The 288,358-nt window shown below is 40.5% G+C and overlaps 2 protein-coding genes across 2 annotated transcripts; one reads left to right on the forward strand and one right to left on the reverse strand.

Moving 5' to 3' along the window:
* The first annotated feature begins 88,212 nt into the window (after positions 1-88,212).
* Positions 88,213-231,217, forward strand: LOC148030974 (MADS-box transcription factor 23-like). The gene is made up of 5 exons (XM_087685521.1): positions 88,213-88,559; positions 88,728-88,827; positions 230,821-230,882; positions 230,956-231,055; positions 231,146-231,217. Exons 1-5 carry the CDS (start codon positions 88,213-88,215, stop codon positions 231,215-231,217), a joined length of 681 nt encoding a protein of 226 aa, XP_087541647.1.
* On the reverse strand, positions 93,262-94,183 carry LOC148030975 (uncharacterized). Its single transcript, XM_087685648.1, has 3 exons — positions 93,743-94,183; positions 93,505-93,651; positions 93,262-93,420 (listed from the first exon to the last, which is right to left on the reverse strand). Exons 1-3 carry the CDS (start codon positions 93,803-93,805, stop codon positions 93,262-93,264), a joined length of 369 nt encoding a protein of 122 aa, XP_087541774.1. The 5' UTR covers positions 93,806-94,183.
* Positions 231,218-288,358: the final 57,141 nt, after the last annotated feature.

The following is a 288,358-nucleotide window of genomic DNA, read 5'->3' on the forward strand; positions in this document are numbered from 1 at the left end:
TATGATGGCTCCATTGGCTTCGAAAGGGGGGTAAAACCCAAGGACACCCAATCACGGATCTCCCAAATCACTCCTTCTTCCTCTTCTAGTTCAAACTGCAGTTTTCAGCCTGTTTACAGTGATTGCAACGCATGCGATTTTGTCCATCTGTCTTTTTTATGAAAGATCCAATAACTGGCTGAAAAAGTAACTTGCTTTTTGCATGCCAATCCTAATCTAGAAGCTTTTCTAACTTTTTCGGATTTTTACAGTAAATAATATAAAAAATAGGCTAAAATTATCCAAAAATCTAGTATTTTTGGATAATCCATGCCACTCACACTAGTACTAATGACTCAGATCACTTTGACTCTCTTGATCAATAAGAAAGTCAGATAATAATGCATTCCATGCTTTTTCACACTGTGTCCGCATAGCATCATGACAACGTTAGTCTCAAAAGAACAAAGAGGACAAAGAGGACTACGTTATCCACGTGCAGAGTCTCTTTAAGAGAATCCCATCTAATGAACAACCCAATGAACAAGCGATCTCTACAATGTTCATCAATGAGATCTGCAGTGAAGAGCTTTACATTTCTTAGCAAGAAAATCTAGCCTATAGAGGGACATCTCAAGCATAAGCACACCAATTTTATCTCCACGGCCAAAGTCGAGAGATGCATCTGCACCTCAAGCAGTACCACTTAGACATAGCTTAAACACTATAGGTCAGCAAACCACTCGAGGCCATTGGCCGAGGAGCGCATGACTAGAAGAAAAGAAAGTAGCTAGCAATATTCTTATAATGCTAGTGACCACCCTAGTGACTCTAAGCTTAGGAGATCTTCTTAGGCAGCATCCAACACTATGGCAATAACTGAAGCAGTGGGTAGAAGGATCGATAGAGTAGGCTACATCTAACCTACATGATCATGATGTAGTAACCCAGTCTAATGCTGCGCTCAGTGCTCAAGTCGCTACACGTGAATGCTTTTTGGGAGGACACAGAGATGCATGCTGTCTTATCGGTCCTAGCATCAGGAGATGCCACATGAAAAGGGATCATGGACATGAGGGCAGGAGTTAATATGCTTACACATGCAATACTCTAGGCTTGGGGTAACCCACTTGTCAAGAATGTTGGGTTTAATGTTATAGTGGCCAATGGAATGAGAGTTAGGCCAGTCGGAGTGTTGAATGATTGGCCATTAAAGATCGTAGGTGTCTATTTTTTTGTGAGCTTCATTGTCATGAAGGGAGTGGACTACGGCATCCTATTAGGCCAACCCTAGATGTGCAATACACGAGTCATAGAAGAATGGGGCAATATTTTGATCTTCCTAGGCAATCAAATGGAAAAACTAAGAGTAGAGATGGATACTAGGAAGACCACTTCAGTCAATTTAGATGCCATCTCAACCATGCTGAAGGGTGATGTGCAAATTAGAAAAGTATACGGGCTACTCACCAAGTCTATCCCTTGTCCTAAGGATGAGCGATTTGAATGCACATGCTAGCCATGATTGATCTCTCATTCTCGCATGATGAGGAGTACAAGAAAGCCATTAATGCAATTGGTAAGCCTAGTGGCATGCCCTTAGTATGAGTCTGCATGATGGCTAGGAGCTCGCACAAACAACCCAACCTTGTCAATGTACAAGTGGCCACTATCATGAAAATTGAAGATGAAGATGAGAAAGTTGTAGCTTTAACCTATCTACACATGACTATCACTACCAACCAAACACATACATTTGATGCATTGATCGATGAGGGAGCTTACTTTAATATCTTGACTCACTATCATTGGATTCAAATTGGCAAACCACAATTGGAAAGCCCACTAACACCAAACTCATCCCATTTAGGGGTTGATTATATGCACTTGTGGGAAATTGCAAGGTTGCAATCTCTATCGAGTCTAAAATCATAGCAATCATCTTGTATGTGTTATTTAATGCAAAGGAAATAGGTCACCACAATAGAAACGAGTCATAGACGCGCATGTTAGATGTGCAAAGTTGGGCATGTCTATCATTGTGTCTATATGCGCGTGTAAAAGAGCATGAAAATAGACGCGAATTTTGCGTCTATATATCCGCGTAGATAAACACGAACATAGATGCGATTTCAGACTCGTAATTATTAAACCACCTGAAATTGGATTTAATATAATAAAAAAACCAAAGTTAATAATTATTTTTGCATTGCTCTCTAATGAATGGCAGTTCCTCCAGTTGACAAGCCTGATATAATTAATTAGTGACAAGCGACACAAACCTTATTATACAATTAGTAGCAAGCATTGCATGTATCTCATAATTTCTCTACTTGAAGAAGAAAAAAAGTACTTCCTTTTTATTATGGAAATTTCAATTTAGCTTTAAACTTAACTATTGATTCTTGAGTATGCACATGTGCGTATGATATTTTCCATAGAACTAAGAATACACATTGAATCATTAAGCGAATTAAGTATGTTAGAGTGAATGATCCATCTCATCTTCAATGAGATCAGCCCTTGCTAAGCTATATACTTCTAGGTCTATGTTACCAAGAGGTAACGAAACAAATAAGTCTATCCCACTATCATATTATTGCTATAGTGCTCAATAACTTCATCATCATCAACCACATTATTGTCCTCTTTTGCGTTTCCTTAAACATCCTCACGAGGTTCATCTTGTACTATATCACACATATCATCCATTATGGTGTCATCATATACATCATCATTAATTGTTGGATTGTCATCTGCTATCTCTATGTCGGTAATATTACCATATATTGGTTTTGAACTATTAGATATAGGGATGACATACCACCATCGGTTATTGTTTACCATGGGATGATACACAACCTGTATTTGAAAAACAAAAGGAAGAAACTTAAATACTTATTATATTGTGTATATGTATCACATGCATACATATAAAAAAATTAGCTTTTACATATATACATGCTCGCATTGTTGAGGTAGTACTAATGTGTCATTCTTATTTTGGTGAAATTTTGTAGAGTCAATGATTACAAAACCACTTGGATGACGTCTGATTGTGCAATGCTCACCATTTATTACCACTTCTTTAAACCACTTCACATATAGTATATATATAAAGAATCGTCTGAAGTCAAGCTTCAAAATATCTTGGATCAAGCCACAATAACCTTCCATGGTACCATTGGCATCCTCGAAGTGAGCAAGGACACCATAATCTTGGGTATTTCTCTTTTCATCTATATGTTGAGTTCGAAGATGTTTACCCTCACACCAAATAGCATTCAATAATGTGCACTAGTAGTAAAAGATTAAGATCAAACATGTCAATTTATTATATAAAATATAACTAGAAACAAATTAATTGATAGTATGTCTCACCTTTGATAAGCAACCTCGTGCGTATTCCCACTCTTCTTGAGATATATTAATTCCCTCCTCTTTTTCCATTCTCTCCATTTCCTCATGTAACCAATCTATATCAATATGATCTAGGAGCGTATTTAGATGATCTGGAAATGAGACATTACGTCCATATTTGGTGTGAAATGCTTGTCTTTCGCTTTTTTTTCTTGCTCTTGCTTCATTATATAGTGTCATCCATTTGCTCATTACACCACTATTGAGTACACAAAAACTATTTAACTTACGAAGTTCTTCTTTTGTTAGCACTTTACTCCTTCCTTTTTCTTGAGGTATTATAGAGGTCATCCTCAAGTCTTCATTGTCTTTCCATAGTCATGGTTGAGAGGGGTCCACTTCAGTAAGGTATTCAAAGATATAAACAAGGGATGATTACACTAACCAACCCTCAACCATGCTTCCCTCAAGCTGTGCTTTTTGCCTCACAAAATCTTTCAAGGTTTTCATGAAGCGCTCAAGAAAAAACATCCACCTTGCATGAACTGTCCCACAAAGTGCGATCTCATCAATCAAATGTATGAGTAAATGTAATTGAGTAGTCAAAATGGAGTGAGGAAAAATTTCCTCCACCAAACAAACCACCTCAACAGATAATACTCAAGCATCTTGCAATGTGTTTGGATCAATTTCCTTCCAGCTCATGTATTTTTCAAGATGTATTTGACAATTGTTTATTTTTGTGTAGAAATTCAAAGAGGTTCACTACATGATGTATGCAATATATAATGAAAAAATACAATGTATACACACCTCACAAGCTCTCCCATCTTGTAAATGATATCACGTACATCTTTGGATACACAATAGGATATGCTAGTAGGAAGTACGAACTGAATGTAAATAATATTCATAGATCAAATTATTAGTTGAGGAAAAATTCATTATACCCCAAAGTTTACACATAGTTACTCCACTAATTACTATATTCATGGTTAGAGATACCCTTACTTGAATCATTTTGTGACAATCGTGGGACTTTAAACCGGATAGTTGCTCCACACCTCTTTTCTTTTTCTTTATGAAGGCTCACTTGAGACATCTCATACATCCTGTGGGTGTTCGAAAGCTACATATCTATTCCTTCACTATTTTTTCCTCGTTCTTTGATAGCATCCAAGGTGCATGGGGTAGCTCAATCTTTCCTTTGGGTCCAATGCGTGGCCAAGCTCGTCTCATGCGACCAATGTTACGTAAATCCTCCCTTATATTGACTGAATCACGAGCCCCTATCAAGTGATCCCATAATGTAGATACAACATTTTTGAATATGTGCATGGGGTCCAATAGGCGATTGATCTTGAGTTCAGTCCAATACAAAAGATCAAAAAATATAGAGAACCTAACAAACAAACAATATATTATGTAAACAATTCCTCATGCTAAATACTTTAAAGTCAATCGAGAGAAATATACTTCTTACTGACTAATGCCGAGTGGAGGGTGGTTGTTGACATTAATCCATCTCTCCTTCCAATCTCAAATGGTTAGAGATTGTGGAGTCATTCCATTATAGCGAGAACATATTTGGGATGGTCAATAGGAAGAAATCGATGATGATTGTCATAGATAACCTTCTTTAAATATGCCGGCCCAGAGGAAACTAGATAGGGACCACAAATAGGACATGCACAATATCCTGACATGGTTAAACCTGAACAAACAAGTGAATTAATAACATGCAATTGATACAAGTCTAGAATTTCAAATATAGAGTTATATACATGTACCTGAAAACTCTCCATATCCTGGAAACTCATGCATGGTCCACAACAACATGGCCTTCAAAGTGAAATCACTAGAGGATGCATATGCGCTTGTATCTTACACCTCAATACCTTCCCATAACATTTCTACTCTTCAATCAAAGGCTCTAAGTAAATGTCCATGTTTTTTACCTTGTGCTTTCCAGGAATCAGAAGGGACAACATTACATGTCTCTTTTTAATTACCATGGATGGAGGAAATTATAGTTCACCAATACCATTGGCCATACACTATATGATGTGCTTTTGATGCCAAATGGATTGATTCCATCCATATCTAAACCAAATCTCAAATTTCTTGGCTCTTCTTTGAAAACGGGCCACAAATTGTCTATATGTTTCCATGCCAGTGTATTTGCATGCATCCTCTATTTTCCATCACTTGAACGATGACTAGCATGCCATGACCTGAGCTTTTCAATAGACTTACACTTGAACATAAGTTGAATACGTGGAATAATCGAAAAATGTCGCAAAACCTTACGAGGCACATCCATTGACTTCGTCTCCACTTCGTATCTTGATTCACCACAAATAGGAAACTCTCGTGCGAACTCATGAATCCCACGAAATAAGACACAATCATTGACACATGCATGGATCTTGACATAATCAAGGCCTCCCAGAGATGTCAAGTAATGTCTTGCTTGCTCTCTCTTAGTTGGCAATTTGTTTCCTTTTGGAAGCATTTGTGATAATAACCTACATATATTTTTAAAAGTGAGTTAAAAAACCACCAACATATATTTGTGTTTGATTTCAAAATAGAACAATTAATATTATGATTCATAAGCCAAACTAAATTGATACCTACTTCAATAACGCATTCAAACTGACATTACTCCATCCATAAATTGTTTGCAAATTAAGTATCTCGAGGGATGCACGAAGGAGTATGTACAACCTTCATACAACGGAGTAGATGATGCTACGTATAGTTGGTCATCTGGCTTCGACGAGTGACCTTCTCCCCGAACCGGTTGCGAAAATAGATCGTGTACCATGTTGTCCAAAATCTCATCCGCTACAACTTGATGGGGCATTTCATGAGGGCTACTATCATGGTCGTCAGTCTCCACTCTTCTTGAAGACTCTGCCTCCTCGCGTCGATGTTTTGCAGCCTCTCAATGCCTGGAAGGGAGCATCTGAGGATGTGGCACCACATCATGCTCAACCACAAAAGGGAGTTACATGTACGTTGATATATATTTTAAACATAGACTAGCAATCTTAGTGTTAAAAACAATGAATACCGGTGATTTTTCTCGGTCACATTCTCCATACATGCTGAGATGTGATATTGCAACTCGACGTGCTCGAAAAATACACCCTCGACAATGATCACACATGAATTTAATTTTTCATCGTAGCCATGCATCTGGATTATGAAGACGTAATGTTTCATCCTCACTTGAGGATTGCTTATTGACTCACCAGCATACACCGCACTAGGTGATGACGACGACATGGTTAAACCTAATTCATGACAACATTAAATTTGTTATTAATATGTTTACATAAAAACTTCAAGGCGTATTAATTATTCTAAGATATTCAATTTTAAATACACAAAAATTATCATAAATACATAAAAACTTATGATAAAAACTTACTATCAAAACTTATCTTCAATACAAAAACTTATGATAAAAACGCAAGCGCACTAAATGCGCGTCTATGCCTGTGTCTATCTGCACGTCTAAATATGCGTCTATTAGCGCGTTTATGTAAAATTAGACGCGCATATACACGCAAAAATAGATGCAAACATCAAAATTCAAAAGATACAAGCGATTTATTTTCAAACTGTGCCTTTCCTGCGTTTTTTGCACGTTCTGGAGCTTGAGTTCAGCTGACATGCAGTCTACCTCCACTAGTCTCTTCATGACTCACCTCCTCATGACTCACCTCTTCTTTCACTTCAAAGAGACAAGAAGGGAAATAAGACAGCTAAAGAGAAGAAAGCCAAGGAGAGGAAGAAAGAGAGAACAAAAGAGAGAAGAACAAGAGGAACAAGAGGCAAAGAGAGGAGACAACAAGCAGTAAGCATCAAGGGAGAACAACTCACCAAGGAGAGGGAAGCAGCGCCACCACGCGTCCATACCAAAGACCCAAGGTGAGTCCTCTCTCTCTCTCTCTCTCTCTCTCTCTCTCTCTCTCCCTCTTTCCCCCTCCCTCCCTCTCTCTCTCTTTCTGTATTAGGATCTTTCTTTCTATGAATTTGAAGCTTTTATATCACAAAAAAATCATGGCGGTTGTCGGTCTGAGAACGGCTGACTTAGCGCGTCTGAGAGCGCGTGTAGTTTCTAGAGTAGACGTAGATATAGATGCACAACTGTGTTTTCTGTTATCGTGTCTGTAGGCGCGTCTCTAAGCGTGTCTATTCTGAATGATAGATGCGAGTATACACGCGCCATGCTCAGAAAAAAGATTTTGTTTTTTTCATGGTGGTACCGCATCTCTGAGCACGTCTATTCTGCATACTAGACGTGAGAATACACGCACTTTTCTCAGAAAACAAAGGCTTTGACTTTGAGGAAGCATTTGAGAGTGCGTCTACTCTGCATCTCAGATGCGAATATACACGTAGTAGGTCTGATAAAAAAGACAAGCTTTTATTTCTGGAATTGTACAAACATGCTACACAATAGTACAGTTTACACAATATTGCACTTTAGTAAATTTGTCTTATTCCTGTGTTTTGTTTGCAGATGTCGCATCTTGGTTCATCTAGCAATGATCCAGATTTGGAGCGCATGAATGATACTTTTGCGCAGTTCAGCAGAGGGGTCAATGCTTTTTTTGGAGGCTTTCCTAGTAAGAAAGTCTTCATGGGAGAGATGACTAGACACCTTGGCTGCTCTCCCACAGTAGACGAGGTGTTCAGCGTCATGTTTGGAACACCTCTAATGTCTTTTCTTGGCACTGCTTCCCAAACACCAAATGTCCAAGCCCCAATTGCAGGTAGTCCACGTGCAGCGCCTATACATGCATTGGCTGAAGCACAAGCGTCAGCCGACACACGTGCATTTGCGAAAGCACGTGCATCCAACAAGGCAGAGGGTAGTTGACAGAGAGGGAGGAGGGAGAGTCGAGAAGGAAGACGAGGCTTGTGTCGGGGTTTCCTAGGATGTGGCGAGCAATCACCCTCACTAGAAGATCATGTAGAGGACCATGTATGCCAGTACTATAGAGTTAGAGATATTGGTGGCATCTTCCATGATGATGAAGGAACGGATGTAATGGCGTACATGAGGAGCGTCGTGCATGCGACGTATAAAGATTGTTTCATTTACTTCAAGAATAAAAAAAGCGGCTTGTGGTAGGAGGTGCTGAGGGCAGTCCATAAGAGGTACCCAAATCGTGAGAGTCAGCGATTCTCAGATGATTAGGATGCACAAAAGTGAGGGATTTTCTTCATAACAAAAGTTCCCACGTCATGGCACACGCCAGGGAGTCACTGCGAGACAAGAGGAGGGGTGTCGAGTCTATAGCCAACCACCTATGTGCCACCGCATAGAGTGGAAGAAAGCCAAGAAGAAAGCAACAGAGAAAGTGAAGAGTCGCCAGCACGCAAAGGCACGACACATCCAAATGGAAACTATGGGATCGTCGCATTATGGATCGGACGGCAGAGAGTTGTGGGAGGCAAAGTTTGTAAGTATATTTTGATTTCTAGTTTTTTAAAATTTATATTTTTTTAATTCTTTATATAATTTTTTCTAATACATTGTGTCTCATAATTGTTTGTATATCATAATTGTTTTGCAGACTTGTAATGTGTCCACTTGTATCTTCAGGACACGTCTTAGTAGTACATCGGAAAGGGTGCCTAGAAAGCTCCGCCCGGCACTCCCATGGAATGTTACAGGGTTTTCGATCTAGGGCTTTTCGCGTCTACCACATGATCTAGGGCTTTTCGCGTCTACCACATAGCATAAGTATTCCGGTCGTTCCCACTTAGGATCGACCTGAATTTGGGTTTTTCTTATTGGTCATTTCCTAACAACAACTAGCATCGGACCCAAGCAAACTACTTTACGCAGAAACGCCAGGTTTGAAGTGGATAAACGCTGCACTTGGTTCAAAGAGAATGGAAAATGAGAGGGATGCAAAGCTCAACCTCTCTGCCATAAGGCATTGTCCCATTCCGTTCCCGTAAAATAGCGTAAATCGATTTTAATCATAACTCGTGGTCAACGCTTTTATTGTTCCTATTCTTTGATGATCCTTCTGCTGTCCATCATGATTTGAGAAAAGTTCCCGGCCAACTGGGACCACCCATCCGTGGGACAGACCTATGGCCCATCCTCCGCACTTTCCTCGGGTTGTTTTAGTTATTTAATTACCTAACACATTAGTTGGACATGTAACAACTAGCTTCTTTAATTAACCCATTAGGCACTAGTTCCTTCACGTAGTTTTATCACTTGACATAGAAAAACAATATCAGACAAGTTCCTTATTAACATGTTATCATATTTATCTTCGAAATACAAAGAGTCCAGCCCATAGGCTTATCCACAATCTACTCGAAGGCTATCCAGCGATCCACAGGGATCATTAATCCAAGTTTCTGCCCGTAGACTAGTATGCAGGCCTCAAGATCCAATCCTGAGTCACGTTAGCCTCTTGTGCAGGACCTGGAAGGTGAGGGATTTATGGCCAGATCCCCCCTTGGCACCTAAGAGTCCTCCTGCTCCAAGTAGCACTCAACGGAGAGACCTCTCGCGATGGGTTCAATCCACTTTCGCGGCACGGTCAACAACCCCCTTGGTTAGGGTCAAGCAGGCAGTCGGGGGTAACTGAAGCTGCCTCTCCCTTCAGGACTTCAATGTGAAGTATAGATATCCATTTATCTTTTAATTCATTGATAAAAAAAAGCCAAACAGTGCTCTAAAATCTGTAGCAAGCACAAACATTTTCATTGATCATTTTTGTTGGCAAACTGCTAAGGAATGAATCCTTCCTTTCGAATGCGTCCAGCACTCGATCCGAGATAACTTGCATCTTTGAAAAATCCCCTATATCTTGGGTTAGGGCGTACCCTATTAATCCAACTTGGTCAAACCTCAAGTTTATCGGTTGGTCTTTAGTTTCCAATCAACTTTTCTTACTCAAGAAGGATACTAAATTAGATGATTATTCATCCTCCTGCAAGATAACTTGTGTGATGACATGCCAACCTCATTGCGAGAACTTGGCTATTCCCTTGTGATCCAATCACAAGATCATATGACTCCGCACTTGTTGCGCAAGTGTCGCCTCGAACTATGAGACAATGGAGTCACGAAACAATCTGTTTCAGGTTACCAGGCTGACGTCCTTGGACCTACGGTTTCCAAGTTTCACCTTGTAAGGATCATAGGGACAAACCCTAGTTCCTTTTATGATTACAATTCACTATTCCTACATTCAGTGAATGTGGGCAGTATTTAAGGTATATATGTTTCTTGGAATTTAACTCATTCCCAATGAGTATTTCGCACCTTAGGTTTTTTAAGTTTATGTCAATTTGGTTAATTCTAGAAGATAATTTCGAGATTACTTCCACATGATTCGTTGTCTATGCGTAAGTTGATTTTTCAATCCTAAACTTGTCGGTTTGAGGTCAACTAATCTTTCCTTTTCTTTGCGAACAAAATTCATGCTAAATAAGCAACCTTTTTCTTATTAATTTATACAGTTGACAACGATAATTTCATAAAGTTTATGCATCATAAAAAGTTGTTTCATGCATTGCACTTTCCATGATGATTCATTGCGATATGGGTTAATAGTGCGAGATGTTGTTTATACTTCTAGGCTTAACCGAAGTATACTATTTTAATGGATAATAATCTAGTCTTATAATTCATTTCAATGCATAAGCTATTTGCTAGAAATGTATTTATACTTTCTTAATTTTGCATGTTTTATTAAAAGTAATAATGACTAAGTTCCTTCGTCGCAAGCATCTAGGATAAATGTTTGAGTTACAATAATATCAAATAAAAATTAAGGAGGAAAACCTGGGTTTGGGGTGAGATATCCACATGGATATCGGGAGATGACCCTTCCGCAGTTGCGCCTTGGACTTTCTTAGGAGGCATCGCAATTGTAGTTTTTCGGACGTGGAAGCAACTTCACAACTCCTTGGAATTCCACCGTCGCTCCCTTGCACTTCAAAACTCTTCTTCTCTTTTTCGAGTGGGAGAAAAACCAAAGTCCCAAGGGTATTTTGACATGAGGAGGGGGTAATAAGACCTTTTAAGGCCTCGGTACTTTTGGGGGAAAAGGGACTTATAAAGCCCAAGGAAAAAGGCTTATAGGGAAAAGGGGGCTTAAGGGTTTAGAAAACATGGAGGGTGAGGGTGATCCGGAAGCCAAGGAATGGGGGTTTAATGGATTAAACACGGGGCAAGGGGGGGGGAAAGGGTTTTAAAAAAACACAAGAAGGGGGGTGAAAGAGCCTTAAGAGGATTAAAATTCGGGGGTGGGGGGGAGTGTGTGTGGTTCCAAAAGGCATAAGAAGGGGGCCTTGGGAGATTTTTGGACACGGGGGGTAAAGGGGGCTTAGGAGGATTTTAAACCCGGGGGGGGAAAGGATTTGATGAGGCAACAACAAGGGGGTGAAAGGGGGCTTATCTAGCCCCCTTAGAAGCTTCTCTTCAGAAGCTTCTATTGCTTCATACGTGGCAGGAGGGGAAATTCAATGCCGTGTTGGCAATGGTCTGACGGCACGTTTGTGAGGCGGCGAGGCCTGCGGCTGCAGACAGCGGTGCTGGGAGGACTGGCAACGGGTAGATCGCACCTTCACGAGTCAAGGGAAGAGCCTCACTCTCTCCCTCTCTGTAATGATGGTGTAACCTTCTCTCTCCCTCAGCGTTACACAATGGCAGCCCTCCTCCTCACGTATTTCCCGTCCTCTATGGTAGCATCTCCCCCTATTTAAATAGGGGAGAGGAGGGGGATCCTCCCTCTCCTTCGTGTCAGCATGCATGGCCGTCCCATATCCGTGAGCTCCCACCGAGGAGCTTTTGCTTCATTATTATTCCCCTCCCCTTCCAGCACAACAGTCAACTGGGGAGGGGAAAAAAAAAATTGTATTATCCTTAAGAAAAATGTTTACGCAAACGTTACATTCTCTCCCCCTTAGAGGAATCGAGATGTCCTCATCTCGAGATAAACTGGGGATATTGATGGTTGAGAGTCCCTTCATCTACCCAAGTGGCATCCTCTTCGGGATAATCTTTCCACTGGACGAGGCATTTCCTCAGGGTTCTGGATCTTAATTGTCTCTCCCTAACGTCTAAGATCCTATCACGTCTTAGTTCAAGGACTCCTTGACTAGGCATTAGAACTTGTTGATCGTCAAGTACATGGTTAGGGTTAGGTACATATTTCTTCAATAGGCTGATATGGAATACATTGTGAACCTTTAGGTTCTCAAGAAGTTGCAATTTATAAGAATTAGATCCTAGGCATTTGAGGATCTTGTATGGCCCATAATACCTTGGACTTAGCTTCTTGCAATCTCCTAAGGATAGGGAACTCTTTTTAGGGCATACACGAATGAAGACCATGTCTCCTTCTTCGAAGACTCTTTCTTGATGCTTCAAATCCGCGTATGCCTTGTGTCTATCCTTGGCCGCTTGGATGTCCTCTCTTATTGACTTTATTTGGTTATCCATCTCTTCCAACATCTGTCTTGAAGCTTCAACCCTTAAGGTTGGATCTGAAAATTTTAGGGGACTTCTACAGTCATGACCATACAATGCTTGGAAAGGGGTCATCTGAATGCTTTGTTGGTAAGAAGCATTGTAGGCGAATTCAACCAAAGGCAAGTATTGAATCCACCTCTTCGGCTCTCAATAGCAGTATGCCCTAAGCATATCCTCAATGATTTGATTTACTCGCTCTGTTTGGCCATCCGTTTGGGGATGGTAAGCGGTGCTAAAGAAGATTTGAGTCCCAATAGCTTCAAAGATAGCTCTCTAGAAGTGTGACGTGAAGAGAAAATCACAATCACTAATGATTCTTCTAGGTAAACCATGTAGCTTGAATATCTCCTTGATAAACAATCTTGCAATGTCTGAGGCTTTATAGTTTGTCTTTACTGAAATAAGGTATGCAACCTTAGTAAGCATGTCAACCACAACCATGATGGAGTTGTATCCTCCCTGAACTTGGGGTGGGCCTACGACAAAATTCATAGTGATGAATTCCCATTTCATTTGGGGAATGTCAAGTGGTTGCAGTTTCCCTGGCATCATGACATGTTCGGCTTTGATACGTTAGCAAGATAAACACTCACTGACATATTTGAGAATGTCACCTTTTAGCCTCTCCCAATGGTAGCTCTTCCTAACTGCATTGAGAGTCTTGGGATAGCCAAGATGACCTGCGAAAGGGGAATCATGAGCTTCCCACAATATCATCTGCTTAAGTGACTGGCTTGCTGGTATACACAGCCTTGTTCTATAGTAGATAAATCCACTATTGATAGAAAATTCATGATACTTAGCCTGCAACTTTTGATTCTAATCCTTGATAGAGATCTCCCTTAGCATTGTTTGGTAGGCCGGTGTCGTAGAGTTCGTACAAGAGCTGCAGAACACGGGGTTCAAGGTACAGCAAGGAAAGAGGCTAACAAGAAGATCTCAATATTTGATGCCAAAGATCACTATATTGCTTGTCAAGTACATTACAAGAGAAGAGTCAAAATAAATGACAAAGCATGACAATCTGTCCATTGCTTCACAATAAAGCATAAGAGCTTGCTTTTCAGGGTACCAAGTAATTCATCCGAATTCAGGACTTAGTTCTATTATCCTCAATATGCATCAGCAAAGAAGGCTCCCAGGTTAGGCAATATGGTGATGACCCCAATCCAGATGTTCACATTTTTGGCTGCAGAAACTGTTTATAAATTCAGCTCCTCTGTGAAGTATAGGACAATATTTGAAGTGATACCATAGTATGCAAGCCTTTCGATCAGTTCATAACTTTCTGTGCCTGGTGGCACTCAGCAGCAACCATGAGTCCTGATTTCTATCAACATTCGAGTTGCATACCATCAAGGAATGCCATGCCACTATCACCATTTAAGATTACTCCAAATTACTTCATTTCAGTGTGTATTTTCTCATGTCCTTTATGACAACAGACTCTCAACAGATTTTGTGCTCCCAAAGTGGTCTTTCGAGGTGCAAAATGTAGGTACAGTATACATCCTCCCTGTGAATGTTAATCTTTCTGAACTGGTAGATATAGCTTGAATTCTGGAGGCAACTCCTCTTCTGAATATTGTCGATTAGAGAAATAGATTCTTCGAATACAACAATTGACATGCACTTGAACACGAAGAGTTTCTACATAATTTGTGCCATATGCATGCCTTGTAAATCCAAAAGATTAAACTGTATTTGATTCCATTCCTCGTCAGTCACTAATAGAATCTCAAGGTCCAAGAACAACATGTCAGAGTACAACAGCAGTATGGGAGGTGAAACGAGACAGGGCCGTCATCAAGTGTGGAACAGTCCACAGTTAGTGGCGGAACAAGAACAGGGGCTAGGATTTCAGATCAAACTCCCTGTACAAGAGGATTCCGGAAAATTCAGCCGTGCAGGAACGTGGAACTCCACAAAGATTTGCCTGAGAGGACCCTGGATTTGATCAGCAACCTTCTTAAACTTGACGTTACCTTCAGCGTGTTGTCATCTTTCGTCGAGCTCTCCGTTCCTGTCCTCTTCTCCCTAAGCTGCTGCCTGTTGATAACATATTTGACATCCTTGACATCCAAACCACGAGCTACAACATCCGTGGCAGTCATTATAGGACTGCTCCCACTCTTAAACTTGGACAGAACCCAATCTCGTTCTGCTTGACTCTTGTCACCATGGATTGATAAAGCAGGCCAGCCATCCATGCGAAGCTCTTTTGTTTCCTTCCGAATACCCACAAGCTCCCTTGCATGCCTCGCTTTTGCTACTGTAAAGAATGTATGTGCTGTTCCTTTTGCGCCAGCACGACCAGTTCTCCCAATTCGATGCACATAGTCCTCAATTCCTCTCGGAAAAGCTCCTTCACTCCCCATATTAGCCTTTAACAAGTGATGTTTTTACATTCACTTCCCCCTCAAATAGCAGGCATCAGTGAACTGCACGCATTCAGCATGCAGACAAAAGAACTCGGGTCTGGGGACACATCCTCATCTTGCATTTTCTCAAAACAGTCCAACGCATTTCCAATCTGCCCATGTAAAGCATAACCTGTGATAAGGGCATTCCAAGTTATTGCATTCCGGACAGGAAGCTCATCCAACATTCCCTGTGCTTTATCAAATGCACCACACTTGGCATACATATCCACCACAGCAGTCCCAAGCAGAATATCACTTTGCAACCAACCTAGTGTGACAATTTCATCATGAACTTGTTGGCCCTTGGCAAGTGCTCCTATGTCACTACATGCTTTCAAGCCACAGATAAATGAGACTGCATTGGGAGAGTGACCCTCAGATTGCATCTTATCAAAGAACTTTAGCACTTCTTCATCTGGTCCATGCTGTGCATACCCAGCAATAAGTGCATTCCAAGAGACTACATCTCAACAAGGAAACCTGTCCAACACTCCTTGAGCTTCTCCCATTGCACATGATATTCTTGAATTTACACCTTTGTCTTCATAGCTTAATGTCGATTTCTACAAAGCTTCCTTTGATTCCACGATATCCTGCACTTCTCTTGGAGCTCATCATTGAAATTAACAGCTTGATAATGTCCTTTGACATTAGTTTTTCATATTTTTCTAACACACACACAACATGCACACAAACAGAAACACACACAAACACAAACACACAAGTGGAGTATGTACATTGGATGCGGGTACTGAAAAGGACGGAAAGATAATATAGTAATCAAACACAATGAAACACACACAAAAAGATAACACAGATGCACAACAAAAATGGAGGTGTTTACGGCTCAAATGCGCAGCAGCACAACACCGGATCATGGCGTGCATCCTCTCTAGCTAACTCAAGTATAGGGTTGTTTGGCATAGATACTTTGTAGCTAGAGATCTGGCTGTTGATGGATTTTGCAAGATTAGGGAATTAAGGAATGCCTTGCGACTAAGTGCATCGACAACTACATTCTCTTTTCCTGGTCGGTACTTAATTTCAAAGTCATACTCCTCCAACACTTCAATCCACCGACCTTGCCTCATGTTGAGCTCATTCTGGGTAAAGATCCATTTGAGACTCTTATGGTCAGTTACTAGAGTAAACTTGTTATCCAATAGGTAGTGTCTCCAAAGCTTTAGAGCATGGATGACAGCTAACAATTCCAGATCATGCATAGCATAATTCTTTCATGACTCTTCAATTTTCTTGAAGAGTATGCTACTGGATGACCTTCCTGCATGAGTACACACCCCAAGGCAATAATGCTAGCATCAGTTACTACCTGAACTCCTTATTGAGGTCTGGAAGTTTTAGAGTAGGTGCTGATACCAAATGTTGCTTCAATCTGTCGAAGCTATTTTGTTCGAGAGTTGACCATGCAATGGAAGTTTGCTTCTTCAGTAAGTTCGTCAGAGGTGCTGCAATCAAAGCATAGTTTTTTATCAAGACCCTATACCATCTTGTCAATCCAAGAAAGCTGCGTATCTGTTTGACGGATGTTGGTATTGGCCACTCAAGCACATCTCTGACCTTGGCTGGGTCCACTGAGATTCCTTCTGCTGATACTATGAATCTCAGATATTCAATCTGGCCTTTGAAGAATGCACGCTTCTTCATCTTAGCATACAGCTTATGCGACCTCATTGTCTCAAGGACAATATGAAGTTGGGGTTCATGATCTTCTTCATGTTTAGAATAGACTAAAGTGTCGTCGAAGAAGACAAGCACGAAATCATCAAGATATGGCCTAAAGATATCTTGCATTAACCTGTTGAAGGTGGCAGGTGCATTCGTAAGCCCGAATGACATAACTAGGAACTCAAAGTGCCCATATCTTGTATTGAAGGCTATTTTTGGGATATCTTCTTCCTTGATCCTTATTTGATAATAACCTAACCTGAGATCAATTTTGGAGAAGATCTTTGCACCCTGAAGACGATCAAAAAGCTCATCTATTCTAGGAATAGGGTAGTTGTTCTTGACCGTTGATTAATTCAACCCTCGATAATCAATACATAGTCGAAGTGTCCCATTTTTCTTTTTCTGGAATAGTACTGGAGCTCCCCATGGTGAATTGCTAGGACGGATATAGCCTTGATCTAGTAGTTGCTTGAGTTGTTCCTTCAGCTCAATTGCTTCTGATATGGACATTCTATAAGGTCTCTTTGCAATTGGCGCAGCTCCTCGTACTAACCTAATTTCATGATCCACTTCTCTTTGAAGCGGGAGTTCCGTCAACTCTTCAGGGAATACGTGCATGTATTCCTTTAGCTAAGAAGGTCCTTCATGGGATTCTTGCTTCTGATCTAACTTGTTGAGTTTGATCAAGTAGACAGGTGATCCTTTTGTGACTCCTTTTATGATCCGAGATACTTTGGCCAATTGGATTTTTGGCACTCCAAATTCCCTTTCAGAGTTTCGAAAGGAAACTTGACCCTTTCCACAGTGAATGTGGGCGTCATTAGGCCTAAGCCAATCCATTCTGAGTAGACACTCATGGATCCCTAAATTCATGACTTTGAATTTGACCGAAGTCTTCTTTCCTCCTAGAAAGATTTCCACCTTAGCATTTTTCCTGGTACAAGTTACCTCACGACCATTCGCCAATTCCACAAGCAGGGTAGGTGCTTCTACTGTGGCTATTCCTAATCTCTTTGCACATGCTGGTGAGATAAAGGAATGAGTACTGCCACAATCAATCAAGGTCTTGAAACTTTTACCTTGATAGTCCGACGGTGTCTAAATCACTGAGAACTGGCGATTCGGTCCTTTCTTGTGTAGAGCGGCATGGATTGTCTCCCTTTCAAACTCTGCTTCCATGGTTGGATCTTCTTCTTCTTCTTCTTTGCACATTTGCCTATTGGCAATGCAGGCGGTTCTTCCTCTTCCTCGGGTAGCGGCTCCTTGACCACGGCTTGTTCCTTGGAAAGGCGCTTGGCGGTGTCCTCCACTGAGCTTGGGACATTTCCTCTTGAAGTGACCGGGTTCGTTGCAGTGGAAACAACAAAGGTTTCGGCCATTTCTTTGAGTAGGAACAAAGTTGTTGACATTGTTAGTCCTTGCTTTCTTTCTTTGCCCCTGATTATGACCTTCAACTCTCTTTATCTGAGGTTTGAATGCTCTTCTATTTGGGTCACTTTAAGACCAAGTTTTGTTACCCCTTGGTCTAGACTACACTTCTTGAATTATAGGCGCCGCTCGAATGAGTTCGTCCTAAAGATCTAATGGACGCATAGATTCGAGACGGGTATTTGCTGGTGGATTTAAACCCATGCAAAATTTGGACACCTGCTGTGTCATGTCCATCTGCGGTGCATACTTAAGAAGTGAGACAAATTTGGAATAGTATGCGTTAAGAGTGAGTCCCAGCTATTTTAGCTCATAGAACTCATTCATTTTCTGCGTGCGATATGTAGGTGGCAAGTATCTTCCCTGCACGGCTTTCTTCAGCTTCTCCCAGGTAATAGATTCCTCCGCGATCCCTTGATCCTTGCACCATTGCTTCCACCAAAGCCTGGCTTCGCCGGTGAGCTTTAGCTTGGCGAGCATAGCCTAATTGGTGGGTGCAGTACCAACTACTTCGAAGTAATCCTCCATGGATTCAATCCAAATTTCAGCATCAGCTTGGGCGAATCTGCCTCTCCCGTCAAACTCGGGTGGCTTAATCTTCTTGAGAAGAAAATTCTTCTCCTAGATTACAGCAGTACTTGATGTAGAAGGCAAATTGGGAACCTGTACCTGGGGTTGTGCCTGGATAAAGGTTTCTTAACATTATTATATGATAATCGTTATTAATTTATATTACATCTTTAATTCAGCTATCACGTAAACAATGTAGCTACTTAACTTTTTATCAACTTTTATGCACAATCAGACATTGATAAAAAGAAGTCTTTATTTGTATTTATATGGCCATAGCCCTTTTGAATACAACATTTCTTGCGATATAAGCCAACTGTTACATTTAGTTTGGGAAGAATAATGTTGTATTACATTTATCTACAGGAACTGTATAATAGTATGGTTTCGGGTCATGGATCTTCAGGAATTGGTAAGTCATTGGAAGTTTAGGATATCCTTTCCGTTGGAATCCATACTTCTCATGGTAGCCCAACACTTTAATCCTCTCGGCGGGGATTATACGGGTTACTTCCTCATATACATATGAGTTCATCTCAACCCTCCGACCTTGAATATGTAAAGTTGAGTTTACGTGAAGGAACTTCTGAGGTAGGAACTAAGAGACCAACAGCAATAAACACCGAGTTAAGACAAGACCCTAAGAGGAAAAGGGTGGAGAGCTCCATGACCTTCATTCCCACAACGATGATGCCACCTACAAACTATGATGAGTACATCCAAGAGCTTCTTTCACAGTTAGAGAAAGCAAAGGAGGATAAGAAGATAGCAGTGGTTGAGTTGGAAGCCCAAAAGGAGGCCATGAGAAACTTCTAACTAGAGAAGACATGCCAAAAAGTGGAAAGCTACTAGAAAGAAATAAGCGAGCTAAAAGAGTAGCTCAAAGCTTAGGAAGGAGAAGAAGGAAAGTGGAAAGTCAGGTTGTCTAGGGAGAAATAGAACCTCATAATGTAGCAACATATCGACAATGAGCTGGTAAAGTTGTATGAAGAACTGCAAAAGGAGATATAAAAAATGTCTTGGACGCCACATGGAGGAGCTATAGGCAACAAGAGAAGAGAGGGCATGAAAATTTCAAGAGGAAATAGAAAATTTGGAAAAGGGGGCTACCCTAGATTTAGAGAAACAAGAGAGATAGGAAAGGGAAATCAAATGCTTCGAGAAAGAGAAAGAAGAAGCCATCGAAGAAGCAACCCAAGGGTTGCAAGAAGAGCTAGAGAACCTAGAGCAAGAGGTGGAAGAGATAGAAACCATGGCTAAATCTGAAAGACAGCTACATGAAGAAAGGAAAGAAGCCCACTTGCAAAAGAACAAAGATCTATCTAAAAGGCTATCAAAAATTTCCATGCAACTCTCCATGGTGCAAGAAGCCGAGAAGATAGCCGAGGAGCAGGTCAACCACCAAAACAAGGAAAAAACACACATGTTGGAAGTATGGAATGAAAAACAGGAGGTGGTAATGATGCTATCTCAAAGCATGGAAATGAGCAAGGAGGAAATGGAAGAGAGAGACAAATGGTGGGAAGAGCACAACTTCGAATGGGTGCAAGGACTTGCCGAGCACTTGGCCATAGCAGAATGTGAGCAGGTGTTGGCAGAGGAGAGAACCAAAGCCATAGATGCAAGTTCAAATGCACAATGTCAAGCCTCCTTAAGCACAGTGCTCCATGTAATGCAAATAGACAGTGAATATTTTTTGGAGAGGATGAGAAGGAAGTTAGAGATGACCACTAGAGCCCTAAAGTATAACCTCTTCCAACCGGCACTGGCCTAACGAGAGAAGAACAATGCCACTATTTGAGGAAAGTTGGCCTCTCCATCGATGAGCTAAATGAGATAGGTTTTGAAGAGTAGGAGGAGCCGCATAAACCCCCAACTTCGACCCCAGAAGAGCAACCACTAGAGGAAGGGCCAGACCTCAAGCAAGAGCTAGAAGAAGAGCAATAGGCCCAAGATCTTAGCCCACCATTGCCAGATGTGCCTCAATAAGATCCAAAAGGTAGCCAAGTCCCCGAACGCATCATTGCAGCTAAGAGAAGAAGACGACAATTGATAGAGAAAGCAGAGCAGAGAGCTAGGGCGCAATCCCAATAATTTCCTGGAGAGCCTATGCCACAGCGTGAGGATTGCTATCTTGTCAACTAACCCTAGGAATTGAGTATTTGGGAGCAAGGAGAACTCCAAACCTAGCCATTTGAGCTATCATTCCTCTTCCCATGGGCCCTAGACCGAGTCCTACTAGTGGAAGTAGCAGACAACGTAATTCAAATGGCCAATAACTTGGTGAATCGATGGGTTAAGGAGTGGACCATAGTTATCACTCGATGGAGGTGGGAGGTCCCAAACTACTGGCTAGATAAGGTGTTCCAAATTCCCAAGATGGTCCAAGGCTATGAAGCATAGTCCAAGTGGCGAAAAAGGATCTTGGATACAAACCTTGATACATGGATGGCATTCTGCAGTACACTTCCTAAAGGAAGGAATGATCCTATCTACATGCCCTACCCTCACAAGCAACGGAGTGGATAACAATAGGAAGGAGTATGGTAGGTATGACTTTCGCAAGCTCTACAATGCCAATGCAAAGAATCTCGAGGAGTGCCTAACCTTCAAGGCAAGAGACATCCCTCTATCAATCATGTGCTTCCTCGAGGATTTCTCATCATGTCCAGGCCCTACTTTTATCACAATTTGTAATTATCCGAGGCCTATTAGGTGTCTACTAAAGCAAAATCCAACCACCATCGAGGAGCTCGATCTCCCTCTACTATTTTTTTATCTCAACCTAGGAATAGATAGTTGCACCATGGACCTGACTAATGATGAGGGCTACATTGTTACCATCTTTTTGTATGAGGTACTTGAAGACATGAACGATAGGTGATATATGAGGTTTGAACATCCCTTTTTGTCAACCACACCTCTAAACATAAGGGATAATCTCAAAAGCTACATGCAAAGCCATGCCTTTTTTAGCAAATCCCTTAGGCCACCCCCAACCCCCAGTTCACACTTAAGGGACCTCAAGGGAAAGACTTATAGACCTATCTTCCTAAGCCGCACACCGCACCTGCAATGATGTACGAACTAGGTCCTCAAGTGTGGGACAACACTGTAGGCTTGCTTGAGGTTTGCACCCAACTCCCAATTCCACTAGCACCTACACCATGCACTACATGAAGAGGTAGATACACCCCTTAGGAAGTACACAACTTTGTCTTGCAAGTTAATATCGTGTCATATCGACCTCGGAGGGCACGAGGAGGAATCTGTCCAACACCATATTCAATTTCAAAGGATAGATCCACCCACTGCCAGTGTCAGGGAGGGACACGCCCCAACACCATCTTCAATTTATAAGGGCAGATCCATCCAACACCATCCTTAGTAAGGGCTTGTATACAAACTCAAAAAGCCATCTTACTACACCCACCCCACTTTCCAAGTACTACCCATCATTGCCATGGGACTAGCACTTGGCTAAGAGGGGGTAATGTTAACCTCGACACAAGAAAAAGTGAAAAAAGTAAAAAAAATAAAAAACATGGAAAAGTGCAAGTCGCAAGCTGAAAGAGGTACCCTAGAAGGAAATTGGACCTAGAAGAGCCCAAAAGTGTAGGCATGGCCATAAGAAGTCCAAGGCGCAGTCATCGAGCCCAAAAAGTGCTAAAAATGAGAAGGCAGACCTTGAATGTAAAGGCTCTCTCCATTGCAAATTGTAAAGGTAGACGGGCGATAGAAAGGAAGTTAGAAAGATATGAGGACAATAGGAAAGAGGGCCTATGCCACGGCTGGCCATGTAAAAAAGGGGATGGCCGCCCAAAAGGGATTTAGGGTTTTGTGTATAAACTCAAAAAGTGAATGAGAAGCTCATTTCTAAGTGTGTGGAAAAAGGGATCTCTCCTTCTTGCTTGCTTGTGTGTGCTTATAAAGCCGTCTTTACTTGTTGAAAGAAGTTGAGATTGTTAGAAAAAGGTATGGTATCATCCACATTTCTATTTATGCTTATTTGATACATCAATAGGACATGGACATAATACTCAAAATTATATATATATATACTATGAAAGCCCAAGGATCTCAAAGAGGATCACTAGCGGGAAAATATATGCTTCTTCCTAGACCCAATCTAGAGCAAAACATGGAAGATATATACAAGAAGAAGGAGTAAAAAGAAAAGAAATAGGAAAAGCCAAAGAAAAAGCAACAAAGTTAAAAGCTACTCTTTAACATAGAGATGGTTACATATCTTAAAAAGGTTTTGAAAGGGAAGATTCTAAACAAAAAAGTCAAGTGTTAGCCCCAAAATTCTTAAAATAGCAAAAAGAGAGTTTCATGAAGAAATTATAGACATTATAAGAAGGAAAATTAATTTGTGAGTGAGTCAACTTAGGCTATGATAAAATAGAAGAAAAAATAGGTTTACAAGGCATAAATTTGGTTTCTGAAGATGATATAGATGTAGAGATTATCTGCTAAGATATTGTTGTTGTAGATACTGTCAAAGTGAATGGTGTTGTAGAGAACACTATGATATGCTTTAAAAACACAAGAGATATATGGTCTATACACTATACAAAGGATGAAGTGTCTTTAAGGGTGATACCCAAGAGTTGCTATTCCAAGAACCATTGAACACAATATTAGTGAGTTTGGGAATGCCTCGATTCCCATTTTTTGAATATCGAAAAGGTGGCACCCGGCTAACATGCCCATAAGTTTCTCAAAACCATATGATGTGACCTATCATTGGAAAGCGCTTGAAAATTTGAATCTATTGAGCTATAGAACACTCGATTTGGAGTTATAATGTTCAAGTTATGACAAATCCAAAGATTTGACCACGTGTCCCAAACTTATGGGAAATTCCAATATTCCCCAATATGGTGTTATTGGGCCCCTACTACTGCAGAGACTATAATGAAGGTTGGAGAGCTAGAAACTCCATGTGTTGCTCTAATAGACCATGACCTAGAGATAAAAGTCATGGTTAGGATTACTTATGACGATGGAAGATGATCAATAGATGTCAACCACGAATGGAGGATGCGGGTAGCCAAAAACTCCATAGGAGACCTGCATGTTGCATGTCCAAATAATGTGCACATTACCATGGGAAAGGTATAGGACAATCACCATTTTTCTGGGTAAGTTGCCTCATCATACTCAATGATCTTACGGCAACCATTTATTACTACAAAAATGAAGGAGACTAAAGTTCTAGATGATGATCCTTCCTATGCAAAGAGATTTCAACTATACAAGATAATGAGAGGACTATAGGATTATATGATGGGGTATCTTTTGCTATCAAGAATTTTGCAACGATTTTAACTATAGTAAAAACATAGCAGAGTATTAGGTCTACCATTATAGAGGTAAATTATTTGGATATGTTTCAAGTCATTGCTGAATTTATGATGCATGAACAGTCATACAAAAAAAAAATAAGGTTGAAGCTAGATTTGAGACAAAGTACAGGACAATGGATAAAAAGTTAAAGTTGTTATAGTACCGTTGCCTCCAAAGAGCAAAGAATCAATTAGTTGGCTTCCAAAAAACAAAACCTAAGAGTTCCAAGAAAAATTGGACATAAAATCATTGAGAAATCTATTAAACTAAAGATTGACATAAAGAGTTTTCACATGAAATAGGTTGTATGGATATAGGAGTAGTAGCATCCATGGTAATTTTTATCATGCCACTCATACCATAGAACTTGTGACCTATACCAATACCCATCACTCACTTGCAAAAACTCATATATATGTTAAATGAAAATATAATAATGGGTATTCTAGAGCCTTCATCTACACCATACTCTAATAGATGGTTCATAGTATACAAGAAGAATGGTATACTTAGTTTTATATAGGATCTTCAACTAGTGAACAAAGTGACCATCCAAAATGTGGATCCATAACAAGGGGTGGATGAATTTGTAGAAGAAGTTGCTATTGGAAAAGCTATTTATTCCTTCGGAGATCTATACTCAAGATAGAACCACTTTTAGCTTGCATTGGAGAGATCAAGTTCTAGGTATATCTACTACAATCTTGAGAACTATCGATTATTGTTATTTGTTATGAGAGTAGCTAGGGATTATGAGGGGAGAGGTGAGTAACTATTAGGTGAAGAGTGGTCCACATAGACTAGTCAAACTCCTGAAACAACAGGATCTCCAGATTGTTCAATGATTGGGTATGATTGTGCATCGACTTTTTGTTCCATTATTGAGATCACTGGGTCAAACATCCAAAGTACTTGCTTTTCTACTATGCATAGCAATAGGAAGCATGGAAAGAAGGATGAGTGAGAGATTAGTGAGACAATCAATTTTTGCATATAAGTTGCAGGATTTTGAAACATCTATGGTTAGGTTAAGACAAAAAGATAGGATACACATTGAAAGAGGCCAAAGTGAGAGATCTAGGAGATTCAGGATATAATAAGTCAAAGAGATGAACATGAGAGAATAGAAAATTCTTTCCCCATAGAACTTAAAGATAGCATTTGAGTGCAACACAGGCATTCAAATGAAAGAGAAAGAGATGAGAAAAATAACAAATTTAAGAGAAACACAAACAATTGAAAACCAAAACATAGAAAATGATATGGGAAAACCTCTCTAGGGAATTCAAGTGTCACAGAGGTGGTTTGAGCTTGAAGGATTGTTATTATAACAACTTTGGGAGAGAGAGAGAGAGGCCACCCTACCAAAGGGTAACTAAAAGCATGACCTAGTCATGAGAGCATGAGTTAAAGCGAGGGCCCTAGTGGCACTAGCACACCTCAAAAAGGTATCCATGACAAGTGGCTATTTAAGAGAGTCATTCAAGTAGAATGGGGGAGAGAGAGAATCCGATGGCATCATCAAATGCATACTTTTCATTGATAATTCAACTGACATTGAATAATGGTGTTACTTACATTGCATTAAATCACATGAGTTGCATAAAAGCAAAAAAGCCTAATTGAACATAGCACACTTGCACTCACTTGCATAGATTGAAGATTGATTGCTTGTAAGGGAGCATAAACACCTAAAGAGATAAATCCAGAAGGAAGATCTCAAGAGTGATTTTATCTAACTCAGATGTAACCAAATAGACCTAAATCAGAACCGGGGGGAGATTAAGGGAATTAGGAAATAAAGGGATCAAACATCCATTGCCAAAAAACGTGATGAACTTAGGTTAGACAAAGAAACTCATTTTTAATAATGGACCCCACCATTAGAGATACACTAGAGTTTAAAGTTGAAGGAAACTCAGTGCTTAACAAGCATTACTAGCCAATCATGGTGATTAGGCAACAACCAATTCAATATCTAATGTGCAACACAATGGTCACTTGATAGATTTCTAGAGTGAGAAGTGTATTCATTAGGAGCTATCACCACCTATCTGATCTCATATGCATTGTTCAAACCTTTGTTGCATAGAGAGAGAGAGAGAGAGTAACCATGTCTACCCTGAACTCAAAGATATACGGCTTAGGTTTTGCTAATGCTAATTTTTCCCCAAATATTCAAAATTTAGTCACATAATACAAGCACTAAACTAGGATATTACATAATGGAAAAAGAGTGCAAGAGATAATCACAGATTGGGAAGAGGAGAAATGATTGGGAAAGGATTCGTTGCAACAAGTTGTCAATTACATGCAAGAGTAGCAAGATTATGAAGAGAAATAGAGTTGAATGAGGTTGAACTAATCCTAACAATCGCTATGAGAGTGAGAGGAAGAGGAAATGATGATAGAGAGAGAGCCTTGGAGATATATCTCATCTTGAACAAGCTCCTAATGAAGTGCTTGTTGGATAATTCTACTATTGAGTACAATGTTATTGTCAAAAACCATTCAACTAGAAGAGGTATCATCACTATCCAAGGTGAAAGATCCACAATCCATTGTGAGCCAACTATAGTGAAGGCTCAAGACAAAGGAAATATTATTGACCATACACAAGAAATAATAGGTTTGAAATTAGAACTTGTGAAGTTTCAAGATGCAATAAGAGGACCCATGAGGCATTTTGAGGCATGGTTTACCATATTTTTATCTCCACACTTAAAACATGTATTTTTCTTTCGTATCTTTGACAACATAACACAATATTAGTGAGTTTGGGAATCTCCCAATACCCATTTTTTGAATACTAAAAAGGTGGCACCTAGATAACATGCCCATAAGTTTCTCAAAACCATATTATATGACCTATCATTGGAAAGTGCTTGAAAAATAGAATCTATTGAGCTATAGAGTGCTTGTTTTGGACTTTAATGTTCAAGTTATGACAAATCCAAATATTTGACCATGTGTCCCAAACTTATGGGAAATTTTCATATTCCCCAACATGGTGTTACATCTGGAAAATTGAATTTTTGGCCACTTTGACTACTTAGGGTTGATGCATTTTGAGTTTTTTTTTCAACATATTTACCCTCACCATTAGAGCTAAGAGCTATCTCAAAAGTGCCATTTTTTCTTTTAGTGTGGAAGGGGGGTAAGTGGGGATTTCAGAGCTGCTACTAAGGATGGGGTTGCTTCTAAAAACACCACCATATTGGCCTAGCTTTATGGGGGTACAAGGCCACCCAAAACCTTGATATAAGCTCTCATTTTTATGGTATCTTTTGGCATATCTTTCAGCCAATACAATTGCATCAAATAAGGTAGAAGGATTTTGAACCATTACATCAATTGATAAGATAGGCTCTAACCTACAAATGTACTTGTGCAATTTTGCCTCATCACTAATGCTCTCAATATACATGGTCAAGTTCATGTAGAACTTATTTGTGTACTCCCTCACTATGAGATTGCATTGGTCAATTTGGTACCATTGTCTTGCCAACTATTCTTTTTCTACCTAAGATACAAAGACTTGAACCACATGCATCTGAAAGTCTTCCCAATCAATAAATTGATGACTCTCATACCTTATATAGTGCTACCAAGTGTGTGGGAAAAACCCTTTAAATGGAGAAAGGCGAAGGGAATTTTTTGGTCATTAATGCATTGGTAAATATCAAAGTAGGGCTTCAATTTAGAGGTCTATTCTTCTAAGTCTCATGCATATGGTAATTGTCCATTTTACTTGGTAAGAATGATCTTATCATGGAGATTATTAGGGCCTTGCTACCCATGAAAGTCTTGTTGTCCATATATACCATGTTGTCTATATAAGCCATGTTGTGCATTGATCCCATGCTACCCATAAAAACGATGCTGCCTATGGGTGCCAAGCCACCTATTATTGCCATGGTGGTCATTAATACCATGATGTCCACTATTGATTACACTTGGGGTCAAACTTCACCAATCTACTACTCCAAATGATATTAGGGATACAAGGAATCAAAGTGCTAGTAGTTCTTGATGTCTTGGGTGAGGGAAAAGTGGGATCCTAAGGTTTCTTTCTCTTCATAGCCATGGCATATTGCATAGGAAGAGAGAGAGAATATTTGAAGCAAAATTTTGTCCTATAACACCTAAAAGTTGCATTAAAAATGGTGACAACCTACTAAATTAACCATTTTGTCTCTAGATATGTCAAGAACTCTAGCCAGAGCTCCTTCTTGTCTACAAGAAAGCGGCCACTAACTATATTACTCCTTGATGTACCTATACCTACTATGCTTGACTAACTAGGGTCTCCAAATTTGAAATGCAAGATAGATTGGAAAAAGAAAAAGGGAGAAAGAACCAAAGCCAAATGCTCTGATACCAATTGCAAAGAAGAGAGATTGAGAGGAGAGAGAGAATGAATAGAAGAGAAAGAAAGAGGAAGAAGAAGAGAAAGAAAGACTAGGAGAGGAGAAAGAAATACAAGAAAGGAGAGAGAGAGGGAGGAATCCATGGAAGCTTAAGGAGAAGGTGAAGAGGTAGTTTTTGATTGTACATGGATACCCTAAGCTGAGTTATGTATACTTTTTATATCCGAATTAGTGTGACTAGGTATCTAACCCCTAGTTTCCATATGTCTTACTCGTTACTTAATAACTTTTAGGACTCTAATCAACAAGCAAAGGATTTTGGATTTTATTTAGGGAAAAAGGGTTTGAACTTGATTCATTAACCTAACTAATATTATATGCAACAATTTTGACATAGTTAAGGATCTCTTCATCAAGAGATTCTTTAAATAATACCATATTGGAGAATTTGGAAATTTTCCAAGTCCCAATTTCAAATAAGTGATAAATATTTGACCAATGGCTAAATCTTGATCCATATTTAAAAGTGGGATTTGGAAAGGTAGCTTATATAGTATTTAGAGTAGACCACCTTAAAGTAAGACAACAAGAATTGACCATGTGGTTAAATAATAAAGGTATTGAGGAGTGCATGAAAAATTCCAAATTTTCTAATACACTGTTGAATAGGCTACGTGGATAATTTAATTTTCAAGCTAATGAGTATTAGTCAAAACTACAAAAAATACATGTAATTACATCACCCATGTCTGGAGTCTCTATAAGAGTATCTCAACAGCTTAGCAACCAATTCAAAAAGCCATCTCCACCATGTTCATTAATGGAATTGGAAACAATGAACTCTATAAGACACTAGAATTAATTAGATTTTACAAACATATATGTTGGCAAGGGTTTTTAAAGAGGCAATATGTATAGATGTTCTATTGAAGGAAAGGGACCTAAAAGCCATTTAACCAATAGAGGTATCATCACCATTCAAGGTAAATGATCCACAATCCTCGCTAAGCCATCTATCATGAAGGCTCAAGACAAAGGAAATCATATTGACCATACACAAGAAAATAGTGGTTTGAAATTAAAACTTGTGAAGGTTCAAGAGGCAATGATAGAACCCATGAGGCTACATGTGCAATGCATGTGGGGGCAATCATCTTCCATCATAATATCTAGACCCAAAACTTTGCACTTGCATAAGCCCTAATAGGTATGGGCATGAAGCCATTTATTGCCATATCTACAATGCTATCGTGGGTCATTCTATCCCATAAACATGCATCTCAACTATGGAAGGGGAGGTTTGCCATCATTCCTAGTGGCTAACGAGAAAAAGGTCAACAACCCCTAGGATAGAAAACAATTTGAAATATATAACTAGACCATTGGGCCCATCATCACTCATCCACATAGTGATGCCCCTATTCACTTTATCAAAGAGACATTGGGGTGGAAAAACGTATGTAAAATGATGATGGGGTTTGTGATCTTTATGGGATTCAAACTAGTCCCAATCATGGATTTGGGTCAAGGATGAGGTCAAGGTAAGGGAGGAAACCCATTTGAGAATCCTCTCACCTATTTGACTTGTGGCCACCTAGGCCATATCTCATCAAGGTGTTCGAAGATGGAACAAGTAAACAAGGGCAAAGCCACCATGAGATGTCCAAAGTCTGGTGCCGTACATCTTAGGTGAAAATCTTCCTCATTTTGGTGATCATACCATATTTGTCACTTGGACTTTTTAGTATGGAGACTTTGGACAATGGTGCCACTTTGATTCCCCTAAATGTTATGACTAGAACCCAAGCAAAGCAAGTTGTATTTTAGTACTTGGACCTACTAACCTTGACGGATTATCTATAAGTAAAAAGAATCAAAAAAAGAAAAATAATCAAGCTGAGGTAAAGCTTACACTAAGACAAATAGCACCACAATGCTAACCAACGAAAAACAAGTTCCCAATGTTGAAGTAAAAACATGTGCTCCAAAAATGAATGAAAAATGAAGCATAAGAATCATTGAATACCTTTCTCCAAAACAACAACTAGAACTTGTAGATAAGGTTAGAAGCTAGGTAAGAGAGGTGCAAGTGCATTTTTAGGATGCTAAGCCAATCCTAGAAGATGATTTACATGAGTTCTCGACTATCCACTTTTTCTATTTGTATCGAATCAAGTGGAAACTAAAGGCCACATATGCCACCTCAAGAGCTGAGCAACATAGCTATGGTGAATCAACCAAGTTGTGAGACCACTCGAAGTAGGATGCCAAAGTGTATGAGCAAGGAAAATCTAGCAATATCATATTGATGTCGTTGTGATGTCCTTGCTGAAGTAGAGCCCTACATTCTAGGAAGCACTAAAGAAGTAGATAGAGGGACTAGTGCAACCAAAAATAGCAATCATACAAGGCCATGATGCTAACACACATAGACCCAACCTAATTCTAAACCCTAGGTCATGAAACCTACAAATAAATGCCTTTTGGGAAGGGACATAGACACATGTAGTTTTTCTCAACATTGCATTAGGTGACACCACTCAAAAGGGGGATTATTGACATGGGGGCAAGAGCTAGTGTTCTCAACAATATAGTTATATAGGCTTGGGGAAACCCATCTATAGAAGTGGTGTGCATTAATATATACAATGGCAAATGGAATAAAATTCATACCAAATCGAGAGTGTTGAAGGACTAGCTAATCAAAATTATAGGAATTTAGTTCTTTATGAAATTCATTCTTATGTAATTCTTATGAAGGAATAAAAGTCAAGACATTTAGAGTGTTCAAGGACTTGCTAATCAAAAGTATAAGAGCTCAGTTATTTATGAATGTCATTCTTATGAAGGGTGTGGACTATGAAATCTTAGATGGGTGACCTTGGATAAGAGATATACATGGAATCAAGGATAAGGGCAATTATGTGGTGTTCTTTGGAAATAACTCAAATGTATTTAGGATGGAGATGAATGATTAGACCTTTCCCATTGACCTAGATTCCTTTTTTCCCCTACTAAAATATAATACTATAAGTACACCTATGGGCCACTCACAAAATGCATTCCTTGTCCTGATGATGAGAAAGACTAGATCCATATCTTGTTATAATTGACTATCCCTTCTCAAATGAGGAGGATGACTATAAGTGAGAACTTGATAAAATAAGAAATGAAGAAGAACAAAGAGAGGTGACAAATGCCTTAGATAAATACCTAACATTAAACCCAATTTATATGATGTCAAAAAATGGATGGTAATAGTATTGGAAACTGCGAGGAAGACGAGAGATGAAAGGAAGAGAGAAGAGAAGAGAGAAGAGAGATATGAGACACTGGAAGTGGAACCCTAGAAGTGTGTCAACTAAGCACACATGATAGGAATATATAGAGGGGACGTGGGGTGCTATATATAGATAGACTATATATATAGACAGACTATATATAGCTAACACCCTCTCTCAAATAAAGGTCCCTTACTATGGATGAAAAAACCCTTGGGGGCTCAAGGGAAAAACCCACACCTCTATATAGGCCTACCATTATATTAATATTCAAAATATAAAGTTACAAAGTTGAACTTACAAGAGCCTATTCATAGACATCAAAGGAGATGTATAATTACAACATCAACACAGAAGGAGCTACATCACTCAGGAGCTACATCACTCCTGAATTACAACAACCTATTCAGAGGCATCAAAAGAGCTTTATCACTCCTAAATATACAACATGTAAAATAAGGATAAGCAACATCACTGCAAAAGATAAAATATCCAAGAAATTCCTTCAACTGAACTTGGGATGTAAGCAGTATATCTGTCACATCAAAACTTAAAGAAAAACGGTATAGTGACATTAGAACAACACAAGGTCTATAGAGACGGTTCGTGACACTGCTCTATAAACAACATAGCACATATAGCTAGCAAATAGGACCTAGCTAGAGTATTTAAAGTGCTAGATTATGAGTAATGCTAGACTCTACCAAGCTAATTTTGTGACATATATCAAGTTGGGACCACATTTGAGCGACAAACACCAAGAGAAACACCCTTATCTAATGGAGGCAGTGATTTTAACTTCGAATCAAAAGTTAGCACTAATAGCAACTCAACAATTTCTTCATTACCTAAGACCCAATGCATTAAAGGGGATCTTCTAGTCCACATGCAATGCAAAAGGTTGAAGAGGGGGAGGGGAAGAAATACTACTGAAAACTCTGATGCTAAAAACCACGAGATGTCCCCAAACACTTTATAAAGTTCAAAAAAGGAGATCAAATAGTGGTGCTACTAGGGGTGAAGCAACAAGGATATACCAACAAATCAATATAAGGGGGGCAAAGTAAAAAAAGTTGATTTAACTAAACAAGGAAAAAAACCTACACCAATCTTCATATTGATGACCTCAATAAGAATGAGGAGACTAATTTCATAAGTCTCTTGTGAAATTTTAAGGATATATTTGTATAGTCCCTTGAGGAGCTCAAAGGAATATACCTTAGCATAGTCACCAAGAACATTCCCATAGTGCTAGAATCTTTGCTAATCAAACAATAACACCATATATGGGGAATATGGAAATTTCCCATAAGTTTGGGACACGTGGTCAAATCTTTGGATTTGTCATAACTTGAATACTATAACACCAAATTGAGCACTCTATAGCTCAATAGATTCTATTTTTCAAGCGCTTTCCAATTATAAGTCAGATCATATGGTTTGGAGAAACTTATGGGCATGTTATCCGAGTGCCACCTTTTTAGTATTCCAAAAATGGGAATTGGGTGATTCCCAAACTCACTAATATTGTGTTCAATGTACTTATGTAATGAATCCTAAACATGTTTACATAATCAAAGAAGCGATCCACAAACTCTTGAACACAATATTCATTTATAAAATTGAGCACACGGACTGAGTGTCACATATCATCATTGTACTAAAGAAAAATTGCAAAATTCAAGTGTGCATTATTATCTCTTCTTGTTGTGCATTGACAAAAAAAGTCAATGTGCATAACAAAAGGATACAATTATCCACTAACCAATACTAAGCACATGTTGGAGAGGGTCATAGAAAAATAAGCTTATAGTTTCCTTAATGGATTCAAGGGCTATAAACAAGTACAAGTTCACCTGAATGGTAGGCACAAAACAACATTTGCAACCAAATGGGATGTATTTACATACATAGTAATGCCATTTGGCCTAACAAACACTCTTGCCACTTTTGGGCATAATTTTCAAGGATATAAAAATAGTTGCTCTGCACTTGGAGGCTTCTTCCAAGGGTAGTAATTTTCATTTGATGATGTATTCCTTGATGGATTCAGATCTTAAATGTTTATTTTGTTGCCCAATGATTGCCTCAAGGATGTACTAAATGATACCTTCTTCATTTATGGGGAGAAGCTCTTCCACATAGTTCACTAAGGTGATAATGAAGGGTTTCAGTTGGATGACATGAAATACATTGTAAATCTTGGTGATAGAGAAAGGGAAGCTACAATTAGTAGGCCAAGTCACCAACTCTCTTGAGGATCCCAATAGGGGCCATAGAAATGGTGGGACAACTTGTTACTACTGCCTTTGAGAGTGGAGTAACGAGACTTAGGTACTTCCAAGAGGACCAGTTCTCCCTCTTGGAATTCTTTATGCCTTCTTTTCTCATGAGCATGGAGCTTCATGTGGGTTTGTGCCTTTTGAAGATTCACCTTGCATTGCTAAAGTAGGGCTTGTATGTGATCCAACTTGGCTTCATTCTAAGGGTTGATCTTATCATTAAACAAGACTTTAGAAAGGGGGGAACTTATACTCGTATAATGTCTCAAAAGGGAAAACCCAATGCTAGAGTGAGTGGAGTTGTTACATACAAATTCAACCCAATTGAGCCGTGTATCCCAACTATGTTGTATATTATGGAAAAAGTGTTGTTAGGTATGCCTCAAGCCATTTACGGTCTTGCAATTTGTCTATGGGTGGTATGTTGTGGATGGACTAAGCATGGTTCCCATAGATGTGATAACTGTCTACTAAAATTTGCTCATTAACTTGGCATCTCGATTGTGCACTATGACTTGTAGTAGTATCGATGCAACTTGAAGACATACTCTATAAACTAAGTGGCCACCTTAGAAAAACTATATTGGGTCTTAGTGTGAATAAAGTGGACAACCAATTCTAAAGTATTATTACTTGCATTCCTCTTCTTTTAAGAATTATTGTTCTCAAATGCATTCCAATGGCATCTAGACATTAGCAAAGGTAACCCCATGATTCCACATCTATTTTTTATATACATAATACAAAGGATGAGCATGGAAAATGGGAATGAAACTTGTTCAATTTGTTTAAGAAGGATTCATGGCTTCACATACAATCTTCAATAATAGGGCCTCATCAAGTTCTTCATCATGGTATACTACAAAATCATTGGAAAGGCAAAATATTTAGGTTTTAAGAGGTTCCACATGGTGGTCTTGTTACATTACTTCTAATATGTGTATGGTGCGAAGGACTTTAAACTATCTCCTAGAACTAATCAAAAAAAATTTCCCTCAAATTGTAAGTCACGGTCTCTCAATTACTTTCTTATCCATCTGTCAATTCTTTCTTGTCCATCTTTGAATTCTTTAGAATGGACCATTTTGGATGAATGGATATTCGAGAGATTAAAATTGAAGATTGGATATAAGACTCATAGCTTACTGAAATTCAAAAGAGCTTCAAGATTAATGTGTCTTTCATGGTTTGTTCCAATTCGAATTTTTTCTTACATCTTCAAAACCACTTATACATATTGAGGGAGAAAATGAGCACTTTTTATCTCTATATAAGTGGGATCAATCTCCTCACACTAAGGAATGTAAAAGTGACACTACCTAGCCAAATTAGAAGTGGGATGGGTCATTTTTAACACATATGAGTAAATAGGTGATGATGTAAAAGAGAAAGAGAGGAGAATGTGTGGTGCAATATGAAATAAATAATTGAAGACACTAATATTTAGAGTTACAACTAATGGATTCTAGCCCAAAATAGTAGGGGGTGCATGCACACATAAGTGAAAGGATAATGGTAGTGACGATGTAGGAAGAGAAAGAGGAGGGGGTGTGTCGAAGATAATGGTGCGGAGGGGTTTGGGGTAGTAAAATGTAGAGAATTGGGATAATGAAGAGATGGTGGATATGAGTGGAAGAGGGTGAGGGTATAATGAACTGTGGAGCAAGGAGGGTGATGAAGTTTGGAGATGGATGGGGGAATGATGAAGGAGAGAAAGAGAATAGAGGTGGCCGAGAATGATACTAGCATGGAGTATTTGTATCCTCCCTTAAAGACTCAAAAGGATCCTCTTTTTAATAAGCACTTGGATATATTATATTATGCGTTAATCCCAATTAATCAAGTATAATCTTGATGGATTATAGCCCTAAATTGGATGATGCACTAGATGGTAGTGCATGAAGTCTTCCTTCATAATGCATTTTATTGTCTTGCATATATAAGTCATCATAGTCAAGCTTCCTAGAGAAAATAATAAGAAAATGAAAAGTAAACTACAAAGGTTAAAAAATGTGAGAAAAAGTTATGTGTGTGTATTACTAGTATAGTGTAAGGTGTTATAATATAGAGTGAATAATTTTACAAGGGTTTGAGTAAACAGAATGTGAGAAGGTATATACTTTTCTTACAATATATTCTTATCATCCAAAGAGAAAAGAAACTTACTTTGTAGAGAGATTTATGGAAGAAAAGGCTTTAAATAATAATTAAGTCTAAGATGTGACCTTTGTTACGATCCTCTTGAAAAATGTGAGAAAGAGTTATGTGTATGCATTACTAGTATAATGTGAGATTTTACAATATGGATTAAATAATTTTACAACGGTTTATGAGAGTGGAGTTTTGATGCTGAGAAGTGCTTAAAAATAGCTAAAAATTATGAATATCAAGGGAAAAATATTCAACCTCAAAGGTGGCGGCTCGATCTAGGACGATTTTAGGCGTCAAAGTGCTTTAAAGGCGCTCGAGCGAAACTTGTTCATTTTTCATAATTTTCAGTCTATCGTGCGGGTTGACAAGAGTTACCGGCCAACGCAGGATGCCGAGACGGATGCCCAGGATTTTTCAAGGCTCAATTCGGAGTTCGAACGGGAAAATGGCCACAAAATGGTCAAGATATGAAAACGTAACTTGGGAGGCCAAAATTGGGCATGCCTTTTGAGTTTGGACCCCCCTCTAAAATTTTATGCACCTTATGAAGCAAAAAACGTGGAGAGAGAATAAAAGATAAAGAAAAAACGTGGAGCAACATGGCGGCCGTTTTTTTTGCGCCCTCTCATGATGGAGATGGAGTATGCAAGCTAAAAGCAACCCATACAATCAATCATGGGGCTGATCTTCCCTCTCTTGGCTGGTCTTATCACCTGTCTTCGCCCGTCAAATGGTGGTCTCTATGAAGATCTCTGATTTCAGTCTTTCTCTCTCCTCCTTCTCTCTCCTCTAAGGGCAGATCCATGTGGCGAAGAAGAATGGATGATGGATGCTTGTCCAATGAAGTCCGGATTGCTCCATGGTACAAGAGGAATGAAGATTGCTGATTGTGGACTGTCATGAGCATTAATGGTTGCTGGAAATCAGTCCTGAGATATGGCAAATAAAAACCCGCAACCCGCAAAGAACGGTAATTTCATTTTTACAAAGGAAATTGATATTTTATGCAATTTGCTTCATGAATGCTTGTTCCCATGGGATGATTATGCGTTATGTTGTTGTTTGCTATGAGTTTGATCAGCTTATGCTCAGAAAATCAGAAAATCATAAGTGTTGTGATTAAAATTAATGGTGTAAAACCCGTAAAATATGCGAAATATGGGAAAATTGGGTGTTTTTGATATATAAATGGAAAATATAATAGGACACACCAACTAAATTTGTATTTTTACTGCAAATGAACCTAAGGGCCACAGCCCACAAATCATTTTGTATTTTCAGTTATTTAATATTGCGGAAAAATACAAAAAATAGAGAAAATGAGTAAAAATAGAGAAAAAATGGATTTTGAGTGCCGAAAATTAAGGAAAAATAAAAACCATGTTTGAGGATGTATGGGGGGTCTGAAGTATGAGGTTTGGCCTCAGTTCAGCCCTACCTTTATGTTTTAGTGAGTTTTTATTGCTTTTTATACAATAAAAACATGGAAATGAATCCTATACCGATCAATAATGCACAATCTAAACGGGTGAGGGGGTAGAGTGTATAAAAGGTGTTTAAATGCTGAATAAAATGATGAAAAGCTTGCTGGTTTCTATGCATACCATTTAGGTTGGTCGATAATTAAAAATTAAGAACCTAGTAGCACGGGGTTTTCTTGGTGCTAGGTTCATGCAACGCCCCATACGAGTGATAGTCAAAATCATTGAAAGAAATGTTTTCCACATGTGCACAAATGTTGATTTTCTTAATTGTTTGAGCACGTGAACATTCACAATTTGCATGAAGCATGAAATGATAAAAGATATCATATAATACCTCCTGGATGCATGGCAATTGCTTTCTAGAAGATCGTGACCAACATTGAGTGAGTAAGGTTGTCCAAGCTGTAGGCTAGGCGTTGGGACTAAGGGAAAAGGAAGTGAGGAAAATGGTACATTCCTAGAACGAAATAATTGGTACCTTGAGTGGAAATGTGTGCGATATTGTGTTATATATGTTTAGCGACGCACCGAGAAGCCAATCCCCAAGATATAGGAGAGTCGCAATGAGGTAGCGGCAGTCAGCCGTGGGAGGACCTCCTATGTTTGTACTTCGTGCTATTTGGCAATGTGTTGGGACTCCCTCTGAGGAGTGTTAATTGGGTTAGAGTTGGACTATGAGACGTGATACAAACGCAAGATATTTAGGAAGGCAATGTATGATGTATGTGTCATCAACGCTCCTAGCCGCGAGGCCGTGGGGTTGTTGAGCGCATGATAGAGGTCCGGCTAGTGCATGAGCCAGTGCCGGCCCATTTTAGGTCCCATCAAAGGTGCGTTTGTCGGGAGCTGCCTATAAGTGGCGGTTTTCGAATCTAGGGTTTCAAGGGACCCTAAATTATCCATAAAATGGGGTTTGTTCAAGGATGGAAAAACTTAGCTTTCCCCATACAAAACTTACTAATGGACTTAGTTAGTTGTGTAGAGCATAACTCCTCTGCAGAAGATAATTTATGTGATGAAAAGAGTAGCCCAGTAGTGGTTACCCCATCCTCTAAAACGATGGCATGGGCTGAGGTTCGCCTTGGTGTGGTCTCGACCCAAGAGAAATCATGTTTAATCATCCATCAACCTAGAGAGCATGAAACAAGCATATTGGAAACTATGGTAGTTATAGCATCAACAAGTTATCATGCTAAAGCCATAATGCCATGGGAAAGTGCGGATATACGATGGAATATGCTTGTGGTTGAAACATCCCGTGTAATGGGCCAACATAGTAGGCATCACAAGGATGTTAGAAGCCCTAGCTGTCAAGGGAAAACCGTTGCTTGCTAGGCACAGTTCCCAAGTTTTAAGAAGTGGTAATTATAAATCTGCTTTAGATAAGGAGCAAAAGCCCTTATACAAAACCGTTATGGACTTTCCTTTTAAAGGGAAAGGTATGGAAGACCCTCTAAGAGGGGATCAAAATGACATGTTGAAACTTATAGGACTCCCTAGACCACTCAGTGAGTTGGTAGAAAGGGATGTCAATGAGGATATTAATCCCCCTACACCGGAAAGGGTGGGGATGGAAGAGGTTAAAGATCCTAAGAGGCTGGACCCATATCATGGTGAATATGAAGATTTTAATGACCCGATGTTGATCCCAAAAGGAAGGACTAAATGTCCTCCTCTTTATAGGGATCTCCCAATATTTTATGGGTTGCGAGATGAGGATCCAATGATTCATTTAAGAGAATATGACCTAACTTGTATTGCAAGTGGGTTTGACGATATACATCGGATGCTCATATTCCCAAGTACCCTAAAGGGAGAGGCAAGGAAATGGTATTGGAGCCTCCAAAGAGGGTCGATCAAATCATTTGAGGAGTCTTGTGATAGATTTCTAGATGAGTATGAAAAACAGCTCCCAATGATTCAGGTCTTAGGGCAGCTTATGCAGTTTAGACAGGAGTCTTATCTTTCTGTTAAAGAGTATGCTCGAGCCTTTGATAGAACTCTTAGGCTTTGGCCAAGAAGAGCCATTGCATTAACAGATGATGTGCTATGTGAGCTCTTTCTGAATGGCTTAGAGATTAATACGCAAATCCAATTGGGACTGTGGAATCCTAAGTCGTTAAGGGAAGAAAAAATGCATGCCATTGATTATGAGGGTCATATTCAGAAATTTTGGGAAAACTTTTGGAGTTTTCCCCGCTCAGTACAGGTGCATCCCAGCTTCCAATCATTTCTGCAAGGAAACATGCCTCCAAAGAGGGTCGATCAAATCATTTGAGGAGTCTTGTGATAGATTTCTAGATGAGTATGAAAAACAGCTCCCAATGATTCAGGTCTTAGGGCAGCTTATGCAGTTTAGACAGGAGTCTTATCTTTCTGTTAAAGAGTATGCTAGAGCCTTTGATAGTACTCTTAGGCTTTGGCTAAGAAGAGCCATTGCATTAGCAGATGATGTGCTATGTGAGCTCTTTCTGAATGGCTTAGAGATTAATACGCAAATCCAACTGGGACTGTGGAATCCTAAGTCGTTAAGGGAAGAAAAAATCCATGCCATTGATTATGAGCGTCATATTCAGAAATTTTGGGAAAACTTTTGGAGTTTTCCCCGCTCAGTACAGGTGCATCCCAGCTTCCAATCATTTTTGCAAGGAGACAGCTCACTTGTTGATACCAAGGCAGCCTATGAGGGGAACCTTGGTGGCCAAAATCTCAAAGCAGAAAATGGCCATCCTATGAGTAGTAATGACATGCCTCTCAGTGAACAGTTTCCAAGCCATGTAAGTCCCATTAGGGCTTGCAACACTTCCACGAAAGGTAGTTGTGATGGCAATATGGATCGAACCATTAGGCCTATGAGTGCTGATAAGCATTCTCTGTGTGGTTCGAACTTTGTTGCTAGTAAAGCTTTTGAGAGACCTTTATCATCTCCAAGTGAATCATGCTTCCGAGTGGATGTTGTTCCCTTTAGTGAAAGCATGGTCCCTACGAGTAACAAGTCACAGTGTGGACGTAAACATGTAAAGATATCTTTTGTAAAGAGGATGCAAAATTCTAAAAGTCCACCTGTGTTTCACAAATGTCATAAGGATGTGAGGCCATTTGGCCATAGGGATAAGTTTTCATTGAGTTCGTTAGACCAATGCAGCAAATTGAGGGAGTGCAAGAATATTAAGGGAAATGTGAGATGGGTTTGGAGACCCAAAATCTCCAAAAGTGTGGCATGAATGTCGGATGCAAGGCCAAGGATCCCATCTAGATATATTCTGTTGAACCCCCAAGAGGATAAGACTGGATATACATCTGACCATATACACTGCCTTGGGATACACCCATGTGACGTGCTTAGGCTTGAAGTTCTACCTAGTTTGGGTTGCAAGACTAATTTATGTGAAAACCCAAATAGGGGAGGTTCGAATGAGTATAAAGCTATGATTATTTTTGCCAAAGGAGCCACTCAGCTGCTTAAACGATCAGTTTATTCGGATGACAATAAATGTGGGACATGCGAGCCCACTGAGGCCGTTCATTCAGCTCATAGTGTCCAAGAAGGGATTGGCCATATTGATGAGTTATTTGTGGAAAGGCTTGGACTTGTATCTCTACAAAAAAAAAAACCCTAAGATCAAAAAATACAAGATCAAGCTTGTAGCTAACTTGTATGAGTAGCATGGAGCTAGTTGACCTATGATATGCTATCTTTGGCACCCTGGATAGTCTGATAGGGTGTGATGTATATGCCAAGGACATGAGTATTACGTGGACTAAAATGACCTATCTATTTTTAAACTAGGAGGCTAGATGCTTTGGATATCACGTCTAGATTTCATCAGGCCAAGAGGACCAGTTGTCTGTTTAGTACAGGTGCGGTTAATGGTTTCTTGTTTTAGTCTTGTGCTAGACAGGTTCGAAGACGAGCTTGGAAGGAGCCTTTGTTGCGTGGAAGCTTCTCGTGGCCCTATCCAGGTGATATCTTTCGTTTATGAGTACTGTGGTTTTTATGCTATATATGTCTATGTACTTGTTGGGGGATTTTTCTTTTCTTATTGGGGACCGGCGTCCAAGGCATGAAGTCCCCGATTTAGGTTATGTATGTTTGAGGGAGGTTTGAGTAGTCATTGCCTCCTGTAAAGACATTGTCAGGCATTGAAAGACCTGTTTTAGATGGAAGTCCTAGTGACCCTATTCTGCTAGCCTGTTAGGTAGCTGTTCCACGAGTTCTTGTTAGTTGTGAGGCAGTTAGAGAAGCCTGCCAGTAAAAAAATAAAGATGATAAAGGAAAAAAAACCCTGAATATCTTCAAAATAAGAATATATAGAGAGGTGTGTAAAAAGGGATTCTAACTCCTATCAAAAGAAGAAAAGAAAGAAAGAAAAATTTATGAGCAGATGATCATCGCCGTGCGAAGGCCTGGTAGGTTCCTGGGGACGAGACAAACCCGGGGCCGATGCCTTGTCTTCCTAGGGGTGGCTTATTGCTGGAAAAGAAGAATTAAGGAAGGTTGGAGCGAAAATAGAAGTGAGCGTTAGAAAAGGATTAAGTGTCACCGTGGGAGGGCTCGATAGGTTCTTGGGTACCGAGATAGGACCTGAGGCCGATGCCCTGTTCTCCTTGGGTCACTACGCTCAGCTCCCTCCTTTTTACATGCCCGAATATGTCATTAAAATTTAAAAAAAACCTGGAAGAAGAAATGTGCTAAAAGAAAATACTTCTTGATCAGGCTATAAGAGTCCTCGCCTAATAGGAGCTCCTAATTGTGTTGTCCTTAGTTAGGTAGGTAGTTCAGACCACCATGTAGGGTAACCTTTTTGACAGTTCTTTTTAGTTTGGCCGTGTTGGAGCAGTTGGTTAGTGACTAGCTTCGGACCTTTTATCAGATTATGCTAGGCCTACTCCTTGTCGATGCCATGCCTTCGTTCTGTCAGGGGGTAGGGTGAGCACTGTGCTGTGTCTAATATGTATCTATTATTGTATCAGCTTGATGCTTCCTTTGGTTGTTTTGTGCAAATCTACTGTGGGATTCGACGGGCTGAGTCACCCTATCTCGTGGTCGCCAATGAGAGCGGAGTTTTGATGCCGAGAAGTGCTTAAAAATAGCTAAAAATTATTAATATCAAGGGAAAAATATTCAACGTCGAAGGCGGCGGCTCGATCTACGACGATTTTAAGCGTCAAAGTGCTTTAAAGGCGCCCGAGCGACACTTGTTCATTTTTCATAATTTTTCAGTCTATTGTCCATGTTGACAAGAGTTACCGGCCAATGCGGGATGCCGAGACGGATGCCGAGACGGATGCCCAGGATTTTTCAGAGCTCAATTCGGAGTTTGGACGGGGAAATGGCTACAAAATGGTCAAGATATGAAAAGGTAACTTGGGAGGCCAAAATTGGGCATGCCTTTTGAGTTTGGACCCCCCTCTAAAATTTTATGCACGTTATGAAGAAAAAAACGTGGAGAGAGAATGAGAGATGAAGAAAAAACGTGGAGCAACATGGCGGCCGTTTTTTTTGTGCCCTCTCATGATGGAGATGGAGTATACAGGCTGAAAGCAACCCATACAATCAATCATGGGGCTGATCTTCCCTCTCTTGGCTGGTCTTATCACCTGTCTTCGCCCGTCAAATGGTGGTCTCTATGAAGATCTTTGATTTCAGTCTTTCTCTCTCCTCCCTCTCTCTCCTCTAAGGGCAGATTCATGTGGTGAAGAAGAATGGATGATGGATGCTTGTCCAATGAAGACTAGATTGCTCCATGGTGCAAGAGAAATGAAGATTGCTGATTGTGGACTGTCATGAGCATTAATGGTTGCTGGAAATCAGTCCTGAGATATGGCAAATAAAAACCCGCAACCCGCAAAGAACGGTAATTTCATTTTTACAAAGGAAATTGATGTTTTATGCAATTTGCTTCATGAATACTTGTTCCCATGGGATGATTATGCATTATGTTGTTGTTTGCTATGAGTTTGATCAGTTTATGCTCAGAAAATCAGAAAATCATAAGTGTTGTGATGATTGAAATTAATGGTGTAAAACCCGTAAAACATGCGAAATATGGGAAAATTGGGTGTTTTTTATATATAAATGGAAAATATAATAGGACACACCAACTAAATTTGTATTTTTACTGCAAATGAACCTAAGGGCCACAACCCACAACTCATTTTGTATTTGCAGTTATTTAATATTACGAAAAAATACAAAAAAAATAGAGAAAATGTAAAAATAGAGGAAAAATGGAATTTGAGTGCCGAAAATTAAGGAAAAATAAGAACCATGTTTGTGGATGTATGGGGGGTCTGAAGTATGAGGTTTGGCCTCAGTTCAGCCCTACCTTTATGTTTTAGTGAGTTTTTATTGCTTTTTATACAATAAAAACATGGAAATGAACCCTAAACCGATCAATAATGCACAATCTAAACGGGTGAGGGAATAGAGTGTATAAAAGGTGTTTAAATGCTGAATGAAATGATGAAAAGCTTTCTGGTTTCTATGCATATCATTTAGGTTGGTCGATAAGTAAAAATTAAGAACCTAGTAGCACGGGGTTTTCTCGGTACTAGGTTCATGCAACGCCGCATACGAGTGATAGTCAAAATCATTGAAAGAAATGTTTTCCACATGTGCAAAAATGTTGATTTTCTTAATTGTTTGAGCACGTGGACATTCACAATTTGCATGAAGCATGAAATTGTCCAAGCTGTAGGCTAGGCGTTGGGTCTAAGGGGAAAGGAAGTGAGAAAAATGGTACATTCCTAGAACGAAATAATTGGTACCTTGAGTGGAAATGTGTGCGATATTGTGTTATATATGTTTAGCGACGCACCGAGAAGCCAATCCCCAAAGATGTAGGAGAGTCGCAGTGAGGTAGCGGCGATCAGTCGTGGGAGGACCTCCTATGTTTGTACTTTGTGCTATTTGGCAATGTGTTGGGACTCCCTCTGAGGAGTGTTAATTGGGTTAGAGTTGGACTACGAGATGTGATACAAATGCAAGATATTTAGGAAGGCAATGTATGATGTATGTGTCATCAATGCTCCTGGCCGCGAGGCCGTGGGGTTGTTGAGCGCATGATAGAGGTTCGGCTAGTGCATGAGCCAGTGACAGCCCGTTTTAGGTCCCATCAGTTTGAGTAGAGAGAATATGAGAAGATATATATATACTTTGTTTATAATATGTTCTCATCCTCCAAAAGGAAAATAAACTTACTTTGTAGAGAGATTTATGGAGGAAAAGGCTTTGAATAGTTAAGAAGAGTCTAACATCTCTATCATTGTAGATGTGGCCTTTATTATGAATCCTCTTATGTACAAATATATTATCTTCTTTTCTTCTTTTGGTGAACCAAATCTTTTTCCATGTATGTACCATTTATAAAACTCCAAATATTAAAAAAATAAAAACATCATAGTGAATTTAATAATAGGCTAGAAAAAGCGAGATGAGCAAAATATAAGAGAGAAGAAAAAGAAAATCGAGTGTATACAATACACATGAGAATTATTGGAACATTTTCTTAAAATACTCAAAAATATATGTATCCAAGCTTGACCCCACCTCCATCTTTCATATTTAAAGATCTTGCTCCAAGTAACTAACAAGTTTGAATTTTTTATAGAAGGGGTTATCATACTTTCTTGTCCTTGTGTTGACTTCCTTGCCTCCTTGTATGCTTGGTACTATTTCTTTATATGTGAGGACACTTTTATGCACTACTCCAAGATTTTTTTAAATATCATGTGGTCCATCTCCAAATCCATCCAAGCTCAATGCTAGAATTATTATAGATAAATATTTTCAAAGAGGATTACTTTTAGATAAACATTCCCAAAGAGAATTACTTCAAGAAAGAAATTTTCTAATGAAAAATTATATCTATCTTATTCGGTAAAAAATATGCAAGTCTTTTCAAACTTTGGTTCCTATAGAAGGATCAAACAACATGCCCCAAAGCAATGTACACCTTACAAAATTATAAGAGAAGGTTCACATTGAAAGAATAAAATGTTGTGAAATACACCCATCATATTTATTCCTCTCCTTAAGCTAGAGCTATTCATGCCTCTAACTTTGCCTTTATGTTTATTTTGGTGTCGATAGCTTCACAAGGTCTTCTTCTTGTGAAGACACACAATGGTGGAAGACCCTGCAGTAATACAGTCTCAATCTCTAGCCATTTACTTAGGTTTTATGCATCTTGCCCAAGATGTCCTATAGCTAATAGCTGCCATTAGAGTATCTATCTAGTATAACAAAAAGTCATTTTAATTTGGCTTCAAACTTGCCATCCTTCTTATTATTGTACCTAAGCATAAGATACCCTTTCATAATTTCTTTATTGGAGAGCTTGTCATTGAACTTCTTTATTTTTTACCATGCTTGGGTAGCATAATATTAGATTGTCTTTTCCTTTTCTAATTACAATCTTTCAAGGTTTAGAGTGCATTGTTTTATTTTCTCCTTGGATCTAAGATTATTTCTCTCTAGCGCTTGCAAGCTAGTTGGTTGTATCTCAATGGGAAAGAGTGCCCCTTGGTTATAGACCAAATAAAGTGGAATAAACCCAAAACATTTCTTGAATGAGGTACAATAGACCCATAAGGCTACATTCAAATGCTTATCCCAAGTCTTAGACTTATCATAAACCTATTTAGTGATGATTTTGTAAATCATTACATTAACCTTCTCTACTAGTCCATTGCTTTGGGGATAATAAGGAGTAGAATACCTATGCGAGATGCCTAGTCTCTCCATGAGGTCGTTTACAAGGTCTTCACGAAAGCCTACTCCCCTATTTGAAATAATCTCTAATGGAGTTCCAAATCTGCAACAAACAAATGGATTCAAAAATAAATTTTCCTACTTTGGTGATAATCCTTCTTGTAGCAATATATTATGCCTATCTCATCATGTAATCCACTCCCACTAATCTATTTCTTTTGAGCTACATGGAAGAGAGCTAGTTGCATCAATCTACTACTTTTCAAATGGCCCACATGATTTAACAAAGGTTTGAAGTTCATGAGTGAGATTCCTTGGCCCTAGTCTTTGGCATGCACCACAAGCCTTGCACTAGAATTTCACATCCCAAAGTAGAATTGGCTAAACATATCTTGCTTGGAGTATTTTCCTACTAATGATATCATAGACAAAATGGCCATTGCATACTCTATCATAGCAAGCTTCCAAAATGTTACTAATTTCATTATAAAATGGCGCCTTAGTTAAGTGATCTAGATGCTCTCCTATCTCCTAAAAACAAATAATGTCTTGTAGATATTCGCTATCTTGAAACTTAGGATCTTGTAGGTATGTAACTCCCATGGGGGATTCACTCATAGTAAAGAAGACATGTCACCTGCGTGCAAGGACATCTAAAAAATCCCCATTTATGAAGCTTGTAAGACTAATATATCCCCCTATTTAAGCTTATAAGATATATACATGTATGACTTTTTATGTATCCCCTTTCTTAAATGTAAGTCTCCATAGAACATATACTAACTTTCTTTTTTAAAGTTGGAATTATCCTAAGCAATTAAAAGTATCAAAATGGTCATATCACAAAGTGATTTATGTAGTGAGACTTAGATACCATCAAAGTATGTATTACAATGTTTTTGAGTGCCCGTGCCCCCTTACCACATGAGGAGAGAGAGTAGGGGAATTGAACCCCTTTATACTTAAAGTGACTACACCAAGACCTCTTTGGAAGAAGGGGAGTTAAATCTCTCTACCAAAAATGTGGGAGAGTGCCAACTCCCCCCTCCCACACTATGATTAATTCAATAACCCTACTATGTGAGGGTTTAGGGTTTTAACCTTACTTTTCAAGGTCTCTTGTATGCCATGGAGAAACCAATCTATGGAGAGAGGTGATCAAATGCATCCCTCCCCTTCTTTTTTCCCTCTATCCCCTCCTTAAATTTAAGTTCAATATAGGAAATTATGAAGGGTCTACCTCTAATCTATAAGCTTAAGTGTCCCCTTCCCAAAACCCCCCTCCCTTACACTCACGTACAACATCTATAGTGAACCCCCCGGGGTAACTCCTACCATCTGATCTTCCATTTTTTGACTAGCCAAGGCATCTTTCAATCTAATTCTTTTCTCTTAGAACAAAATATACCTCTATATCGTTAAATTACTTGATAAGACTTCTCATTTCCCTTAATTTAGTGGCAAAAATTCCGCTCTTACAATGTTGAAAGTGGTCATAGAAACCATTGTTATCTACACTTGTGGATAAGAGAGGACATGTAAATGGAGGTCTATTCTTAAGGGCATGTGTGAATGAAATCTAAGCCTTTCTCCTTTCCTATATAAAGGGTCCAAGAGCCACTCCCACATATCGAGATATGTGGATATGGCTTTGTTGTATTTGAACAACTTAATAAGCAAGGGCATCTTCTTTGCATATAGCCTCTCTTTGAGTCTCTCTCAAGTGTGTATGTTCTTGATTGATCTCTAGCATGATTAATGTCTTCTTGAGCTTGTCATTTTGGTTTGTTTCCTTGTATTCTTAAGCACACTCACAAAATTATCACATGATATCATAGCAATGATCCTATATGTGTTTTCTCATTCTTGATCATAAGACTTTTGTCAAGTGTATAAGGTGTTTATTGCGAGCTTTACTCACCATGAGCATTTTGGCTGAATGTAGAAGATTTTACTTGTAAGGTTAGGTGGATAAAAATGTTGGGCTTGCAAGTTTATGTGGGAGAGTATTTAGTAGAAATATGTTAATCTCTTAATCATGTGGCTACAAAAAAGACATAACCTTGTAGTTTCATTCTAGTCCACTCACTTAAATCCTTACACTGTCTTGCTAGCTTCCATTTCTATAATATTCCCACCATAGCACTTCATATCAAGAAACGAATTCGGTCTTGAGACATTTAAAAATTTACTCATCAAGATATCACACATAAGTCACTGCACATAATTTTATTAATATTGAGTCTTGCATTAAATCAATTCTACAATCCAACACGAGAAGATGCCTCAATGTTCCCAGCCAACAAAAAGCAAAGACGCATTGTGAATAATATTACGACGACTTGAGCATAAATTTTCCCGCTTTATATTTGATTTAGCATTTCTAATTCCATTTAATGTGTCAAAGATCACATTACTACATTTACTTCAGTTTGCATATAATAACACACCACATACAACTATAAAGAAAGTACCATTTGAAATTATTTATGGATATCGATTGCCTACACGTGTTACATATTATCAAACAAAATTCAAACTGCTGATGATATTGCTAACATGCATGCTACTATTTTTTATGAAGTTAAAGATATGATTGCCAAAGCCTAGCAATCATACACAAAATAAGCAAACAAGAAAAGAAAAGCTATGAGTTTTAAAGTTGATGATTATGTTTGGTTACGAATTGAAAAACGAAGATTACAAAGTGTAGATAAACACCCTGTTGTCAAATTAGCACCTAGATTTTATGGACCATTCAAGATCATACACAAAATCAATGACAATGCATTTAAACTAGAATTACCACAACATTGGAAAATCCACAACACATTCCATATCGGTTTATTATGACCTTTTAGAGGACAACTACCTATACACCCTATTTATGAAAACCCTCCTTTGCTAGACGAAGAAACTGAAATCCTTGAGCCTGAAACTATTATAGATATTGACTTTATGACCACTAGAACTGGCCGTAGATATTCTAGATATTTAGTCAAGTTTAAAAATCATTCTATTGAAGAGGCCCAATGGATACACGCTAGAGACCTAAATGCTTTTCCCACACTCTTAGCTCCATATTGAGCTAATAGCAATTGAGGACAATTGCTATCCCACCCCGAGGGTATGATGCCAGGAGGCATATTCCACGGTGGATTCCGTGAGGTTTTACAGTGGATTCCATAAAATTTTATTACCGGGGCTCATACACAAGGTGGATTCTTTGTGCGAAAAGTCGATGGGGATGCCTATCCTTTTCGAGCGTTTTGTTAATTTAATGTGTAAGTGGGTGATTTCATAGCGGGTGATTCCGCAAAATACATATTTAATTTAATAAACGTTTATGAGTTTAGAGTGCGTACTCGTAATAAATTAAGATTAGGATTGAGTTCTAACCAATTTATTTTTGTAGTTGAAGACAGCTAGGTATTCACTTTTGTCGATTTAATTGTATTATTTTTCTAACAATTGTGAATGCTTCAATTGATGTGTAGAGCAAGCAACGGTGGCATTGGGAAGCATTGGAGGATAGCGTGTATTCAAATTATCATCAATTTTTTATGGGTGTGTATCTTAGGCATGGCATCCATATTTTGACACGGTTATTTATTAAAGCGCTTGATATTTATTTATTACTTTTGTATGCGCATGGGCGCATGATTTAAATATTGTATTGGACATTGTATTTGGGTATCGCCTGACTCCTTGGGCGCCCAATAGCTTCAATTCTTTAGTTGCACAAAAGTAAACACAAAAGCTAAAGCGTGCTAATTGTAAATTGGGCTATTTTTTGAGCTTGAAGATGAATAATATATAAAATACATGCTTTGTGGAGCGCTCACACAAGGCATGGGGGGAGATTGCACCCAATTAGTCTCTTGCTTCATGTTGTGCAAGCTTTCTTCCTTGTTTTTTGTGCAAAAGTAGAGTTCTTTTGTTCTTGGGGACCTTCTGACGCTCACTACGCATGCATATGGCATCCGATCTGTGCACCAACTATGGACATTTTTCTATTTGAAATTGATTGAAATTTATCATCCAATTGAAATCATATGTGAATACAATAGGTCTAAAGATAGGGTACACATTGAAGGAGGCCAAAGTGAGAGATTGAGGAGAATGATACAATAGGTCAAAGAGATGAACATGAGAGAATAGAAAATTCCTTCTAGATAGAACTTGAAGGTATTATTTGAGTGCAATACAGGCATTCAAACGAAAGAGAAAGAGACACGAAAAATAAAAATTTAAGAGAAACACAAACAACCAAAAACCAAAACATAGAAAATAATGTGTGAAAACCTCTCTAGGAAAGTCAAGTGTCACAAAGGTGGTTTGAGCTTGAAGGATTGTTATTATAATGACATGGAGAGAGAGAGAGAGAGAGAGAGAGAGAGAGAGAGAGAGGCTATCCTACCAAAGGGTAACTAAAAGTATGACCTAGTCATGAGAGCATGAGTTAAAGCGAGGGCCCTAGTAGCACTAGCAAGCCTAAAAAAGGTAGGCACAAGTGGCTATTTAAGAGAGTCATTCAAATATAATGGGGGAGAGAAAGAATTGGATGGCATCATCAAATGCATACTTTTTATTGATAATTCAGGTGACATTGAGTAATGGTGTTACTTACATTCCATTAAGTCACACAAATTGCATAAAATCAAAAAAGCCTAATTGAACACAACACACTTGCATTCACTTTGTCAACGTGCATCAATGCTTGCAAAACTTCACCATCAAACTGTCTTTTTCATTTCAACATATCAATGATTGCATCATAAAATTCATGCTTTGCGATTCCAAGAACTTCCCCAAGTGTGAATTACACTCTACTACCAAGTATGTGATCTTCCAAGACTTTTTTAAGATTTGTGGCAGTCTCAAGATTTGATTGTAACCTGTAACTGGGCTGCTTGCCCCTTTTCTTCCCTTCTTGTTTCTTCTCTTGAGATGTATCATCCATAACATGCTCATATATGGCTTTTTCAATCTCTTTTTGTTGCTCCATTTTACTTCGTGTTATGCGTTTAGACGGGCATGAAGAGGAAGGACTAGCAGTGTCCTCATCTCTTCTTCTCTTTTCTTCCACAAGAGCTTCTTGATTATGAACCTCAACCAAATAAGCATAGGCTGAAAATGAGTCCACTGGTGCACTCCATCTTGTTCTCCCTCATATATTCTGACTTGCATAGCCAATTCAAACTTTGTTGTTTTGCCCTTTTCCATGCAATCTAATGCTTGCATCCAAACACAAGATTTTGCTTCAGCCATGCTTCCTTTACAAGCTTCATTAGTCCTTTCGATTCTCAACCCATATGTGGCTATATCTATGGCAAAAAATGTTGTCCTTGCAGCCATATCTTTCAACTTCTTCTACATGCCACCATTTCCAAAATTCGGCTCTATTGGAAGACCATTTCTGTTGCATGTACTTTTCCATCTTTCCAAAAGATTAACCTTTTTTCTTCCAAGCTGTACAATCTTGCTTTTCATATTGTAAACTGTCACACCATATGCATCTCCTCTTGTATCCTTCTTTATACGGTCTTTGGGCTATTGTCCGAGCCTTCTCTTCTACCTTAACATCCAATTTTTCAACCTTTGCATAGATCTCTGTCAAATTTAGTCTCAAATCATGCATGCCTTTGATTAATTCATCCACATTATCACCTTTAGGAGCTGGACCAACAAGTATAGCCAGTTGTTCCGCCATAGCTACAGGTGTCTTAGCTACAATTTCAGCCCCCTTCTGAGCACTAGTAGTTGTGGTGCAAATACTCCATCTTAACTTCATCTGCTCTCTCTTTACCAACATATACACTGCTTCAGTTACATTAGCCCAATCTGATTTCAGCCTCGTTTCAAAAGAGGCATCTTCTAAACGATCAGTCAGCTTCTCTTGCAAGACAGTATCTGCAGCCTTCATAAACAAATCAATCTTCAGACTCTCCAATGATTACTACTTATCAACATCCAATTGCGCATACCGACTTTCAAATTCATGAAGGAAAGCTGTAGTAGCCAACCCTTTATTGGGCTTTTCAATCCAATCTATAAATGCCTTTTTAGTTACCAATCCTACATCTTCTAAGAAAAACTCTTCTCTCAAAGCTTTCTTTAAAGCTGCCCAATCAGCATCTCTTCTATGTAAATCATCAATTCGATCAAGCAAAGCATGCATGGCCAAACAGGAGAAATACCGACTCCATGCATATGGCAGTACCCCATGAAACAATATCTTTTCTTCATACAGCTAGATGAAGGCCGAGACATTTTGACCTTTAAACTGCTTCAATTCTTATCCCAGTGCCTACAATGCATTCATGGCCAAGGAGTCTATTCTTTTTGCTTCCTATCAAGTTTACATTTGTTGTTGTAACAACATTTGTTGTTGTAACAACATTTGTTGTTGTAACAACAATTGTTGTTGTTGTTGTTGCTGTAATAAAGCAAATATTTCTTGTAAAGCATCACCACCACTTGAAGCTGTAGAATCCCCCATCTTTACACACCTTTTCCACCAACTTTCCCATCGAGTTCACCACTATCAGAGCGTTTGTGGTACCGCGGGGGTAAGAGATAGCAGGGGTGAAGGGAGATTCAAGGAGTGGAGTAGATGGAAGAGAAGGGGTTGAAAGAAAGAGAAGATATGAAAGAATACTCGCATAAAGAAATAGAAAATTTAGAATAATACTCAGAATTGACACCTGTTGGTTTATTTCTCTATTATGAGAAGACAATGTTGATAAATACGACATATTCTAAGCCATACCCTATGGATGTATGTATCTAAAATAGAAGCATATGTAAAGTGTCCTTAAGTTGGGGTATCTATCTTTTGAGGATACCACTTGTGGTAGTTGACTTAGAGAATGGAAGAAGAAAAATGGAGGTGAAGATAACATGGAGCTCTTGACCTCTGATTTGATCTATCTCACGGACTCCCTCCACTTCAGTTTATCATTTTGGTATCAGAGTAGAATTTGAGGGTATTAGAATAAAAGCAATACCAAGAGTATCAACAGGAAGAAGAAGAAGAAGAAGAAGAAGAAGAAGAAGAAGAAGAAGAAGAAGAAGAAGAAGAAGAGGAAGCAACAGAACGAGGAGGAAACGAAGGAGCAAAACAAGAGGGAAGGACACTTGAGGAGAGAGAGAGAGATGGATCTTGTTTTAGATTAGCTGCCCTTAGATCTTGTGCCTTGCAACGAAGACATAGAGAAGCTACTAGAAAGCGCAAGACCAAAATAAAAAAAGAAAAGAAAATCATACAGCATGATCATGCAAAGATCACATTCAATGGTGTAAGGCAAGGAGTATAGTCCCACAAAAAGAGATCAATCGTACGAGAACTTGATCCCTGTATCGATCCTTCTTCAAAGAGCTTCTATTGATCATGAAATGAAGCAAGAGAAGGAACCATAACCATATTTCTAAAATTCAGCTCAGAGATTAGCTTGGAGATGCTGCAACGATCTTGATCCTGCTCTCAACAAAGGTCACAAGACACCCAGGAACATCGCCAAGGCCTCTTCTCAACTGTTGTTGTAAAGACACAGAGAAATACTTGCTTGGGTCTCTTTCTAATCTAATTAGCCATATCTTAGTTAGGCTATCAAGCTGAGACTTGCTGATTCCTATGATGAACTGGAGGCAGGTCTAGAAGTCTAACAGAGTAACTAACGATATGTTTGGCTTGGCTGTCATCTGTTACATCGTGAACGCAGGAGTAGGGACAAGAGCAGAGCTTTAACATAGTAACTGAGGGAAATCTTTGGCTTTGTTTGAATATGCTTACAGCTTAGCTGGGCCAATATTGTCATCACCAATGATAGTAATCCCAGAGAATCAAGAAGGATAGCATTCTGCTACACCCACACTGAATGATTTACTTGTAATTTTGGGTCATGATGCCATGATGCATTTTGGGTGACGAAATAATCCTTTTGACAATCTTTTCATACAGACACCGTTTGGGATCCGAATTGGATGGTTCTTGTTGGAAACTGAATGTATGACAATCATATTGCTAGAAGCTATTTTTACATGTATTTTTGGACTATTTTTTATGCTTTTTGGTCTCAGATTGGACCATTGATGTTCCGGATTTGGGCATACTACTAAATATCGTTTGTGGACAGTTTGTATTGCTGTTTTTTTTCTGAATTCGCAGCAGCCATAATGTCTGACATGGCATAGATCGCTCAGATTGTGGGAGACAATTTGACCAAAGACAATTATAATGTTTGGTCTTAAAGGATGGAGAATTTTTTTGATTGGGTAGAGGTCTATGGGACCTCATAACAGGTTATGATGAATGTCCAGAAGTTCCTGAACATCCAACTGAAGAGCAAAAGAAAGCGTACAAGGATTGGACAAGGAAAACAGGAAAGTTTTGCATTGGATCTCCATATGTATTTCAGAAACATTGATTCCTCATATAAAAAAGGAAAATACTTGTAAGGAGGCATGGGAAATCATAGAAAAAATGTATGGAACATGTACAAAGGCTCGTAAGATGCAACTTAAGCAGAGATTACATGGTGCATGGAGAGGCAATCGCAATATCAGTGTGACTATGTGGCAGAAATCAAGTAAATTGCAGAAGACCTTGCATCCATTAATGCACCTGTTGATGATGATGATTTAGTGTCAGTGACACTAAAGAGACTTGGACCAGCTTTGAAATCTTTGGATACCTCTATTTCAGCTAGAGGAGGCTCTATGCCTAACTTTGAGGAGCTTATTGGATTGCTACTTACAGAAGAAATCAAGTTGGGATTGAATGCATCTAGTAGTGACAAAAATGGAGGTGGAGACAGTGTTTTCTATCACCAGAGAGGTCGTGGCAGCTCATCTAGAGCTAGAGGCTCTTCACTTGGTCGTAGTACTTATGGTTTTGCTCGTGGAAGAGGTAACTTTGGTCATGGGGACTTCATGCATAGAGGCAGGGGGAGATCTTTCCCTAGAGGTAGAGGACAGTCTAGTCCTTCACAGAGAGATGGCACTTGTCATTATTGTGGGTAGTTTGGTCACTTTGAGAGGGATTGTTATCATAAACAAAATGCCATATAGGGGTCGTGGAAGGACCCAATATGGCCACTATGCAGGCACTTATGGCGGTACAGGGTATGGACCTAGAGGTGGATCTCCTAGAGGTCACCTATTTGCTATGGAGCATGTGCTTAGGAGCATGACTCACTCTCTTCATGAGAATGAGTGGTTTTTGGATTCAGGAGCTACAAACCACATGACTAATCATGCTAAGTGGTTTGATAGCAAGGAGCAAATGTAGAATGAGGAATATGTTGCCACTGGTGATGATACTTTACATAAAATTACTCATATTGGTAGTATGCCACTTGTTACTAAAGATGGGATTGAGAACAAGCTTGGTGATGTACTTTATGTGCCCACAATAACTACGAACTTAGCATCGGTTGGTCAAATGATAGATCAAGGATTGCAGGTGAGATTCAATGTAACAATTCTGAACAGATAAACCCTTTTAATAAAATAAAAGAATTTTTTTAAAAATCCCCCCTTCCCCCCCTGCCGACGTCGCGCTGGAGGGGAAGGAGGGAAGCCATGGAATGCAGCATGTTGGTGCCCATGTAGGTGTTGGGGCCATGCGTGCTGCCGTGTAAGAGAGGGAGAATCCCCCCTCCCCTCCTATTTAAACGAGGCCATGAAGGGACGAAAGGACAGAGGAGGGACAGAAGACGAAGGGAGTGCTGCCGCCACACTGAGCAGTCGACGTGAGAGAGAGAGAGGGCTTGAGTGAACTGCCGCTACGGCCTCTACACGTACGAGAGAGAGAGAGAGGACTTGAGTGAATTGCCGCCTCTCCACGGACGAGAGCTGTCGAACTGCCGCTGCCACCTGAAGTCGCCGTCGAGCGGCTAGATAAACCCCCCTGCCCACATGTCTGCAGAAGCTCTAAAGCTTCTAAGTGGCTCTTAAGCCCCCTTTCCAAGGGCCCCTTTTTGTGCCTTTTGAAACCCCCCCCCCTGGTTTTAACCCCTATAAGCCCCCTTTCTCTTGGGCCATGGAACCCATCCCCCTCCGTGTTTTATAAACCCTTAAGCCCCTTTTTCGTGGATATTGGAATCACCCCCCCGTGTTTATTTTCTCTTAGCCTCCTTCTTATGGGTTTTAGGTTTACCCCCTCCCCCTCCCGAGTTTGTCTTTAAAGGCCCTTAGGCCTTTCCCTCATTCCAAAAGGTATAGCTTTAAAGGCTACTTTTTTTTTCTTCTTTCTTTCCTTGAAGTTCTCCCTTAAGATTCGATAGGGCCCATTTTCCCCAAGAGAAATTTACCTTAGTCCTTCCCTTGGACCATGCAAGAATACCCCTTGGAACTCTCCTACACCTTGTTTCTTTTCCCACACGTAAAACAAAGAGGAATGTTGAGGGTCGTTTGACACCTTCCTTTCACTCAAAAGCCTCGAGGAAGCCTTCTAAATCTACTTTTGACGGACGGTGCAAGGGAGCGAATGGTGGAATTCCAAAGAGGAATTGAAAAGCTACTTCCACGTCTGAAAGACTACAATTGCGATGCCTCCTAAGAAACTCCAAGGCGCTGCCGTGAGAGGGTCATCTGCGGGCATCCACGTGGACATCTCGCCCCAAGCCCAGGTTTTTCTTCCTAATTTTTATTTGATATTATTGTAATTTAATCATGCAAGGTTAATTGTTAGAAATAGGAGATATTTTTATCCTAATTGTTCACGACGAAGGAACTTAGTCATTAATACTTTTAATGAAACATGCAAAATAAAGAAAGCATAAATGCATGTCTAGCATATAGCTTTATGCATTGAAATGAATTATAAGCTAGATTATTACCCATTAAAATAGTATACTTTGGTTAAGCCTAGAAGTATAAACTGCATCTCGCACTATTAACCCATATCCCCTTCGCAATGAATCATCATGGAAAGTGCAAGCATGAAATGATTCTTACGATGCATAAACTCTAGGAATTATCATTTGTCAACTGCATAGATTATCAAGAAAAAGGTTGCTTGTTTAGCATAAATTTTATTCGCAAGTTATAGGAAGATTAGTTGAAATTAACCTTATCTACCTGAACTGAATAGATGAGTTAGGGTTCAAAGAGTAATTTATGCGTAGACAACGAGTCAAATGTTTATGAAATGATAACGTAGCTATCTTCTAGAGTAACAAATTGGCATCAACCTAAAAACTGCAAAGTACTCATTTAGAATGAGTTAAATTCCAATAAATTCACTAGAAATTAATACATAACCTAATCGCTACGTATTGCTAAATTTGAAACTCCTATACCTTAAATACTTGGCCACTTTTCGCCGAAATGAGGGGATAGTGCAACGTATTTGGAAGGTGAACTAGGGTCTGTCCCTAAGATTCTTACAAGAAGGAACTTGGAAACCCTAGGTCTAACGACATCAGTCTAATATAATCAAAAACAGATGAGTTCATGACTCCGTTCAATGAGTAGAATAAGTCTCATAGTTCGATGCGACACTTGCATGGCAAGTGCGGAGTCATATGATCTTGTGATTGGATCACAAGAAAATGGCCAAATTCTCACAATGAGGTTGGCGGTCCTTACACAAGTTATCTTGCAAAAGAATGAATAATCATCCTAATTTCGTATCCTTCTTGAGTAAGGAAGATTGATTGGAAACTAAAGACCAACCGATAAACTGAAATAACCAATGAGCTTAAGGATTGACTAAGTCGGGTTAATAGGGTACGCCCTAGCCCAGGATATAGGGGATCTTGCCTAGTTGCAAGTCATCCTGGATTGAGTGCTGGATGCATTTGAAAGGAAGGATTCATTTCTTAGCAGTTTGCCAACAAAAACGATCAATGGAAATGTTTGTGCTTGCTACAGATTTTAGAGCATTGTTTGGCTTTGTTTGATCAATGAATTAAAAGATAAATGAATATCTATACTTCAGGTTGAAGGCCTGAAGGGAGAGGCAGCTTCAGTTACCCTCGACTGCCTGCCTGACCCTAACCAAGGGGGTTGTTGACCGTGCCGGGAAAGTGGAGCGAACCCGCCACAAGAGGTCTCTCCATTGAGCGCTACTTGGAGCAATAGGACGCTTGGGTGCCAGGGGGGGCTCTGGCCATAAATCCCTCGCCTTCCAAGCCCTGCACAAGAGGCTAACGTGACTCGGGATTGGATCTCTAGGCCCGCATACTAGTCTACTGGCGGAACTTGGATTAGTGATCCCTGTGGATTGCTGAATAGCCTTCGGATGGATTGTGGATAAGGCTACGGGCTGGACTCTTTGTATTTCAAAGATAAATATGATGACGTGCTAATAAGGAACTTGTCTGATATTGTTTTTCTATGTCAAGTGATAAGATTATGTAAAAGAACCAGTGCCTAACGTGTTAATTAAAGAAGCTGGTTGTTACATGTTCAACTAATGTGTTAGGTAATTAAATAACTAAAACAACCCAAGGAAAGTGCGCAGGATGGGCCATAGGTCCGTCCTACGGATGGATGGTCCCGGTTGGCCAGGAACTTTTCTCAAATCACAATGGACAGTAGGAAAATCGTCAAAGAACAGGAACAATAAAAGCATTGATCTAGAGTTATGATTAAACCCGATTTACGCTATTTTAGGGGAACGGAATGGGACTATGCCTTATGGCAAAGAGGTTGAGCTTTGCATCCCTCTTGTTTCCCTTTCTCCTTGAACCAAGTGCAGCGTGAATGCACTTCGGACCTAGCGTTTTTGCGTAAAGTAGTTCGCTTGGGTCCGGGACGCTAGTTGCTGTTAGGAAATGACTAATAAGGGAAACCCTAATTCAGGTCGATCCTAAGTGGGAATGGTTGAAATACTTCCACTATGTGGCAGACGCGGAAAGCCCTAGATCGCAAACCCCGTAACATTCCATGGAAGTGCCGGGGGGAGCTTTCTAGACATCCTTTTCGATGGACTGCTGAGATGTGTCCTGAATATACAAGTGGACACATTACAGTTAGTATCAAAGCTGACCAAAAACGGAAATGTTTTTATGAAATCTCAATAAGATGAAGTAAAGCAAATGTTGATGTTCCAAACATTTCCTTACCTTCAATGTTGTCTTGCAGAATTACGAAGCGTGGAACAAGTTCTTGGTATTTCGAGTCATGTTTATGACTGCAATGCATTCTTTGCATTATCGACAAAGGGTTGGGATGATGAACATCCTAGAGCAAATCTATAATCCATCACCTTTGTACATGGAACGAAGATGGACGGGTGCCTCAGGAATCTACTATATAGCCGCCCACCAGTTTGCTTACCTACAAAGAAACCTAAAAAGGATCAAGTGGTTGGAAGATTTGAAAGTCGTGAAGCTGTTCATTTTTGTGGAAGCACACGTAAACTCAACTTTACATATTCGAGGTCGGACGGTTGAGATGAACTCATATGTATATGAGGAAGTAACCTGTGTAATCCCCGCCGACAAGATTAAAGTGTTGGGCCGCCATGAGAAGAATGGATTCCAACGGAAAGGATACCCTGAACTTCCAATGACTTACCGATTCCTGAAGATCCATGACCTGAAACCATACTATTATACAGTTCCTGTAGATAAATGTAATACAACTTTGTTCTCCCCAAACTTAATGTAACAGTTGGTTTATCACCGCAAGAAACGTTGTATTCCGAAAGGGCTATGCCCATATAAATACGAATAAGATTTCCTTTTATTAATGTTTGATTGTGCATGAGATTTGATAAAAAGTTAAGTAGCTACATTGCTTACGTAATAGTAGAATTGAAGATGTAATATAAATCAATAACAATTATCGTATAATAACATTAAGAAACCTTTATCCAAGCACAACCCCAGGTACAAGTTCCTAGTTCGTCTCCTATATCAAGTACTGCTATAATCTAGGAAAAGAAGTTTCTTCTCAAACAGATTAAACCGCCCGAGTTTGACGGGAGAGGCATGTTCGTTCAAGCTGATGCTAAAATTTGGATTGAATCCATGGAGAATTACTTCGAAGCAGCCGGTACTGCACCCGCCAATCATGCTATGCTCGCCAAGCTAAAGCTCACCGGCGAAGCCAGGCTTTGGTGGAAGAAATGGTGTAGGGATCAAGGGATTGCCAAGGGATCTGTCACTTGGGAGAATCTGAAGAAAGCCGTGCAAGGAAGATATCTACCACTTGCATATCGCACGCAGAGAATGAATGAGTTCTACGAGCTAAAACAGCTGGACCTCACGCTTGACGCATACTATTCTAAATTTGTCTCACTTCTAAAGTATGCACCACAGATGGACATGACACAACAGGTGTCCAAATTTTGTGCGAGTTTAAATCCACCAGTAAATACCCATCTCGAATCTATGAGTCCATCAGATCTTCAAGACGCACTCAGTCGATCGGCGCCTATAATTCAGGAGGTGCAATCTAGACCAAGGGGTAACAAAACTTGGTCTTATAGTGACCCGAACAGAGGAGCATTCAGACCTCAAATAAAGAGATTTCAAGTTCATAATCAGGAACAAAGAGAGTAAGTAAGGATGAAAAACGTCAACAACTTTGTTCCTACTCAAAGTAATGGCCGAAACCTCCGTTGTTTCCACTGCAACGAGCCCGATCACTTCAAGAGGGAATGCCCCAAGCTCGGTGGAGGACATCGCCAAGCACCTTTCCAAGGAATGGGCCATGGTTAAGGAGCCGCTACCCGAGGAAGAGGAAGAACCGCCTGTGTTGCCAATAGGCAAATGTGCGAAGAAGAAGAAGAGGAAGATCCGACCATGGAAGCTGAGTTTGAAAGGGCAACAGTCCATGCCACTCTACACAAGAAAAGCCTGAATCACCAATTCTCGGTGATTAGACTATCAAGGTAAAAGTTTCAAGACCTTGATTGATTGTGGAAGTACACATTCCTTTATCTCACCAGCTTGTGCAAAAAGATTAGGAATAGCCATAATAGAAGCACCTACCTTGCTTGTGGAATTGGCAAATGGTTGTGAGGTTACTTGTACCAGGCAAACTGTTAAGGTGGAATTATTTCTGGGAGGAAAGAAGACTTCAGTCAAATTCAGAGTTATGAATTTAGGTATCCACGAGTGTCTACTCGGAATGGATTGGCTTAAGCCTAATGACGCCCACATTCATTGTGGAAAGGGTCAAGTTTCCTTTCGAAACTCTAAAAGGGAATTAGTCACAACTCAAGGTGAGGCTGGAGTGCCAAGAATCCAATTGGCCAAAGTATCTCGGATCATAAAAGGAGTCAGAAAAGGATTACCTGTCTACTTGATCAAGCTCAAAAAATTAGATCAGAAGCAAGAGTCTAATGAAGGACCTTCTTGGCTAAAGGAATAGGCGGGCGTATTCCCTGAAGAGTTGACAGAATTCCCGCCTCAAAGGAAAGTGGATCATGAGATTAAGTTAGTACCAAGAGCTGCGCCAATTGCAAAGAGACCTTATAGAATGTCCATACCAGAAGCAATCGAGCTGAAGGAACAACTCAAGCAATTGCTAGAACAAGGCTATATCCGTCCTAGCAGTTCACCGTGGGGAGCTCCAGTACTATTCCAGAAAAAGAAAGATGGGACACTTCGACTATGTATTGATTACCGAGGGTTGAATCAATCAACGGTCAAGAACAAGTACCCTATTCCTAGAATAGATTAGCTTCTTGATCGTCTTCAGGGTGTAAAGATCTTCTTCAAGATTGATCTCAGGTCGGGTTACTATCAAATAAGGATCAAGGAAGAAGATATCCCAAAGACAGCCTTCAATACAAGATATGGGCACTTTGAGTTCTTAGTTATGTCATTCAGACTTACGAATGCACCTGCCACCTTCAACAGGTTAGTGCAGGATATCTTTAGGCCATATCATGATGATTTTGTGCTTGTCTTCTTCGAGGACACTTTAGTCTATTCTAAACATGAAGAAGATCATGAGCCCCAACTTCGAATTGTCCTTGAGACAATGAGGTCGCATAAGCTGTATGCTAAGATGAAGAAGTGTGCATTCTTCAAGCGTCAGATTGAATATCTGGGATTCATAGTATCAGCAGAAGGAATCTCAATAGAACCAACCAAGGTCAGAGATGTGCTAGAAGGGACAATACCAACATCTGTCAAAGAAATATGTAGCTTTCTTGGATTGATTGGATGGTATAGGGTCTTCATTAAAAACTATGCTTTGATTGCAGCACCTCTGACGGACTTACTGAAGAAGTAAACTTCCATTGCATGGTCAACTCCTGAACAAAATAACTTCGATAGATTGAAGTAAAGTTTGGTATCAGCACCTATTCTAAAACTTCTAGACCTCAATAAACAGTTCGAGGTAGTAACTGATGCTAGCATACTTGCCTTCGGATGTGTGCTCATGCAGAAAGGCCATCCAGTAGCTTACTCTTCAAGGAAATTGAAGAGTCATGAAAAGAATTATGCTACGCATGATCTGGAATTGCTAGTTGTCATCCATGCTCTAAAGCTTTGGAGACACTACCTGCTGGGTAACAAGTTACTCTAGTAACTGACCATAAGAGTCTCAAATGGATCTTTACCCAGAACGAGCTCAATATGAGGCAACGTCGATGGATTGAAATGTTGGAGGAATATGACTTTGAAATCAAGTATCGACTAGGGAAAGAAAATGTAGTCGCCGATGCACTTAGTTGCAAGGCATTCCTTAATTCCCTAATCTTGCAGAATCCATCAACAGCCAAATCTCTAGCTACAAAAGTATTTATGCCAAGCAACCCTATACTTGAGTTACCTAGAGAGGATGTGTTAGATATGATCAATGCCCCACCCTCATTAGGTGCTACCAATGATCCATGGTGCTCAAAGTTGTAAGGCCCCCATTATGAGGAGAAGCCAAATGTGAGCCCGGACATTGGTTGAGTCCTGACTTGTACATCAGATGAGGTCTATGTGATCGGATGGCAAAAAGGTGACTGTTGTGGGTCTAATCTTTGGGTTAGACGGAGTGGTTAAGCTGGTAGCAACTCGAGGCACATTGCATTCGATGGTAAAGGGAATATTCCCTGGAATATTCCCTGGCCGACTAGTGGAGGCTCATATGGTAGGTTGGTCAGCAGGCCGACCTAACGACCTTCGCGGGCTATAAAAGCTAAACCCCTTTGCAGCCATCACTCACTCATCTTTCACCCAGTCAGAGTTGTTGTTCCAGCTAGCCTTAAGCTCTTCACGTATCTTCTGTCTAGATCGCCATCTAAGCTTCACACAATGGAAGTGCACGAGTGGACATAGCCATCTTTGTATCAGTTGTTTGGAGTTAAAGAATTTACCGATTCCCCTCTTATCTGTTGTGTACTCTCTATCTCTTTCTCTGATTTTGTTCGCTGCGCCGTGTAATATTTTACATGGTATCAGAGCCCAGGGGGCTCTAGAGATCGGAGAGCGTGCAAGAGGCAAAGGCTTCAATAGCAAAGAGAAATGATGTCGACTCCGGGAAGCAGTTCTCGCGCATCACGAAGCGGTGCAGGAGGTGGTGCTGTTGTACCGGCTATTCAAACACTGAGGATTCGTCCACCAACCTTTAGCGAAGGCAAGTTAGATGGTACAAACTACACCTTGTGGAAGTTCAAAATTACAACTATCCTTGATTCTTATGAGCTTCTGGAGACTGTGCTGGGGACTGACGCAGAACCACAGCCTACCCCCGACCCATCAAATCCTAGTGTGATGATTCCTCCAAATTCAGATCTTCTACGAGCTTGGAAACGAAGGAATGCAAATGCATTGTGTGCCTTGGCTACAAGCTGTTCTGACAGTGTTTTGACTCTGATTCAGCATACAACCAAAGCGTCAGAGGCTTGGAATGTACTAAGGAGTCAGTACGAAACGCGAAACCAAACAAGGATTCAAAACTTGGAGAATCAACTAGCAGCGGAGAAGTTTGCTGAAGGAGAGACGGTTGAAGCATTCATCACTCGGATTAAGAATCTGCGCGACCAGATGGCTGGCGCTGGGATACAAAAGACTAGCGAAGAGCTAGCTCAGAGGTGTCTTCGGATTTGTCCACAAAAGTTTGATGGACTAGTAACTGCCCTTAATACTCAGGTGAGACCTCAAGCTTTGACTTTTGAGGAGTTTTGTGCATTATTAATGGAGGAGGAGTTGAGGCTGAAAGCCCGAGAAGGAAGCAACAATGGAGATGCTGCATTCTCTGCCAATGGAAAAGGCAAAGGTGTTTCCTCCACCAAAAACGATGGTGACAAAAAGAAGAAGGGCGGCAAGAAGAAGTTTCAAGGAGAGTGCTTCTACTGTAAGAAGAAAGGACATGCAATTGTAGATTGTCGTGTCAAGAAGGCAGATGAAAAGAATGGTACCCTTAAAAGTAAAGGGAAAGAGACAGCCAATACGGCTGAAGTAGAGTTGGAATTATTCATGGTGACCATTGAGGAAGTGTGCTCCTCGGCGCAAGAAGAATCTACCACTGACTCTTGGGTGTTGGATAGTGGGGCCTCCCGTCACATGACCAACAAGAAAGGTCTATACAGTTCTATACAGCCTCTACAAGAATCTATCACTGTGACGGTTGGAAATGATGCTAAATGCCTTACTACGGGCACAGGTACTATTTCTTTTGTTGCTGCAAATGGTGAAGTCAAAAAGCTTTCAAATGTGTTGTATATTCCCGAAATCAGGAGAAATCTCTTATCAGTTGCTACCATAACTGATCTTGGTCATGAAGTGAGGTTCAAGAAGACAGGTGCAAAAATTATTGATAGTGCTGGCACAATTGTTGGCAAAGGAGAAAGAAGGAACAACCTGTATGAGCTAAGTGCTCTTACAGCCACCGCTAGAGTGGGCACAAGTAAGCTTTGGCATGAAAGGTTTGGACACATCGGATTTGCAGTATTGAAGGAGATGCAAAAGCAAGGTATGGTTGCTCACCTACCTACAATAACTGAATTGAAGGAACCATGTGAAGCTTGTATGATGGGCAAGCAACAGAGAAAGGCCTTTCCACAAGAAAGCAAGAATAGAGCACAGGCTCCTCTAGAGTTGGTGCATACTGACTTGTGTGGTAAGATGCCTACACAGGCCTTCGGGGGATCTTTTTATTTTATGTTGATTGTCAATGACTACAGTAGGAAGATGTGGGTGTACTTCCTTCGTGATAAGGCTCAATCTTTTGGTAAGTTTAAAGAATGGCTAATACTTGTTGAGAATGAAACAGGGAAAAGTGTGAAGAAATTTAGAACAGATGGTGGTGGTGAGTTCAACTCAAAGGAGTTTGAAGGCTTTTGCAAGAGCAAAGGGATCAAGCGTCAATTGACGACGCCTCACACACCTCAGCAGAACGGTGTTGTGGAACGCAGGAATCGCACAATTGTGGAGATGGCAAGATGCATGCTAAAGGGCAAGGGATTGCCTAACCATTTTTGGGCTGAAGCTGTTAATACTGCAGTCTACATTCTAAATCGGAGCTATACAAAGGCTCTCAAGGGAAAAACACCTCATGAGGCTTACACTGGTAAGAAACCATCTGTCTCACATTTCAGAATTTTGGATGTGAATATTATGCACATGTTCCAGATGAGAAGAGAAACAAGTTACAACCAAAAAGCAGAAAATGTATCTTCTTGGGTTATAGTGATGAGCAGAAGGCTTACAAATTATATGACCAAGAGGCAAAGAAGATCATTGCAAGCCGTGATGTGGTGTTCAAGGAAGAGCCGCATACAGTGGAGGAGGAGAAGGCAAGTTCTTCCACTTTATCATCAAGCGAAGAAGTAGTCCACTATGAACCTGTCCCGAGAGCTATCCCTATCCTTAAGGAGGAGGAAGCATCATCTTCAGATGATGAGGAAAAAGTTCACCAACCTGACATCACCCCACCGGAAAAGCCATTGCCGCGCTAGGTGAAGCCGCTCTATGACCACAATAATCCTATGCCTGCATCTATTGAGGAGAAGGCAGACGGACCAAGGAGGTCTCAGAGAATAGAGGAGCAAAGGAGGGCTTCTGCTCACATAGTCAATATGGCCTTGATGGTTGAGATTATGAGAGAAGTAAAGGAGCCAACTGACTTAGAAGAAGCACTTGCAGATCCATCATGGAAGGCTGCTATGCAGGCAGAGTATGATAGCATAATGAAGAATGACACTTGGGAGCTAGTGGCTCGACCAGCAAAGCGGAAGGTTATGGGCACCAAGTGGATCTGGAAGGTAAAGTACAAGGCTGATGGTACCTTAGAAAAGTACAAAGCTAGACTGGTTGCCCAAGGATTCTCACAAGTTGAAGGGTTTGATTTTCAAGAGTCATTTGTCCCAACTGCCAGAATGACCACTATTCGCACGGTACTTGCAATGGCTACCCACAAGAAGTGGCCAGTGTACCAAATGGATGTTAAGTCAGCGTTATTAAATGGTGACCTCAAGGAGGAGGTGTACATGGCTCAGCCACCACGGTTTGAGGCCCCCCAGTCTCAGAACAAAGTGTGTAAACTGAAGAAGGCATTGTATGGGCTGAAACAAGCCCCCAGAGCATGGTACCAGCGGATAGATAGGTTCTTTTTAAACCTAAACTTCAAAAGATGTGCCTCAGATGCTAACTTCTATGTTTATAGGGATGGTAAAAAGTCTGTAATGATTGTCCTATATGTGGACGACCTTCTTATTACAAATGACTATGAAGATATGATCAACCAAACTCGAAAGGCTTTGAGTTCAGAGTTTGAAATGATAGACTTGGGCTTGCTGCACTATTGTTTGGGGATTGAAGTCTGGCAAGAGCCAGGAAAGATCTTCATCTCTCAAAAGAAGTATGCATGGGAGATCTTGAAGGCATTTGGCATGACCGAGTGCAAGGAGATAGCTACACCTATGGAAGCGAATGCAAAGTTATCCGTCGAGGATACATCAGCACTAGCAGACATTGGGAGGTATAGGAGGTTGGTCGGCAGTCTAATCTACTTATGTAACACCAGACCAGATATCAGTTTTGCTGTTGGTGTTTTGAGCAGGTTCTCAAACAAACCTCATGAGAGTCATTGGAATGCTGGGATGCGGGTGCTCAAATACTTGAAGAAAACTCTTGACTATGGTATCACATACAGTTTCGAAACTTCTCTTGTGGGGAACTGTGACTCAGATTGGGCAAGAGACATTGATTCCAGGAAGTCAGTTTCTGGTTATTATTTCTCTTTGGGTTCAGGAATTTTCTCTTGGATTAGTAAGAAGTAACCAACAATGGCATTGTCTTCTACCGAAGCAAAGTACAAGGAAGCTTGTTTTGCTGCATGTGAGGCCGTATGGTTGAGAAGGATTCTATGGCATATGGGAGTGCAGGATGAAGAACCAATTGTGCTGAGATGTGACAATCAGAGTTGCATCGCCATTGCCAAAAATCTAGTGTTTCATGCACGCACCAAACATATAGAGATCCAGTATCACTATGTGCGTGATTTGATGGAGGATGGGATAGTGGAATTGGTCTACTGCCCAACAGAGGAGAATGGAGCAGATATCTTCACCAAAGCACTTACGAAGGATCTGCTTCAAGTTCATCTTCAAAGACTCGGCATTGGGCCGAGGAGATAGTTCACTTATGGGTGGACATTGAGGGGGGGTGTTAGATATGATCAAAGCCCCACCCTCATTAGGTGCTACCAATGATCCATGGTGCTCAAAGTTGTAAGGCCCCCATTATGAGGAGAAGCCAAATGTGAGCCCGGACATTGGTTGAGTCCTGACTTGTATATCAGATGAGGTCTATGTGACCGGATGGCAAAAAGGTGACTGTTGTGGGTCTAATCTTTGGTTAGACGGAGTGGTTAAGCTGGTAGCAACTCGAGGCACATTGCATTCGATGGTAAAGGGAATATTCCTTGGAATATTCCCTGGCCGACTAGTGGAGGCTCATATGGTAGGTTGGTCAGCAGGCCGACCTAACGACCTTCGCGGGCTATAAAAGCTAAACCCCTTCGCAGCCATCACTCACTCATCTTTCACCCAGTCAGAGTTGTTGTTCCAGCTAGCCTTAAGCTCTTCACCTATCTTCTGTCTAGATCGCCATCTAAGCTTCACACAGTGGAAGCGCACGGGTGGACATAGCCATCTTTGTATCAGTTGTTTGGAGTTAAAGAATTTACTGATTCCCCTCTTATCTGTTGTGTACTCTCTATCTCTTTCTCAGATTCTGTTCGCTGTGCCGTGTAATATTTTACAGGATGCATGCCATGATCCGGCCTACCAAACAATGCTAAGGGAGATCTCTATCAAAGATCAGAACCAAAAGGTGCAGGCTAAGTATCATGAATTTTCTATCAATAGTGGACTTGTCTACTATAGAACAAGGCTGTGTATACCAGCAAGCCAGTCACTTAAGCAGAAGATATTGTGGGAAGCTCATGATTCCCCTTTCGCAGGACATCCTAGCTATGCCAAAACTCTTAATGCAGTTAGAAAGAGCTACCATTGGGAGAGGCTCAAAGGTGACGTTCTCAAATATGTCACCGAGTGTTTGTCTTGTCAACGTATCAAAGTCGAACATGTCAAGATGCCAGGGAAACTGCAACCGCTTGACATTCCCCAAATGAAATGGGAATTCATCAGTATGGATTTTTTTGTAGGCCTACCCCAAGTCCAGGGAGGATACAACTCCATCATGGTTGTGGTTGACATGCTTACTAAGGTTGCACACCTTATTCCAGTAAAGACAAACTATAAAGCCTCAGACATTGCAAGATTGTTTATCAAGGAGATATTCAAGATACATGGGTTACCCAGAATAATCATTAGTGATCGTGATTCTCTCTTCGCATCACACTTTTGGAGAGCTATCTTTGAAGCTATTGGGACTCAACTCTGTTTTAGCACCGCTTACCATCCCCAAACAGACGGCCAAACAGAGAGAGTAAATCAAGTCATCGAGGATATGCTTAGGGCATACTGCTGTCGTGAGCCGAAGAGGTGGATTCAATACTTGCCTTTGGTTGAATTTGCCTACAATGCTTCTTACCAACAAAGCATTCAGATGACCCCTTTCCAAGCATTGTATGGTCATGACTGTCGAAGTCCCCTAAACTTCTCAGATCTAACCTTAAGAGTTGAAGCTTCAAGGCAGATGTTGGAAGAGATGGATGACCAAATAAAGTCAATAAGACAGGACATCCAAGCTCCCAAGGATAGACAGAAGGCATACACGGATTTGAAACGTCAAGATAGAATCTTCGAAGAAGGAGACATGGTCTTCGTTCGTGTACGCCCTAAGAAGAGTTCCCTATCCTTAGGTGATTGCAAGAAGCTAAGTCCAAGGTATTGTGGACCCTACAAGATCCTCAAATGCCTAGGACCTAATGCCTATAAACTGCAACTCCCTAAGAACCTAAAGGTTCACAATGTATTCCATATCAGCCTATTGAAGAAATGTGTACCTAATCCTAACCATGTACTTGACGACCACCAAGTTGTAATGCCTAGTCAAGGAGTCCTTGAACTAAGGCCTCACAGGATCTTAGACGTTAGGGAAAAACAATTAAGATCCAAAACCCTGAGAGAATGCCTCATCCGGTGGAAGGATTATCCCGAAGAGGATGCCACTTGGGTAGATGAAGGCACTCTCAACCATCAATATCCCCGATTTATCTCGAGATGAGGACATCTCAATTCCTCTAAGGGGGAGAGAATGTAACAATTCTGAATGGATAAACCCTTTTAATAAAATAAAAGCAATTGTTTTTTAATCCCCTCTTTCTCCCCCAGCCGACGTCGCGCTGGAGGGGAAGGAGGGAAGCCACGGAATGCAGCACGCTGGAGCCCATGTAGGTGCTGGGGCCATGCATGGTGCCATGTAACAGAGGGAGCATCCCCCCTCCCCTCCTATTTAAACTAGGCCGTGAAGGGACAAAAGGATAGAGGAGGGACAGAAGATGAAGGGAGTGTTGCCGCCACATTGAGTAGTCGACGTGAGAGAGAGAGAGGGCTTGAGTGAACTGCCACTGCTGCCTTTGCATGGACGAGAGCTGTCGAACCGTCGCTGCCACCTGAAGTCGCCGTCGAACGACTAGATACCCCCCTTCCCACATGTTTGCAGAAGCTCTAAAGCTTCTAAGTGGCTCTTAAGCCCCCTATCCTTTGGGATTACTTCCCCCCCCCCCCCCCCCCCCCCGAATGTCCTTTTTGAAACTCATAAGCCCCCTTCCTATGCCTCTTGAAACCCCTTTCACCCCCCCTCCCCCTTGTGTCATAAAACCTTCCAAGGGACCCTTCTTGTGCCTTTTGAAACCTTTTCCCCCCCCGGTTTTAAACCCTATAAGCCCCCTTTCTCTTGGGCCTTGGAACCCACCCCCGTCCGTGTTTTATAAACCCTTAAGCCCCTTTTTCGTGGATATTGGAATCACCCCCCCGTGTTTAATTTCTCTTAGCCCCCTTCTTATGGGTTTTAGGTTTACCTCCTCCCCCTCCCGAGTTTGTCTTTAAAGGCCCTTAGGCCTTTCCCTTATTCCAAAAGGTATAGCTTTAAAGGCTACTTTCTTTTTTTCTTCTTTCTTTCCTTGAAGTTCTCCCTTAAGATTCTATAGGGCCCATTTTCCCCAAGAGAATTTTACCTTAGTCCTTCCCTTGGCCCATGCACGAATACCCCTTCGAACTCTCCCGCACCTTGTTTCTTTTCCCACACGTAAAATAAAGAGGAATGTTGAGGGTCGTTTGACACCTTCCTTTCACTCAAAAGCCTCGAGGAAGCCTTCTAAATCTACTTTCAACAGACGGTGCAAGGGAACGAATGGTGGAATTCCAAAGAGGAATTGTAAAGCTACTTCCACGTCTGAAAGACTACAATTGTGATGCCTCCTAAGAAAGTCCAAGGCGCTGCCACGGGAGGGTCCTCTCCGGGCATCCACACGCACATCTCACCCCAAGCCTAGGTTTTCCTTAATAATTTTTATTTGATATTGTTGTAATTCAATCATGCAAGGTTAATTGTTAGAAATAGGATATATTTTTATCGTAGTTGTTCATGACGTAGGAACTTAGTCATTAATACTTTTAATGAAACATGCAAAATAAAGAAGGAATAAATGCATGTCTAGCAAATAGCTTTATGCATTGAAATGAATTATAAGCTAGATTATTACCCATTAAAATAGTATACTTTGGTTAAGCCTAGAAGTATAAACTGCATCTCGCACTATTAACCCGTATCCCCTTCGCAATGAATCATCATGGAAAGTGCAAGCATGAAATGATTCTTACGATGCATAAACTCTAGGAATTATCATTTGTCAACTACATAGATTATCAAGAAAAAGGTTGCTTGTTTAGCATAAATTTTATTCGCAAGTTATAGGAAGATTAGTTGAAATTAACCTTATCTCTGCCTGAACTTAAATAGACGAGATAGGGTTGAAAGAGTAATTTATGCATAGACAACGAGTCATATGTTTATGAAATGATAATGTAGCTATCTTCTAGAGTAAACAAATTGGCATGAACCTAAAAACTGCAAAGTACTCATTTAGAATGAGTTAAATTCCAATAAATTCACTAGAAATTAATACGATGTCGTATTGCTGCGCATTCGAGGTGTGAAAACCACCCAAAAATTGTGTGTGCAAATTGTGTGTGTGATTTGATACTTTGTACATACTTAGTTGTTGTGTTTACATTTATTTTCTGCATATGAGTATAGTGAGGAGGAGTTGGAGGCATAGTGGTGAGCAAGATGAGATGCTTTCAGCCTATGTTGAGCAAGCTCAAGTGGAAAGCAGTTTATCGTGTTACAAACAAATGCAAGATGAAGGTTGTATTCTTTGCAAGGCAATATTTGTCCTTAGCCTTCAGCCATGCATAGTAGTCATAGAGAAGATGACATTACTAGAAATTAGACAAGCAAAGGTGACATAAATGCATTGAAGGATGTGTTGGATGATGGGGCTTCACCAAAAGCAGCTGATTATGATAACAGAATTGCATTACATCTTGTCGCTAGTGAGGGACATTGCTCAATAGTGGAGTTGCTACTTCAGTATAATGCTCTTGACAATCCAACGGACCGTTGGGATAGAACAAGTATTATGCAACATGGCTGATGCAACACTTCAACTTATAGATCATACATCTCGACTTCTTTGCGAGCATTACGGTATGCACGGGAAGTTGAAACCGCTTTTCTGCGTGTGATATGCTATAAAAGGAAGTGTGGTTAAAAAAGGGGATTGTGAATAGTGAATGGTAAGAAAAGCAAAAAGGCTATTTTGGGGGGGAAAAAGCAGATTCGAAAGGAAGGGAAGAGCGTGGGAAAAAGCGGGCGTGAGGGAGAACGAGGGAACAATGGAAGACAAGACACGCAGAGGCTGGTGACAGAGACAAAAAGCAAAGGAGGCAAAGGAGAAGTTGAAGCTCTACAGCAAGACGACGCAGAGGATACAGGTGAGGATGAAGACGGACGAAGATGTTGCAGTGATGATGACAAAAGGTGTTGACGAGGGCAAGATCAAACACGACAGTCTGAATTGGGACGAATTTTAACTGATGGATGCAGAAACTCCATGTCATCACCTTTATACCATTATGAGTAGGAATTGCAACTATCAGAAGAAGTGTTTCGGCCTCCCTCAGTCGTGTGAAGGAGCAGAAAGACGCGGCCATAGCTGCAATAGCGGAAGAGAAGAAGAAAGTGCAGAAAGGAGTTTCCAGCTCTCCCGGCAATCAAGGGGGGGAAGGAGTTGAAAAAGAGGAAGAAGGATGCCAAGGTTGAAGAGGGAGAAAAGGAAGAAAACAAAGAATCGCAGAAGAAAATGAAAACAAAAAGCGAGTCTGCAGCAGGTAAGGAGCAGGCCCCTTCGATTGTCAAAGGCAAGTCTAACGATGCTATGAGCCTTGAGGAGGCTATTAGTAAGGTCAAAGCTGCTTCACAGGCGGAAATCAGCTCACAGCTTGATTCGTTCTGTAAGAACATGGATGCTGAAGGTCTTCGCAAGTTTGTTCTCCTTCGCCACAAGGATGCAGAAGGCGTGCGCAAATCACTACCCTCTGCTCTTCAGTCTGCTGGTTGCCAATCTTAGGCCTTCAACAGCTTTAGAAATCCATCTGGTTGTTGAAGACTGTGAGGAGAGGATGTTTTCTGAGATTGTTTCAATATCTTGAATTAATTGATAACTGTTTATCTCCTATTCCAGAGAAACCTCCTCGTATGTATTTCACTTCTCAAATGTTCCATCCTAATGTTTACAGTGATGATACACTATGTAAGGATATTATTCAGGATGCTTGAACTCCATGTCATAATGTCTTCACCATTCTCACTTCTATTTAGTCTCTCCTGACGGATTCAAATCCGGCAAGCCCTGCAAATCCAGAAGCTCCCTCATTATACCAGAATGACATTGCCTTTGACAACAGGAAAGTCAGACGGTGTGTTCGCAGGACATTGGAGTCATAACATGACAACATATTCTTGAATTCTTACCATCACCCACAAGTCCCAAACTTATCAAGGGAAAGTTGCAAAGGCTAGAACAATGATGGAAGATAAAGAGTTAATGGATTTGCTATTTTCTTTCCTGGATTCGGGAAGGTTGAACTGATTTCTTCTTCTTGAACCTTGTTTTATTATTAACAGAAATAAAACAGAGACTTGGCATCATTTTCTCATCTTGCTTACTTGCTTGATGGATCTTCTATTCTGAAATTTATCAAGGACTTCTGAAGTTGCGACATTGCTTTCGAAACCCTTCGACATCTTTGGTGAACCCGACGTGAAAGCGTCGCAGAAATTTCAGGATGGGAGATACTTCAGCCTCTATTTCAGTCTCTTCTACCACTCCAGCTGCGTCTACTTCAGCTCCATCAATGACTGCTACGTCAAGTACTTCAAGAGAGGATCTAAAGCAGATTTTACAGAATATTTCCATGTATATGCAGCTCCAAAATCAGCAAACACAATTGTATATGCAACAGCAGCAACAATTGCATCAACAACAGTTGTCTCAGCAAAGGCAACTCTATTCGGAGCAGGAGAATGCAAATAGCGCGACTAAGGCTATTGAAGCAGTTGAGAATGAGAAGAAGCCATTTGACGGCCACAATGTTTCAGCATATTTGAAGACATATGAGATGAAGATGGGGTTTTTTGGAGTTCTTGCTGGACTTATGAGTAAGTACTTCCTTCGTCTTGTCACACCCGCTTTGAGGACAAAAGTGACTGATCTTTTTATTCAAAATACACATTGGCAAGATTTTAAGAAGGCCTTGAAAGAAGAATACTTCCTTGAGGACTTTGGTATGGCTACTCGGAGGTCATTCCGAGAGTGGGTCTACATGCCAAACAAAGGTCTAGCTGCTTCGGAGTTGATTCGAGAATTTGAGGAGAGGTATAGTCAGCTTGATGCCATTGAACAAAGAGCATTGGATGTTGAAAAAGTTGAGCTTTTCTTGCAAGCTGCTGATCCTGCTCCTCAAGAAGAATTGGGTGAGCTTCTTAAGGATCACACAAAGCCTATGGGTCTTAAAACTGATTGGCAGGATGCTCAGGATGCAGTCTCGACTTTGACCAAGAGGAGGATATGGAAGACTCACCTACAGAATGGTTCCATGACACCTACACCATCATCAGCTCCTATGCCTGCTTCTATCCCTATTATTTCTTCTCCTCCTCAGCCAGTTTCTTGGCCTATGCCAGTGCCTACTGTTTCCACTCCACCTATTCCTCCTGTTCCACGATCGATGCCTACACCTTCTGCACCAAAACCATCCGCTCCATCGGTGCCTACCTCTCTTGATGACATAATCAAAGGCATAACAGATTTGACATTGGAGTCAGTCAAAGCGGAGTTGGTGGGAAAGTTGAAGGAGCAGTTTGCTTCGACTGCGCCTACTACTTCTAGTGCTCCTACTACACCTAGGAGTGCTCCTAGTGCACCTAGAAGAGATCGGAGATGTATTTGGTGTGATAGTACGGACCATCAGCATTGCAGGGATTGTGAATCTTTTCAGGATGCAAGGAGAAAGAATGTGGTATATTGGGGGCAAGATGGAAAGATTTGGTTGACTGAGACAAGAGCTCCACTTGCTACCAACTTTGGTAAAGGTGGAATGAAGAAGTTAGTGGATGATATGGCTGCGCGTACTTCTTATGTGACAGCTAGAGGTGATGCTTCTGCATATGGAGTCCAGATTGAGAAGGGATCAGAGACTCAGTCAGCGCTATGGACTTATGCTATGGAGAGTGCAAACAAGGGGAAAATTCAGCAAACTGTTTTGACTAGTGCAGGCTCTAGCATCAGATCAGAGACAGGTTGGGACTCGCCTATTGACAGGTACTCTATTTATGCTTATTTGGCTAAGTCTCAGGGTGTAGATGTACTTGTTGAGGAGAAGCGTAAGAGGGATGAAGAAAATCCAAGTGCAGCTAAGAAGACTAGAGGGGGTGAGTTTGTTACTCCACCAACTGCAGGACCGTCTTCAAGACCAGGGCCAGATCGACAGATGGAGGATGCTCAAAAGAGAGAAAAGAGGCAAGAGCCTAGAGAGAGAAAGCAGCCAGGGCTTAGATTGATGTCCGATATTGAGACATCTAAAGACATGAAGAAAATCTTTAATGATAAGATACTTGGCAGTGAGGTAACTTTCACTATTTCTGAGATTTTAGGCATCTCGAAAAGAGAGTTTCATGATCAGTTTCAGGAGGTCCTGAAGAGGAAAATACATGCATTCTCTACCACTGATACACAAGGAGTTTTGATTGGGGAGTTGGATGAGGATGAGGATGAGGTTATGGTTGAAAATGCTTCTGTTTTTCCGCAGGTAGAGAAGAGGGTTCAGCCTATGCATTATGCTGAAATTGATGAGCCTGTCATGATACCGTGTAGTCACTTTTCGCGGAGCCATTCGGCTAGGGCAACTACAGAGACGATGGTAAAGATTGGAGAGAAACAGGTTCCTTATGTTGCATTGGTGGATCATGGTTCAGAGATTAATCTCATAGTTCGTGGAGTTTATGAGAGTAAGAGATGGCCTATGGATGTAGAGCATGGGTGGCGTATGAGAGCTGCCAATAACACTGCAGGTGATTTGTATGCTGCTTGTCCTAGTGTCAGGGTTTCTATTGGTGATGTAGAGGAGGATTTTCATTTCTTTGTGCAGGATTCATGCTCTTATCCCATAATTCTTGGACAGCCATTCATCACAAAGATGCGCATGGAAACAAAGGTCATGGATGATGGATCTGCTTATGCACGGATTCGCAGTAAAGATGGTATGAGAGCAGTTCAGTTTATGACTGTATGTGTGAACCATGTTAGAAACAGGGATACTCTCAGAGATGCACCTTTGCCCACTGTGAGGGATTCAGGTTTTCATTAGGTACCGCCGTTTCGCGAAATGACGGTGGTACAGAGGAGAGGAGATTGGAGTTCTCGCCTCTTGGCAGCGGTGTTTTCTCCTCTAGTTTTGTTGGGATTTCAGCAAACAGTTCGATGAGCTATCAGAAGACTTCTAGGTTGCCTAGAGGTGCCAGGCAGTATATATGCAGGAAGGAGAAAAATTTGAAAAATACAGGAATTTTGGAGGATGATGAGCACATAGATGGGATGTATGACAGTGTGATTTGTGCAGATACGATGACAGAGATGGGAGATATGCTGAAAACTGATATGCAGAATTGTCACAGTAATGTATTAGTGCAGTCCCTTGATATGTTTCATGAAATTGCAGATTTTATGTCACAGATTGAGTCAGAGGCTGAGGTAACTCAGCAAAGAGTGTTGAGTGCAGAAGAAATTCAGCAAACAGAGTTTCCAGCTAGTTATGATCAGCTTTCAGAGAGACAGAGGGCTGAAAACTCTCAGCCAACAGAGTTTGCTGCTGAAATATTTCAGCATTCAGAGTTTAGGGATGTTCCTATGCAGTCCATAGAGCAGAGGGCAAAGGATATTCAGCCATTGGAGTGCAGAATTGCTGATTTACAGCAAGATTTATGTAATGCAGAAGAGCATAATGAAGCCAGGGTTGACACGAAATACAAAACTGTGGATAAGAAGGTGAAGCCGGTTGCTGTATCGCTTCTACCTGACAGTAATCAGCAAATAGAGAGGGCTGCTAAACAGCAAATTTTGAGGAATCCGGAGCATATTGGTCATAAATTTTCAGTAGAGACTCTTGCTGAATTGAAAATTGGAAATGGTGATTTCTTGCTACCCATAGAGAAGCAATGCTTTCAAGAGATGCTTGAGCATCATGGAAGGGGATTTGCTTTTTTTCCGCATGAGATTGGATGTGTGAATCCTGATATTGTTGCTCCTATGGTCAATTTTACTATTCCTCATATCCCATGGAATCTCCGACCTATTCCAGTGCCTAAAGCACACTTGCCAAAGCTGATTGATTTATTGAATGAGAAAATTAGGATGGGAACTCTTGAGCCTTCATCTGCACCATACTCAAACAGGTGGTTTACAGTTCCAAAGAAGAATGGTACTCTCCGATTTATTCAGGACATGCAGCCAGTGAACAGAGTTACTATTAGGAATGTTGGTATAGGTCCAGTTGTGGATGAGTTTGCAGAGGCATTTGCTGGACGTGCCATCTATTCTTTAGGTGATTTGTATTCAGGATATGATCAATTTTAGCTGGCTTTGGAAAGCAGGGACATAACCACCATGAGAACTCCTATTGGGCTTGTCAGGATGTGTACCTTGCCTCAAGGTGCCACTAATTCTGTTGCGCATATGATAAATGCCATGCATAAGGTCCTTCATGATTACATACCTCAGCTTACCATGCCTTTCTTGGATGATGTGCCCATTAAGGGGTGTGCAGAAGAAGAGAAGAATGAGAGTCTAAATGAGCACAGATGCAGATACATTGTGGCTGATCATATTTCAGCATGTGAGAAGATTTTGGCCAGGTTAGAAGAAGTGAACTTGACACTTTCAGGGCAAAAATCTATTTTTGGAGTGAATGAGGTTGTCATTGTTGGGCATATGTGTGGATATTATGGCAGGAAACCCTCACCTGATAAGGTGAATGCTATAGGCAAGATTGTGGAGTATTGTTCTACCACTTTAGAGGTACAGAGATTCATTGGAGCTTGTGTGTTTTATATGATTTGGATACCTCATTTTGCACACATAGCAGATTGTTTGTATCAACTACTTCGAAAGGGGCAAAAATTCTATTGGGATGAGAGCCATACTAGAGCTATGCGGAAATTGAAGAAGTTATTGCAGAATGCTCCTACTCTCAGGAAAGCAGATTATAATTGTGGAAAGCCTATTGTATTGACAGTTGACACTAGTCCAATTGGCATAGGTTGGGCTGTGGGTCAAGATGATGCAGATGGAAATAGGTATGCTATTCGGTTTGGGGCGAAAGTCCTAAACGAGAGACAGAGGAGATATCCACAAATCAAGAGGGAGCTATTGGGGATTGTCACGGCTCTTAAATGTGACAAGGAGTACTTTATTGGAGCTTCAGTTGTGGTAGAGACAGATTTCTTGCCATTGATTGGTATGATCACGAGTTGCTCTACTCCGGATATAGCTATGCTGAGATGGATTGCATATATCAAGTCATTAAATCTGGAATTTAAACACATAGCAGGGAAGGATAATCTAGTGGCAGATATGTTGTCTAGAGCCAGATATGATGATGAGGAGACTCTACTTGCAGAAGAGGATGATGTAGAAATTTCAGCCACTATGGTTGATCATGTTTGTCATGTCTATGATATTGTGGCTTTCACAGAAGAACTCTATGTTGGAGATTGGTTGCAGATTGGCAGGTACCTTAGTACACTAAGCAAAAGAGATGAATGGACAGATGAAGAGTTCAAGAAGATCAGAAGGAAAGCCTATGGTTATTTTCTCAAGGACGGATTTCTTTGGAAGCATCCGAAGAAAAGAGGCGGATTACCTTTGCGGGTTGTCTGCGATAGAGAGACACAGTTACAGGTGATGAGGGAGTTTCATGAGAGTCCTTGGGTTGGTCATAGAGGAGTGTGGGCTACTTATGAGAAAATCAAGGAGAAATATTGGTGGAAAGGCATGTATAGAGATGTTTCTCACTTTGTTGAGACTTGCAGAGACTGCCAGATGTATTCAGTAGTGCGTCATCGAGATGAGCTTCATCCGACCTATCCGCTATGCATTCATTATAAGTGGGTAATTGATTTGGTTACCATGCCTATGGGTCTATGGCAGATGAGATACATTGTTTTGGCTAGAGAGGATCTCACCAATCATGTTGAGGGCAGATCTTTGAGAACGAAGACCACTAGTGTAGTGTGTAAGTTCTTATTGGAGGAAATTTTTTGCAGGTATGGTTGTGTGGGTAAGATTACTGCGGATCGTGGTGAATTGGATGCAGATGAAGCTAGGGAGTTTTTCTCTCAGCTCGGAATCAAGTTGGCTCTAACCACAGCATATAATCCAGAGGGAAATGGGAAGAGTGAAAGAGGGCATCCGCCGATAGTGAAAGCATTAGCCAAAGCATGCAGAGGACGGATTGGAGAATGGCCGAGACTTCTACCATTTGCTTTATGGGCTGATCGTACGACTCATAGTGTTACCACAGGATATATGCCTGCAGAGTTGATGTATGGTCAGAAACCTGTTATGCCGATTGAGACTTGTGCTTTGATTTGGTTAGTTTTACCTTGGCAGGAGGATTTGACGAGAGAGGAGCTCTTAGATCTTCGGATTCGACAGTTGGAGAGGAGACCTGATGATATTCAGCTAGCTATTGACAGGTTGAAGGTTGCTAGACTAAGGAATAAGGACAGGTTTGACAGCAGGCATCGCTTGCGGCCTAGAGCAATAGAAGAGGGAGATTGGGTATTGGTCTTTGATAGCAGCCTTGAAAATCGCATACTGCACTTTGGAAGATGGCGAAAAGATGGTTTAGGCCATACATAGTCAGACATGTCTTTGATAACGCAACATATAAGCTGACAGAATTGGATGGGACAGTGCTTAGAGTGCCTATTGCTGGAAAAAGAATCAATATTTTCAAGAAAAGAGATAATGAGGATTATGCATTAGAAGAATTTGCAAGAGAACAACGAGAAGAAACTCCAATGGAAGAGACAGATGATATGACAGATAATCTTATTGATCTACCGGAAATGCATAACGAAGAGATTGATCTGTTTGTGGATCTTGATGATAACGATCATGGGTAGTTGGCCCATCCGGAGGATGCACAGGATTAGAGGGGATGGATGTCGTATTGCTGCGCATTCGAGGTGTGAAAACCACCCAAAAATTGTGTGTGCAAATTGTGTGTGTGATTTGATACTTTGTACATACTTAGTTGTTGTGTTTACATTTATTTTCTGCGTATGAGTATAGTGAGGAGGAGTTGGAGGCATAGTGGTGAGCAAGATGAGATGCTTTCAGCCTATGTTGAGCAAGGTCAAGTGGAAAGCAGTTTATCGTGTTACAAACAAATGCAAGATGAAGGTTGTATTCTTTGCAAGGCAATATTTGTCCTTAGCCTTCATCCATGCATAGTAGTCATAGAGAAGATGACATTACTAGAAATTAGACAAGCAAAGGTGACATAAATGCATTGAAGGATGTGTTGGATGATGGGGCTTCACCAAAAGCAGCTGATTATGATAACAGAATTGCATTACATCTTGTCGCTAGTGAGGGACATTGCTCAATAGTGGAGTTGCTACTTCAGTATAATGCTCTTGACAATCCAACGGACCGTTGGGATAGAACAAGTGTTATGCAACATGGCTGATGCAACACTTCAACTTATAGATCATACATCTCGACTTCTTTGCGAGCATTACGGTATGCACGGGAAGTTGAAACCGCTTTTCTGCGTGTGATATGCTATAAAAGGAAGTGTGGTTAAAAAAGGGGATTGTGAATAGTGAATGGTAAGAAAAGCAAAAAGGCTATTTTGGGGGGGAAAAAGCAGATTCGAAAGGAAGGGAAGAGCGTGGGAAAAAGCGGGCGTGAGGGAGAACGAGGGAACAATGGAAGACAAGACACACAGAGGCTGGTGACAGAGACAAAAAGCAAAGGAGGCAAAGGAGAAGTTGAAGCTCTACAGCAAGACGACGCAGAGGGTACAGGTGAGGATGAAGACGGACGAAGATGCTGCAGTGATGATGACAAAAGGTGTTGACGAGGGCAAGATCAAACACGACAGTCTGAATTGGGATGAATTTTAACTGATGGATGCAGAAACTCCATGTCATCACCTTTATACCATTATGAGTAGGAATTGCAACTATCAGAAGAAGTGTTTCGGCCTCCCTCAGTCGTGTGAAGGAGCAGAAAGACGCGGCCATAGCTGCAATAGCGGAAGAGAAGAAGAAAGTGCAGAAAGGAGTTTCTAGCTCTCCCGGCAATCAAGGGGGGGAAGGAGTTGAAAAAGAGGAAGAAGGATGCCAAGGTTGAAGAGGGAGAAAAGGAAGAAAACAAAGAATCGCAGAAGAAAATGAAAACAAAAAGCGAGTCTGCAGCAGGTAAGGAGCAGGCCCCTTCGATTGTCAAAGGCAAGTCTAACGATGCTATGAGCCTTGAGGAGGCTATTTGTAAGGTCAAAGTTGCTTCACAGGCGGAAATCAGCTCACAGCTTGATTCGTTCTGTAAGAACATGGATGCTGAAGGTCTTCGCAAGTTTGTTCTCCTTCGTCACAAGGATGCAGAAGGCGTGCACAAATCACTACCCTCTGCTCTTCAGTCTGCTGGTTGCCAATCTTAGGCCTTCAACAGCTTTAGAAATCCATCTGGTTGTTGAAGACTGCGAGGAGAGGATGTTTTCTGAGATTTTTTCAATCTCTTGAATTAATTGATAGCTGTTTACCTCCTATTCCAAAGAAACCTTCTCGTATGTATTTGACTTCTCAAATGTTCCATCCTAATGTTTACAGTGATGATACACTATGTAAGGATATTATTCAGGATGCTTGAACTCCATGTCATAATGTCTTCACCATTCTCACTTCTATTTAGTCTCTCCGATATTATTCAGGATGCTTGAACTCGATGTCATAATGTCTTCGCCATTCTCACTTCTATTTAGTCTCTCCTGACGGATTCAAATCCGGCAAGCCCTGCAAATCCAGAAGCTCCCTCATTATACTAGAATGACATTGCCTTTGACAACAGGAAAGTCAGACGGTGTGTTCGCAGGACATTGGAGTCATAACATGACAACATATTCTTGAATTCTTACCATCACCCACAAGTCCCAAACTTATCAAGGGAAAGTTGCAAAGGCTAGAACAATGATGGAAGATAAAGGGTTAATGGATTTGCTATTTTCTTTCCTGGATTCGGGAAGGTTGAACTGATTTCTTCTTCTTGAACCTCATTTTGTTATTAACAGAAATAAAACAGAGACCTGGCATCATTTTCTCATCTTGCTTACTTGCTTGATGGATCTTCTATTCTGAAATTTATCAAGGACTTCTGAAGTTGCGACATTGCTTTCGAAACCCTTCGACAACATAACCTAATCTCTACGTATTGCTGAATTTGAAACTCCTATACCTTAAATACTTGGCCACTTTTCGTCGAAATGAGGGGATAGTGCAACATATTTGGAAGGTGAACTAGGGTTTGTCCCTAAGATTCTTACAAGAAGGAACTTGGGAACCCTAGGTCTAACGACGTCAGTCTAATATAATCAGGAACACATGAGTTCATGACTCCGTTCAATGAGTAGAATAAGTCTCATAGTTCGATGTGACACTTGTACGGCATGTGCGGACTCATATGATCTTGTGATTGGATCACAAGAAAATGGCCAAATTCTTGCAATGAGGTTGGCAGGTCCTTACGCAAGTTATCTTGCAAAAGAATGAATAATCATCCTAATTTGCTATCCTTCTTGAGTAAGGAAGATTGATTGGAAACTAAAGACCAACCGATAAACTGAAATAACGACGTCAGTCTAATATAATCAGGAACACATGAGTTCATGACTCCGTTCAATGAGTAGAATAAGTCTCATAGTTCGATGTGACACTTGTACGGCATGTGCGGACTCATATGATCTTGTGATTGGATCACAAGAAAATGGCCAAATTCTTGCAATGAGGTTGGCGGGTCCTTACGCAAGTTATCTTGCAAAAGAATGAATAATCATCCTAATTTGCTATCCTTCTTGAGTAAGGAAGATTGATTGGAAACTAAAGACCAACCGATAAACTGAAATAACCAATGAACTTAAGGATTGACCAAGTCGGGTTAATAGGGTATGCCCTAACCCATGATATAGGGGATCTTGCCTAGTTGCAAGTCATCCCGGATCGAGTGTTGGATGCATTGGAAAGGAAGGATTCATTTCTTAGGAGTTTGCCAACAAAAACGATCAATGGAAATGTTTGTGCTTGCTACAGATTTTAGAGCACTGTTTGGCTTTGTTTGATCAATGAATTAAAAGATAAATGGATATCTATACTTCAGGTTGAAGGCCTGAAGGGAGAGGCAGTTCAGTTACCCCCCGACTGCCTGCCTGACCCTAACCAAGGGGGTTGTTGACCGCGCCGGGAAAGTGGACCAAACCCGCTACGAGAGGTCTCTCCATTAAGCGCTACTTGGAGCAGGAGGACGCTTGGGTGCCAGGGGGGCTTTGGCCGTAAATCCCTCGCCTTCCGAGAACACCTATAGCCTTGACTCATAATATGTCACCATATGAGAGAATATATGGCGGGACACCCACTATTGCATATCTTAGAGTCTTTGGATGTATTTGTTATGTTCATGTTCCAAATGATTTGAGAAAGAAGATGGAACCAAAGGCTGCAAAATGCATTTTCCTTGGATATCCTGATGAGAATAAGGGATACAAATACTATGATCCAGTGATAAGGAAGTATACATAAGCAGGGATGTTAGATTTAGTGAATATGAATCATGGTACAAGCCCAAAATTGCAATGGATGTTGATTTCCTATGAAAGCAATGATGATGATGGCTATGGAAGGAAAATTTCAGCAAACAACAAGGCTGAAAGTCAGCATGTGGAAGATGCTTCAGGACCTCAAGAGAATGTTGAAAACAGTGGCAGCTATAGTCCATGGAGTGGTAGATTGAGAAATGCACAAAGAAGTGCAAAAGTTGCAAAAGGAAAGAGACCTATGGCTGAAAGTTCAGAAGATGAATCTAAAGATGACGAGTATGGCATTCTGCATGTTAAAACACCTGGCACTAGAAGTGCAGGAAAGTATGTTCCACCACATGCTAGATCACATGAGACACATGGTAGTGCACCACAATTGAGAAGGTAAGAAAGGATAAGATATCCAGTTGATAGATTGACTTATAATGGGTTCATGAAGATGCATTATGCATACATGGTTTCTTATATACAACATGTGGAGCCTACTTGCTTTGAAGAAGCAGTAGAGAGCAAAGAGTGGAGACAAGCAATGGATGAAGAGATGGATGCACTAAGGAAAAACAAGACTTGGGATTTGGTGAAATTACCTCATGGCAAGAAATCCATCGGATGTAAATGGGTTTATAAGAGTCGGATGGTTCTCTTGAGAGATATAAAGCAACGCTGGTTGCAAAAGGATATGCACAAACTTATGGTTTGGACTATGAAGAAACATTCAATCTAGTAGCTAAAATGACGACAGTGAAACCGGTAATTGCTTTGGATTCTATTTATGGTTGGAAGCTTTATCAAATGGATGTGAAAAATGCATTTTTGAATGGCAACTTAGAAGAGGAAGTGTACATGGATCAACTAGAGGGCTATGTGAATCCAAAATACCCACATTATGTATGCAGGTTGAAGAAGGCTTTATATGGACTGAAGCAAGCACTAAGAGCATGGTGTGATAGAATCAACAAATTCTTATGCAATATGGGATTTCAACAGAGCAATGTTAATTATTCACTTTATATGAGGCATACAGAAGATGGTATGTTTGTTGTTGTCATCTATGTTGATGATCTCATTATTACAGGTACACTTGAGAAGGAGATTACTGAAGTCAAGCATGGGTTACATAAATAGTTTGATATAAAGGACCTTGGTTTGTTGAGATACTTCTTGTGTATTGAGGTTATTGACACACCTCATGGTATATGGCTAATACAAAGGCAATATGCATTGGAGATGTTGGAAAAATATGGCATGATAGGATGCAAACCAATTGAAATACCATTGGATCAAAATGTTAAGTTGATGGATGATGGATCTTATGTTGAGGATGTCACTATGTTCAAACAGATGGTTGGTAGTCTTATCTACTTGACCATTACAAGACCGGACTTGAGTTATGCTGTTGGATTGATAAGTCAGTTTATGCAAAAACCTTGCAAATCACATTTGGATGTAGTGAGAAGAGTTCTTAGGTATGTGAAGAAGACAGCTGGATTTGGTTTGTTTTATGAAAACGGAATCAAGCCTACATTGTTTGGATACTCAAATGCAAACTGGGCAGGTAGCTCTATGGATAGAAGATCTACTAGTGGCTATGCATTCTCATTTGGATCAGCCATGCTAAGTTGGAGCAGTAAGAAGCAACCTACAGTTGCTCTATCAAGCATTGAAGTAGAGTATAAAGGCATTGCATTGGCATCATGTGAGCAGACATGGTTGAGATTAATCTTACATGACATGGGGATAGAGATTGATGGTGGAGTCATTATGTATTGTGACAATGTTAGCAGCATTATGTTGGCAAAGAACCTAGTCTACCATGCAAGGACAAAACACATAGAAGTGCACTATCATTTCATTAGAGAAAAAGTCATTGATGGAGAGATTGACTTGGTCTACGTGAAAACAAATGACCAAGTTGCTGATATCTTTACCAAAGCATTAGGTAAAGATAAGTTTGAGTACTTCAGGAGTGCACTTGGAGTCTTATGTGTACAAGCTCATTCTGAGCTTGTGGGGGAGTGTTGATATATACAACATATCCTAAGCCATACCTTATGGATGTATGTATCTAAAATAGAAGCATATGTAAAGTGTCCTTAAGTTGGGGGTATCTATCTTTTTAGGATACCACTTGTGATAGTTGACTTAGAGAATGGAAGAAGAATAATGGAGGTGAAGATAACATGGAGCTCCAGACCTCTGATCTGATCTATCTTACGGACTCCCTCCACTTCAGTTTATCAGACAGATCTCTTGAACACAAAAACGTATACAAAATAATACATTTCTCTATGTTACTCAGACCGCCAATCTGATGCCTCCATTGACTCCAAAAGGGAGATAAATTACTAGCACGCTTGGCGAGAATTCTACTAGATCACTCCTTCTTCATCTCCCACTTTGGAGTGCTGTTCAATGCCTGAAAACAACGATTGCGACGTGCGCGATTTCGTCCATCTCTCTTTTTATATAAAATTTCACAAATGGCTAAAAACTACATGCTTTCTTTTGCATGTCATCCTAGTCTAGAAGTTGTCTACAATTTTTGGATTTTTACAAGAGATAATATCTAAAATATCATAAATTGGCTACACTTGTCCAAAAAACTAATATGTTTGAATTATGGACACCAACACTAATGTCTAAAATGGCATTGGCTCTCTAGATCAATAAGAAAGCTGCACTTTAGAGTTTTTCACATGGTGTGCACGTAGTGGCACGACAATGTAAAACATGGGGATATTAGAGTATAGCTAGTATGGTGTGGAAAGTTGGAAAAAAGAAGACTTGGTTAGATCAAGGCAAATGTCACATTAAAACTCTTAATTGGACTTTCAAAGGAAAAGCCACCATAATTTTAGTAAATGAGGGAAAATAACTTGTCACACTATGTTCACTTCACTTGATAGACTCGCACAAGGTCTGGTGTGACTTAGAGACCTTTCACACATAAACTAAGTGGACATTTTTTTATCTTTTCACCATAAATTAGACCCCATTTCTCAAACAATTCCTCTTTCGGGTGCAGTTTGCAAAATGGGTCAAAGTTTCTCAAATCAAAGTTAACAAACTAGCTGGGGACTCTGCGAAACCCCTCTTATGTGTGACACAACCCTCGGTCTCACTGTTGGGCTAGGTGGGAAGTAAACTTATCATAGAAAGCAACGAGGAGTAAACAAGCAATAAAAAGCTGTTTGTTTCGGATCAGACGTGAAATCTCGCGCTCCACCTACCTCGATGCACGCCAGAGGCTCGAAAGTTGAGGTGATTGATCCACCCACATAGCCGATGTCTTATTTGCGTAGCCAGCCTCCAGGCCCCCCTATCGGAGCCTACAGGCAGGGGATATTCGAAGTTGGGAAGCTCATCCCCCCTCTACCGGAGACTCTCCCCTTCACCGTCTCTCTCTCTCTCCCTCTCTCTCTCTCTCTCTTTCCCGGGAGTCTCTCGTGAGTCGTGTGGACGGACATTCTCCGCTTCCAGTTTCCTGGGAATAATCTCTTTTTATTGTGCTCGCAACTTGCAAGTTGCAACTATTTGGGAAGTCGGAGTATGATGCATCTTTATACAGTAATTATTGCAAATGGAATGATAGTTGATGCGCTCTCTCTTTCCCTATCTCTCTGTCTTTCGACCTCGTCTCTCTTTCGTTTGTAGCGAGGGCTTTTCTTCTGTTTGCCTGCAACTTCCTGCAGAGTTCGAGACAGCAGCTCTGTTTGCGGGTTTCAGACACACAGACTGAGAGAGAGAGAGAGAGAGAGAGAGAGGGCGGAATGAGGGAAGGAGCGATGCCCTCCATCATGAGGCCAGCTGAAGCAGCTTATAATTCTCTCGACACGAGCTGTTCCAATTCTAGTGGTTCCAACGCTGACATCTCGTCCTCTGCCACCCCAATTCAGACCAGTGATGCCAGCTCTACTGCGCCCGCGGCCAACCACATTATCGACCCGCCAGCTGGCGTTCGTGTGCGGCCCGTCCGCCGCATCAAGAACAAAATCAGCCGCCAAGTCACCTTCTGCAAACGTCGCACCCGCCTCTTCAAGAACTCCTATGAGCTCGCTGTGCTCGGTGATGCACAGGTGGCTGTTATCCTCTTTGCCCCGTCCGGCAGGATGCACCACTATGCCAGCTCGAGGTACTCTCAGCTCTCTCTTAAGCACGTAGCTAGTTACACCCGCTCTCATCACTCGATAGGCCAAGTACTTTCGACATTACATATTTTACTCCGTCTAGACATTATATAATCATGTTGCTCCATTTCATCTGTACTGAGCTGCTACAATTGAGTGTTGGTGGGGTTTAGCATGTCGGACATTCTGGAACGCTATCGGGATTGGCACATCTCCCACGGCCTTCCTCCCTCGTCCATGCCTGCGGATGTCTCGCTGCAAGATGAAGCACAGGTACTGCAGCTACTCCATTCTCCTCGTCTCCTCTTTGACTAATGATGTCGTGAACTTTCATTTCTCATACATGTTTTCATTCAGAACGCTGGAATACCACGTCGTTTGATTGGTCCTGTCTCTATTCTGGGCGCTTTGCGGAGGGAGCGAGATAGAAAGCCAACGTTCACTGTTGATAGGATTGTAGGACTAGAACCAATATTGACGGAGTTTTAGGAAGGACCCGATAGTGTTGAATGAATCACATTACTAAGGACGGTAATATTTATTATTGGACGCGTGGATAGGAATTGTGCAAGGAGGCGTTGCATAGGATTGCGCTAGAAGTTAGGCACATGAAAACCGAAAAGAAGTCATCATGGATCGGGCTCAAGACGGCACTTTGCTTATTGCCTAGACGTTTAATATGAATCTTTAATGGACAAGTGAATCGATCTAAGTGTCATAAGAGAACGGCAGTTGATGAATGTGCCACATGAACTTGACTTTACTCACTATTTGCAAGAGTCCGAGAGAATGAGGTCACTCCTCCGTGGTGTAGCACTATTCTTAAAGCACTTGACTCACCCATTTTCAAATTGTCTACAAGGCATGACATATAGAAAATTGGGGTTAGTTTTTTTGTTTGATTTAAACTTCGATGAGATTGAGAAAAGTTGCAAGATAAAGATAGGGAGAGTAAAACATAATTAGAATATCGTATTAGAATGCTGGAGACAAGACAATTTAAAGTACAATCCAAAGAAACAAGGATAATAAATAAAGTAAGTTCCTTATGGATCTAAAGATACAAGGGCCATCCCAAACTTTTAGCAATGTTAACAAGCACCAATTCAAGAGTCTAGCCAAAAGTGAGCACCAAGAGAAATAAACATTGTGAATTGTCAATGTGGAAGAAAGTGGAGATGCCTACGTATTAGCCAAGAGTGGAGAGGCTATATGGATTCTTTCTATAAGTTTATAGGTAAATCATGTACGTCCATTACAAGATATATGCCTCATATCGATATTCTAAGCGATGCAAATATTCATTTTACAAATTTACATTTGTCATTGCTAAAGGCATCAATACGAGCGTCTCTACAAATTCTTCACAGAGGACATCACTATTTGTGTTACATTTGCAATATTAATAGTGTCACAAATTGCGATGCTAATAGCGACGTGGAATAAATTTGCGGCACAAATAGTGATGGTTATAGAGTAAAAAAATTTGTTGTCCTGTCATCCATAGCATTATGTGTCGTGTAATATTTTACAAAATAATTACATATTGGATACGTAATCATCATTAATACGAATACAAAAACTACTTAAAACCACAAGATTGATAACTCATAAAATTCGTATGAGACTAGTGATGACAACTCATGAAATTACATGGCACTATAAAAATGAGAGCCAAAATGTAATGTCCCCGCACTCCCCATAGGAACCCCTCCCCCTAGGACAAAATTTTTAATATTTTTTAAAAAAATTTCCCCCTCTCTCTCCCTCCTCTCCCCTGCCGACTGCATGGCAGGGAGAGAGAGAGAGACATGAAGTAGTGAGGAGAGGGGGGCATGAAGCCCCCCAGGTGGCGGGAGGATGTCGCCTTCCCCCCCCACACCACCTCCATAAAGCTCCATGGGGGCTCACCAGAGAGGAGAGAAGCTTCCCCCCTCCTCCCTCCTCACTGTCAGGCTTAGCCCTTCTCCCCATCGGCAGACAAATCTCCCCCCCTCTGTTGCAGGTTCGGCCCCCTCTCCGTTTGACGTAGGTAGTGTGCTCCCTACTGGCGATAATAGCGGCCCCCCCTCTCCCAGTTCTGCAGTGCCCCCCCTCCCCCCTTCTCCCCCGATGTTCGAACGGTAGCCTACCCACCTGTGATCGTGGTGAGAGAGAGAAGGGGTGGAAGAGAGAGAAGAGGAGAAGAAGAAGAAGAAGGAGAAGAGGAGGGAGAGGAAGAAGGAGAAAAGAGAGGAGAGAGGGAGAGAGAGAAGGAGAGAAGAAAAGAAGAAGGGAGGAAGAGAGAGAAGAGGGAGAGAAAGAGGGAGGAAGAGAAGAAGGAGAAGAGAAGGAAGAGAAGGGAAGAGGAAGAGAGAGAGAGAGAAGAGAGAGAAGAAGAGAGAAGGGTAGAAGAAGGAGAAGAAGAAGGGTGAGAGAGAAGAGAGAGAAGAGGAGGAGAGTCTAGGGGAGATAAATAGAGAGAATATAGGTTGAGAGAGAAATGTTAAAAAAAAAAATAGGCAGAAATAAAGGGAGAAGGTGAGAGGTAGGGAGGGTGAATTGATAGTGAGAAAGAGAGAGATAAGGGACATGGATAGAGTTAGATTTTGTTATCCTCCCTCTTGGCTATCATAATCACATTACCCTCTTGATATCATATCCGCAATTTTTGGCTAGCTACTTACCATGGCCCCCAAGCGTCGCGAAGGAGTGACCATGGGAGCTACCATAGTTGCTCAAGAGACAAGTACGGATGGAATTTATGGTGCAAATGGAGCCGTTGGAATTAAGGCCATTAATGTAGCACGGGGTATAGCCAATGCGGAAATTAGCACAACTCCTGACCCCGTCTCGTGAAACGAGGTTCTCGTTGGCCTAGGGAAGAACTATTGATTTCATTCCGCCACATTAAATGATAAGGTTTTCATAATATGTTACATAAAATGATAGACTTTCACTTAGTTTAGTGCATGATTTGTTAACTATAATTCATAGTTTACTTTCGTGATTAAAATAAATACATGAAATGTTTGTTTCCATTCATAGGATGCAATTGCACAGAAGCATAGAGGACTTGTCATCTATCTTGCATTCCACACGGAAGATAGGTCTTGATCTTGCATACCACAAATAGGTTGTCTTATCCTATGATAGCCAATGTTTATGTTTGGAGACCGTATGAAATATTAGGATAAATTTGCATTTAGAATACGAACAGGTTCTTACACTTTCATGGATCGCTTACAAGGAAAGATTTTTATGCATTATATGATTATCTTTTACCTATGTTAGAGCATAAGAGGTGATAAGTGATTTGAGTTTAAACTTTTATATACTCAAGTCACATGAGACCTTGCACTTTAGGAACAAGTACTCATTGCCAGATATGAAGAGAGTTAAAGATTGTTTAGGCTATACTAATATATTAAACGCACCATATGCATGCGAGATAAGTTTGATTAGACAATTCTGCATAGCATGGCACTAAGAGAGGATGAAAATAATGTACGACAAGTCTTGCATTATATTAAATGTGCTTTAAGTATGTTAAAAGACGTACAAGAAAATCGAGGATTTGTCTTAGATTATTGGAAGTGGATATCCTCCAGGTTTAAGCTAGGCTAGTAAGCTGACTCTAAATGGAATGTGGATCAAGGTTTATGCTTAGTTGTTTTGAAAAGGATATTTCTAAGTGAATTGACTGGCTACCTTGGTAAGAGGAGATCCTATTGAGGACAATTAGTTTATAAGCAAAGTGATTGCTTGATGTAGAAAATGATATTTTTTTAATTGAAAAATGAAAGGGATGTTTTCCCTAGAAATTGTTGCTATGCTGCTTGCTTTAGCTATGGTTGATTTCCTAAAGGAATAATTAAGGAAGGATGGTGCTAACTACCCCTCGCGAATCGCCAAACCCTAACCAAGGGGGTTGCGAATCCGCATAGGGAATGTGGATCGAACGCGCCGTGAGAGGTCTCTTCGTGGAAATCACTTGGCGTAGAAGGATGCTTGGATGCCAGTGGGGGCTCTAGTCGTAAATCCCAATGCCTGCGGGCCCTACACAAGTGTTCTACGTGACTTGAGATGGGATCCACTACAAGGGATCGGGCTCATACCCGCGCTCCTAGCCGCACGAAATGACTTGGGAAAAAAAGTGTCGGGCCCGTGTAATAGCGCGTGTATCATCGCGGCCAGAGACATGCGTGTACAGTGACAGCCAGTCGCGCGAATACACGACCCCATACACGCGTTCTGCGCAGTTTTGCTGCAAATTTACACGCGAATCTAACAGACTATCCGCGCAAATATACGCGATTTTGACAGATGACACGCGCTTATACACGCGATCGCAGAGGGAAAAAAAAATCCAGAGAGTGCTTTCGGGTGCCTGGATGCTGTTCCAGCCACCCAAAGGCACTCTCTGGATTTTTTTTTTGGTGCATTGCACCATAAAAAAAGAGCGATTTAGATTTCAAGACTCACTCTCTATGAATACACGATTCAATATTACTATCTAAAACTTAATACACGACTCAAGACTCACGATTCAATACATTGTCAATACATGATACATTTGTGTACAAGGGAGTCCATATGTCAAAATAGCCCATGGCTTTAATTAGGAACAAATATATACAAAGTCAAATAGGGAGCTAGGTGCAAAAAAGCCCATGGCTTCAGTTACAAAAAATTTTTGTACAACCACATCCTACAGTATTCTGAAAGCTAATCAGAGGATGATGAGGACCCTGTGCTCTCTCCATGATCAGAGGAGCTCGCATCGGTATGTTCCGATGAGTGGTGCTCGCCTCCACCAGGAGCAGTGGCACGAACATCAGCAGTGGCGGCTGGATCATCAGGAGCAGGAGCATCAACAGCTTGTGCCTGTTCAAGAAATATACCGTATGTAAGTATACATATATATGCAATTAAATAAACCAAAATCATTCATTTAGAGTTTTCAAGTACCTGTCGACTGTATGGTCTCATGGCCACCTCAAACTGCGCATCCGCAATACGTCCCTTGTTTCTGAAGATGGCCCACGTGTCACGTCTGCTATTGCGGCGAGCATACCCAGTCTCGTGGGCTGTGGGCCCTCTCCCCATAACCCGTCGCTGTAACATAATCAAGATAGTTTGTAAGATCAAAACAATCATAGAATCAATGAATTTGGCAAACAATCAAATAAAGAGGCAAGTTACTTACGAACTTTGCCTTCCACGACTCGACGCCGCCAGATCCGAAATGCGACGATCCAATGGTCTCCATCTAGATCCGTCGTGCCTCCACATGCTGCCTGCTCTTCATGCCTCCCTCTGTGCGCTTCTTTGCCTCCTTCCACTCGCGTTTGTGGGCAGTGGCAGGTTTCTCACAAGGATAGCCACCCGCAGCTACATTCACCCCATCATCGTACGCGAGTTTCTTAAGGTGAGATCTTTTATTACTTAAGATCTCCCTTATTCGCGTCCTTCCCCATACATCCGAGAATGTTGCTCGTGGGGGATTGGGGTATCGACTATGTACACTATCTAGGACCTCCCTAACTAACCGGCTATCCTGATCTTTAAATTTTACAAAACAGTTTCTATACATGTTTGAAACTACCCCCCGCATATACTCCATCACCTCTTTCCCTCTCGCATCCATGACTACCCCGCCCCTATCCGTAACATCGTAGAAAATCTCTCCCTCCACCTCTCTCGCCTCCTTCGACTCCTCACTGTCTCCTCGTACATGCCTCCCTCCATGCCCTCTCTCACCGCATGCCCTACTACCCCCCACCAAAGCACCCGCCGCATAATCCTCCACTCCCGCTCTCCCTACTGCGGCGTCGGCTCTCATCTGTACTGCGGGAGTAGCCATGACTAGGGGTGGCTGCACGTGACTGTGTACGTGACTGTGGCTGTGAGGGAGCACGTGATGGTAGTCGTAAGCCCTCACGTGACGGTACAGAGGAGGGTGTGCGTGAGTGTGTCCGTGCAGGGGTGTGTCTCCTCGGTGAGCGTGTATGCGCAGGGGTACGTCTCGCCGGACTCGCAGGCATAGACGGCAGTGGAGAGGCTTGTGTACTTGGGGGCGCGGTGTGACCTGGGAGTCTAGGAGGAGGATGGGCATACATATACTCTGTCAGCTCCACTGGATTAGGATGGCACCCAAAATGGTTTATCATCTCCATCATCCAAGTGGCGTATGCCCACGGATCGGAGGAAGAGCCTGGATCCATGAAGAATCTGCAAAGCGTCGAAATTCCGCCTCAATGAACCAAGCAAAACATGCATATAAAAAATAAACATATCTCCTACAATATATCTCCTCAATATATCTCCTACAATATATAACCTACAACATATATCTACCATTCTAGAAAATAAACATATCTCTTACAATACCAAACATCGAATTAGTAGAAGATCATAAGCCAAAAGAAGAAGTTCATTTCGAATTAGTGACGAAATTCATGAAAAACAAAAACTCTTTCCTCTATCTTGACGGACATTGTCCATCAAGGGAGAAATGACTAAACACATACACAAGGGTTCCTTCTTCTCTCTTTCCTCTATCTTGACGGATGTCGTTTGTCAAGAAATAAATAGTTAAGCACATATACAATGTGTGTGAATTCTATCCTCTGTCGCTTTCAAGTACACATAGCACGCGTGGAAAGAAAGAAAGCGACAGATTTGCCAAAACAAACAAACGACAACCAACCTCTTTGAAAATTCTTTGAAAAGTGAGTTCGTTGATTCTTGCTTCTCTCTCCCTTTCTGTGTTGTCTGCACCCTTTGCTTCTTTTGGGTAGTCCAAGAGGGAGAAAGAGGGCTTTTGAAAGAAAGAAAGCGACGCAGAAAGAAGAAGAAGAAGTGTTTTGAAAGAGGGCTTTTGAAAGAAAGAAAGCGGCGCGCGCGGTAGGTAAACGCGAAAAGCACGTGTGTAAAAGCGCGTGTAAAAGCGCGTGTAAAAGCGCAGCAGAATACATTGTAGACGCGCCTGTACACGCGACACAGAGCCTGTTTATATATTTTTTAAAAACTGATTGTTCTTGTGTATCCATTGTTTTGTGCATAGGATGTATATGATTTCACTAGAAACTGATCCTACTTCTGTATTGGTTATTTTGGACATAGCGTGTCATCATCCTCTTCAAGCAGTTCTGGTGAGGATGAGACAATGCGTCATCGTGATCGCGACGTGTGGCTGGCACAAAGGATCAAGTGTACGTGTAATCGATGTCAAGGGTGCATTGTACGAGCGCGTCGAATTACATTGAATCACATCTCGATGTATGGAGAATGGATTCAAACAGGTTTAGAGGTGAGAAGATGTGAATTGAAAGTATTAAAATAACTCATGGTGTGCAAATTAATGGAGCGCGTTGTAATATATATACTGTGATTGAAGCAGGATGCAGTACCACACCCTAACATGGTGCCATACGCACGGCGAGAGCATGCAAAGCGTCGACGAGATGATGCTGGAGCTTTGGGATCTGTTGTCAGAGATGAGTGGGAAAGGGATGACAATAGCCCTGCACCCCACGAAGTTGTGGAAGAGGAAGTGTTTGATGACATGGTGCGGAATCTTTTTAGGGATGATCGCAAAGGTGTGGACGACAATGATATGGAACAAGAGCATCTCTACAACGCTTCATCGACACCGGTTTTTGAAGGGTGCACATTCTCTATTTTACGTGCTTCACTTGAACTGCTCAATATACAAACAGTTTATGGATGGAGCAATGCAAGTCTTGACGCATTATTGAAGTAAGCATTGTAACTTGCAAATTTCAGTTAGTGGTTTTTGGTTTACAGTATAGGGTTTAGGGTTATGGGCTAATTGATGATATTGGATGCAAGCTATTATCAAACATGCTTCCAAAGGGGAATAGACTACCCACCTCAAGAGACAAAGCGAGGCGCTATGTGACATCTCTTGGAGGATTGGATTATGATCGCATACATGCTTGCGTCAATGATTGCATTCTCTTTCGTGGGACGCATAAGGAGGCTCGACAGTGTCCCACTTGTGGTGAAGCAAGGTATAGAACAGATGTGAAGAGTTTTGATGTACCTCGTAAAGTCTTGCGACACTTTCCTATAATTCCTCGCATCAAACACATGTTCAAGTGCAAATCCATAGCAGAGCTCATGTCATGGCATTCCTCGCATCGATCGGATGATGGCATGTGGAGAATTCCTGCAGACACTCCTGCTTGGAAGCATATTGAAGATGAGTGGCCCAGCTTTAAAACAGAGCCCAGAAACTTGAGACTTGGCCTAGGTATGGATGGAGTGAATCCGTTTGGTTTCAAGAGCACCGCATACAGCGTGTGGCCGGTTGTGTTGGTGAATTACAACCTTCCACCATCAATGGCGATCAAGAAGGGACATCTTATGTTATCCCTTCTGATTCCAGGGAAACATAAAGTCAAGCATATGGATGTTTATCTTGAACCGTTGATTGATGAGTTGGAGGAACTATGGAGAGGTGTTGCGGTAGTGGACATTAGTAGGCCTCCCTCCTCTCGACACTTCGACTTAAAAGCAGTGTTGATGTGGACAATGCATGACTTTCCAGGATACAGCGATTGTTCTGGTAAGAATTCTAACTACCTCCCGACTCTAATACTACTAGCTATATCAATTATAACTATTGACTTTATTATTCTAACTTTTTTTTTATTTTAACAGGTTTGAGGACATCGGGTAAACATGCATGTCCTATATGTGGCCCTTCATTGGTACATGAGTATGCTGATGGTTTGTGTAAGACCATATTCGATAATCATCATCGATTTCTCCCATCAGATCACCCTAAATATGCTCCTAGTAAGAGGAACATTCATCCACGGACACTTCGTGCAAAAGATTGGAAGCGTATTTGGGAGTCTTCAAATGTTCTTCCTCCAGATGGCATGAACAGGTACATCTCCATTGTTTTCAATCTTGTTTTGTGTAGTCTCTAAAGTTGGAATAAAGATGATAGTTTGCAATCCCTTGTGTAGGTACTCCATTTTTTTCCGGCTACCATATTGGACCCATCTCAAGATCAACCATCTTCTTGATCCCATGCACATCTTCAAGAATGTGGGATCTAGTATTTGGGAACATGTTATTGGTAAAAGAGACAATGTTAGCGTATGGGAGGACTTGCAGGTCGCAGGACGTATGCGTCAAGCTTGGCCACGAGAGGAGGGTGGGCACGTTCGTCTTCCGCCTGCTCCCTGGATTATATCAAAGAAGGAGGAGAAGCAGGTAAAGCAAGCCATCACCACTTTGCATACTCCCACTGGATGCATGAGATCGTTGAAGGGAGCGTTTACAACCACTAAGAAAAGAGGGGTTGAGCAACTACATGGGTTGAAGTCCCACGATTGGCACAAGATGCTCCAAGTAAGTGTTTTCCAATTATTGTAGGTTGAAATTAAATTTTGTAATGCCCTAACCCAAATATACATGTGCTCTTATGTGCACAGTTCATACTACCTACTAGCATCGACCATTGTGCAGACAGGAGTTTGAAAAGATGTATTTATAAGATGGGCGAGCTTGTGAGGTACGTAAATCCCATGTAAGATCACCCTTCATTATACCTTGCAAAATGAATGTGCATGAGGTATAACGTACTGTGCATTTATTTTTCAGATATGTTAGTTCCAAAGCAATTGATCTAGCCACATTGGATGATGCGCGTGTTATGGCAGTGGAGGTGGTTTGTATGGTAGAGGAGACTTTTCCGCGAACCATTCTCACAAGTCAACTACATCTCATTGTGCATTTAGTGGATGAAATTGCTTTATGTGGCACTGTGCATGCCCGTTGGATGTTCTTCCTAGAGCGCTTCATGAAGACCTTAAAAGACTTTGTGAGGCAAAGTGCAAGGCCCGAAGGAAGCATGGCTGAGGGTTGGTTGATACAAGAGTCTCTTGTATATATATCAGAATTTCTTGATCAGGTGGATAGCTCTTTGCCGCGACTATGGAGCAATGAAGAGGACTTGAGGATGACGTCTATTGTGCCTCAAGGAAAAGGACAGAGCAAAGTAATTGAGAGAACATTGATTGATGATCTTAATTTCACTTGCATCCTTAATAGTGATGTGATGAGCAGATGGGTTACAAGATACGAGGATGCAAAGACAAAAAGGCAAGCAGACAGAGCTCTCTTTCGGAGGCAACATGGCTCTCGTAAGGCGTACCCTAAGCATCTAGCAACACTTCCGAATGATATTCATGTTGATTGGTTGCATGAGGAAATGGAGAGAGCAGAGAGAGATGAGGGGCTGCATATCACGGCGGAAGAATGGGAGTATGCATGAGGATGCATGTTAAAGGTACATAGAACAAATGTAAATTTGCATTCTTTGTAAGTGATTGGCTTTTCATATTTATTCACATTAATTGCTTACATAGATATTGCTTATATTTTGGTCTAGTGCACTATGTTCAATGCTATATGGTGTGAAGGCAAGCATTTTCGAACACAAAGAATAGATGAAAAGAGGAATACACAAGATTGCGGTGTCATTAGTAGCTTTGAGGGAGCCAATGGAAAAATTGATGATTATTGTGGCACAATCCAAGACATATACAGACTTGACTTTCGCCGCTTCTTTGTGTATGTTTTGGATGTCAAATGGCAAATGAACGTGGTGGAAAAAGGGCCTAACGCAACGATAAAACGCCATGCAAGTGGCTATGTAACTATTGACTCTACAAAGTTTTGGCAAACAAAGAAAGATAGGCTCGTATTGCCACAACAATGTGAGCAGGTATGCATTTTTTTACAAATGTGTTTCATGTACATATATATCTAAGCTCGCGCACCCCTTGACTTTTGATATGCTAATTAATTAATGAATTATGTGTATTTGAGCAGGTTATCTATCTGCCAATGGTGCATGACAGTAAATGGTGGTATGTCATCCCTATTGCACCACGTTCCAAAGTAATGTATAATACATTCACTGATATGGAGCATATGGAGGATGTGGCAAGCCGCAAAGAAGATGATGTCGAACATGCCAATGTAGATGATCATGATAATGAGGATGAGCGTGCCATTTCTCATGATCATGAGGATGACCCTTCCATTGAGGATGATGGTGATGATGATGAGAATGATCAAGGCATCGGTACCATTATCAATGGGCAAAATAGCGATAGTAGAATAAATTTAATCGTAGCCTTACAAATTGATCAAATGGATATTGATGTTGATCATTTGGCAAGGATGGATCTTATTGAAGATGAGATCGAACCCTAACCAATCCATCACTGTATTGTTCCAAATTCATGACATTTCTATTGTATACTTTGTCTTTCAATAACCATATGAAGATATATTTTTCAATATATTACGTTGTTGTAAGTGCATGTAGTGGGATTTTGTAATGGTTTGTAAACACTGCAATGCACAATGACATTTTTAAAACTTAATGGTTTTCTGTTTTGAAAAGAAATGGATTTCTGTAGTTAGGCTCTGTGTCGCGTGTAACAGAGCGTGTATTATGACAGACTTAACGCGCAAATACACGCGCCCACACATGCAATTATACACGCGTTGTTACATGCATGTATACACGCGCCCGATATTGCTGTAAGTATAAACGACCATACACGCGCCCGTAACTTTTCGCGTGTAATGGACGCGTGTATGGCGGCATTGTGTTGTAGTGATCTCGAGGCCTTGATACTAGTTATAAGGTGGAATCTTGGAAGGATAAACCTTCAGGTTTTATTTCTGGGAGACGGAAGGATTTTTTTGCGGAGGTAGGGAACACTTAATTCTCCTGTATGGGCAAGAGGCAAACCTTAATCTTAAGAGAAGTTAAGGAAGTGCTTGATCTTGTTTTATCTTGTCTTTGTATCAGTGTCCTAAATTACGTAAAGGAACCTGTGACTAATGGGTTAATTAAGGAAGCTGCTTTTATGTGTCCAACATAACGTGGTAGGTAATTAGATAGCTAAAATAACCCCCGAGGGAAGCGTGGTGGATGTGACCAATAGGTCTATCTTATGGAAGGGTGGACTCAGTTAGCCGAGAGCTTTCCTCAAAAGGAAATATTAACGAGGAATGTTAGGGAAGGACAGACGATGACCTTAGACAAATATTGGTTAGGATCCTGATTCATACCGTTTTAGGGGGTTGGAATGAGACTTAGCCCTACAGGTAGAGAGGTCGAGCGATGCATCCCTCTCGTTTCCCATTCTCGTTGAACCAAGTGCGGTATGAGTCTACTTGGGTCCAGTTGTATCTACGCAAAATGGAGCGACTGTAGACCGACACTAGAAGGTTGTTAGGAAGACTCGATTGCTAGGAACCCAGACTTTAGGTCGATCCTAGTGGGAATGGCCGAATAAGTTCCGTGGCGGGGGAGACTTGAGAGACCCTAGTTAGCAAACCCTGTGTCATTCCTTGGGAGTGTCGGGCAGCGTCTTCTAGATTGATTGCTCGATGGGTTACTAAGATGTGTCCCGCAAATTGAGGAACGGGCACATTACACAAAACAAACACGAAAATTTATATGTAAAAATCACAAAGTGTGAATTTATACGAAGGATGATAAGTGCATCAAATAAATGTTATATGGAATATGAGTGAGGCTTGCATAGATCGCATTATAAAAAAAGAGGATGCCGTGTACTTTGCAAATCCAAGCGTGTGCTATAGATTCTCACCATCTGAAAGTTTGTCTCGATGTAAAAAGCATCGAACAGACTCTACAAAATGAACAACCAGACAATTAGTCCCTTATACATAATGCATCATTAAAAAAAACTAGTGACTATTGACAACAAAGAGGATTAACTTACTAGGTCGTTGTGCCCGTTCAATCTATTGATAAGTGCTGTGAGATCGTGTCTCTTTGCATATCGAGTCTCCAAACCTGTGGGATCGTGGTTTGTGATGGAGTACTGCCAAAAAAATAGAATAGCATTGTTAGAAACATGATTGTTAGTACAAGTAATATTTCAAATAAGAAAGCCAGAATAATCATATGAAAACTTACAAAGTCCTCTTACAAAGTCCTCCAGATTAGTCATGTGGTTGTCACTTCCCAGATGATGCATGGCCCTTACTTCCAATCGTACCTCAGATGTCTCTCACTTTGCTACTACCATTACTATCGTCCTGGAGAATCTGTGGCCTCCTCCTCTTTGAGTCTCCGTCAATCCTCTACATCTAGCTACTCGAGCTTTGAGGCACAACTCTTAATTACCTTCCTTACGTTTGATCGTTTGTGTGACATATATACATGTATACACTCCATCATCTACCCAATGGAAAATCTCTCTGCCATCGTAAGTACTGAAAACTCATCATGTAAGGAGGTCACATATAGTCCTTACTCCCCTCGGGTATTTTCATCTAGTGGTCTAAAACATTGTGCCTAAATACTTATCGGCATAACTCCCTCATGCAAGACATCACCCTTCTCCCCTCATCATTCATAATTACAACACTTGTTCTATTATCTACAAGGTAGCCATATTTTATTGGGGTATGTCTAAGGTATTGCCTCTTCCACCTACAACCATGCTCTTGGGCATAACTAGGAGACTCTTGTATATTTGGCATGTCTGTAGGGGTAGTATCTCTCGGAGTAGTATCCATAGGGGTGTCACCTGTGGAAGATTGAATAAAACCAAGAGTCGCGGCACTAGATGTCCCTACTAGTGTGACAAATCTTGGAGGCGACAAGTATTTACTAGATCAACGAGACGAAGACACTGCATCGATGCCTCCATAACACCCACTTGAGCCACTCTCTTTAAAACTGGTACGAGAGCGAGGAGGAGCGATCCTCTTTCGAACTAACCATGGACTCGCAGCACCCACATCTCCATAGCACCCCCTAGAATCACTCTTTCTATTCGGGGGATAGTTTAGAGCGTCGATCTCATCTATTGGAAATTGAACCATCAGAGTGTGCTGAAGTAGATCTTATAGAATGGCCTGATGATGTCCGTGACAACTTTTGGTCTACCATATCTCTAAATTGGAGCAATTGATCTAGAGATATACTTGTGAATATCTCCTGCAACTCCTTATCACTTCGACTCATCCTTCTTTCTCGATATTATTAAAGGTAACGTGCATAGACAGAAAATGAGGTTAGCATAATCAATATAAAGATTTAGGTAAAGTACGACAATATAACTTTGAAAAAAATGTTACGAATTAGAATGTATATACTAAAGTACCCTTAAAAGTAATCATCAATGAATTGAGTAAGCGGATGCAAACACGACTCGATCTATGGTCCCATGTCAATCTCCTAACACCACTTGGCATACATGGGAAGGTCTATAGTTAGATCACTGGAGAAAGAGGAGTCCACTTCATTCTTAAAAAATTATTGGCCTCTTGTCTCTTCGTCTATGTTAGTCGTGTGTGCCTCCCCTACACGCTTCAAGCCCTCTTCATCCTTCACCCCCCATAATATTGACTCTTCCATCTGCATACTCTCCTTGTCTATGTTAGGAACATTGCTTTCATAATTCACTCACACACTTTGAGGAGTTGACAGCATAATGTACTATGATTGAGGTTGTCAAGGATTTGGATAGAAGATTACATATTTGATATGACATATAAGAGTGAACCAATATTTGGGATTGTTTCGTATCATGGAAAAATAAAAAAAAAAGATCATGTACTTGTTCACAATGACCCGACTGCACAACAAACATGTCATGCAAATCCGTCAATCTTTTTTCAGAATCTATTTTCAACAGAAATCCAGATTAACCTTGCCATAGAATGGTTATCCCAGCTTCTTCTAATAGCACTTTAAACCATTGTACACCGAATATGATCATGAAGTTACAATAATCCACTGAGATAACACTTTGTAAGTTTCCAAAATACTCCATCTCATTTACCATGGTACTTAGATCCATGGCTACTCACCGTTGCGGCTCTCTTGTGCTCGAACTTTGCCATGACACCACAATCCATCATGGAGTGCATTTTATAAATGCGCTCAACACGGAAATGTAAACTACGGGACCATGCTACCATACTGTAGATTTTGTATTGTACATCAAAATGGTTAGATTAGTTGTTGCGCATGAAATCTAGATATGACAGCAAATGAAGCATGTGATCATCTTCGGACTATATCCCCCCTCGAGAGTTTTCATTCTTGGGTAGAGACCTCTACCCTTTTGTGAGAAGCTATGTTCATAACTCTATAAAACCACCACATAGATATAAACTATAACATCTCCTCTATATCCTCAAGATATCAAACTGGTCGATGGCGTGCAGTGTCAAAATCTCGATCGTGCTTCTTCGTGATCTTTTATGGCCTACTCGTACCTACCGAGCCACTTTTCCATTGATGGATGATGTAACATAAAAAAACGATTCACTTTCTGCTCCATGGCAGTATCCATCATTTTCTCTGCTCCACTTGTAACCACCACATCTCCAATTAATCTATCGTCATCCTTCAGCAACCATAGCATACTTTTGATTGAATCTATCATTGGTAGCCACTTTGAAATATGCACTAATGCCTCCAACACTAGCCAACCTTCAATCATGCTACCTTTTGATCGAGCTTATTGTCACATAAAGCCCTTTAGGTTTTTTTTGAAGTGCTCTAAGAAGACCATCTATAATATATAGATAGGTCTCGCAATCTCCACTTTATCTACAAGATGCACTAGGAGGTGAGTTTGTATCGTGAGTATGCTTGTAGGCAGGTACCTTTCAAAGAGACAAACCATTTCTACCTCTTCCTACCTTGTGGATTCAATAGAGGATGTCTTAATCTCCTTTTATGAGACCCGTTGCACTAAATTCGACAACTTGTAAATCGTCTTGTGTATCTCTGGAGTGAAGCACCTATGATATGTGAGAGTGTGCAACGGAAGAAGAAACATGAATAGAGAGAGAGAGAGAGAGAGAGAGAAAGCAAAAAATCAAGGAAAAGATACTACATTAGCTGAAATGAATGTTGAATACAAAGCTGTTGACTAATCAGTCCCTACACACAGCCCCAAGCATCACTAAGGGCACAGGATCAGATTGATGATGGCAGTAGCACCAAAGACAGAGAAATATGATAGAGTCAAAGTGTTCACCTGCTAAAGAAGGAGGGGAGATAATAATACAACTAACTATCAAGTGGGAAATACCTATAAATAGTCAAAAAACCAAAAAACTAGTCGACTTGAAATTTGAGGTCAAAAATATATCCGACTAGCATTTAATGCTAGTAAAAATGCCACAAATGCTCAGAAAAATCTCAAAAAGGATGGGCATTGTCTAGTAGGTGAGGCAGGCTGAAGAAGGAAAAAATTGCCTTGAGAAATGTACATAAAATCCCGATTGGATGAGAAAATGCATTGAAATGTAATAAACTGAGTGCTCTAGAATGAGCTACCTCCTCCGTCAAAACAAGTGATAGATAGGTCAGAGCTCCTAAAGTCCTCATCTGACTCAGATTGAGGCTCACAGGCAAGAGGTGACAAGGCATGACAAGCATGACTACTAACACCTCCTCTCAGATCTTGGATGTGGCGGAAGGCCAAGGGAGAAACGGATGTCAGGATAGCAAGAGGAATGCCAATGTCAATGAAGTCCGTAGATGAAGATTGTCGATGAAGAAACCCCTCACGGTCTTGGAAAACACTAAGGGTGAGGAAATCCATAGCTGCATCATCGAGATTATCTGCCTCTAAAATGGATGAGGGGTATGAGGGAACCACTAGAGGAGAGCGTGGGGGATGGGAAGGAACTTGTGGACAAGAGGATGCACAAGCGGGAACGGGTGTAGCAATAGAAAACTACCTCGGAGGACCCTGCATAAGAGAAGGGAAATGGAGCTTCTAAAGCCCGCTTTCCTACCAACATATCACAATAACAGCCCCTGCAAAAGAATCCTCAATATAAACCGCCTGCTCGGTAAAGACAACCCGGGTACCAAGCCTAGTAAGGCCATAGATTGAGAGAAGTGGAAAGCCCAAGTCTAGAACATAAAGAGCCTAGGAAAGGGAGCTTCATTTGTGGTCGGGAAATGAAGACAAAGTTCCAACACCACAAATAAGAACTAAAACAATGCCACCAATAGTGACTGAACCCCTCAGAAGGATAGAGATCCTGCAACAAATCACCTCGTGGAGTCATATGACTAGAAGCTTCACTATCAACCAACCAAGGCCTCTCAAAAGATAAGACATCCACTGAAGAAGGCTCCTCCAAGTTAACAATATGAAGGAAAACTTGACTCATGGGTAACTGTTGGGGAGTAGAGTAGAAGATATCAAATCGGAGAGATGGTAGCTAAGTTAAAAAAATCATGGCCATATCCTCAGAAGAGATCATCCTGCCAAGGGATGCAAGCTCATTCCTCATGTCCTCCAACCTGTTGATATGATCCTTTATGGAAGAAGAATCATCAACAACGAACATTCGTAATTTCTTCTCGAGAGTAATTTGATGGTAGGCAAATGTCTTTTTATGGTACAAAGAAGCAAGCGTTGTCCACACTTCCGCTACTTTTCGCAACCTGCGCACATGCACTAGGATAGAATCTTGTAAGCTCATAAAGAGGAAAGATTGAGCTCTCAAGTTGAGTCGATCCCATAAGGCCACACGATCCATCGATGATCCAATGGTGGGATCCTCCATTGGATGGGGAATAGGGTGGGTAACAAACTCACAAAGATCGAAGGTATCAACGATACACTCCACCTTACATGACCGAAGTGAGTAGTTGGAACCATCAAGCTAGTCTTCTTTGGGCAAAGAAGGGAGTATGAGCACTTGTATAGAGGGTGCCATGAAAGGCATATGAAGGCCAACAGAATGAGCCTTCTGGAAAACATGGAGAGAATGGAGAATAGAGGGATCTCGTATAAACATGCTAGGTGACCTCCGATCGTCACATGAACTAGCACGAAAGTCTCTCCATCTCTCAAAGGAAGGAATAGAAACCTCATCCTTTGAATTAGTGATAAGACATCTTCGTATATATCTACAATCATCAAACAGTGCGCAACCAAAAAACTATCAAGATGGAGCTGCCTATGTCAGAAAAGATCCAGAAGATGCTATCACCTACAAGAGGAGAGAGAATGTTGTCACCTAGAGAGAAAAACTGTCATCTATCCTCCAAATGATGATGGCTCCTCCTCTATTGATGTGGACAATCTCCTATTGGCTACGTTTGATGTAAATGCAGGCTATAAACACCTAGAAAATTGTCGTCTACTTCTCCTGATGCTGCAAAATAGCAAAACGTAGGTATGGAAGGCTGTGTTTCAGCCTGGACAACACCACCAAGGGCTACAAAAAATGGAAGAAGGGCTGCACTTGATGGTGTCCACCTCTACAATGGAAGCTCTCCTCTGTGCTCTCAGTTAGGCTCTAAAACCATGAGAGAGTGCATAACGAAAGAAGAAATAAGAACACAGAGAGAGTGTGAGAAAGCCGAGCACTACTGGCTACCTCTCACATAGCCAACGTGCCATCCATATCTACGGGTGTAGTGAGCTTACCTCCATGCCATTTGAGTTACCTCCTCTCCTGCGCACTCTGGTAGCTCCACGATCCAAGTGCAAGAAGTGAGCTCCATCCCCAAGCTCCACGCTCAAAGCTCCATCACTACGAGCAAGAGAAGAGAAGATAAGATAAGAGAAGAAGAGAGGAGAAGGTGGAGAGCTTCTCCACCCCAAGGCCCCTCACCCTCACACACTCACTCCCTCACACTCCCTCTCTCAAGCACAAGCTCAAGCAAGCAAGAACAAGAAGAATAAGAAGAAGAACAGGAGAGCTACTTTTTGCCACACACAAGAATGAGCTTCTCATTCACTTTTCAACTTTAGATACAAAACCCTAAATCCCTTTTGGGCGGTCATCCCCTTTTCCCTTTTTTACATGGCCGGCCGTAGCCTAGGCCATTTTTCCCATTGTCCTTCTATCTTCCTAGCTTTCTTTCCACCGCCCATCTATATGTCAAGATTGTGGGAGAGAAGGAAGGAGTCTCACTTGTAGCTTTCTTGCTTGCACAATGGGGAAATACACACAAAGGTGGAGGCTGAAAACAGTTTTCCTCTTCTTAGTTGTGTAAGCCAAAATAACTCTCATACAAAGAAATAGAAGAACCCTATATATGGGTCTAAAACCAAGCTCAACTAACTAAGGTGGCATACTAATTGAGCCACGAACTAGAGTAGATAAGGATAGCTGTCATCTAGCTATTATTCATGGGCGGTGTACCAACCGCATCTGCAACTAACACGTCGGTGACATAAATGCACAATGGTCACCCTGGCATATCATGAGTGGAGCTCGATATCTCAACACTATATTTACAAATTGCACGAGTGAGAGCCCAGCGCTCCTTGAATTCAACCGCGATGTGCTTGCGCTTTTTTACACAAGTTTTGTCTTGCGCTTTTCCTTGTCCGCCTTTGCCTTCCATTTCTCTTGCCTTGGCCTTTGTCTTTGTCTTTTATTTTAGCTTTCCGGATTTTCCACCGCCTAGCACTCGTTTACAAGATTTTAGGGTGTGCCTTTGTATTTTAAAATGTACCTTTCCCCTTTTGCAATTGCCTTGGACTTTTAAGGTTGCCCTTGCGCTTTTGGCATTTTCTCATCTTCTTTCTTCAATCGAGCTATCTTTTTTCCGCCTTTGCCCTGCATCTTTTTTATTTCCTTTTGCTTTCTTCATATTGGGGTTAACATTACCCCCCTCCTAGACGAGTGCAAGTCCCATGGCACTCTACGTTGAAGGTAGCATGCGGAGCATGCACCGAAGACGTGGGCAGAAGGGACTGTGGTGGCTTGCCTTGGGGGAGTTCGGATGCCAGTGCGGATGAAGGTTAATGGTGGCAGTGAGCTGTTCCAATTGATGGATGATATGATTGTTGTAGGTGGCGATAGGGCTACTCTCTGTTGGGAATGCCGCTCATAGTTGGCACGGGGGTTGGTGTTCGTGGAATGCTCACGGTGGAGTTTGCTCGTGACGATTCTCTGGTGGTTGGCATGATGAAGTAAAGGACAAGAGTTTAGAGTTGAGCATTGATGTAGAGCTGACGCCGATGTCATTGGAGTCTTTAATACTTGCAATTGGAAAACCTCTCAGGTGGTCTCTCCCTAAGGGGTAGTGCTATTCTTCTTAGCATGCAGAAGACATATTTTGATTATTTTGGGAGACAAGTCAAACTCTAAGCAAGCTTGGAGTATTGTCCTACACTTGAGGACTCGGACTATGTATAGACTTTGGTGCATATATTATGTGAGTGCTCGTGCATACTTAGATATTACATAGGTAGAAGACTGCGGCCTGGTTTCTCATAACATCGTGTGGATGGAGCAAAGTGGTTTATGACAGAAAGAAGTATGCGTGAAGGTGGGTGCAACATCCTGTGCATTGTGATTGCATGACGTAGCAGGATAGAACCCAAGGATAGTGTACTATCCTTAGGTGGTAGACATGGGGCCTGTGGATGAGGACAGTGTACTGTTCATGGCCATTCATGCGGTGCATGCCCCAATTGGTTGCCATGGTTTTAAGGTAGAGTATAAGAGGAAATTGTGGGAATGGTTCAGAGTGACATTTCTAACCATAGGCGAGACAAGCTTCCTAGGGCTGTCCTGCCCTTGATGTACCCTGAACTATTTTGGGTGATGCTAGGGGGCTAGGGGACTAGAGACGAAGCCAGCCAACCAAGGTCATTGGACGCACCTAATTTGAGGACCCCTAGGTGTGGTGAGCTCGTGGGTGTTTTTTTTTTTGCCACAGTACAACCATTGCAATATGCGGAGGCTATGAGCCTTTCAATGGGTCAAGACATGTCAAGCCTTGGAGGCTCGGGAAATGGATATGACCGTTATGAATTTACAGTAGCCTCGTTGTTAGGGGAGCCGTTGTTGCAATATCAGTGCGATTGCAGCGACACCTGTCGTAAGCTCATTGTAGAGCTCGGCCCAAGAAGAGAGAGTAGCCATGACTATGTGTCCGTTTGCGTGATGTGGGCACTCACAAGGGTGATTGTTCACGTTCTACAGTGTGGCTTTGTTGCGGTTCATGCACAGTTGCTGGTTTTGTGGCGACCCAGGCGTTGAACACATTTGCACAAAGACCTGTGTTACCCTGCATCCACTTGTCACTTCGTGAGAGCACATGCCCAATTTCGTTAAGTAATTCAACAAATGCAGTTATGTTAAGACATGACTTTTCGAAATGCTATGATGTTAATTGCGATGCCCATGCGATTGCTTGTCAAAAATGTGTCATACATTAGCGGTAGGCATAAGAAGTTGTACAAGTGGGGAGTTGCTCTTTTACCCATCAAAAGACAAACATTTATGTCCTGATAACTTCTCAAGCTACTTGTACATCATAGGGGCTTAGTCCATTTGTAGTAGGCGGGGCGAGTCCGATTGGGGTGGTATTGGAGCGGAACTCCCATGAGGTCGAGCAAGGCACATGTCGGCCGGGACATGAATGGTGTAGTCTCAGGCCGCCACTATTTCGAAAATGCCTTTAAATAATTCATTGAACTCTTCTCTGTCCTGGGCCGTCTTTTTAGTCCTTGAGCATCTAGTGCTTGAGCGTACGTTGGGGGTTTGTGCAACCGGTGTTGCCACGTCTTGCATACTTTGTTGAGCTTCGACTTTTCGGGTCCGAGGATTTTTCGGCCTTCGTCCGCGGCGGTGCCTCTTAGGTCCGCATTTCGTTGCATATCTTTTGAGAGTGGGCACGTAGCACTACGGCGAAGGGGCGCATGCTGTATGTTTCCGTCGTCTGCGAAGATCATTTCTGCAAGACAGCTCCCTGTGGTTCTCCATGTTTTCCCTGTGGGGGGGGGGCCTACAAGATGCAACCCAAGGGTTAGGCCTTGATACGGAATGAGATCATTCGCATGGGAGGGATTTCAGTGTGGGTTATCAAACGCATATGACTAGAAAAGGAGGGGTGGAACGTGCTGTGCTCATTGTAGCGGAATGGCCCTCGTGATGATGTCAACTTAGCCTCCCACCATTAGCAGATCTCAGCTCATGCCAAGTTACATCGGCTGGTAGTCATGGATTTGGGGCAGGACTCATTCTCGAAAGGATGGAGCTGAAAGGGAAAGGTGTATAGAAAGGGACTGCACCCTGCTTACCTCATTAGCTATGTTGGTGAGGGCTTTCCAAGGTGGAAATGCAGGGTGCATGCCCTTCGCGCAGAGGTGAAAATGGTCATGCGAGAGGGAGACTAGACGAGTCTAGCCTGTTGGCCCCAACTCTTCTGTCTGCGCTTGACTATTATTGCTTGTGTGTGTTGGTAGTGTCTATATAGGGTGACAAAAAAATCATTGTTTATATATATACATATTTACAATTCCATGTCACTTTACGAGGATAAAAACCAATTGTAGAACTCGGGATTGTACTGAAGCGTACCACACGCATCTAGTATTCGTGGTAGCTTACTCAATATCGATAGATATTTTGCCACATCGAGTAGCATGGAACCTTGCTCGAGTCTACTTTCAACATGTAACTCCTCCTCAGTGAGAACCTTATCAAATAGAGAGTTTTCTTGGCTAGGTTCAGCCAAGTCTGTACCCCGAATGGCAGTTAACACTCGGAGGTTGGTGCCACATAGGTTGGGTCTCTTTGAGACTGCCATTTGGCCAATCGCTCCTCAGAGACTGTCATGATTTGGGCTTCTACTTTAGCCATTGCAACACGGTTTTCAAACTAACATTTCTCAAATTGACTTTGACCCTTCGATTGCCGCTTTAGTTGCTTTATCTCTAAGAGATTTGGTTGGTAGAGCACATCATTGAACGTTACAGTTAAGCGTAGTTCGTCGGCTTTCTCGTTAGAGATGAGTCACATGCGTTCATGCAGGAGCCTATCATAGTGCTTGTTAAGATGTTCTTGCTCTTCCCAGGATAGGAAAAATGGCAAGTATTTTCCAAGGTGCTCCTTAGGGAATGTGCCCATGTCTACAAGGACATAGATACGTGCGAACACCTTGAGCTTAGCATCCAACTCAATTAAGCATTCTGCGATACTTCTATGTTTAACGAGGGCTTGCTCGGTTGCTATCTCATGCAAAGTTCTAGGAGTTTGCCTAGGCTTTAGCATAGCTGGGGGCTCATGCCTAGATAAGCAAGATTAGTCAATGCTAGGATTGCTTATGCTCTCGAGGATTGTGCGTTTCTCCTGAGGTTTTTCTGCTATTTTGTCATGGTTCTCCTCAGATATGACTGATATAGATTTGTCACCCTGTTGTGACAGGGTTGTATCTACTCTTGACTCGTCGATGTGAGTTCTATTGTCGGTGGATTGAGTGTTGAAAGCAACTGTTGATGGCAATGGGTGCTTTGATTTTTCAAAGCACACGGATGTGTCTGAGGTTTCACCGCTATTAGGGGAGGCGTCAATGGGTTCATTGGTAGGTGGAGTCGATGCTTTATTCATCAATTCTCCAGTGCTCTTTGTCTCAATGTTCTTGGGGTCCACAACCACCTACAACTGTTGTTGTTTTCGTTGTTTTCTCCTCTTTTTCTTGGTCAGTGAAGGTGCATCTCTCAACGTCTCAGGATCCTGGATTCGATCAAGTGTTGTTGTGCTTGGTTGGGCCTTAGCCTTTCCTGCCTTTAGGGTGTTCACATGGGTTGTAGTCATGGCTTGCTAACTAGCCTCACCAGGTTGTGAGGGTGTGACTGTCTCCTTTTTGGAAGAGCCTAGCTCTTTAGCCAATTCCCATGTGTATAACTCCTCCAGCCTAGACTCTAGGCAGTTTGGGGGTGCTGGATTTGTCAAGGGAGTTGGTTGCGACATTTCCTTCACAAATAAACTGCTAAGGACACGCTCCGTCAGGGGCATTGTCACAGCGAAGGGCTGTGACTGCTGTGATCCCTAATTTGAAGTACTAGCAGCTAGTTGAATGAACTTACTACCTTTGGTGGATGGTGGTGTCAAGTCCTTAGGGCAATTGGAGGTGGTCGTGTCTTTTGTTGCCCTTAGAGCCTTCACTTGCATATATCGAGTGTTGGTTGAGCTAGCAACGGTGGATTGCATCGGCATATCCTTAAGTTAAGAGCTAAGGATGGGGTCATGTCCTGCCTCTTGGACATCTGGAAGCTTAGATGGAGATAGAGGTTGGGAGTGAGCAGTCGCCATTGACGACTACCGTTGTGCTTCCTGTGTCTATTTGGAAAAGGAGGATGTAGGAGATCCAGGACTCTTAGGTGGACTTGGAACTGGCTGAATGGGTTTCTCGTGGTTGTTAGACGATTTTGTCATTAGCTTTGTTGAGTAATCAGCCTTATCATGAGCGATGTTGTGCCTGTGGTGCTCGTTATCCTCTTGGGAAGTCAAAGGCTCCTTGGCCACTAGTGGACCTCATGCACGCCCGACGGTTACCTCCGATATCTGCTTGCTAAGCACGATAGGTTGAGGATCTAATTTTTGATAGGTCCTATTCGGTTTTTTGATCTCAACGTGAGGGGCTCAATCGCTCCAATACTTTTGATTCGAGACTTGGATTTGTGTTTAGGTTTCCTCCTACACCTCTTTGCTTTTGACATAGTTTGGGCTTCTGACAGAGGTGGTTTAGCAGGGGGTTTTAGTACACAAATCCATCGGTTGCCTGCATAATACCCTTGAGCACGAAGCAACGCTTTGGAAACCCATCGAGCCGTCGTGCTAGCTCTCCATCGATGCCTTCGTCTATAAGGCTTGGGCTTCTTTCATGGTCTTCTACGATATTTGTAAGTCCAAACCCTCTCCTTCACCTTGTCTCCTAGCCTTTTTGTCTCCAGTATGGCCTCACTCACTGGTTCTCTCCATTTAACCTGCACTTGTATCAACTCTTTCAACAACTCATTGCTCTCATTAGTAGGCTTGACTGTTACGTCAGCACCTTCCTTTCCTTTCTTTCGAGGTTCGATGAGGTCACCCTTGCTAGAGATCGTGACTATCCTTACACCCGGTAGTGTCAGGTGTATCCTTTGTGCTACATAGTCAGCTTCACACTTCATTGCCTTTTTGAAGGGCCTTCCTAGAAGGATTCCCTTTCCACAATTCTCGCCATTTGGAGGGACATAGAATAGGATTGGCAAGCTTTCTGTCTCAATAGTTACAAGGATTCAGCACTTCCCTATAAGTGGTTGTGGGTGTTCCCCGTAAGGATTAAGAGTTGAATCAGTCGGTTTGAGCTTTGATTGACCTAGTAGAGTCCATGCTTCGTAAGTAAGGTGGCACTATGTCTTCATCTTCTAGGTTTTGGTTTACAACTTCAAGCCTTCTAATACATGCCTTTGAGTCCCTAACTGCACAATCAGATGTGGATTCTCTACTGAGTTCTTGGGTCATCTATGCAGTGCTGCTCAAGGTACATCTATCCTCAGGACTGTCATGTCTAGTCATCCTCGCATTGTTAGCTTGATGATGTTGCATTCTACTTCTATTAGACTCAGTTTGAACACAATGTACATGTGTTCTTGTGGTCTGGCCTTTTTGCCCTTAATGGCTAGATTGGCCCATTGGGGTTCTAGGGTCTCTGTTTCTCTTGGTTTGAGTGTGGGCCTTTGGTTGCTCTTTTGTCGGTGAGAATTAGTGTTCGCATAGAGCCATTACTACACTAGGGTCTAATTTGGAGGACCTGTTACGGTGCACGTTTCCTCTCCAACCCACTTGGGGGAGGTGCGGAGGTGGCAAATCTCCCTCTGCGGGGGTCCTCTCCTACTGGCGGGTCCTTGAGTGGTTTATCTGAGTGAGTTCCTTGAGTTATTGAATGCAACCCTTACTTTATGGTCACTTAGTGTGCGTGTCACTCCTCGTGCACTTGTGCTCAGTCAGGCTTTCAATCTCTTTAAGTGCATTCAAGTACAAAAATTCACGGTGAGTGCAACAAGCTACTTGAAGCATCTTACGCACTCCTGGTTGTTTGGGCCTGATAGGCTTGTTGGTCCCTTTTCTAGCCGCCTTGACGGGATTCAACGCCTTTCTAATTTGTTGCCCAACTGGTCAGGTCAAGTTTTTGAGAATTTGATCGAAATTTTTACTCGGCCCAGCTGGTCCGAATTGCAGGGTCTGAGTGTCCAATTCGGGCCTTCCGAGGGCCGAGTGGAAGGGGCCATATATAACTATCTGAATGCCAAACTCGATTAGTCCGAACCTAGATTTCCGAGGGCCGAGTGGGCCGAGGTTGAGTCAGGAGGGCCAAGTGGGTCGGGGCGGAGTTCTAAGGGAGTCCGAGTGCTTGATTCGGACGGGCCGAGCGTGGACGTCCGAGTGGTAGTGGCCGAATGGTTTGAGGACCAAGTGGCCGAGTGGGCCGAGTCGAGTGGTCAAGAGGGCTAAGTGGGCCGAGGGCCGAATGGCCGAGCGGGCCGAGGGCTGAATGGTCGAGCGGTCCGAGGGCCAATTTTGGATTCGCCATGCTAGGTGTTGGAGGCCTCCCCCCTAGTTAAGGAGCTCTAGATCCATCCTACTCATGTAGGGGAAGGTGTAGGATTACTTGGGCTGGGCAGATGACAAGATCGAAGCGGATCCACTCACGAAGCTTTCCTTTTCTCTCCTGCTCTCTTGAAACCCTACAATGCACAATGTGTCCTTTCTTGCCACTCCTGATACCCCTTCCCGGGTATGGTATTGACGTCCCCAATCACTCACTTGCCGATCTTAGGCATCACAAGCGAGCTTTTTATCATTTTTTGCACGATTTTTGCCCTGTTTTTACCCAATTTTGCAATAGTAAACCCTAATGCTTATTTTCTTTGTTTTTCTTTGTTTTTTGCCTACTCTAATGCATTTAAATCACTAAGTAAATACCTACACTACTCCATCTCACAACATAAATCTCAAAAAAGCAAAAAACCTACTTGCCAAGGAGATCGAATACCATCTTCAACCCCCTCACTTTCTACCTATCTCAAGCACCGGTTCGGGGAAAACCCTTACTTCGATGCTCGATTCGAAACGCGCAAGCGCTCAAGGCTTGAATCCGTTGGTCCCGACAACGGAACCAAAATGTGGGAGCTTTCGCTCTACCACCAAGACCTACGGACGGCTTATTGTTTCAAGCATTCTAAGCCGAGTACTAATGGCTACCTCTCACATAGCCGACGCGCCATCCATTTCTACGGGTATAGTGAGCTTACCTCCATGCCGTTCGAGTTACTTCCTCTCCCGCGCACTCCGGTAGCTCTACGATCCAAGTACAAGCTTCAAGCGAGCTCCATCCCCAAGCTCCACACTCCAAGCTCCATCACCGCGAGCAAGAGAAGAGAAGATAAGAGAAGAGAAGAGAAGAAGAAGAAGAGAGGAGAAGGTGGAGAGCTTCTCCACCCAAAGGTCACTCACCCTCACACACTCACTCCCTCACACTCTCACACTCCCTCTCTCAAGCACAAGCTCAAGCAAGCAAGAACAAGAAGAATAAGAAGAAGAAGAAGAGGAGAGCTACTTTTTGCCACACACAAGAATCAGCTTCTCATTCACTTTTCAACTTTATATAAAAAACCCTAAATCCCTTTTGGGCGGTCATCCCCTTTTCCCTTTTTTACATGGCCGGCCGTAGCCTAGGCCCTTTTTTCCATCGTTCTTCTATCTTCCTAGCTTTCTTTCCACCGCCCATCTATATTTACAAGTTGCACGGGTGAGAGCCCGGTGCTCCTTCAATTAAACCGCGATGCGCTTGCACTTTTTTACAAAAGTTTTGTCTTGCGGTTTTCCTTGTGCGCCTTTTCCTTCCATTTCTCTTACCTTGGCCTTTGTCTTTGTTTTTTATTTTAGCTTTCCGGATTTTCCACCGCCTGGCACTTGTTTACAAGATTTTAGGGTGCCCCTTTGTATTTTAAAATGCACATTTTTCCTTTTGCAATTGCCTTGGACTTTTAAGGTTGCCCTTGCGCTTTTGGCCTTTGCTCCTTTTCTTTCTTTAGTTGAGCTACCTTTTTTCCGCCTTTGCCCTGCATCTTTTTTATTTCCTTTTGCTTCGTGTTGGGGTTAACATAGAGAGAGAGAGAGAGAGAGAGAGAGAGAGAGAGAGAGAGGGAGAGGGAGAGAGAGAGAGAGAGAGAGAGAGACAAAGAGAGAGAGAGAGAGAGCTGAAAATGAAGGAAGAAATACTACACTAATTGAAATAAATGCTGAATACAAAGTTGTGGACTAATTAGTCCTTGCACATAGCCTGGAGTGTAAATGAGGACACTAGATCAGGTTGATGATGATGACATCATCGACTTCAGAGGAAAATGATGGATTTAGAGTGTTCACATGCTAAGGAAGGAGGGGAGATGATAATACAATCGATTGGCAAGTGAGAAATTGCTATAAATAGACAAAAAATCCAAAAGCTAGTCGACATGAAATTTGAAGCAAAAAATATATCTGATTAGTATTTAATGGTGATCCGATCAGCATTTAATGTTGGTAAAAATTCCAAAAAATTTGACAAAAATCCTGACAAGGGTGGACAATGTCCAATAGGTGAAGCAAATTGAAGAATGCAGAAACTGCCCTTGAGAAATGCACATAAAATTCCAACTAGAGGAGAAAATGCACTAAAATACAATAAACTGAGTGCTCTAGAATGAACTACCTCCTCCATCAAAAAAGTGATAGATAGGTCAAAGCTCCTAAAGTCCTCATCTAACTCAGACTGAGGCTCAAAAGTAGGAGATGAGAAGGCATGACAAACATGACTGCTAACATGAACGTGATTGGCAGTACAAATTGTCATAAATGAAAAGGAATTATAAATATTGAGTAAATACAAAATAAAAAAATATGGAGGCTAATTTTGGAGTCAACATTAAGACAAACCTGACATATCTTATGTCAATCATGGGATTTCAGCCTTGAGAGCTCGTTGCCTTTGGAGAAAGTAGACCTGAGGAAATACATCATACTCATTGGGGTGTGGATTGACCTGAGAATTTACTTCATGATCCATTCTTCTTTTGTGGACAAGACCCAAGGAGCGCGAGGTAGTTGCAAGAGACCATCGATGCTTAACTATGGACAAAGTGCCTCCATCTTGCCTATCTCCTTTAAATCCATTTGTGCCACTATAGTGTCTCTTTTTCTTGTGATATGGTCCCATAATAAGATGTCCACAGTTTTAAAAATATGGATGGGATCCAATAAATGTTGATTTGTAAGTGGGTTCAATATGCCAACTCGTAGAAAACTGAGAATTGTTGCATTCGGCTTGGATGTGACTCCTTCTGGATCATTTTCAACTCCTACCAGCTTTGGGCACTCATTTGTGCTAGAGATCATCCAAGACAACCTTCCCTCAATTCATGACCCTCTGATAAGAAAATGGCGTATCCTTGATATACCATCTTCTTCATGGTTGGTGACCTTCGAGAGATTAACTGTGGCCTACACAATGGACATGCATAATAACCTGAGATAACTAGACCTGTTGTATCACCCCTATCTAGTCAACACAAACTTGAATGACCTATGTTATATATCACAAACTTGATTGAGCCCACTTACCTGAGCACTCCCTAAATCCTAGAAAGTCATATACGGTCCACATGAGAATGGCTTGTATATTAGCGGATCATTGTCCATTGTGCTTACTCATGTCTTCCATAGTGATCCCCTCCTCTCACAAAATCTTGAGGTTATCAACTAATGGACAGAGGTAAATATCCATGTTTTTGACTTTGTAGCACCCAAGAAGGAGCAAGCTAAGGGTCAAGTAGCATTTCTCTATAGAAACCCATGGCGGAATGTTGTAGTTAACAAGAACTATAGGCCACACATTGTAAGGAGTTGACCAAAGACCAAATGGATTCACGCCACCTACCATAGCAAGACCAAGCTAAATATTCCATGGCTCTCGTGTAAAGCTTAGAAATGTGGAGTCAATGTGGCTCCATGTGTGTGAATCTTCTTATTTTCATTGGACTACATTTGTAGATCTATTCTACGCATGCCACGTTGTCAAGATCACCATTCTCGAGGTACGAAACATATAATATATATGCAGTATAAGTGAAAAGTTTCCGAGAACCTTGTGAGGGACGGTTTTTCCCTTGCAAGTCCCATCGATACTTGTGAGCACCACACTTTGAGCATGTCTCCATAGACTGGTAGTCCCCTCGAAACAATATACAATCGTCAACACATGCATGGATGCTATTGTAGTCTATACCAAGCTTTGATAACACCAATTGTACATCATCACGGGACTTAAGCATCACGTTTTTAGGTGGTAATATATGCTACTTTAGCAACCTGAAAGAAAAATTAGAAGATGCCTTGAAGAGCACAAGAAGTCTTTTTCATTTTATAATAGAGTCAAAAAAATCAATGGAGCATAGAATGTACCTAAACAACTCGGTTAGACTCGCATCACTCCACCCGTACTTTGCCTACACACTTAAGGAGTGCAAGCAACGTCTTCAGGTGAGATACTCGGCACCCATCATATAATGGTATAGATGCTTCTTCTCTCAATGGATTAGATGACTTAATGTCCATGGGCATTAATGCATCGATTATTGCCTCCATCTCAGGTTCAAAGATTACACGAAGGTCCAAAAGGCCCAATATCTCCTTTGGTATTGAGGGTGTTGTTTGTGATGTGCCCTCCAATTGGTATATCGGCTTAGACAATCCATCCATCGCATGCCCCCATGAACTTTTCTAATGGCCACAGTAGGTGTAGTCCTTGGAATAAAGCATCATCTCTCTATACAAATTTCATGGGTATGTCTAATATTTTTATATATGATATTTAATTACTTTGAGAATGTAAAGCATGATTGATACACACTTTTCTTATCGCTTGCTCAAAGTTTAAGATCGTCTGGTCAATTATCTCTGATTGAAACTTGTCAAAGCGTCATACATGTTCTATGGACAAGCGATGCTTTTGTTTGATTGCCAGCTTGCATTAAGTGTAAAGACATGGAACACGTTGATTAAGATTCTTCATTGTTGATTTTCCTCCATTTTAATCTCTACTCTTCTTTCTCTCCCTTTCCCATTATTTGTTTTCCTCTATCCATCTTTTTGTCCATTTGGCTCGCTTTATTCTTCTTTGTTTCTCTCCCCACCCCTCTTTCTCTCTCTTTCTCTTTTTTTATTTGCTTCCCTTTATCCTTTTTTGTTTCTCTCTCCCCTCCCCCTCTCTCTCTCAATGTTTCTTTCTCTCCCCCATCTTCCCTCCCACTCTTGCTTCTCTCTCTTTTTTCCCTCTCTTCTCTCAATTTCTTTCTCTTTTCCTATTTACTCTCACTAAATGCATATTGTTACAATTAAAATAAAATAAAAATAAAAAATTTATAAAACAAGGACATTGAAAGACACTCTCTCCCCACCTCTCTTTGTGTCTCCCTTTATTTTACTATCATTACATTCTCTCTAATTCTCTCAGTGTTTTCGTTTTTCTCTCTCGTTCTCTATTTATTGTTCTCTCTATCTCCTTTTTTCTCTCTAGCTCCATCCCTTTTTCTCCCTCTTCCTCTTTTGTTTCTTTTCACTCTCATTCCTCTTCTTAACCCACCTCTTTCTTCATTCTCCGTTTCTCCTTCTCTCTCCCTTTTCTTTCTTTCCCTCTTTCTCTTTCTTTGTTTCTCTCCTCCCCTTGTTTCTCTCCCTCATTCTCCTCTCTCTCTCCCTTCATTTCTCATTTCTCTCTTCCTCTCTCTCTTTGTTACCCTTCCCCCCTTTCTCTCTCTCTTTCTGTCTTCCTCTTTCTCCTTGTTTCTCTCTCTCATTCTTCTCTTCCTCCCTTGATTTCTCATTTCTCTCTCCTCTCTCTCTTTGTTATTCTTTTCCCCTTTCTCTCTCTCTCTCTCTCTTTCTTTATATCTTGTTTCTATTTCTCTCTCTCTCTCTCCTTTTCTCTTTTTCTCTCTCATTCTCTCTTCCTCATCCTTCCTTCTTCTCCCTCCCTTATTTTCTCTCTTCCTCTCTCTCTTTCAATGCATTTGATTACAAAGAAAAACAAAAAAAAAAGAAAGGAAGAAAACACAAACACAAAGCAAGAAGAGGCAATGTACTTGTCACAAAGGATCGAGGATGAATTATTTTCCACCTTCTCTTTGCCAAGCCCATTTTTCTCCCTTTCGCACTTCTCCCTCTTCTTTGCGTACAGTGGCAGTAGCGGCTATGGCAAGGAGCTCTCATTCTCTCTCTTTCCATCTTCCTCTCCCTCTTCCTCTTAAGGCGACGAACTCTCTCACTCTCTCTAAAAAATGTTTGTGACAAATGTCGTGCTTGAGTTTTCATTGCTTTCTTTTTCTCAAACCCGCATCACTATCTGCATTGCAGTTAGCATCGCTATTCAATTTAGCAATGCTGCTATTTTGCATCGCAAACCGATGTTGCTATGTTCTCATTCCCTTGTAGTGGCCTCATGTCAGGATTATGTCAAAATCAGAAAATGAAAATATTATTTCCTAGTTTGATGAAGATAGTTTGTATCAAAGGGCAAGGTTGATCTCAAACAAGTTCACTAGACAATATTTCTTAATTGCTATGTGGACTTGAACTAAGACAAAGCACACAAGTTCTTACAAGGATGCAAGAAAATCATCAAAGCATAAGAATGATGGATGCTCTAGTTAAGACATTAAGCTGGAGTGTTTAAGGGGTGACACAATCAAGTCTTCTCAGAGTTGATGAAGAAGCAACTCTTGCTTCCAAAACTAGTAGCTCCTAAATGTCCAAGATAGTCCATGGAGGAGTCTCTTGAAATATACAAGTCCAAGACAACTATTCAATAATCTCCAATCACATGCAATGATGAATGGTTAATCTTGAAAAATTGTATCTATGAGAATAATATGTGAATATAGATTAAGAAAATATATGTACATTTAGGAGGAGTAAATCTTGACTAGATAAGGTCCTTATGATGGACACTTTAGTATATGTATGTACATCCACCTACCAATCTCTCTGCAGCTTACTCATCCTCATAGATTTCACCACATTAATCATGGTCTTACATATACAAATTATTGATTATCGCATGCATTGTCATGCAAGTTGATTACACTTGTGTTTTGCTTTGTGGTATTGTGCTTCCTAGTTACATGACTTATGTGTATACTTCCATGACATTACAACATTGTTGAATATGTTGATTGCATTTTTTTCCTTGATTCAACTTGAATTACCTTTGCCTACAACTATGCGACCTTATTCAAACAATGACTTGCCACTCTTCACATATTTGTGGCATCATGTTTCATATTCATGCCTTTTCCCTTAGTCAATGGATTTCCTTAAGTTTTCACATTTCACTTACCTTCACTTTTTATGAAACCTTTTGTAATCCCTAATTCAGACACACTTTCAAACTCGATACTTGCAATCATTTTTGCATATATTTAAGTTATATTTTTATGTCAACGTTTCCTTGTTTGAGGCATTAGATCACCACTTGAGGTAACTACATTTATGCTTCTCTTGTTGTCACTGTTACTTCTACAAATGTTTATATTATAATTGGATTCTTCATTTTGGATTCGATTGAGTGCAATGGGACATAACTTGATCTATATGGGAGCTTGTTTGGGTTGCTTCACCTTTTGAGGATGTAGGTTTTGAGAGCTCTTTCAACCTCCTTTTATCATTGGCTCTTGGAGTATTCCATGCTATATCAATCAATATGGTAGACATTTCTTAGATGGTGACGAGACATGCATCATTATGGAGTTATCATGGTGATTGCGTGCATGGTTCCATATGTGCCATGAATAATCCCAAGCTTCTTCATCCTTTATTCTCCTTAGCCATTTGATAGGTTAGGTGGATTCCCTTGACTCAAGGAATCATTGCTACCTCTTCTTGAGTACAAGAGGGTGGTAATGATAAGCATGGTCATGATCTAGCTATTTCATGTCTTGCTTGGTCTCTAGATGGCCGACTCTATTGCCTTTGGAGAGCCATCTAAGATCTTCTAGTCTCTTTGATTTTACCTTTATATATGTTTGGCTAGAGAGAAGGCATGTGTGGAGAAGCAAAGAGTGCATGTTGATGCTCTTATAATAGTAAAAGAGTATGCCTTCTTACTAGCTTCTCTTTTAGTGATTCTTTTAGGGATCATGGACTTGGTGGTGGTGGAGTCATGTTTCACAAAGAAGAAGTATGCACTATAATTCCAATGGGTTTGGAGCAACAATTTTGGATTCTATTTTTGTTTTATGTAATGTTTATACTACTCAGGGGTACTTTGAAGTCTAATTGGTCTAGCCAATTTATGTATTAATTGCTGAAATTAATTTTTCGAGTATTAGAATAATTATTAAATTAAATTTTATAATTAATATTATAAAGATTAATTTAATAAGATGAATAATAGTGAAAAATAAAACTAAAAGATTGTTACTTGGCAAAACTTATCTATACAAGTGAAAAAAAAGTTTTTAGGGATTGGTGGAGTATTGATCTAGCTATTTCATGATACCTACCACATCAAACTCATCAAGCAGCAAATTATATAGACTAATTAACCAACAGCAAATAAAAGCTTATGCAATTTAACATTCTGAAGCCTACATAATAATACAGTACTTAGTGATCTATAGCAGCTACCCAAGCCGAATAATAAGGAGTTCTTCAGGAGCCATCATATAGAATAGACAACCTTCCAACTGCTCAAACATACATATTCATGGCCGTTGAAGTGCAGGAGTTCTCCAGTTTCTTGCCACGATACTCTGAATCTCTCTCTCTCAATAATATTCTCTATCATCTCCTTGCCATCTCTCAAGTTATCTAAACATTTTTTAGTAATTTGAGCCATCAATAGAAGAAATTTTAGCCAATCTATATTATAAACCCTAATTTACAATAGAATTAGAGTTTTGACAACCATCTCAAGATGTGTGCTTAGAATTGAGAGCCTAGAACTTTAATTTCAGTAGTTGAAATTGAGAAATTTTAGGAAGATTTAATAGGCCAACTAGCCAATATCAAATTTGGGGCTGAATTTGTCTTTCAAGGAGCAGGGTGAAGGCCAATCCCCAAGTAAATGAAGTGGCAAATTGGCTTAGAGACTTGTTAATCAGTTTTGACAACAAGTGGTACTTGGATTAGCAAAGGAGATCAGAGGATCGTAGTTGTACTCCATCCATTTTTGCAATAAAAGTTAAAGAAATATCATGAGGAACACCAGTTCTGGGGCCAATAGGTTGTCCAATACAGTCAAAGATTATATGGTAAGTTGTATTTAATTTTATGAATTTGTTAATTGTTGTTATGGAGTGCTTAATCAAGTTTCACTACCCTCTTCAAGAAGGAAGATTGATTTCTTGCAACCATTTGCTCATCCATTGTTGCATCCGATGAGTATAACCAACAACATCCTCAAAACAAATGGACTCAACATCCTCAATCATCTTTACCATATAATCATAATGGTGTGCTATGTAACCCTTAAAACCAAATCTTTCAATAAGATACCTGACTCTACAAGACCTACATATTATTGGATCACTTAGTGGAGCCTTTGCATTACCATGTGCCGTGCGTACATCTAGAGTATAATATCCCCGCACGGGCCATCGGAACCCCTCCTTAGTAATTATTAATAATTTTTTAAAAATATCCCCCTCCCCCCTATCGTCGTCGATAGGTGGAGGGGGAAAGAAGGACAAAGAGGATGATGAAGACAAGCATGAGAAGGGAGGAGGCGATGATGCGGGAAAAGAAGAGGAAGATGACGATGTTGTCGAGGGAGAAGAAGTGGAAAATGATCGCAATGATGATGAGGGAGAGGACAAGAATGAGGCCACGGGTCTACAAAACTCCCCGTGCCCATGCAGAATAGGTGGTGGTTGTTGCCACCACCACCACCACTCCACCTCCTCTCCACATTTCCCCCCACCACCTCCCCCAATAATACCCCCGTTCCCACTATAACCCCCCCGCCCCGAGGGCTGGAATTTGGCACCTTCTTCCTCTCTTCCCCATCACAAGGAGGCAAAGGTCGTTGCACGGGCTGAGAGAGAGAGAGAGAGGGTGAGGGTGAGAGGGTGAGAGTGAGAGTGAGAATGAAAGTGAGAGAGAGAGAGGAGAAGAAGAAGAAGAAGAAGAGTAGATACCACCTCTTCCTTTCCCTCTTGCTACCGAGAGAGAGAGAGAGAGAGAGAGAGAGAGAGTTAAAAATCTGTGAAGGCAAGAAGAAAAAGGGGATCATCATTACCAAAGGCCTTCCACATCTCATCATTCTCCTTTCATCCGCATGAAGGACCTCTTCCATGTATGAGCCCTTCTTCCTAGTCAAAGCTCTTTTCCTGTGGAGTTTCAAGCCCCTTTCAAACGGCTATTAGGTTACCAAGATTGAAAAAGAGAGAGCCATGGCCATGATCATTGGAAGCCGTTGGAAACAAGAGTGTAACTACAAGCAACACTCCACCTTCAAGTGCGCAGACTAGAGGGTGTCCACACGCGTTCTTTCTTTCCCATTTCCTCCGCCCACAAGCTTAATTCTCTCCCCAATGGGGCCTTGCTAATCAAGTACAAGGTATGAAAGTCTTTTGCCAAGTGTGTCTAAAAGAGAATAAGATCGAGGATGACCCCCAAGCGAAAATTGTTGCGCGCAGATGGCAATCTCTCAACAAGCAACGGAGATTCGGGTGAAGGCATCATTGCCAATCCAACTGTGATACCGGCCGTAAGTAATGTATTTTCAAATTAATGGACTGCTTGCTTTGATTTTTGCATGAGATGCATCAGATATTGTGTCACACAATAATAGGTTAACTAAAAGGATAAAGTTCATCTCAAATATTCGAGGATAAAGTTTGAGAAGTGCTTGTATAAAGGGAAGTTAATTGCTCCTAGTTCTTTTGCGACAAGTCCATGCATAGCATAAGCAGTATATAAGACTCTAAAGTATTAAGCATCGATAAGCCTTCAATTAATGTTTACATAGAAAAATATTATTTAGGGTTCATAAGGTTACCCTAAGGGTTATGCACATAGATAGTACATGCATGGGAGAGATTATGTGAAAGTTACATCAATGATACACGACTCCTTGCCCTAGGGAAATGGAAGATAAAGTCAATTAAAATTCTACATAGCGTCGCTCTTTGATCCCAAGCGGGAGAGTAAATATGCAATGGAAAGTTTATTGCGACTATTCTTACAACATTTGGAAAAGAATACCATTGTTTCTATTGGTTGATTAAACAATGTCTTAAATGCTTTGCATTAAACTCATTGTTGGATTGTGGTTGGGATGATTATTCCATGTGCTTATGTTTGATGGTAAATGCATACAAAGGTCTGTGATGACAAGTTGCTATTGGAATAATTGAATGTTTTCTTGGGAAATTATATTAGGTCTGAATGCCTTGTTTGTGCTTGATTCTTAACCGGATCAATTAAGGAAAGGATATTTTGCACAAGATATTTTGCGCGCGTGGATCATCTCCAAGGTCACGCCATGCTTTGACCACTCGAGGGCACTACTCGATTCATGGGTCAAAGATCGAGGGGTGAAAAGGCCAACCACAAAAATTGTCTCTCACTCCTAAGCCGCTTGGGGTCAGGTGGAGCTATGGACACCCCTTGCCTAGTTCGGAGGGAGTTGAAGACTACTGTGAGCCCAATATCCATGGCATTGGAAGATCCTATTCTAGATAAAGGATGGAATTTTATGATACCATGTGATTTGGACCCTTCTACAGGGCAGAAGGGATACATAATTTCTCCTATATGGGCATGAGACAAATATTACCTTGAAGATAAGTTAAGGAACTTGTTTATCAAAAGGCTTGCTTGCTCTATTTTTTAGTCAGTGTCATAAGTTACGTGAACAAACCCTATTCCCTAAAAGGCTTAATTAAGGAAGCTAATTTTTAAATGTCACACATAAATGTGATAGGACCTAATTAGATAACTAAAGAATGCCTATTGAGGGAAGCGGGTGGGCAGAACCCTCGATGAGTCCATATGGGAGGGTGATCCCAAAGAACTGGGAGGCTTGTCACAAGGTTTTACCATCATTTGACCTTTAGGTATTGATAGGTTAGAACTCGATTCATGCCCTTTTAGGGGACCGGAATGGGACTATGCTCCACTAGTAGAGAGGTTGAGCGGCGCATCCCTCTCGTCTGCCATTCTCTTTGAACGAAGTGCAGCTTGGATCTACTTTGATATGGGCATCTCTGCGTAAAGTAGAATGTCCAAGACCCAAGGCTAGAATACTATCAAGAGACCTTGACCACTAGGAACCAAGATTCCAGGTCGATCCTAATGGGTTTGGCTGCAAACATTCCGTTGCGAGGCGGACTCGGGAAAGCGTAGGCAAAAAACCCCAGAACATTCCCTGGGAGAGATGGGCGTTATGCTTAGATTTGTTTCTCGATGGACCTCTAAAACGTGCTTGGATAGCTAATAGGCGGGCATGTTACAATTGGTATCAGAGTGAAACTTCGTAATGAGATGTGATTGATTAATTGGTTTGTAGATATATCCTAAATAGAATAATTGAAGTGGTATGGCTTGATTGTCAGGCACCTTATGCACCCATGTATACTGACATGCAAGAGAAGAAATTCCTTCTTAAGCAAATTAAGACACCTGAGTTTGATGGAGAAGGAATAGACGTTGCAGTTGAGGCATCGGAGATATGGATTGAGTCGATGGATGATTATTTCTCTACTTCAAGAATGAAATTTTCCAATCAAGCAATGATAGAAAAACTTAAGTTAGTTGGCCACGCTCGGATATGGTGGAAGCAATGGTGCAAATATCAAGGTATTTCTGAAGCCGTTGACACTTGGGCTCAGCTAAAAGATGTTGTACGCGGATGATACCTTCTGCCAACCTACCAAACTTTGGGGATGAATGAATTCTTCAATCTCAAGCAGCTGGAATCAATCTTGGAAGCCTACTACTCAAAGTTTATAATCCTACTAGAATACACACCACCTATGAATATTGCGTAGTAGGTATCCAAGTTTTGTCATGGCCTAAACACTCCTTTGAACCACTATCTTGAAGCAGTGTATCCAACAGACTCGAAAGATGCATTAGTTCGAGTAAAGTGAATCATCCAAGAACTTAAATTGGGCAATTGTGACAAAGATTATTCTCGAGATGAGGAAAGAGATGCCACACGTGCGAAGAGATAGGGCACATCTCTAGGAGATGTCCCTACTAGCAATGCTTCCACTGCAATGAGCTAGGACATGTTGTCATGAGATTCTTTGCCCATGGTCTAAACATAAAACTTTAATCCTTTACATATATCACTAAGTTACTTGAAATCTAGATATACTACATAGAGACTTGCCTAGTGCAATAAGTCATAAAAACCTAAGTCTACCAATATATGGCATGGTGTAATAAAGATGGGGGCTCTCTGCCTTAAAATACAATAAATTTATCATGGGTCCTTGACAAAATGAATGATTGTGGTTACTTACTTTTGTGTTTCCTTGCATCACTTAAATGAAAATTGCTACAAGTTTTGTAAGTCATGAAGCATTAAACAAGATAAAATATGGATGTGAGCAGTTGACTTGGTAGGCTCTCTTGGATTGCATTTTCCAGAAGCCAATGATGTGGTTTCGTACTTATGATATTCAAAAATATTCACAAGCCAAGTCACAAGGGAGACGGAGTTACCTAGGTTGACTAAGCATAGGACATTGTATATGTCTTGTGCTAAGCTTATGTGACTAATGAAATAGTCAAATAAGAGATCAAGGGTCACCGTGATGTGTGCCGCATTTTGCAGGCAAATCTCAGATTGATCAAGGCACATCTTGAATGGTAGAGCTAAGAGCTCCTTCATTGCCACAGCAAAGGGAAAGAAGGCCATGCAACCACAAGCAAACTCCACTTGAGATGTAAGTGCTACTCCTCTCATGCACTAACGAAAATGGAAGGCTATTCTTGACTGAGTAAAACAGGCCAGAACTGCGTATTTAAAGGGCAACAGCCCATATATACGAGAGCTCGATTATGAGTCTTAAGGAAGGACTAGACTTGACTTGTGTATGCTGAGTTTGATCTCCAATATCAAGAGAGACATTAAATCCACTCTCTTAAGTATTTTAAGAGCTGATTAGGGACTGTTATTAGTCTCCCAATCCTGTATATTGAAGGGCTGAAATTCAACTACTTACTCATTAATCCAAACTCAAAGGACTCATCCTTGATCTTGAAGCTCGAAGAGGGATGTGTCAAGAAGCCTTCTTGGCTTGTTTATAAAAAGAAAGTGGGCTGAATATTTCAGCCCAAATAGAGATTTGTGGGCAGCAATACTTATTTTTCTCTTCTTGTGAATTCATGGCATTGTTATGCTTGATGCAAGTAGATATTGCATAAGCATTGTGGAAGGGAGCATCTTGACTGCTCTATGTACGTGCTTAAGGCTGAAATAGGTGGCCAATTTCAAAGCAAACAAGGGCAACAGGAAGTCCTTCTCTCCTACTTCTACATGCCTATTGCAAGCTACCTATTGCTTGTTTCATGCTCTTGAATATAAAGACTGCTTTTGTGCTACTTTAAAGTGTCTTCTTGGAAGGTAGATGCTATGTTTATGGGCTGAAACAAGCAGCCCACACAGTCATTTGTGGTTAGCAGATCCTTTTACTTCTCTATTACTTCATATGGTATGATTAAGACTTGTATTTGGTTGATCTATGCATTCAATGTTAGAGACAACAAGCTTGACTTTAAATTGAACTTATGAAGTAATACTCTTGTATCAACCCTTTTCTTATCTCAACCAACTCTGGAGTCTAAGCTCTTGAACCCCAATACAATCTTCTCTCTGAAATGCCAGTGCTTGACCAAGAAGTACCTTTTAACATTCACTGTAATCTATCTATCTCTTGAAGACACATCTCCATTTGATTTGGCTAGTTTTCTTGCCAAACCCCTGTGGTGACCTTCAACCCTACACGCTGCAACAACATCCAAGCAAACGGCCCTGACATTAAACATCCAAGGATTCAAAGCTACACAAGTGCAATCTTTGGATATATAGAGGAATCAAATGAAGATGAAGACCTAGCGCCCACTATACCCTTCCAGGATGATTAGCAATCCTTGAAATTCTATCGACATGTATACAACTTATATTGGAAATAAATCCTACTCTTGTACCTATAGTTAATTGTAATAATACTTGCGCTACTTGAGTCATTACAAGTAGTGCAGCAAATGCATGGTGGGTTCAACCCACAGGCCCTAAGCCCCATTAATTATTGTCTTCCCCAGTTCCTCCAAGATGAGGACATCTCAAGTTCTCTAAGGGGGAGATGATGTAATATCCCCATGCGGGCCATCGGAACCCCCCCTTAGTAATTAAAAATAATTTTTTTAAAAATCCCCTCCTCCCTTGTCGTGGTCGATAGGTGACAGGGGAAAAAAGGATGAAGAGGATGATGGCAACAAGCACGAGGAGGGAGGAGACAATGATGCGGGGAAAGAAGAGGAAGATGACGATGTTGTCGACGGAGAAGAAGTGGCCAATGATCACAATGATGATGAGAGAGAGAACACGAATGAGGCCATGGGCCTACAAAACTCCCCATCGCCATGTAGAATAGGTCGTGGTCACTGCCACCACCACTCCACCTCCTCTCCATATTTTGCCCCCCAATAATACCCCCCTTCCCACTATAACCCCCCCCCCCCCCCCCAGAGTTGCAGTTCAACCCCTTCTTCCTCTCTTTCCCATTGCAAGGAGGTTAGGTCACTGCACAGGCTGAGAGCGAGAGAGAGAGAGAGAGAGAGAGAGAGAGAGAGAGAGAGAGAGAGAGAGAGAGAGAGAGAGAGAGAGAGAGAGAGAGAGAGAGAGAGAGAGAGAGGGTGAGAGTGAGAGTGAGAGAGAGGAGAAGAAGAAGAAGAGGAGACACTAACTCTTCCTTCCCCACTTGCTACTGACAGAGAGAGAAAGAGAGAGAGAGAGAGTTAAAAATCTGTGAAGGAAAGAAGCAGAAGGGGATCATCATTACCAAAGGCCTTCCACCTCTCTTCATTCTCCTTTCATCCGCATGAAGGACCTCTTCCATGGATGAGCCCTTCTTCCTAGTCAAAGCTCTTCTCCTACAGAGTTTCAAGCCCCTTTCAAAGGGCTATCAGGTTACCAAGATTGAGAAAGAGAGAGCCATGGCCATCATCATTGGAAGCGGTTGGAAACAAGAGTGTAAATACAAGTAACACTCCACCTTTAAGTGCGCAGACTAGAGGGTGTCCACACGTGTTCTTTCTTTCCCCTTTACCCGTGAATCTATACCTTTTCCCGTGACATTATTCTCCACCCACAAGCTTAATTCTCTCCCCAATGTGGGCCCTCGCTAATCGAGTACAAGGTTTGAAAGTCTTTTTCCAAGTGCATCTAAAAGAGAAGAAGATCGGGGATGGCTCCCAAGAAAAAATTGTGGTGCACAGATGGCAATCCCTCAACAAGCAACGAAGATTCGGGTGAGGGCATCACTACCAATCCAACTACGATACCGGTCATAAGTAATGTATTTTCAAATTAAAGGAGTGCTTGCTTTGATTTTCGCACGAGATGCATTAGATTGTACTGTATCTCATAATAATAGGTTAACTAAAAGGATAATGTTCATCTCAAATATTTGAGGATAAAGTTTGAGAAGAGCTTGTATTAAGGGAAGTTAATTGCCCCTAGTTCCTATGCGACAAATCCATGCATAGCATAAACAGCATATAAGACTCTAAAGTATTAAGCATCGATAAGTCTTCAATTAATCTTCGCCACCTAGGACAATATTGTTTAGGGTTGGCAAGGTTACCCTAAGGGTTATGCACATAGATAGTACATGCTTGGGAGAGATTATGTGAAACTCACATCAATGATATGTGATTCCTTGCCCTAGGGGAAAGGAAGATAAAGTTAATTAAAATTCTGCATAGCGTTGCTCTTTGATCCCAAGTGAGAGAGTAAATATGCGATGGAAATTTTATTGCGACTATTCTTACGACATTTGGAAAAGAATACCATTGTTTCTGTTGGTTGATCAAACAACATCCTAAATGCCTTGCATTAAAATGATTGTTGGATTGTGGTTGGGATGATTATTCCATGTGCTTATGTTTGATGGTAAATGCATGGCAGGGGTCTATGATGACAAGTTGCCATAGGATTAAAGGAATGCTTTCTTGGGAAATGATATTAGGGTTGAATGCCTGGTTTGTGCTTAATCCTTAATCGGATTAATTAAGGAAAGGATAGTTTGCGCATGATATTTTGCGTAGGTGGATCATCTCCAAGGTCACATCGTGCTTCAACCCGAGTGGGCACTGCTCAATTCATGGGCCGAAGGTCAAGTGGTGAGAAGGCCAACCACACAAATTGTGTCTCACTCCTAGGCCGCTTGGGGTGGAGCTCTAGACACCCCTTGCCTAGTCCGGAACAGAGTTGAAGAATGCCGTGAGCGCAACATCTGTGGCGTTGGAAGTTCCTATTCTAGATAAGTGATGGAATTTTATGGTGCCATGTGATTTGGACCACTTACTTCTACAGGGAAGAAGGGATACATAATTTCTACTGTATAGGTAGGAGACAAAGATTAACTCAAAGATAAGTTAAAGAACTTGTTTGTCAAAAGGATTGCTTGCTCTGCTTTCGTGTTAGTGCCATAAGTTACGCGAACGAAGCCTGTTCCCTAAAATGCTTAATTAAGGAAGTTGATTTTTAAATATCACACATAAATGTGATAGGACCTAATTAGGTAACTAAAGAATGCCTATCGAGGGAAGCGGGTGGGCAAAACCCCCGACAAGTCTGTCTTATGGCAAGGTGGTCCCAGAGAACTGGGAGGCTTCTCACAAGGTTTATCGTCATCTGACATTCAGGTATTGATAGGTTAGAACCCGATTCATGTTGTTTTAGGGGACCAAAATGGGACTATGTCCTACTGGGAGAGAGTTTGAGTGGCGCATCCCTCTCGTTTCCCATTCTCTTTGAACCAAGTGCGGCTTAGATCTGCTTTGGTTTAGGTATATCTGCTTAAAGAAGGATGTCTAAGACCTGAGGCTAGAATGCTGTCAGGAGACCTTGACCACTAGGAACCCAGATTCCAGGTTGATCCTAGTGGGTTCCGTTGCAAATATTCTGTTGCAAGGCGGTGGACTCGAAAAACCCTAGGCGATAAACCTCAATACATTCCATGGAAAAGCCGGACAACGATGCTTAGATTTATTTCTTGATGGACCACTAATATAGTTGGGATCAAAGCAAAACTTTGTAATGAGGTGTGATTGATTAATTGGTTCGTAGTTATATCCTAAATAGAATAACTGAAGTGGTATGGCTTGATTGTTAGGCACCTTCTGCACCCATGTATACTGACATGCAAGAGAAGAATTTCCTTCTCAAGCAAATTAAGACACCCAAGTTTGATGGAGAAGGAATAGACATCGCAGACGAGGTGGAGATATGGTTTGAGTCAATGGATGATTATTTCTCTACTTGAGGAACCGCTTTTTCCAATTAAGCAATGATAGGCAAACTTAAGTTAGTTGATCAAGCTCGGATATGGTGGAAGCAATGGTGCAAAGATCAAGGTGTTTCTGAAGCCACTGTCACTTGTGCTCAGCTGAAAGATATTGTACGTGCACGATACCTTCTACCAATCTACCAAACTTTGAGGACGAATGAATTCTTCAAGCTTAAGCATCTAGAATTAACCTTGGAGGTCTACTACTCAAAGTCTATAACCCTACTAAAATACGCACCACCTATGGATATTGCATAGCAAGTTTCCAAGTTTTGTCATGTCCTAAACACTCCTCTAAACCACCATCTTAAAGTAATGCGTCCAAAGACTTGCAAGATGCATTACTTCAAGAAAAGCCAATCGTCCAAGAACTTACACGGAGAAATTGTGACAAAGATGATTCCCAAGATGAGGGCAAGAGATGCCACATATGTGGAGAGATAGGGAACATCTATAGGAGATGTCCCTACTATTAATGCTTCCACTGCAATGAGCTAGGACACATCCAAGTAGACTGTCCTGACATTGAACCTCCAAGGAAACGAAGCTACACAAGTGCAGTCTTCGGATATATAGAGAAATCAGACAAAGATGAAGACCTAGAGCCCAATGCACCCTTCCAAGATAATTAGCAATCCTAGAAATTCTATCAACATGTAATACAACTTATATTGGGAATAAATCCTACTCTTGTATCTATTGTTAATTGCAATAATATTTTCACTATTTGAGTCATTACGAGTAGCACAACAGACGCATGGTGGGTTCTAACCCATAGGCCCTAAGCCCCATTAATGATTATCTTCCCTAGTTCTTCCGAGATGAGGACATCTCGAGTTCTCTAAGGGCAAGAGGATGTAATATCCTCGCGCGGCGCATTGGAATCCCCACCTTAGTAATTAAAAATAATTTAAAAATTTTAATCCCCTCCCCCTATCATCGTCGATAGGTAGCGGGGGAAAAAAGGACAAAGAGGATGACAATGATGAGTTGTAACGTGTCCCCTAGAATCATCCCGGACACGTCTTAGCAGTCCATCGGAAAGAATGTCTAGAAAGCTCCGCCCGGCACTCCCATGGAATGTTACGGGACTTGCGATCTAGGTCTTCCCGCGTCTGCCACGTAGCGGAAGTATCCTGGCCGTTCCCACTTAGGATTGACCTGAATTTGGGTTTTCCTGTTTGGTCATTAGCTAGCAGCAACTAGCATCAGACCCGAGCGAACTACTTTACGCAGAAGCGCCAGGTCCGAAGCGGATTCACGCTGCACTTGGTTCAAGGAGAATGGGAAACGAGAGGGATGCAAGGCTCAACCTCTCTGCCATAAGGCATAGTCCCATTCCGTTCTCCTAAAACAGTGTAAATTGGGTAAGAGGTACCTCTAGGTCATCGTTCTCGTTATTCGCTTTGATGATGATGATCATCCTGTTGTTTTCCAAGATTTTTGAGAAAAGTTCCCGGCTAACCGGGACCACCCATCCATAGGACGGACCCATGGTCCATCCTCCGCACTTTCCTTGGTTTGATTTAGTTATGTAATTACCTAACACATTAATTTGACATATAACAAACAGCTCCCTTGATTAATCCCGTTAAGCACTGGTTCCTTCACGTAATCTTATCACGTGACATAGAAAAACAGTATCAAACAACTTCTTTATTATCATATCATCATTTATCTTTGAAATACAAGGAGTTCCGCCCGTAGGCTTGTCCATAATCCGCCCGAAGGCTATCTAGTAATCCGCTAGGGATCACTATTCCAAGCTTCTGCCCGTAGACTAGTATGCGGGCCTCGAGATCCAATCCCGAGTCACGTTAGTCTCTTGTGCAGGACCCGGAAGGCGAGGGATTTACGGCCAGAGCCCCCCCTGACACCCAAGCGTCCTCCTGCTCCAAGTAGAGCTCAACGGAAAGACCTCTCGCGGCGGGTTCGGTCCACGTTCCCGGCACGGTCAACAACCCCCTTGGTTAGGGTCAGGCAGGCAGTCGGGGGTAATTGAAGCTGCCCCTCCCTTCAGGCCTTCAACCTGAAGCATTTATATATATTTTCATCCTTTAGTTCCTTGACCAAACAATGCAAACAGTGTTTTTTTTAACTGTTACAAGCACAATCAATTTCAGTGGTCGTTTATTTGGCAAACTGTTAAGGAGTGACTCCTTCTCTCCGAATGCATCCAGCATTCGATCCGGAATCAATTGCAACTTGGCAAGATTCCTATTGTCCTTGGGTTAGGGTCATTCCCTGTTAACCCAACTTAACCAATACCTTAGATTTTATTAATAGTAAATCCCGGCGGCATGACGCTTTAATTTATTGATTAATCATTTGAGTCCAAGCAAATATCTAACTTCCCTTAACTTGGCAAATTTTCCCTAATGAGGGCGAAGTAACAGGATGACTACCCATCCCCTTGCAAGTTAAACTTGCGCAAGAACCTGCCAACCTCATTCCAAGGAATGGCAAAACTTTCTTGTGATCAAACCACAAGGCTATGCGACCTTGCAACTTGTTGCACAAGTGTCGCCTCCATTCCAAGAGATCATTTCACCCATTGAATGGTGTTTTCTGGTCAAGAATTATGAGTAGACTCGAAGTAGGGTTTAGGGTGTCTTCTCACTCACCCCAATCCTAATTGCACTAGACTGACAACGTTCGGTCCTAGGGATTCCAACTCAATCCAAGTTCTAGCACTAGGTCGAACGATCCTTAGGGTAGAAACCCTAGATCATTATTTGCATGCGTGTCCCATTGGTTCAATTTCTCCGAGAAGGTGGGCAGGACCTTTGGGTTTGAGGACTTCGACTTGGTGTCCAACTACGTTACTTGGCCACATCTCTAACGTGCCAAGCCCTAGCTAGTACTTGAGGTTTTTATTGAATCGGCTAGCTATGCCTATACGAAACCCTAGCAGTCGTGATACTACAAATGACTTGGGTAAATTGACCTACTTGTCTTTGACAAGGACAATTCTTTCCTTGAGATGATATACTTTATCTAAAGTAGGAAAATAGTTGCAAAATGCTACAATACATGTAAACCTGTAATACATTACTTTCACATGCCATAAGATCCGCAGTAGTCCTATCCCTTCCTTTTAGTTAAAGTCAAAAGGCAAGATAATTTGAAGAGTAATCTACATAGGGCTTACTAGGATTTAGGTCAAGGGATAACACCTACAACCTTGAGTCCAAGTATTTGCATTTCATGCTTTTATAAGCCATGCAATCATTCCTAAATGTTACATGATGAAATGAAGTTTGCGAAGGTAAAAGTGCGACCCTTAGATACAACAACATCGCGAGGCAAGTTCATGCAATACTAAGGCAAGTGTCGATTTAATCTAATTGCACACATCTTTTTAACTTATAAGATCGGGGTTCTTTATCATGCCGTGAAACAGAAGTTAACAAATCCCTCACGCGAATCATATCGAAGGGAGTTTTGACTAAATGCAAAATACTCTTTTCCTACATGACCAATGCATTTTAACAATTTCCCCTTTAACCTTAGGCCATATGTGGCTTTCACATTGAAGATGCATGACGAGACCGTTTGCAACTAGGTTCACAAGGAGAATAAGTGCTTTTCATTCATAACTTTGTAGATGCATGATATGCACGGATCCTTTATCTATAATTTATCGAATGTACTATTATCACTACCCTTGAATTAATGATAACGTAGTATGAATTTCCCTATGGAATTAAGCGTATTTAAAACATCTCTTGATGTGGAAATATATTTACGGAACCTGGATTTGTGGATCCGCGGTGATATCCACATGTAAGTCCGGGGAAGAACCTTCCGCGGGTGTGCCTTGCTTCTTCTTGGGAGCCATCGTAGACGTGATTATGGACTCCACGGATTCCTTCTAGCCTTTGTTCATGCTCTGCAAGGTTGCGTGTAGGTCAATACCTTTCCTCCTTGCGTAGGAGATGGAGCTACGAGTGTGGGATTTCAACACCCGGGGTGCAACCCGTGTGCACAAGGCCTAAAGTAGCCTTATCCTTAGAAGGTTCTAAGGGAGCTTCTTCAGCATGTCACAGACGTGACGTGGGAGGAAAAAGGGGTAATGATTAGAGTAGAGGTCGATGATAGAAAAGGGTGGAAATTAATCATTATAGCGATGATGGCAGGGAGTATGGATGGCAGCCCAACGCCGTAGACGGACCAGGGCACAGCAGGCGGCGGAATGGCGATGGGAGCGGCAGAATCATCTGATCCTTCCCCTTTCCTCACAGCAGCGTTCGGCCTCTCCACTCTAATCGTGCCTTCTCGTGCCTTTGTTTCTCAGAGCGGCAGCCTCCTCACCCGTTCGTCTGATCCTCTAGCATGCAGCCTTCCCTCTCCCTTCGTCTGATCCTCCCCTCAGCACGGCGACGTGTATCCCCAGCCTCCTTCCTCCTTAGCACGTATCGGGTGTTTATATAGGCATGGGGGGGGGGGAGAGAAGGGCTCCACCATGTGGCCCTTGCATGGGTTCCCCCCCTCCCATGCAGGCCCACGACTCATCCTTGACCCATTCCCCTACACTCCCTCTTCTCCAGCCGTGCATTGGCTGGGGAAAAGGGATAAAAATAAAAAAATTTGCTTTAATAATAACTATTTTGCCCCTCCCAAGAGGGTGTTTACGCGGGAATTTCGGTTTTAAACCTCGGCTTGCCTTGCCAATGCGAATGGTCTCGATTTCTCACGTGCAGGTTACACATTATACTGCCGTTAAATCCAATATGTGGGATAACCTTTGCACAAGGTTTACGCAGTGTGCGGGAAGTCAATATTCATGGGTGGGAATATTACATTCTCTCCCCCTTAGAAGAATCGAAATGTCCTCATCTCGAGATAAACTGGGGATATTGATGATTGAGAGAATTTTCATCCATCCAGGTAGCATCCTCTTCGGGATAATCTTTCCACTCGACGAGGCATTCTTTCAAGGTTCTAGATCTCAACTGTCTCTCCCTAACATCTAAAATCTTTTCCGGTCTTAGTTCAAGGACTCCTTGACTAGGCATTACAATTTGTTGGTCATCAAGTACATGATTAGGGTTGGGTACATATTTTTTTAAGAGACTAATATGGAATACATTGTGAACCTTTAGGTTATCAGGAAGTTGCAATTTATAAGCATTGGGTCCCAGGCATTTGAGGATTTTATACGGCCCACAATACCTTGGACTTAGCTTCTTGCATTCCCCTAGGGATAGAGAACTCCTCTTAGGGCGTACACGAATGAAGACCATGTCTCCTTCTCCGAAGACCCTCTCTTGGCGTTTCAAATCTGCATATGCCTTTTGTCTATCTTTGGCTTCTTGTATGTCTTGTCTTATTGACCTTATTTGGTCATCCATGTCCTCCAACATTTGTCTTGAAGCCTCAACTCTTAGGGTTGGATCAGAAAAGTTTAGGGGACTTCGACAATCATGACCATACAATGCCTGGAAAGGGGTCATTTGGATACTCTGCTGGTAAGAAGCATTGTAGGCAAATTCTACTAACGGCAAGTACTGAATCCACCTCTTTGGCTCCCGACAGCAGTATGCCCTAAGCATATCCTCAATGATTTGATTTACTCGCTCTGTTTGTCCATCCGTTTGGGGATGGTAGGCGGTGCTAAAACAGAGTTGAGTTCCAATAGCTTCAAAGATAGCTCTCCAGAAGTGTGAAGTGAAGAGAGAATCTCGATCGCTAATGATCCTTCTGGGTAACCCATGTAACTTGAATATCTCCTTGATAAACACTCTTGCAATGTCGGAGGCTTTATAGTTTGTCTTTATTGGAATCAGGTGTGCAACCTTAGTAAGCATGTCAACTACAACCATAATGGAGTTGTATCCTCCTTGGACTTGGGGTAAACCCACCACAAAATCCATACTGATGAATTCCCATTTCATTTGGGGAATGTCAAGTGGTTGCAATTTTCCTGGCATCATGACATGCTCAGCCTTGATACGTTGGCAAGACAAACATTCAGTGACATATTTGAGAACGTCACCTTTGAGCCTCTCCCAATGGTAGCTCTTCCTAACTGCATTAAGAGTTTTTGCATAGCCAGGATGTCCTGCGAAAGGGGAATCATGAGCTTGCCATAATATCTTCTGCTTAAGTGACTGGCTTGTTGGTATACATAGCCTTGTTCTGTAGTAGACAAGTCCATTATCAATGGAAAATTCCCGATACTTAGCTTGTGACTTCAGATTCTGCTCCTTGGTAGATATTTCCTTTATCATGGTTTGGTAGGCCAAATCATGGCATGCTTCTTCTCTAGCTAGTTCAAGTATAGGGTTGCTTGGCATAGATACCTTTGTAGCCAGAGATCTGGCCGTTGATGGATTCTGCAAGATTAGGGAATTTAGGAATGCCTTGCGACTGAGTGCATCGGCAACTACATTCTCTTTCCCTGGTCGATACTTGATATCAAAATCATATTTCTCCAATACTTCAATCCATCGACGTTGCCTCATGTTGAGCTCGTTCTGGGTAAAAATCCATTTGAGACTCTTATGATCGGTTACCAGAGTAAACCTGTTACCCAACAGGTAATGTCTCCAAAGCTTTAGAGCATGGATGACAGCTAATAACTCCAGATCATGCGTGGCGTAATTCTTTTCATGACTCTTCAATTTCCTTGAAGAATATGCTACTGGATGACCTTCCTGCATAAGTACACACCCCAAGGCAAGAATGCTGGCATCAGTTATTACCTCGAACTCCTTATTGAGGTCAGGAAGTTTTAGAATAGGTGCTGATACCAAACATTGCTTCAATTGGTCGAAGCTATTTTGTTCGGGAGTTGACCATGTAATAGAAGTCTGCTTCTTTAGTAAGTCAGTAAGAGGTGCTGCAATCAAAGCATAGTTTTTTATAAAGACCCTATACCATCCTGTCAAGCCAAGAAAACTGCGTACTTCTTTGACAGATACTGGTGTTGGCCATTCAAGCACATCTCTGACTTTGGCTGGGTCTACTGATATCCCTTCTGATGATACTATGAATCCTAGATATTCAATCTGACGTTTGAAGAATGCACACTTCTTCATTTTTGCATACAGCTTATGAGACCTCATTGTCTCAAGGACAATCCGAAGTTGAGGTTCATGATCTTCTTCCTGTTTAGAATAAACTAAAGTATCATCGAAGAAGACAAGCACGAAATCATCAAGATATGGTCTAAAAATATCCTGCATTAATCTATTGAAGGTGGCAGGTGCATTTGTAAGCACGAATGACATAACCAAGAACTCAAAGTGCCCATATCTTGTATTGAAGGCTGTTTTTGGAATATCTTCATCCTTGATCCTGATTTGATAGTAACCTGACCTGAGATCAATTTTGGAGAAGATCTTTGCACCTTGAAGGCGATCAAGAAGCTCATCTATTCTAGGAATAGGATACTTATTCTTGACTGTTGATTGATTTAGCCCACGGTAATCAATACATAGTCGAAGTGTCCCATCTTTCTTTTTCTGGAATAGTACTGGAGCTCCCCATGGTGAGTTGCTAGGCCGGATGTAACCCTGATCTAACAGTTGCTTGAGTTGTTCCTTCAACTCAATAGCTTCTGGTATGGACATTCTATAAGGTCTCTTTGCAATTGGCGCAGCTCCAGGCATTAGCCTTATTTCATGATCAACTTCTCTTGGAGGTGGAAGTTCAGTTAATTCCTCAGGGAATACGTCAGCGTATTCCTTTAGCCAAGAGGGTCCCTCATGAAACTCTTGCCTTTGATCTAATTTGTTGAGTTTGATTAGGTAAACATGTAATCCTTTTCTAACCCCTTTTATGATCCGCGATACTTTGGCTAACTGGATTCTTGGCACTCCTGCCTCACCTTGAGTTGTAACAAACTCTCTTTCAGAGTTTCGAAAGGAAACTTGACCCTTTCCACAGTGGATGTGAGCGTCATTAGGCTTAAGCCAATCCATCCCGAGTAGACACTCATGGATACCTAAATTCATGACTTTGAATTTGACTGAGGTTTTCCTTCCTCCCAGATAGAACTCCTCCTTAGCAGTTTGCCTGGTACAAGTTACGTCACGACCGTTTGCCAATTCCACAAGTAGGGTAGGAGCTTCTACTGTGGCTATCCCTAATCTTTTAGCACACGCTGGTGAGATAAAGAAATGTGTACTGCCACAATCAATCAAGGTTTTGAAACCTTTACCTTGATAGTCCGACGGTGTTTGAATCACCGAGAACTGGCGATTCGGCCCCTTCTTGTGTAAAGCGGCATGGGCTGTCGCTCTTTCGAACTCTGCTTCCATAGTCGGATCTTCCTCTTCTTCTGCTTCACCTCTTTGCCTATTGGTAATGCAGGAAGTTCTCCCTCTTCCACGGGTGGCGGCTCCTTGACCGCGGCCTGCTCCTTGACGGTGTCCCTCGCTGAGCTTGGGACATTGCCTTTTGAAGTGACCGAGTTCGTTGCAGTGGAAACATCGGAGGTTTCGGCCATTACTGTGAGTAGGAACAAAGTTATTGACGTTATTTGTCCTTGCTTTCTTCCTTTCTCCCTGATTGTGGCCTTGAATTCTCTTAACTTGGGGTCTGAATGCTCCTCTGTTCGGGTCGCTATAAGACCAATTCTTAATACCCCTTGGTTTAGCTTGCACTTCCTGAATTATAGGTGCCGCTTGAATGAGTGCATCCTGAAGATCTGATGGTCGCATAGATTCGAGACGGGTATTTACAGGTGGATTTAAGCCCGCGCAAAATTTGGACACCTGCTGCATCGTGTCCATTTGTGGCGCATACTTTAAGAGTGAGACAAATTTAGAGTAGTAAGCGTCAAGGGTGAGTCCTAATTGTTTTAGCTCATAGAACTCATTCATTTTCTGTGTACGATATGCAGGTGGCAAATATCTCCCCTGCACGGCTTGCTTTAACTTCTCCCAGGTAACGGACCCCTCTGAAGTCCCTTGATCCCTGCACCATTGTTTCCACCATAATCTAGCTTCACCGGTGAGTTTTAATTTGGCGAGCATGGCCTGATTGGTGGGCGCAGTACCAGTTGCTTCGAAGTAATCCTCCATAGATTCAATCCAAATTTCAGCATCGAACTGGACGAATCTGCCTTTCCCGTCAAACTCGGGTGGCTTTATCTGCTTGAGGAGGAACTTCTTCTCCTGGATCACATCAGTACTTGATGTAGGGGGCAAATTTGGAACCTGTACCTGGGGTTGTGCCTGAGTAAAAGTTTTCTTAACATTATTGTATGATAATTGATATTAGCTTATCTTTAGTTCATCTATCTCGTAAATCATGAAGCTACTTAACTTTTCGTAACAACCCTGATGCACAATCGGATATTGATAAAAGAAGTCCTTATTTATATTTACATGGCGTAGCCTTATACAACATCTCGTGTGATGATAATCCAATCATTACATTTAGTTTGGGGAGAACAACATTGTATTGGACTTGTCTACAGGAACTGTGTAATAGTAGGGTTTTGGGTCATGGATCTTCAGGAATCAATACTTCATTGGAAGTTCAGGATATCCTTTCCGCTGGAATCCATACTTCCCATGGCGGCCCAACACCTTAATCCTGTCAGCTGGGATTACACGGGTTACTTCCTCATATACATATGAGTTCAAATCAACCCTCCGACCTTGAATATGTAAAGTCGAATTTACGTGAGCTTCCACAAAAATGAACAGCTTCACGACTTTCAAATCTTCCAACCACTTGATCCTCTTTAGGTTGGTTTGTAGATAAGCGAACCGGTGGGCAACTATGTAGTAGATTCTTGAAGACCCAGTCCATCTTCGTTCTATATATAAAGGTGATGGATTATAAATCTGTTCCAAGATGTTCATCATTTCAACTCTCTACCTATAATGCGGAGAATGCATTGCAGTCATGAACATGATCCCGAACACCAAAAACTTATTCCACGCTTCATAGTTCTGCAAGACAGTATTGTAGATGAGGAAATGTTTGGACAGCAACAATTTCTTTACTTCATTCTATTGAGATCTCACGAAACAATTCCATTGTTGGTCGGCTCTGATACCAACTGTAACGTGTCCCCTAGAATCATCCCGGACACGTCTTAGCAGTCCATCGGAAAGAATGTCTAGAAAGCTCCGCCCGGCACTCCCATGGAATGTTACGGGACTTGCGATCCAGGTCTTCCCGCGTCTGCCACGTAGCGGAAGTATCCTGGCCGTTCCCACTTAGGATCGACCTGAATTTGGGTTTTCCTGTTTGGTCATTAGCTAGCAGCAACTAGCGTCAGACCCGAGCGAACTACTTTACGCAGAAGCGCCAGGTCCGAAGCGGATTCACGCTGCACTTGGTTCAAGGAGAATGGGAAACGAGAGGGATGCAAGGCTCAACCTCTCTGCCATAAGGCATAGTCCCATTCCGTTTCCCTAAAACAGTGTAAAATGGGTAAGAGGTACCTCTAGGTCATCGTTCTCGTTATTCGCTTTGATGATGATGATCATCCTGTTGTTTTTCAAGATTTTTGAGAAAAGTTCCCGGCTAACCGAGACCACCCATCCATAGGACGGACCCATGGTCCATCCTCCGCACTTTCCTTGGTTTGATTTAGTTATGTAATTACCTAACACATTAATTTGACATATAACAAACAGCTCCCTTGATTAATCCCGTTAAGCACTGGTTCCTTCACGTAATCTTATCACGTGACATAGAAAAACAGTATCAAACAACTTCTTTATTATCATATCATCATTTATCTTTGAAATACAAGGAGTTCCGCCCGTAGGCTTGTCCAAATCCGCCCGAAGGCTATCTAGTAATCCGCTAGGGATCACTATTCCAAGCTTCTGCCCGTAGACTAGTATGCGGGCCTTGAGATCCAATCCCGAGTCACGTTAGTCTCTTGTGCAGGACCCGGAAGGCGAGGGATTTACGGCCAGAGCCCCCCTGGCACCCAAGCGTCCTCCTGCTCCAAGTAGAGCTCAACGGAAAGACCTCTCGCGGCAGGTTCGGTCCACGTTCCCGGCACGGTCAACAACCCCCTTGGTTAGGGTCAGGCAGGCAGTCGGGGGTAACTGAAGCTGCCCCTCCCTTCAGGCCTTCAACCTGAAGCATTTATATATATTTTCATCCTTTAGTTCCTTGACCAAACAATGCAAACAGTGTTTTTTTAAATTGTTACAAGCACAATCAATTTCAGTGGTCGTTTATTTGGCAAACTGTTAAGGAGTGACTCCTTCTCTCCGAATGCATCCAGCATTCGATCCGGAATCAATTGCAACTTGGCAAGATTCCTATTGTCCTTGGGTTAGGGTCATTCCCTGTTAACCCAACTTAACCAATACCTTAGATTTTATTAATAGTAAATCCCGGCGGCATGACGCTTTAATTTATTGATTAATCATTTGAGTCCAAGCAAATATCTAACTTCCCTTAACTTGGCAAATTTTCCCTAATGAGGGCGAAGTAACAGGATGACTACCCATCCCCTTGCAAGTTAAACTTGTGCAAGAACCTGCCAACCTCATTCCAAGGAATGGCAAAACTTTCTTGTGATCAAACCACAAGGCTATGCGACCTTGCAACTTGTTGCACAAGTGTCGCCTCCATTCCAAGAGATCATTTCACCCATTGAATGGTGTTTTCTGGTCAAGAATTATGAGTAGACTCGAAGTAGGGTTTAGGGTGTCTTCTCACTCACCCCAATCCTAATTCCACTAGACCGACAACGTTCGGTCCTAGGGATTCCAACTCAATCCAAGTTCTAGCACTAGGTCGAACGATCCTTAGGGTAGAAACCCTAGATCATTATTTGCATGCGTGTCCCATTGGTTCAATTTCTCCGAGAAGGTGGGCAGGACCTTTGGGTTTGAGGACTTCGACTTGGTGTCCAACTACGTTACTTGGCCACATCTCTAACGTGCCAAGCCCTAGCTAGTACTTGAGGTTTTTATTGAATCGGCTAGCTATGCCTATACGAAACCCTAGCAGTCGTGATACTACAAATGACTTGGGTAAATTGACCTACTTGTCTTTGACAAGGACAATTCTTTCCTTGAGATGATATACTTTATCTAAAGTAGGAAAATAGTTGCAAAATGCTACAATACATGTAAACCTGTAATACATTACTTTCACATGCCATAAGATCCGCAGTAGTCCTATCCCTTCCTTTTAGTTAAAGTCAAAAGGCAAGATAATTTGAAGAGTAATCTACATAGGGCTTACTAGGATTTAGGTCAAGGGATAACACCTACAACCTTGAGTCCAAGTATTTGCATTTCATGCTTTTATAAGCCATGCAATCATTCCTAAATGTTACATGATGAAATGAAGTTTGCGAAGGTAAAAGTGCGACCCTTAGATACAACAACATCGCGAGGCAAGTTCATGCAATACTAAGGCAAGTGTCGATTTAATCTAATTGCACACATCTTTTTAACTTATAAGATCGGGGTTCTTTATCATGCCGTGAAACAGAAGTTAACAAATCCCTCACGCGAATCATATCGAAGGGAGTTTTGACTAAATGCAAAATACTCTTTTCCTACATGACCAATGCATTTTAACAATTTCCCCTTTAACCCTAGGCCATATGTGGCTTTCACATTGAAGATGCATGACGAGACCGTTTGCAACTAGGTTCACAAGGAGAATAAGTGCTTTTCATTCATAACTTTGTAGATGCATGATATGCACGGATCCTTTATCTATAATTTATCGAATGTACTATTATCACTACCCTTGAATTAATGATAACGTAGTATGAATTTCCCTATGGAATTAAGCGTATTTAAAACATCTCTTGATGTGGAAATATATTTACGGAACTTGGATTTGTGGATCCGCGGTGATATCCACATGTAAGTCCGGGGAAGAACCTCCCGCGGGTGTGCCTTGCTTCTTCTTGGGAGCCATCGTAGACGTGATTATGGACTCCACGGATTCCTTCTAGCCTTTGTTCATGCTCTGCAAGGTTGCGTGTAGGTCGATACCTTTCCTCCTTGCGTAGGAGATGGAGCTACGAGTGTGGGATTTCAACACCCGGGGTGCAACCTGTGTGCACAAGGCCTAAAGTAGCCTTATCCTTAGAAGGTTCTAAGGGAGCTTCTTCAGCATGTCACAGACGTGACGTGGGAGGAAAAAGGGGTAATGATTAGAGTAGAGGTCGATGATAGAAAAGGGTGGAAATTAATCATTATAGCGATGATGGCAGGGAGTATGGATGGCAGCCCAACGCCGTAGACAGACCGGGGCACAGCAGGCGGCGGAATGGCGATGGCAGTGGCAGAATCGTTTGATCCTTCCCCTTTCCTCACAGCAGCGTTCGGCCTCTCCACTCTAATCGTGCCTTCCCGTGCCTTTGTTTCTCAGAGCGGCAGCCTCCTCACCCGTTCGTCTGATCCTCTAGCATGTAGCCTTCCCTCTCCCTTCATCTGATCCTCCCCTCAGCACGGCGACGTGTATCCCCAGCCTCCTTCCTCCTTAGCACGTATTGGGTGTTTATATAGGCATGGGGGGGGGGGGGGGGGAGAGAAGGGCTCCACCACGTGGCCCTTGCATGGGTTCCCCCCCTCCCATGCAGGCCCACGACTCATCCTTGACCCATTCCCCTACACTCCCTCTTCTCCAGCCGTGCATTGGCTGGGGAAAAGGGATAAAAATAAAAAAATTTACTTTAATAATAACTATTTTGCCCCTCCCAAGAGGGTGTTTACGCGGGAATTTCGGTTTTAAACCTCGGCTTGCCTTGCCAATGCGAATGGTCTCGATTTCTCACGTGCAGGTTACACATTATACTGCCGTTAAATCCAATATGTGGGATAACCTTTGCACAAGGTTTACGCAGTGTGCGGGAAGTCAATATTCATGGGTGGGAATATTACATTCTCTCCCCCTTAGAAGAATCGAAATGTCCTCATCTCGAGATAAACTGAGGATATTGATGATTGAGAGAATTTTCATCCATCCAGGTAGCATCCTCTTCGGGATAATCTTTCCACTCGACGAGGCATTCTTTCAAGGTTCTAGATCTCAACTGTCTCTCCCTAACATCTAAAATCTTTTCCGGTCTTAGTTCAAGGACTCCTTGACTAGGCATTACAATTTGTTGGTCATCAAGTACATGATTAGGGTTGGGTATATATTTTTTTAAGAGACTAATATGGAATACATTGTGAACCTTTAGGTTATCAGGAAGTTGCAATTTATAAGCATTGGGTCCCAGGCATTTGAGGATTTTATACGGCCCACAATACCTTGGACTTAGCTTCTTGCATTCCCCTAGGGATAGAGAACTCCTCTTAGGGCGTACACGAATGAAGACCATGTCTCCTTCTCCGAAGACCCTCTCTTGGCGTTTCAAATCTGCATATGCCTTTTGTCTATCTTTGGCTGCTTGTATGTCTTGTCTTATTGACCTTATTTGGTCATCCATGTCTTCCAACATTTGTCTTGAAGCCTCAACTCTTAGGGTTGGATCAGAAAAGTTTAGGGGACTTCGACAATCATGACCATACAATGCCTGGAAAGGGGTCATTTGGATACTCTGCTGGTAAGAAGCATTGTAGGCAAATTCTACTAACGGCAAGTACTGAATCCACCTCTTTGGCTCCCGACAGCAGTATGCCCTAAGCATATCCTCAATGATTTGATTTACTCGCTCTGTTTGTCCATCCGTTTGGGGATGGTAGGCGGTGCTAAAACAGAGTTGAGTTCCAATAGCTTCAAAGATAGCTCTCCAGAAGTGTGAAGTGAAGAGAGAATCTCGATCGCTAATGATCCTTCTGGGTAACCCATGTAACTTGAATATCTCCTTGATAAACACTCTTGCAATGTCGGGGGCTTTATAGTTTGTCTTTATTGGAATCAGGTGTGCAACCTTAGTAAGCATGTCAACTACAACCATAATGGAGTTGTATCCTCCTTGGACTTGGGGTAAACCCACCACAAAATCCATACTGATGAATTCCCATTTCATTTGGGGAATGTCAAGTGGTTGCAATTTTCCTGGCATCATGACATGCTCAGCCTTGATACGTTGGCAAGACAAACATTCAGTGACATATTTGAGAACGTCACCTTTGAGCCTCTCCCAATGGTAGCTCTTCCTAACTGCATTAAGAGTTTTTGCATAGCCAGGATGTCCTGCGAAAGGGGAATCATGAGCTTGCCATAATATCTTCTGCTTAAGTGACTGGCTTGTTGGTATACATAGCCTTGTTCTGTAGTAGACAAGTCCATTATCAATGGAAAATTCCCGATACTTAGCTTGTGACTTCAGATTCTGCTCCTTGGTAGATATTTCCTTTATCATGGTTTGGTAGGCCAAATCATGGCATGCTTCTTCTCTAGCTAGTTCGAGTATAGGGTTGCTTGGCATAGATACCTTTGTAGCCAGAGATCTGGCCGTTGATGGATTCTGCAAGATTAGGGAATTTAGGAATGCCTTGCGACTGAGTGCATCGGCAACTACATTCTCTTTCCCTGGTCGATACTTGATATCAAAATCATATTTCTCCAATACTTCAATCCATCGACGTTGCCTCATGTTGAGCTCGTTCTGGGTAAAAATCCATTTGAGACTCTTATGATCGGTTACCAGAGTAAACCTGTTACCCAACAGGTAATGTCTCCAAAGCTTTAGAGCATGGATGACAGCTAATAACTCCAGATCATGCGTGGCGTAATTCTTTTCATGACTCTTCAATTTCCTTGAAGAATATGCTACTGGATGACCTTCCTGCATAAGTACACACCCCAAGGCAAGAATGCTGGCATCAGTTATTACCTCGAACTCCTTATTGAGGTCAGGAAGTTTTAGAATAGGTGCTGATACCAAACATTGCTTCAATTGGTCGAAGCTATTTTGTTCGGGAGTTGACCATGTAATAGAAGTCTGCTTCTTTAGTAAGTCAGTAAGAGGTGCTGCAATCAAAGCATAGTTTTTTATAAAGACCCTATACCATCCTGTCAAGCCAAGAAAACTGCGTACTTCTTTGACAGATACTGGTGTTGGCCATTCAAGCACATCTCTGACTTTGGCTGGGTCTACTGATATCCCTTCTGATGATACTATGAATCCTAGATATTCAATCTGACGTTTGAAGAATGCACACTTCTTCATTTTTGCATACAGCTTATGAGACCTCATTGTCTCAAGGACAATCCGAAGTTGAGGTTCATGATCTTCTTCCTGTTTAGAATAAACTAAAGTATCATCGAAGAAGACAAGCACGAAATCATCAAGATATGGTCTAAAAATATCCTGCATTAATCTATTGAAGGTGGCAGGTGCATTTGTAAGCCCGAATGACATAACCAAGAACTCAAAGTGCCCATATCTTGTATTGAAGGCTGTTTTTGGAATATCTTCATCCTTGATCCTGATTTGATAGTAACCTGACCTGAGATCAATTTTGGAGAAGATCTTTGCACCTTGAAGGCGATCAAGAAGCTCATCTATTCTAGGAATAGGATACTTATTCTTGACTGTTGATTGATTTAGCCCACGGTAATCAATACATAGTCGAAGTGTCCCATCTTTCTTTTTCTGGAATAGTACTGGAGCTCCCCATGGTGAGTTGCTAGGCCGGATTTAACCCTGATCTAACAGTTGCTTGAGTTGTTCCTTCAACTCAATAGCTTCTGGTATGGACATTCTATAAGGTCTCTTTGCAATTGGCGCAGCTCCAGGCATTAGCCTTATTTCATGATCAACTTCTCTTGGAGGTGGAAGTTCAGTTAATTCCTCAGGGAATACGTCAGCGTATTCCTTTAGCCAAGAGGGTCCCTCATGAAACTCTTGCCTTTGATCTAATTTGTTGAGTTTGATTAGGTAAACATGTAATCCTTTTCTAACCCCTTTTATGATCCGCGATACTTTGGCTAACTGGATTCTTGGCACTCCTGCCTCACCTTGAGTTGTAACAAACTCTCTTTCAGAGTTTCGAAAGGAAACTTGACCCTTTCCACAGTGGATGTGAGCGTCATTAGGCTTAAGCCAATCCATCCCGAGTAGACACTCATGGATACCTAAATTCATGACTTTGAATTTGACTGAGGTTTTCCTTCCTCCCAGATAGAACTCCTCCTTAGCAGTTTGCCTGGTACAAGTTACCTCACGACCGTTTGCCAATTCCACAAGTAGGGTAGGAGCTTCTATTGTGGCTATCCCTAATCTTTTAGCACACGCTGGTGAGATAAAGAAATGTGTACTGCCACAATCAATCAAGGTTTTGAAACCTTTACCTTGATAGTCCGACGGTGTTTGAATCACCGAGAACTGGCGATTCGGCCCCTTCTTGTGTAAAGCGGCATGGGCTGTCGCTCTTTCGAACTCTGCTTCCATAGTCGGATCTTCCTCTTCTTCTGCTTCACCTCTTTGCCTATTGGTAATGCAGGAAGTTCTCCCTCTTCCACGGGTGGCGGCTCCTTGACCGCGGCCTGCTCCTTGACGGTGTCCCTCGCTGAGCTTGGGACATTGCCTTTTGAAGTGACCGAGTTCGTTGCAGTGGAAACATCGGAGGTTTCGGCCATTACTGTGAGTAGGAACAAAGTTATTGACGTTATTTGTCCTTGCTTTCTTCCTTTGTCCCTGATTGTGGCCTTGAATTCTCTTAACTTGGGGTCTGAATGCTCCTCTGTTCGGGTCGCTATAAGACCAATTCTTAATACCCCTTGGTTTAGCTTGCACTTCCTGAATTATAGGTGCCGCTCGAATGAGTGCATCCTGAAGATCTGATGGTCGCATAGATTCGAGACGGGTATTTACAGGTGGATTTAAGCCCGCGCAAAATTTGGACACCTGCTGCATCGTGTCCATTTGTGGCGCATACTTTAAGAGTGAGACAAATTTAGAGTAGTAAGCGTCAAGGGTGAGTCCTAATTGTTTTAGCTCATAGAACTCATTCATTTTCTGTGTACGATATGCAGGTGGCAAATATCTCCCCTGCACGGCTTGCTTAAACTTCTCCCAGGTAACGGACCCCTCTGAAGTCCCTTGATCCCTGCACCATTGTTTCCACCATAATCTAGCTTCACCGGTGAGTTTTAATTTGGCGAGCATGGCCTGATTGGTGGGCGCAGTACCAGTTGCTTCGAAGTAATCCTCCATAGATTCAATCCAAATTTCAGCATCGAACTGGACGAATCTGCCTTTCCTGTCAAACTCGGGTGGCTTTATCTGCTTGAGGAGGAACTTCTTCTCCTGGATCACATCAGTACTTGATGTAGGGGGCGAATTTGGAACCTGTACCTGGGGTTGTGCCTGAGTAAAAGTTTTCTTAACATTATTGTATGATAATTGATATTAGCTTATCTTTAGTTCATCTATCTCGTAAATCATGAAGCTACTTAACTTTTCGTAACAACCTTGATGCACAATCGGATATTGATAAAAGAAGTCCTTATTTATATTTACATGGCATAGCCTTATACAACATCTCGTGTGATGATAATCCAATCATTACATTTAGTTTGGGGAGAACAACATTGTATTGGACTTGTCTACAGGAACTGTGTAATAGTAGGGTTTTGGGTCATGGATCTTCAGGAATCAATACTTCATTGGAAGTTCAGGATATCCTTTCCGCTGGAATCCATACTTCCCATGGCGGCCCAACACCTTAATCCTGTCAGCTGGGATTACACGGGTTACTTCCTCATATACATATGAGTTCAAATCAACCCTCCGACCTTGAATATGTAAAGTCGAATTTACGTGAGCTTCCACAAAAATGAACAGCTTCACGACTTTCAAATCTTCCAACCACTTGATCCTCTTTAGGTTGGTTTGTAGATAAGCGAACCGGTGGGCAACTATGTAGTAGATTCTTGAAGACCCAGTCCATCTTCGTTCTATATATAAAGGTGATGGATTATAAATCTGTTCCAAGATGTTCATCATTTCAACTCTCTACCTATAATGCGGAGAATGCATTGCAGTCATGAACATGATCCCGAACACCAAAAACTTATTCCACGCTTCATAGTTCTGCAAGACAGTATTGTAGATGAGGAAATGTTTGGACAGCAACAATTTCTTTACTTCATTCTATTGAGATCTCACGAAACAATTCCATTGTTGGTCGGCTCTGATACCAACTGTAACGTGTCCCCTAGAATCATCCCGGACACGTCTTAGCAGTCCATCGGAAAGAATGTCTAGAAAGCTCCGCCCGGCACTCCCATGGAATGTTACGGGACTTGCGATCCAGGTCTTCCCGCGTCTGCCACGTAGCGGAAGTATCCTGGCCGTTCCCACTTAGGATCGACCTGAATTTGGGTTTTCCTGTTTGGTCATTAGCTAGCAGCAACTAGCGTCAGACCCGAGCGAACTACTTTACGCAGAAGCGCCAGGTCCGAAGCGGATTCACGCTGCACTTGGTTCAAGGAGAATGGGAAACGAGAGGGATGCAAGGCTCAACCTCTCTGCCATAAGGCATAGTCCCATTCCGTTTCCCTAAAACAGTGTAAAATGGGTAAGAGGTACCTCTAGGTCATCGTTCTCGTTATTCGCTTTGATGATGATGATCATCCTGTTGTTTTTCAAGATTTTTGAGAAAAGTTCCCGGCTAACCGGGACCACCCATCCATAGGACGGACCCATGGTCCATCCTCCGCACTTTCCTTGGTTTGATTTAGTTATGTAATTACCTAACACATTAATTTGACATATAACAAACAACTCCCTTGATTAATCCCGTTAAGCACTGGTTCCTTCACGTAATCTTATCACGTACCATAGAAAAACAGTATCAAACAACTTCTTTATTATCATATCATCATTTATCTTTGAAATACAAGGAGTTCCGCCCGTAGGCTTGTCCATAATCCGCCCGAAGGCTATCTAGTAATCCGCTAGGGATCACTATTCCAAGCTTCTGCCCGTAGACTAGTATCCGGGCCTCGAGATCCAATCCCGAGTCACGTTAGTCTCTTGTGCAGGACCCGGAAGGCGAGGGATTTACGGCCAGAGCCCCCCTGGCACCCAAGCGTCCTCCTGCTCCAAGTAGAGCTCAACGGAAAGACCTCTCGCGGTGGGTTCGGTCCACGTTCCCGGCGCGGTCAACAACCCCCTTGGTTAGGGTCAGGCAGGCAGTCGGGGGTAACTGAAGCTGCCCCTCCCTTCAGGCCTTCAACCTGAAGCATTTATATATATTTTCATCCTTTAGTTCCTTGACCAAACAATGCAAACAGTGTTTTTTTAAACTGTTACAAGCACAATCAATTTCAGTGGTCGTTTATTTGGCAAACTGTTAAGGAGTGACTCCTTCTCTCCGAATGCATCCAGCATTCGATCCGGAATCAATTGCAACTTGGCAAGATTCCTATTGTCCTTGGGTTAGGGTCATTCCCTGTTAACCCAACTTAACCAATACCTTAGATTTTATTAATAGTAAATCCTGGTGGCATGACACTTTAATTTATTGATTAATCATTTGAGTCCAAGCAAATATCTAACTTCCCTTAACTTGGCAAATTTTCCCTAATGAGGGCGAAGTAACAGGATGACTACCCATCCCCTTGCAAGTTAAACTTGCGCAAGAACCTGCCAACCTCATTCCAAGGAATGGCAAAACTTTCTTGTGATCAAACCACAAGGCTATGCGACCTTGCAACTTGTTGCACAAGTGTCGCCTCCATTCCAAGAGATCATTTCACCCATTGAATGGTGTTTTCTGGTCAAGAATTATGAGTAGACTCGAAGTAGGGTTTAGGGTGTCTTCTCACTCACCCCAATCCTAATTGCACTAGACCGACAACGTTCGGTCCTAGGGATTCCAACTCAATCCAAGTTCTAGCACTAGGTCGAACGATCCTTAGGGTAGAAACCCTAGATCATTATTTGCATGCGTGTCCCATTGGTTCAATTTCTCCGAGAAGGTGGGCAGGACCTTTGGGTTTGAGGACTTCGACTTGGTGTCCAACTACGTTACTTGGCCACATCTCTAACGTGCCAAGCCCTAGCTAGTACTTGAGGTTTTTATTGAATCGGCTAGCTATGCCTATACGAAACCCTAGCAGTCGTGATACTACAAATGACTTGGGTAAATTGACCTACTTGTCTTTGACAAGGACAATTCTTTCCTTGAGATGATATACTTTATCTAAAGTAGGAAAATAGTTGCAAAATGCTACAATACATGTAAACCTGTAATACATTACTTTCACATGCCATAAGATCCGCAGTAGTCCTATCCCTTCCTTTTAGTTAAAGTCAAAAGGCAAGATAATTTGAAGAGTAATCTACATAGGGCTTACTAGGATTTAGGTCAAGGGATAACACCTACAACCTTGAGTCCAAGTATTTGCATTTCATGCTTTTATAAGCCATGCAATCATTCCTAAATGTTACATGATGAAATGAAGTTTGCGAAGGTAAAAGTGCGACCCTTAGATACAACAACATCGCGAGGCAAGTTCATGCAATACTAAGGCAAGTGTCGATTTAATCTAATTGCACACATCTTTTTAACTTATAAGATCGGGGTTCTTTATCATGCCGTGAAACAGAAGTTAACAAATCCCTCACGCGAATCATATCGAAGGGAGTTTTGACTAAATGCAAAATACTCTTTTCCTACATGACCAATGCATTTTAACAATTTCCCCTTTAACCCTAGGCCATATGTGGCTTTCACATTGAAGATGCATGACGAGACCGTTTGCAACTAGGTTCACAAGGAGAATAAGTGCTTTTCATTCATAACTTTGTAGATGCATGATATGCACGGATCCTTTATCTATAATTTATCGAATGTACTATTATCACTACCCTTGAATTAATGATAACGTAGTATGAATTTCCCTATGGAATTAAGCGTATTTAAAACATCTCTTGATGTGGAAATATATTTACGGAACTTGGATTTGTGGATCCGCGGTGATATCCACATGTAAGTCCGGGGAAGAACCTCCCGCGGGTGTGCCTTGCTTCTTCTTGGGAGCCATCGTAGACGTGATTATGGACTCCACGGATTCCTTCTAGCCTTTGTTCATGCTCTGCAAGGTTGCGTGTAGGTCGATACCTTTCCTCCTTGCGTAGGAGATGGAGCTACGAGTGTGGGATTTCAACACCCGGGGTGCAACCCGTGTGCACAAGGCCTAAAGTAGCCTTATCCTTAGAAGGTTCTAAGGGAGCTTCTTCAGCATGTCACAGACGTGACGTGGGAGGAAAAAGGGGTAATGATTAGAGTAGAGGTCGATGATAGAAAAGGGTGGAAATTAATCATTATAGCGATGATGGCAGGGAGTATGGATGGCAGCCCAACGCCGTAGACAGACCGGGGCACAGCAGGCGGCGGAATGGCGATGGCAGTGGCAGAATCGTTTGATCCTTCCCCTTTCCTCACAGCAGCGTTCGGCCTCTCCACTCTAATCGTGCCTTCCCGTGCCTTTGTTTCTCAGAGCGGCAGCCTCCTCACCCGTTCGTCTGATCCTCTAGCATGTAGCCTTCCCTCTCCCTTCATCTGATCCTCCCCTCAGCACGGCGACGTGTATCCCCAGCCTCCTTCCTCCTTAGCACGTATTGGGTGTTTATATAGGCATGGGGGGGGGGGGGGGGGAGAGAAGGGCTCCACCACGTGGCCCTTGCATGGGTTCCCCCCCTCCCATGCAGGCCCACGACTCATCCTTGACCCATTCCCCTACACTCCCTCTTCTCCAGCCGTGCATTGGCTGGGGAAAAGGGATAAAAATAAAAAAATTTACTTTAATAATAACTATTTTGCCCCTCCCAAGAGGGTGTTTACGCGGGAATTTCGGTTTTAAACCTCGGCTTGCCTTGCCAATGCGAATGGTCTCGATTTCTCACGTGCAGGTTACACATTATACTGCCGTTAAATCCAATATGTGGGATAACCTTTGCACAAGGTTTACGCAGTGTGCGGGAAGTCAATATTCATGGGTGGGAATATTACATTCTCTCCCCCTTAGAAGAATCGAAATGTCCTCATCTCGAGATAAACTGAGGATATTGATGATTGAGAGAATTTTCATCCATCCAGGTAGCATCCTCTTCGGGATAATCTTTCCACTCGACGAGGCATTCTTTCAAGGTTCTAGATCTCAACTGTCTCTCCCTAACATCTAAAATCTTTTCCGGTCTTAGTTCAAGGACTCCTTGACTAGGCATTACAATTTGTTGGTCATCAAGTACATGATTAGGGTTGGGTATATATTTTTTTAAGAGACTAATATGGAATACATTGTGAACCTTTAGGTTATCAGGAAGTTGCAATTTATAAGCATTGGGTCCCAGGCATTTGAGGATTTTATACGGCCCACAATACCTTGGACTTAGCTTCTTGCATTCCCCTAGGGATAGAGAACTCCTCTTAGGGCGTACACGAATGAAGACCATGTCTCCTTCTCCGAAGACCCTCTCTTGGCGTTTCAAATCTGCATATGCCTTTTGTCTATCTTTGGCTGCTTGTATGTCTTGTCTTATTGACCTTATTTGGTCATCCATGTCTTCCAACATTTGTCTTGAAGCCTCAACTCTTAGGGTTGGATCAGAAAAGTTTAGGGGACTTCGACAATCATGACCATACAATGCCTGGAAAGGGGTCATTTGGATACTCTGCTGGTAAGAAGCATTGTAGGCAAATTCTACTAACGGCAAGTACTGAATCCACCTCTTTGGCTCCCGACAGCAGTATGCCCTAAGCATATCCTCAATGATTTGATTTACTCGCTCTGTTTGTCCATCCGTTTGGGGATGGTAGGCGGTGCTAAAACAGAGTTGAGTTCCAATAGCTTCAAAGATAGCTCTCCAGAAGTGTGAAGTGAAGAGAGAATCTCGATCGCTAATGATCCTTCTGGGTAACCCATGTAACTTGAATATCTCCTTGATAAACACTCTTGCAATGTCGGGGGCTTTATAGTTTGTCTTTATTGGAATCAGGTGTGCAACCTTAGTAAGCATGTCAACTACAACCATAATGGAGTTGTATCCTCCTTGGACTTGGGGTAAACCCACCACAAAATCCATACTGATGAATTCCCATTTCATTTGGGGAATGTCAAGTGGTTGCAATTTTCCTGGCATCATGACATGCTCAGCCTTGATACGTTGGCAAGACAAACATTCAGTGACATATTTGAGAACGTCACCTTTGAGCCTCTCCCAATGGTAGCTCTTCCTAACTGCATTAAGAGTTTTTGCATAGCCAGGATGTCCTGCGAAAGGGGAATCATGAGCTTGCCATAATATCTTCTGCTTAAGTGACTGGCTTGTTGGTATACATAGCCTTGTTCTGTAGTAGACAAGTCCATTATCAATGGAAAATTCCCGATACTTAGCTTGTGACTTCAGATTCTGCTCCTTGGTAGATATTTCCTTTATCATGGTTTGGTAGGCCAAATCATGGCATGCTTCTTCTCTAGCTAGTTCGAGTATAGGGTTGCTTGGCATAGATACCTTTGTAGCCAGAGATCTGGCCGTTGATGGATTCTGCAAGATTAGGGAATTTAGGAATGCCTTGCGACTGAGTGCATCGGCAACTACATTCTCTTTCCCTGGTCGATACTTGATATCAAAATCATATTTCTCCAATACTTCAATCCATCGACGTTGCCTCATGTTGAGCTCGTTCTGGGTAAAAATCCATTTGAGACTCTTATGATCGGTTACCAGAGTAAACCTGTTACCCAACAGGTAATGTCTCCAAAGCTTTAGAGCATGGATGACAGCTAATAACTCCAGATCATGCGTGGCGTAATTCTTTTCATGACTCTTCAATTTCCTTGAAGAATATGCTACTGGATGACCTTCCTGCATAAGTACACACCCCAAGGCAAGAATGCTGGCATCAGTTATTACCTCGAACTCCTTATTGAGGTCAGGAAGTTTTAGAATAGGTGCTGATACCAAACATTGCTTCAATTGGTCGAAGCTATTTTGTTCGGGAGTTGACCATGTAATAGAAGTCTGCTTCTTTAGTAAGTCAGTAAGAGGTGCTGCAATCAAAGCATAGTTTTTTATAAAGACCCTATACCATCCTGTCAAGCCAAGAAAACTGCGTACTTCTTTGACAGATACTGGTGTTGGCCATTCAAGCACATCTCTGACTTTGGCTGGGTCTACTGATATCCCTTCTGATGATACTATGAATCCTAGATATTCAATCTGACGTTTGAAGAATGCACACTTCTTCATTTTTGCATACAGCTTATGAGACCTCATTGTCTCAAGGACAATCCGAAGTTGAGGTTCATGATCTTCTTCCTGTTTAGAATAAACTAAAGTATCATCGAAGAAGACAAGCACGAAATCATCAAGATATGGTCTAAAAATATCCTGCATTAATCTATTGAAGGTGGCAGGTGCATTTGTAAGCCCGAATGACATAACCAAGAACTCAAAGTGCCCATATCTTGTATTGAAGGCTGTTTTTGGAATATCTTCATCCTTGATCCTGATTTGATAGTAACCTGACCTGAGATCAATTTTGGAGAAGATCTTTGCACCTTGAAGGCGATCAAGAAGCTCATCTATTCTAGGAATAGGATACTTATTCTTGACTGTTGATTGATTTAGCCCACGGTAATCAATACATAGTCGAAGTGTCCCATCTTTCTTTTTCTGGAATAGTACTGGAGCTCCCCATGGTGAGTTGCTAGGCCGGATTTAACCCTGATCTAACAGTTGCTTGAGTTGTTCCTTCAACTCAATAGCTTCTGGTATGGACATTCTATAAGGTCTCTTTGCAATTGGCGCAGCTCCAGGCATTAGCCTTATTTCATGATCAACTTCTCTTGGAGGTGGAAGTTCAGTTAATTCCTCAGGGAATACGTCAGCGTATTCCTTTAGCCAAGAGGGTCCCTCATGAAACTCTTGCCTTTGATCTAATTTGTTGAGTTTGATTAGGTAAACATGTAATCCTTTTCTAACCCCTTTTATGATCCGCGATACTTTGGCTAACTGGATTCTTGGCACTCCTGCCTCACCTTGAGTTGTAACAAACTCTCTTTCAGAGTTTCGAAAGGAAACTTGACCCTTTCCACAGTGGATGTGAGCGTCATTAGGCTTAAGCCAATCCATCCCGAGTAGACACTCATGGATACCTAAATTCATGACTTTGAATTTGACTGAGGTTTTCCTTCCTCCCAGATAGAACTCCTCCTTAGCAGTTTGCCTGGTACAAGTTACCTCACGACCGTTTGCCAATTCCACAAGTAGGGTAGGAGCTTCTATTGTGGCTATCCCTAATCTTTTAGCACACGCTGGTGAGATAAAGAAATGTGTACTGCCACAATCAATCAAGGTTTTGAAACCTTTACCTTGATAGTCCGACGGTGTTTGAATCACCGAGAACTGGCGATTCGGCCCCTTCTTGTGTAAAGCGGCATGGGCTGTCGCTCTTTCGAACTCTGCTTCCATAGTCGGATCTTCCTCTTCTTCTGCTTCACCTCTTTGCCTATTGGTAATGCAGGAAGTTCTCCCTCTTCCACGGGTGGCGGCTCCTTGACCGCGGCCTGCTCCTTGACGGTGTCCCTCGCTGAGCTTGGGACATTGCCTTTTGAAGTGACCGAGTTCGTTGCAGTGGAAACATCGGAGGTTTCGGCCATTACTATGAGTAGGAACAAAGTTATTGACGTTATTTGTCCTTGCTTTCTTCCTTTGTCCCTGATTGTGGCCTTGAATTCTCTTAACTTGGGGTCTGAATGCTCCTCTGTTCGGGTCGCTATAAGACCAATTCTTAATACCCCTTGGTTTAGCTTGCACTTCCTGAATTATAGGTGCCGCTCGAATGAGTGCATCCTGAAGATCTGATGGTCGCATAGATTCGAGACGGGTATTTACAGGTGGATTTAAGCCCGCGCAAAATTTGGACACCTGCTGCATCGTGTCCATTTGTGGCGCATACTTTAAGAGTGAGACAAATTTAGAGTAGTAAGCGTCAAGGGTGAGTCCTAATTGTTTTAGCTCATAGAACTCATTCATTTTCTGTGTACGATATGCAGGTGGCAAATATCTCCCCTGCACGGCTTGCTTAAACTTCTCCCAGGTAACGGACCCCTCTGAAGTCCCTTGATCCCTGCACCATTGTTTCCACCATAATCTAGCTTCACCGGTGAGTTTTAATTTGGCGAGCATGGCCTGATTGGTGGGCGCAGTACCAGTTGCTTCGAAGTAATCCTCCATAGATTCAATCCAAATTTCAGCATCGAACTGGACGAATCTGCCTTTCCTGTCAAACTCGGGTGGCTTTATCTGCTTGAGGAGGAACTTCTTCTCCTGGATCACATCAGTACTTGATGTAGGGGGCGAATTTGGAACCTGTACCTGGGGTTGTGCCTGAGTAAAAGTTTTCTTAACATTATTGTATGATAATTGATATTAGCTTATCTTTAGTTCATCTATCTCGTAAATCATGAAGCTACTTAACTTTTCGTAACAACCTTGATGCACAATCGGATATTGATAAAAGAAGTCCTTATTTATATTTACATGGCATAGCCTTATACAACATCTCGTGTGATGATAATCCAATCATTACATTTAGTTTGGGGAGAACAACATTGTATTGGACTTGTCTACAGGAACTGTGTAATAGTAGGGTTTTGGGTCATGGATCTTCAGGAATCAATACTTCATTGGAAGTTCAGGATATCCTTTCCGCTGGAATCCATACTTCCCATGGCGGCCCAACACCTTAATCCTGTCAGCTGGGATTACACGGGTTACTTCCTCATATACATATGAGTTCAAATCAACCCTCCGACCTTGAATATGTAAAGTCGAATTTACGTGAGCTTCCACAAAAATGAACAGCTTCACGACTTTCAAATCTTCCAACCACTTGATCCTCTTTAGGTTGGTTTGTAGATAAGCGAACCGGTGGGCAACTATGTAGTAGATTCTTGAAGACCCAGTCCATCTTCGTTCTATATATAAAGGTGATGGATTATAAATCTGTTCCAAGATGTTCATCATTTCAACTCTCTACCTATAATGCGGAGAATGCATTGCAGTCATGAACATGATCCCGAACACCAAAAACTTATTCCACGCTTCATAGTTCTGCAAGACAGTATTGTAGATGAGGAAATGTTTGGACAGCAACAATTTCTTTACTTCATTCTATTGAGATCTCACGAAACAATTCCATTGTTGGTCGGCTCTGATACCAACTGTAACGTGTCCCCTAGAATCATCCCGGACACGTCTTAGCAGTCCATCGGAAAGAATGTCTAGAAAGCTCCGCCCGGCACTCCCATGGAATGTTACGGGACTTGCGATCCAGGTCTTCCCGCGTCTGCCACGTAGCGGAAGTATCCTGGCCGTTCCCACTTAGGATCGACCTGAATTTGGGTTTTCCTGTTTGGTCATTAGCTAGCAGCAACTAGCGTCAGACCCGAGCGAACTACTTTACGCAGAAGCGCCAGGTCCGAAGCGGATTCACGCTGCACTTGGTTCAAGGAGAATGGGAAACGAGAGGGATGCAAGGCTCAACCTCTCTGCCATAAGGCATAGTCCCATTCCGTTTCCCTAAAACAGTGTAAAATGGGTAAGAGGTACCTCTAGGTCATCGTTCTCGTTATTCGCTTTGATGATGATGATCATCCTGTTGTTTTTCAAGATTTTTGAGAAAAGTTCCCGGCTAACCGGGACCACCCATCCATAGGACGGACCCATGGTCCATCCTCCGCACTTTCCTTGGTTTGATTTAGTTATGTAATTACCTAACACATTAATTTGACATATAACAAACAACTCCCTTGATTAATCCCGTTAAGCACTGGTTCCTTCACGTAATCTTATCACGTACCATAGAAAAACAGTATCAAACAACTTCTTTATTATCATATCATCATTTATCTTTGAAATACAAGGAGTTCCGCCCGTAGGCTTGTCCATAATCCGCCCGAAGGCTATCTAGTAATCCGCTAGGGATCACTATTCCAAGCTTCTGCCCGTAGACTAGTATCCGGGCCTCGAGATCCAATCCCGAGTCACGTTAGTCTCTTGTGCAGGACCCGGAAGGCGAGGGATTTACGGCCAGAGCCCCCCTGGCACCCAAGCGTCCTCCTGCTCCAAGTAGAGCTCAACGGAAAGACCTCTCGCGGTGGGTTCGGTCCACGTTCCCGGCGCGGTCAACAACCCCCTTGGTTAGGGTCAGGCAGGCAGTCGGGGGTAACTGAAGCTGCCCCTCCCTTCAGGCCTTCAACCTGAAGCATTTATATATATTTTCATCCTTTAGTTCCTTGACCAAACAATGCAAACAGTGTTTTTTTAAACTGTTACAAGCACAATCAATTTCAGTGGTCGTTTATTTGGCAAACTGTTAAGGAGTGACTCCTTCTCTCCGAATGCATCCAGCATTCGATCCGGAATCAATTGCAACTTGGCAAGATTCCTATTGTCCTTGGGTTAGGGTCATTCCCTGTTAACCCAACTTAACCAATACCTTAGATTTTATTAATAGTAAATCCTGGTGGCATGACACTTTAATTTATTGATTAATCATTTGAGTCCAAGCAAATATCTAACTTCCCTTAACTTGGCAAATTTTCCCTAATGAGGGCGAAGTAACAGGATGACTACCCATCCCCTTGCAAGTTAAACTTGCGCAAGAACCTGCCAACCTCATTCCAAGGAATGGCAAAACTTTCTTGTGATCAAACCACAAGGCTATGCGACCTTGCAACTTGTTGCACAAGTGTCGCCTCCATTCCAAGAGATCATTTCACCCATTGAATGGTGTTTTCTGGTCAAGAATTATGAGTAGACTCGAAGTAGGGTTTAGGGTGTCTTCTCACTCACCCCAATCCTAATTGCACTAGACCGACAACGTTCGGTCCTAGGGATTCCAACTCAATCCAAGTTCTAGCACTAGGTCGAACGATCCTTAGGGTAGAAACCCTAGATCATTATTTGCATGCGTGTCCCATTGGTTCAATTTCTCCGAGAAGGTGGGCAGGACCTTTGGGTTTGAGGACTTCGACTTGGTGTCCAACTACGTTACTTGGCCACATCTCTAACGTGCCAAGCCCTAGCTAGTACTTGAGGTTTTTATTGAATCGGCTAGCTATGCCTATACGAAACCCTAGCAGTCGTGATACTACAAATGACTTGGGTAAATTGACCTACTTGTCTTTGACAAGGACAATTCTTTCCTTGAGATGATATACTTTATCTAAAGTAGGAAAATAGTTGCAAAATGCTACAATACATGTAAACCTGTAATACATTACTTTCACATGCCATAAGATCCGCAGTAGTCCTATCCCTTCCTTTTAGTTAAAGTCAAAAGGCAAGATAATTTGAAGAGTAATCTACATAGGGCTTACTAGGATTTAGGTCAAGGGATAACACCTACAACCTTGAGTCCAAGTATTTGCATTTCATGCTTTTATAAGCCATGCAATCATTCCTAAATGTTACATGATGAAATGAAGTTTGCGAAGGTAAAAGTGCGACCCTTAGATACAACAACATCGCGAGGCAAGTTCATGCAATACTAAGGCAAGTGTCGATTTAATCTAATTGCACACATCTTTTTAACTTATAAGATCGGGGTTCTTTATCATGCCGTGAAACAGAAGTTAACAAATCCCTCACGCGAATCATATCGAAGGGAGTTTTGACTAAATGCAAAATACTCTTTTCCTACATGACCAATGCATTTTAACAATTTCCCCTTTAACCCTAGGCCATATGTGGCTTTCACATTGAAGATGCATGACGAGACCGTTTGCAACTAGGTTCACAAGGAGAATAAGTGCTTTTCATTCATAACTTTGTAGATGCATGATATGCACGGATCCTTTATCTATAATTTATCGAATGTACTATTATCACTACCCTTGAATTAATGATAACGTAGTATGAATTTCCCTATGGAATTAAGCGTATTTAAAACATCTCTTGATGTGGAAATATATTTACGGAACCTGGATTTGTGGATCCGCGGTGATATCCACATGTAAGTCCGGGGAAGAACCTCCCGCGGGTGTGCCTTGCATCTTCTTGGGAGCCATCGTAGACGTGATTATGGACTCCACGGATTCCTTCTAGCCTTTGTTCATGCTCTGGAAGGTTGCGTGTAGGTCGATACCTTTCCTCCTTGCGTAGGAGATGGAGCTACGAGTGTGGGATTTCAACACCCGGGGTGCAACCCGTGTGCACAAGGCCTAAAGTAGCCTTATCCTTAGAAGGTTCTAAGGGAGCTTCTTCAGCATGTCACAGACGTGACGTGGGAGGAAAAAGGGGTAATGATTAGAGTAGAGGTCGATGATAGAAAAGGGTGGAAATTAATCATTATAGCGATGATGGCAGGGAGTATGGATGGAAGCCCAACGCCGTAGACAGACCGGGGCACAGCAGGCGGCGGAATGGCGATGGCAGTGGCAGAATCGTTTGATCCTTCCCCTTTCCTCACAGCAGCGTTCGGCCTCTCCACTCTAATCGTGCCTTCCCGTGCCTTTGTTTCTCAGAGCGGCAGCCTCCTCACCCGTTCGTCTGATCCTCTAGCATGTAGCCTTCCCTCTCCCTTCATCTGATCCTCCCCTCAGCACGGCGACGTGTATCCCCAGCCTCCTTCCTCCTTAGCACGTATCGGGTGTTTATATAGGCATGGGGGGGGGGGGGGGAGAGAAGGGCTCCACCACGTGGCCCTTGCATGGGTTCCCCCCCTCCCATGCAGGCCCACGACTCATCCTTGACCCATTCCCCTACACTCCCTCTTCTCCAGCCGTGCATTGGCTGGGGAAAAGGGATAAAAATAAAAAAATTTACTTTAATAATAACTATTTTGCCCCTCCCAAGAGGGTGTTTACGCGGGAATTTCGGTTTTAAACCTCGGCTTGCCTTGCCAATGCGAATGGTCTCGATTTCTCACGTGCAGGTTACACATTATACTGCCGTTAAATCCAATATGTGGGATAACCTTTGCACAAGGTTTACGCAGTGTGCGGGAAGTCAATATTCACGGGTGGGAATATTACATGAGTACAAGGAGGGAGGAGGCGATGACATGGGGAAAGAAGAGCAAGATGACGACTCTATCAAGGGAGAAGAAGAAGTAGTCAATGATCGAAATGATGATGAGGGAGAGGATAAGAATGAGGCCATGGGCCTACAAAACTCATCGCTACCATGCACAAAAGGTGGTGGTCACTGCCACCACCACTCCTCCTCTTCAGGTTTTTCCCCCCTTATAATACCCCCTTCCAACTATAAACCCACCCCCCCAAGGTTGTAATTCGGCTCCTTCTTCCTCTGTTTCCCATTGCAAGGAGGCCAGGTCGCTGCATGGGCTAAGAGAGAGAGAGAGATAGGGATAGGGAGTGTCTATGAAGGCAAAAAGAAGAAGGGGATCATCATTACCAAAGGCCTTCACCTCTCTTCATTCTCCTTTCATTTGCATGAAGGAACTTTTTCACATATGAGCCCTTGTTCCTAGTCAAAGCTCTTCTCCTGCGGAGTTTCAAGCCCCTTTCAAAGGCCTATCAGGCTACCAAGATTGACAAAGAGAGAGCCATGGACATGATCATTGGAAGCGGTTGGAAACAAGAGTACCATCCTCCACCCACAAGCTTAATTCTCTCCCCAATTGGCCCTCACTAATCGAGTGCAATGCATGGAAGTCTTGTGTGAAGCGTGTCTAAAAGAGAAGAAGATCGAGGATGGCCCCCCAAGTGAAAATTATCGCACGCAGATGGCAATCTCTCAATGAACAACGGAGCTTCGGGTGAGGGCATCACTGCCAATCCAACTGCGATACCAGTCATAAGTAATGTATTTCCAAATTAAAGGACTGCTTGCTTTGATTTTCGCACGAGATGCATTAAACTGTGCTATGCCCATGATAATGGGTTAACTAAAAGGATAAAGTTCATCTCAAATATTCGAGGATAAAGTTTGCAAAGTACTTGAATCAAGGGAAGTTAATTGCCCCTAGTTCCTATGTGACATCCATGCATAGTATAAGCAGCATATAAGACTCTAAAGTATTAAGCATTGATAAGTCTTCAATTAATCTTTGCCCAGGACAATATTGTTTAGGGTTCTCAAGGTTACCCTAAGGGTTATGCACATAGATAGTATATACATGGGAGAGATTATGTGAAACTTACATCAATGATACGTGACTCCTTGCCGTAGCAGAAATGAAGATCAATTCAATTAAAATTCTACATAGCATCACTCTTTGATCCCAAAAGGGAGAGTAAATATGAGACGGAAAGTTTATCACAACTATTCTTGCAAGGTTTGGAAAATAATACAATTGTTTCTATTGGTTGATCAAACGTCCTAAATGCTTTGCATTAAATTGATTGTTGGATTATGGTTGGGATGATTATTCCATGTGCTTATGCTAGATTATAAATGCATGGCAGGGGTCTATGATCACAAGTTTCCATGGGAATAAAGAAATGTATTCTTGAAAAATGATATTAGGGCTGAATGCCTTGTTTGTGCTTGATTCTTAACCAGATTAATTAAGGAAAGAATATTTTGCACGGGTGGATCATCTCCAAGGTCACATCGCACTTCAACCTGAGTGGGCATTGCTCGATTCATGGGCCGAAGGTCGAGTGGTGAAAAGGCTAACCACAGAAATTGTGTCTCACTTCTAGGCCACTTGGGGTCAGGTGGAGCTCTAGAAAGCCCTTGCCTAGTCTAGAATGTAGTTGAAGACTGTCATGAGCCTAATGTCTATGGCGTTGGAAGATCCTATTCTAGATAAATGATGGAGCTTTATGGTGCCATATGATTTGGACCAGTTACTTCTGCAAGGCAGAAGGGATACATAATTTCTCCTGTATGGGTTGGAGACAAAGATTAACTCGAAGATAAGTTAAGGAACTTGTTTGTCAAAAGGATTGCTTGCTTTGTTTTCGTGTTAGTACCATAAGTTATGTGAATGAACCATGTTCCCTAAAATGCTCAATTAAGGAAGAAGATTTTTAAATGTCAAACATAAATGTGATAAGACCTAATTAGATAACTAAAGAATGTCTATTGAGAGAAGCATGTGGCAGAACCCTCGACGGGTCCGTTCTATGGTAGGGTGGTCCTAGAGAATTGGGAGGCTCCTCACTAGTTTTTACTGATGTTTGACCTTTAGGTATTGATAGGTTAGAACCCGATTCATGCCATTTTAAGGGATTGAAATGGGACTATGTCGTACTAATAGAGAGGTTGAGCGACGCATCCCTCTTGTTTCCCATTCTCTTTGAACCAAGTGCAACTTGGATCTGCTTTGGCTTGGGTATTTTTGCGTAAAGTAGGATGTCCAAGACGAGATGCTAGAATGCTGATAGGAAACCTTGAGCACTAGAAATCTAGATTCTGGGTCGATCCTAATGGGTTCAGCCACGAACATTACGTTGCGAGGCGGCGGACTTGGGAATTCCTAGGCGACAAACCCCGAAACTTTGCATTGGAGAGCCGGGCAGCGACGCTTATATTTGTTTCTTGATGGACCGCTAAAATGTGCTTGAACAGCCGATAGGCAAGCATGTTACATAGTGTCCTAATTGAATAAATACCAAGCTCATCATCCAAGCTTTTTGAGCCACTACAATCTCCATTGAACCCCAAATGACTAGCAAATGCATCATTACCATCTGATACTTTCTTCTTTCCTTTAACTTTATCTATAATACTAATAGATACACCTAAAGATGTGGAATGGCTCCTTAGTTTCTCCTCAGACGAAGGGCTATCTGTAGATGTAGTACATGATAATGTTTTTTGGTCCATTAAGGCTCCATGATTTTTTATTTTCTTTCTATATATAACCATATCATCATTATTATCCAATGTATCACCACTAGATGCATACCAATTGCTTATCTCATGACAAATAGCATCCATACTCACTCTAAACTCACCCATGACAGGGTTATAATAGCGATATTCTTTCTACTCAAAGAAAATCCAATGAAAATATATCTTTTAGCCTTTGGATCAAGCTTCTTTTGTATCTCATTTGTCACATTAACATATGCAATACAAATAAACACTTTCAAGTGTGATAGATCAAGATTCTTGCCTGTAAAGCATTTTTCGAAGGTCATTCCATGAACTGCAACTATGGAAGTTTTGTTCATAATATAGACAGCAATATGAAGAGCTTCAAACCAAAAATATTTTTATAAATTCTTTTTAGCCATTAATGCCAATGTAACTACTACAATATGTTTATTTTTTCTTTGTACAAACCCATTTTGTTGTGGGATATACTCACAATTAGACTTTCTCTTTATTTAATGAGATCTTAAGAAGTCAGTGAACTCATTATAGAGATACTCTTCCTCTCCATTTGATGTTTACTTAACTTTCAAGACTAATAGACTTGAAAGTTTTAAAGTGCTCAAATGTATCACTCTTTTCCTTCATAAAATACACCCACAACTTTCTTAAATAATAATCAATAAACATGATAAAATGTTTGCTACCACCAAGAGGTATATTTTGTGTAGATTCCCAAATATGTGTATACACATCATCAAGTATATTCCTACTCACATCTCTATCATGTAGAAAAGATTGTCTTGTCTAGTTAGCAAATTGGCATGCTTCATAATTGTGCAACTCTAAAAGCAAGTAACCGTGTAGCTAACCCTTTGGATTGCATTAATTTTAGTATTTGCATATTTGCATGTCCAATACGTTTGTGCCATATTTCAATGTCTAAACCATTCCTTTACCTTTAGCATACATAACATCATTCATAGCAAGAATTCTAATATCTAAAGTAAACATGGGGCCAACTCTACATTGTTTTATGACCAACCTAAACTTATTATTGAAATCCTTTCTAAAATAACCTTTGCATTAAATTGAACTTGCAGTCCTTGCTCTACCATCTAACCAACAAACACTAAATTCTTTGTGATGAATAGCACACGTAATATATCCAAGAGACTCTTTGTCTCACCATCATGCAAGGACAAAAGAACTTTTTCAATGTGTGAAATTGGGTGGCATGAATCATCACTCATTTGCACTATTGGATGTAAAGTCCCTTCAGGTGTAGAGTCTCTTAATCTTTGTATGTATAAATGTACAAGTGTGAATACACTCTTATTTGTATCCTAACATATAAATACATTTTATTCTTTGTGTATTGTCACTAACTGGTATACTCATCTTGGGATTCTCTTACTCTCACTCTCAATACTGCTCTTGCTCAATTTCTGTCTCGCACTTCATTGCGCGCTCACCCCCCAACAAACTAGTATCAAAGTTGCAGAAATAATATGTGTGTGCTTTCTAAGGACAGTACGAATAAGTCCTACACACAGGAAGAAGAAGCCAAGCCATTCACCTTTCAACTAATCAATGGAGAGCAAGCATTTCTCTTGACTAGTCAACTGGTCAATTTCATTAGTTGCACTTCTTTAAGATAACATCGACAGTAGGCAAGCCTTGGCGATGGCCATTTTGTGCTTTACCAAATTGGTCACATGCAAGCAATCACAACATGACTAGGCATGAGGCGATATCCCATCAATAGTTGTCATGACTCAAACATGCATAGAGACTAGGTGTGATAGGCCATAGGGGATGTGACTCAACAAGCAAGTCGCTAAGCGACGGCGTAGTCTGATGTGGCGTGACGAGCCAAGCGTGAGCCATGTCAATGGGCGCTATGGTTTGATAGCTCCTGTTTTGTCAAATTTTTTTTAAAAAATTATATTTTATTTTCTTCTTACTAATGGGGATTCACACGCATAAGCAGAGCTCCCAGATTTGTGTATTATGGTTGAAAATTTGGGGATTTTCTTAGATTTAATGTTGATCATACATAACAATGACATTGGATTTGAAAATGATAGAAATTGTGTGCGTTGGTCTTGCAAATTTTAGGGCTTTTCATGTATCAGTCAAGTTTTCCTCAGTTGAGCCAAATGTATTTACATTGGTGCACATTTGGACTTAAGAAATTAGGAGCTTTTGCAAAATTCTATAGAATTTTGCTAAATTTATATATTTTATGCTCTTGAAAACACATATTAATGCAATTGGGGTAGATTGGTTAGTGGAATTTTGGGGCTTTTGTTGAAATTTGTGAATTTTGGAAAATTTGATGTGTGAAATGTTCATCAAGGACATTGCTGAAGTAATCTTAGTACTGCAAGCAATGAAATTTGAGCTTATTATCTTCCACTTGTGAGATTTTAAAGAAAGTACAGAGAATTCTAGTGTTTCTATGTATCAGAAGTACTTTTGGGCACATTTGTATGTACTGTACATGTTTAATAGCTTCCATTGAGTTGAATATATTGCTGAATATTCACGGTGTAGCAGTCTTAGTGATCATTTGTATATTTGGGACTATTACAAATGTATTTTTGGTAATATTGCTAAAGTCACTTTGCAGTGGTGTATGCATGGATTATATGCTGAAAACTCACTTATATTATTGAAAGTCATTCCTTCTATTGCTATACATAAACTTGGATCAAATCTTGCTCTTATCTCTTGAAATTTTGGGCTAAAATTAGCTAAATATTGAGCCTAATATTTAATCTCATAAAATACAACATGGAAACTTAGTAGTTTGCTAAATAGTGGCCACTAATGCTTCTAGCAACAATGATACTAAATCCCTTCTTGAAATGAAGGACAAGATGCAATGCATTTTTTAACTCAAGGATTGTGATGATGCTCTCTTGGAAATCAAGCATACAACTATGATAGATGAGGATTGGGCTAGACTCAACAAGACGGCCATTGCATATATTAAAATGGTTGTATTTGATGATGTACTTATAGACATTAAGTATCTTGATACGGTTTATGCCATATTGAAAAAGTTGAAGGATACTTATGAAAATATAACTATGGTAAATCAAGTGTATCTCATGTGTAAACTTGTGAACATGGAGTTGAATAAGTCTAAGCCAACATCGGAGTATTTGAGTGCTTTCATAGGGATTTTGAGTCAATTGCTTTGTAGGACTCTAGGTTGTATCCCTTTAATGATAAATTGAAGGCTATTTTCTTGTTGATGACTTTCCTTAATAGCTAGGAGTCTTTGGTCGTTTCACTAAGCAACAACCCTACTTTGACTTTTGATGGTGTTAGGGCTCTATTCTCAATGAGAAGATCAAAAGAAAGTCTAGTGGAGATAACAGTGATTCAACCTATCATCTTAGAGGTAGGTCAAAAAGGAGGGGTAATACAAGAAATAAATGGAAAAGCAGGAGTTAAAGCAATGGCAAACAACAAGATGTTACTTACTATCAATGTGGGCATAAAGGGCATAAAAAGCTGGATTGTCGATACTATAAGAAATATCCAAAAAGAAAGAAACCTCAAGGAAATAAAAATAAGGATGGCAAGAAAGACAATTACATCTCTCCCTCAAAAGAAGCTACAAAGGCAAATGTTGCATCTAGTGTGGTAATTGAAAAGCTCTCTGACACCGGAGAGATACTTGTTGCAGCCTCATGCAATGATGTAGATGTTATGGTAGTAGCAAGTGAGTTGCATATCACCAATAGGGAGGTGATTGATGCCTTATTTTCAGCTCATGATGGACTGTTCCAATCATGGATAGTGGACACTAGTGTCTCTTTTTATGTTACTCCCTCTTTCGAGTCCTTTTCTAAATACAATGTAGGTTGCCTAGGCAAGGTTTACTTGGGTAACAATTATGCATGTAAAATAGAGGGTGTAGGTACCATTCACTTGGCTCTTGAAAATGGCCATGATGGTGGATCTTAGAAGGTCCTCAAGGGTTCTATGCTAATTGTTAAAGGTAGCAAAAATGGGACTTTGTACTATTTGCATTGTAAAGCATTACTTGGCAAGTTTTTGGATGTGGCTGAAGTTCATTTTCATAGATGAAACTTTGGCATAAAAGACTTGGTCATATGAGCCAGAGAGGCCTTCGAGTTCTCTCCTATTTATTAGGGAGATTTGATGTAAAAGGCTTTGGTCTCGACTTTTGTAATGATTGCATGTATGGAAAACATATGAAGTCTCCTAATTACTCTGGTGTCGTTAAAAATTCCAATGCTCTTGACTTAGTACACTCTGATGTGTGTACTATGCCTGTTAATTCACATGGGGGTACATTGTACTTGGTCACTTTTATTGATGATTTCAGTAGAAATTCATGGGTGTATGTGTTCCTAACGAGTTCAAAAAGTTTCTAATGATGATGTTTTATTGAGTTCAAAAAGTTTCTAATGATGATGTTTTATTTAGGAATGCCATTCAAAACTTTTATTGATGATGTCAGTAGAAAGTCATGCAATTGATCTCCCAATCATGTATTGGAAAATGGCATTCTTGAAGAGGTTTAGTTTGGAAAACTTGCTTCATATGATCATTTGTGTGTCTTTGGTTGTGATGCCTTTGTGCATGTTTCTGTAAATCAGAGAACTAAATCCATCAAGGGCATCCTCATGGGATATGGAGTTGAGGGAGAGATGGCTTATAGAGTTTAGATTCCTTAAGATAGGAAGAAAGTACGTAGCCGAGATACGTAGCCAAGATGTAGTGTTTAATGAGGCAAAGTTGTTGAAAAATGATATACGTGGTGACCTTGATACAAAGAATGTCAAATTTCAGCATGAATAGCTTGCCATCCAGCAACCATTAGTTGAAGATTATGTTCCTTTTGATGCTGAAAATGAGCAGCAATCTATTGTGCTACAAGTAGAAGATAATGGACAACAAAGATCTGTATCCTTGGATTTAGAGTTGGATCAGATGGATGAGAATACTACTTTTCTTCATGGTGATCTAGATGAAGAGTTGTACATGAAACAGTCTAAAGGTTTTGCTATTCCAGGGAAAGAGCATATAGTTTGTAAGTTGAAATGTTGCTTATATGGGTTGAAACAAGCCCCTAGACAATGAAATAAAAAGTTTGATACTTTTATGTTTAGTCATGGATTTAAACATAGTCATGCAGATCATTGCTTATAAACTAAAAAGACTGATAATGGAAGCCTTATTGTGCTAGTCTTATGTGTGGATGACATGCTGATTGCAGGAAAGTATAAAAGTACTTTAAATGCTCTTAAAAGGCAACTGAATTTAGCCTTCTCAATGAAAGATTTGGGGGAAGCTGAACATATTTTAGGCATGCGCATGAAAAGAGATAGAGGACAACACTTGTTTCTCTCATATGACAAGTTTATCAACAAAGTACTTTGAATATTTTAATATGGCTAATGCTAAGCCTCTTGGTGTGCCTTTACTGCGATATGCAAAGCTTAGCAAATTTGATTGCCCAAAAGATGATGTAGTTGCTATTACTATGAAGGGCATACTTTATGCATCAACTTGTGGTTCTTGGATGTATGCCATGGTTGCAACTCATCCTGACACTGCTAATGCAGTAGGAATTGTTAGTAGATTCATATCTAACCCTAGCAAGCCACATTGGGAAGCAATAAAATGTATCTTCAGATACTTAAAAGGTACACAAGAAAAGTGTATATGCTATGGAAAGGGTACACTAGATTTGCAAGGATTCTGTGATTCAGACATGGCAAGAGATCTTGACACTAGAAAATCTATTAGTGGTTAGTCTTTACTTTGTTTGGTGGTGCTATTTTGTGGTATTCAATGTTGTAGAAAATTGTAGCATTGAGCACTACAGAGAAGCTAAATATATTTCATCACAAAAGCTTTTAAGGAAGTTATTTGGCTTGGCTGTTTGGTCAAGGATTTTATTATTTCTTCTCTTACTCCAATGCTTGGTTGTGATAGCCAGAGTGCCGTATGTCTGGCTAAGAATGCCATGTTTCATGCACGTACCAAATACATAGATTTTCAATAAAACTTCATTTGAAAGGTCTTGCATGATGGTCTTGTCACACTCACTAAGGTCAAAACTTAAGATAGCCTTGTCGATATTCTCACTAAGAGTCTTGCAAAGGCTTAACATGAGAATTGTATTCAATTAGTGGAAGTTGGCTAGCTTAAAGGTAACACTTCAAGCCTTTAAATGGGAGGTTATCGGGCGTAAAGTTTGTTAATCTATGTGTATAAACTTATGGGTGTGAACACATCCTTATTTGTACCCTAACATATACATGCATTTTATTATTTGTATACTATCACTAATTGGTACACTCATCTTGGGATTCTTTCTTTTACTCTCAATACTGCTCTTGCTCCATTTCTATCTCGCACTTCATTGCACACTCAGCCCCCCAACATGCATATATAACCCGGAATTTGTAAATCCAACATCTCTTCAAACCATTCAACATGGATGGTTACATGATTAGATATACATGAATCAACATGCCATACATCATCATGTGTCTTCTTTTCTAAAACAACATTCATCACATGATGCATAACAAATAGATGCTCATTTTTTATCTTCATTCTATCGTGAAGATGATGCATAATTTTCTTGCTATAATTTACAATTGTGCATATTATCTTTCTTAGTGTAACATTGGGCTAGAATATGATCTATTTTACCACAATAATGGCAAGTAATACTACATATGTAAGAATCTCTATTCTACCCTTTATCTCTTCCTCTAGAGCTCCCCTCATCTCTAAACTTGTCATGGCCTCCTCAAACTTGCATATTACCAAACTATTGATTTAACTTATTTTGTTGGTTATCACCAATACGTCCCGTACCATGACCTCTTCAAGAGGTTTTGGTATGTCCTCTTTTTGGACTTGAGTAAAATGCTTGGACATGTTTAGCACTTCTTTTAGATGAATAACCCAAATAAGAAAGCACTTTCATTCTAATTTGACTCATGTGTCCCAATAATTGGCTGTGCCCCAGAGACACACTTGGCTAGTCGATTATGGTGACAATATGGTCACACATACTATACATGTAATAGATACAGTGTTGATCTTAGAGCCTTTAGCAAAAATCCTAGGTCCCATACATTTCTTTCATTTGCCATCCCCAAAAGTGGTGCGGTAGCCTTCATCATCTAGCTACCATATGCTCCTCAAATATCTTCTTGAGCTAGGATACATGCCTCACATTATGCAAGATGAAGACTAAACCATGCTGAAAGGCCAAGTGCACACTGCCAATCCTTACAATGTCACACACATAGTTGTCCACCAAGTGGACAATACCATGTCTACTACCATTATCGTTAGAAAACCAGTCAGGTGTGGTGTCACATGGAATGAAGCACTTGAATCAAGAATCCAAGTGTGCATGTCATCATCAGAATTTGCAATCAATGACTGTGCACTAAAGGAAAAAGTAATGAGTACGTCACTGCCACTCTCACTCTTGTAACTGACTACATTGACTTTCTCTATTCTTACACTGCTCTTCATTGCATGTTTGCTATGCTTTTTCTCATCTTCGATATCATCAATGTCTTTTACCCTTGCCCTTCTCTTTCTTCCACTTAAAGTAATCTCACTCTAAGTGACCTTTCTTGCCACAATGATGGCACTCTATATTTTTTCCATGGCACTTGCTACATGCTTTATTTTCAGAATCACCCTTTTGTTGGGATCTGCCTCTAGTACGTAGTGCATGGGAAGACTTGTTTGCTAAATTATTTTGCCAATTTAGCTCTTCCATGAGTAAAGAGCTTTCCACATCTAAATATAACAGTATGGTATTAGAGTTACTCATTGTTGTCGTAAAAGTGTCTCAGCTTTTAGGCAAAGTGCATAGCAAAAATGTTGCCTTGAACTCCTCATCAAATTTGAACTCCAAAGCAATTAGCTAGCTGAAAATAGAGTTAAACTCTGTCACATGTATAGACATAGACGTACCTTCCTTCATACTAAGGTCTATCAAAATTTTCAACCAATAAACCTTGCTTACCACACTTTCTTGAGCATATAACTTCTCAAGTCTTTGTTACATATCATAAGCAGGTTTCAAATCTCTATGTTAAATAACAAAGTGTCTGACATTGAAAGCTCTATGGTAGAGCATGCAAGCTCATCTAACTCATCCCACTCATCTTGATCCATGATTGTTGGTTTTACTCCTTTTGTCTTTATGGGCTTCACAAGTTTCTTGTGCACCAATACATTATAGCATTGCTTCTGCCATATAGTGAAGTTTTGTGCATCCTCAACCTTCTTAATGTGCAAAAGATTTGCTATCATTGTTGCGAGTCATTATTTATAGCCCAAAAATGTCTCAAAGGTCAACAAATGTAATTCTGACTATCACACAAATGACCAAGGTACAAAATAAGTACCAAGAAATAATGAAAAACCAAGTAATTACAAAAATTTTAGATATGAAAATCAATTTTTAGAGTCACAAAATGTGTTATATAGCACATCACAAGTAATTGTAGCTATGCGATATGCCAATACATCAAATTGCATGAGCAAGCCCTAATTTTTGGATGCAATTTTAACTCCAAATTATGCATCCAAGGGTGAAATTTGACCAAGGTTAAAAGTCCCAAAATTTATCTGCTCAAACTGCTCTAATTGTATCATACATTGCTCCAAAATCAAGCATAACTCTCAAGTAGATTCCACGATCCAATTTTGCTAAGATTTTACAAATTTTTATAAGCCCCAAAATTTTCGGGGGTCCAATGTGCTCAATTTGCATAGAAATTATATTGTAAGTGCATATTAAGACCAAACTTGACACAAAATTTTAAAAATTTTATAGAAGTCCCAAATTATGTGGGGTCCAATGTATTAAAATTTTAGAAATTTGTATTTTTCACTATGCAATTTTCACAAATACATGAAAAGTTTCAATTTGAGATCCAACTATATGTAAATTTCACAAATTTTACTCAGTCAAGTAAAATCTCCAAGTATATGTTAGAAGCCCAAATTGCAAGAGTAAATGCATGAACAATCTTTAGGATTTCTCAATCTATGCTTTTTCGCGTGTGGTAGCCCACAAAATTTACCAAAGGATAAACTTTTTGGAAAAAAACGTGACTTTTGTTAAGACAAAAAATATGGACTATGGAGACACTATATGCAATCTGTGTTGACTTGCGAATTGCTACCGACTACTACCTTAACCTGCACCTGACTGCGACTAGTGACTTGCAAATAGATTGTGTCCTATGATCTATGCGTAGGTTGCATGTCCTGCATGACCTGCAAATTGCTCTTGATGACCTGTGTGACATGTGACTTGATCAAGATTGAAGACCTCTTATTATTCTCTTTACATGGGATGAGCTAACATGGCTTGAATGAACTCCGAGAAGCATGCTCATGATGATTGATGCTCTAATACTAGTTTGAAGTATTCGATGCGTAGAGATGTAATGGTTACCGATGGTGATGGCAGCGAGAGACGAAAATGTAATCAATAGTAGAGAGTAGAAAGTGAGAGTTGTATGATGTGTGGGTACAACAATAATTTGTACCTCTTTTAGGTTTTTGAGATAGATATATGTAAAGTATAAGTGCTAAGCATGAGTTCATACTCCTATATATATAAAAGGCTTGGTGATTCTTTATTCCCAACAAATAGTTGTTGAGGCATCTGTAATGCTTTTTACTTTTAAAACATAATCGTTTACAGAAATCTTCTCTTTCTTTAGAGTATTTAACTTTTCCTTGAGTTAAATCTTCTATGTCTTTGTATTTACTAAAGTCATGTTCTTGAAAATTATCCAAGCTACATGTGAAGTTTTTACATTTTTTATATGTCCTAGCATAGTATTATCAATGACTATATATAGCTAATACATCACCTTTTTGTCTTTTTCATTCCATTCTTTCCATACCTTTAATTCTTTTGTAGTCACAAGATTACTTTGCTCTGGTTCCCTTTCTTCACCTAAAACAAAATCATAGAGGTCTTTTCCAATAAGAAAGTTTGTCACATGAAACTTCCATGATAGGTCATTGTTCTTGTCCAACTTCTCAATGATGGGGCTTTCACTATTCTTTGTCATTATTACAAAATTGATACAAAACAACAAGCATGTTTTCTACAACCTTAATAACTGCAAGCTACACTAAGCCTTTTTCACTGGCTACATAACAATATATGTTAATCTACAACCTATTTGTAGATAAAAATTGTGTTTTCTTCTTGGCAAACACCTCAGAACTTATAGATTTAAAATCTATAACCCATATATCCACTTTCAGTTGCTACAATTAAAGTTGCAATATACCTCAAAACTACTATACACAATCTTACAAGTCTAAAACAGGGTCTAAAATGGCCTTAGATGATTAAAAAAGTAGCAACTTACACAATATACAATGCTCTACTCGCACACCAAATCTCATAGCAATGTGAGGTTTTTTTATCTACCTTGCTTCTGGTTTCTCCAGAGGCACTATCCAAGAGAAAGAGTGAGAGAATAGGAGAGCTTCTTGTACATTGCTTACTTGCTTGATCCTTGCTCCTTTCTCTTCACTTCAACCTTCAAACCTAGCCTCTCTTAGTGGTGCCTCTTTGATATCATGTCACAAATCACATAGTGGGGAGTTGAGTTGTTGCGCCAACCACACACCATACACACAAAAGGAAGCTCACTCAAGTACACAAGAAGAGAGATGGAGGCAAAAACGCGCTCTTGCTAGTTTATTCTTCTTTTTTTCACACATTATACAAAGTATAGATAAGATACAACATAAAGAAAAGTTGCCTATTAAGTCAAACAGTGCATAATTGACTATACTAATCGACAAGCACTAGAACTATGCCACATGTAGGTAGTTGCAAAAAACCAAATATAATAAGTGATAATTCAATGGCCATGTGAGGATCATTGATATACTAAGTCTAGACGTGTTGATCTATCTAACCACGCAGTCCATCATCAATGTCCACACTTGTTACGCTTATCATCTCAATAGCAATCCTTAGGAGAAGTCTTTTCAAGCCATTGTACGAATGTTCTAACTATTGCGTACGTCCATACAAAAGTAAATAGTTATGACCATCTATGCTAATATGTATTACATGTATTACGAAATAGAGTTGTCATCTTAATCATACTTATTGAGATTTACTAGTTTAGGAGCTTGCAATGGCATAATCCAATCATGGACCAAACTATTGATTCTGAGAGTACAATGTAACATTCCCACATATTGTCTCAATTTCAATGAGCTAGTACTCTAGTTTATGATTTATATCTAGTTTGCATATATATGTGTTTAGTTAAGAAGAGTTGAAAGGTTATCCCCCATATAGCATCTTATTCACATGGATGAATTGAGAGCTCAACTATTTGGGCCTTTCACCCATGCATTGATTGAGTGCTCAATGAAGCATAAGAAGTTTATGCAAGCCAAGACATGTTGACATATAGGAGACAAATCTTGCTAGGTCTTTAGTGTTGATATTGAGGAGCTAGCAGATCCTTTTTGTCAATCTCTATTTTAGGTTATAGAACAAATGTCACTTTTAAAACATGTTATTATTGTCAAAGTGATGAAGAAGCATAAGAATAGGGTCAAAACGATGAAGAGGTAGTCCCCCTATATTATAGAAATTGGTGATAAAATCAATCAAACCCCCCCAATACCATAACTTTATAGCTTTTCCCAACATACTACAAAAGATGTAGGCTTAATGTCTCAATTTTAAGCTCCTAAAACAACATTTGTGTAGCTAATGAAAATTATGCACATGTAGTTCATTGTCCAGGTTGGAAAACCAAAGCAATGTAAATTATGCATCAATTTAAAACTCCTTTTTCAAGTCATCTTATTTTGCAAGCCTTCATGACAATATGATATACAATCCAATTATTTTAAACACCAGTTTCAATGTCAAGGCAATATTAGTTGTTTTTAATTTGAAAGCTCAAGACATATGATGGTACCCTAGGATATTGGCATGATAGTTCAACGAAAAAGGAACACAGATTCAAAATAGAAAGTATGAATTATACCTAAAAGAGTTTAGAATCTAGTATGGTGACTCAATGTGGGGATAAGGGCCGATAAAGCATTACAAAGGTCTAAAAAATCACAAGTATGAGCAACAAAGGATCATCCAAATCAAACAGGGATGCTAAACGCAAAGATTTGATGCAAAACTCCTAGCACCCAAAAGAAAATAGCTGAAATGGTATGAATATGCTTGTTTATTGAGATTCTAATGCCCTTAGCTACCATGCTCTAATTGCCTACAATCAAGGAAATATATGAGCCACGTAGTTCCATAATTTTAGACAACCTATATTCCCACACTGTCGATTGTATAATTATCCATGTGCTCTTTAAGGGACAAGCCTAAAATGCAATTACCTAGGTCCAATAATGCTCTATGTATGTCTTGTAGTAAAAAAGCTATCCAATGTAATATTGGTCTTTTGCACTTAGCCTTGTTCTTAAAGGAAACATTGATGGCTAAGGAAGTATTTCAACTAGGGCACTTTGTCTAGCTTTTTGGATATGTATATCTTAACTATCAATACTATTTTAGATCACATTTTAAACCATTTGCTAGAGCTTTAAATTGTACCTAGTAGCATTAGCTATGGCAATAAGGAGAAATAATCCACATCAACAAGATGAAAGAATAAGTGCAACTTCTAGATCACCACTTCTCCATGTTAACTTGAGGTGATATGCCATTGTTATAGGCATCATGGCATAATATGTATTGCACAAAGAAAAGGACGATGTTGGACATAACAACAAGTTTAGCATCAAGACTTTCTTGGTCAACCTAGTTTAGGGTGGGTGTGTGTGGAAGAGAAGTCCATGTTGTGTATATATGTGTGTGTGCATGCATCTGCACGCACATGTGCATATGCCATAGTAATAAGCAATCAACAAGTTGTGTGTGTATGTCCTTCCCATTTATGTGATCACTTGTACTTTCATATTCCATCATGGTTGTCATTGGGTATGAGATCCTTGCTGTTAGAAACGAAGAAAGGTTGCTTGCTTTCTCCTCACTATGGTGATAGTTCTTATCTCAAGTAAGTTACTCATAAATATATGTGTGCATCAAGTGGGTTCAAAATAAGGTATTTTTAAAATACCATTTGTATATATTTTTTACATACAAAAGGGTGTAATATAAAGGGTTTATTTAGAGATTAAATAGAAAAGGATTATATTTTATCTAGGAAAATTTCATAGATAAGGATATTCACAAATAAACCTTGAACGCACATGATGTAGAGGATATACATATATTAACTTCCCCGAATTGTGAAGTTGTTATGCATGCTTGGATTGTACATGGTTTTGGTTTCATTGATTTCATTTGTTCTTCATGCTTTTTTGTGTTTTGGGTTTCAACTTTATGCTCTTGTATCTTGTGTTTTGCTTTGGTGTTTTGTCATTCCTACATGGAGATACTTTAGAACACATAATCTTAGTGTCTAGATCTAGATGGCTATAGTTTAGATCCTATATATACATCCCTATATGTTTTGGTTTCATAGTTTCTAGGTCTTGTTACATGCACTTGCCTAGATGACTTCACTGTTCATTCTAAGTGAAGTCTTCAATGTGTTTACTGGTCTCAATCTCCATATGTTGCATCCATTGTTTCCACCCACATTTGATTATTGAAGTGTTTTACACTAAGGATTCATCCTACAAGTATGGGACACTTTGGCAAACTCAATAAGGAATATTGCAAGAAAGAGTATTGGCTACTGACACGTAAGACTAGCTGCGCCTTGTCACGAACGGCTCACGGCACAGTATCTAGTCTGGGCCTCTTGAGCCGCCACCTCAGCCTGTCTTACTGCTCAAGACCGTCGCCATCTCCTTCGTCTCGCAGGTCATGATGATGATCACGGCCATCCCGGCAACCTCGCCGCCCACCATGGCTTCTTCCCACACAACCAGCTCCCCTGTCACCCCCGTCACAACACTGATCACGGATCATGCCACTGCATACAATCGTCCGTGGCCAGACATGACCTCCACGAGATCCATAAGAGTGGATTGCCAGAAGCTACCTTGAAAAGTCCATGGGGATCAGTACATACTATAGGTGATATGCTCATCTAACAGTAGACTATCACAAAGATTGAGATTATTGTTGCTAGCTTGCTGGCAGATACAAAGAGGTGCAACAAAGCCATGGAGCTGAGGGGCAACACAGTCTTGCGGCGGAGCCCCGCGCCCCCCCACCCCCTCCCTTGGTGGCCCTATCGCAGGAGGGCCTGGTGTTCTTCCAGCAGGGCCTCTCTCTGCTCTTGGGGCGCTGGACTGCAGTTGGCCATCCACAATGAGTGGGGCGGACCTTCTTCCCAAGCAAAAGGCCCACAGCAGATGCAGGTTGAGATTGTCGCGTGGCTCGCCGCCCACTCCAAAGTGCAACGGTACATAGATGAGTTAGAGAATATGATAGTACTATTTAACACAAAGACTGAGGATGAGAGTCTTGAGGAGGTTGTAGAGAAGATCATGTCTCTATACGAGGATTGTGTGAATGGTAATTTCACAACTGTCAGGGATCTTATGTCAAGTGGCCCTGCAACTTCTCACTCAGCTTCAGGAAGCCAACAGGTTGATGATATAGGAGAGGAAACTCCTACAGGGAATGCGGAAGGAGCTAAGGCAGGCACAAATATGGACATTGACAATAGTCTGCAAGGAAGCAGATCCATTTCCATCTAAGGCTGAAGAAGATGGAACACAGTGGCGCTGACTTGTCGATGCAGCTGCGGTTGAGAGGCTGCAATGTCTCCCTCTAACTCCGTTGAAGAATCATCATCCATGTTGCATTGAGGAGAGCTAAGGAGCATAATCCTTGAAGTTCTCATAAGAGAGGAGCTGCGCGCAGCGGCCGTCATCTGGGCTAATGAATGGGATGACGTCGAGGATGACGGGCAAATCGGTGGACCGTGGCATTATGACGATGGTGATGATCGACGCAGGGTAGCTGCATTTTTGAAAGGCATAGGAGGCACGTCATATCAAGCGTATAAGCTTTTAAAGCTTCGCTTTAACGTGTAGCTATTGGAAAGTAAGCTATTAAAAGTCTTAGGCTTTAAAAAAAAGCCAAAAGAAAACTCAACGTACGAGAGGTTAAGGAAACTATATAAGGAGATGTAAGTGAGGTTTTATTTGGGGGGGTGTGTTTCTATGGGAGTGGCTTGAGGTTGGGCATTAAGCTCCTTGCCCTCTTTGAAGTTCTCACCATCAAATTCGAGGAGAGTGGCTCTGGATTTTGAGCTTTGAGCTCTCGCCCTCTTTGAAGTTCTCGCCATCAAGTCTCACATGGGAGTGGCTTTTGTGTAAGAGCTTTGAGCTCCTCGCCCTCCTCGAAGATCTCTCCATCAGTCACATTCCACCTTCTTCTCTTCTCTCTTAAATCGAGATTATGACATTGTCTTCTGATTGGCCAATGATCCTTTGCTTGCTTTAAAGAGACATGGCGATTTTCTCTACAATGGCCTCATTGTCTTTGCTACCTGTTTCTTGTTGACGGCAGAAGTTGAGAGTGAATTCATAGGGAAGAGGAGGAAATCATTCCGGTGAGTGGCATCATATCAATGAACAAATTTTCATCACAAAATCTGTCTCGAACTCTTCATATGTTTTTTAATCATATCCTTTAACTTCCCTTGACCAAGAGTCTTTTGAACATGTATCTTGACCATACCTTTAATCAATGAGGAGTATGTTTTCACGCTCACCTTATATCTAAACTTCTTCTTCTAGGTAATTATTTTGTGTTGAGTATTCTTCATCGTTCTTTGCTCCCATCTCATAAAGTGTCCATGTGGTGAGCAACTTTTCACAAACTCCCATGTGTATTTCGTGTGACATCTAGTGAACCTGACGTGAAAGCATCGCTTTTGATCATCGAGATGGGAAACCCTTCGAATAATCCACCTTCATCATCACTTATTTCTTCATTTTCAACCGATGAGATGAAGACTTTATTACAAACTCTTTCTTCAGCACAAAATCAGCAAATGCAGTTATCTATATAGCAGTAACAGTAGTTACATCGCCATCAATTGGATCAACAAGAGTTGTTGCGTCAAAAACAAGAGCATATGCATGGTGTGACCAAAGCGATCGAGGGAGTGGTTAGTAAGTGAAATTTATTTGATGGCCGGAATGTTTTAGCCTACATTAAAGCCTTTGAAAGCCAGATGCGCTTCTTTGGAGTTCCGACCAATTGGAGCAACTATTTCTTATGACTTGTCACACCTGCTTTGTGGGTTAGAGTGATAGATTAGTTTACATAGGACTCTAACTGGGATTCTTTCAAGGAAGCACTCAAAGACGAATAGTTTCTAGAGGATTATGGTATTGCTACGCGAAAGACATTCAGAGAGTGGGTTTATTAGCCCAACAAAGGACTTGTTGCTTCTGAATTATTGTGGGTGTTTGAAGAGCGATACAACCAGTTGGATGTCTAGAGCAAAGAGCTCTAAACTCAGAGAAAGTGGAAATATTCTTGCAAGCAACTAATCTTGCACTTCAGGATGAGTTGGGAGAGCTACTAGAGGACCATACGTAGCCTATGGGATTGAAGATGAATTGGGAGGATGCTATCGATGCGGTTTCTACACTAACAAAGAGATGGAGATGGAAGGCTCGCATGAACACACTATTAGAGAGTTTGGGAATCTCCCAATTCCCATTTTTTCAATCCTAAAAATGTGGCACTGAGATAACATGCCCATAAGTTTTTCAAAACTATATAATGTGACCTATCATTGGAAAGCTTTTGAAAAATGGAATCTATTGAGGTATATAGTGCTTGATTTGGAGTTATAGTGTTCAAGTTATGACAAATCCAAAGATTTGACGACGTGTCCCAAACTTATAGGAAATTCCCATATTCCCCAATATGGTGTTCTTGCAGAACGAAATGCAGTCACCATCAGTGATGTCTTCTCCTACCATGTCCTCTCTTACTTCTCCAATTGCATCATCCACTACTTCTCCTATTTCTCATCCTGTGTCTATGTCCATGCCTATTCCTAATGTGGTTATTAGACCATCCGCAAAACCGACTGTCAAAGATATGGTGGAGGAGATATCAAAAAACTTAAAAGACCTACAAATCAAGATGACTAGAATGGAGCAGCAACCACTTAGTCCAGCTCCAATTTCATCCCTATTCCTACTATGGTTGTCAGACCATCTGCAAAACCGACTGTCGAAGATAGAGTGGAGGAGATATCAAAGAACTGAAAAGACCTAGAAATCAAGATGACTAGAATGGAGCAGCAACCACTTAGTCCACGTCCAATTTCATCCCCAACTTCTTCTACTCCTACTACAAATTCTTCTGGGATTGATTGTGCCCGTCGTTGCATGTGGTGTGATAGTCCAAATCATGAGCGGAAGGACTGCCAAGATTTTTGAAGAGGCAAGAAGGCTGAAGTTGGTAGTCTAGAAAGGAAAGATTATATGTTTTGGAGATACATAACAACCAATCAAACCAAATTTCAGTAAGGGTGGTATGAAGAAATTGTTGGAGGAGTCTCTTCTGCACTCTTCTTATGTGATGCGGGAGGTAGCAAGAGAAGCTACTGCCTATGGCCTTCAAATAGAGCGGTTGTTGCCAAATGTCAAATCTCCTTTATGGTCCTATGTACTTAATGCAGAGAAAAAGGGAAAAGTTTCATCATCTAAACTTTTAATCATCATAGGTGATGCAATCAGAAAAGGGACTAGATGGGATGGTCAAGTTGATGTCTTTTCTATCCATGCTTATATGGAGAAATCTCAAGGATTTGAAGTGCTTGTTGAGGAAAAGCAAAAAAGAGATCATGATCAGCCTGAAGGTTCAAAGAGGGTGATGAGGAGTGAACTAGTTTCTCAGCCTTTTTCATCAAGACTAGAATAGAGTATGGCTGATATTCAAAAGTGAAAAGTACAGGTAGATCAGAAGGCCCCAAAGACAGGATTTGAAGCCAAAAAAGCAACCTAGATTCAAGTTGCTTTCCGACATTGAGATGACTGCAGACTTGAAGAAGGTGCTTGAGGATCGGATTCTTAACTACAAAATTGAATTCACTCTTGGAGAAGTCTTGGAAATTGCCAAATGATAATTTCATGATGTTATCATCAATATCATTAAAAGAGAATGATAGATTATCAAAGAGTCAACAAATGATATGATCCATCAAGAGGCTTTAGTAGTTGCTGATGATGTTATCTATGGGTTGCAGATTGAGGAGATTGATTCTGATGAGGAGATTACCGAGAAGTCTATAGATGGAGATTTATGTATGCAATCTAAGAAGTCTCTTCAGCCTTTACTTCAACCCATACATTATGCGGAGAGTGATGATGTGTCTAGATTGGTGCCTCGTAGCCATATTTTCTCGTAGTCACTGGGCTCGTGTGACTACACAGATGGTAGTCAGGCTTGGTGAGACAGAGACCCCTTGTGTTGCCCTTTTGGATCATGGCTCTGAGATTAATGCCATAGTGCATGGATTGTATGATACTAGTAAATGGCCAGTTGATGTGGATCATGGTTGACACATGCATGCAGCCAACAATACTAGAAGAGATTTGTTTTCTGCTTGTCCAAACTTGAAGATTTCGATTGGAGATATGGATGAGACTTATCATTTCTTTGTGTAGAACTCTTATTCCTATCCTATTATTTTGGGGCAGCGATTTATTGTTGAGTCTCGAATGGAGACTAAGATTCTGGATTATGGGCCTACCTACATGCAAATCCGAAGCAAGAATGGAAAGAGGGTTATTCAGGGCATGAGAGTTTGTGTCAACCATCAGCAGAATAAGGATTCTTTGAGGGATTCCCCTCTTCAAGTAGGAGAGCCAAATTTTTGCTAGGTACCATTGTCTTGCGAGACAATGGTGGTATGAGACAGGGAAAGCTCTCGCCTCCTGGCAGCGGTAGTTTTTCCTCAGGTGTTTATGGTGTGACTTCTCAAAGTACTTTGTGTTTTCAGCATATTTCGAATATACCTAGAGCTGTCAGGTAGTATTTGAAGAGAAAAGAGAAAGAATTGAAGCTTACAGGTGTCTTACAGGATGAAAATAGGGTACATAGTCTCTATGATAGGCTGTCATGCTCAAATACTATGGAGGATCTTTCAACATTGTTGAAAACTAAAAATCAAGAGTTTTCATATGTCTTACAGGTTCATTTGCTAGTGATGCATTGCAAAATTGCTGATTTCATCCTTCAAGAAAATTTGGGTGTTGAGGTTTCTCAGCAAAAAGTATTCTTTGCTGAAATATTTCAGTAAAAAGAGTTGGGTGTTGTTCATATACAGTAGAATTTGTATGTATTAGGGTATTTACAACAAGGACTAAAATTTGTAGGTTGTAGCAAAAAAGCCAGAGTACAAACAAAGTATAAGACAGTAGTTGACAAGAAGGTTAGACTAGTTGCAGGATATTACATTTGGACAAATGAGATGATTAGGAGAGCAGCTATGCAGCCTCCTTTATGAAACCATGCAGGTATTGGACACATGTTTTCAGCTGAGACACTGAAAGAGATGAAGATTGGGACTAAAGATTTTTTGCTTCTAGCAGAGGTGAGATGTTTTGAAGAGACATTGAGCAGATATGGAAGAGCTTTTACTTTTTTTTAGCATGAGATTGGATGCCTTGATCCTAGGGTTGTGACACCTACGGTTATTTTTACCATTCCGCATGTCCCTTGGAATCTACGGCCTATTCCCGTGCCTAAAGTTGATTTGCCAAATTGGTGGAGCTTTTGAATAAACAGATCATGATGGGGATTCTAGAACCATCTTTAGCTCCATATTCTAATAGATGGCTCACAGTTCCTAAGAAAAATGGGACACTCAGATTCATACAAGACTTATAGCTAATGAATAAGGTCACTGTACGAAATGTTGGTGCATGACCTAGTTTGGATGAGTTTGTAGAGGCTTTTGCTGGACGTGTTACCTATTCGCTTGGAGATCTTTATTCCAGCTATGACCAGTTCTAACTTTCCCTTGAGAGTAGGGATTTGACTACAATGAAGACACCTTTAGGCCTTGTTTGGATGTGTACACTTCTGCAGGAGGCTATTAATTTGGTTGCTCATATGATGAATGGAATGAACAAGGTCTTACGATATTTATTCTAGAGCTTACCATGCCGTTCATTGATGATTTGCCTATTAAGGATTGTTTGGAGAAAGAAAAGTACTAGACTTTGGATGATCTATGGATGCAGATACTTTGTGGCCACGCATATGAGATATGTTGAGAGGATTTTTTGCAGGCTAGAGGATGTGAATTTGACATTGTCACCACTTAAGTCTATTTTTGGTGCCAGAGAGGTTTTGACTATTGACCATATGTGTGGTTATCATGGTAAGAGTCCTTCCCCCTACAAATGTTGATGCCATAGAAAAGATTGTTGAGACTTGCTCTTCTACGTTTGAGGTTCGCAAGCTTCTTGGAGCTTGTGTATTTTATCTTATTTAGATTCCTCATTTCTATCATATTGTAGATGATCTCTACCAGCTCTTGATGAAAGGGCAACATTTTTCTTGGGACATGAGACACACTAGAGCTATGTAGAAGCTGAGGAGATTGTTGAGAGCTACTCCAACTCTTCGAAAAGGAGATTATGAGTGTGGGAAACCTAATGTACTCATTGTTGATACTAGTCTTCTATTCTATCTATTCTATAGAATACTAGTCTTCTATTATATCTCATTGTTGATTGGGTAAAGCAGGTGTCCTAGGAGAATAGCTAATATTGATTTGTTAGAGCTACTAATCCTACGATAGCACCTTGCATTTCCTAAGGTGTAGCAGGGTTACACGCAGGTTTGGGTAACCCACTACACCCATACTCTGCATGCTTGCCCCAATGTTGGGGGGGGGGGGGGGGAGTGAGATCTTTTGCATATTCTATTCTATCTACTCTTCATAAGAGAATTTCAATAATTGTGGATGTCTTTGTCTATTGAAAAAATATATTCTCATCTTTGTAGTCATTCACTCAAACATGGCATTTTGTCACTTCATACTTACCTCCTTTAAGCACAAATCATTTATCAATAGTCACATTGCTCTCTAACTCTCATCTTGCCTCGATATCATACCTAGTCTTTAATCTTGCCTCTTCTACTCCTTAGTATCTTTTTTTATTGGTGAAAAGTGTTTGTATTGTTAATAGAAATGTGACTATTTTTTTAGGAGAGGAGGGAGAAATTATGAGAATAACAAATGAAATTACAAGAATGAAAAATCTTGAGCAATGAGAAGAATTAACAATGAAAGAGAGAACATGAGAACTCAAGGAATCAATAGATGGATAATGGAATCCATAATACAACATATTGTATGTATCATAGGTGATGGCATGTCTAATGATAGTATTACCTCCCATCTCCCTCTCTCCAATTAGCTGTGATTTGATAGAACATTGCCACTCCCCTTAGAGTGCCTAGGCATTACAATACATAAGAAGTCCTATTGATTATGTACTCTATCTAGGTTTGATAGAAAGGACTTGCTTGAAACCTCGGGGAGTCCACCTTATAGAACATGTATGATACCACGTGAGTTCAAAAGAAAGGGTATTATATTTAGTAAAATTTACAAGATTATATTTACAAAATGAATTTTTAAATTAGAATTTGAAAAAAAATCATAATTTTAGTAAAGTAAAAGGGATCATTTTAAAGCCTTATAGTTTGAAAGAAAGGGTATTTATTAATATCCTTTGAACACACGTTATATAGATGATTTCTTATAGGTGGACTCCCTGGGCTTGAAACATGTGTTCCTCTCTAGCTTCCTTTAGTGCCTTTATCTTTTCCTTGGAAAATGCCATAATATATGGGATTCATCTACACTCTAGATGTATATTTTCCTCTCTTTGAAGTACTATAAGTGAATTTCTTCATACTCTCTCCATCTCCCAGTAGTCCTCTCTACTTTGGAGTGTTTCATATAAATAATGTCTAATATCCTCTCAAGCACTCTTATCCAAGTCCTTGGTTATAAGATCATCCAAGAATGGCCTCATCTCCCAAATTTGAGGTCATGAACTAAATGTCATATCATGAGGGTGCTTAGGGATCCTGACACTTCAAGAGATCCCTTTGATCGTCTCGAGGAGAACCAATTGAACGTGCTAATAATGTGAAAGAGTGGCACCTAAGATAATATCAACTAGAATGTCTCTCTCTCAAGACCAATCATGAATATAGAAAATCCTAAGAAACATATTGGCTCTTATTGCTTTATGTTTTCTTGAAATTAAAGGTGAGTTGTAGATATACAAGGATAATTTCATCTACACTCCTATTCCCTATCTTGTAGAGCCTTAACCATATTGAAATCTCCCTTCACAATTAACACAAGGCTATGTTTGGCAAAGGGTAGTACTAAAGTCTACAATAGACCAAGGATAATAGGATCCACATTCCTACCCCCTCCCCCCCATCTTGTAGAGTCTTAACGAAATTGAAATCTCAATGTCCTATCCAAGGTCACCTTTTAGAGCTTCAATCATTTTGAAATCTCCCTCAAATATCCAAGGTCAATGCACTAGGTTTAGTAAATGAGGTGAGTGTCCCCTAGCCTAAGATGAATCATGGTAAGGCTCATTTTTTGGGGCATTCTCCCTATAAAATCTATTGGGATAAAGGCTAAGGACCAATAGCTTTGGTAGGTATCCCTTATGTACACACTATATAGTCATATATATAGGTGAAGACAACAAAGAATAAGGGCACCATTCACTATATCCATTAAACTCTCTTGTATTCATCTCTCTCTGTCTGTCTGTCTCTCTCTCTCTCTCTCTCTCTCTCTCTCTCTCTCTCTCTCTCTCTCTTTTACATTCCACCATTTCCTACATTTGTGGAAGCTCATGGTTGGAGCAAGGAGTGTGAGGAGTTAAGCTTCGTCATGCGGTCAAGGATTTGAGTTTCTCTTATGACAATAATGCTTGTTTCTATCAACATCTTAAAGGAGATACTATTCTCATTATCCAGGGCTACATCCAACCCAATAGGTGGTCTAGTTTGAGAAGCCATTAAGACTCAATTTGGAGGATATATTATCCTAATTTGGCATTTGAATGGCCATTAGTGGCTGGGTTTCAAGTCAAACAATTTAATTTTGAAATGCTTGAGAAGAGGTTTTGGTTTATGTATCTAATTTATGCAAGCATAGGGGTTACTTAAGCTAAAAGAAAAATTGTTGTTTATGAAAGGTAGAGCTCGAGTGGAAGTACACAAGTGGAAGCAAGAGCAAAGCAAGAGATATGGCAAATGGAGCTAGATAACAAGAGAGAAAAACACTATATGTGTGAACTCCAACAATCAAAATGTGTGATTGACCTTTCCTTATCCGATAGTCACTTAAAGAATAAAGTAAGAGTGATGGGCATCTGCCATTTATAGTGTACAAGTATGCAGTCTTCACAATATGTGAACTAAGTACAAGGCAATATAGGCACATGTGCCTTTATGTCCAACAATCTCCCAATTAAAGGTGAATATGTCTCTAGTCAGGAGAAGACAAGAAAAAGTGACAAAGTATAACAAGATGAGGAATAGACATCCTCTCATCTTATGCCCATCATCTCCAAAGCATCTTCATAAGGAAGGAAAAACATTTCACTAAGAGACTTTTAGTGAGAAAATCTACAAGATTCTTGTCAATAGTTAAGATCTTGACAAGCTCAATAGACGTCCTCTACCATCTCTCTAATGAAGTGATAGTGCACCTCGATGTGCTTTGTCTTCATTTGAAGACCAGATTCTTAGCCAACTAAATAGCACTCATAGAATCTAAATGTAGTGTAGAAGTAATAGTAATACCAAGGTCTACGTCTTGCAAGCCTTAGTAGTTGCAACATACTCTTTCTTATTAGTAGATAAGACCATGTGTTTTTGTACCTTGGATATCCAAGAAATAGCAACTCGAGCAAAAGTAAAGACTATCCAGAGGTAGACTTCGTACTTTCTACATATCTTAATAGTTAGAGTTAGTGTAACCCACGATTGTAGTATCGTGACTACCATAGATCATATCTATAATATCTTTTGCCTCATGATATGCTTCATGGCGTCCTAATGTCGCCATCCAAGTATAGCCATTGAGTGTGCCACAACTTCCACCGCAAATGCTATATCCGGACGAGTGTGGCTATCATGACATACATCAAACTACCCCTTGCAAATGCATAAGGGATCTTGGCTATCTTGACTTCTTCTCATCAATCTACTTGATTGACCTTCACATGGGAGGGTAAGAGATAGGGAATAAGCTTAACCTCTTGCATATGGAAGCACTCAAGGATCCTCTGTAGTGTAGTTCTTTTGTGATAAGTAAAGGAGCGCCTTAGAGTGATCGCATGTGATGCATACGTTAAGAATATGTGAGACCTGTCCCATGTCCTTCATCTCAAAGATCTACTTGAGCCGACTTTTCAAGGCGTCTAGCTCATCATGAGCTCTCCTAGTAATCAATATATCATCTACATAAAGTAATGAGATAATAAGGTTGCCATCATGAGCCCATATTGGGGAATATGGACATTTTCCATAAGTTTGGGACACATGGTCAAATATTTGGATTTGTCATAACTTGAATACTATAACTCAAAATCGAGCGCTCTATAGCTCAATAGATTCCATTTTTCAAGCGCTTTTCAATAATAGGTCACATAGTATGGTTTTGAGAAACTTATACGCATGTTATCCGGGTGCCATATTTTTAGTATTTAAAAATGGGAATTGGAAGATTCCCAAACTCACTAATATTGTGTTTTGTTGTATAGAGACACAAATCTATATTACTGCATGTATATCCGTGTAAATGTATGAAAGCATAAAACTTGTGGTCTCACTCCCTAGGTGCCTACTTAAGGCCATAAAGGTTCTTCCTCAACTTGCACACTAGGTATTTCCAGCCTTTTTTCTCAAAGTCCTTAGACTACTGCATATAAATCTCACTATCTAGGTCCCCATGTAAGAAAGCTATCTTAACATCCATTTGATAAAGGTCTAGATCTCATTATGCAACTAAAGCCAGTATTAAGCAAAGGATAGTCAATACCATAAGAGAATACCATGCTCTTTCTTAAAATCCTTTGTAACCAATCTAGCCTTATATACTGGCTTGGGGTGTCTAAGGGTACTTTTCAACTTGTACACCCACTTGCATAGCAAAGCACACTTTCCACTAAGAAAAGCACTACATGGCCATCTCTCACGAGTGACTATAACCTTCATGCATGTCTTCATCATAGATAAGAGGCTCACCAATATCTATCACCAGAAGATAGTCCATGGAGAGTGCAAATTGATTAATCTCTAGTAGATGTTGCAAAACAAGCTATGAGGCTTATACATCTTGTCCAACATCATGATCAGGAGCCACTCAAACATCAACTTGCATGCTATCTAGCTGGCTATATGGTAATATGAGGCTCATCCTAAAATATCACTCTGAGTACCTCAATTACCTGCTCACATTGCTTATGCATTTTCTCTTCATGGATAACAATATCATGTCTACGAATGACCTTTCTAGATAGATCCCATAGGCAATAGCCCATCTCACTTGTATTCCTATATCTAAGAAAGACTAGTGATTGATAGGGCATGGAACCACATAAATCAAAATGAACAAGAGCCAGAGGCTTACTTGTATCCATAATACTAGGCTTCTTATGAGAACTATGTATCTGCCTATGATAAAGACAATGATTACATGAATCAAAATATTTATAGTCAAGGGACGAAAGATAATGCTAATGAGAAAGCATTTTTCTTTCTTTTAAGGACATGTGCCCAAGGTGATGATGCCATAAAGATACATACGATATATTAGCAACAAACAAAATGTGATCAATAAAGCTAAATACAAGCAAGGGATAGAGGCTACCAGCCTCGGCACCTCGAGCAAAGACAGTTTTTTCACAAGTAGTCTTCCATGAGGAATCACCAAAAGATATATTATATCTTGCATCATCCAACTATCGAGTAGAGAGTAGGCTTTTGGTCAACACTCGAACATGACATACATCATGTAAGACAAAACTGTTGCTCGATGCAAATATAGTCTAACATTACTAATGCTAATAATATTCAATGCCAAGTCATTTTCTAGTCTCACAGAATCTGTCATGGTATGATAGGCATCAAGTGACTAACTAGTATCAAGATAAAAAGTTTCCAAGATGTAATCATCATATCAAACTCAGGCTCCAAGGCATTTATCTCCTCAATTTTAACGGTGTACCTTGGACAATGCTACAATCATCAAACTTATCTTAAACTTTTCCATTGCCTTTCTCCTTGTATTGATCATTATGCATCTTATAGCATTCGGCCTAATATAACCCCGATTTCCACAATAATGACATGTAAGAGAGGCCTTATGACCACGAGACTTAATATGAGACTCCCTGCAAGACTGAAATCTTTATGAGTCTCTCCCACAATGGTCATTATCATTGATACCATCATGTTTGTCCCTAGCAATCAATGCATGAGAAGTATGGGATGCATTCACATTCTTTCTATTTATCTCCTTTGTGAGTAAGGCACCCTCAACATCCAAGAGTTTCAAACCATCCTTAGGCATATTAGCACATATGGCAGTACAAAAAGTGTCCTATGACTCAGGAAGTGTCACAAGCAAGAATAAGGGAGGAAAATCATCCTTAAAGTTAATGTCTTGCAAAGTCGACTAGGTGAAAATCGAACGAAACTAATTCAAATGAGCAGATACAATAGTCCCTTCATTCATGCAAATGTCTATGAGTTGTTTCAACTAATAGATTTGTGAAGCATGATTTTTCTTATCATAAAGATTATATATATTCTCTTAGAACTATCAAATATTATCCTTAGGTTCCACAACTTTGAAATAAACCTGTTTTAAGAACGACAATATAATAGTGGATTTACATAGCTCATCTAAATCATCCCAAGTATCCTAATTAATGCCTTCAGGCTTGACACTCTTGATTTTCAAAGACCTAACATGATTCTTTTGAACCAATATCTACAATATCTGCACCTTGCAATAGGTAATGTTTGTGCCGTCAAGCTTTTCAATATTAAAAATAACACTATCATTCAAAGAACTAGCCATAATGACAATATATCGTTGTACAATCCAAGAGAATGGGTTGTTGTAAACGACAGTAAATTAGCCCCCCAAAACTTAGCCAAAACAAAGGTAAAATAAGAAGGAATACCAAAGTATCAAGCTATCTATCAACTACAAGCAATAGATTGCCAAAGTATAAAGTATGCTTTTCAAAATAATGCTAAAAACTATAATCATAGCAATGCTAAAATAATAACAATAGTATATGTCAATCCTCAACTATGGGCAAATAGCCAAGAAAGTAAGCTTCCACTACCAAGGATATTCGAGCAGCAACCAAGATACAAATAATACAACTCTAGCAGTGGACTAAGCATAGACCACCAGAACCAAAGACTGTCACAAACTCAAATTTTCAAGAAGTTATATATCCCTTAAGCATATACATCACTCGCAAACTGCTGACAAAGGTAAGTGTCAACATCCAAAGCATACATATTTAAATCAACCCACAAGCAGAGGTAACTATGTCCAATAGCATACAAGATAGTATATATATGAACCAAGAGTCCCATGACCTCAAAGAACTAAGCTTTGCCAAGTAAGTATAAGTATCTCTCATTGGAACTATGTCCAATAGCATACAAGATAGTATATATATGAGCCGAGAAGCAGAGGTAACTATGTCCAATAGCATACAAGATAGTATATATATGAACCAAGAGTCCCATGATCTCAAAGAACTAAGCTCTGCCAAGTAAGTATAAGTATCCCTCATTGGAAGCAAATCTAGAATGTAAAGTGAGTAAGAAAAGCTCAAGACATATACATCAAAGCATCCAAGAAGCCCAAGCACACTAAAATACTTTCGGGAGTAAAAATATCAAATGAAGCTTCAATACCCATAAGTAAGCATAAAAGATCAAAGAAACTAACCAAAGACCAAGTACATAAAGTATAGCTCAAATCCAAGTGTCAAAGCATGTCATAACCATATCTGTGCTCATACATCAATGCTAGACATCACCATAGACATGTAGCATACTTGGAATACTATGTAGGTACAATAGGTATTTAAGACATGAAGCTCACTGTTGTATGCTTACTATCCAAACTGTTATGATAGCAATAAACCTCTATAAAACAAGGCCAATCAATCTCTAAACTATCCAAATAGCATTCCAAAAGCATAACATACCATCTGGGTACGAAAATAGCATCTTTGAAGCATCAAATATGCATTATAAAATTTACTATTTATTTTCCAAACTAGAACTATTCTATTCTATATGAAAAAAAGAAAATAAAATTACATAAAATCAGCTCTATGAGTGCTCAAATTTATCTCTCTTTTTGTGCTCTTCATTTCTAGCTATAGAATGCTTGAATTCGATACCGTATGCAATAGTTATGACCAAAATATGATAGTACTATCAAGCTATCATAGTTGTCCATGACTTCTATAACATGCTCTATATCCACTCAAAATGAATAGAATGGATGCTCCTCAGCTCAACAAGGCTTATCTAAGCCCCGAGAAGCTCTCAACAAGCTAGGAGCAAGCTAGAATAAGGAAAAACAAGGGTAGCCTCAATGCATACCTCAAGTGAAAGAAACAGTGGTTGCCATGAAACCTTGAGTTGAAGCTTTGAATTAGAACTAAAGCAAAGGATGAAGAAGCTACTCGAATGGTTGGATTTGATACCAGTTGAAAGGTAGAGCATGAGTAAAAGCACATAAGCAAAAGCAAGGGCAAAACAAGAGATATGATAGATGGAGCAAGAGAGCAAGAGAGAGAGACACTATATGTGGAGACTCCAATAGTCACAATATGTGATCGGCCTTCCCTTAATAGTGATTGAACGAATAAAGAATAAAGTGATAGTGATGGGTGCCAGCCACTTGCAGTGAACAAGGGTGCAGTCACAATGTGTGAAATAAATACAAGGCATCGTAAGCATGTGTCTTTATCCCCAACACTTTGTAAGTAGGGGGTCAGCTTGTGTCCACATCTTAAAAGAGATACTATTCTCATTATCGAGCTCTACATCTAAGTCAAAAAGGTGTTTCACTGTGAATAGCCATTGAGGCTTGATTGGGGGGTTGCAATAGTCTAATTTGGATGAATGTAGGCAAGTATTAGTGGCTAGATTTCAAGTCAAATATCTTTATTTTGGAATTCTTAAAAATAGGTTTTGTGCTATATATCCAACGTATATAGGCACATGGGCTGCTTAAGCTCAAGGGGGGTAGCTTGTTATTCATAAATAGAGAGTTAGCTTGTACTTATAGGGGGTTGGTTATTTAGTTGATAATTTGGTGAGATCACGATGTTTATGGGATATATTTCAAACTACTCTTGGAGGTTGTTTTACTAATGAAAATAACCTATTTGAATGTATTTTGGCAAGTGGGTACGTTGATGCCATTTTGTCACCATTTTCATACCACAAAGAGAAGATAAAGATATTTTTGAGATTGTTTTGCTTGAGTTGAACAATTGGAAAACTATATGAAAAATTTGGCAAAATATTTTCATGCATTGAAGAGTGCTCAAGCTATTTTGGTATTGCTTTTACTATTGGTTGGCCATTGCAGTGAGCACTCAATTTTATAGTTTCTTGGTTTTCTTCATCTTGTAATTAACAGTATCTTAGTTGCTTGTTGTTTGCCATACATTGTAGTGACCGTGGCTTATCTTGAGCTTTAGAAAATGAATTGTTCAATATTAAAAATCTTGATTGTATTAACTTTTCTTATAAAAAAGAGAAAATTTGTAATGTGGTTTAGTATGGAAGAAGTCTTATGACTTGTATAAGAAAGAAAGTGCTATTTCGCAGGTTTTTTGATTAAATAAATTCATTGATCTCTTGTGGAAAAGAGGATTTCTTTGTCTAACTATTTGAATGTGTTTAATAGGAGACAAGGCTATCCCTCTTGATGACAACAATAGATGTGGCATTGTTGGTATAGGGGATGTATGTTTGTCACTAGCTAGTGGATCTTCTTTTGTCTTACAAAATATACAACATGTTCTAGAATTAACTAAACCTTTGATAGTACTAGAAAACTTGATTAGTGTGGTTACAAAGTGAACTTTGGAGATCATGTATGTAACATTCTAAATTTTTTTCGCGTGAACTATCTCTAATAGGAAATGAGGATAATGATATAGCATTTTTTTAAGGATAATGGAAATTTTTTTGCCTTATCCCCCCCCAGCCGACGGTCGTGCTGGAGGGGGAGAGCGGAATAGAATGTCGAGCAAGCTCCTTGGTGGAGCTTACTCACACTTGGAGCCATGCAAGTCGAGACATAGGAGAGGGAGGATCCCCCTCCCCTCCCCTATTTAAACCATGGGAAAATACAAGCAAGGGGTAAGGAATGAGGCGCTACCAATATCCGTGCTGCTGCCCTGCAATAGTGGAAGGAGGGAGGGCCGCCTTGACGTGGTGTGCAGATCGGATGCTATACGCTCGCGTAGTGAATGCCGGAAGGTCCCCAAGAACAATAGAACTCTACTTTTTGCACAAAATTCAATGTGAAAAGTATGAACGACATGAACAAGAGACCAATTGGGTGCAGTCTCCCCCTATGCCTTGTGTGAGCGCTCCACAAAGCATGTATTTTATGTATTAATCATCTTCAAGCTCAAATAATAGCCCAAATTACAAAATAGCAAGCTTTTAGCTTTGGAGTTTGCTTTAACACAAAATAAGAATAAAGCTAACGGGTGGTGCCCAAAGAGTCTCGCATGCCCAATACAATGTCCAAGTATAAATAACATAATCATGCGCCCATGTCCATACAAAATAATAATAAATATCAAACGCCTCAATAAATAGGCGTGACAAAATATAGGCGCCATGCCTAAGGTATGCGCCCATCAAAATATAAATGATAAATCGAATACTCGCTATCCTCCAATGCTTTCCTCCGCCATTGATGCTATCTCTACACATCAACTGAAGCATTCACAATCGTTAGTAAAATAATACAATTAAACCGACAAAAGTGAATACCTAGCAGTGTTCAGCTACATAAATAAATCAACTGGTTAGAAATCAATCTTAACCTTAATTTATTACGAGTGCGCACTCTAAACTCATAAACGTTTATTAATTTAATATTCATTTTGCGGAATCACCTGCTATGGAATCACCCATGTGCACACTAAATTAATGAAACACCTGAAAAGGACAGGCGTCCCCATCAACTTCTCGCACAAAGAATCCACTTTGTGTATGAGCCCCGGTCATCAAAGTTTACGGAATGTGAAATATGGCTCCTGGCAATACCCCCAGGGTGGGATAGCAATTGACCTCAATTGCTATTAGCTCAATGTGGAGCTAACAGAGTGGGGAAAGCATTTAAGTCTCTAGCGTGCATCCATTGTGCTTCCTCTACAGGATGGTTCTTAAATTTAACTAGATATCTAGAATATATTCGGCCAGTTCTAGTGGTCATAAAGTCAGTATCTATGATAGCTTCAGGTTCAAGTATTTCAATCGCTTCCTCTAACAAAGGTGCGTTTTCATAAACAGGGTGTACATGTAATTGGCCTCTAAAGGGTCTTAATAAACTAATATGGAATGTGTTGTGAATTTTCTAGTGAGGTGGTAATTCTAACTTGAATGCATTGTCATTAATTTTATGAATGATCCTAAATGGTCCATAAAATCTAGGGGCTAATTTCACAACTGGGTGTCTATCTACACTTTGTAGTCTACGTTTTTCTATTCTCAACCAAACATAGTCATCAACTTTGAAATTCATTGCTTGTCTTTTCTTGTTCACTTGTTCGGTATATGATTGCTGGGCTTTGGCAATCATGTTTTTAACCTCATCAAAAATAGTATTATGCATACTAGCAATATGATCAGCATTCTGAATTCTATTTGACAAAGATGCCACAGGTGTAAATAATCTATAACCGTAAATCACTTCAAACAGTGCTTTCTTTGTAGATGTGTGTGGTGTATTGTTATATGCAAACTATAATAAATGCAAGTGTGTATCCAATGTCTGAGGTTTAGAAATAGTATAAGCACGTAAAAGATCTAGTATAGTACTGTTAGTGGCTTCTATTTGTCCATTAGTTTCAAGATGAAATGCAGATGAGAAATCAATTTTTGTGCCTAGGTTAGCAAACAAAGTAATCCAAAAGTTGTTACAAAATCTAGAATCACGATCAGAAATAATAACTTTTGGTAATCCATGGTTAGTGAAAACAGTTTTTAAAAATAATTGTGCTACCTGTGATGCTGTTAAAGTTTTCTTACATGGAATAAAATATGCTTGTTTACTAAACCTATCTACTACTGTCCAGATCATATCATGGTTAGATTTAGTATTAGGTAAACCAGTAATAAAATCCATAGAAACTTATTCCCATGGTCTAGATGAAATAGACGAAGGCATAAGTAATCCATACTGTTTACCATGATGTCTCTTAACTCTTTGACAAATCAAACATTCAGAAACAAAGTTAGATACATCAGTATCCATATGCGGCCAATAAAAATCTTCAGTTAATGTATGTAAAGTAGATATGATACCTCTATGACCTTGATATGGAGGACAATGAATCTCATTCAAAACAAAAGATCGGAATGGAACTGTAACACATAATCTCTTTTCATAAAACATAAATCCATCATTATAAGATAGTGAATCAATAGGAATCAAGTTATTTTGAACTAATTTATTCCAATCAGCATGAAAAGTAATGTCCTAATGATAAGTATCTTTCATAGCAATCAAAGAATCAAAAGATATAACAGAAATATTATGAATGGCAGGTCTTCTACTTAATGCATCATCCACTACATTTTCTTTACCCGGTTGATATTGAATGATAGGATGAAAACTCTGAATAAAGGATGCCCATTTGATATGTCGGTCAGATATTTGGGGTTGGCTAAGTAAATGTCTAATACTTTGCTTATCGGTCTTAATCATAAATTCTGAATCCATTAAGTAGTGTTTCCACTGTCTTAAGGCTTGTACGACAGCTAATAATTCTTTGTCATATGTGGAATATTTCAGTTCAGAGGGTTTCAGCTTAGAAATAGAATAGGCTATAGGATGATTGTCTTGCATAAGTACTGCTCCTATTCCAGATCCGCTAGCATCAGTTACTACTAAAAAGAATGGTCTATTAAAATCAGGCAACTGTAAGACAGGGGCATGGGTTAATGCATGTTTCAATAAGTCAAAGGATTTCTGTTGATTATCCGACCAATGATAAACAATTCCTTTCTTCAGAAGTTTGGTCAATGGTGAAGCAAGTAATGAAAAATTACGCACAAACTTCCTATAGAAACTAGCAAGACCTAGGAATGATCGTAACTCATGCACATTTTTAGGTACAGGCCAATTCAATATTGCATCTATTTTCTTAGGGTCAACTTTCATTCCATCAAATGATACAATATGACCTAAATACTCAATTTCTGTTTTAAAGAACTCACTCTTTTCTGTATTGGCATACAGTTGATTATCTTTTAATAACTGAAAAACCAATGACAAATGCTCATAATGTTCTTTCTCATTTTGACTAAACACCAAAATATCATCAAAGAAGACAATAACACAATACTGATATTTCAAAAATATACGGTTCATCATTCTACTAAATGTAGTAGGTGCATTAGTCAATCCGAAAGGCATCACTAAAAATTCATAATGACCAAACTCTGTCCTAAATGCAGTCTTGAATATGTCAGACTTATCTAGTCTCACCTGATGATAACCAGATTTAAGGTCTATTTTACTAAATATGGTAGAACCTTGCAGTTTATCCATAAGGTCATCAACTCTAGGAATTGGATACCTATTCTTTACAGTGATCTTATTTAAAGCTCGATAGTCAATGCACATATGATAGGTATTATTCTTTTTCTTAACTAACAGAACAGGTGCACCAAATGGAGAACTACTAGGTCTAATCAATCCTCTATTTAGTAATTCCTCAACTTGACTTTGAATTTGTTTTTGCTCTATTTGGTTATGTCTATATGGTGCTTTACAAGGTGGTTGGGTACCAGGAATCAAATCTATTTTATGGTCTTCTGGACGTGAAGGAGGTAAACCAGGTGGTAGATCTTCGACAAAACAGTCTTTAAAATGTGCAAGAAATTCTTTATGCCTAGGGTGCATATGATTTTCTTTAACTTGCAGTTCATTCACCCAAATGAGATAAGATTTACTACTCTAGCATAATGCACGTTTAGCTTGAGTATGCGAAAGCAGTGGAAAAGCATTAGATGCATGCATACCATACAAGGTAATATGTTTTCCTTGAAATTTAATGTTAATTGAATGTGTGGAATAATCTATATCTGGATTATGCTGATGACGCCAAGGCATACCTAAAATAATGTCACTGGACTATAATGGGACAACTAGAAAATTTCTTCTTTCAATGTATTCACCAATTTGAATTTCTAAGTCATGCACTTCCTCTGTACCATTATACCTAGTGCTTAAGAATGCTGCTTTAATGCGATAATGCGTAGGTACAGTCTGTAATTTCAATTCTTTTACTAGCTTTGCATAAATAAAATCATGAGTACTACCATCATCATGCAAAATAATCTTTTCCTTTCCATGCACTAAACATTTCATTGTCAATAAAGAATGTAGAGTTGGCATACCTGGTAAAGTATCCGAAGGAGTAGTAATGTCGTCCTCATCTTCCGTGAAATCAGACATATCTTCATGTTCGTCATCTTCCATTGCTCCAAGATAGTTGATATGGACAGGTGGCTTCTTTGAGTGGCAATTTGCTGCTAGATGTCCAGGCTAGTGACATTTATAGCAGACTATAGGCTTGGCTTTGGTTACATTGTTTGCAATGGCGAGAAGTCTAGGGACATTAAGGTTTGGCTGTGGAATAGGCTTGGGGTTTTGATTGGCATTGGATGGTAAAGCAAGTGGTTTTGCCCAATTCTTACGGAAAGATGATGAAGTGAAACGACCTTGATTAAATCTTCTAAAATTTGAGTTGAATTGCTTAGATCCATAGTTACCATTGGCTTGGAATTGCTGTGGACGTCTGTCTCTACCTCGCAGCTTGTCTTCAGTGTCATGAGCTAATGAAATTGTGTCTTGAAGAGTTGCAGGCTTGAACATATTAACTTCAGCGTAGTAATGCCCAAGGAGTCCAGACATATACTTGCCCTTGTGTGTTGCTTCAAGTACGTCTTCAAGCATGCGTAAGTGGAGTAGTGCATTCCAAAAACATTATGTGTACTGAGGAATAGGCTCACAATCCCGCTGCTGAAGAAGATCCCATTGCTTTATGGATTTTTCATGGAATTGGGGAGGAAGGAAATTCTGCATAAACTTCTTCTTGAATTCTCCCAGGTAGCAGGACAATCTATACTCTTGCGTACCACACTCTACCAAAGAGATGCTCTATCCACTAAATGATTAGTGACACACTTGATTTTATCTTTTTCTGCATAGGTTTCCTCATGAAAGTAGTCATCAAACTCACTAATGAATGCAAGAACAGTTTTTCCCTCTCGAGTGCCATTGAAAGTACGAAATTTGAAATTTCTTTTACTTATCTTTGATTCCTTGCGGATAGATTGAGCTTCGAGAGTCGCGTCGATGGTACGTCAAATAAGATCTTCAGATTGAGGTTCCTCTTTGTCGGTAGTCGATCTTTGTAAATTTTCCAATTGAACTTGCAATGCTTGCCTAGCTCGTCGTTCTTCATCCAATTGCATCATAATTAAGTCCAGCTTTTGCTCCATCGTAGGTTTAGGTAGGTCGCCTTCAGCCATTAAATCATCCATATGTGGTTCCGTCATCCTGCAAAACTCAAAAGACCTCTCACTCTCAAAATCAAGTTAGCGGGATGAGTGTAGCTCAAGATCGGGAATACAAGGCTTATATGTTTTTGGGTGTGGCTTTCACAATCTTCGCCTTCAACTATTGCGGGATTTGTAATCTTTGAAAAAATCTGTGTTTTATCCTTCTGCGTATGCTGAAATGGTTCAGCAAACTTGCGAATGCGAAGAGTACCTTCCAATGAACAACTTTGCAGTTCGGAGTTTCTGCGCAAGAACAGCCCTTCTATGAGTTTTGAACAAAAGTCAGTTTTGACTTCAGATAACTTGTCTGACTTGTAGAGTTGCAGACTTATGTGACTTGTAGAGTTCCAAGACGTGCAGAACTTGGTTGCTTTATGTGACTTGCAGAATTTCGACTTGAGAAACTTGCAGAACTTGATTGTTTGTGTGTGACTTGTAGAATTGAGAGGATTTATCTGATTGAAAGCTTAAGTGATTAAGATTTTAAGCTTAATCTGTGAAAAACAGCGAATCGGAGGAGGGGGGGGAGCGTTTTTCAGCGCGGTGAAAAATTCGCAGACATCCTGAGATACCTCGCGAAAAATTTTGAAGCTTGAAGCTTAATTAGCTTCTAATTAAGCTTTATAAGCTTAAAACTCAAGCTTTTAGGCTTATGAAGCTATAAAACTTATCTCTGTGGTATGTGAGAAGACAACTTGGAGAAGAGGATGCAGGAGTGGTCCTCCGCCTCTGCAAGCTGGTCCTTCGCAGTCTGATGATGGAAATAGAGGTTCTTGACCGCCTGGAATCCACCCGTATCGACTGTTCGCGATGAGATTGACCGTAGAGCTCGATCATTCTAGGAGCTCCGCCTTCGCACAAGATGGGTAGCGATTGGAAGCTCTTAATCTCAGCTTGGCTCTGATACCACTGGTGCACAGATCGGATGCTGTACGCTCGCGTAGTGAATGCCGGAAGGTCCCCAAGAACAATAGAACTCTACTTTTTGCACAAAATTCAATGTAAAAAGCATGAATGACATGAACAAGAGACCAATTGGATGCAATCTCCCCCCATGCCTTGTGTGAGCGCTCCACAAAGCATGTATTTTATGTATTAATCATCTTCAAGCTCAAATAATAGCTCAAATTACAAAATAGCAAGCTTTTAGCTTTTGAGTTTTCTTTAACACAAAATAAGAATAAAGCTAACGGACGGTGCCCAAAGAGTCTGGCATGCCCAATACAATGTCGAAGTATAAATAACATAATCGTGCGCCCATGAGCATACAAAATAATAATAAATATCCAACGCCTCAATAAATAAGCGCGACAAAATATAGGCACCATGCCTAAGGTATGCGCCCATCAAAATATAAATGATAAATCGAATCCTCGCTATCCTCCAATGCTTTCCTCCGCCACTGCTGCTATCTCTACACATCAACTGAAGCATTCACAATCGTTAGTAAAATAATACAATTAAACCGACAAAAGTGAATACCTAGCAGTCTTCAGCTACATAAATAAATCAACTGGTTAGAAATCAATCCTAACCTTAATTTATTACGAGTGCTCACTCTAAACTCATAAACATTTATTAATTTAATATGCATTTTGTGGAATCACCCGCTATGGAATCACCCATGTACACACTAAATTAATGAAATGCCCGAAAAGGACAGGCATCCCCATCAACTTCTCGCACAAAGAATCCACTTTGTGTATGTGCCCCGGTCATCAAAGTTTACGGAATCCACCGTAAAACCTCATGGAATCCACCATGGCACGGAATCCACCGTGAAATATGCCTCCTGGCATCACGATGCCACTCTGAGCAGTGGGTGAGAGAGAGAGGGCTTGAGGGAGGGATAAGCCGAGGTGTCGCCACTCTGCCCGAATGAGGGCTACCCAATCGCCAACCGCCTGTACATCGCCGCCAATAGACGGCTCCAAAAATCCCCCCCTGTAAGCTTCTGGAAGCTTAGAAGCTTCCAAGGGGGGCCTTGTTAGCCCCCTTTCCTTTGGGTTTATTACCCCCCCCCCCCCCACCCCCCACCCCCTCGTGTTTAAAGCTCTATAAGCCTCCTTTTCCCCCCCATAAGAGTTGGCCTTAGAGGTCTTATTATCCCCCCCCCTCCCCCCCCGTGTTTAATTTCCCTTAGCCCCCTTCCTATGGGTTTTAGGATTACCCCCTCCTCCCTCCGAGTTTGTCTTTAAAGGCCCTTAGGCCTTTTCCCTCATTCCGAAAGGTATAACCTTTAAAGGCTACTTTTTCCCCTTGGAAATTCTCTCTTAAGATTCTATAGGGCCCATTTTTTCCCCAAGAAAATTTTACCTTAGCCTTTCCTTGCCCATGCAAAAATACCCCTTGAAACTCTCCCGCACCTTGTTTCTTTTCCCACACGTAAAAGAAAGAATAATGTTAAGGGTCTTTTAGCACCTCCCTTTCCCACTCAAAAACCCTCATAAGGGATTCCACACCTTTTTATTCCCCATTCGTGTGAGTCCTTACAAAGGCCATTAAGCCTTCCCCATGGCTTAATGGGTCTTAGTCGTGAAAGATTCTGAAACATCCCTTTCGAATTCTCGACTCCAAGGAGGAAGCCTTCTAAAACTGCTTTCGAGGGACGGTGCAAGTTATTGCAAAAGAGAGCCACGGTGGAATATCAAAAAGGAGTTGTAAAGTTGCTTCCACGGCAAAAATACCTCCTAAGAAAGTCCAAGGCGCAGCCGGGGGAGAGTCGTCTCCCAGCATCCACGTGGACATCTTACCCCAAGCCCAGGTTTTCCTTCCTAATTTTTATTATTGTTATAATTCAATCATGCAAGGTTAATTGTTAGAAATATGATATATTTTTGTCCTAGATGCTCCCGACAAAGAAACTTAGTCATTAATATATTCAAGAAAACATGCAAAATAAAGGAAGCGTAAATGCATTTCTAGCAAATAGCCTTATGCATTGAAATGAATTAAAAATTAGATTAATGTCCATTAAAATAGTATATTTCGTTTAAGCCTAGATGTATAAACTACATATTGCACTATTAACCCATATCCTCTTCGCAATGAATCATCATAGAAAGTCCAAAGCATGAAATGATTCTTACAATGCATAACTCTAGGAAATTATCGTTGTCAACTGCATAAATTATCAAGTAAAAGGTTGCTTGTTTAGCATGAATTTTGTTCACAAAGTATAGGAAGATTAGTTGGAATTAACCTAACCTCAAATTGATAAGTTTAGGGTTGAAAAATCAATTTACGCATAGACAACAAGTCATGTAGAAATGATCCCGTAATTATTTTCTAGAGTTAAACAAATTGGCATAGACCTAAAACACCTAAACCGTGGAGTACTCGTTTGGAATTAGTTAAACTCCAAGAAATGCCTATACCTTAAATACTTGCCCACATTCACTGAATGTAGGGACAGTGAAATGTAATCGTAAAGTGAGCTAGGGTTTGTCCCTAAGAATCTTACAAGATGGAACTTGGAAACCCTAGGTCTAACGACGTTAGCCTAATGTAATCAGAAACAGATTGTTTCGTGACTCCATTCAATGCGACACTTGTGCAACAAGTGTGGGGTCCTATGATCTTGTGATTGGATCACAAGGGAATAGCCAAATTCTTGCAATGGGGATGGCAAGTCCTTACACAAGTTATCGTGCAAGAGGATGAATAATCATCCCAATTTAGTATCTTCCTTGAGTAAAGAAGATTGATTGGAAGCTAATGACCAGCCGATAAATTGAAATAATCTATGAACTTAAGGTTTGACCAAGTCAGGTTAATAGGTACGCCCTAACCCAGGATCTAGGGGACCTTGCCAAGTTGCAAGTCATCCCGGATCGAGTGCTGGATGCATTCGAAAGGAAGGATTCATTCCTTAGCAGTTTACCAACAAAAACATCAATGGAAATGTTTGTGCTTGCTACAGATTTTAGAGCACTGTTTGACTTTGTTTGATCAATGAATTAAAAGATAAATGGATATCTATACTTTAGGATGAAGGCCTGAAGGGAGAGGCAGCTTCAGTTACCCCCGACTGCCTGCCTAATCCTAACCAAGGGGGTTGTTGACCGCGCTGGGAAAGTGGACCGAACCCGTCGCGAGAGGTCTCTCCGTTGAGCGCTAATTGGAGCAGGAGGACGCTTTGGTGCCAGGGGGGCTGTGGCCATAAATCCCTCGCCTTCCGAGCCCTGCACAAGAGACTAACGTGACTCGGGATTGGATCTCGAGGCCCGCATACTAGTCTACGGGCGGAAACTTGGATTGGTAATCCCTGTGGATTGCTGGATAGCCTTCGGGTGGATTGTGGATAAGCCTACGGGCTAGACTTTTTTGTATTTCAAAGATAAATATGATAACCTGTTAATAAGGAACTTGTTTGACATTGTTTTTCTATGTGAAGTGATATGATTACGTGAAAGAACCAATGCCTAATGGGCTAATTAAAGAAGCTGATTGATACATGTCCAACAAATGTGCTAGGTAATTAAATAACTAAAACAACTCGAGAAAAGTGCAGAGGATGGGCCATAGGTCCGTTCTACGGATGGGTGGTCCCGGTTGGTTGGGAACTTTTCTCAGATCACGATGGACAACTGTCAAGGGCATGCACAACCAAATCGTTGACCTAGAGTTATGATTGAACTCGATTTACGCTGTTTTAGGGGAACAGAATGGGACTATGCCTTATGACAGAGAGGTTGAGCTTTGCATCCCTCTCGTTTCCCATTCTCCTTGAACCAAGTGCAGCGTAAATCCGCTTCGGACTTGGTGTTTCTGCGTAAAGTAGTTCGCTTGGGTCTGATGCTAGTTGCCGTTAGGAAATGACCAATAAGAAAAGCCCTAATTCAGGTTGATGCTAAGCGGGAACGGCCGGAATACTTCCGCTATGTGCAGACGTGGAAAGCCCTAGATCGCAAACCCCGTAACATTCCATAGGAGTGTTGGGCGGAGCTTTCTAGACATCCTTTCCGATGGACTGCTAAGACGTGTCCTGAAGATACAAGTGGACATGTTACAATGTATGGAAAATTTACAAAAGCTCTTGTTGTTACCAAAGGCTATAAATATGGCACTTTATATCCTTTGCATATTTTTGGAGTTAAGGACCATGTTGTAGTTATCAAAAAAACAATCATCAACCTCTTTGTGGGATCATCATTTGAAATACGTACTAGTTAGTAGAATAAAAGCTTTTTGCTATTTGAATTATCTTATGTATTAAAACTTTTTAATCTTGGATTTTGTGAGCATTGTCTTTTAAAGTAAACTAACTAACTTGTCTCATAAGAGAGGTGATGGCAATAGAATATTTGAGTGCTTGGATTTGTTCATAGTGATTTGTATGGATGTATGCCTATAGTCTCATTCAGTGAAGCTTTATATCTTGTTAGTTTCATAGATGATACCACTAGGAAGGTTTGTGCTTACCCTCTTTGTAAGAAGAGTGATACGCTAGATATATTCCAAAAGTTCTTGGAATTTGGAGAGAATCATTTGGGAAAAAAGCTTAAGTTCTTAAGAACTGAGAATGGTGTTGAATACAATTCTCGTACCTTTACAAAATTTTGTGCAAGTAGTAGTACCAAAAGAGAGTTGACAGCTCATGAAAATCCTACTCAAATTGATGTGGTTGAAAACATAATAGGTCTCGTAGTAAGCCATTGGATGGCTAAATTCTAGAGGAGCTATCGTCTAGAAAGAAGCCTAATTACGATCATGTACATATCTTTGATTGTGAAGCATTTATGCATGTATCTAATGATAACCAAAGTAATATTGATCCTAAGTCTAAGAAATATATGTTTCTTAAATATGGGGAGTTGAGAGAAATGGGCTCTTGGTTATGAAATTGTGGTCTAAGAAAATAATACACACACAATTTTTAATGAGGATAAAATGCATAGACAACCCATTAAAATGGGATCTGTAGGGTAGTGTTCCAAGTGGATGGACAGCCATCACATGAGTATATATGGCTTGTTCTACACGATGCAAGGCTTGGTGGGCAACCAGCTAATGGTGAGGTGGGAGTGTCGTAAGAAGGTGAAGGGCCTGATGGAAAGACACGAAGCTTGTTTAGATGGATCTAAAGATAACTTTGTTACATGGAGATTCACATGAGGATATTTATATGCAGCAACTTGAAGGTTATGTTATGGAAGGCAATAAATAGTTGGTATAAGCTTCATAAGGGCTTATATGGTTTGAGACAAACTACCACGGAATGCTATCATAAGTTGAATGCCTTTATGTCTCTACAAAATTTGAGGGATATACTAAACATGAGACTAAGTTTAATGTCTTTATGCCTTTATGCAGTCTCAAGGATACACTAAACATGACACTAATTAGTGTCTATACACTAGGAAGGCTATTGATGACAACCTTATGATTTTGATATTCTATGTGGATGACATGCTAATAATTGGGGATTCAGTCATGGATGCGGATGCACTAAAGAAAAGGTCTTATGAAGCCTTTGATATAAAGGGCTTAAGAAATATCGATCACATATTTTGCATGTGTTATGCAAGATAGAGACAAAAAGACACTTTATTTGTTTCAAAAGGAATTTATTGGAATGATTTTTAAGCATTTGGGTATGGAGGGAGAGAATATAATCGATGTTCCATTGCCTCTATACTTGAAACTTACCCAAGAGGATAACCCCAAGTCAAACGAGCCAAATATTGAAATGGACAAGGTTCCTTATATATAGCTTGATGCATGCCATAGTTATTACATGTCCAAACATTGCCTATGTAGTGTGAGTCACTCACAAAAAGCATTAGTAGACACTGAAGAGTATCATGAGGTACTTAAACAGCACTAGAACTATATGTAGAGATTACACGACACAATGGACAGAATCTGAGCAAGGAGTAGAGAACACACACCAAATATGAGAAAAACAGTCACCCCTTTAATGTCAAATGAAATAATACAAAGATGGCTTTGTCCACCCATGTGCTTCCACTGTGAAGTTTAGATGGTGACCTAGACATATGATAAGTAAAGAGTGTAAGGGTACTTGGAAGAATTCTGATTAGGTGAAAGATAGATTGACGATGGCTTTAGAGGGGTCTTCCTTTTATATCCCAGAAAGGTAGTTTGGTTGGCATGTCCACATATATATAAGAACCTTCCCTAGTCGGCCAATAAATATTTCCTTTACTGTTAGGTGCTGGCCCTAGACCCCTATTAGGGGAATTGCTGGCCCCCTTGAGATCCCCCGGCTCGAGGCCACTTCAATGGCCCTCGAATCCCAAAATAGGAAGCGTTGATAATTCCCACATCCCGTAACTCGATGCGTTATTCCTCAAGTTGCTACCAACATAACTACTCTATCTAACTTAAAGACTAGATCCACAAAGGTTACCTTTTTGCCATCTGATCATATAGACCTCATTTGACACATATAAGTCAAGACCCACCCAATGTCCATACTCACACACAGCTTCTCCTCATAATAGGGGGCTTACAACTTACAACACCATGGATCATTGGTGTCACCTTGTGTTGGTAGGACATTAAGGATACCTAACACCCCCCTTAAAGTCCACGTGCAAGCAAGCTACATTCTCAACCCAACATCGAGTCTATGAAGATGAATTTAAAGAAGATCCTTTGTAAGAGCTTTGGTGAAGATATTTGCTCCATTCTCCTCTATCAGATAGTAGACTAGCTCTACTATCCAATTCTTGATCAAGTTATGCACATAGTAATAGTGGATCTCAATGTGTTTGGTACATGCATGAAAAATTGGATTTTTGGTAATGGCGATGCAACTCTAATTGTCACACCTTAGCAGTGTTGGATCTCTCTCCATAGGATCCCCCTTAACCAAAGTGCTTCACATGCAACAAAATAAGTTGCCTTATGCAGTGCTTGAATTGGTAGAAGACAATGCCATAGTTGGTTGCTTCTTATCGATCCAAGAGAAGATTCTTGAACCTAAAGAGAAAAAACATCTAGAAACTAATTTCCTAGAATCATTGTTACTTGTCCAATCTGAATCACAATTCCCCATAAGAACAATTCCAGAATTGTATGTGATACCATAGTCAAGAGTTTCCTTCAAGTATCTGAGCACCTGCATCTTGGCTTTCCAATGACTTTCTCATGGTTTGTTTGAGAACTTGCTCAAACCACTAATAGCAAAACTAATATCTAGCACGATGTTACACAAGTAGATGAGGCTACCACCCAACTTGCTATACCTTTCAATGTCTGCTAGTGCTAATCTATCCTCAATGGATAACTTCTCATTGACCTCCATAGGTGTAGCTATCTCCTTACACTTGGTCATGTCAAATTCTTTTAAGATCTCCCATGCATACTTCTTTTGAGAGATGAAGATTTTGCCAGGCTCTCACGAACTTCAATCCCCTAACAATAGTGCAACAAGCCCAAGTGTGTAATTTCAAACTCAAGGCTCAAAACTATCCTTGTAAATATAGAAGTTAGCATTTGAGGCACATCTTTTGAAATTCAAACCTAGAAAGAATTTATCTATCCATTGGCACGATGCTTTAGGGGCTTGTTTAAACCCATACAATGCCTTCTTTAGCTTACAAAATTTGTTCTCAGAATGGGGGATCTCAAACCCTATTGGCTGAGCCACATACACCTTCTCCTTGACGTCACCATTCAAGAATATTGATTTAACATCCATTTGGTAAATTAACTACTTCTGATGAGCGGCCACTGCAAGTACTGTGCAAAATCAAATCCTTCAACCTATGAAAATCCTTATACAACTAATGTGGCTTTGTACTTTTCTAAGCTGCCATCACTTTTGTTCTTTACCTTCTAGACCCACTTTGGTGCTAATAATCTTTCTCTTTCCTAGCCAATCCCATAGCTCCCAAGTATCATTCTTCATTTTGCTATCATACTCAACTTGCATAGCTACTCTTCATGCTAAACTAGTAAGTGTTTCTTCCAATTATGTTGGCTCCTTTACTTCTCTCATAATCTCAGCCATCAAGGCCATATTGACTATGTGAGCAGAAGCCGTTATCACTCCTCTATTCTCAGTGACCTCCTTGGTCCATTTGTCTTTTCCTTAGTTGTGGTAGGCATAGGATTACTACAATCATAAAGTTGTTTCACCTATCATGGCAATGGCTTTCCTAGTGGCGTGATCACACGTTAGTAAACTTTTTCCTCACCATCCAAAGATGGTGCTTCCTCCTCCTTGACATTAGGGATAGCTCTTGGGATAGGTTCATAGTCTCAACTATTTCTTTGCAAGATGATAAAGTGGAAGAACCTATATTCTCCTCCTCCACTATGTGGCTGCTTCTTGAATACCACATCATGGGTTGCTATGATCTTCCTTGCCTCTTGGTCATACAATTTGTAAGCCTTTTTCTCATCACTATAACCGAAGAAGATACATTTTATGCCTTTTGGATTTAAATTTTTTCTCTTATCCTTTGGAACATGTGCATAACATTCACATCCAAAAGTTCTAAAATGTAAGACATATGGTTTCTTATCAAAATAGGCCTCATGAGGAGTTTTGTACTTAATATCCTTTGTGTAACTCCAATTGAGAATGTAGATTGTAGTTTTAATAGCTTTTGCCCAAAAATGATTAAACAATCCCTTGCCCTTAAGCATGCACTTTTCCATTTCCACAATGGTGCGATTTCAACATTCAACAATGCCGTTCTGTTGACGTGTATGAGGCATTGTTAATTGATACTTAATTCCTTTTCTCTTGCAAAAGTCTTCAAACTCCTTTGAGTTGAACTCACCACCACTATCCATTCTAAAGTTCTTCACACTTTGTCTTGTTTCATTCTCAACAAGTTTTTGCCATTCTTTAAACTTACCAAAAGCTTGAGCCTTATCATGAAGGAAGTACACCCACATCTTCCTACTATAGTCATCGACGATTAATATAAAATAAGCAGATGCTTCCAAGGCTTTTGTGTACATTTTACAATACACAAGTTAGCATGCACCAACTCTAGAAGAGCCTTTGCTCCATTCTTGCTTTCTTGTGGAAATGCCTTTCTATGTTGCTTGCCTATTATGCAAGCTTCACATGGTCCCTTCATTTTAGTTATTTCAAATAGGTGAGAAACCATACCTTGCTTATGCATCTCCTTCAACATTGCAAAATCAATGTGACTAAATCTTAAAGCCAAAGTTAACTTGTGCCCACACGAGCGGTGGCTATAAGAGCACTTAGCTCATAAAGGTTGTTTCTTATTTCTCCTTTGCCAATAACTTTGCCAACACTAGCAATAATTTCTACACCTATCTTAGTGAACCTCACCTCATGGCCAAGATCAGCTATAGAAGCAACTGATAGTAGCATATTTCTCTTAATCTCTAGAATATACAACACATTTAAAAGATTTTTTAGTTTTCGATTTGCAATAATAAATAAAATAATACATATGGCCTTAGCACAACATTTTGCATCATTCCCAATTGTCACAATCAGGGATTCTTATAGAGCTTTGATAGAACTATATAGACCTTTCTTATCGGTCATGTGACAGGAGATGCCACTATCCAATACCCATGAGTCAATATTAGATATTTCTTGCATCAAGGAACACACTTTCTCAATGGTTGCCATGAATAAGTCCAGCTGTGCTTCAACCGTATTGGCTACCATCTTTCCTTTAGTCTTCTTGGTGCCATTCTATTCATCTACCTTCTTGAAATGACAATTTGCAATTACGTGTCCTTTCTTCTTAGAGTAGAAGCACTCTCCTTGAAACTTTTTCTTACCATCCTTCTTCTTTTTGTTACTATTGGTAGAGCAATCACCTTTGCCTTGCACATTGGTAAAGAATGTAGCATCTCCACTACTACTATCTTCTTGGGATTTAAGTCTCAACTCCTTCTCTATTGGTAGTGCACAAATTTCCTCACACGTCAAAGCTTGAGGTCTCACCTAAGTATTTAGGGAAATTAGCAATCCATCAAAATTTGGTGTACAAATTGGAAGATACCTCCAAGCTAGCTCCCCACTAGTCTTTTCTATCCTAGCGCCAACCATCCAATCGTGGAGATTCTTGATCTGAGTGATAAATGCTTCAACTGTCCCTCCTTCAAGACACTTCTCTACTGCTAGTTGATTCTCTAAGTTTTGAATTCTTGTTTGATTTTGTGTTTTGTATAAACTCCTCAGTACGTTTCAAGCCTTTGATGCCTTGGTTGTATTTTTTATGGATTGAAGTTGGATTGTGGTTTTGGGTCAATCCCCAGTACGATCCCAGAAGCTCATAAGAATCAAGGATAGTTGTGATTTTTAACTTCCACAAGGTATAGTTTGTATCATCTAACTTGCCTTTGTTGAAGGTTGGTAGACGAATCCTCAGTGTTCAAATTGTTAGTACAACAACAGCACCACATCATATGCCAATATCTCTACTTAATGTAGCATGTGTTATTTCTCCTCTTTGTTGTTGAAGTCCTTACCTCTCGTGTACTCTTTACTCCTGAGAGCCCCTTGTGCTCTAATACCACAGTGGACAGAATCTGAGGAAGGAGTAGAAAACACACAACAAATATGAGAAGAACAAAGATTGCTTTAATTTCAAAGGAACTGATACAAAGATGGCTCTGTACACCCTTGCTCTTTCATTTTGAAGCTTAGATAATGATCCAAACATATGATAGTAGGTGAAGAGCTTAAAGGTAGCTGGAAGAACCTTGATTGGGTGTAAAAAAGAATCACAATGGCTTTGGAGGGGTTTTCGTTTTATAACCCAGGAAGGTAGTCTGGTCTGCATGTCCGATTGTACTATGAATCTTCCTTAGTCAGGCCCAGAGAATATTCTCAAGGAATATTCTCTTTATCGTCAAGCTAGAGTTGTTGCCACTGAACCCGCATTAGGGGGGTGCTAGCTCCCCTTGAGATCCCTCAGCTAAGGGCCACTTCTACATCCCTACGACCCCAAAATAGGGACCTTGATAACTCCCACACCTTGCAACTCGATGTATGGTGCCTCGAGTTGCTACCACCATAACTACTCTAGCTAACCCAAAGGCTAGATATACAAAGATCACATTTTTTCCATTCAGTCAAATAGACCTCATTTGACATATAAGTCAGGACCCACCCAATGTCCATACTCACACATAGCTTCTCCTCATAATGAGGGCCTTACAATTTCGAGCACCAAGGATCATTGGTGGCACTTTATGAGGGTGGGGGCATTGAGAATATCTAATGCTATGTGCATATGCTTCAGAAGAAAGAATCCATCTACTCTTGGGTACGTAGATACTATCTTTATAGGGAATGTAGACTCTAAGATATCTATGATAGAGGCTTTTATTTCACATTCACACTTGGTCTTGCAGCCATATTCTGCTTTATCTATCATTGAGGTTGAGTATATTACAACCACTTAGGCGTGTAAGGGAGTTATAAGGCTTATTTATCTAGTGGGAGTTTTGAAGATTTGGGCATTGCAAAAGAGTTGCCTATAATGCACTATGATAGTTAGATTAGAAGTAGGCTGAAAATTAGGTGGGGCCAACCAAATTTGGCTATAGCCTCTAGGAACTTGAAAGTGTTGGTGTATGCAATGGAAAGAGTAAAGATGGGACTACCTAGGAATGAGAGCATCATGTACTGATTGTAGCCCTAATCAAACCATTCAATCAAATTTATCTCACCAGATCTTTATTTGGCCAATGATGCAGCCTGGATGCAACTAACACTATTGCTTGTAATGAAGTAGCCTCCTTTTGGAGATCAAGAGGATATCAAGCTATAAAGCAAAGTCTCCCTTGGCAATCAAATAAGTCAAAAGAAATGATTTATGACAATTTAAGAGGCCTTGTACAATTCAACACATGCCATTAGGATGCCGAAATAAGTGTGCATGACCATGGGAGATACTAGTCTCCTCGATAAGGAATTTTGCAACTCAGTCCAACAATGAGTTTGCATGGAAAGGGATTGCAAATGGGCCATTCTTAGAGCTATCATGTGAAGATTAAACTAGCTTTGCCCAACTATTTTGGAGTAGTAATATGTTGCCCCAAATTTTTTTGGAGTAGTAATATATTGCCAAGATATCCACACTTGACCCAAATGATTGCCTTTCTTTTTGCATAATATAAAGTGGATAGGCTGTGCACCAATTCCAGGAGAGAGTTCTTGGTCCAAGCAAGTAGAGGTAGGAAATAAGAGACCATAATAATGATGATAGATTGTGCCACTTTGAGTTGCACACGAAGAGGCCAGCTCTAAGATTCTCGATATATAAACCTATCATGAATTTTGGAGGACATCCATGTTGGGTTTGACTCATGCCTATGCTCATAGAGGGGTGTCAGTGATCCTTGGTAGGACAGTAGGGAACTTTTTACTCTCCTTACGAGAGGCTTTTTCCTCAGATTTATTCTCTTTTATTTTCTATGCCTGTGACAATTTGGGCACTTATCATGTTTTATATCTTTCAGATGTGAACACACTCTAGCAACCCTAAGGTTTAAGGGTTGTACTTTGAACTTGCATCTTACACTCTTCAGATTATTACATTGGGTGTCGTCTTGTCTTTTGACTGTCACACACTCTCTTCATTGCCAATTGTACTCTTAGTTGAGCTTGAGCTTCGATCTCTGTGCATTCTCTCACCTCTCACATTTTGTATTAGAGCTGCTCAACTCAGCCGGTGGTCACTTCCAAGCTGAGCTACCACCTCTCAATTATCCTGAGCTCCAGCGTCCCCAGGTGTCTGTAGGTAGCTCCTACCCCCTCATATATCGATAGTGCTAGCCATTCTGGCACCACCACAGTGCCTATATGACAAGCATGCCACTAGTGCCCACCAGACCTTGTCCACAGAGTTGTTTGCATAATAACTACCCCATTTTCTTGCACGCATCGCCAATCTAGGCAATGCCTCTCTCATGTGCATCGCTCTAGTGCTATAGACACCCGTTACATGAGACCCTACAGTTATCTGTGCAACGCCTCCAGTTGGGTCTACCTTTAATTGTGCCGCCCTTTGCATGACCAACTCCACTTGCCAACCCTATGTGCGACCACCATGGGTTTCCAGTAGCCTGCATGAATGCCGCTATATCATTTGACCCTGGGAGGCTGTCGACCACCATTGAACTATCACACCTAAATCGCCAAATTTTCCAACATAATTCAAAATCAGAGGTAAAAAAGAAAATTTTTATCAAATTTTTAATTTAGATTTCATCTTCTAGAAGGGGCTTGTGCTCAGGCATCATCTCTCTACTTTGCAGGTATCTAGGATACATTTCACGCAAAGATTTTGTGAAATTTTGGGTCAAAAATTTAGGGCTTTTGAAGTCAACTCAAAGATCAGCAAATATACATTAGTGATGATAGTCTATAATAGACTAAATTTGCACATTTTGGGACAAGAAAATTTTAGGCTTTAACAATTTTAATGCTGTGAAGCACTAAATTTTGGGCTTTTACAATTTTAATGCTTTGAAGCACTATTTATGTCTTAGATAGCATATACTTCAGATAGTTTTTGACAGAGTGTGATTAGATTTGGTAATTACAGCAAAGTGCTTGCTGTAATTTTTGAAAATTCTGAGATTTTCTAGTTGGTCCAACTTAAAGTATTACTCTTTTGCTCCTTTATCAATGACATTTACCATGACAAATCAGGGAGGTGATATATTTGCATATGTGTCCAAGGAGGATAAGTTGGATGGCAACAACTATTCTCTTTAGTCTTTTATGATGAACAATGTGCTGATTACAAAGAATCTTTGGGATTATGTTAGCGCTGAAGAAGTTAGGCTTGGAGTTGTGGCTCCTGCCACATCTCCTCTAGAGGATGTGGACAACAGGCAACTCAGCCTGTTCTGCCCGCTCTAGCTAAACCATTTAGGGTGTTGATTGCATTGATAGTTCAGTGGTCCATCATCCCATACATTCCGTCTACAACCTCTTCATGAGAAGCATGATTGAGCTTAGAGTTCTTGAAGAAAGAGCTTGAGATTGTGAAGATGGAGGAGGGTGATTCTATGCAAGATCATCTAAATAACATTTAACACTTGCACGAGCAGCTTATGAATGTAGATGAGTACTACTTAGATATGCAATTGCTATCTACTACTTTGAATTCATTCCCACGCTAGCATTTGGCCTTTTATATGGCCTTGAACCTCACCATGATGATTTCCTAGAGCCACTTACTTTCCTTCAATTGGTCAGTTTGCTCTTAGAGGAGGAATAGATAAGAAAGAACAGTGGTGTGGATGTTATAGCCTCTGAGCATGCTTTTCAGGAAAGACAAAAGGGCAAGGGCAGCCAAGCAAAGAATGCTCCACGGAGCTCTGAGACTTCAGGCACTTTACATGGCAATAAGAAACAGGGGGCATGCAAGCCAAGAAGGGAAAATGCCACTATTGTAAGAAGCTAGGACATTACATCACTCAATGTAGAAAGCACATAGCCAAGGAGAAGAAGGATCAGTGATGTTTGTTTCTAATGCACCTTCTACTTCCACTGAGTCTCTGTTCTTTGTTGTTTGCAAATCGAGACTATTGTTTTTACACATGAAATTATGACTCTTCTTGGGCTAATAGAGCATTTAGCTCTATTGAGGATACGAGCACATGGTTCTTTGACAAGAATGCTTCTAGGCATATCACATCCTGCAGGGATTTATTTTCCTCTATTACTGCAACTCATGTTGGCAAGTTTGTGCAATGTGACAATGCATCATACACTATTAGAGGTATTGGGGAGATTGTGTGGACAGCCATTGATGGCTCTATTCTCTGCTTGCAAGACGCATTATTTGTGCCAGGTATAAAGAAGAATTTGTCGTCTATTTCTTCTTTGGAAAAGTGTGGTTTGCAAGTCACCTTTGATGATGACAAATGTATGGCCAAAGATAAGGAACACATGATTTTGGCTTTGAGTGGCACTTTATATCATGGGTTATATGAGTTGGATGCTTATTCAGTTGATCAGTTGGTGTATCTAGCATCTACTCTCACTCTCCCACTATGTCACATGCAAAGTTATGGCATGCTTGCATGGGTCATGTAAACTATGGTAGCTTGATGTTTATGAAGCATACACAGATGCTTGATGGTTTACCTCTCTTGGAGAGACCTCTTGAGCATATACGTGAGGGGTGCATTTTGGAAAAAATACATCATTTTTCATTTCCTCATGATGTTGCTTTTAGAGAAACTGCCAGATTACAAATTGTACACTTGGATGTATGTGGTCCTATGCAAACAGTCATTGGGTGACTGTTACTATTTTGCTACTTTCACTGATGACTTTACTCATTTTTGCTACGTCTACTCTTTGGTGAAAAAGTTAGCAGTATATGATGCATTTTTTAATTTTGTAGCACTTACTGAAAATCAATTTGGTTACACGACTGAGACTCTCCATTCGGACAGAGGGGGGGAATACATGTCTGTTATGCTGGTTTTTTTTAAAAAAGCAGAAACGCATCGTCCATCAAAATACTATTGCTTATACTCCACAACAGAGTGGGGTTGTAGAAAGGAAGAATCGGTCACTCATGGAGATGCCCAAATGTATGTGGTGCACAAATCGGACGCCATATGCGTGCGTAGTGAGCGTCAGAAGGTCCCCAAGAACAAAAGAACTCTACTTTTTACACAAAAACCAATGAATAAAACTTTGCACTACATGAACAAGAGACCAATTGGGTACAATCTCCCCTCATGCCTTGTGTGAGCGCTTTGCAAAGCATGTATTTCATATATTATTCATCTTCAAGGTCAAATAATAGCCGAAATTACAAAATAGCACGCTTTAGCTTTTGAGTTTGCTTTTGTGCTAATAAAGAATTAAAGCTAATGGGTGCCCAAGAAGTCAGGCGGTATCCAAATACAATGTCCAATACAAGTATTTAAATCATGCGTCCATGCGCATACAAAAATAATAAATAAATATCAAACGCTTTGATAAATAAGCGCGACAAAATATAGGCACCATTCCTAAGATACATGCCCATAAAAAATTGATGATAATTTGAATACATGCTATCCTCCAATGCTTTCCATTGCCACCGCTGCTTGCTCTACACATCAACTGAAGCATTCACAATTGTTAGAAAAATAATACAATTAAATTGACAAAAGTGAATACCTAGCAGTCTTCAGCTACATAAATAAATTTGTTAGAAATCAATCCTAACCTTTATTTATTACGAGTGCATACTCTAAACTCATACACGTTTATTAATTTAAATATGTATTTTGTGGAATCACCCGCTATGGAATCACCCATGTACACATAAAATTAACAAAACGCCCGAAAAGGATAGGTGTCCCCATCGACTTCTCGCACAAAGAATCTACTTTGTGTATGAGTCCCAGTAATAATAAAATTTTACGGAATCCACCGCAAAACCTCACGGAATCCACCATGGAATATGCCTCCTAGCATCATACCCCCAGGGTGGAATAGCAATTGACCTCAATTGCTATTAGCTCAATGTGGAGCTAACAGAGTGGGGAAAGCATTTAGGTCTCTAGTGTGCATCCCTTGGGCCTCTTCAACAGGATGGTTTTTAAACTTGACCAAATATCTAGAATATCTATGGCCTGTTCTAGTGTTCATAAAGTCAGTATCTATAATAGTTTCAGGCTCAAGGATTTCAGTTTCATCATCTAGTAAAGGAGGATTTTCATAGACAGGGTATACAAGTAATTGGCCTCTAAAAGGTTGTAATAAACTGATATGGAAGGTATTGTGGATTTTCTAATATTGTGGTAATTCTAGTTTAAATGCATTGTCATTGATTTTGTGTATGATCTTGAATGGTCCATAAAATCTAGGTGCTAATTTCACAACTGGGTGTTTATCTACACTTTGTAATTTGCGTTTTTCTATTCGTAACCAAACATAATAATCAACTTTAAAATTCATAGCCTGTCTTTTCTTGTTTGCTTGTTTTGTATATGATTGCTGGGCTTTGGCAATCATATCTTTAACTTCATCAAAAATAGTGGCATGTGTATTAGCAATATCATCAGTAGTTTAAATTTTGTTTGATAATGATGCAACAAGTGTAGGCAATCGATATCCATAAATAACTTCAAATGGTGTTTTCTTTGTAGTTGTATGTGGTGTGTTATTATATGCAAACTGAAGTAAATGTAGATGTATATCCCATGTGTATGGTTTTGAAATGGTATAAGCACACAAATGATCTAAAATAGTACTGTTAGTAGCTTTTGTTTGACCATTTGTTTCAGGATGAAATGCAGATGAAAAATTAATCTTTGTTCCTAAGTTAGCAAACAAAATAATCCAAAAATTATTACAAATTTTAGAATCACGATCAGAAATAATAACTTTTGGTAAACCATGGTTAGTGAAAACAGTTTTCAAAAATATTTGAGCAACTTGAGATGCAGTTAAAGTTTTCTTGCATGGTTTTCTTGCATGGAATAAAATATGCTTGTTTGCTAAACCTGTCTACAACAATCCAAATCATATCATGATTAGCTTTAGTGTTAGGTAAACTAGTGATAAAATCCATTGAAATTTGTTCCCATGGTCGTGATGGAATAGATAATGGCATTAGTAAACCATATTATTTACCATGGTGTCTTTTAACTCGTTGACAAACTAAACATTTAGATACAAAGTTAGATACATCAATGTCCATATGTGGCCAATAAAAATCTTCAGTCAATGTACGCAAAGTAGATATAATTCCTCTATGACCTTGATATGGAGGACAATAAATTTCATGCAAAACAAATGATCAAAATGGAACTGTCACACATAATCTTTTTTCAAAAAAAAAAGAATCCATTATTATAAGATAGTGAATCAATATGAATCCAATTATTTGCAACTAGTTTATTCCAATCAGCTTGAAAAGTAGGGTCCTGATGATAAGTATCTTTCAAAGGGATAAGGAAATCAAATGATATCACAGAAATATTGTGAATTGTCGGTCTTCTACTCAAAGCATCAGCTACAACATTCTCTTTTCTAGGTTGATATTGTATAAGGGGATGAAAACTTTGAATAAAAGCGGTCCATTTAATATGTCAGTCAGATATTTGTGGTTGACTAAGGAGATGTCTAATGCTTTGTTGGTCAGTTTTGATCATGAATTCAGATCCCATTAAATAATGTTTCCATTGACGTAAGGCTTGTACTACAGCTAGTAATTCTTTATTGTAGGTATTTTTTATTGTAGGTAGAATATTTAAGTTCAGATTGTTTGAGTTTATAGCTAGAGTAGGCTATGGGATGATTATCTTGTATAAGGACGGCTCCTATTCCAGATCCACTAGCGTCAGTAACTACTAAGAAGAATGGTCTATTGAAGTCAGGTAGTTGTAATACAGGAGCATGAGTTAAAGCATGTTTCAATAAATCAAAGGATTTTTGTTGATTTTCAGACCAGTTATACACAATACCTTTCTTTAAAAGTTTTGTCAAAGGTAATGCAAGTAATGATAAATTTCTCACAAACTTTTTGTAAAAGCTAGCAAGACCTAGAAAAGAACGTAATTCATGCACATTTTTGGGTATGGACCAATTTAAAATAGCTTCTATCTTTTTAGGGTTGACTTTAATACCTTCTGATGAAATAATATGTCCTAGATATTCAATTTTTGTTTGGAAAAATTCACTCTTTTTTGGATTAGCATATAATTGATTATCTTTTAACAACTTAAAAACTAGAGATAAATGTTCATAATGCTCATTCTCATTTTTACTAAATACTAATATGTCATCAAAGAAAACTATGACACAATGCTGATGTTTCAAGAATCTGCGATTCATCATGCGACTAAATGTGACTGGTGCATTAGTTAAACCGAAAGGCATAACTAGAAATTCATAATGTTTAAATTGTATTCTAAATGCAGTTTTGAATATATCAGATTTATCCAATATTACTTGATGATATCTAGATTTAAGATCTATCTTACTAAATATGGTAGATCCTTCTAGCTTATCCATAAGATCATCTACCCTAGGAATTGGATATCTATTCTTAATAGTAATTTTATTTAGGGCACGATAATCAATGCGCATGTGATAAGTATTATTTTTCTTTTTCACTAATAAGACATGTGCACCATATAGAGAACTACTAGGTCTAATTAATCCTCTGTTAAGGAATTATTCTATTTGATTTTGAATTTCTTTCTATTCAACTTGGTTATGTCTATATGGTACTTTACATGGTGGTTGTGTTCCAGGAATTAAATCTATTTTATGATCTTCAGGACGTGAAGGTGGTAGTCCAGGTGGTAAATCAGCAACAAAACAATCTTAAAATTGGGCAAGAAATTGTGTATGCGTAGGATGCATGTGTTTTTCTTTAGCTTGAAGTTTATTCATCCATATTAAATAAGATTTGCTACTTTTACATAATATATGTTTAGCCTGAGTATGAGTAAGTAGTGAAAAATTATTGGAAGTGTGCATACCATGCAATGTGATTTGTTTTCCTTGAAAATAAATTTTAATTGAATGCGTAGAATAATCTATGTCAAGATTCTATTGATGATGCCAAGGCATTCCTAAGATAATGTTACTAGATTGCAAAGGTACAACTAAGAAATTTCTTCATTCAGTATATTTGCCAATTTTAATTTCTAAATTATGCACCTCTTGTGTTCCATTATATCTTGTACCTAGGAATGCAGCCTTGATGCGATAATATATAGAAACAGTTTGTAAATTCAATTCTTTGACTAACTTTGCAGAAATAAAGTCATGTGTGCTCCCATCATCATGTAAAATAGTCTTTTCTTCACCATGCACAAAACATTTCATTGTTAATAAAGAATGGGAAGTTGGCATACCTGGCAAAGTATCCAAAGTAATACCAATATTGTCATCATCTTCCGTAAAGTTCGGCATTACCTCACGTTCTTCTTCTTCTATGGCTCCTAGATAATTGATATGGATAGGTGGCTTTTTCGATTGACAATTGGCTGCTAGATGTCCAGGTTGATGGCATTTGTAACAAACTATGGGTTTGGCTTTAGATACATTATTGGTAATGGCAGGAAGTTTAGGAATGTTGGGATTTGACTGTGGGGATGGCTTAGGGTTTGGATTGGTGTTTGATGGGAAGGCAGGTGGTCGTGTCCAAGATTTACGGAATGAAGATGGAAGAAAATGACTTTGATTGAATCTTCAAAAATTTGAATTGAATTGTTTGGAACCAAAGTTACCATTAGTTGGAAATTGTTGTGGTCACTTGTCTCTTCCACGAATCTTGTCTTCAGTGTCATGAGCCAAGGAAATTGCATCTTCAAGAGTTGTTGGCTTGAACATGTTGACTTCAGCATAGAAATACCCAAGTAGGCCAGACATAAACTTCCGTTTATGAGTTGCTTCAAGTACATCTTCGAGCATTTTGAGTTGCAATAGAGCATTCCAGAAACGTTCAGTGTATTGGGAAATAGGTTCGCAATCTCTTTGTTGTAGAAGATTCCATTTCTTGATGGCTTTTTCATGGAATTGAGGAGGAATAAAATTCTACAAAAAATTCTTTTGGAAAGTCTCCCATGTAGTAGGGCAATCAGCGCTCTTGCGAACCACAGTCCACCATAAAGATGCTCGATCAACTAAATGGTTAGTGACACATTTAATTTTGTCTTTCCCAGCATATGTTTCTTCATGGAAGTAATCATCAAATTGATTGATAAAAGCAAGTACAGTCTTTTCATCGCGTGATCCATTGAAAGTACGAAATTTGAAGTTTCTTTTACTTATCTTTGTTTCTTTGCGGATGGATTGGGCTTCAAGTGTTGCATCGATGGTACGTCGTATAAGATATTCGGGTTGCGATCCATCTTGGTCGGTGGTAGATCGTTGCAGACTAGCCAATTGAACTTGCAAAGCTTGTCGCGCCCTTCGTTCTTCTTTGAGCTGCATCATAATCAAATCCAACTTTTGCTCCATCTTTGGTTCAGGTAGATCACCTTCAGCCATAAAATCGTCCATGTTTTTTTCAGTCATCTTGTAAAATTCCAAAAGACCTCACACTCTCGAAATCTTATTAGCAGGATGAGCGTAGCTCAAAGGTGGGTTTACAAGGCTTGTATATTTTTGTTTGCCTTTTGTAGTCTTTTTCCTTTACAATTGTGGTATTCGTTGTCACAACCGTCTTCCAAGAGAATATTGTTGTGTAGAAACTACGTATAATGTGCATATGAACTTCTGCGTTTGTTGAAACTAGTTCAGCAAGTCTTTAAGTGTGAACAGGGACTTCCAGAGAGCAATAGACTGATTCGTGTGAACTACTGCTATGGTAATGATTGGAGATGATCTTTGTAACTTTGGTGACTTGCAAAACTTGGAAAGCTTAGAATTTAAAGCTTAAGGAACTCAATTTGATTTTCGTGGATGTGAGTATGTTGGCGGCGGAATCAGCGGCCGTCAGTTTATACTGACGCTGCAGGCAGAAAATTTCGATTGAAGAAGCTTTTAAATAAGCTTATTATTAAGCTTAATAAGCTTTTTGTTAAAGCTTGGAAGGTATGAAGCTATGGAGGATTATCTCTATACTCACGATTTGCTGAAGGAACTTGACCGCCGGTCCTTGGCCTACAGAGGCTCGTCTCTCGCGATCAGAGGGTGCAGAAGGGGGTTCTTGACTGCTACGAACACGCTGGTATCGACCGTTTGCGATGAAACTGACTATAGAGCTCGATCGTTCCAGGAGCTCTGCCTTCACGCAAGATGGTAAGCGATTGGAAGCTCTCGATCTCAGCTTCGCTCTGATACCACTGGTGCACAGATCGGACGCCGTATGCATGCGTAGTGAGCGTCATAAGGTCCCCAAGAACAAAAGAACTCTACTTTTTACACAAAAACCAATGAAGAAAACTTTGCACCACATGAACAAGAGAGCAATTGGATGCAATCTCCCCCCATGCCTTGTGTGAGCACTCCACAAAGCATGTATTTCATATATTATTCATCTTCAAGCTCAAATAATAGCCCAAATTACAAAATAGCATGCTTTAGCTTTTGAGTTTGCTTTTGTGCCAATAAAGAATTAAAGCTAATGGGTGCCCAAGAAGTCAGGCGGTACCCAAATACAATGTCCAATACAAGTATTTAAATCGTGTGCCCATGCACATACAAAAATAATAAATAAATATCAAATGCTTTGATAAATAAGTGCAAAAAAATATAGGTGCCATTCCTAAGATACATGCCCATAAAAAATTGATGATAATTTGAATACATCCTATCCTTCAATGCTTTCCATTGCCACCACTGCTTGCTCTACACATCAACTGAAGCATTCACAATTGTTAGAAAAATAATACAATTAAACCGGCAAAAGTGAATACCTAGCAGTCTTCAGCTAGATAAATAAATTGGTTAGAAATCAATCCTAACCTTAATTTATTACGAGTGTGCACTCTAAACTCATAAACATTTATTAATTTAAATATGTATTTTGTGGAATCACCTGCTATGGAATCACCCATGTACACATAAAATTAACAAAACGCCCGAAAAGGATAGGCGTCCCCATCGACTTCTCGCACAAAGAATCTACTTTGTGTATGAGCCCCGATAATAATAAAATTTTACAGAATCCACCGCAAAACCTCACGGAATCCACCGTGGAATATGCCTCCTGGCATCAGTATGCTTAAAGTAAAAAGCTTGCCACATAGTTTTTGGATGGAAGCAGTTATGTGTCCTTCCCATGTTTTTGAACAAGCACCCCACCCAGGCATTAAAGAATATTACACCTTTTGAGGCTTGGAATAGCTGAAAACATTCTATTGGACATTTTTGTACTTTTGGATATCTTGTGTATGCACACATTCCCAAGGTACTGAGAACAAAATTGGATAACAAGTTGTTATATGCATTTTTGTGGGGTACAACAATGAGAGCAAAGGATATAGATTATATGATCATATCTCTAAGAAGGTGTTTATCACTAGGGATGTGGTTCTTTATGAAAAATCAGAATTATCCCTTGCTGGTTTTGATAGAAATCGGGTTGTCAATGATGTATTTGAAGGGTTGCGCTCATTTCTTTCGGTGATATAGCTGGAGCTTCAACAAGTGAACTTAACGTTCAACCAACTACTCCATTGGGTAATGCAAAAAAATAGCCTATGGCCGATCTAAATATTCAACAGGGTAGTGAATTTGAAGTTTAGCAAGAGGTTATACACAGTGAGGAAGCTAGGCAAATGCCTAGGTGGTATTTGTATTCTATGAAAGATAGTCACTTGGATGCTCCTATTGCTAGTTGTACTAGAAGGCAAGCTCATATGCATGATGGTGCACATACCATGGAATTTGTTATAATAGCAGATACACTTGATGATGAGGAGCTTGAATGGGTTGAGGATGCACAGCATAGTGCGTATTGAATGGCAGTAATGCAAGTTGAGTTTGATTCTATCATAAAGAATCAAACATGGGATTTAGTGTCCTTGATTATTGGAAAGAAATCCATTGGTACAAAGTGGGTCTAGAAGCTGAAAAGGAATGCAGATGGATCCATTGACAAATATAAGACCAAGCTTATGCCTAAAGCCTACGCATAGAAGAAAGGCATCAACTATGAGGAGACATTTGCTCCTACATCTTGTATGACTTCCATTTAGTCTATGGTTGCTTTAGCTACCCATTATGGATGGACTATGCACCAACTTGATATAAAGACTGAATTTTTACATGGGGAACTTCAAGAAGAAGTGCATGTACAGCAACCATTGGTTTTGCAGTTGTGGGATCCGAACACGATGTGTGCAAGCTGAAAAGGGCTTTATATTGTTTGAAGCAAGCTCCTCGAGCTTAATGTGCAAAGATTGATGTCTTTTTACTCAATGTGGGGCTCATAAACATCTCATTAGAGTCTACACTTACATATATGAAGAGGGGGGATCGTTGCTAGTCATATGTTTTTCTATTGATGATATTCTACTTACAGGGACACATGCTGATAAAATTTCAGCATTCAAACAAAATTTGCAGTTAAATTTTGAGATGTTAGATTTGGGGCCTTTGCACTATTATTTGGGTATTCAATTCATTCATGATGCTAGAGACATTGGATTGTCACAGTCTAGATACATTGGTAGACTTCTTGAGAGGTTTGGCTTACAAGATTGCAAGCCAGTTTGTACACCAATGGAACCTAGACTCAAGGTGTCCTTGCATGCATGGTAGTGATTTGTTTGATATCCATATGTATGTTCTAGTAGTTGGATTTATCATTTACCTATGCAACACAAGGCCAAACAATCAATTTGTAGTTTCATCCTTGAGCAAATACATGCACCAGCCATGCATGTCACATTGGCAAGCTATCAAGCGTGTTTTTCATTACTTGCAGGGTAGTCGAACTCTTGGATTGCTTTATGCAAGGGGGACAACCGCAACTGCATGCTTATAGTGATTCAGATTGGGCTATGATTTTGATTCTCATCACTCAAATAGTGGTAATTGTTTCTTTCTTGGCTCATCTTGCATCTCTTGGCTTAGCAAGGAACAATCCAATGTTGCCACATGGTCATGTGAAGCTAAATACAAGACAACTTTCACTACCATAATTGAATGCAAATGGCTTAGACATTTGTTGGTTGATTTAGATGTATTTGTTCAAAGAGCCTACTCCTTTTGTTCACTGATAGTCATAGTGCCATTGAAGTGGCACAGAACTCAATGTTTCATGCACACATGAAACACATAGAGATCCACTATCACTTTATCTGAGAGAGGCTATATGTAGGTGAAGTAAGCCTTGTCACTGAGAGAGGCTGCTTGTAGGTGATATCAGCCTTGTTTAATATCCTATCACTAGTAATGTGATAGACATCCTTACCAAAGCTCTTCCTCGTGACAAATTTGAAGCATTTTGTAATGTTTCAAATTTCATCTCCTTTGGTGGTGTGGATGACCCTTGTATATTGAGCACTCTTCACTCTAGGGGGGTTTGTTGGATTTGACTCATGGGAATGCTCACAGAGGAGTGTTGGTGATCCTCAGTAGGACAATGGGGCACTTTTTTCTCTCCTTACGAAATGTTTTTTCTCCTAGATTTATTCTATTTTATTCTATGTGCTTGTGTTACATAGTTTGGGCACTTATCATGTTTTATACCTTTCGGAACCCTAAGGTTTAAGGGTTGTACTTTATACTTGCATCTTACACTCTTCAAATTATTGCATTGGGTGTCACACTTCACTCTCATAGAGTCTCTTCACTGTCTATCAATTGTATTTCTAGTTGAGCTTGAGCTTTGAACTTTGTGCATTCTCTCACCTCTCACAATCCAATCAAGTAGTGCTCAAGAAGGGATTTCCACCCCAACCGGATATCCCAAGTGCCATATAATATCTCCTTTAGAAACAACAGCTCCCTACCAGCCCAATTCTTGCAGATCTGTCGCCATACAAAAGATTAATGTTGTTTTCTGAGCATTAATATGAAGGCCCGAGGCCAAACCAAACAGACTCCAAATTGGCATTACTCAATTGGCCCTAGTTCATCAGCCTTGAGAAACATAAAGGAATCATTTGCCAAAGATTGACCCAAAAGTTGAGAACCCCTGGGAAGAGATATACCAACAATCTCCCCATTTTGGGCTAAACGACCCAGCAAAGAAAGCATGGTGTGAGTAACCAATGCAAATAATAAGAACTGAGAGAGCACCCTTGATGAAGAGAATGAGATAAAGGAAACTCTTCTATGACTCCCCCATTAAGCGCAATATGTGCCACTTCATCATGACTAATAGTGTCAATAAGAGAACTCATGCAGTCTTGTGTACTCTCTCTCTCTCTCTCTCTCGCATTCCATAGCTTCTACCTCACATCCCACCATGGCTTCTCTTTGAAGAACAACGTCCGTGTGCCCAAGGTCTCTAAGCCCTGCCATTACTCGTGCCCATTCTTGAATTGGCGTTTAGTTGGCCTCCAATAGGCGTACCCCTCTTTGAATTGGTTTTGTAAGGTTCTCAATTTTCATATCGGAATTGAATTGGAACTTTGATGCCTATTGTAAAGCTTTGAAGCTTTGGAACGAACATACGAGAGAACACATGCGAAGCTAGACTAGATGTAGATGCTAAGTCTGTCCGTTGACGTGTTTGGGTTTTTGGTTCCTCTTGACGATTGGCTGTTTGTCTATTTACTATAAGCAATTCTTGGGGTGATGTTTATCTCTGGCTAATTATTCTTATCTATGCCTGTCACAGTTTTGGAGACATGAGGCTTTCCGCTTACGAGAACATCTCAAGTATTTGACCGACCTTCAGAGGTGCAACTCTTGTGACAGCTGATGTTCAAGTTTGCGTTTTTGGTACCTACATTCGTCCTGTCTTGATTTGCAGCTGCTTGATGGGTGAAAATCTCTCCTTCCTACTGTTTCCCGATATGGAAATGATGGAAACTACCTTGGAGGCTGCTCTTTACAAGACAAGGCTGCGAAAGGTACATGATTGTATCCACAGACATACGTGCATGTTTGTAGAATGCATGCGTGCTTTGACCCACAACCATGAATCTGATGCATTGTTGCAGATGGAACCGTTGCAGCTTCAAGATCAGACTACTCAAATGGGGCATTTTCTATGCGGCTCTGCACACCGTTAGTTGGGAGAGACCACACTCACTTTTGGTAACCTTAGAAAGTACGAATATGCATGGCACGAAGAGTCATTCAATAAGAGAAAATGTGAGAATGAATTGAAAACAATATGAAGCCAATTGAATCGTAGTTCTTATGACTGCCATAACTTATGCAATAAGTTGAATCATCATATGGGCAAATGGATGTGGCACAAATCCCAGGGAAGTCCCATGTTTTAATGGTTGTATGTTACTTGAAATTCAAGCTCATGGTTTGAATGGTTCATAAGGTGCATGGCTCCAAGGATATGGATGTGGCAATGGTATCAATGGATTTGCAAGAATTTATGATGGTTTGATGGAAGCTCCAAAGAGAGCGAAGGTGATGCATTTGTAGAGAAGCAAAACATCATGAGGAAGAATGCCATATGGACGAGTGTGAATAAATTATCAACGCGTGCTATGCATTCAAGATCAACTCACACCACTCATAGTTGTAGGTTATCGATAGTTGGACAATAGTATGGTGCCGAAGTCCATGCAATTGGACCTTGGAGTCTTGCATAAGGTAGATAACTTTTCAAGTAGGCAGAGAAGGATTGGGAGTAGTTCCTGAATGGGTGTTTTGCAAGACTTATTGTGATTACAGAAAATTAGTATGCACACAATGCTCATAGCGTGGATAAAGGAGGGGACATCATTCACTAGACTATGAAAACTTGATGAGACATTCAACCAAAATAGAAATGAACCATGGTGGATAAGGAAGAACTTCAAGAGTGGATCCAAATAAAATATAAAAAGTTGAAAAAGAAGAAGGATGAATAATAAAGAAGACTAGGAGACACTGGTAACAAAATTAGATATATGCATAACCAAGGCTATAGGGAAGATGAGATTAGACGATGCCGAAAGGAAAGGATCAACTAAGAAAAGAAGAAGCTACTATCATTAAGAAACCTTGACAAGTTTGTTTAAAGGATTGAAGGGGTTAGAAAGTGAAGTTCATGAGAGGTTATTGGAGAGACATTTTGTGAGGGTTGTAGTTTGCCCCAATGCCATCAAGCATGAGATGTAAGCTTTTATGATGGAGTATAGTTAACCCACCTTAGCATTGGTGGCCAATTATCATATTATTTTTGTGACATAGTGGTATGTGACTTCTTCTTGCACCTTGTCTACATGCTACATTTGTCAAGTGAAGTGTCTCAATGGTTCTTCATTGGTCATGGATTTATGGGGTCTTAGCATCAATTGAAGTTGCTTGGAATGTGATTATGCAGCTAAGGTCTAGAGGAAGATAAGGGATATTTATTTCACAGTGTTAGAGACTAGGGCTTTATTGGTAGAGCCATAGGTTGGGCCACAAATTCAAGTTCAAACTTGCAAGGACCATTCTTAGAGTAGACAAATTGTTTATCTTATACTTTGTAAGATACCTTTCCAAATTGTTGAAGATCAAAGGAGAAAGCCTCTTCCTTTAATCATTTTCTATGATTCTTTATATGTAACATTCTAGAAGGGAGACCAAGTTTTTCATGGGAAAACTCTCCTTATGTACAATTGGAGAGTGGTTGGTGTTCACAAGCCTCTCATCATAGGTTCACATGGTAGAAATTCCATGGCCTCAATGTAGTAGAGGAGGATATCTTGTAGGAATGTAGAGAGTTTGATTCTTTATATGTCACACCCTAGGATGGAGAGCACATTTGATATGGGTAAATTTTCCTCATGTACAATGGGAGAGTGGTTGGTGCTCACAAGCCTTCCATCTCACAGGTTCACATGCAGAGATTCCATGGCCTCAAGGTAGTAGAGGAGGCTATCTTGGAGGAATGGAGGGCTCTTGAGACTGTTGGGTTTTCATTGCACCACACTAGCTCCATCATTAGGCTTGGAGGAAGTTTGTTGTTGTGAGGGGCTACACATATAGTGTATGCAGTAGATTCCAAAGTGAAGCTTAGATGATGTAGACACTTTCACCTCCTCAATCTCCTCACTTCCTTTCAATCTATTTCACACATGATTGGAAATTATGAGAGTGCACAGTGGAAGAATAGGAACATGGAGAGAGAAGCGAAGAGAGAGAAGAGAATGAAAGAAGAAATCAACATTAAACTCCAAAAGAATGTTGAATACAAAGCACACTGATTAGTCTCTTCCATGCAACACAAAGTGTCAATTAGGGTGTCGGATCATATTGAATATGGAATGAAGCATTGGATAATGCAAAGAGTAGTATTTTATAAGGGAATGTGTCTATGATTGATGTCTAGCATTGAAGTAGGGTAGCTATAAATAGTTGTTGGAGCCTAAAAGCAGTCGAACGCAATTGAGGTAAAAATGTTTGCCAATGTATATTAGGTGATAAATTGCCTAAGGAAATGCTAATCACCACAAAATAGCTGGTCACCACATATGAATAGTGTGACCACAGCCTCTAGCCATGAAAAAATGTTGAGTTAGCTGCAATGGAGCTTCTATGTAGAAATGCAGGTTGAAAGAGAGAAGAGATAGAGACACACAATTTGTGGTACTGAAGAGTGTACCTCAATAATGATTTTAGATAGGTATATGTACTATGTATAATCTAGCCCTTACATGCGAACACGGGCACTGTCCTTTATCCTAAACAACCTCCCCCCTAAAGGCAATGTGCCCAAAGGTAGAGGAAAAGAATTAGCTAAGTCTACGTATGTACAAAATTGAAGAGACTATACCTATTCGATATCCATCATTTGCCAGAAATGGGCAAACCTCTCTGATGGAAGTCCTTTCATGAGAAGGTGTGCAAGGTTATCATCAATGTGCACCTTGACCAGCTTAATGCTCTTGCTGTCAAGTATCTCTCTAATGAAATGATACTTCACCTATATGTGTTTTTTCTTTGCATGGAAGACAGGGTTCCATGCTAACATGATAGCACTCTAACTATGACAGTAGAGAACAGGAACCTCAGTAATCCCAAGCTCAAGAACCAAACATGATACCCATAAGGCTTCTTTGTATGCCGCAATGGCAGCCACATACTCTGCCTCTGCAGTAGACATTACAACACACTTCTACCAACCTAGATATCCAAGAGACAAATCCCCCTGTGAAGCTAAACACATACCATGTAGTGGACTTCGTGTAGTCTGCATGTCTAGCATAGTTTGCATCCATAAAGCCAATCATAGATGTCTTCTACTTACCAAAGCAGATGCACAAATCCTTTTTGCCCTTGAGGTATCTCGTAATACCTTTCAGCCCTCATGCAGATCACCATGTAAGAATGCAGTCTTTACCTTCATCTATATGAGCTCCATTTTTTCAACTGCAACCAAGCCCAAAATGGTTTTTAGAGTAGTCATCTTGACTACGAGAGAGAAGATCTTGTCAAAGTCAATTCCATATTCTTGCTTGTACCTCTTTGCAAGTAACCGTACTTTGTACTTTGGTGGAGAACCAGAAGTGACCTTCATTTTGCAAACCCACTTGCATGGAAGAGTTTTCTACCCTTTAGGCAGTTGCACCAAGTCCCAAGTACCATTCTTATTAAGTGATTCCATTTTTGACAACATGGCGTTGAACCACTTCTTGTTGTTCGATCTATTCATTCCTTCCTTGAAGCATGATGGCTCACCACAATCCATGAACTTGTGTGTCATGCAAAAAAAACACACACAACAAAAAAAAAACTCATAATGACATTGACTAAAGAGTCCAAAACCTTGGCAGAAAACTCCACCCTCACATTTATAGAGTGTTAGATGTGCAGCGTCACGACAATGTCTTGCTTCTAGACTTGGTCTCATGCATTCTATACCATGTACTCATACTTATGGTTGATGTTATGTACTTGGATTTGATTCTAGAATGCATTTGAGTAGTGATTAAAGCTAATTTTTGGAACAACTTTACCTGCATGTCTATTGTTATACATTCAGGATAGTTTCCTGCATATTCAAGACAACATATCTCACTGCCAAGAATTTTGATATGTTTCTATGCAAGAACATTATGGTGATGTTTTAAGCAGCTTCACACGATGCTTAGAGCTCAATCTTAGTCGGTCTGAGAAGTTATTTCAATTCTAAATTCTCAGGTTAGATTCTTCTTGAATGTCAAGACTGAACTCCTGAATTGTAGGTTAGTCACATGTATTGTTCGGAGTTTCACGATTGCACTTCTAAAGTGCAGGAAGCCACCTATATTGTCAAGAATTTCAGGATGACACTCTTTTTTTTTCAAGAAATTGGTATGTTTACTATCATTGAATGCTTTTGATGCGTTTTGGGCAATGAACTGATGTATATTCTTTACTTCTACATACTTGGGGATATTCTCACATACTACTAAGAGGATTTTTGAGCTTCCATTGCTTGTCATTAGCTATCATTTACTATCATACAGTTATTTGGTAGTGAATCATGACTAGTTGCAGTGACAATCATCTTATGCATATCAAGAAGCTTGAAGGAGCACACAACTTTGTAGTTTGGCAAAAACAGTGCTCTAATATCTTGTTGTAGAAGAAGCACACAAAGCCAATTATAGTAAAGGAAACAAAACCACTTGATGTAGAGCAAGGCCATTGGGATGAGCTGAATGAGCTTGCACACTTGACCATTGAGCTATAGACTTCTGATGCCTTTCCATTTAACATTGAAGGGTTGGATTTCACTAATGACATTTAGAAGCAATTGGAAGATTTGTATGCCTAGAATAGTATTGCAAGAAAAGTCTATTGGCTCTGAAGAAACTCATGGATTTGCATATGAAAGAGGCTACTGCAATGTCTACTCACCTTAGTGAGTTTAACTCCATTTTCAGACAACTTGCTGCTTTGAAGTTCAATATTGATGATGAGTTCAAAGCTATGTTCTTGTTTTGTACTTTGCTAGAGAGCTGGGATACATTCAGGACTACTATGAGCAATTCTAATTCTATTCTTTTGTATGATGATGAAGAGAGTGCTCTACTCATGGTGGAAGAAATGAATTAGCAGAACAATGCATCCAATAAGTCTTCTAGTGTTTTGCATACTAAAGGCAAATCACAACAGAAAGGCAAATCTAATAGCAAGGGACACAGTAAATCAAATAATAAAGATATTGAATGCCATCACTATGGCAAGAAGGGTCACCTCAAATGTGATTGCTATAAATGGATGAAAGAGAAAGGGAAAGGCAAGAAGACAAATGACAATAAGGAAGAGAAGAAGGAAAGTCAGCCTGCTAAGAAGTGCAATGTAAAGATCAAAGAGGTGAATGCAGTTAGCCATGAGAGTGACAGTCGAAATTATGTACTCTTTGTCTCTTCATGTTTTAGTGCACATGCTTTGATCAATACGGATGATGACATGCACACTTGAATTTTGGATTCAAGTGTCTCTTTTCATGTCACCCCTCACCACGAGTGGTTTATATACTATACGGGAGGTCAATATGGTGTTGTCCATCTTGGGGGATAGTTATGCATATGACATTGCAAGAATTGGCAGTGTGTAATTGCAATTTCAGCATGGATCTATTCTTTAGAATGTAAGGCATGTACCATAGCTCAAGAAGAGCTTTATTAGTACTCGATAGCTAGATGACGATGGATTTTATACCACCTTTGGTGACGAGAAATGGAAGATCTGCAGAGGATCTAGGGTTATTGCCAGAGGCTCAAAGAGGGATGCTTTGTATCCTCTCCATGTATCTAGTATGCGTGACCATGTTGTTGCTCTGTCCAAGCAGTCAAGTGTTTCCTTGTGGCATGGTCAGTTGGGACACATGATTCAAACAGGAATGAAAGTACTTGCTCATTTGGGTTACTTGCCTTATCTTTAATATGCTAATTTTGAGCACTACGATAATTGTGTTTATGGTAAGCATGTGTAGACATATCATAAAAAGTTTCTTTCACTGAAATATTTGCCCCTAGTGTTAGTACATTCCGATGTATGTCGAATGCTAGGGTTATCTCTAGGAGGAAAGAAATACTTTGTCGCATTTGTCGATGATGCTACTCGGAAGATATGGGTTTACCTTATTCATAGCCAGGATAAAGTGCTTGACAGGTTTCAAAAATTCTTGGCATTGGTTGAGAACTAGACTAGTAAGACACTTAAGTGTCTTCACTCTGACAAAGGCGAGGAGTATGTGTCCAAAGTCTTTCAAACATTTTGTAAAAGCAAGGGGATAAAGAGGGAGCTCACTGCCCCTCATAATCCACCCTAGAATGGAGTTGCAGAGCGCATCAATCAGACCATACAGGATAAGGTTTGTATAGTGCTATCTCATACTACAATACCCCATGGCTTTTGGATAGAGGCTTTTATGACAATTATTCATGTGATTAACATGTCACCGAACAAGTCTTTGGGCGGGAAAGTCCCTCTGGAAGAGTGGTCGTGCAAGCCGCCTTCATATGCTCATTTATGAATGTTTGGCTGTGAGGCTTTTGAGTCCATAAGGAAAGAAGAGTGCAACAAACTAGGACCAAAGTCATGTGAATGCATATTCCTAGGATATGGTGATGAGGGTGAGATGGGGTATAGACTTTGGGATCTTGAGAAAAGAAAGATAGTACTTAACAATAATGTCATCTTCCATGAAGGTCACATGCATAAGTAGCCTAAGAAGACTGAGGAAGTCAAGAGGGTTGTTTTCAGGGAGCATGTACCTATTGGAAAACAATTTATGCCCAGTGGACACAGCTGTGTATAGTGCTATAAATACTCCTCAAAATGTAGGAAATGGTGTTGGAAATGACCAGCAAGGTATTGCCCATGATACACCATAGTTTCAACCTGAAACATGCAATTAGGATATCCTAAACTATGAAGACAGTATGCTGAAATTTCAGGATAGCAACCTGTACATGTAGAATTGCAGGCCCATATTTTAGGACAACTCGTAAATGCATATTTATAGGCACAGCAACTAGCACATGCTGAGATTTCACTACGTAGGTCGACCCGACCATCGAGGCCACCTGAGAGGCTTGTTCCTAGTGTGCATAGTTAGGCAAGGCACATTCTTTCAGTACATTCATAATTTTTGTGTGGAGTATTGTTTGCTTGGATGTACAACATTAAGTATGCATGTCCTAAGGGTCATGAGGACTCACCATTTGATGAGAAAGCCTTGAGCCATGCTATATTAGATGCACATGGGAAGTTTCAGTTCAATACCTTGTGGACAATACATGCTTGTGTTATGGCTTTGCTTGTAAACATGCATTTCTAACAGTGATCTTGAGGGGGTTTCAAAGTAGTTTACTTCACAAGTTTAGAGTTTGTTGATCTTCTGATATTGTGCAAAGGGCTTACATTAACCATATTGAGTGTATACGGTGCTATTGGGCTCGGGAAAGTTACACATGGATATATGTGTGCATCACCTAGGTTCAAAATAAGGTTTTTTAAAAATACAATTTTCATATATTTTTTACATACAGAAGGGTATAATATAAATTGGTTATTTAAAGATTGAATAGAAAATGGTTATGTTTTATTCAAGAAAAATTCATAGATAAGGATATTTATAAATAGGCCTTGAACACACGTGATGTAGAAGATATACATATCATAACTTCCCCGAGCTATTGGGACTCTACAATATTCTTCTTGAATGTATATACCCTCAAAATTTGATGTCATGAATTGGATTGAATTAAGAGGCATTAAGATCATACATAAAAGCTTTCAAGGAAAGGGATTCTACTTGCACAAACTACGTGCATGGGATGCTAAACTTCAAAGTTTTCCTTGCCTATGAGGAACATCAAATTGCTTGACATAAAACCAGGAAACTCGTCATCTAAGGATAGAAAATGGGGTGCTACTTGGTTCTCCATTATGGCTTAATTAGCTAGGAAGGAAACAAGGTGATCTAGGAAAACGATCATTACAAGCCGAATTGATAAAGTATAATCCAAGCAGTGCAATGATTGATTAAGCTTGATGACGAAAGTGATGACGGTGGCCTAGAAACGCAGGTTGACAAAAAAAAAAGACTGATGTTATCAATAAAAATATAAGCTTTTCTTGAGCTTTTCTATCAATCACGAGCTTTTTCACGAGAAAGAAAGCCGCATTAATGACGGTTTTTTTTTGTATAAAAAGGTTGTTGTAGGAGGCCGATGGAAATTAGGAGGCGAGGAAAGGACGAAAAGGAGGGAGTTGACGACAAGAATCAATCAATGTTGCTCGACTGAAGACATTGCAACAATGGTCAAAGAAGGAACTAAAGCAATAGCATAGCCGTGATGTAAGGTGGCAATGAGACAGATGATGAAGGCGAAGACCTCCTGACCAAGATGGTGGTCTTAGAACGCGAACAGAGGGTTTAGCAAAGACTACATTGGGTGACAAGTAAAAGCGACAATGGGAAAGTTGACAACGACATGAAGATAATGAAGACAAAGTCAAGTTATAGTAATGGAACGTCACAAACGTGAGGAAGAAGCTGTAGAGAACATAAGAAAATGCCAATGAGAGAGAAGACTAAAGGTAACAAAGACTCTCGGTCAAGCTATTTCGAACACAAAAGGTCACCATACAATTGTGATATCCTCTATCCTCACCTTCTCTAAAATACCACTTTGCTTCTATATTTTTGTGCTTATACCATGCAGTGGATCTCTTACCTTGAAAGATTTCTCATTTGTATCTTGTTCCCAAATACAAAGTAAGTTTGAACGTTTACATAACTTCTTCCAACTTACCTTGCTACTAATGTATTTGATTCTTCTATTTCACGTATTGGCCTTAAGTTGAGTACTCTTTATCATCCTTTCCTCCCATCTTGCTAAGAGTCCTTGTGGTACGGGACTTCACGAAACCCCCCCCCCCCGCATGAATTTCCTTGTGGGACACCTGGTGAACCCAATGTAAAAGCATTGCTTCTGATTATTGAGATGGGAGACTCTTCCAATACTCCACCCAGTTCATCATCGAGTGCTTCTTCCTTTTTGACTGATGAGATGAAGAATTTTTTGCAAACTCTTTCTTTAGCCATTATGATGCAGAATCAACAGATGTAGTTATCTATGCAACAACAGCAATAGCTTCATTAGTAACAATTGGATCAACAACAAATGCTACATCAAGAACAAGAGTATATACATGGAGTAACCAAAGCGATCGAGGCCGTGATAAGTGAATGAAAATTATTTGATGGTTGGAATGTCTTTTCTTATCGTAAAACTTTTAGAAGCCAGATTTGCTTCTTTGGAGTTCCTACCAATTGGAGCAACTATTTCTTACGGCTTGTCACACCCGCTTTGCGGGTTAGAGTGACTAATTTATTTGTGCAAGATTCAAATTGGAATGTCTTCAAGAAGGCACTCAAAGATGAATATTTTCTAGAGGATTATAGTATTACTACTCGGAAGACATTCAAAGAATGGGTCTATCAGTCCAACAAAGGACTTGTTGCTTTCGAGTTATTGCGTGAATTTGAAGAACGTTACAACCAATTGGATGCACTTGAGCAGCAAAGAGCCCTAAACTTGGAGAAAGTGGAGTTATTATTGCATGCAGCTAATCCTGCACTTCAGGGCGAGTTGAGAGAGCTTCTTGAAGATAGTACGCAGCCTATGGGATTGAAGATGGATTAGCAAGTTGCTATTGATACACTTTCCACATTGACGAAGAGACAGAGACAGAAGGCTCACTTACAGAACGGTATGCAAACACCTCTAGCGATGTCTTCTCCTACCTCGACTTCTCCTACTTCTCTTGTTGCTCCTTCCACTTCTTCTCCTACTTCTCATTCCATGTCTATGCCTACTTCTATGCCTATGTCTATGCCTATTCCTGCTCCTGTTAAAGACATGGTGGAAGAAATTTCAAAGAACTTGAAAGATCTTCAAATAAACATGACTAGAAGAGAACCACAACCACTTAATCCAGCTCCAATTTTTGCCCCATCCTCTTCTACACCTATGAATTCTTCTAAAAATGATCATGCTTACCATTGCATATGGTGCCATAGTCCAGACCATGAGCATAAGGATAGTCAAGACTTTGAAGAGGTGAAAAGTCTGAAGTTGGTGGTGTGGAAGGAAAGGATGATATGTTTCGGAGATACAAAGCAACTACTAAAAACGAATTTTAGCAAAGGAGATATGAAGAAATTATTGGAGGAATCTCTCTTACGTTCTTCTTATGTGAAGCAAGAGGCAGTAAGAGAAGCTGTTGCCTATGGTCTTCAATTAGAGCAGTTTCCAAAAGATAAGTCTCCTTTATGGTCTTATGCACTGTATGCAGAAAAGAAAGGTAAAGCTTTATCTTTCAAACTTTCATCCGTAGGAGATGCAATTAGAAAAGGGGACTAGATCAAATGATTGTGTAGATGTCTTCTCTATCTATGCTTACATTGCAAAATATCAAGGATTTGAAGGACTTGTTGAAGAAAAGTGCAAAAAAGATGATGATGAACCTGAAGGATCAAAGAGAGGGCAACTAGGAGGGGTGAACCGGTTCTTCAGCCTTCTTCTTTAGGACCGGAGCAGAGTATGGCCGACATACAGAAGCCAAAAGTACAAGAAGACTAGAAGGCCCCAAAGACAAAGGATTTTAAGCCAAAAAAACAACCTGGATTCAAGTTGCTTTCCAACATCGAGACATCCACAGACTTGAAAAAGGTACTTGAGGATTGAATTGTTATTTGCAAAATTGAATTTACACTTGGAGAAGTCTTGGGGATTTCCAAGAGAGAATTTCATGATCTTATCATTGACATCATAAAAAGAAAATGACAAATTATTTAAGAGCTGACACATGATATGATCCATCAAGAGGCTTTAGTTGTTCCCGAGGCATTTCTCTATGGGTTGTAGATTGAGGAGATTGATTCTAAAGAGAATACTATTGAGGAGTCTACAGATGGAGCTCTATGTAAGTCTCTTCATCCTTTACTTCAGCCCGTACAATATGATGAGAGCGAAGATGCACCTAGATTGATGCCTTGCAGCCATTTTTCTTAAAGTCACTGCGTTCATGTGACTACAAAAAATGTCGTCAAGCTTGGTGAGACTGAGACTCCTTGTGTTGCTCTTTTGGATCATGGTTCAAAGTTTAATTTAATTGTGCAAGGTTTATATGATACTGGTAGATGGCTAGTTGATGTGGATCATGGTTGGCGCATGCATACGGCCAACAACACTGTAGGAGATTTATATGCTGTTTGTCCAAATCTGAAGATTTCTATTGGAGATGTGGGTGAGCCTTATCATTTCTTTGTACAAAACTCTTGTTCTTATCCTATTATTTTGGGGCAACCATTTATTACTAAGTCTCGGATGGAGACTAAGGTTCTGGATGATGGGTCTGTGCATGGATCCGAAGCAAGGATGGAAAGAGAGCTGCCCAATTCATGACCGTTTGTATCAATCATCAACGAAATAAGGATTCTTTGAGGGATTCCCCTCTTCTAGCACTAGAGCTAGATTTTTTCTAGGTACCACTATCTTGTGAGACGATGGCGGTATGAGTCAGGGAAAGCTCTCGCCTCCTAGTAGCGACAGTTTTTCCTCATGTGTTTATGGTGTATCCACTGAAAGTACTTTGTGTTTTCAATATATTTTAGACATGCCTAGAGCTGCCAGGCAGTATGCAAAAGGAAAAGAAAAAGAATTGATGATTGCATATGTTATACAGGAAGAAGACCTTATAGATGGTCTCTATGATGGCCTTTCATGCTCAAATACCATGGAAGAACTTTCAATATTTCTAAATGCTAATAATTAAGAGTTGTCATATATCTTACAGGTTCATTCACTGGTGATGTATTGTGAAATTTCTAATTTCATGCTTCAAAAGGATTTGGGTGCTGAGGATTCTTGGCAAAAAGTATTCTCTACTGACATATTTCAGCAAAAAGGTTTGGGTGTTGTTGTTTGTAGACAACAAAATTTGTGTTTACCAGGATATTTTCATCAAGGGGTGAAATTTGCAAGTTGTAGCAATGAAGCTAGAGTTCAAACAAAATATAAGACAGTTGACAAGAAGGTTAGACCAATTGCAGGACCGCTATCTTTAGATAGTGATGAGATGATTAGGAGCGTTGCTATGAAACCTCCTTTGTGAGATCCTGCAAGTATTGGACAAAAGTTTTCAGTTGAGACATTGAAAGAGATGAAGATTGGGCCGAAGATTTTCTACTTCCTGATGAAGAGGTAAGATGTTTTGAAGAGATGTTATGCAGACATGAAAATGCTTTTGCTTTCTTTCCACATGAGATTGGATGCGTTGATCCTAGGGTTGTGACGCCTATGGTTATTTTTACCATTCCGCATGTCCCTTGGAATCTATGGTCTATTCCTATACCGAGGGATCACTTGCCCAAATTGGTAGAGCTTTTGAATGAGAAAATCAAGATGGGAATTCTAGAGTCATCTTTAGCTCCATATTCCAACACATGGTTCATAGTTCCTAAGAAGAATGGGACATTCAAATTCATACAAGACCTACAGCCAGTAAACAAGGTCACTATTCAAAATGTTGGTGATGGACCTATTGTGGATGAGTTCGCTGAAGCTTTTTCTAGACGTGTTATCTATTCACTCAGCGATCTTTATTCTAGATATGATCAGTTTCAGCTTGCCCTTGAAAGCAAAGATTTGACTACGATGAAGACACCCTTAGGCCTTGTCCCAATGTGTACACTTCCACAAGGAGCTACTAATTCGGTTGTTGATATGATGAATGAGATGAACAAGGTTCTTTGAGATTTTATTCTTGAGCTTACTATGCCTTTCATTGATGATCTACCTATCAAGGGTTGTTTGGAAGAAGGGACAGACGAATCTTTAGATGGCCATGGATGTAGGTTCTTTGTGGCTTCTCATATTAGAGATGTTGAGAGGATTCTTTGCAGACTAGAAGAAGTGAATTTGACATTGTCAAGGTTGAAGTCTATTTTAAGAGCTAGAGAATTTTTGGTTGTTGGACATATGTGCAGATATTATGGCAGGAAGCCTTGTCCTACGAAGGTTGATGCCACAGAGAAGATTGCGGAGAATTGCTCTTCTACTTCTGAGGTTCTTAGGTTTCTTAGAGCTTGTGTGTTATATCTTTTTTGGATTCCTCATTTTGCTCATATAACAAATGATCTCTACCTGCTCTTAAGAAAAGGGTAATGTTTTTCTTGGGAGATAAAACACACTAAAGCCATGCAGAAACTAAAGAAATTACTAAGAGCTACTCCAACTCTTTGAAAGGCAAATTATGAGTGTGGGAGACCTATTGTTTTTACTATTGATACTAGTCCTATCGGCATTGGATGGGTTGTTGGCCAAGACGATGCAAAGGGTAATAGGTATGCTATTCAGTTTAGGGTGAAAGTCCTGAATGAGCGACAAGGAAGGTATCCACAAGTTAAAAGAGAGCTCTTGGGATTTGTCACGGCTCTCAAGAATAACAGAGAGTACTTCATTGGAGTTGTTGTGGTAGTCGAGACTGATTGTTTGCCTCTTCTAGGTATGATCACAAGTTGTTCTACTCTAGATATTGCCATGCTTAGGTAGATTGGATACATCAAATCCATGAATCTTGAGTTCAGGCACATAGCGAGTAAAGACAACCTAGTAGTAGTTGATATGCTTTCATGAGCAAGGTATGATGATATGGATTTTTTTGCATTGATGATGCTTATGATGGGGCTGATCTTTTAGCCATGCATGTTGATCATATTTGTCATGAGTCTATTTTTTGGAAAGCTTTGATGAAACTTTGTATACATGAGAGTATTTGCAGATTGGTCATTATTTGAGTACTATGTCTAGACAAGATGGATGGACTGATGCAGACTTCAAGAAGATTAGAAGAAAAACTTATGATTTCTTCTTACGAAATGGACTAATTTGGAAGCATCCACAAAATCAAGGACAACCATTGAGAGTTGTTTGTGATAGAGCCTCACAGGTGTGGATCATGAAAGAATTCCATGAAAGTGTTTGGGCTGGGCATCGAGCTGTTTGGGCGACCTATGAGAAGATCAAAGAGCCTTATTGGTGGAGGGGCATGTATAGAGATATCTCACATTTTGTTGAGACATGAGCTGATTGTCAATTGTCTCTTCAATGAGGCATAGAGATGAGCTTCATCCTACCTACCTATTATATATTCATTATAAGTGGGGTATTGATTTGATTACTATGCCTGTTGGTCACAGATACGCTACATTATTTTGGCACGAGAAGATCTCATAAATCTGATGCATAGATCGATCGCAGTATGCTCACGTAGTGAATCCCGGAAGGTCCCCAAGAACAATGAACTCTACCTTTTTGCACAAAAAACAATGTAAAAACATGAACGACAAGAAGCAAGAGACCAATTGGGTTCAATCTCCCCCCATGCCTTGTGTGAGCGCTTCACAAAGCATGTATTTTATGTATATTTCCATCTTCATGCTCAATAATAGCCCAATTTACAAAAATATGACAACCTTTTAGCTTTTGAGTTTGCCTTTTACAAAAATAGGAAATAAAGCTAATGGACGGTGCCCATAGAGTCTGGCACGCCCAACACAATGTCCAAATAGAAATAACATATCCGTGCGCATAGGCGCATACAAAATAATAATAAATAATCGATGCCTCAATAGACATAACAAAATATAGGTGTGGCACCTATCAAAACATAATCCATAGGTGGAATACTCGCTAGACTCCAATGCTTTCCTCCGCCACTGCTGCTATCTCTACACATCAACTGAAGCATTCACAATCGTTAGTAAAATAATACAATTAAACCGAAAAAAGTGAATACCTAGCAGTCTTCAGCTACATAAATAAATCAACTGGTTAGAAATAAATCCTAACCTTAATTTATTACGAGTGCGCACTCTAAACTCATAAACGTTTATTAATTTAATATGTATTTTGCGGAATCACCCGCTATGGAATCACCCACGTACACACTAAATTAATGAAACGCTCGAAAAGGATAGGCGTCCCCATCAACTTCTCGCACAAAGAATCCACTTTGTGTATGAGCCCCGGTCATCTAAGTTTACGGAATTCACTGTAAAACCTCACAGAATCCACCGTGGCACGGAATCCACTGTGGAATATGCCTCCTGGCATCATACCCCCGGGGTGGGATAGCAATTGACCTCAATTGCTATTAGCTCAATGTGGAGCTAACAGAGTGGGGAAAGTATTTAAGTATCTAGTGTGCATCCATTGTGCTTCCTCTACAGGATGGTTCTTAAATTTTACTAGATATCTAGAATACCTTCGGCCAGTTCTAGTTGTCATATAGTCAGTGTCTATGATGGCTTCTGGTTCAAGTATTTCAGTCTCTTCCTCTAATAAAGGTGGGTTTTCATAAACAGGGTGGATAGGTAATTGGCCTCTAAATGGTCTCAATAAACTAATATGAAATGTATTATGAATTTTCCAATGAGATGGTAATTCTAACTTGAATATATTATCATTAATTTTATGAATGATTCTAAATGGTCCATAGAATCTAGGAGCTAGTTTGTCAACTGGATGTCTATCTACACTTTGCAGTCTACGTTTTTCTATTCTCAGCCAAACATAATCATCAACTTTGAAATTCATGGCTTGCCTTTTCTTATTGGCTTGTTTGGTATATGATTGTTGGGCTTTAGCAATCATATCCTTAACCTCATAAAAAATACTATTATGTATACTAGCAATATCATCAGCACTCTGAATTCTATTAGACAAAGATGCAATAGGTGTAGACAATCTATATCCATAAATGACTTCAAAAGGTGCTTTCTTTGTGGATGTGTGCGGTGTATTGTTATATGCAAACTGTAATAAATGCAAATGAGTGTCCCATGTCTGAGGTTTAGAGATTGTATATGCACGTAAAAGATCTAGAATGGTGCTGTTTGTGGCTTCTGTTTGTCCATTTGTTTCTGGATGAAATGCAGATGAGAAATCAATCTATGTGCCTAGATTTGCAAACAATGTAATCCAAAAATTGTTACAAAATCTAGAATCACGATCTGAAATAATCACTTTTGGCAATCCATGGTTAGTAAAAACAGTTTTCAAAAATAACTGTGCTGCTTGTGATGCTGTTAAAGTTTTCTTACATGGAATGAAATATGCTTGCTTACTAAATCTATCTACAACTGTCCAAATCATATCATGGTTAGATTTAGTATTTGGTAAACCAGTAATGAAATCCATAGAAATATGTTCCCAAGGTTTTGATGGAATAGACAAAGGCATTAGTAATCCATACTGTTTACCATGATGTCTCTTTATTCTTTGACAAATCAAACATTCAGAAACGAAATTAGATACATCTGCATCCATATGCGGCCAATAAAAATCTTCAGTTAACATACGTAATGTAGATATGATACCTCTATGACCTTGATATGGGGGACAATGAATTTCATTCAAAACAAAAGATCAGAATGGAATAGTAACACACAGTCTCTTTTCATAAAACATAAATCCATCATTATATGACAATGAATCAACAGGAATGAAATTATTTTGAACTAATTTATGCCAATCAGAATGAAAAGTAATATCCTGGTGATATGTATCTTTCATAGCAATCAAAGAATCAAAAGATATGACAGAAATATTATGAATTGCAGGTCTTCTACTCAATGCATCAGCAACTACATTTTCTTTTCCAGGTTGGTATTGAATGATAGGATGAAAACTTTGAATAAAGAAAGCCCATTTGATATGACGGTCAAAAATTTGGGGTTGGCTAAGTAAATGTCTAATGCTTTGCTGGTCGGTCTTTATCATGAATTCTGAACCCATTAAGTAGTGCTTCCACTGTCTTAATGCTTGTACAACTGCTAATAGTTCTTTGTCATATGTGGAATATTTCAGCTCAGAGGGTTTCAGCTTACAACTAGAATATGCTATTGGATGATTGGCTTGCATTAGTACGGCTCCTATTCCTAATCCGCTAGCATCGGTCACAACTAGAAAGAATGGTCTATTAAAGTCAGGCAACTGTAAAACAGGGGCATTGGTTAATGCACATTTCAGTAAGTCAAAGGATTTCTGCTGGTTTTCGGTCCATTGATAAACAATTCCTTTCTTGAGAAGTTTTGTTAATGGTAAAGCAAGTAATGAAAATTAACGTACAAACTTCCTATAGAAACTAGCAAGACCAAGGAATGAGCGTAACTCATGCACGTTTTTAGGAACAGGCCAATGCAATATTGCATCAATTTTCTCGGGATCAACTTTAATTCCTTCAGATGATACAATATGACCTAAATACTCAATTTCTGTCTTAAAAAATTCACTCTTTTCAGGATTTGCAAACAATTGATTTTCTTTCAATAATTGAAAAAACTAATGACAAATGCTCATAATGCTCTTTCTCATTTTGACTAAACACCAAAATATCATCAAAGAAAACAATCACACAGTACTAATATTTCAAAAAGATACGGTTCATCATTCTACTAAAGGTGGCAGGTGCATTAGTCAATCCGAATGGCATGACTAAAAATTCGTAATGGCCAAACCGTGTTCTAAATTTTTTCTAAATATAGAAGGTCCTCAGCTCTAGGTATAGGATACCTATTCTTTACAGTGATCTTATTTAAAGCTCGGTAGTCAATACACATACAATAGGTATTATTCTTTTTCTTGACTAAGAGTACAGGTGCACCGAATGGAGAACTGCTAGGTCGAATTAAACCTCTATTTAGTAATTCTTCAACTTGACTCTGGATTTCTTTTTGCTCTATTTGATTGTGCCTATATGGTGCTTTGCAAGGTGGTTGTGTGCCAGGTATCAAATCAATCTTATGGTCTTCTGGTCGTGAAGGAGGTAAACCTGGTGGTAGGTCTTCTGCAAGACAGTCCTTAAAATATGCAAGAAATTCCTTATGCCTAGGGTGCATATGATTTTCCTTTGCTTGTAATTCATTCACCCAAATGAGATATGATTTAGTACTCTTGCGTAATGCACGTTTTGCTTGAGTATGCGAAAGCAGTGGAAAAACATTAGATGCATGCATATCATATAATGTAATAGATTTTCCTTGAAAATTAATATTCATTGTGTGTGTGGAATAATCTATATTTGGGTTATGCTGGTGTCTCCAAGGCATTCCTAATAAAATGTCACTCGACTGTAATGGAACAACTAAGAAATTTCTTCTTTCAGTGTATGAACCAATTTGAATCTCTAAATCTTGAACTTCTTGTGTACCGTTATACCTAGTGCCTAAAAATGCAACTTTTATGCGATAATGCGTAGGTACAGTCTGTAATTTCAATTCCTTTACCAATTTTGCTGAAATAAAGTCATGAGTACTACCGTCATCATGCAAGATAGTCTTTTCCTTTACATGCACCAAACATTTCATAGTCAATAATGAATGTGGAGTAGGCATACCTGGTAAAGTGTCGGAAATAGTAGTAGTGTCGTCCTCATCTTCAGTGAAATCAGGCATATCCTCATGTTTGTCTTCGTCCATGGCTCCAAGATAGTTGATATGAGCTAGTGGCTTCTTTGAATGACAATTTGCTGCGAGATGTCCAGGCTGGTGACATTTACAACATACTATTGGCTTGGCTTTGGTTACATTATTTGCAAGGGCTGGAAGTCTAGGTACATTTGGATTTGCTTGTGGAATAGGCTTAGGATCTGGATTGACATTGGATGGTAATGCAGGTGGTTTAGCCCAATTCTTGCGGAAAGATGGTGAAGAGAAACGACCTGGATTAAACCTTTTAAAATTGGAATTGAATTGTTTAGATCCATAATTACCATTGGCTTGGAATTGCTGTGGTCGTCTGTCTCTACCGCGTAACTTATCTTCAGTGTCGTGAGCTAGTGAGATGGCATCTTCAAGGGTAGCAGGCTTGAACATGTTCACTTCAGCGTAGTAATGTCCAAGAAGTCCAGACATATACTTCTGCTTATGTGTCGTCTCTGGTACGTCTTCAAGCATGCGTAGCTGTAGAAGTGCATTCCAAAAACGCTCTGTATACTGAGGTATAGGCTCATGATCCCGTTGTTGAAGTAGATCCCATTGCTTGATAGCCTTCTCATGAAATTGCGGTGGAAGGAAATTTTGCATGAACTTCTTCTTGAAATCTTCCCAAGTAGCAGGACATTCTATGCTCTTGCGTACTACAGTCCACCAGAGTGATGCTTTGTCTACCAAATGATTAGTAACACACTTGATTTTATCTTTTTCTGGATAGGTTTCCTCATGGAAATAGTCATCAAACTGGCTAATGAATGATAAAAAAGTCTTTCCTTCTCGTATGCCATTGAAAGTGCGAAATTTAAAACTTCGTTTACTTATCTTTGATTCCTTGCGAATGGTTTGAGCTTCAAGAGTGGCGTCGATGGTACGTCGAATCAAATCTTCAGCTTGAGGTTCTTCTTTGTCGGTAGACGCTCTTTGTAATTTTGTCAATTGCGCTTGCAATGCTTGCCTAGCCCTTCGTTCTTCTTCCAATTGTAGCATGATTAGATCACGCTTTTGTTCCATGGTAGGCTCAGGTAGATCGTCTTCAGCCATAGGATCATCCATATGTGGTGTCGTCATCCTGTAAAACTCAAAAGACCTTTCTCACTCAAAATCAGGTTAGCGGGATGAGCGTAGCTCAAATTCGGGGTTACAAGGCTATGTGTTTTTGGGTATTTCTTTCTCAATTTTCAGAAAATCTGCGATATTTCCTTCTTCATATACTGAAAATACTTCAGCGGACCTGTGGATAGGTAGAATACTTTGCCACGAACAACTTTGCAGTTCAGAGTTTCTGTGCAAGAACAACCCTTCTAGGAGTTTTGAGCACTAGTCAGTTCTGACTCCAATTGACTAGTCTGACTTGCAGAGTTGCAGACTTAGCCGACTTGCAGAGTTGCAGACTTGCAGAACTTAGTGAACTTGTAGAACTTGATTACAGTCGACTTGCAGGACTTGACTTCGAAAGTGCAGGACCCAGAGTTTATGACTTGATTGTCTTTTCTGACTTGATGAAAGCTTAATGGCTTAAGCTTAATAGCTTAAGCTTATGGAAGGGGGGGGTAATTGAGGAAAACGGCGTAGATCGTGGAGGACATGGGCAGCCGTTTGCTGACGTCGCGGAAATTGCGGGCATCTTCTTGCATCTCGATGGCAAGTTTTGTGAAGCTTCTTAAATTCCTTAAGCCTTTAAGCTTGAAGACTAAGCTTTTTGAAGAAAAGAGATATGAGCTTCTTACTCTATATCCACGACTTGTTTATGGAGATGAGGGAGTGGTCCTCCGCCTGTACAGCCTGGTCCTTCGCGATCTGACAGTAGAAACAGGGGTTCTTGATCGCCAGAAGTCTGCGTGTATCGACGGTTCGCGACGAGATTGACTGTAGAGCCCGATCATTCCAGGAGCTCCGCCTTCGCACGAGATGGGTAGCGATTGGAAGCTCTTGATCTCAGCTCCGCTCTGATACCACTGATGCGCAGATCGGTCGCAGTATGCTCACGTAGTGAATCCGGGAAGGTCCCCAAGAACAATGAACTCTACCTTTTTGCACAAAAACAATGTAAAAACATGAACGACAAGAAGCAAGAGACCAATTGGGTTCAATCTCCCCCCATGCCTTATGTGAGAGCTTCACAAAGCATGTATTTTATGTATATTTCCATCTTCATGCTCAATAATAGCCCAATTTACAAAAATATGACAACCTTTTAGCTTTTGAGTTTGCCTTTTACAAAAATAGAAAATAAAGCTAATGGACGGTGCCCATAGAGTCTGGCACGCCCAACACAATGTCCAAATAGAAATAACATATCCGTGCACATAGGCGCATACAAAATAATAATAAATAATCGATGCCTCAATAGACATAACAAAATATAGGTGTGGCACCCATCAAAACATAATCCATAGGTCGAATACTCGCTAGACTCCAATGCTTTCCTCCGCCACTGCTGCTATCTCTACACATCAATTGAAGCATTCACAATCGTTAGTAAAATAATACAATTAAACCGAAAAAAGTGAATACCTAGCAGTCTTCAGCTACATAAATAAATCAACTGGTTAGAAATAAATCCTAACCTTAATTTATTACGAGTGCGCACTCTAAACTCATAAACGTTTATTAATTTAATATGTATTTTGCAGAATCACCCGCTATGGAATCACCCATGTACACACTAAATTAATGAAACGCCCGAAAAGGACAGGCGTCCCCATCAACTTCTCGCACAAAGAATCCACTTTGTGTATGAGCCCGGATATCTAAGTTTACGGAATCCACCGTAAAACCTCACGAAATCCACCGTGGCATGGAATCCACCGTGGAATATGCCTCCTGGTATCAAAATCAAGTGGAAGGAAGAGCATTAGGAACGAAATCTACTTCATTGGTTTGTAAGTTTCTATTGAAGGATGTCATTTACAAGTATGGATGTATTGAAAAAGTTACTATAGATAGAGGTGAGTTGGATGTTGATGCAGCTAGGGAGTTTTTCTCTCACCTTGGTATTAAACTTGCTTTGACTTCGGCATATTATCTAGAAGGCAACGAGAAGAGCAAAAAAGGTCATCTACCAATTGTGAAAGCCTTGGCCAAAGCATGCGGTGGACAGATTCGAGAGTGTGACCTAGGGTTTTGCCTTATGCCTTGTGGGCTGATCGCATTACTCACAGTGTGACTACATGATATATGCCAGCTAAGTTGATGTATGGGCAAAAGCCATTCATGTCTACAAAAACTTGCACACTTACTTGGAGTGCTTTACCGTGATAGCAAGAAGAGATGACTAGAGAAGATCTTTTGGCTCTTCGTATTCCTCAATTGTTGAAAAGAATACCTGAAGATATTGAAAGAGAAATTCAAAAGCTCAAAGAGGCTAGGATTTGCAACAAAGACCACTTTGATAGCAGATGCAGATTGAGGCCTAAAGAGATTAAAGAGGGAGATTGGGTATTGGTCTATGACATCAGTCTAGACAACCAGTATGTGCTATCTGCAAGGTTTCCCGATGATGGTTTGGGCCCTATTTAGTGTAGCATATCCATGACAATGCTACATATTCCTTGGCAGAGCTTGATGGTATGGCCTTGTGAATTCTAATTGTTGCAAGGAAGAAAATCAAACTATTCAAGAGAATAGATGATACAACCTATGCAGCCGAGGAGTTGGATGATGCTATTTTTGATGGACTAGAGCCAAGAAAGGATGAAGACGAATATATGGACATTGAAGATTATTTTATAGAAGATGAAGAGATTGCATTGACCGTTGAGATTGGCAGTGATGAGGATGGGTAGTTATGGCCCATCCAGAGGATGTGCAAGTTTGGAGAGGCCAGATGTCATGACGTTGCACGTCTACCTCTTCAAACCTAAGGGCGGAGTTTTCTTCCAAGATTTTGGACTCTTTACTCAACGTCGTTGTGAGTTTATTTTTTGTTGTGTATGTTTTTTTTGCATGACACACGAACACGAGTAGTTAGGCAAGGCACATTCTTTCAGTACATTCATAATTTTTGTGTGGAATATTGTTTACTTGGTTGTACATCATTAAAGTATGCATGCCCTAAAGGTCATGAGGATTCACCATTTGATGAGAAAGCCTTGAGCTTGTTGAGATATCGAGCTCCACTCGTGATATCGAGCTTGTTGAGATATCGAGCTCCACTCAGGAAAAAGCCCTGTTTTATATTGTGCGACCAATGTTCTACAGGTCGGTGAAAAGTTACTGTAGAAATTGCATCATATGCCTGTGCGCAGAGACATTGGGAGTTACATAATCATCCTTGTTGCCTGTTGATGCAAATCGTCACTAGGAAGTGACTGTGTGGTCAAATACCACTTTCGTCAGTTTTGCAGATTTGCCCTTGTGAGGCTGAAGCTTTGTTCTTTGCAGTGACAGAATTTTTTGCAGTGTTCTATAATGGCGTCTGATTCTCTTTCACAGATTGTCACTGAAAAGCTTGACAAGCACAACTTCTAAGCATGGAAGTTTAGAATGATGAATTTCCTTATGGGAAAAGGATATGAATTCATTGCAGGAAATGAAGAAGAACTAGTTCTTCCTGATGTTCCCAATCAACAGCAAATGCAGGCATTTAAAGCATGGCATGAGAGAGCCAGGAAAGTTATGTACTGGCTGTCTATCAACATTTCAAACTCTACGCTTGTGCATATTCGGGATGCAAGTATGCCAAAGGAGGCATGGGATACTTTGTCAAAAATGTACATCACAAATATGCAAGCCAAGAAAATGCAGCTCAAGAAAGAGTTGCACAATGTGCAAAGAGAAAGTATGAGCATCAATGACTACCACATGAAGGTGAAGAAGATTGCAGATGCACTTGCTTCCATTGGGTCGCCAGTGGAAGATGATGATTTAGTTTCTGTGACCTTGAATGGTCTAGGAAAGGATTATGCACAGTTCCGAACATCCATTTCCGTCCGTGAAAGATTTCCTGATTTTGAGGACTTGATTGCTCTTCTAATTTCTGAGGAGCAGAGAAATTGTGGTGCATCTTCTTCAGGAGGAACTTCAAAAGAAGCTGTCTTCTACTCAAATGCTGGAAGAGGTAGAGGCAGAGGTAAAGGAGGCCGATCTGGAGGCCATGGTAGAAATTAGAATATGCAGTAAACTCAAGAAAACCAGTCCTATGGAGGAGGACGTGGTAACTCTAGAGGCAGGGGGAGTCAAAGAGGTCGTGGTGGATGGCAAAGAGGCCAAAATGCAAACAGCAATGATGAATGCTACTACTGTGGTAAAATGAGTCATATGGCTAAAGACTGCAATAAAAAACAGAATGACATCATGAATGGAAAATTGCAACAAGGGAATTATGCATCTTCTAGTAGATAGGGTGATGATAGAAATGAGCATTTGTTTATGGAGCAGCACATGACCAATTCTGTGACAAGTGCATAAGAAAGCAATGATGTGTGGTATGTTGACTCAGGTGCATCAAACCACATGACAGGTCATGGAGAATGGATGCAGGATGCAAGGAAAATGGAAAAACTAGGATTTGTGGAGACTAGTGATGATACTGCACATCATATTGTGCAGATTGAAAAATTCATTTGTCTATGCAGGATGGGAAAAAGAAATACCTGTTGGATATATTTCATGTCCCGAATATCACCAAGAACTTGGTTTCTGTCGATCAAATGGTTGAGCATGGCTTGCAGGTCAGATTTGATTCTCATGGATGCTTTGTTGAGGATATGAAAAATAAAGGTCGCTTGATAGCAAAATGAAAGAAGAAGGGCAGAATGTTTATGTTGGATGCAGACATGCTTGAATTGAGTGCAGCAATGTTTGCACATGGGACCGGTGTAGTTGCAGATATTGATATCTGGCATAAACGCATTGGTCATGTTAATGTACAGCGACTTAAATCAATGCAAGCCCAAAATATTGTTACAGGGTTGCCTAAATTCAAGGTTGCAGAAATGCATAAGGTATGTGAAGCCTGTCAGTTTGGAAAACAGGCAAGGAAACCATTTCCTAGACATGTTCAAGAGAGTAAGAAGCCATTGGAATTAATCCACTCTGATGTGTGAACTAGTAAAGCTGCATCTATTGGAGGCTGTCATTATTTTTTCACTTTTATTGATGACTATAGCAGAAAAGTTTGGGTGTATTTTATGAAAAAGAAAAGTGAAGTTTTTGGGCATTTCAAAACTCTTAAAGCTATGGTTGAAAAAGAAACAGGCCTGCAAATAAAATGCCTAAGATCAGATGGAGGGGGAGAGTACCTCTCAAATGAGTTTGTAAGGTTCTTGCAGGAGCATGGCATAAAGCAGCAATATTCATGTAGTCATACCCCACAGCAAAATGGAATTTCAGAAAGAAAAAATAGGCATATTGGAGAGGTATCTCGTGCCATGCTCAATGAAAAAGACCTGCCAGATTTTTACTGGTAGTTGCTACAACAGTCTACATAATGAACAGGACTCCCACTGCAACAATACATGGCATGACTCCAGAGGAGAGGTATACTGGTAGGAAACCAGATATTTCTCATTTGAAATTTTTTCCTTCTACTCGTAAGTTTACAGTGAGCAGAGATGTTGGTTTTGATGAGATGAGTAGCTGGTATAAAACAGTAAATGTGATTGATAATGTAGATGCACAAAATGGCAATGCTGCACAGAATTCACAGCAGCAGTCACAAGACATTAGTGGACCTGGAGCGTCCTCTAGCAGTGGTTCACATTCTTTGCCATGGACAGGCAGATTGAGATTAGGAGAATCTTCTCAAAGCAATGCAGATAGTGGTATGCAGGTATCACGAAAAGGAAAGGAGAAGGTAGATCAGCCCATGTTTGATGTGAATGTAGGTCATTCTTATCTGGATGGTGAATCCAGTGGCTCAGAACAGAGCATTGATGATGAGTTGGGTATTTCTTCTATTATTACACTTGGAGTAAAGAAGACCAGGGATGTTTTGAGAGTACCTGGGAGTGAACCTACTTTGTGCAGGTCTACCAGAGCTAGGTATCCTGTGGACAGGCTGAAATATGATGGATTTACAACCATTCACTATGCCTATATAGTCAAAGTGATACATGAACCAGAACCCACTTCTTTTGAGCAAGCCATGGGAAGAGAAAAATGGGAGAAAGCCATGGATGAAGAAATGGATGCCTTGGAAGCAAATGCTACATGGAAATTGGTACCTTTGCCTAAAGGTAAGAATACAATTGGCTGTAAGTGGCTTTATAAGGTGAAGCACAATGGAGATGGTTCTGTGAACAAATACAAGGCAAGATTAGTAGTCAAGGGGTATGCACAAACATATGGCATTGAATCCGTCCTTGTGCTATTGAAACTCTTATTTTAAGCATTAAAATCTTAGTTTTTGTGAATTTTGAAGTTGTATATGGGATGTCTTTATAGATTCTCATATATTTATTTATTTCATAGAAAATCAAGAAAATAGAAAACTAAAAATTTGAAGCGCTGAAAATGAATTATTAATCTTTCTTTTTCTCCCTCTAACTATTAGTATTTTTATGTGATCTTTAACTATTTTCTTTCTATTTTTAATATTTATATATTTATTTTATAGAAAATAAAGAAAAAATAAACTAAAAATTAAAAATTTTAACCCTAATTTTTTTTCTCTAAAATAAATCTTCATTTCATTATCATTTGCTATGAAAATTAACGTACTTACTTATAGGTTGCTTACCCATCATGAGCGCATGTTGACCCATGGAAAAACTAAGGTTGCTGATGCTTTTGCAACTACACACTTGAAAAACTCTTGTATGTTTCAGCAATAGGTCAGCATCAATCTCATCACACCCCATTCATCTCTCACATTTGCACTTTCCTTCCCCCTCTCTCATCTAAATGCATGTTAGTGGCTATTGAGGAGGAGGGAGAAAGATTGCATTTTTAGAGAGAAAAACATTGAAAATTTAGATTTCTAAATGCTTCAAAATATGAATGGAGATCCATGGATTCTTAAAAATATCTCCCCATGGCCTTTTGCTGCTGAAAGCTCTGAAGAGTGGTATTATTACATAGAGGGTGAAGAGTAGGCTCTATTTCTATATTCATATGCTTGATTTGATATAGTATGGGAGGAGAAGAAAAATATAATCTCGTTGTTTTCCCCTCCATGATGTTTTTCTCTCCATTCTCTTGTTCCTCAAGCCATTCTTCCTTTTTTAGGTGCTCTCTTTAGTCCAATAGTCACATCTTTTCAATTTTGACCAATTGGGTCATTTAAATGCCCTATTGGCTATCCCAAGGCTTTCCCCATAAATAAATGTCATTTTAACATCAATTTTTCATACAAAGAAAATTTTGGCTCAAAAATGATGGTTGAATACTTACTAGCTTTAAATTGTCCCATGTCTTGCTCCTTAGTCGCCTTGCAAAGTGGACCACATTTGAGTTTTTAATCTTTATTTTCCACACTAAATGGCTTGCAAATCAACCCAAAGAACTTTAAAATCTCATTAAATGCACCTTTAAATTCTCCTCTCAAAAGAGATCATCTCTTGCTTTGTGCTTCTCAATTTCCTTTGTGACTATAGCAAATTTCCTCAATTCTTGGGGTTGGGTGTTATTTCAAGTTTGGCTAGGATCTAGTACCACATTGCTTTGTTAATTGGCTAAATTATCTTCTAGTGAGAATTGAGATTCCAAGTCTCTAGGAGTGTATGATTACATATTGGATCTCCTCTTTAGAATTGTGAATGATTCACATATAATGTGTTGTTTGACTAAAGACTGTATGATGTGGATTTGAATATAAATAAATCTTTCTACTTAGCTATGAAACCCCTTTTTTTTTTGCAATATTATGAGTAATATAGGGATGCATTCAAGTTATCATAATTATTGTCATGCTTATCATTGCATGGTTTGCTCATGCATAATGTAGATTCTTATGCATTTTCTTTATCCTCTATTTCAAATACTGGTTCATGCTTGGTTTCCATATTTTGCATACATAAAAAATGCTATAAACTATAGTATATATTGTAGCTTCACTATTTCTAACTACAAAATGGAAAGAATGTTTGTTACTCTTGTACTTTGTTTGCTACATTAAAGATTCTTGAGCACATTTCCTTCACATCAAGCATTCCTTTACACATGTCATCATATGACAATTAACTTTCTTTGATCAAGCATATCAGGTACATCCAAGTTGTTTAGGTACGAGGATCATAAGGGATTTGAGGTGAGGAAGGGTGGAATGAGTACAATCTTTTGTGAAACAAGACAAGGACCAACATGTCAAATCCCTATCAATGTAGTGTGCTCATTATTAGAGGCAATGATAATTAGCTGAGAAGGAGCCTATGTTATGTATATGTGGTTTACTAGACACCTTGTGTTGGACACTCCAACTTGGAGTCCAGGATAAGGCAATCAGGTAGTGGACTACAAATGCAATGTTTTAGTGTCTGGAGAGGTCTTCTAGTTTTTCACCAATCACTCATGGATACAAGGCCGTGGGGCTTAGATATGTGAGGTTTGATTGTGATCTTAAAGAGTGAAAGAGCTGCTATCAGGCCCATTTTCGGTCACATGGCAGGTGATGTGTGTTATGCGAGCGGTGATCGAGAGCAAGCCTCACTCACAACTCGATAAAGTTAAGGAGTGTCGGTTGAGATAATTGACTTTGTCGAATGCACAACACAACTTGAAAAATTCAAATATTCGATAATACACCACATGCCACATATAAAAACAAGACAAAACACAATGCCTCTTGAAGCTCAAAACAACCAAAATCCCGAATGTCGGTAGAGCATCACACAGCCACAACACAATGAAAATACCAATAATTCAAAAAAAAACAAGTGAGATATATTTTTGTACCTTATTAACCTTGATCCGATGCTCGACGCTTTGACACCCAAAAGCTCCAACTTCCAAATTAGCATGACAAGAGCTCACTCTAGCATGTGACCCTACAATTGTACAAGAGGGGGAAGGCCCTTAACTCTTCAATCTCCTCTCCTTATATAGCTTTCTATCAACACTCACACACATTAGGCTTTCAGCTTTCAGCTTTTGGCTTTTGCTTTTCTACTGCTTTTCATTATTTTCGTTTTTTCTACTTTATGCTTGTTTGCAACTTGTTTGGATTATAACTTTGTCACTTGAACTTTGAATATAGTCGTTTGGGTACTCAAAATGATGAGAACACATCTGGTCAACAAGCCCACGCGGACAGAATTATGAAAATCCATCAAAAATGGGTAAAAGTACTGATTTTTGTAAATCACATCATTTTTCTCCACTTTTTATCTTGGATGACTTATTCCCTTCCTTGGCCTATTGTTCTTGTATACACTTTCAGCATGCACGTCCTCTTTTTCTTCAAGAACGTACGACCTTTTTCCTTTGATCCTTGAGTCTTCAAAATGAATATTCTTTGGATATGAACCTATTTTTTTATGCAGTGTACCCTAGCAAAAATATGGTTTTTTAAATAAACTCCGTGCACAACCATATATGATTTTTAAAATACGCAATATCGGAACCATGATCTGCTACCATTCAAACAATGCTCACAATAAAAAAATATGGATGCACTGAAGATATTGTGCCTAGTCTATCTACATGTGATCGTGTATCTGCAAAATGCAAACAAAATTTCTTGTTAATTTAAAATTCCTTATTCTCACCTCTCAACTATCATAAAAAAAGATATAATATACTCCACTCCACCCATCCAAAATCTCACAATCACTCTAGAAAATGATGGTCCTCAAGATGTTGACCGGATAAGAACAACCCATCTCACAATTGGTGGTGTCCTTCACGACCCTCTAACTCACCCAACCTCCTTACACACTCAACCAGAGGTTCCTCACTTTGTGATGAGCATCCCAAATATCGTGCATGCAAGAAATGTGCGTGCTCCATGACAGGTGCTCTCTCATGTGTGCGTGCATCTAAAACTTACTATATATAGCTACAGCAGAACTCATGCCGTGCTAGTGCTCAATGATGGTGCAAAACATGCATAATCCCAACCCATGGCATGAAAGTATTTGATAGGAACAGGAGACGACCCCCGAGTGCAGTGCATCAACAAGTGCAACGTGAAGTGCTCGTGAACCCATTATCCCCATGATGTGCAAAAGTCTCGACAAGAAAACATACCTAGCTCCTCAATGTTCAGTAGCTATTGACAAACACAAGCTTCATCCTGTTCAAACAAAAAAAAAAATCTCAACCAAGGCTATCAAGTTTCACACTCAACAATTCAAACAAAATGACAGAAGCAAATCCTAAGCTAGACAAACACAAGAAATCCAACTACAAAATAACAAAACAAACTGTCACGCAAACAACTAAGCTAGCAAAAATCAAATCTAACTATAATTTTACTAGGGGTTTTCAGTTTCCAAAAAAAACGCTTGACATATTTAGCCCTCCCCCTAGTCTGCAAACATTTATGTGCAGTAGTTGTTTTCATAAAATGATGCAACATTTATAATCCAATCAAAAATGAAATCCAATGATCTATCCACAATCTTCTCAACAAACACAAATGGCATATTTCTCTCAAATAACTCCTTTACAGGTAGACAAAACTCATCCATGAAATACTTATCAAAATCCTTAAGACAATCCTCTCCATCTAAGGAAAATACATCATCCTCCAAATTCTTCAAATCCCAACCATAATCTAAAATCTTTGTTGAGATTCAGCAATCACACTCACTAAACAACCACTTTGTATGGAGCTTCAGGGCCAAGGACATGCAGGCTAACTTATCCCATATGCACAATGGTGCCTACTACAGTTTCCTACTTTCCTATAAAGCATTGTACTTGCTTCCTTTCTTAATGCAAGGATAATACTCTTTTCTTTTCAGTGAAGTGTTAATGTCATTGTCCACATACACAAGATTGTGTTTATGAGTCCAAGTCTCAATCTTGGAACCTAATTCACTTGTGTAACAAACAGTGTCTTTGTCTTTACCATCATGAATCCACACTTCTCATTTCATCTTCCATAGCTTCCGGTTTTGCCATGCTCTAGATCCTGCATTTGTCACATGGTATCAGAGCCCAGTTGGGCATGGCATTGCTTCTCTAGCCTCTCTTGATTCCTCTCAACCTCAGTCTAGCTCAATGTCAGCTCATGACTTCATCTCCCAACTCTACTCTCACTGAAGCTTCCATGGCAGCCATAGCCAGCAGCACCCTGTCAGATTGAGCTGCTTATATCTCACTCCACAGGTCAAATATCTTGGAGCTTCCTTCTGGAAAAGTATTCCCCAACTCACAAAGCTTCCCTGTATCACATCAATCTAGGACATTGGACCATCTGGAGCTCAGCATTGTGAAAATCCTCAATCTATGCTCTGTGTCTGCCATAGCCAGACAGGACCTACCTTACTTGGAGCTTCAATAACTCCTCAACCAAGCCATTTCAGCCCACGATTTCTTCTAGGGAGTTGTTCCTCTACTCAAGGCGATGCATTCTGGCACAAAATTTGACTGCATTACTGTGCCCTAACTCTAGCATTGCAGAAATCGCAGAAATCTGTCAGAATTGCACCTGCTTACGTTCGAGCTGCCTGCGTGCTGCATATAGTCCACGATGTTGACGATTATCATGGGGCTTTGATAGCCCATGAAGTCAGCTTCCTAGGCATATAAAATTTTTTGAAAATGATCCACTGTAGCTCCTGCAATCAGCAAAAAACCAGGCTGCCCCCAGAAACCCAATGCAAAAGCCATAGCCAAAGCTTCAAAATTCTAACATTTTTCACTATTTCTCTCACTGAAGTTATCAACAGTGATTTTAATCACTGCGAAATACTCTCTGAAGTTCATTAAAGTACTATCACTCAAAATTGAAGGTATCAACATCAAATCAAGAAGGGGAAGATTACACTTGGATTTAAAAAGAGTAAAGGACTTTACAGATTTGATATTCATTGACACTCAGTTAGTGTTTTTTAGCACTTGTGTCTCTCAACCAACTCTTCTGCTGCTCAAATATAATAAGTCTGAAGTTGATTTGCTACTGTTCTCGTAAGTCTAACATGGGTAAAGACTCTCCAAATGCTCGATTCAAAGGAGTCGGGTTCCACACCTGGCAAACCCACATCAAGCTCATCTTGATGAAAAAGGGTCTCTAGGCCATCACAAATGGCAAAGAGAAGAAACCTCGGGACGCGGATCTTGCAACTACTTGGCAAAAGAATGATGACAGAGCCCAGGCCATTATCAAACTGGAGCTAGACGACAGTTATATCCATCATTTGGATAGCTGTGAGACCTCACAGGATACATGGAAAAGACTTGACACCCTGTTCGGTGCACAATCTAAATCATCAAAGTATGGTCTCCTGATTGAGTTCTTCAGGCTTGAAATGAAGTCCAGCACATCACTTGCCACACATCTTAATTACATGGAAGGACTCCTAACCCAACTTGCAGGAATCAACATTAAAATGGATGAAGATGTTTGCATCGGTATTCTACTTAAGAGTTTGCCTCCTGAATATAATAATGTATCAACAATTTTAATCAACATGCCAAATCCTGAACTTTTTGATATCCAGGCATCACTGTTAGAAGAAGAAAAGAAGCTAAAAACTAAATAAGAACCAGGTACCTCTAGAGATGAGCATGCACTATATGTTGGCAACAGGTACAAAGGCAAGAAGGATCAGCTCTTCTGCGACTTCTGCAAAAGGACCGGACACACCGAGAAGTTCTGCCACGCAAGAAAGAGATTCCAAAAGGCCTATCTAGTCGCAGTCAAAGAAGAAGAAGAAAATGGAGCAAAGGAAGAAGAAGATGAAGATGAAGACCACCAGGATCGGAAGGACAAGACTCATCAGTCCTTGTACTCTCATAATTTTGATAGACTGTTTTAAAAGCCTTGTATTTCCTTGCCCTAATGCTTCCTGCCATAAGCTTTGTAAACTCCTTATGTAACTTGGCATTACAGTCCCTGTACACTTTGTGAGGCCCCTGTTACAGCCTCTGGATGTCCACCATGTTTATGGTACCCACACTTAGCCTTTTCTATGATAGCCTCTAGTGTTTTGCCATGTTTGTGGTATGCCCACACTTTGCAGGTGGTTCTCATTACAGCCTCTACACACTTTGTGCCTTTCTAGTTGTGATTGAGGAGGGGTGTTGAGATTCAACAATCACACTCACCAAACAACCACTTTGTATGGAGCTTCAGGGCCAAGGACATGCAGGCTAACTTATCCCATATGCACAATGGTACCTACTGCAGTTTCCTACTTTCCTATAAAGCATTGTACTTGCTTCCTTTCTTAATGCAAGGATAGTACTCTTTTCTTTTCAGTGAAGTGTCAATGTCATTGTCCACATACACAAGATTGTGTTTATGAGTCCGAGTCTCAATCTTGGAACCTAATTCACTTGTGTAACAAACAATGTCTTTGTCTTCTCCATCATGAGTCCACACTTCTCATTTCATCCTCCATAGCTTCCGGTTTTGCCATGCTCTAGATCCCGCATTTGTCACAATCTTCATATTCCTCAAATCGCAACCACACTCAAAAATGTTCACATCCCACAAATCCCAACCATAATCCAAAATCTTCATATCCCTCAAATCACAACCACACTAAAAAATGTTCATATCCCACAAATCCCAACCATAATCCAAAATCTTCATATCCCATCCATCCTCCCTAGGAAAAACCATGTTACTTTTAGAGTCTCTAAATAAAGTTTTGACCCGTTCTTTGTTGCCAATCTCAAATTCATCCACTGATTCATCTACAACTTCTCCTAAAGATACTATGTAAGGATATCCCAACTCAATCTCCAAATCAAATACAACATCAAAAGGAGTCAACTCCGGACTCATAACACCACAAAAACCAACAATATCCACAAATGGGGTCACTCCAGGACACCGAGCCACATCACTCAACTCATTAACAATACAAGACTCCATCGAGTCTTTCACCCACAAAGAGTGGTAAACACCTTCCATAGTATCCTTACAAGAAACCTCACAAGAAATGGAAGAAACTTTCACCTCTACGTCATCACGAATAACATCTTCACTATACAACAATTTTGGGTCTAAAACCTCAACCAAATACTCCTTAACTACCAAATCCCTTACTACCTCCTCACAAACCTCTTCCAACTCTATTTTCTTAATTTTAAACCGCTCTTCCCTCAAATTCTCAATCCTTTTTAAAGCCTTACTCAAAATTTCTCTCACATCCTCTTCAGTGTCACTCTCAGGATCCTTAAAACCCCATTCAGAATCTTCACAAAAAACATCAAAAACTTCTAGAGAATTCAAAGAAACTACAAGACTATCAAATGAAGTTTTCTCTTCGACATTGTTGCCTAAAACAACCAAACAATCATCATCACCACTATCAAGGAGTAAGATATTAGGTCTACTCAAAACCACATCATCAACACCGCAAACAAAAGCCTCTCCAAGGCTACTCAAACCATCACCAAATAACTCACAAGACTCAACTAAGTCAACAACACCAACACCAAAATCACAACATGAGTCTGAATCTAAAACCTCCATACGCTCTTGATCATCAAACTCAAAACAAATTTCAACAAACTCATTAGACAACAAATTCGAATCCTCAACTTCATCTTGAAAACTAGCAGTTTCTAAGCCCTCCTCCTCATATTCTTCTAAAAGACTCAAAAAATCATCCTCAATTTTCTCTTCCTCTTTCAAGCAATCAGATCCATCTATACTATCACCAAGGCAAACAAGCTCACTCTCTAAATTGTCTTTCTCTTCAACACTACCATGACTATCAGAATTTTCATCACTCCTTTTCTCATAAAAAATATCAAAACTTTCTTAACTCTCATCCTCTCCCAAAGAACATGAAAATTCTTGGTCCTTAAAACAATATGGTCTCTCATTTTCTTCTTTACAACTCAGATCCAACTCTAGCTCATCTTTATAGTCCTCAAGCTCCAGAGTATCATCAGTCGATCCCTCTTCTTTAGTTAAATCACTAATCACTGAACTAGAATTATCCATGGTCAATGGGTATGAATTTACACTCCTAGACTCTTCACTCCAATCAATCAAACAAGTATTTTTCTCCTCAACCACCCTGGGAAGTTTCTCCTTACAGGCTTCAATTGATTTCTCACAAGTCAACTCATCTCTCCTAAACAGAGAATATAGTATACCTCTCTCAGGATGGGCATAACTAACTCTCTACTCCTTGAAAACTTTTCTCTCAACTTGCCTTGAACTCAACCTTTCCCTTGGTTCATCAAACCCTAACTCTTTTTTTCTTTTGGTCTTCCTCTCTTGATGTTGAGCTATGTTCACTGCTTCCTCAAAAGTCTTAGGGTTTTTAACATCTAATTTTACTCTCCAATCTTCTAATTTCAACCCATTTACAAAATACATTATCTTCAACATAACTGGGGCTATCTTACCTTCTAATAGTGTTAAGCTCCATCGATTCCACAATCTTTCAAACTCCCTAACAAAATCCTCAACACATTGATCATCTTTTTGAACACAAGTTTCTATTTTTGCCCATATCTCACTTTGACTTTTTCTTTTTTTAAACCTAGATAGAAAAGTATTTTTAATGGTCTCATAGTCCAAATTTTGTCTAAATTGCACGCTTCTCTCAAAGTCAAGTAACCAATTTCGTGCTTCTCCCTGCAATTGATACCTAAGAACCTGGAGTTTATCCTTAAGCCAGTCACTCGCTCTATCAAACAACACAGCTCTATTTTTTCTAAAAATCTTTCGGGATCTTCAGTATGATTACCATGAAACTCAAAAAAATTATCAACTATTTTTAACAATCACAAGAAATCAAAACAAACTCACATTCAAAATAATAACAATGTCAATTTCGGCACTCCTCAGTGGGGGCACCAAAAAAGAGATGTTATGTGAGCGGTGATCGAGAGCAAGCCTTACTCACAACCCGATAACGAGACGTTAAGGAGTGCCGGTTGAGGTAATTGACTTTGTTGAATGCACAACACAACTTGAAAAATTCAAATATTCGATAATACACCACATGCCACATATAAAAACAAGACAAAACACAATGCCTCTTGAAGCTCAAAACAACCAAAAACCCGAATATGGGTAGAGCATCACACAACCACAACACAATGAAAATACCAATAATTCAAAAATAAAACAAGTGAGATATATTTTTGTACCTTAACAACCTTGAGCCGATGCTCGGCGCTTTGACACCCAAAAGCTCCAACTTCCAAATTGGCATGACAAGAGCTCCCTCCAATATGCGACCCTCCACTCTCCTCTCTCACAAAATACAATTGTACAAGAGGGGGAAGGCCCTTAACTCTTCAATCACCTCTCCTTATATAGTTTTCTATCCAAACTCACACACATTAGGCTTTCTACTTTCAGCTTTTGGTTTTTGCTTTTCTACTACTTTTCACTATTTTCATTTTTTCTGCTTTATGCTTATTTGCAACTTGTTTGGATCATAACTTTGTCATTTGAACTCCGAATATAGTTGTTTGGATACTCAAAATGATTGGAACATATGTGGTCGACAAGCTAACGCGGGCGGAATTATGAAAATCCATCAAAAATGGATAAAAATACTGATTTTTAAAAATCGCATCATTTTTCTCCATTTTTTAGCTTGGACGACTTATTCCCTTTCTTGCCCTATTGTTCTTGTAGTTGTATACACTTTCAGCACACATGTCCTCTTTTTTTTCAAGAAATACTCGCTGACAATGTAAAATGTACGACCTTTTTCCTTTGATTCTTGACTCTTCAAAATGAATATTCTTTGGATATGAACTTGTTTTTTAATGCAGTGTGCCCTAGCAGGAATATGGTTTTTTAAATGAACTCCGTGCACAACCATACATGATTTGAGAAATATGCAATATCGGAACCATGATATGCTACCATTCAAACAATACTCACACAAAAAAAATATGGATGCACTGAAGATATTGTGCCTAGTCTGTCTACATGTGATCGTGTGTCATGCAAAATGCAAAAAAAATTCCTTGTTAATGTAAAATTCCTTATCCTCACCTCTCAACTCTCATAAAAAGATATAATATACTCCGCTCCACCCATCCAAAATCTCACAATCACTTTAGAAAATGATGATCCTCAAGATGTTGACCAGATAAGAACAACCCATCTCACAATTGGTGGCGTCCTTCACGACCCTCTAACTCACCCAACCTCCTTACACACAACCAAAGGCTCCTCACTTTGTGATGAGCATACCAAATAGCGTGCGTGCAAGAAATGTGCGTGCTCAATGACAAGTGCTCTCTCATGTGCACGTGCATCTAAAACTTACTACATATAGCTGCAACGGACCTCATGCCATGCTAGTGTTCAATGATGGTGCAAAACGTGCATAATCCCAATCCATGGCATGAAAGTATTTGATAGGAACAGGAGACGACCCCCGAGTGCAGTGCATCAACAAGTGCAATGTGAAGTGCTCGTGAACCCATTATCCCTGTGATGTGCAAAAGTCTCGATAAGAAAACATACCTAGCTCCTCAATGTTCAATAGCTATTGACAAACACAAGCTTCATCCTGTTCAAAAAAAAAAAAGCTCGACCAAGGCTGTCAAGTTTCACGCTCAACAATTCAAACAAAATGACAGAAGCAAATACTAAGCTAGACAAACACAAGAAATCCAACTACAAGATAACAAAACAAACTGTCATGCAAACAACTAAGCTAGCAGAAATCAAATCTAACTACAATTTTACTAAGGGTTTTCAATTTCCAAAAAACGGTTGACAGTGTGTTTGCTAGGAGTCTTTAGAATTCTTGTTAAGGGCCTAAGATCTATGGTTCACATTTATATATCCCCATTTGAAGGTAGAAGGAGAGGAATAAGGGATCACTCCTAGTATGGCTTCTAGGATGAGTAGTTGAATAAGTACTAAATATGGCATATTGATCCTTTATGGATTGGCAAGGGCTATTGTTGGACAATGGTCCATGTTATTATATTTTTGCTCCACAAATGACCTCATGTTAGATTTGAAACATTGTGGATGAATTCTTATTGTATATGTCATGCAAATAAATCTAGTAAAGTACACATGGAGCAATTTCATTTTAAGAATGGGTAAACCATTGCGCAACCCATGAGTCAAGATAAGAGTGCACTTAGATCTCCTATGCATGATGTCACCATTCCTAACTTTCTTCCACATCATGACATTATTCTATTAAGGATAGGTTAGGTCTTGGAAAATTTTCAAGTGCAAGGGAGACCCCTTCTAAGGAAGGAGAAGTCATCAAGCCATAAGGCTAAGTATTCCTTAAGTAGTAAAGGTGTAGCCTCATGCGAGCTAGCCACCCTAACTAACGATATTATAACCAATATGGGATTGATGCACATATAGTTACTAAGGATGAAGATATGATTCCAAACCACTGCAATAAAGCTATTTATGAGGACTTAGATGATTGTGCACTAATTTGGAAGCTTAGATCCAAGTTTCCTCCTCTTTAATTTTGCGATGTTTACATACTTCATGGTCTTCTTGATGAGGACTATAATGAATGAAGTTGAGAGAGAGAGGAGAATGAGTTAAAGAGAGAGAAAGAGAGAAGGAAGAAATACTAGAAGAGGAGAGAGAAAGACAAGAAAGAGGAGAGAAAGAAGGAGAAATCCATGGAAGCTAGAGATGAAGGTGAAGAGTAAGCTCTTGATAATATCTGGATGCCTTGAATAGGGTCTCTTACACCTTATATATCTTGTTAGTGTGACTAAGTGTAACATGTCCACCTGTTCCCTTTCAGAACAGTCTTAGCAATCCATCGGAAAGAGAGTCTAAAAAGCTCCGCCTGGCACTCCCATGGAATGTTACGGGGTTTGTGATCTAGGACTTCCCGCGTCTGCCACGTAGCAGAAGTATTCCGGCCATTCCCACTTAGGACAGACTTGAATCATAGTTTTTCCCAATGGTCACTTTCCTAAACGGCAGCTAATGTCGAACCCCAAGCGAACTACTTTACGCAAAAATGCCAGGGACGAAGTGGATTCATGCTGCACTTGGTTCAAGGAGAATGGGAAACAACAGGGATGCAAGGCTCAACCTCTCTGCCCGTAAGGCATAGTCCCATTCCGTTCCCCTAAAACAGCATAAATCGGGATTCTAGTAACCTAAACCCTAGGTCAGTGCCCTTGCTGTTCATTTCCTTCGAGAAGAGCTCCTTGCTGTCCATTTCGATTGAGAAAAGTTCCCGGCCAACCGAGACCACCCATCCGTAGGACGGATCCATGGCCACATCCACCACACTTTCCTCAGGGTTGCTTTAGTTGTCTAATTACCTACCACATTTAGTTGGAGATGCATCAAGCAGCTTCCTTAATTCGTAGTGCTGCTAACAATCCCCTTGGTTAGGGTCAGGCAGACAGTCGGGGGTAACTGATGCTGCCTCTCCCTTCAGGCCTTCAACCTGAAGCATTAAATATATTTCCATCCTTTAATTCCTTGAGCAAACAATGCAAACAGTGCTCCTAAACTGTTACAAGCACAATCAATTCCAGTGGTCGTTTATTTGGCCAATTGCTAAGGAGTAAATCCTTCTCTCCGAATGCATCCAGCATCCGATTCGGGATCAATTGCGACTTGGAAAGATTCCCAAGGGTTTTTTTGTTCACCCTTTTGTCCTTGGGTTAGGGCCATACCCTATTAACCCAACTTAACCAATACCTTACGTTTTATTAACAGTAAATCCTGGCGACCATGTCGCTCCCAAATTATTGAGTGCTCCCTTGCTTCCAAGTAAATACCTAACTTCCCTTAACTTGGCAATTTTTCCCAAGAAATGTGATATAACAGGATGACTACTCATCCTCTTGCAAGTTAAAAACTTGCGCAAGAACCTGCCAACCTCATTCCAAGGAATGGCAAAACTCTCTTATGATCAAACAACAAAACCGTGTGATGTTGCAACTTGTTATATAAGTGTCACATCTATTCCATGGGATCATTTCACCCATCGAATGGCGTTTTCTGGTCATGGAATTATCTCTAGATGAGAAGCAGGGTTTAGGGTGTCTTCTTACCCAACCCATTCCTAATTGCACTAGGCCGACAACGTTCGGTCCTAGGGATTCCAAACTCAAACCGAGATTTAACATTTGAACGAATGATCCTTAGGGTAGAAACCCTAGATCGTTACTTGCATGAGCGTCCAATTGTCCCTACATTCCGTGAATGTGGGTAGGACCTTTGGGTGTGAGGGTTTCGACTTGGCAACAAGTGCGAACTAGGTCGAGTCCTGAATGTGCTAAACCCTAGTTAGCACTTGGGCTATTTATCGTATCGATTGAACCATCCTATGCGAATCCCTTGTGGGTTAGGTGATTTACATGATTTGATCTACTTGTCTTGCGACAAGAACGAATCATTCCTAGAGATGTTAACTTGATCTAAAGGAGAAAACTAATTGCAACATGTCACAATTCATGTAAGCACGTGATTCATTGCTTCTACATACCACTAAATTCACAATAACCCTAACATTTCTTGTTAATATCAGAATGCATAATAAATTGTGGCATAACTTCCATTGATCCTACTAGGACTTGCATTCAAGACTCATGCCCACAATTCTTTTTCTAAACTTTTAAGATTTCATGCTTCAATAAACGATGCAGCCTTTCCCTAAATACAACTCTTGATGAATGAAATTTTTCATACGACGAATGTGCAACATGCACTCCTTTTCTAACTACAATGTCATGAAATTCATGCAAAAAAAAACTAGAGTTAACCTATTCCAATTTACAATCACATGCCACATGCAAAGTCATAGAATCATTTTTGCGCTCTTCTATTGCCTACGGGGTTAATGGCTTTCCCTAATGAGTCATTACAATGAAGATTTGTCTAAAAATGCGACATGCGGTTAATCTTTCCATGCCTAGTCAAAGGTGCACTTTAATAATTTCAACCTTATAATGATAGGCAATAGGCGTTCTAGGCCGTCTCTTTGACATGCACGACAAGGCAACATACTATTAAGGACATTAAATGGATAGAAAATTTCTTTATATGGAAAATACCAATGACCCAATTTCATGTCATGAACTAGTTCTAATCATTGTTCAAATAGTCTATTTATTTTCAATTGCATTTAACTTGACTACGTGATTTTGAGCATGCATAGGTGCTTCCTAATCCATAAAAGTTATCGTGATTAATGCAATACTTTTGCGTGGAATCAAAATTAGTAAAAACCTGGACTTGTGGGCTCGGGGAGATATCCACGTGAATATTAGGAGAAGAATGTAAAATATTACATGGCGCAACGAATAGAATCAGAGAAAGAGATAGTGAGTACACAACAGATAAGAGGAGAATCAGTAAATTCTTTAATTTCAAACAATTGATACAAAGATGGCTCTGTCCACCCGTGCGCTTCCAGTGTGTGAAGCTTAGATGGCGATCTAGACAGAAGATAGGTGAAGAGCTTAAGGGTAGCTGGAACAACAACTCTGACTGGGTGAAAGATGAGTGATTGATGGCTGTGAAAGGGTTTAGCTTTTATACCCTGCGAAGGCCGTGAGGTTGGCCTGACCGACCTACCATATAAGCCTCCACTAATCGGCTAGGGAATATTCCAGGGAATATTTTCTTTACCATCGGGCCGAGGGCGCTGGGCCCTGGACCCCCGCCAGGGGGCCGCTGGCCTCCCTGGGACCCCCCAGCCAGGGGCCGCTTCTGCGGCCCCCGAACCCCACAATAGGGGCCCCTTTTAACTCCCTTGCCCCGCAACTCAATGCAATGTGCCTCGAGTTGCTACCAGCTTAACCACTCCGTCTAACCCAAAGATTAGACCCACAACGGTTACCTTTTTGCCATCTGGTCACATAGGCCTCATCTGATATACAAGTCAGGACTCAACCAATGTCCGCGCTCACATTTGGCTTCTCCTCATAATGGGGGCCTTACAACTTTGAGCACCATGGATCATTGGTAGCACCTAATGAGGGTGGGGCATTGATCATATCTAACACCCCCCCCTCAATGTCCACCCATAGGTGAACTATCTCCTCGGCCCAATGCCAAGTCTCTGAAGATGAACTTGAAGCAGATCCTTCCTCAGTGCTTTGATGAAGATATCAGCTCCATTTTCCTCTGTTGGACAGTAGACTAGTTCCACTATCCCATCCTCCATCAAATCACGCACATAGTGATACTGGATCTCTATATGTTTGGTGCGTGCATGAAACACTGGATTTTTGGCAATGGCGATGCAACTCTAATTGTCACATCTCAGCACAGTTGGTTCTTCATCCTGCACTCACATATGCCATAGAATCCTTCTCAACCACACTGCTTCACATGCAGCAAAACAAGCTGCATTGTACTCTGCTTCGGTAGAAGACAATGCCACTGTTGGCTGCTTCTTACTAATCCAAAAGAAAATTCCTGAACCCAAAGAGAAACAATAACCAGAAACTGACTTCCTGGAATCAGTGTCTCCTGCCAAATCTGAGTCACAGTTCCCCACAAGAGAAGTTCTGAAACTGTATGTGATACCATAGTCAAGAGTTTTCTTCAAGTATCTGAGCACCCACATCCTAGCCTTCCAATGACTCTCATGAGGTTTGTTTGAGAACCTGCTCAAAACGCCAACAGCAAAAATGATATCTAGTCTGGTGTTACACAAGTAAATCAGACTGTCGACCAACCTCCTATACCTCCCAATGTCTGCTAGTGCTAATGTATCCTCGACAGATAACTTTGCATTCACCTCCATAGGTGTAGCTATCTCCTTGCACTCGGTCATGCCAAATGCCTTCAAGATCTCCCATGCATACTTCTTCTGAGAGATGAAGATCTTTCCTGGCTCTTGCCAGACTTCAATCCCCAAACAATAGTGCAGCAAGCCCAAGTCTTTCATTTCAAACTCAGAACTCAAAGCCTTTCGAGTTTGGTTGATCATATCTTCATAGTCACCTGTCATAAGAAGGTCGTCTACATATAGGACAATCACTATAGACTTTTTGCCATCCCTGTAAACATACAAGTTAGCATTTGAGGCACATCTTTTGAAGTTTAGGTTTAAAAAGAACTTATCTATCCGATGGTACCATGCTCTGGGGGCTTGTTTCAGCCCATATAATGCCTTCTTCAGCTTACACACTTTGTTCTCAGAATGGGGGGCCTCAAACCCTGGTGGGTGAGCCACGTACACCTCCTCCTTGAGGTCACCATTTAAGAACGCTGACTTAACATCCATTTGGTACACTGGCCACTTCTTGTGGGCAGCCACTGCAAGTACCGTGCAAATAGTGGTCATTCTGGCAGTTGGGGAAAATGACTCTTGAAAATCAAACCCTTCAACTTGTGAAAATCCTTGGGCAACCAGTCTAGCTTTCTACTTTTCTAAGCTACCATCAGCCTTGTACTTTACCTTCCAGATCCACTTGGTGCCAATAACCTTCCGCTTTGTTGGTCGATCCACTAGCTCCCAAGTGTCATTCTTCATTATGCTATCATACACCGCTTCCATAGCAGCCTTCCATGATGGATCTACAAGTGCTTCTTCTAAGTCAGTTGGCTCCTTTACTTCTCTCATAATCTCAACCATTAAGGCCATATTGACTATCTGAGCAGAAGCCCTCCTTTGCTCCTCTATTCTCTGAGACCTCCTTGGTCCGTCTGCCTTCTTCTCAACAGATGCAGGCATATGATTATTGTGGTCATAGAGCTGCTTCACCCAGCGCGGCAATGTCTTTTTCGGTGGGGTGATGTCAGGTTGGTGAACTTTTTCCTCATCATATGAAGATGATGCTTCCTCCTCCTTAAGGATAGGGATAGCTCTCGGGACAGGTTCATAGTGGACTACTTCTTCACTTGATGATAAAGTGGAAGAACTTGCCTTCTCCTCCTCCACTGTATGGGGCTCCTCCTTGAACACCACATCACGGCTCGCGATGATCTTCTTTGCCTCTTGGTCATATAATTTATAAGCCTTCTGCTCATCACTATAACCCAAGAAGATACATTTTCTACTTTTTGGTTTTAACTTGTTTCTCTTCTCATATGGAACATGTGCATAACATTCACATCCAAAAATTCTGAAATGTGAGACAGATGGTTTCTTACCAGTGTAAGCCTCATGAGGTGTTTTTCCCTTGAGAGCCTTTGTGTAGCTCCGATTTAGAATGTAGACTGCAGTATTAACAGCTTCAGCCCAAAAATGGTTAGGCAATCCCTTGCCCTTTAGCATACATCTTGCCATCTCCACAATGGTGCGATTCCTGCATTCCACAACACCGTTCTACTAAGGTGTGTGAGGCATCGTCAATTGACGCTTGATCCCTTTGCTCTTGCAAAAGCCTTCAAACTCCTTTGGATTGAACTCACCACCACCATCTGTTCTAAATTTCTTCACACTTTTCCCTGTTTCATTCTCAACAAGTTTTAGCCATTCTTTAAACTTACCAAAAGCTTGAGCCTTATCACGAAGGAAGTACACCCACATCTTCCTACTGTAGTCGTCGACAATCAACATAAAATAAGAAGATCCCCCCAAGGCCTGTGTAGGCATCTTACCACACAAGTCAGCATGCACCAACTCTAGAGGAGCATGTGCTCTATTCTTGCTTTCTTGTGGAAACGCCTTTCTCTATTGCTTGCCCATCATACAAGCTTCACATGGTTCCTTCAATTCAGTTATTTTAGGTAGGTGAGCAACCATACCTTGCTTTTGCATCTCCTTCAACACTGCAAATCCGATGTGTCCAAACCTTTCATGCCAAAGCTTACTTGTGCCCACTCCAGTGGTGGGCTATAAGGGCACTTAGCTCATATAGGTTGTTCTTTCTTTCTCCTTTGCCAACAATTGTGCCAGCACTATCAAGAATTTCTGCACCTATCTTCTTGAACCTCACTTCATGACCAAGATCAGTTATGGCAGCAAAACTGATAAGAGATTTCTCCTAATTTCGGGAATATACAACACATTTGAAAGCTTTTTGACTTCACTATTTTCAGCGACAAAAGAAATAGTACCTGTACCCGCAGTAGGGCATTTAGCATCATTTCCAACCATCACAGTGATGGATTCTTGTAGAGGCTGCATAGAAGTCTATAGACCTTTCTTGTTGGTCATGTGACAGGAGGCCCCACTATCCAACACCCATAAGTCAGTGGTAGATTCTTCTTGCGCCGAGGAGCACACTTCCTCAATGGTCGCCATGAATAATTCCAGCTCTGCTTCAGCCGTATTGGCTGTCTCTTTCCCTTTACTTTTAGGTTACCATTCTTTTCATCTGCCTTCTTGACACGACAATCTGCAATTGCATGTTCTTTCTTCTTGCAGTAGAAGCACTCTCCTTGAAACTTCTTCTTGCCGCCCTTCTTCTTCTTTTCACCATCATTTTTGGTGGAGGAACCACCTTTGCCTTTTGCATTGGCAGAGAATGCAGCATCTCCATTGTTGCTTCCTTCTCGGGCTTTCAGCCTCAACTCCTCCTCCATCAATAATGCACAAAACTCCTCAAAGGTCAAAGCTTGAGGTCTTACTTGAGTATTAAGGGTAGTTACTAGTCCAAGAAACTTTTGTAGACAAATCGGAAGACACCTCCGAGCTAGCTCTTCACTAGTCTTTTGTATCCCAACGCCAGTCATTTGGTCGCGCAGATTCTTAATCCAAGTGATGAATGCTTCAACTGTCTCTCCTTCAGCAAACTTCTCCGCTACTAGTTGATTCTCCAAGTTTTGAATCCTTGTTTGGTTTCATGTTTCATATTGACTCCTTAGTACATTCCAAGCCTCTGACGCTTTGGTTGCATGCTGAATCAAAGTCAGAACATTGTCAGAATAGCTTGTAACTAAGGCACACAATGCATCTGCATTCCTTCGTTTCCAAGCTCGTAGAAGATCTGCATTCGGAGGAATCATCACACTAGAATTTGATGGGTCAGGGGTAGGCTGTGGTTCTGCATCAGTCCCCAACACAGTCTCCAGAAGCTCATAAGAATCAAGGATAGTTGTAATTTTGAACTTCCACAAGGTGTAGTTTGTACCATCTAACTTGCCTTCGCTGAAGGTTGGTGGACAAATCCTCAGTGATTGGGTCTCCTTCCCGACAGCCATAGCTCATTCTCTTGAGCTCCCGTCACTCCTTGGCTTCCCGAGATTCTTCCCGGCCTATTGAGACACCATCAAGGCATCGACATTGAGGTATTGCTTCATTATTTCAGAGTTTTACTTCAGTCCATAGGTCTAGGTAAACAAGGTTTTCACAGGTTGTGGGCAGCCATAGCTCACACCTCTTGGAGCTTCCTTCACCTAGGATCGACCGTGCGTCAGCTAGGTGAGAGATAGCCATTAGTGCTCGCTTGAAACACTTGAAACAACAAGTAGTCCGTGGGTCTTGGCAGTTGAGCGTAAGCTCCCTCTACAGAAAGGATGGAGAAAATTTGTCTAGTATCAAGCCATCAGGCGGCCATTTGATGGTCTAGTATGCATTAACTTAAATTTAAGCCAAAATTTCAATTGGCCAAAGCAACACGGATAATAAAAGGAGTTAGAAAGGGGCTACTTGTATATTTGATTAAGCAGCACCACCTCCTCACCGCTTCCTGATGCCCCAGAACCGCTTCCGGAAGTCGACATAGTTTCTCTTTGGTGTTGAAGCCTTTGCCTCTTGTACACTCTCCGATCTCTAGAGCCCCCTAGGCTCTGATACCATGTAAAATATTACATGGCACATCGAACAGAATCTGAGAAAGAGATAGAGAGTACACAACATATAAGAGGAGAATCAGTAAATTCTTTAACTTCAAACAACTGATACAAAGATGGCTCTGTCCACCTGTGCACTTCCACTGTGTGAAGCTTAGATGGCGATCTAGATAGAAGATAGGTGAAGAGCTTAAGGCTAGCTGGAACAACAACTCTGACTGGGTGAAAGATGAGTGATCGATGGCTGTGAAGGGGTTTAGCTTTTATAGCCTGCGAAGGCCATGAGGTTGGCCTGACCGACCTACCATATAAGCCTCTACTAGTCGGCCAAGGAATATTCCAGGGAATATTCTCTTTACCATTGGGCCGAGGGCTCTGCCCTCGGACCCCCGCCAGGGGGGCCACTGGCCCCCCTGGGACCCCCCAACCAGTGGCCGCTTCTGCGGCCCCCGGACCCCACAATAGGGGCCCCTTTTAACTCCCTTACCCTGCAACTCAATGCAATGTGCCTCGAGTTGCTACCAACTTAACCACTCCGTCTAACCCAAAGATTAGACCCACAACGGTCACCTTTTTTCCATCCGATCACATAGACCTCATCTGATATACAAGTCAGGACTCAACCAATGTCCAGGCTCACATTTGGCTTCTCCTCATAATGGGGGCCTTACAACTTTGAGCACCATGGATCATTGGTAGCACCTAATGAGGGTGGGGCATTGATTATATCTAACAAAGAACCTCCTGAAGGCATGACTTGCGACTTCTTGGGGGCCATCGTGGGCGTAATTATGGTCTTTCGGGTTTCCTTTGCCCTTACGCGATTGGTGAATTTTCTTGCCTTGGTATGCAGCCTCAAGATCTTGCCCTTCTCCCTCGTACGCAAGAGATACCTTCACGGAACTTCGGATCTTTAAAAGGCCGGGCTTGTGAGACTTGGGCTTATGGGATTTGGGTGTATGGAATTTGGAGCTTTGCTTGGGGAAATGGGGCTTTTACAAGGAAACTTGCTGTAACGTGTCCACTTCTATCGTCAGGACACGTCTTAGCAGTCCATCGGAAAGGATGTCTAGAAAGCTCCGCCTGGCACTCCCATGGAATGTTATGGATTTTGCGGTCTAGGGCTTTCCGCGTTTTCCACGTAGCGAAAGTATTCCGGCCATTCCCACTTAGGATCTACCTGAATTAGGGTTTTCCTTATTGGTCATTTCCTAACGACAACTAGCGTCGGACCCAAGTGAACTACTTTACGCAGAAACGCCAGGTCCGAAGCGGATTCACGCTGCACTTGGTTCAAGGAGAATGGGAAACGAGAGGGATGCAAAGCTCAACCTCTCTGCCATAAGGCATAGTCCCATTCCGTTTCCCTAAAACAACGTAAATCGAGATCAATCATAACTCTAGGTCAACGCTTTTGTTGTTCGTGTTCTTTGATGATCTTCCTACTGTCCATCGTGATTTGAGAAAAGTTTCCGGCCAATCGAGACCACCCATCCGTAGGACGAACCTATGGCCACATCCACAGCACTTTCCTCGGGTTGTTTTGGTTATTTAATTACCTAGCATATTTAGTTGGACATGTAACAATCAACTTCTTTAATTAGCCCATTAGGCACTAGTTCTTTCACATAACCATATCACTTGATATAGAAAAACAATGTCAAACAAGCTCCTTATTAAGAGGTTATCATATTTATCTTTGAAATATAAAAAGTCCAGCCCGTAGGCTTATCCACAATCCGCCCTAAGGCTATCCCGCAATCCACAGGGATTACCAATCCAAGTTTCCGCCCATAGACTAGTATGCGGGCCTCGAGATCCAATCCCGAGTCACATTAGCCTCTTGTGCAGGGTGCGGAAGGTGAGGGATTTATGGCTAGAGCCCCCTCCGGCACCTAAGCGTCCTCCTGCTCCAAGTACCACTCAATGGAGAGACCTCTCGCGGCGGGTTCGATCCACTTTTCCGGTGCGGTTAACAACCCCCTTGGTTAGGATCAGGCAGGCAGTCGGGGGTAACTGAATCTACCTCTCCCTTTAGGCCATCAACCTAAAGTATAGATATCCATTTATTTTTATATTCATTGATCAAACAAAGCCAAACAGTGCTCTAAAATCTGTAGCAAGCACAAACATTTCCATTGATCGTTTTTGTTGGCAAACTGCTAAGGAATGAATCCTTCCTTTCGAATGCGTCCAGCACTCGATCGGGGATGACTTGCAACTTGGCAAGATCCCCTATATCCTGGGTTAGGGCGTACCCTATTAACCCAACTTGGTCTTAAGTTCATCGATTATTTCAGTTTATTGGCTGGTCTATTGCTTCCAAGCAATCTTCTTTACTCAAGAAAGATACTAAATTAGGATGATTATTCATCCTCTTGCAAGATAACTTGCGTAAGGACTGGCCAACCTCGTTGCGAGAATTTGGCCATTTTTTTTGTGATCCAATCACAAGATCATCTGACTCCACACTTGCTGCGCAAGTGTCGCATCGAACTATGAGACTTATTCTACTCATTGAACGGAGTCACAAAACAATCTGTTCCTGATTACGTTAGGCTGACGTCGTCAGTCCTAGAGTTCCAAGTTCCATCTCGTAATATTCTTAGGGACAAACCCTAGTTCACTTTCCAATTACATTTCACTGTCCCTACATTTCAGTGAAAGTGGGCAAGTATTTAGGGTATAGGAGTTTCAGTTTTAGCAATACGTAAGGATTAGGTTACGTATTAATTCCTAGTGAATTTCCTTGGAATTTAACTCATTCTAAACGAATACTCCGGGGTTTAGGTGTTTAGGTTTGTGCCAATTTGTTTATCTCTTGGAGATAGTTACTTTAACATTTCATAAACACATGACTCGTTGTCTATGCATAAATTGATTTTTCAACCTTAACTTATCGATTAAGGTCAAGCATAGGTTAGGTTAATTCCAACTAATCTTCCTATACTTTGCGAATAAAATCCATGCTAAATAAGCAACCTTTTTCTTTATAATTTATGTAGTTGAGAAACAATAATTTCCTAGAGTTATGCATCGTAAGAATCATTTCATGCTTTGCACTTTCCATGATGATTCATTGCGAAGAGGATATGGGTTAATAGTGCGATATGCAGTTTATACATCTAGGCTTAAACGAAGTATACTATTTTAATGGACATTAATATAATTTTTTTATTCATTTCAATGCATAAAGCTATTTGCTAAAAATGCATTTATGCTTTCTTTATTTTGCATGTTTTATTGAAAGTATTAATGACTAAGTTCCTCCGTCGTGAGCATTTAGGATAAAAATATACCCTATTTCCAACAATTAACCTTGCATGACTGAATTACAACAATACCAAATAAAAATTAGGAAGAAAAACCTGGGCTTGGGGTGAGATGTCCACGTGGATGCCATGAGACGACCCTCCCGCGGCTGCGCCTTGGACTTTCTTAGGAGGCATCGCAATTGTAGTCTTTCTGTCGTAGAAGCAGCTTTACAATTCCCCTTTGTAATCCCACCGTGGCTCCCTTTTTCAATAACTTGCACCATCCATCGAAAGCAGTTTTAGAAGGCTTCCTCCTTGAAGTAGGGAATTCAAAAGGGGGTGTTTCAAAATCTTTCACGACTAAGACCCATTGAAGCCATGGGGAAGGCTTAATGGCCTTTGTAAAGACTCGTACGAATGGGGAAAAAAAGGTGTGGAGTCCCTTACGAGAGCTTTTGAGTGGGGAAAAAAAGGTGTTGAAAAGACCCTCAATATTCTCTTTTCTTTTACATGTGGGGGAAAAACAAAGCTCCAAGGGTTATTTTGCATGGGGAAAGAAAAGGACTAAGGGGCCCTTAGGGGGGGATTTGAGATACAGGGGAAAAAAAGGTCCTTTTAGGGAAAAAATTTTGGAGGGAAAAGAGCCTAAGACTTCTTAAAGGCCCCTCCAAGGAGAATTTGGGGGGGAAAAAAACTTATAGAGGCCTAAAGGGAAATTTCCAAGGGGGGGGAGGGGGGGAAAGGTAGTCCAAAATTTTATAGGAAGGAGGCTTAAGGAGGATTTAAACACGAGGGGGGGTAGGGGGGGGTAATAAGACCTTTAAGGTCTGAGTTCTTTTGGGGGGGGAAAGGGGGCTTTATAAAGCTTCAAAGGGAAACTCCATGGAAAAAAAAAACAGCCTTCAAGGCTATAGAAATGGGGGACTAAGGCCATTAGGGAAAAAATAAGGGGGAAAAAGTAATCCCTAGCCCACAGGAAGGGGGCTTAGGGAGGCCCCCCTTGGAAGCTTCTAAGCTTATCCACGTGGGGGTGGGGGGGGGGGGGGGGGGGAATTTGAAGGCCGTCTGATGGCAGCGACGACTAGGCGGCTGGGCAGCTCCTCCTTGAGGATGGCAATTCGGTGGCTCTCTCCCAGCCCTCACGAGCATGGAGAATTCACTCCTCGCAGATCAGCGGTGGCAGCACTCTCTCTCTAGTGGCTCAGGCGCAGTCCTCCCCTCTCCCAAGCGACTTAGGTGCAGTCCTCCCCTTAAGCATTAATGCAGTGCTCAGCCGTCCCTCTCCATCGTCCCCATCTCTGGCCGCCCTCACGGTTTAAATAGGGGAGGGGAGGGAGATGCTCCCTCTCTTGCTTGTCGACAGGCATGGCTCCTTGCCTAGGCAAGCTCCAACAAGGAGCTTGCCTCTCTTGCTATTCTGCTCTTCCTCGAGCTTGACAGTCGGCTGGAGGAGAGGGGAATTAATTAAAAAATTTGCTTAAAAAATATTAACCCTATGAGGGCTTTCATATGGGACTTTCGAATTTTGGATTTGTTACATTCTCTCCCCCTTGGAGGAATCCAGATGTCCTCATCTCGAGATAAACTGGGGATATTGATGGTTGGGAGTGTCTTCATCTATCCAAGTGGCATCCTCTTCGGGATAGTCTTTCCACTGGATGAGGCATTCTCTCAAGGTTCTGGATCTCAGTTGTCTCTCCCTAACATCTAAGACCCTCCTAGGCCTTAGTTCAAGGACTCCTTGACTAGGCATTACAATTTGTTGGTCATCAAGTATATGGTTAGGATTAGGTACATGTTTCTTCAATAGGCTGATATGGAATACATTGTGAACCTTTAGGTTCTTAGGGAGTTGCAATTTATAAGCATTAGGTCCTAGGCATTTGAGGATCTTGTATGGCCCACAATACCTTGGACTTAGCTTCTTGCAATCTCCTAAGGATAGGGAACTCTTCTTAGAGCATACGTGAATGAAGACCATGTCTCCTTCTTCGAAGATTCTATCTTGACGCTTCAAATCCGCGTATGCCTTCTGTCTATCCTTGGCCGCTTGGATGTCTTGTCTTATTGACTTTATTTGGTCATCCATCTCTTTCAACATCTGCCTTGAAGCTTCAACCCTTAAGGTTGGATCTAAGAAGTTTAGGGGACTTCAACAATCATGACCATACAATGCTTGGAAAGGGGTCATCTGAATGCTTTGTTGGTAAGAAGCATTGTAAGCAAATTCAACCAAAGGCAAGTATTGAATCCACCTCTTCAGCTCACGACAGCGGTATGCCCTAAGCATATCCTCGATGACTTGATTTACTCACTCTGTTTGGCCATCCGTTTGGGGATGGTAAGCGGTGCTAAAGCAGAGTTGAGTCCCAATGGCTTCAAAGATAGCTCTCCAAAAGTGTGATGTGAAGAGACAATCACGATCACTAATGATTCTTCTGGGTAACCCATGTATGTTCAACCATGATGGAGTTGTATCCTCCCTGGACTTGGGGTAGGCCTACAACAAAATCCATACTGATGAATTCCCATTTCATTTGGGGAATGTCAAGCAGTTGCAGCTTCCCTGGCATCTTAACATGTTCGGCTTTGATACGTTGACAAGATAAACACTCGCTGACATATTTGAGAACGTCACCTTTAAGCCTCGCCCAATGGTAGCTCTTCCTAACTACATTAAGAGTCTTGGCATAGCCAAGATGTCCCGAGAAAGGGGAATCATGAGCTTCCCACAATATCTTCTGCTTAAGTGACTGACTTGCTGGTACACACAGCCTTGTTCTATAGTAGACAAGTCTACTATTGATAGAAAATTCATGATACTTAGCATGCAGCTTTTGATCCTGATCTTTGATAGAGATTTCCCTTGGCATCTTTTGATAGGCTGGATCATGGCATGCATCCTCTCTAGCTAACTCAAGTATTGGGTTGTTTGGCATAGATACTTTTATAGCTAGAGATGTGGCTGTTGATGGATTCTGCAGGATTAGAGAATTAAGGAATGCCTTGCAACTGAGTGCATCGGCAACTACTCTCTCTTTCCCTGGTCGGTACTTGATTTCAAAGTCATATTCCTCCAGTACTTCAATCCACTGACCTTGCCTCATGTTGAGCTCGTTCTGGGTAAAGATCCACTTGAGACTCTTATGGTACGTTACTAGAGTAAACTTGTTACCCAATAGGTAGTGTCTCCAAAGCTTTAGAGCATGGATGACAGCTAGAAATTCTAGATCATGCATAGCATAATTCTTCTCATGACTCTTCAATCTACTTGAAGAGTATGCTACAGGATGACCTTCTTGCATGAGCACACATCCCAAGGCAAGTGTGCTAGCATCAATTACTACCTGAACTCTTTATTGAGGTCTGGAAGCTTTAGAATAGCTGTTGATACCAAACTTTTCTTCAATTTGTCGAAGCTATTTTGTTCGGGAGTTGACCATGCAATGGCTGTTTGCTTCTTTAGTAAGTCCGTCAGAGGTGCTACAATCAAAGCATAGTTTTTTATGAAGACCCTATACCATCCTGTCAATCCAAGAAAGCTGCGTATCTCCTTGATAGATGTTGGTGTTGGCCATTCTAGCACATCTCTGACCTTGGTTGGGTCCACTGAGATTCCTTATGTTGATACTATGAATCCTAGATATTCAATCTGATGTTTGAAGAATGCACACTTCTTCATCTTAGCATACAGCTTATGTGCCTTCATTGTCTCAAGGACAATCCAAAGTTGGGGTTCATGATCTTCTTCTTGTTTGAAATAAACTAAAGTGTCGTCAAAGAAGACAAGCTCGAAATCATCAAGATATGGCCTAAAGATATCTGGCATTAACCTATTGAAGGTGGCAGGTGCATTCGTAAGTCCGAATGACATAACTAGGAACTCAAAATGCCCATATCTTGTATTGAAGGCCTTCTTGGGGATATCTTCTTCCTTGATCCTTATCTGATAGTAACCTGACTTGAGATCAATCTTGGAGAAGATCTTTGCACCTTGAAGACGATTAAGAAGCTCATCTATTCTAGGAATAGGGTACTTGTTCTTGACCGTTGATTGATTCAATCCTCGGTAATCAATACATAGCCGAAGCGTTCCATCTTTCTTTTTCTGGAATAGTACTGGAGCTCCCCATGGTGAACTGTTAGGCCGGATGTAGCCCTGATCTAGCAGTTGCTTGAGTTGTTCCTTCAGCTCAATTGCTTCTGGTATGGACATTCTATAAGGTCTCTTTGCAATTGGCGCAGCTCCTGGTACTAACTTAATCTCATGATCCACTTTCCTTTGAGGCGGGAGTTCTGTAAACTCCTTAGCGAATACGTTCGCATATTCCTTTAGCCAAGAAAGTCCTTCACTAGACTCATGCTTCTGATCTAACTTGTTGAGTTTGATCAAGTAGATAGGTAATCCTTTTCTGACTCCTTTTATGATCCGAGATACTTTGGCCAATTGAATTTTTGGCACTCCAGCCTCACCTTGAGTTGTGACTAATTCTCTTTCAGGGTTTCGAAAGGAAACTTGATCCTTTCCACAATGAATGTGGGCGTCATTAGGCTTAAGCCAATCCATGCTGAGTAGACACTCATGGATACCTAAATTCATGACTTTGAATTTGACTGAAGTCGTTTTTCCTCCTAGAAAGAATTCCACCTTAGCAGTTTGCCAGGTACAAGTAACCTCACGACTATTTGCCAATTCCACAAGCAAGGTAGGGTGCTTCTACTGTGGCTATTCCTAATCTTTTTACACAAGCTGGTGAGATAAAGGAATATGTACTACCACAATTAATCAAGGCCTTGAAAATTTTACCTTGATAGTTCTTCTTCTTCTTCGCATATTTTCCTATTGGCAATGCAGGCGGTTCTTCCTCTGCCTCGAGTAGCCGCTCCTTGACCACGTCCCGTTCCTTGGAAAGGTGCCTGGCGATGTCCTCCTCCAAGTTTGGGACATTGCCTCTTGAAATGACCAGGCTCATTGCAGTGGAAACAACGAAGGTTTTAGCTATTACTTTGAGTAGGAACAAATTTGTTGACGTTATTAGTCCTTGCTTTCTTTCTTTGTCCCTGATTATGACCTTGAACTCTCTTCATCTGAGGTATGAATGCTCCTCTGTTTGGGTCATTATAAGACCAAGTTTTGTTACCCCTTGGTCTAGACTGCACCTCCTGAATTATAGGCCTCGCTCGAATGAGTGTGTCCTGAAGATCTGATGGACGCATAGATTCGAGACGGGTATTTACTGGCGGATTTAAACCAGCACAAAATTTGGACACCTACTGTGTCATGTCCATCTACGGTGCATACTTAAAAAGTGAGACAAATTTGGAATAGTATGCGTCAAGAGTGAGTCCCAGTTGTTTTAGCTCGTAGAACTCATTCATTTTTTGCATGTGATATGCAGGTGGTAAGTATCTTCCTTGCATAGCTTTCTTCAGCTTCTCCCAGGTAATAAATCCCTCCACGATCCCTTGATCCCTGCACCATTGCTTCCACCAAAGCCTGGCTTCGCCGGTGAGCTTTAGCTTGGCGAGCATAGCCTGATTGGTGGGTGCAGTATTGGCTGCTTCAAAGTAATCCTCCATGGATTCAATCTAAATTTCAGCATCAGCTTGGACGGACCTGCCTCTCCCGTCAAACTCGAGCGGCTTAATCTGCTTAAGAAGAAACTTCTTCTCCTCGATTACAGCAGTACTTGATGTAGGAGGTGAATTCGGAACTTGTACTTGGGGTTGTGCCTGGATAAAGGTTTCTTAACGTCATTATACGATAAACGTTATTGATTTATATTACATCTTCAATTCCGCTATCACCCAAGCAATCTAACCACTTAACTTTTTATCAATTCTAATGCACAATCAAACATTGATAAAAAGAAGTCTTGTTTTTATTTATATAAGCATAGCCCTTTCGGAATACAACATTTCTTGCGATGATAAGCCAACTGTTACATTTAGTTTGGGGAGAACAACGTTGTATTACATTTATCTACAAGAACTGTATAATAGTATGGTTTCGGGTCATGGATCTTCAGGAATCGGTAAGTTATTGGAAGTTCTAGGTATTCTTTCCTTTGGAATCCATTCTTCTCATGGTGCCCCAACACTTTAATCTTGTCGAGGGGGATTACATAGGTTACTTCCTCATATACATATGAGTTCATCTCAACCCTTCAACCTCGAATATGTAAAGTTGAGTTTACGTGAGCTTCCACAAAAATGAACAGCTTCACGACTTTCAGCACTTGATCCTCTTTAGGTTGGTTTGTAGATAAGCAAACCGGTGGGCGGTTATATAGTAGATTCCTGAAGCACCCGTCCATCTTCATTCCATGTACAAAGGTGATGGATTATAGATTTGCTCTAGGATGTTCATCATCTTTACCCTTTGTCGATAATGCGGAGAATGCATTGCAATCATAAATATGATTCGAAATACTAAGAACTTGTTCCACGCTTCCTAATTCTGCAAGATAGCATTGAAGGTAAGAAAATGTTTGGAACATCAACATTTGCTTTACTTCTTCTTATTAAATTTTCATAAAAACAATTCCATTGTTGGTTGGCTCTGATACCAACTATAACATGTCCACTTGTATCGTCAGGACACCTCTTAGCAGTCCATCGGAAAGGATGTCTAGAAAGCTCTGCCCGGCACTCCCATGGAATGTTACAGGGTTTGCAGTCTAGGGCTTTCCGCGTTTTCCACGTAGCGAAAGTATTCCGGCCATTCCCACTTAGGATCTACTTGAATTAGGGCTTTCCTTATTGGTTATTTCCTAACAGCAACTAGCATCGGACCCAAGCGAACTACTTTACGTAGAAACACCAGGTCCGAAGCGGATTCACGCTGCACTTGGTTCAAGGAGAATGGGAAACGAGAGGGATGCAAAGCTCAACCTCTCTACCATAAGGCATAGTCCCATTCTGTTCCCCTAAAACATCATAAATCGGCATCAATCAAAACTCTAGGTCAACGCTTTTGTTGTTCTGTTCTTTGACGATCTTCCTGCTGTCCATCGTGATTTCAGAAAAGTTCCTGGCCAACCAGGACCACGCATCCATAGGATGGACCTATGGCCACATCCATCGCACTTTCCTTGGGTTTTTTTAGTTATTTAATTACCTAGCACATTTAGTTGGACATGTAACAATCAACTTCTTTAATTAGCCTGTTAGGCACTAGTTCTTTCACGTAACCATATCATTTGACATAGAAAAACAATGTCAAACAAGTTCCTTATTAACAGATTATCATATTTATCTTTGAAATACACAAATTCCAGCCCGTAGGCTTATCCACAATCCGCCCAAAGGCTATCCAGCAATCCACAGGGATTACCAATCCAAGTTTCCGCCCATAGACTAGTATGCGGGCCTCCAGATCCAATCTTGAGTCATGTTAGCCTCTTGTGCAGGGCCCGGAACGCGAGGGATTTATGACCAAAGCCCCCTCTGGCACCCAAGCGTCCTCCTGCTCCAAGTAGCGCTCAATGGAGAGACCTCTCGCAGCGGGTTCAGTCCACTTTACCGGTGCGGTTAACAACCCCCTTGGTTAGGGTCAGGCAGGCAGTCGGGGGTAACTGAAGCTGCCTCTCCCTTCAGGCCATCAACCTGAAGTATAGATATCCATTTATTTTTTAATTCATTGATTAAAAAAATCCAAACAGTGCTCTAAAATCTATAGCAAGCACAAACATTTCCATTGATCGTTTTTGTTGGCAAACTGCTAAGGAATGAATCCTTCCTTTCGAATGCGTCCAGCACTCGATCAGGG

The sequence above is a fragment of the Lygodium microphyllum genome, chromosome 9, assembly GCF_053477565.2.
Source record: "Lygodium microphyllum isolate KBCC chromosome 9, Lygodium_microphyllum_v1.1.10, whole genome shotgun sequence".
Classification (NCBI taxonomy): Eukaryota; Viridiplantae; Streptophyta; class Polypodiopsida; order Schizaeales; family Lygodiaceae; genus Lygodium; species Lygodium microphyllum.

Bases quoted from the DNA above. Each gene is read 5' to 3' on its own strand.
- LOC148030974 (XM_087685521.1), top strand. From the start codon at position 88,213: ATGCCCTCCATCATGAGGCCAGCTGAAGCAGCTTATAATTCTCTCGAC. The intron at 88,828-230,820 runs GTACTGCAGCTA...TGCCTGTCACAG, and splicing joins CGCTGCAAGATGAAGCACAG to TTTTGGAGACATGAGGCTTT. The intron at 231,056-231,145 runs GTACATGATTGT...GCATTGTTGCAG, and splicing joins ACAAGACAAGGCTGCGAAAG to ATGGAACCGTTGCAGCTTCA.
- LOC148030975 (XM_087685648.1), bottom strand. From the start codon at position 93,805: ATGGAGACCATTGGATCGTCGCATTTCGGATCTGGCGGCGTCGAGTCG. The intron at 93,652-93,742 runs GTAAGTAACTTG...ATTATGTTACAG, and splicing joins AGTCGTGGAAGGCAAAGTTC to CGACGGGTTATGGGGAGAGG. The intron at 93,421-93,504 runs GTACTTGAAAAC...TTTCTTGAACAG, and splicing joins TGAGACCATACAGTCGACAG to GCACAAGCTGTTGATGCTCC.